This window comes from Stenella coeruleoalba, assembly GCF_951394435.1.
Source record: "Stenella coeruleoalba genome assembly, chromosome: 10".
NCBI lineage: Eukaryota > Metazoa > Chordata > Mammalia > Artiodactyla > Delphinidae > Stenella > Stenella coeruleoalba.
In genome coordinates this window covers 69,012,895-69,240,739 of record NC_137156.1, presented here as the reverse complement: position 1 = coordinate 69,240,739, position 227,845 = coordinate 69,012,895, and the positions used below count along the sequence as shown (strand labels likewise).

At 42.8% G+C, this 227,845-nt stretch overlaps 9 protein-coding genes across 27 annotated transcripts in view; 4 read left to right on the top strand and 5 right to left on the bottom strand.

Moving 5' to 3' along the window:
• Window positions 1-5,123, top strand: part of ITIH4 (inter-alpha-trypsin inhibitor heavy chain 4) — a 14,149-nt gene extending 9,026 nt beyond the window's left edge. The window contains exons 13-20 of the mRNA XM_079934342.1: window positions 6-64; window positions 592-645; window positions 841-867; window positions 954-1,070; window positions 2,180-2,354; window positions 4,150-4,304; window positions 4,428-4,524; window positions 4,955-5,123. Of these exons, the coding sequence (XP_079790468.1) occupies window positions 6-64; window positions 592-645; window positions 841-867; window positions 954-1,070; window positions 2,180-2,354; window positions 4,150-4,304; window positions 4,428-4,524; window positions 4,955-5,024 (754 nt within the window). The 3' untranslated portion in view covers window positions 5,025-5,123. The remainder of the gene's footprint in view (window positions 1-5; window positions 65-591; window positions 646-840; window positions 868-953; window positions 1,071-2,179; window positions 2,355-4,149; window positions 4,305-4,427; window positions 4,525-4,954) is intronic.
• Window positions 5,124-8,755: 3,632 nt separating this feature from the next.
• Window positions 8,756-22,258, bottom strand: ITIH3 (inter-alpha-trypsin inhibitor heavy chain 3; the record flags this gene model as incomplete). Of its 2 annotated transcripts, XM_079934392.1 has the most annotated exons (20): window positions 8,756-8,885; window positions 9,205-9,316; window positions 9,508-9,677; window positions 10,381-10,585; window positions 11,079-11,192; window positions 11,347-11,379; window positions 13,353-13,507; window positions 14,184-14,323; window positions 14,488-14,673; window positions 15,913-16,094; window positions 16,369-16,494; window positions 17,084-17,252; window positions 17,477-17,593; window positions 17,896-18,021; window positions 19,065-19,178; window positions 19,732-19,894; window positions 20,159-20,263; window positions 20,349-20,515; window positions 21,498-21,518; window positions 22,166-22,258. In XM_079934392.1, the coding sequence occupies 20 exons, from the start codon at window positions 22,256-22,258 to the stop codon at window positions 8,756-8,758; spliced, it is 2,628 nt and encodes an 875-aa protein (XP_079790518.1). The 2 variants fall into 2 exon arrangements, with proteins under 2 accessions (XP_079790518.1, XP_079790517.1); XM_079934391.1 differs by lacking the exon at window positions 11,347-11,379 and having other exon boundaries at window positions 11,079-11,282.
• A 3,196-nt stretch (window positions 22,259-25,454) lies between these two features.
• ITIH1 (inter-alpha-trypsin inhibitor heavy chain 1) lies at window positions 25,455-38,628 on the bottom strand (the record flags this gene model as incomplete). The annotated part of the gene is given in 20 exon segments (XM_079934393.1): window positions 25,455-25,584; window positions 25,740-25,851; window positions 26,443-26,615; window positions 27,535-27,736; window positions 28,772-28,885; window positions 28,996-29,115; window positions 30,093-30,246; window positions 30,837-30,974; window positions 32,013-32,198; window positions 32,457-32,638; window positions 33,557-33,682; window positions 33,771-33,939; window positions 34,645-34,761; window positions 34,846-34,971; window positions 36,170-36,283; window positions 36,845-37,007; window positions 37,316-37,420; window positions 37,846-38,012; window positions 38,257-38,277; window positions 38,515-38,628. Coding segments are annotated over 20 exon segments (2,733 nt in total).
• An 11,478-nt stretch (window positions 38,629-50,106) lies between these two features.
• NEK4 (NIMA related kinase 4) lies at window positions 50,107-96,258 on the top strand. Of its 5 annotated transcripts, none has more exons than XM_079933150.1 (15): window positions 50,107-50,366; window positions 52,030-52,296; window positions 53,226-53,423; window positions 53,607-53,714; window positions 55,306-55,460; window positions 57,181-57,322; window positions 59,568-59,975; window positions 65,728-65,877; window positions 66,431-66,580; window positions 67,045-67,111; window positions 67,864-67,973; window positions 69,100-69,188; window positions 76,830-77,035; window positions 77,736-77,869; window positions 94,793-96,258. In XM_079933150.1, exons 1-15 carry the CDS (start codon window positions 50,274-50,276, stop codon window positions 94,883-94,885), a joined length of 2,370 nt encoding a protein of 789 aa, XP_079789276.1. In that variant the 5' UTR covers window positions 50,107-50,273; the 3' UTR covers window positions 94,886-96,258. The 5 variants fall into 5 exon arrangements, with proteins under 5 accessions (XP_079789276.1, XP_079789275.1, XP_079789279.1 ...); XM_079933149.1 differs by having other exon boundaries at window positions 76,830-77,038; XM_079933153.1 differs by lacking the exon at window positions 59,568-59,975 and having other exon boundaries at window positions 76,830-77,038.
• Window positions 96,259-97,219: 961 nt separating this feature from the next.
• Window positions 97,220-98,951, bottom strand: SPCS1 (signal peptidase complex subunit 1). The gene is made up of 4 exons (XM_079932992.1): window positions 98,773-98,951; window positions 98,354-98,413; window positions 98,186-98,272; window positions 97,220-97,710 (listed from the first exon to the last, which is right to left on the bottom strand). The coding sequence occupies exons 1-4, from the start codon at window positions 98,806-98,808 to the stop codon at window positions 97,585-97,587; spliced, it is 309 nt and encodes a 102-aa protein (XP_079789118.1). The 5' UTR covers window positions 98,809-98,951; the 3' UTR covers window positions 97,220-97,584.
• A 64-nt stretch (window positions 98,952-99,015) lies between these two features.
• On the top strand, window positions 99,016-109,311 carry GLT8D1 (glycosyltransferase 8 domain containing 1). Of its 4 annotated transcripts, none has more exons than XM_079932988.1 (10): window positions 99,016-99,138; window positions 103,787-103,840; window positions 103,923-104,021; window positions 105,891-106,104; window positions 107,519-107,636; window positions 107,863-107,947; window positions 108,104-108,216; window positions 108,578-108,744; window positions 108,862-108,974; window positions 109,118-109,311. In XM_079932988.1, exons 1-10 carry the CDS (start codon window positions 99,051-99,053, stop codon window positions 109,306-109,308), a joined length of 1,242 nt encoding a protein of 413 aa, XP_079789114.1. In that variant the 5' UTR covers window positions 99,016-99,050; the 3' UTR covers window positions 109,309-109,311. The 4 variants fall into 4 exon arrangements, with proteins under 4 accessions (XP_079789114.1, XP_079789115.1, XP_079789117.1 ...); XM_079932989.1 differs by lacking the exon at window positions 99,016-99,138 and adding an exon at window positions 99,423-99,475; XM_079932991.1 differs by lacking the exon at window positions 99,016-99,138 and adding an exon at window positions 100,382-103,437 and having other exon boundaries at window positions 103,723-103,840.
• A 532-nt stretch (window positions 109,312-109,843) lies between these two features.
• GNL3 (G protein nucleolar 3) lies at window positions 109,844-117,300 on the bottom strand. Its single transcript, XM_079932987.1, has 15 exons — window positions 117,176-117,300; window positions 115,972-116,030; window positions 115,440-115,577; window positions 115,209-115,322; window positions 115,038-115,118; window positions 113,825-113,957; window positions 112,586-112,698; window positions 112,219-112,336; window positions 111,841-111,928; window positions 111,152-111,326; window positions 110,895-111,037; window positions 110,679-110,812; window positions 110,409-110,587; window positions 110,069-110,129; window positions 109,844-109,981 (listed from the first exon to the last, which is right to left on the bottom strand). The coding sequence occupies exons 1-15, from the start codon at window positions 117,186-117,188 to the stop codon at window positions 109,896-109,898; spliced, it is 1,635 nt and encodes a 544-aa protein (XP_079789113.1). The 5' UTR covers window positions 117,189-117,300; the 3' UTR covers window positions 109,844-109,895.
• Window positions 117,301-117,421: 121 nt separating this feature from the next.
• Window positions 117,422-220,199, top strand: PBRM1 (polybromo 1). Of its 11 annotated transcripts, none has more exons than XM_079935776.1 (32): window positions 117,422-117,546; window positions 122,227-122,379; window positions 123,319-123,416; window positions 127,683-127,830; window positions 132,240-132,383; window positions 134,924-135,040; window positions 138,428-138,496; window positions 139,510-139,608; window positions 143,395-143,480; window positions 146,753-146,848; window positions 147,461-147,552; window positions 154,056-154,269; window positions 156,667-156,808; window positions 157,327-157,424; window positions 159,530-159,574; window positions 163,244-163,520; window positions 166,006-166,111; window positions 169,367-170,009; window positions 173,462-173,673; window positions 181,598-181,783; window positions 182,690-182,847; window positions 183,473-183,736; window positions 189,709-189,854; window positions 192,202-192,359; window positions 202,271-202,454; window positions 203,047-203,257; window positions 203,899-204,100; window positions 207,415-207,579; window positions 210,960-211,115; window positions 214,159-214,229; window positions 214,341-214,557; window positions 216,528-220,197. In XM_079935776.1, the coding sequence occupies exons 2-32, from the start codon at window positions 122,242-122,244 to the stop codon at window positions 216,698-216,700; spliced, it is 5,115 nt and encodes a 1,704-aa protein (XP_079791902.1). In that variant the 5' UTR covers window positions 117,422-117,546; window positions 122,227-122,241; the 3' UTR covers window positions 216,701-220,197. The 11 variants fall into 11 exon arrangements, with proteins under 11 accessions (XP_079791902.1, XP_079791903.1, XP_079791898.1 ...); XM_079935777.1 differs by having other exon boundaries at window positions 117,439-117,874; XM_079935772.1 differs by having other exon boundaries at window positions 117,439-120,505.
• Window positions 220,200-220,988: 789 nt separating this feature from the next.
• Window positions 220,989-227,251, bottom strand: UQCC5 (ubiquinol-cytochrome c reductase complex assembly factor 5). The gene is made up of 3 exons (XM_079935783.1): window positions 226,826-227,251; window positions 223,946-224,033; window positions 220,989-221,072 (listed from the first exon to the last, which is right to left on the bottom strand). The coding sequence occupies exons 1-3, from the start codon at window positions 226,974-226,976 to the stop codon at window positions 221,066-221,068; spliced, it is 246 nt and encodes an 81-aa protein (XP_079791909.1). The 5' UTR covers window positions 226,977-227,251; the 3' UTR covers window positions 220,989-221,065.
• Window positions 227,252-227,845: the final 594 nt, after the last annotated feature.

Here is a 227,845-nt window from a genome sequence, read left to right as displayed (position 1 = left end):
CCTCATCTTCCTTATCCACCCCACCGTACGCCCTGGAGACCAACGCCACCAGACGTGATGCCACGTAAGCCGCTTTCTGACCCTCTGAGGGCCTAGTTTCCTCAAGATGAACCTGCCCATAGAGTTGGATAAGATAGAGCACCAAGCACAGGGCTAGGCACAGACCAGGGAGAGTTGCTGTAAGGTATGACATTACGTAACGTGTCCTTTATATTTACTTAATTGGATTCATCACACTCTGGAGGCTGGCTCAGGATGGAACGTTCTAGAAAGGGAAGATTTCCTCCATTCCCAAAGCCAGGAGTAGTCCCTTGAGCTGTTTCTGATCTCCAAATCTGGACTCAGACACAGCCGCAGGGCCCGGCTGGACCCTGTCTCCTCAGCGTTTTCCCTAATAGCATGCTCTTCCGGTTGAAAAATCTCTTTGCAAAGGCTCGTCCAGATTGGGTGTAGGTGTGGCAGGGGTTGTGGTATTGGAGCTTGGTGGGTGGCAGGTGGCAGTGATGGCTGGAGGGCTTGCCGATTGCTTTGAATCCTGACTGCCTTCTCCCTTTCTGTTCCTGGCTGTTCCTGCACTAATGCCTGCGTCAGGGCTATCAGCTACCTCATTTCTTGATGAACATGACATGGACTTAAGAATCAAAGGTACCTCCAGGCAGCAATAGATTCTGGCCCTATAGCAGGGAGAGCCTGGGAGGGGAGAGCCCGGGGAGCTCTGCCACCTGTCGCGTGGGCTTCTCGATGGAGAGGGAGCCCTGCCACACCCATCTGCTACTCCATTCCTCAGCCCACCCCTCCCCAGGAAGGGGCTGCCTAAACCCAGACTTTTTCTTCTTTCAGAAACAACCACGGCATCCCCACACCACGGTAAGTGCCAGCTCCCCTCAGCCCCCCTCACCGTCCTCACCCCCAGCCTGCTCTACCTGCCCCCAGAACCACACCTGCTGTCCCAGCTCCCATCCAGCCTCCTTCTGTCATCCTGCCGCTGCCTGGGCGGAGCGTGGACCGGCTCTGTGTGGACCTCAAGCGCTCTCAGGGACCGACAAACCTGCTCTCAGACCCTGGCCAAGGTGAGAGGTGCACACCCAGTCATACACCCAGAGAGACCCGGGCACCATGCACCCCCAACTTCCCACCCCAGAAAAAACGGTGGGAAACCTGCCCACAGAGACTCACGGGCAGTCCTCGTCCCAGGTAGTAACATGGCCAAGCCCCTGAGCACCGACACTTGTGCTCATACGTCTTCCCCACACACCTTTCACTGGTCACCACATATGCAGGCCTGAGTGGCCTGCACCCCAGGATGACCAGATGTGGGCTTACCCCCAGGCACTGCCATACTTCAGGGTTGGGGAGACAGGCCTGGGCACAGAGCAGCGCGGGGGCCTGTCGTCCGTGCCCAGAGCGCCGTGGAGACAAGCCCAGAGGAGGAGATGAGAGCTGTCCTAGGGTCAGGGGAGGCTGCACAAGGTCATATGGGGGTGACTGGGCCTTGGCAGAGAAATGGGGGGTCCACAAGGTAGAGGAAGGGGTAGGCAGAAGCACAGAACCCTGAAGGAAGCTGGTGGGGCTGTAGGGGGTGTGGAGGAAACAAATGGGGGGAGGAGGTAGGTGCGCTGGCCAGACCTGCCCCCGAGTCCCCAGAAGGGTGGAGCTGAGCTGTCAGGTCAGACGTGGGGACACACAGCGCTCGGGATGCTCAAATGCACACCTGCAGAGCCACTCACAGTCAACGAACATTTACGGCCCCCTCGTTTCCCCCAGACCTCACACACTGTCTCCCGCTTCATCACGCCAGGCCCAGAGTCTTTTTGCTCCCTGAGGCTAGGGAGCACTGATTTTCCCTCCCACTCTTGGCCACGGTGCCCAGCTCAGTGTCAGGTACTGCAGGGGCTTCACGCGCGTTTACTGACTTCACACGAGACCTCCCTCCTCAGAGGGCTCGTCTGAAGATGGCTGTCACCCAAGACTTGGGGGCCCCTCCAAAGCTATAGGGAACCAAGGGATGAGTGGAAAGACTGTGGGAAGCAGGCCCGTGGTGTGAGGGGAGGCTGGGGAAGGGGACCGGAGGTGAGTGGGTGAAGAGCGGCTCGGGGGGTTGTAGCCGGAGGGACCACCTGTTCAGGCCAGTGCCCAGCTGGGATCACAGCTTCGACCTCTCTGCTCCCGGCCCTCTCAGGGATTGAGGTGACTGGCCACTATGAGACAGAGAAGGGCCACTTCTCGTGGATTGAGGTGACCTTCGAGAAACCCCAGCTGCAGGTTCGTGCATCCCCTGAGCACGTGGTAGTGACTCGGAACCGAAGAAGCTCTGCATACAAGTGGAAGAAAACTCTGTACTCGGTGATGGCAGGGTAAGCCACAGGCTGGGGCCCGGCGGTGACCCCTCACCCCATGTTAGCTGGTGATGGGACGCCACAGGCCTGGGGAGGGAGTGGCTGGGCATGAGTCCTCTGCAGTGGGCCGCACCCACAGGAGGGGCAGAGATGCACAGAGCCCTGTACCTACCCCTCCTGCTCTGGAGGGTGCCAAGGGGTTGTCCCGGGGGCCTGGCTACCCTCACACCTAACCCAGGTCACTGTCCTGTGCAGGGGATGGTGTGGTTTGGAGCTGCTCTGCTGAGTGACCCTAGGCAGGCTGCCTAGCCCCTCTCACTTCTAACTAGGGATAATCATCCGGCCCTGAGTCGGAGGGCTGAGGGGATGGTCCAGTGAGAGAATGTGGTCGGGGAGCACTTTGCCCACAGACAGTACGGTGCCCACTGGGCATGCGGGAAGGTGCGCTCTCTATGTGGTGAGGTAACCCTGACAACGAGAGGTTGGAGAGCGCTGTCCATCAGGGGAGGTTATAATTGTCATCCTTAACTTTGAAGCTCTATTGAGGAGAGACAGGTCCCTCTGACATCAACACCGGGCAGCTGGGGGGTACTGGAGAAGGATGGCGACCTCTTCTTGTGGGGCTTCCCCTGTGTGGAGCCTTGCAGAGGTAGCTCTCCTGCTCTGGGAGTCACGAGGGGCCTGGGAGAGAGGCCAAGGACCCTGGCCCTCTTCGAGCCGTGTTCTCTGAGCCCCCAGCCTCTGCTGAGTATGTTGTCCGCTCCCTCTCACCCAGCCCCTCCGAAGAGACTGGTTCCCACTTGATACATGAGTGCACACCTGGCAAATCTGAGGGCCTCACCTGAAAAGCTCCCAGTTTCATAAAAGATCTTAGTTTCCTGCTATCTGGTAGACACACAAAGATCAATAGCATTTCTGTGCCTTGGACATACACACTAGAAGATGGAATAAAGGATTCCTATCAATCGTGGTGATTGAACGTCCACATACTTTCATGAGCTGCAGAAGATGCACATAAAGAAAAATAGACCACGGCTTGTACACTGAACTCTGTCAACAAGACGGTGTAAGTTTAGCGCGTTTCCATTGAAAATAACCTCCGAGTCACAGCAGGGTCTTACTCAACATGCTTAAAGGAATCTAACGTTCCTAAGAAAACAAAAGTGGTAATAATCTCAAAGATTATTTTACGTTAAAAAGGAAGGCATTCGAGAAGGACTTGCCCTTCTAGACCTTAAAACACATGATTAAACACTGATCATCAGAAGAAAGTGGCACTAGCCATAAAAACAAAAGGGACAGAGGAAATGTATCCTTGAACCCCTAAGTCATATTATTCATGAGAAACCAAATCTAAGAAAACCAGAGGGAGAGGAACCGTTATCTCATGTTATAAATAATCCTGGGATAGGGGACTTCCCTGGCAGTCCAGTGGTTAAGACTCCGCGCTGCCACTGCAGGGGGCATGGGTTTGATCCTTGGTCAGGGAACTAAGGTCCCGCATGCCGTGCAGCACGGCAAAAAAAAAAAAAAAAATATATATATATATATATATATATATATATATGTATATATATATATATATATATATATATATATAATGCTGGGATAACCAGGTATCAGTAAGTTAACCTTGGTCCCAGTTGACTGAGGAAACTGAAGCCCAGAAGACTGAAGGGACCTTCCACCAAAGGCCACACTAGGAGATCCTGAGGACAGGAGGGCAGCCCCTGCCCACTGCCATGCTGCTGCCCACGCCCCTGCGGGCACCTCCTTGCCTCCCTTCCTGCTCAGGACACAGGTTTCCCCACAGTCTCAAGATGACCATGGACAAGGCGGGGCTTCTGCTGCTCAGCAGCCCTGACAGAGTGACCATCGGCCTGCTGTCCTGGGACGGCCCTGGGGCGGGGCTCCGGCTCCTTCTGCGGGACACTGACCGCTTCTCCAGCCATATCAATGGGACCCTTGGTACGTGGCTCGGGACGTCATCAAAAACTGCCTCTGCCTGTGAACAGGCAATGCCATCACCTCTGCACGTCCCCCAGCCTCCCTCCGTCTTTATTCCTCGCTGACCCGCCCTTTGTGTCTCAGGCCAGTTTTACCAGGACGTGCTCTGGGAGCCCCTGGCAGCAGCAGATGACAGCAAGCGAACACTGAAGGTCCAGGGGCATGACCACTCTGCCACCAGGTGACTCAGCACAACAGGCCACTGAGCCCGGCCAGGGGTGGGGCTGGGAGCCGGGCTCTGAGACCCCCACTCCTCCTCTGTCCCTGCCTGGGAACTAGACAGTCAGGTGTCAGGTTAGACAAGTCTGACCCAGCTTTCAGTGGCCCCACAAAGGATGGTCAACTCAGACCCACAGAAAACATACCAGCCCAGAGATCACTAGAGTGAGTTGGGAGCAGTAGGAAACTCCCCCTGAATCCCTAGAGCCCTGGCCCCTGGAGACCACACACAGCTGGGTGCCCTTGGGTGGCCAGGCCTTGTCAGCCTGTGCTGGAGGGAACTCTGAGGGACCCCAAGACCCTCCACCTTCCACATTCCTATCCCTAGCTGTCTCCCTCTCTTCCCACCCAACCTGAGACATGCTGACCACCTGTCTGTCTGTCCATCCCAGAGAGCTCAAGCTGGACTACCAAGAGGGGCCCCCGGGAACAGAGATTTCCTGCTGGTCTGTGGAGCTGTAGTTCTGATGCAAGGAGTTATGCCCACCCGCCGTGCCGCCTGCTGGGTGCAGATGGCTGCCACCCTGCGACCACAGGGCCACCTGTGGGTCCTGTAACATCATGGGGAGAGGTATTTGTGCTCATTAAAATAAAGAGAGGTGGTGTGAACCCAGGGAGTGGGCATCTCTGGTCCCATCTGGCCAAATCCCAGAGCCTCAGGATCACGTCCTGCACGCGTAGAGTGTGTAACATTAGAATCATCCGCCATCAACCCTTCAAAGACCTGAGGCCAGTAAGGCCCATGGAGAGCTTTCAGTCTGGTCCCTTCATTTCTCAGGCAGGGAAACTAAGATTTAGAGAGATTTAAACCACCCAGTCAAAACGTTGCTCTTGCTGGGGGCCTAGGGCAGGAGAACACTCCTGGGAGCAGCGTTCACTCTGCTTTATGGTGACATGGTCCATGAAAACCAGTTTTGACTCAAAAGAAGAAAAGTGACCTGGGTAGAAGTTCGTCATTCTCAGCAAACTTTTGGGCCCTTTTGCAGTGGGATTTGCCAGACATAATTTGATTTTCACACCTGTGCTCAGGAACAGGCCTGTCTTCTCACCACCTTGCAGAGAAGCTGGCAGTGGAAGACAGAGGAGACAGAGATGAGGCCCCAGTCCCAGGAGGGAAGCAAGGGTCTGTTCCCAGGAACTTGGGCTGTTGAGGGTCTCCTCTCCTGTTTGTGCCCCAGGGTTAGGCACCCCAAAGATTGCATCCAATTCTTGCACAGGCAAAGCATACTTTCAAAACATTTATAATTATTTCACCTACTTCTTCAAAAATGACACAAGTCTTTGGCTTGCAAATAAAAAACATAAAGAGAATAAAACCAAAAAACAAGAGAATGAAAATAATAGAAAAGAGCCAAGCAGGAGGAGAGTTAAATCAGAGACACCAGGGTAGGGGAAGCTGTAGCAGCAAAAAAGCTTTGCTCTGAGCTTCCTGGCAGCCAGGGTAAAGCAGAAAACGAGTTCATTTGCTTGCTGAGAGGGAGCAAGGCAGAGCAGGGAGAACATTCTTTTCCCAGCTCTTGAGCTATACAGGGTGTTTGCTGAGTAAGTCTTTCTAGAAGGGTAGAAGAGAGGCCGGTGGGAGGGAGGGGTCTTCAGCAGCAAGTTTGCCCAACACTCAGGAACACTCTTTCCTGCACTACTGCCTCCCCATCAAGCCTGGGTGGCAGGCAGGGGTCTCAGGCAGAGTCACTTTGTGAAGGTCACTCAGAGGGGCTCAGACAAGAGCTCAGCGAGACAAGGGAGCAGCTTCGGGGGCTCCGCTGGACTTGCTGTGGGGCTGGCCCTGACATAGCAGAACGAGACGCCGCCACCTGGGCTGGGCTGTGGCATTTGTGCCACAACAGCGGGGTCCTGGGTGACTTTCTGGCCCAACCAGCACCTGAAGTGCGTGAGTTCTCTGTGAGCAATTGGAAGTAGGTCCATGCATGTCACTGTTTTGTTCACTGCATGCTTTCCAGCACCTGCTTGGTCCAGGCCCTGGGCCGAGTGCTGCAGGTACATTGGGCACCTGACAGACACAGCTGCCACCCAGAGGACAACCAGGTGCCACAAGGAGCCCAGAGGGAGGCATCTTGCCCAACCTGAGGAATATCAGGGGAGGCTTCCTGGTAGTGTCATGGTTGGGATTGGACTGGAGTTGAGTTTTGAAGAATAAAGAAAAGTTAGCCCAGTGGAAAAGGAGGGCAGGGACACCAGGGCCAGAGCCAGGACACTGCACTGAGTCCAGGAAGGTAAAGGGAAGCGGTGCTGTGGGGTGAGGTGGAAGGGATGCTGGCGAGGTGGGGAAGCAGCCCCAGGCCAGCACCAGTTGCGTACACCTTGCCATGGAGCTTGGCTTCTATCCTGAAAGCCCAGGGAGCCTTCACAGGCTGTAGGCAGGGACAGGCACAGCCAGGACGAGGTGGGACTGGGCAGAGGACAGACCTCCCTGACCGTGTGTTGGGGGAGGGGGCAGCATTTGGGCTGGGCACATCCTGCTGCCCCTCTCCCAGCCCGCTGGGTTTGGTTGCTAGCTGGAGTAGCAGGACCTTTACATAGGCACCTCAGGAGGACCAGAAACCACCATGCCGATGCCTTTCACACGCTCCATCTGGCAGGATCCTTCTCCCCGTTTCATAAGTGTCAAAACTGACCTCAAGATGACTGGTTTAAAGCTACATGGCTCCTCAGCCGACCTGGGACTGCCCACTTTAGGGTGTCCCATCCCAGGCCTGGGCCCTTTCTGCCCGCCCAGCCTGGACCTCTGCCGCTTTCAGTCCAGGGCCCTGTCTCATGTGGCCCTCTCTCTAGAGCGGTAACAGCGCCTCGGGGGCTCTTCTGGTGACAGATGTTCCCTCCTGGATTGCCCTTCTCCAGCCCTCTCCAGGCCCCCAAGCCAGTGTGGGCCCTGGGCAACCCTGTCCTGGCTCAGACAGAGGGGCCCCTCGAGTGGGAGGTAGCAGAACTTCCTGGTGAGCCATGGCCAGACCCCACTCCACCCCACCCCGCTGGCATTCGAGACCCTTCCCAATCTGACTGCAACCTCCTCCGGTCTTACTGTGTCCCCCGCTCTGCCATAAGCGAAGCCACCCAATACTTCCTTCAGCCGGGTACCTTCTGCCCAGCGTGCCGTCAGCCCCTGAGGCAGAGAGAACAGCAGAGGCAAAGGATCTGGGGAAGGAGGGGTTGTGTTTGCAGAACTGGAAGCAGTTTGTGTGCCTGGAACGCAGACAGTGAGAGGGAGAGACCGCAGGAAGGACTTTTGTCTTTGTCCCAAGAACCCTGGGTGGGAGATGTCATTTATAGGGTTTCAGACAGGGAATGATGACCAGGTCTGCACAGCAAAAAAGCTGTCTCTGGAAGCAGGAGGGCTGGGGAGGGGCAGTTGCTGTTGTCCGGGTGGGAGAGGGTTGTCCAGGCTGAGAGCCCTCAGAGCCCCTTCCCTAGGAACCTCTGGCTGACCCCCACCCCACCCAGGAATTACTGAGTGTGCAGCAGGTGGTCACCGTGAGGAGTGATTGGAGGATCCCAGGGGTCCCCAGCCCAGCTGAAGGGAAACTTGGGTACCCGTGCAAGCAGGACCTGGGTTATTAAACTATGTGCTCCCAGATCCTACCCCAGAATGTTGGGTTTACCTGCTGAATAGATGGGTTGTTGGGGGGAGCGGGGGATGGGCGGGCAGATGGATGGCGAGATGATTAGAGTGGAAGGGTGGGTGGCGTGCACAATTAGCTGCAGGCTGGGTCTGCCCTGGAGCACTCTTTGCTCCTGCGTCATAGAAGGAGCTTCAGGCCTAAAGGTCCTGGTAAGAGCTTGTGAGCCACGACCCTGACTTTTCCTCTGACCCTCCTGAACTCTGAAATGTAGTCAGTCCTTCCCGACTTCTCAGAGCCTCTTTGCTCTCGAGTCAATTCTTGATTTTTTCCTTCCCCAACCATCACGTGTTTAACTCCCCATAGTACCACCCCAACCAACTGTGTCTTTCAGCCGCATCGGTGGAGAGGCCCAGGAAGTTGCCTTCCTAGCAGCCAGCCCTTCCTTCGAGCTGCCTGTCCCCTGGAGCAGGGGCTCATGGAAGCATGCAGACACTGGTAGCCGTCCGGTTTCTCCTTGGCCTTTACTGTCACAGCCCTCCATCAGGCCCCACTCTGTGCCTCTGTTCCAGATGCCATGCAAGCCCTGCCAGCCGCCTCAGTAGGAGCTGGCATGTCCACTCAGAACAGGCTGGGGACAATGTAGTCGCTGTGGACGCCGTCAATCAGCCCTTGCCCATTGTTGTGGACGAACCAGCAGGCAACTTTTGTGCCAACGCTGACATCCTTCCTGTAGTCCTTCTGGGAGCCCCTGGGAGAAAGGAGAGAGATGCTGTGATACACGGGGTAGGCAAGATGGCTGCTGCGCCCAAGGACCTAAGGTTGAAAAGGGGTGTGAAGTTGCCAATTCTAGGAGTCCAGACTCTGGTCAAGAATGAGGCCTTGTGGTCACTCCTTCTAGGGGGTCAGATTTGGCCTTTTCCCAGTTAGAGGGGGCCAAGACCCCAGAGGGAAACAAGGATGCCCCACAGACGACAAGAGCCAGCTGGGCTGATGTGCGTGGGCAGAGAGAGCTCCTTCCTCCTGTCTTGTGACAGGGCAGGGTGAGGACGTCAGTAGAGTCTCCTCACCGGGTAACTGTCAGCCGATGGTTCTTCACCACCATTGTGGCATCTGGCTTCGTGGGGTCAGAGCCTGGGTGGACGTCAGACACTTTAAAGTCAAAGGGGTGGAAGAATTGTCCTGGGAATAAAAACATTCACACTGTCAGCCCTGCCACCACCATATGTGACATGGCCACTGGTCTTCCAAGGTAGATGCAAAGGCTGGATGAGGTGTTGAGCCCTGGGTCCAGGGTGGTTAGGCTGGCCCTTTGCATGGCTTTTTCCCTCCACCATGTGGCCTGAACAACCTGAGGCTTGAACATTTCGTACCCAGCAGCCCATGTGTCTGTGCTGACATCCGATGACTGTCCACCACATAGAAGCCCAGGAAGTCATGGTGGATGGGCTGTTTCTTCCACACCTGATGCAAGACAACCACAAAAGTAACCCCATCTCCAAAGGAGACCACCATGTTCTTCCTGTCGATCGTCACAGACAGTCTAGGAGAGAAGAGGAGGTCAGCAGTGAGGCCCAGTGGCCATGACACCAGGCATCTGAATCAAGGGTATCTCAGCAGGAGACATGACACCTGAGAGCACACAGACTCCAGAAACTATGTCAGGGGTGCTGGAGAGAAGACGCTTATGCATGTTGACTGTGCACTCCACTGAGTGGGTCCCTGCTCCTCTGTAAGCAGGAGAAGGGGCTGTCCTGGGCGTCTGGAGGCCCGGGATCGAACCCCAGCTCCACCACTGGCTTCCTGTGCGACATTGGGCAGGTTCTGCCCCTCTCTGAGCCTCTGTGGAACTAACACTGCTGCCCTGCCCACCCAGCTTGGGGTGATCTGAAGACACACGAGAGGCCGAGGAGTTTGAGAACAAGCGAGTTCAGCCAGACACGATGCATGTAGGGATCTTGGTCACTCTCAGCTTGCTTGCCAGGTCCACCTAAGGCTTTCGTCCACACAGCCCTTCCCTCAAGGTCAGTCCTGTGAACTGTCTAGCTACCAATACTGCCTCTGATGGGGGCCCCAGGGGTTGGTGGGGGGCCACCATGGTCACCCTCCCCTAGGCAGGGGCTGAACTCTGAGGCCACTGGTCTTTCCTGTGAGCCCTGTGGATCTTCTGTCCTGCGATTTGTTCAAATCCCTCCTTAGACCCTTGCACTATAGCGCCTCTCAGAGACCCAGTCGTGGGGCTTTACCCATCCTGTGTGACCGTGACCGTGTCCAGCCAGCTGAACGTGCTCTGTGCAGCCCCATGCCACAGGGTGATCCTCTCCGGCGTCACCTCAATCTGGAAGTCCATCTGAGCATTGGCAATGCCCAGCTTGCCAAAGTAAGTCTTTCTGGTCTGGGAGTCCAGGCTGCTTCTCTTCTCACCAATGATCTGCCCGTTAACTGTGAGGCCTGCCAGAGGGGCGGGGTAGCAAGAGACCAGCAAGACCTGAGTCCAGGCTGGTCTTTAGGGACACACCTTCCCCTTCAGCCAGACCTACTGAGGGGTAGCCCAGTGGGGGCCCCATTGAGAGACCAGGACTTCAGAGCCAACCCTGTCTGTTGTTAGACACATGGGGGTCACACTACTGGCTGAGGGCCCACACTGTGGATCTGCCCCTTGCCTGGGCCAGTGTTGTTCAGACAAAAATGATTCCCTACACACAGGCCGGGTCCTGCCTGCATGCCCAGGCTGCACTTAATTCTAACCATCTCCCCAACACCACTGGCCCCCGGGGGCACTAGGTGAGCCTGTGGCTCTGGTGGAATCTGTAATCCCTACAGGATGTAATCTGCGTATAAGATGGGTGACTTATAGGCAGAGTGAGGAGCTAGTCCATGTGCCTATCCTAGGGACTCCAGGCCCTCCCAGGAAGAGACCCTGGCCCCAGCCCGCAGTCCCCACCTGTGACAGGGTCCTGAATGAGGCGCAGCACTGTGCCTGGGTCTTCGTCGATGTTGAAGCAGATGGCATCGTCCTTCTCTGGAACTTGGATGATGAAGTGGGGGTCCCCATCCACTGAGTGCACATAGAGAAAGGGCTGGCTTCCAGGGTCTCTCACTGTTCCGGGGCCCTCCCCTTGCCTCCTAGTCCCCGTGGGATGGACTCCTAGACAGGTAGGAGGCGCTTGGCCCTGGGCCCTGGGCCACGCCCCAGGAGCTGGGGAACTCACCGTAGTAGGGTGTCTGGGGAGGCTGGTAGTTGGCTGTGGACGCAAAGGGAGAGAGGGCTGAGCTAAACAAGCAGGCGGGGAGGGTCCAGGACCCCCACCCAGAGTTCGGTTCATGCCTCTCCCCTTCCCGCTCCCTAATGCTCTTAAACCCTCGTCTCCTCAGGCCCCCCCAGCCATCTGCCTGACCCAGAGAGCTGATTCAGGAAAGACTCCGGAGGGGGATGGCACAGGGCCACGCTCTGCGGCAGCGGGCACATACTCACTCAGGTAAGCCATGGAGGGGATCACTGAAAAAAGAAGCCCAAGGGCAGGCGTGAGCAAGGTCTAGGGGTTCCCTCCACCCAACCCCATGCCTTCTACCTGTCTCGGAGCTGCTGGTCCCCAGTGGGGCCCCAACGCTGACAGATAGAGGGTGGGAATATGACCCCCTAAGTTTAGGCTTTAGAAATGGGACATGCCTAGGGAACTCCTTTCTAGGGCTGGTGGATAATATGGGTGTAGTGTTAATACCGCGGCTCAGCGCTTCCACGCAGCTAAAATGCAAGCCGTCAGTCAGTTTCTGTGTCAGGAGCAATGCCGTCCCCGACCCCTGAACTCCCACCCCCAGGGTGGGATGAGGCTCACAGGTGATTGTTGTCTTTGGTAGTAAAACACCCACCCAGACGCAGGCGGGCGCACACACACACACACACACACACACACACACACACACGCACAGTGACTACATTTCACAGGGCTGTTCAGAGGGCAAAGCCATGACCCATTCCAAATATACTGCTTGGTTAGGACAGCCTGTATGGATAGAGACAAGGCAGGCCGGTAGGGGCTGGGGAGGCCCTGACTGGTGGTGGTGGGCTTGTGGGGCGGGTGATGGTCAAATTTTACAATGAGAGAAACGCAAAGTGCTGTGAATTCCAGCGCAGGCGCTGGAACCAGGCTGCCTGGGCCAAAGTCCCGGCTTGGCCTCCTGTTGACTGAGTCATTGAGCAAATAGATTTAACCTCTCTGTGCCTCAGTTTCCTCACTGTAAAATGGAACCATGAGAGGACTCCCTTAAAGGATTGCTGTGGGATTAGTCGAGTGCTAATTGAGTTGCTAAGTTTTTGTAGGTCACAGAATACTTTCATACTGATTGTCCTTCCTTGGGCAGGGGAAGCTACCGTCAGTCAACTGACAAGAACCCTTAGGCTCAGAGTGGAACAGAGCCCAGCCCCAGGCCCCTGGTGAGTTCACAGCAGAGCTGGGAGCTGAGCCCAGGTGTCCTGAGGGCCCCTCCCCAGGCAGTACATCCCCAGCATGATTGAAAAGGCCTCCTTGGTCCTCTCTTGTCGTCCTCCTGGGACACCCACCCAGCTGTGGCTAAAGCTCACCTTCTGCATCCACAGGCCCTGGGAGGGAGGAAGAGGAGAAATGCATTAGAGGCCACAGACTCCTGGTGTCAGGGCCAATGTGACCGACTTACTGCCTGGCCAGCCAGCCCCAGGCCTCGTGTGGCCCCTGCAGGAACCAAGAGCTCCTGGAGGCAGAGGCCTGGCCCAGACCGGCTCTTTACCTCCCAGCCCCAACCCCCATGGCCTGTGCCAGTTGCAGGGACACTCAGGACCCCCTCTTGGGGTCTGGTTGAGCAGGCCTGGTCCCAGCCTCCAGCTCTCAGGGCCGCTTCCTCTCACAGTCCCCAGGCACCTGCTCCAGGCCTAACTTTTAGGTCAGAAGTGCTTCTTCTTGTCTAACTGAACCCTTCCATGCTGCAGCCTAAGTCCTTTTCCTGGAAATGACCCTGGGCACTGTGCCCTTTTAGAAACTTCGAGGCTCCTATTCACACTAATGGCTTCGCTCCCTCTACAACACCCTCCCCATCCCTTGGCCAGTTTTCCTTCGATGCCCCCAGGACCTGCGCTTCTCAGAAGGTCTGGTCTCCTCAGCCTGGCCCTCTTCTCTTCAGGGCACCTAAGGCCAGGGGCCTGGAAGAAGGCCTCTGAGTTCCGGCCCCTACCCTCCGTGCCCACCTTCCCCAGGCTTGTCGGCAATGGCTGTCTTGTTCTCGTTGTCCTCAGGCTTGGTCACCACCATGGAGGTCAGTGGAGTCACGAAGTGGTACTTGAGGGACAGGTCCAAGGCCTGGGCTGTGAGGTTCTCCTTCTCCTCACCATGGGCATTCTTGCTGTGGGGAGGGGCGGGGTGGGAGGGTCAGCCCAGGACCCTCCTCCACCCTTCCCAGTGGGGTCCCCCAGGATAGAGCCCACTAGCACTCAGAAAAAAACTGGTTCACCAGCTCCCTGGGACAGACGGACATGCCCTGATTCCTCTCTGGACCTCAGTTTCCCCACCTGAAAAATACAAGGGGCTCGAGATGGCCACTGCAACCATCAGTCATGATAGTGTTCACATGCTGAGCGCCAGCGGCTTTCCTGGCCGAGCCCACTTAACAGAAGGCTGACACGGCCCTCTCGCATGGGCCCGAGCTCTGCTCCCTGTGGCTGAGGGCTGGGGTCCCAGCCTTTGGTTGTGTTCAGCATCAACATCTCTGTGGGCCCATGCTGGGTGCTTGGAACAGGATGCTAAGGCCCACCCCTGCCCTCGAGGTGCTCCCAGCCTGCTGCTTGAGCCCCAGATGATGGACCCGGCTCTACTCCAGGGAAAACGGGCCATGGGGCCTGGCCAAGAAGAGGGCAGGGCAGCTGGAGTGGGCGTGGAGGTGCACTTCCTGGGGTGTAAGTTTCCTCCTCGTGGGCTCCCCCCGGAGCATAGCCAGCACAGGGGGCTTCACAGGTAGGTGCTGGGGCAGTGCCAGGGGCTGAGTGTGGGGCCCGGCCGTGTGAGAGGTGGGCCAGGGTCACCATTTCTCCAGCAGCTGCTCGATAGTGAGGTAGGCCCAGAGCCGCTCAATGTAGTTCCCAAAAATGTAGTCCCGCTCCTTCAGGGCCTTCTCCATCTCCTTCATGTCCAGCTCCTCAGTGAATGTCAGGTCGTTGATGGCCTGGGGCAGGGGTGGGAGAAGGTGAGAGGCTGGAGGCCTGGAGCCAGGAGCCAGGTGGGCCTTGTTCAGGAGCTGCTACTGCTGGGCCGTCAGCCAGGAGGCTGGAGCCCTATCCGTGCGGATCCCCCATCCCCAGCGCACAGCCGGGCCCCGGCCCAGCTTACCCCGTGGCCCTTCACGTCCGCCTTAAAGCTGTTCATGTCCTCATCTGCCAGGCGCCCAGCCACCACAATCTCAGAGCCGTCGTAGAAGTGCTGGTAACTGTTCTGGGTGAGGTCCAGGATGGCGTTCTCAGGGTACTCCATCTCCACATCTGTCAGCAGCGGGTTGGCCACCTCCTCATAGAAGCCCTGGAGTCCAGATAGGGGACCTGCTCATCTCAGGCCACCAGGGCGGGCAGAGAGAGGACAGGGTGGGCAGGCTCCCACTGGCGCCTCCGCGGGTTGTTGAGTCTCCCGGGCTGGGCCAGTCCTGGCTCCTGATCTCTACTTCCATGTGGCCCTGACTGTGCCCTTCAGTTTGGGGGTGCCCTTCCTCACCGTGTTCCCCGCTCCCCCCAGGTAGAGACTGGGAGGAATAGAAAAGGAAAGGACAGAGTTCTTGGCACATAGAAAGGACTCAAGAAATGTTTGTTGGAACGAAAGTAAGAAGGAAGGGTGGAAGCCGACTAAAGAAGGCGATGTGGGGTGAGAGCATGGAGACCCGGAGACTGACAGGAGGAAGGCCGGGGGTGTCCACTGCAGAGGTGGAGAAGCAGTCACCTGTGCCAGGGAGGAGGGGGAGGGTACCAGATTTAGCAAATGAAAATACAGGACATGAGTTAAACTTGAATATCAGGTAAATGACAAGTGACTTTTTAGTATAAATACAGCTGTCATGGGATGAATTGTGTACCCTCAAAATACATAGGTTAAAATCCTTACCCCCAGTACCTCAGGGCATGACCTTATTTGGGGAAAGGGCCTTTACAGAGGTAATCAAGTCAAAATGAAGTGTTCAGGATGGACTCCAATCCAATCCGACTGGTGTCCCTATGAAAGGGGGAAATTTGGACCCAGAGACAGACATGCACACGGAGAAGATGATGTGAAGATACAGGGAGAAAATGGCCATCTACAGGCCAAGGAGAGAGGCCTGGAACAGATCCTTCCCTCGCAGCTCTCAGAAGGAGCCAGCCCTGCCGACACCTTGATTTTGGAGTTCTAGCCTCCAGAACTGTGAGACGATAAATTTCTGTTGTGGAAGCCACCCAGTTTATGGTAATTTGTTAAGGCAGCACTAGTAAACTAATACAGTGTCCTATGCAATATCTGGAGCATGCTTGCTAAAAAATTATTTGCTGTTTATGAGAACTTCATATTTAACTGGATGTCTTGTATTTGATCTGGCAATCCTACAGAGGAAGCAGGTCTGTTCTGTGTAGCCCACAGACAAAATCAGAACCAGTATGGATGGGTAAGAGATAACCAGAGGTAGATTTCAACCCAAGAGGAAGTTCTTTCTAATAACCGAAATTGTCACACAGTGGAACAGTTTCCTGAGGAAGTAGTGAGCTCCTTATTCCCAGAGGTGTGCAAGACAAGACATACCTGCAACTGCACGTTGGCATCGGAATCCTCATAAATGCGGCGGGCAAGCCCGTGGTTCTCCAGGGCCATACGCTCCAGGAAGTTATAATTCAGATTGTTGCCAAAGCCCAGGTTATATAAGGGGAACTTGCCACCAATGGCATTCCGCACATTCTCTTGGATTTTTTCAGGTCTGCTTTCACCTACAGGAGAAGGAGGTGTTCACGCTCCAGCCACAGCCCCGGCGGCTGTCAGGAGAAGCTGTCTGGACAGATCTGACTCCTACACGTGCAGTTGGCGGAGTCATGGCCACCAGCCCTTGTAGAGGCAGACGTGGGAAGGCCTGGCAGGGAGGCAGGGCCCTGCCCTTGAGGGGCTCACAGACCATGGGGGACCCTGGAGAGAGCTACCCAAGGTCTTGCAGCACGCCAGCTACAGAGCCAGGAGCGGCAGCCAGAGTTACACCCGCTGCCTCACCCACATTGGCGTCCCCGTCGGTCAACATGATGACGATGGAGGTGCTCCTCTCCAGGACTCTGTACTCCTCCCGGGCCTTGTTCAGCATACTGATGCCCTTCAGCAGCGCGTCGTTGATGTTGGTCACTGGCACACAGACAGACGGCACCGTGGGAGCGTGTCCTCAGGGTGTCAGGGTGGAGGAGGTCGAGACAGCAGGCCCTGCTCACGTGCCCAGGGACCCTGCCTGCCCATATGTGGTGGTACTCAGTAAATATCGACTGAATGACTCAGTGAGTGATGAATGAATGACTTAGTCTTTCAAATGAGTAAAAAGACCAGCCTCTCAGGGCTGCCGGAAGGATAGATGCACACAGTGATTGTAAGAGCATTTGGAGAACAGTCAAATGGACTCCCAGCCCCTCTCACAGGGAGGAGTGGGGAACAGTATAGACATCACTTGTCATCTTTCATACAAAACTGCCATGGATAAGGGTATCTTGCTGGGGCTAGTGGGGCACCAGGATCACAGGTTAGAAACAGAAAGAATGGCTTTCCCTAGACCACAAAGAAGACACCCCAGTATCTAGCCTCAGGACTCCCCACCCCCACCTCTACCCCCAGCCAGGGTCTGCCGGGCCTGGACCAGCAGAGACTCTGCCCCAAGGCAGGAGGGAGATAGGCTGCTCAGGCAGACAGGAGTGGCAGGATGTGGCTCCCTCCCCTCTGTTCTTACTTCCTTGGTCACGAATATTCATCACAAATTTCCTGGCCTCCTGGATGTTCTCAGGAGTGGCTTGAACTAAAGTGTCTTTCCAAGTGGTCACACCTCCACTGAACAGGATGAAATTCAGGTAGTCATCCTCTTTCACATCCTCCAGAATTTTGAGGAGGGCATCCTTTGTCTGGGAAGGAGAAAGACAAGCAGACAAGAAGATGTCTTCCCAGCCTGGGCTGGCGGTGAGGCCCATGCCATCTGCAAAAAAAGGGGCAGATGATTTGTGCCTTTTTAGAATCCTGTCCCCCTTTCCCATCTTTCACTGGAAATATTGGCTTCGTCCACTTTTTAAAAATCTCTCTCTCCCTCCCACACGTCCCACCCCCACCCCCTTTGCCCCAAGGAGAGTACCTGCTCCATTTTCCGACCGTGCATGGAGCCACTGACGTCAATCACAAAGACCACGTTCTTGGGCACCACCGGAAGGCCTTGAGGTGCAAAGAAGTGCACGAAGTAGCCATTGACGATCTGGAAAGGGGAGAGAGAGAGAGGAGGCCAGTATCCCTTCAGCAACCTCACGTTGGCTGCCCTTGCAAATAGGACGCAGCCGTTAACCAGCCCAAAATAAAGATGTCCTTTCCACCCCTCCAGGGGTGCCACACGAAGGCTCTGGACTACCTATCGTCCCCACACCTTGCAGGAAACTCATCCTTGGGCTGAGGATCAAGGGTGTCTCACTAGATGAAGCTGCAGCCCCTCCCCGCATCAGCCCTCACTCCACCATGGTGGGGAATCTACCAGCCTGGCAGAGCCAGTCGGCGGGCACCTACCTGCACATTGGCTGGAGACTCTCTGTTCACGTCATAGGTGATGATAAAATCTCCTTTGAGGAGGGAGTCCGTGCAGGTTGGGCATGAACGTTGTTGATCCAAGCTGGGCTTGAAGGACACGTGGCCCTGAGGGAGGGTGATGGCCAGCCTTGCTCAGCTTGGCCAGGGCCTGCCCTCTGCAGACCTCAGCCCGGGGCTGCCCTGGGGAGCACGGTGCAGTCCTCATGGCGAGGAGCCTGTAGGTAGGTGCCTGGGCAGTCCTGCCACCCTCTGGCGTGCTCAGCCTTTCTGAGCACCTCTCTTCCCTTCGGAGATCTGGAGCTCCTTGCAGGCCAGGGGCCTTATCTGAGCCAGCCTTTCACTCTTCCTGCTCACTGGGCCCACAAGTCCCTCAGCTCTGCCTGCACTAAGGAGCCACTTTGGGAGGGGAATTCTGCACCATGAAAAGGAATTTCATGTTGGGTGGTATTGTGTGTGTTGTTGCCAAGAGGAGGGGGAAGGGAGCAGAGTAGGGAATGGGGAGGGGGCCCTGGGTGAGGGCACCGCCTGCAGAGGCCAGCAGCCCTCTGAGCGTATGCTCCTTGGGCCTCACCCTGGGAGTCCTGACTGAGGTTTGCTGTCCATATAAACATTTATTCATCCACTGCCCATGATCAGCAAGGCCCCTGGAATTGCTGGGGACCTTGGGGACCAGAGCCAACCACCAGTACCAAGAATAAAGTTCCCTTTTTTCTTTCACCCCTCATGTGGAATCAGATCTAAAAAACTCCCTCTGGCCTCGGTCTCCTTATCTGTAAAACAGGGACCAGTAACCTGCCCTGCCTGCTTCCCAAAGTAGAATGGGACCAGGCTATATAAATGGCTTCCCTGTCCCCCAGTGCAGTTGAGACCCCAGTTCCTCCGGCAGGTCATCATCAGCAAGCAGCCCCCTGCCTCCAGCATCCTCACTCCTGACCCAGGGGGCCTAGGAGAAAGGGGATGTTGCAGACTTAGCCCCCCGCCACACACACACACATGCACTCTCTCTCTCTCTCTCTCTCTCTCTCTCTCTCTCTCTCTCTCTGTCTCTGTCTCTCTCCCTTGCATCAGTCAATCCCCGGGTTCAGACTCGCCCTGCCAGGGTCAGTGTTCCTGCACCTGCCCCCAGGCCCGAGGGGCATCTACACCACCTTTTTCCCTGAGAAGGACTTGGTGAGAGCGCTGCTCAAGAGGTCATTGGTGATGAATGAGGCTTCAGCATCCAGCGTGCTGATGCCCTGGGGCTCGAAGATGTCTGCTGTGATCTGAAATGGCGAAAGGTAAGGAGATGTCACTCAGTGACAGTGCAGAGCCCAGCCTCCAGGACAACAAGGGCAAGGAGATGGGTCAGTGATGTACAAGGAGCAGCCTCTAGGACAACTCTGTGACAGCCAAGCCTGCTGTCTCCCACCAAGAAAATGACCACAAGCGCTTTTAAGTGGGTACTCTGACCCCAGAACTCTTCTACTACCTGCCATATGGTGCCCCAGATTCTACCACTAAAGCATTTCCTTTGACTTTCCACTCTGATGTAGGTAAAATGCCCATGTAAGCAGTTAGAAGCATTACAGAGACACTTTGTGATGTTGCCCCCAAGGGCCCAGCACCCAACCTGGATCTGCCAGGTGCCGCCCAGCCTCCTCCCCTTGGCCCAGGTGCTGTAGCCAGCGCCACTGTAATTCCCCCACGCCTCCTCAACCAAGTGGTGGGGGCTGGGTTTCTGTGTTCTTGACCCTGCTGTGAGGTCTGCCCAGGGACCCTTCCCAGCACCCTGCCCCCAGCAGTTTCAGCAGGGGCTGCAGGAGAGCAACTGATTACCTCAAAGTGCTTGACCAGTTGCTTGGGCTGGACCTTGAGGTACATCTCGTACTTGCCCTTGTGCCTCTTCAGCAGCTCCTCGTAGGTTAGCTCAAAGGTGACCTTGCTGCCTGCAGCCACATTGACTGAGACGGTGAATTTCTCCAGCTTCCTCCCAGAGGCCCTGGATGGGGGTGCAAGACAATGACTGCCCCAAAGACAGCACCAGCCCATCCTTCCTGGGCTTTGGGTTCAAGTCCCTTACCCTTGGGGGAGACCCCTACCCACTCTGAGCCTCGGTTGCCTCAAATTCAAAATGAGATAACGTTGTAAGAATAATGGCGCATTTTGCCAAATAATGATAATAATAGCTGCTGTTCTGTTGTTTGTGTCTCTGAGGGCCCTTACAGCCCTGAGTTCTCCCCAAGGCCTGGGGGCCCACACTTACTTGACCAAGCCAGCTGTCTTGCCCTGGGACACAGCCTTTTCATACTGCTTCTTGGCAACTTCCTTCTCTTTGACATTCCCAGGGTAGGTAACACCATCAATGGTCCTGCAGGGATAGAGAGCTGCTGGGGGACTCATGCTGAGCCAGACTCCGCTCCCAGCCCAGAGCCAGCAGTCGTGATGACACCCACAAGGTGAAGTTGGTGATGAAGGCTGTCTTGGGCAGCTCCACATTGAAAGAAACCTCCTTGGCAGTGTCTGCGTGGTTGACGGCCCTGGTGGTGACGACATTGTGAGCGAAGCGGGAGGTCACCTTGCAGTGGACCTTGGTGCCGTAGACTTCGATGCCATCGACCACCTGCGGGAGAGGAACAGTGTTCAGCAGATGGTGACCAGCCAGCCTGAGGCACCCGGAAACCAGGACTTCCTCCTGGCCTCTCCCCTTCAAGCTCCCCTTTGTGGGCTCCAAAGCTCCTGCCTGGTAAGTGGCCCCTCCAGTCTCCCAGTCACCCATGTCAGAAGCCTGGGCAGCATCCTTGGTTGCCACCTTTAATTGGCCACCACTGTTCTGATGGTCACTCTGCATCCTTAGCTCTATCATCTGTTTACATACAGCTGTAGCCAGTGAGATGGTATAAAAACCCAAATCTGACCCTGTCCTTCTGCCACTTGAAGCGCTCCCGTTCTCACCACTGCCCTCAGGACAGTCTTCCCCCTGGCTCTGGGGGCCTCCAGGCAGGTGCTGCCTCTGCTCATCCCGTGCTCCAGCCATGCCAGGTCCTAGCTCTTCCTGCTCATCTTCCACACCTCAGCTTGGAAAGAGCGTGTCCACACACACACCCCAGCCCGCCCCCTGTGTCCTTTGGTAATTGCCTGCTTCTGTCTCCCAAATAGGCCCTTGTTTCCTATCTGAGGGCAGTGCATGGGGATGGCCTTCGTGCCCCCCAAAACCCTCTTTCCAACGGGGTGATGGACCAAGGGACGCTCTACGGAGACGTCTGGGTTAAACATGGATATAAAGATGCTTCGTGAAGGTGTGACGGGGCCATTCACTGTGTGTCTCCTGCCCTGTGCATGGGGCCTGACAAGTGCTCGGTAAGTGTTTGTGGGAAGATGGGCTCGTGGAAGGGTGGTCCTCTGCTCTATCAGCGGGTCCGAGGGCCATGGTTCCGTGGTGCTCTTTCCCAGGGCTCTGGAGTCACGGCGGGGGTCTGCGAGGGCAGGGGGCCATAGGCTGTTTGCCAGCTGGAGGGACCTGCCATTGTGGCCCACTCCTTCTGCTGTTGGGCAACTAGCTCCGTCCTGCCCTGCCCTGCCCCATCCCTGGTGAAAGTTCTCACCCCTTCCGGGAGGCTCCGTTTCTGCAAAAACAGACAAACACAGGGGTCAGGCCAAGTCCAAGGCCACAGTGGCTTGGCAATAGGCTCTGGGCTGAGGCCAAGGTTCAGCAGTGACCCCCACACACACACCTCGAGGGGCCTCTGGACATGGACCCACCCAGAGCCACATGTCGGAGTAGGAAGGGCTCTGAACAGATGGGGAAACTGAGGTGCAGGGAGGGAAGATCTCCAGTTCACCGGGGGGATCAGGGCAAGGAGGACCAAAGCCAGAGCTCTTCCCCTGCCCCATATACCCTGACTCACTCTGCCCTTCCCTGGGCCCCAGGCCCCTGAGGCCTCATCCAGACCCCACCACCACTGTACCCCACACGGCTCAGCTCGGCCATTCCTAGAGGCCTCTACCCTTGTCTCAGACGTGGACCTTCACAGCCCCTCATTGAGGTGAGCTGATCGTGCAGCATCACCCACCTGACGGGTAGGGAAACAGAGGCCCAGGAGATTTAAGAGCCTTGCCCAGGATTAGGGAGCAGGTCTGGAGCCCAGTTCCCCGCATACCAGCTCTGTTCCCTGCAGCTCACCGCCCAGCCTCTGCCTCCTCCGCACCCTACACACAGGACTGCCGGCCTGGCCCCTCTGCCTGCCAGATGGTGAAGAGGGGGCAGATTTACCCCGAGTAGCCGGCATAATCTTCTAGGGAAGCCAGAGACCGCCACACCGGAGAGCAGAGCCAAGATGAGGCAGGGCCACCGAGCAGACGCCATCGCTGAGCACACTGGCGGCACCTGGTCTCCTTATATGAGCAAGCCTAGTGTTTCCCAAGTGGGGTCATCGACCTGCAGTGTGGGCGGGAGGAGCGGGAGGCGGGAGGATCCCCCAGGAAGCTGGACACGGGTGGAGTAATGGGCCTGGATTTGACTGTACCAAGGAGGCCCGGTGGGTATCGTCAGCAGTGTTAGGACTTCACTCCCGGGGGCTGTGGGACAAGGAGGCCCCCGGAGAAAGCAGAAGCTCTGTGTTGGCAAATGGGCCCCGAGACCCCCTGGGAGGGGGCAATGGGAGTCACAAACGGCATCTCGGCATTGTCGCCGCACCGCAGACGTGCCTCCTGGCCTCCTGGCCTCCTGGATCACAGTCACCCCCCTCTTCTTGAGGCAGCCAGGGCACCAAACCAGACCCATCCCTCTAAGGCTCAGATCTCCATGGCTGACCCCTTGCTCATTACTCTCTCTGTCTCCCGCGACCCCTTGAAAAGGACAACTCCCAAGTCCTGTGGTCCAGCTCCAACTTGCTTTCTGAACTTAACTCTCTTCTCACTGGCATACCTCCCCCTTCTCTGCACATCACATCTCTTATCTCTGCCAGCCTGTGTCCCTCCTTCAGAAGTCTTCCTCTTTTGTCCCCTAGCTGACCACAGACAGCCCTGCTGCAGGCTCCAAGCTCCCGAAGGGCCTACATTCTGTCATTACCTTTGGTTGAGGTTCTCAGGTTTGGATCTGATCACTCTCTCTAGACTCTGAGCACCTGGAGGGCCAGGCCACGTGTCACATTCATCCCTGTGTTCCCAGTCTGGCCAGGAACTCAGCTGCCCTCGGCCTCTTGGAGAGTCGTTCTCCTGAAAGTCTCCAGTGAGCCTGGAATTCTGCTATCCAGGACAATGGGAGCCTCAGAGGCAGGGTCTTATCCCCTCCTAGTGGGGGCTGGGTCCTTCTGGGCCATCCCAGGGCCCTGCCAGCCCCTAGACCTTCCAGAGTGGCTACCATGTGCCGGCCATACCCATGTTCTTCTGAGCAAAGTGACCCAGTGACCCTCCTACTCGGCCACTAGTGAACAGTGTTGATGAGGATGCCTGAGCACAGGACAGCTAATTTATGGATCGTACCATGGTCTTGACTGAAAGCCACGAGTGTACTTGACTGTGAGATGTACAGAGAGAGTTGACTGCTGAGGGCAGAGAAACAGAGTGAGAAGACAGAAAGCAGAAGCTCTGAGGCAGCAGAAGCCACAAGGAAGGAGTGGACTAGTGACTGGAAGTCGCAGGAGCCACAGAAGTAATGACAGAGAGCTGCAAAGTCAGCAAAACAATACTGAATCAACAAAGGGAGCTGCTGAGGCCCGGCTGGGGGTCCCTGCTCTCCTCAGGCCTCCTGAACCCTGACCCACACTGCTGGCGGGCACCGAGTTCAGGGCTGACACCTGGGAGCAGAGAGAAGGGCCCTGCAGTCTAGCTCCCAGGACGTCTAGTTCATGAGGTCATCTTCAGCGTCGATGGTCACTGACCACTGGGCTCTTGGGGCTGTGGCAGGGGTGGCAGAACTATTGTCCTGCCAGCATTGCCCAGTGGCTCCTGCTCACGGCCCTGCAGCCGCCTGAGGAGCTTTCCCCAGCCCCTCTCCTCCAGGCTACCGCCTCATCCCCCAATACTTGGAGTTTTGTGGGAGGGACAACTCAAAGTACGAAATTCTGAGGTTGCTCAAGAGGCCCCTGAGGGACAGCTGGGGACTTGGAGGGACCCAGAATCATCATACAGAATTTCGAATTAAAGGAATCTAGGAAATCTTCAGGTCCACCCCATTTCCACTCTAGAGGACGGGAAAAGGAGGCCCCAGTTGGGCAGACTTTGCTGAGGGTGACCAGTCAGCTGGCAGCCCGTGACTCTCCCTTGAGAAGCCCAGGATACGTCAGACGGTGGGCTGGGCTCTGAAATTCCACTGGCTGCCCCTCAGGGCTCTGTGTCCCTGGGCTTGGGGCAGCTCTGGACCTCAGCATTCGTGTTGTTGATCTGAGCCCCCATGGGCCTCATCTGGAATGGGAACTGGACAGACGCCAGAAAAAGCAGAAACCCTTTGGAAAGGAGTGGGTGGAGGCCCATCAACCTTCGCCAAAAGGGCCAGTGTCTCCCCAAAGTACAAGTTCATCTCCACACACCCTGTAACGTCACATTTTAACTGGGCCCCTAGACAAGGCCCAGGGAAGGCATTCTGAAGGGATATCAGGCATCAGTGTGAGGAGTCAGTGGACTGCTATTCCTGGCCCCTGAAATCACAGCTTCTGGGCAGTGGCCGTCTCTGCTTTGGGGCAATATGCCTGCCCTCAGAGGTTCCAAATCCCCAGCTGGGAAATCAGTGGAGGATGGAGGCCTGGGAACTGCCTCCTGAGGCCCTGACCCCAATAGGTGACCCTCAGCTCCTGGCAGGACTTCTTCAGGACCCCAAGTCCATATATATTTCATGTATTTCTTTCACATGTTCGTGTTAAGTGATACTTTGGGATATCCAGAACCAAATCCCAGCAGGCTTTGGCCATCAGCCACCCAGCCTGATGGGAATATTTACATGGGGTGGTTAAGCACATAGATGCTGACTCCAGATAGCATGGGTTCAAATCCCAGCTCCGCCACTTAAAAGATGAGTGATTTTGGACAAATTACCTAACCTCAGCTGAAAGTAGTCATGATAAAAGTATCCCCCAGGGCTGTTGAGAGTATACAGTTAATTAATTCAACAAAGGCACTTAGAACAGTTCCTGGCTACAGGAAGCACTGGGGCAGCTGCAGCTGTTACGGGTTGTTCCTATACGTGCTGCCAGAGTGTCCTTTGGTCTCTGGACCTGTAGGGGAGGCTGTGTGCATGGGACACCCAGGACACTCAGAGGGCACGGGGCCAGGCAGCTGCAGAGAACAGGGTGGGGTGGGGGCAGAGTTGGTGCCGGCTCCCGCCCAGCCTCCTGGTCTGCTGTGACTCCTGAGCCCTTCTGAGAAGCAACATCTTGGGTTGCCTCCCTGCCACACCCCGCTCCCGCAAAGCAGCCAGCCTGGGCTGGACATAGCCTCTCTTTAATGGAAGTCATGAGTGCTTCGACATAGGAGACCAGCTTGGACAGGGAGGTGTGGCCTGGGCAGCGGGTCAGGCTCCTCCTCTGCCATGGTCCCAAGGGAGGATTGGTGTGCTGGCTGGGGGCTCAGAAGATGTCGGGGACGATATAGTCAGTGTGAACACCGTCGATCAGCCCATCCCCGTTGTTGTGGATGAACCAGCAGGTCACCTCAGCCCCATGCCGGGGGTCTTTGCTGTAGTCTTTTTGCAAGCCCCTGAGGAGACACAAGCCAGCTGGGGTCACCTTTTGGAGCTGGCAGGGCTGCACCGCCCCAGGAAGCCCACCTCAACCCTGTGACACCTGGAGGAAGGCCTGGCGCAACGATGGGGAAGACCAAGGGCAGAGATGCTGGGAGAGCAGCCCACCCACCTGGTGACCGTCAGCCGGCGTTTCTTCACCACCATTGTGGCGTCTGTCTTTGTGGGGTCAGAGCCTGGGTGGAGGTCGAACACTTTATAATCAAAGGGGTGGAAGAATTGTCCTGGAAAGGCATATGGGAGACAGCAGTTACCATCGGGGGCCTTGCTGCCTTGTACTCAGTAGGTGCTCACTGGAGGCTTAGAGAGTTGCCTAAACAATTGTTTTTCAAGGGCTTGACTGTTTCTATAAATGTTGGCATCAAAAGCCACCTTTAGTTCACTTGCTATAAAGAAGCAGATATATTGCCTGGTGGTTGTACCTCCTGTCTTTTTGGACCAATTCCAAAGGAATCTGGCTGGGGAGAGAGGGTTGAGGGGTAGAAAACAGGGTCTGCAGGAAGGCCACAAGGAGAAGCAGTGTGGTCGATGACCCATCCCACTCAGGAGGTCTCTGGGTGTCCACTGGACCTTTCCATTTGCTAATCGGACCTCTCCTTACTCGCTCCCAGGCTCACTTAACCTTTAAATTCATTGCGTTTGATTGCAGCCTTTTTGTGGGACAAGCCTTCACCGGGACCCTCTTTGGAACTCTGAGCCTTGTAGGCCACGTTGGAGGTGGGCCTATCCTGGTGACCCGCTGCAAAGCTCACCCAGGGTAAGTCCTCTGGTTTCAACACCCCACCCCACAGCTCTGCCCGCCTAGCCAGCCGTACCCAGCAGCCCGTGTGTCCGTGCCGACATCCGGTGACTATCCAGCACGTAGAAGCCCAGGAAGTCCTGGCAGATGGCACTCCCCTTCCATACCCGGTGCAGGACGACCTCGAAGGTGCCCCCATCCTCCACGGACACCACTAGGTTCCTCTTCCTGTTGATGGTCACCACCACCCTGTGGGGCCAGGTGCCATGAGGGCAGGTGAGGCTGCACTGCACCCCCTCCATTCAGCTGCTCTTGTCCTTGAGACCCAGCTCTTATGAACCCCTCTCCCCGCAGGGGGTTGACGGTTACGTGCTCCATGCTCCTTCCCACTTGTTGCTATTGTGTATGGGGCCCTTACAATGTGCTAGGCTCTGTGCTAAGCCCTCCACGCAAACTGCGTCATTCAGTTCCCACTCTGATCCTGTGAGGACTGAGGCTCAGAGAGGTTAAAAAACTTGCTCAAGGTCACACAGCTGGCGAGTGGCAGAGCCAGGACTTGGACTCCAGCCTGTCTGTTATGAGTCTGTGTTCTTTGACTCCCACTTATCATCTGTGTCCTCCATACCGGACTCTGCCCACCTCTTCCTATAGCTCTGCTGCCCAGCATTGGGCTCTGGTGCTCAGCAGTTTATTGAACGAATGAATGAGTGAAGGAAGGAACAAACACTAAACAAGGCATACTAAGACAGGGGCTGAAAGAGAAACGTAGAGAACGCTGGAGTTCAGCAGAGGAAGGGACTAGGATGGCTTCAGGGAAGAGGTGGCCAATGCGCTGGGCCTGGGAGGAAGAGTTGGCTTGGTTTGGTGGAGACAGGGGTGGACTGCAGGGTGAGGGTGCCACGGGAGCACAGGCATCCAGGCAGCTGAGCCCGGAGCACGTGTCCAGCAATCCAGGGAAATTGGGAGTCAGGGGTGGGGAATGGTCCACGGGGCCTGACATGTCTGCACAGCCTACGCGGAGGCCACATGGACGTCACACACTGACACAGCTCGGGGAATGAGGGCCCAGCAGGCTCGGACAGCAGAGCTGGCTCTGGGGCTTCGTGCCTTGGTCTTCACCACACCCACCCCCGCCTCCCCTCCCAGGCCCCGGCCCCAGCCCGGTTACTCATTCTGCCGCAGTGAGGCCTGGTCCCTCCAGGAGAATATGGATCCGCCAGAGCCAGGGTTCAGCGTAATGTTCTGAGGAGTCACTTCCAGCTGGAAGCCTGTTGCGGGGTTTGCGATCCCCAGCCGCCCGAAGTACGTGCCCTCGTGCTTCCCAGGGCCACTGGCCTCGTTGCCGATGAGCTGGCCATTCACTGAGAAGCCTGCAGTGGGGTGAGGGGCCATCCGGGTCAGGGCGGCCCAGCTCTCCCTAGAACCCCACCAGCCGGTCCTTGCTCCTGCCGCCCCCAATGCCCACCCTCTTTGGGCTCTGAGGGCCTCACCACCCAAGGGGAGGGGCCTTCAGGACAGGTGCAGGCCGCTCGCAGCACCGCCTCCCTTCCCTCCCGCCACACTAACTCTCTGAGACTTAGCCCTCGGTTCTGGGCCCTGAAGGAGGTGTCACCTCCCCGAGGACAGGCCTTGGGCCTGCTCCTTCTCTGTGGACCCAGGCCCTGACACAGGGCAGGTCACAGTAGGTGCTGCAGGTGGGCCTCTCCACAGAAGCCTCCTCTGAACTGAGCAGCCAAAAGCCCCCTCCCCGTCTTCACTATCCCAACACAGCACGTCTCATGCTCGGAAATTGTCAGCTAAGAATTTGTTCACCTGTTTATCTCCCTTCCCTAAACTCCACGAGAGCAAGGACTTTGTTTCGGTTCCCACTGTGTCCCCAGACCTTAGGATGTGCTCAACAAATATTAGCAGATGGCCTGACTGGACTGGGAGGGTGGGAGAAGTGGCCGATAGATGGAGAGGGCATTGTTCCCATCACCTGAGCCCTGCTGGGGAGGTGGGCTCCAAGACCCCTGCAGCCATGCGGGGGATGGGGGAGGGGGTGTGGCAGGGCCACTGCATCATTTATAGGATTCAGTACAAAATGAAAACGAGGGGCCCCTCATTCAAAACTTGTTAAGAATTTCAAGATGCAACAGCAGAACACTCAATCAAGCATGGAGTCCTTCCAAGGGCAGGGTCCTGTGCACCTGCACAGGTCACATGCCCATGAAGCAGGCCCTGTATAGGGCCCAGGCAGGCGGATGGGGCATGAAGGAGGCCGGCTGAGCCCAGCCAGGTGGCGGGTACACAGGGTGAGGGGAGTGGAGGCCACAGCCACTGTCCTTCCTGTTCATGGCTGAACGTTGAGGACAGAGGAGCCCAGTCCCCACCCTCTCTGGCAGAGGGCGTAATGTCACCCGTACCTGTGTCAGGGTCCTGCACCAGGCTCAGGACCACACCAGGCTCCTCGTTGATATTGAAGCACAGAGTGTCCTCTTTCTGGGGCACGTGGATGAGGAAGTGGGGGTCAGTGTCCACTGGGGGCACAGCATGGAGTCTATTAGATTGAGTATTAGGCACATGGGGCCGGCTGGGGAGAAGGGTTCAGTCAGGCAGGTGTGTCCCTCAGACCCTCCCAAGGACTCACCGCCAGTCACTTGGTTTGGCAACTGCTGGACCCCGGAGCTAGGGCGCGTCGGAGAAGGCTGCGAGGCCGGCAGCACGAAGGCTGACGGGCAAAAGTAAACAGCGCTTAGAAGGGAAGCAGCTGCGCCTTCCCTGGAGCTGCTGCCTCCTTTTCTGAGGCCCCTCCCACCCAGGCGGGCTGGCCTGAGGCCACAGGGGCCGGAGTGGACACAGAGCCTTTGACCCCCCTCGGGATGTGGGAATGGAAATTTGGCCCAGCACAGTGGCGTGGCCCCCTCTCGGTCTCCTTTCCTGGGAACTGGGAGGTGCTGGTGGCATAGGGGTGGGGAGGCCAGGCCAGGTCAGGGGGAGCGTTCTGACGGTTCCCAGTGAGAGGCAGCGAGGAACGCTGGAGCAGAGGAAGAAAACCTTAGGCTATCATTTCCTCATCAGGCAGATAGGTGATGACCCAGGCTTTGCTCAGGACTGAACGCACAGCCTGAGAGGTGGCCATGTGTGGAGTAGAGGGTAGAGACCTGCGTCATCAGGATGGCTGCCACTTACTCTTTCTGGGCCCCACCATCTCTGTAGAGGACAACAGTAGAGGACAGCGTCACTCTCCCCACTCCACACGACAGGCACGCGCCTCATTCCCCAAGTGCAGCTGGGCCCGGAGGTCAATCAGGCCTGGGCCCGCCCTCCTCCCGGGGGTCCCAGCCCTCTTCCTGGGGGTCCCAGCCCTCCTGGTAGATGGATGCTCACACGTAGGGCCCCTAAGGAGTCCGGGGAGTGGAGGGGTTCAGGCTGAGCGAGAGCTCCCCGAGCACACAGGAGGCAGCAACTAGTTTGCAGCAAAGTAGGGAAGGGCATCTTGGGGAAGGAAAAGACCAAGAAAGGGTGGAGCAGAGCAGGGGGAGCGGGTGCTGTGTCCCTGGCGGCTGGAGCATGTGCCACTTGCCCAGCCACCCGGAGCCCCTTGCGGAAATCAACGTGATTTAAAAACTCACCCAAGGGCAGAGAATCTGGAAAGGAGAGAAAGGAAAGAGAATTAGCGCCCAGGAGATTTTTGGCTCTCAGAAGCCTCCCCATGCCCACAGCCTCCCCTCTGCCAGCCCATACCCTCCAGGGCCTTGTCAATGAGGGGCTCCAGGCCGTCTTGGTCCGCCATGCCCCTGACGGTCATGGAGGTCAGCGGGGTCACAAACTGATAGGCCAGCGACATCTTCAGGGCCTCGGCTGACACGTTGGCCTTCTCTGCCCCCTCCAACTTCATCCTGCCAGACAGACACCGGCTCTAAGCCCACAGCTTGGATGACAATGGACTTGCACTCCCTCGTCCTTTCCTTCCTTTGTTCACTCTTTCAGCAAATGTTTACAAGGCCCCTGCAGTGCCCCTGCCCAGGGGCTGTCTTCAAGGACCTCATGATTTAAAGGCCTCCCTCAGAGAAAACCTGGAGGTCTGGCAGGGCTGGGGGACGTGCCTCAGAAACACACGGAGAATTCAATAGCTGTGAGATCCTGGCAAGTGGTCTAACCTCTCTGAACCTCGGTTTGCTCGGCACGTTGTGAGGATTAAATGAGTGTGTCTGGACACAGCAGCCCCGCAGTAAAGGGAAGCCTCCCCCGCAGCAGCTCAGTGGGGGCAAAAGGGGCTGCCCTGTGCCCCCAGCGGGCCCTGACCACACTACTGACTGCCTGGTTGATATTAACTCAGCGAGCAAAGTCAGAGGCCAGTAAATCTGACCTGCTTGCAACCTCCAAGGCCTAGAACCGCCCCTCTGTAGTCCAAAGGCCCAGGGCGGGGGGCGTGCTCTGGGGTGGTCATGCCCCTCCACCCCCCAGGCAGCCGCAGGGCTGGTACTACTTGGCCAGCAGCTCCTGGATGGTGAGGTAGGCCCACAGGCGTTCGACGTGGTTCTCCAGCATGTGGCCCCGCTCTCGGAGCAGTTTCTTCATCTCTTCCTCGTCCACCAGGCAGGTCGTCTTGAATTCTTGGCCCTCCTGAGGGAGGCGAGGGAGAGAGAGGTTGTGCGCCATGAGGGGTTCTGGGGGAGCCTGATGTTGTCTGGTCTCTGCAGCTCCGTTCTGAGCATGCTACCCCCTGCCTTTCCTGAGCCTGCTCTCCTCGTCCTCTTCCATCCGTTCCTTCCACAAAAGTTGCTAAGCACCCTCTGTTAGCCAAGTTGGGCCAGGCCCTGGGGATCCCAGGGATGGAGGATCAGGCCCTGCCCTCATGGAGCTACTCTCTCTGGGGGATGCCAGCAGGCACCCAGCCGATCCACCATGTAGCTGTTTCCACCACGCCCCGCTCCTCCGGATGCCCACCGCGGCCCCGTGCACCATTCAGCTTGCCACAGCTCACAAATGCGCCTTCTCTCCTCAGCTACAGTAACGGGGGCACCTCTTCCCAAGGGCATCCCATGTACCAGGCACTGTATAAGCCTATCATGTGGATTATTTCGTTTACTCCACACAACTCTCTAGTACATTGTTACCCCCACGGTACAGAAAGGCCTAGAGAACTGGACCCACTTGATCAACGTCACCCAGCTGCAGCCAGGGTCTAGCTCAGCTTTCCTCACTCTAAGCCCGAGTCCTGAACCCTCAACTACACTGCACGGCTAGAGTCCAGGTCTCTGTGACCCCCCCCCCCCACACGCACCGCAGTGTGCACATACACACAGGCACTGCACCGTGGTGCAAAGCTGCATGTGCAGTCGGTGCTCAGGAAATAGTGGTCACTTGAGAAGAAGGAGGCTGGCCTCTCACACTCTCACGCTTTGGGAGGAATGATGTGAGGAATAACAGGTGGACCAGTTGGATACAAGGGACTACAGCTAATCAAGGCCATGTTGGCCCCACTCTAGCCTGCCCTCTGGATGCCTTCATTGGAAGAATGCTCAGCCCTGGGGTGTGTGTGGCCCGCTGGGGTGAGGCACCGCTCTGGGGAAAGAGAGGCTGCTGGGGGCATAGGGGTGGGGAGCAGTGTAGGCTTGGAGTCTCTGGGTGCCTCTCCACCCTCCGCAGCCCTCTGTTTACCCCATAGGCTTGCACATCCGCCTTGAAGCTGCTCCGTTTGTGGTCAGCGATGCGCCCGGCCACTATGATCTCCGAGCCTTCGTAGTACTGTTTATGGTGGTGCTGGGTCAGGGCCGAGACGGCATCCCTGGGGTACAGCAACTCCACATCCCTCAGCAGAGGGTTGGCTACCTGCTCGTAGAAGCCCTGTGGGGATGGGGGGTGCAGCCTCAGAGCTGGTGGGTCGTCCTAGGCATCCAACAGGAAACCCACTCACAAAGTGGGGTGTCGGGATCCCTACTTTATAGAAGGAATTGAAGGCTCAGGGCTTAAGTAACTGGTTTGAGGTCACACAGCTAATTCGAACCCCACACCAGAGCTTTATCTGCTCTGGGCTGATGAGTACGTGGCTGCCAAGGCCATGCTCCCCATGGCGTGACTTTGGGAGCAGGGGGAGGAGGAGACCTGCAGCTGCTGGGTGGCATCGTGGTCCTCGTAGATTCTCTGGACACGTCCGTTGTTCTCCAGGGACATGACCTCCAGGAATTTCAAGTCCACATCATGGCCGAAGCCCAAGTTGTAGAGTGGGAACTTGCCCCTGATGGCATCTCGGACGTTCTTGAGGATTTGGGTATGATCCGTCACCCCTGCAGCCACACAGCCAGGTAGGGACGGGATGCTGGCTCACAGGTGTGTGGGGCACGAGGGGACTTTGGGGCACCCTCCCTGGGGGCCAAGACTCCCATCTCAGACCATCTCCAGTCCCCACTGGCATCTTGAGGCAACGCCTCTTGCTGGCTCACCTGGGTGACTGCAACAGCTACTCACAGAGCTCCTCGAAGACGTTGCCCATCTACATGGATCCGCCATGAGCAGATCTGATTCTGCTGTAAACTCACGGCTCCTCGCGTGGCCTGTGAGGTCCTGCTGACCCTTCCACCCTGTTTCACCTACTCTGCATATGCCTACGCTTCCCAGGCAGGCCCTGCCGGTGCACAAACCTTGTTTTGCTCAAGCTGCCCCTTCTGCCAGGGATCCCTTCCTGCTTCTCCTCCCCTCCTTCCAGATTGAGCTCGGGGGTCACCTCTTCCAAGACGCCTTCTGAGACCCTGCCTGGGCCAGGTGCCCCTTGTCTGTGCTCCTTCGGCCTTCTGGCACCCTTCAGGGCCCTTGACAGAGCATCTGCTCCTGGGGCTGCCTCCCCCAGTGGACCCTGGGCCCCTTAAGGGCAAAGATGTGTCTTGTTCTCTTAGTGTCTCTCCTTGGTCCCTAGTCCTGTGCTTGGCACTCAGTGCTGAATCCATAGTTCATTAAACTCAGCCTAGGGTCCTGCCCATCCTCCTGGGCCCTGTGCAACCCCGTGTCATGCAGAAACTTCCCCAGCTTCCCAATTCAGGACAGAACACCTTGGAGCTCCTTCAGACTCTGTGATCTGAACTCTGCTTTTAAACCAGTGCTTGGCTTTGCCCTTAGCCTTTCTGCCCCCTGACAGCATCCCCATTGGTTGTATTTCCAAGTTCAGCTTGAATGCCTTTGGTAATGAAGGTAACCCTCGGGGCGTTTACCCTCTGTGGGCTCGCCATCTGTCAGCATGATGAGAATAGAGGCATGGTTGCTGAGCTCTGGGAGGCTTCCCTGAGCTTTGTTCAAAATCTCAATTCCCTGGAGCAAACCTCCGTTCAGGTTTGTAGCTGCAAAAAAGAGAAAGCAGATCAGTGTATGCTCTGAATCTGAGGGGACAGAGGTGACATCGAGGTGGCCCCAGACCCCTGCCCTTACACCCGGCCAGAGAGAAGTGCTGCACAAAGTTCCGAGCTGCGTCCAGATTGGCGGCAGATGCCTGCACCAGCGAGCCCCTCCAGGACTGCACTGCAGACCCAAAGAGGACCAGGTCGAAGTAGTCCCCTGGCCGCAAGTCCCCCAGGATTTTAAGGAGCGCCTCCTTGGTCTGTAAGGACAGGACAGTCAGTGGAGGGGCAGGGCCCCAGGATAGTGCCTTCTGTCATCTCCAGATACCCAGTTCAGAGATCCACAGGGTAGAAGTACGTGGTGGGCAAGCAGAAGGGGATGGACAGGACAGCCAGGTGGTGCCAGGAGAGGAGCATCCTACTGAGCTCTGGGATGTCTTGAGGGGGGTGGAGAAGACAAAGGGACCCAGTATGGGGAGGGGAAATGACCAGGAGTTCAAGGGGGTCAGGATTAAGACAGAGGACCCCAGGGGGCTGAGTTTCTAAAACTCTGATTGTCCAGCCATGCTTTCACTGCGCTATGGAGAGGACACCCAGAGCGCGGTGGGAGTGGGCTGTGCCCTGCTGCAAGCCATCTCCCGGGAGCACTGTAATCATCTCTGCACACCTAAGGTACAGGTCTCATCTTCCAAGCATCCCCCATTGGTAAACCCCACAACCGTATGGGCGCTGCATTTTATTCCCATTTTTGCCATTGAGGAGAAGTGAATGCACTTGCCCACGGTTGCACAGTGAGAAAGTGGCTGATTCCAGAGCCCCTGACCACTGGCATATCCTGTTAAATTACCCTGCCTCTGACCAGGAGCAGAAGTCCCAAACCCAGACTCTGGAGGCAAAACCAGGGTGGGATGGGTGATGGGGCTAAAGAAGCTCCTGCTGGCCAGCTGGTTAGAGCCACAGTTTACCTGCTTCACTTTCTGGCCTTCCATGGAGAAGCTGATGTCAATCACAAAAACCACATTCTTGTTCAGTTTTGTCAGGTTTTGGGGAGCAAAGAAGTGGGCAAAGTGGTTATCAGCGACCTGAGACACAAAGGGACAAGTGAGGCCTCTCTCTCAAGCACCCTGCCCACCCTCTGAGTCTTGGGCAAGAAGCTTCCAGCTCACCAGGAGGTCACAGGCCTTGTCCCGATTGACATCGTAGGTCACCTTGAAGTCCCCATTCAGCAAGGTCATAGAGCATGTGGGGCAGGATTGCTGCTGGCCCACCGTGGGACGGAAAAGCACATGACCCTGGAACCATTGAAGGTGTGAGGCATTACTGGTTTGCAACGACAACGTAAGGTGTGTGTGTGTGTGTGAGTGCGTGTGTGGTGCACAGGCATAGGAATGAGTCTAGTGGGCCCCTCGCCCTGCTGCTGAGAATACACACCTCTGGGTGGTAGGAGAGAAGACCTGTTTCTTTGCTCACATGCTTCTGAATCATTGGGATTTTCTACAAGTATCGTCACTTTGGATACACAATAAAAACAAAATAATAGCAGCATGAGAGGCACCGGTCAACTCACACTATCTAGTGAAAAAAGCAACACTGTGCTGGAAAATGAAACCTGCCTGGATAGACAAAGAGAAGGAAGAGCTCCCAGAGTGGGAGCTGCGGTCTGTTTGGACTTGGTGCTGGTGTTCCGGGAAATTGGTGGTGGTTTCTACTCGATACATTTCTACACTTTTGTACTTTCCACATTTTCTTTAAAGATGCCTTTCTTTTTACTTTTTGTTTGTTTGTTATAAAAGCAAAATATGCTCATTAAAATTTTTTTTGAAAATTATTAGGAAGACAAAGACCATCCCCTTGGTCCCCTGCTGAAAGCAAGCATGTTTGCTAACACTCTGGGGTATCATATTTTGTTTCAAAGGAACCCCTTCAAAACTGTAGGAAACATTACTTTTAAGTGAATTGTTATGGACTCACTACCAAAGGTGGGTGGGGAATAAACAGTTTGCTCCTGGCTCCAGTTGAGGGCAAGTTAGGAAGCAGGGCACTAGTTGGGTATCACCCACTCATATGCCACACTCCTCAGGACCTGGGGTAGGGGCAAGCAGGGGGCTTCTGGGATTCCCACAGACGGGTGGGAAGTGACAAGTGGCAAGTGGCTGGGTAGGCCAAAGGCCTTTCCAAACTTCATCCTGTTTCCAAGAACACTGGGGCTTGGAATCCTGAGGTTTGCACATGTGCCCTATATTTCCATGAATGCTTTCCTGTTGGGATGAGACAGGCAAAGAGGAAACTGAGGCTTAAGCAAGCCAGCAACTCACCCCAGACCAGGCAGCCATTGTAGGCACCCTCCCCAGCCTCAGCACACAGGCTTTTGCCAAGCGGCTCTGAGAATCAGGAGTGCAAAGTTCCTCTCTCTCTCTCCCCTAGGGTGGCCTGCAGCCCTTGTCTGCAGCCACGCTGAGAAGTCTCTGAGGGCTCAGCCATGCCACGCACCTCTTTTCCTGAGAAGGACTTCTTGATGAGTTGGGCGGCCCATTCCTTGGGGAGGAAGGAGGCCTGGGCATCCAGCTTGCTGATCCCCCGAGGCTCAAAGATGTCCACGTCGATCTGTGGCATTGAAGCAGTTCCTGTACCAAGGCTCCCACTGGGGAGCCTTCATCAAGCCCCAGCCAAGAGCCAGCGTATATCCTGACCACCTACTGTGTGCAGCACCCGCCCAGCTCTCAGCACAGGGCCTGGCATGTTGTAGGCACTCCAAAAATAGTGGCCAAATGAAAGTGTGCATGCCTGAGCCCCTCAACTCGGCCACCACTAAGGTGCCAGTGACAATTACAGCCCCTCAGGCTGCCCAGGACTAACTGGTTTACAGACTCCCTGGGCATTCAATATCTCTCATGATCCTTGCGGCAGTTCTGGGACACACAAAACCCCCATTGGACAGATGAGCAAGCCAAGGCTCAGAAGAAGGAGGAGGTTGGAGGGTTCAGGGAGCTCCCTGCCCACGAACAGCCATCAGAGCCCACCCTGAGGAGTGAGTCCCCTCCCTGTGTGCTCAGGCCCAGGGCTGCACGTGGTGGGTGCCGAACCAGCGCTCAGAGCCGCAGAGAGGGAGAGGCAGGATCCCAGCTCCTGAGACCTTGCCCCTGCACATGGTCACCAGCGATCTACCTCAAAATGCTGCACCAGCTGCTTGGGCTTGACCTTGATGACAATGTCATACTGCATAAGCTTTCGCCTCAGCACCTCCTCGTAGGTCAGCCGGAACGTGGCCTTGCTCCGGGGACCAATGGTGACCTGGATGGCAAACTGCTCCATCGTTCTCCCTGAGGCCCTGGATGTGCCACCAGTGGCAACAACAAACAGACAAATGGTAAGTGATGTGGAGGTCCTTGTCACCTAAAGCATGGCCCTCAGAGTCAGTTTCTCTTATTTTCGTGCTGCTCCCAGCTTTCCTTGACCCTCACTCTTAGCTGGCTGGCCAGGGTCAGAGCCCCACTTCTCCAGAGGCCTCGTCCAGTGCACCTGTGCCAGCAGTGGATCTGGGCAGTTTGCTCCCTTCCCATCAGCCTGGGCTGCCCTCCACCCAAGGCATGCATCCTGGCAGGGGAGGGCAGCACCAGGGCAGCACCCAGAGCTCACCTGACAAGGCCGGCGTTCTCTCCTGAGATGGCCGCTTTCCGGTACTGCTTCCATGCAGTCACTTTGTCCTTTATGTCCCCGAGGAATGCATTTTCACCTGCTGTGCTACAGGGAGGAAGATGCCCTCAGGGAGGTGCCCCTCTCCAACCACACAGGGCCTCCGTATTGGAGGTGCTCCCAGCCCAGGCACTAAGGAGGCCCTGTCCAGGTGAGCACTTGTGAGAGGGCATCTCCTGCTGGCCTCCCACTGCCCCCAGAGCTGCTCAAGGAGGTGGGCAGCCACGGCCACAGAGTCCAGCAAGAAACTGTGGGTGCCAGCCTGTGCTCCTTGGGCCCTAGGCTGAAAACACACTGTCAGAGGCTCTAGTTTGCTGTCTAAGATGGGAGCCCAGAGCAGACCTAAAGGGCTTTTCAGTCCTTCAGAGCTGGGGCTGGCCTGGGGCCCTTCGGGACGAGGGGATGGGCTGCACTGTTGGGCCACTCAGAGCCATGGTTTTGGGCTGGGCCTGGTGAACCAGGCGGGCACGCACATGGCAAAGTCGCTGATGAAGGCCCTCCTGGGGATTTCCACATCAAAGGCCACCTCCTTGGCTTCGTCGGCGTTGTTGACCACTTGGCTGGTGATGACACAGTGGGAAAAGCGAGAGGTGACTTTGCAGTTGACTTTCAAACTCTGGATGACCACGCCATCGACAGCCTAAAGTGGGACGTGCGGGAGGTGGCTGCGATGGGGGCTCAGCCACGGGAGACCTCGGCACCCAGCTCTGACACAGGTGCTGTTCTCTATGCCTGAGGCCATGCCGTGGGGCATGAGGGGGGTGGGCGAGCCCTTATTTGGAGGAGACGGGAGTCCCTCTGCCCAGGGGCACACCTCGAAGCCCAGGGGAAACAGACTGTAATAAAGGCCCACCACAGACCCCTGTGCTGAGATCCTCACTCACTGTGTGCAAAGCCAGTCGCTTCTGTAAAACAAAACCGGCACAAGTGTGAGTGCGAGCACTCAGGGGACCAGGGCCTATCTGTTAACGGACGGGAGTAGGACACAGCCTGTGTCCTCGACGCCTTGGCCTCACTTCCCCCGTGCTGCTGGGAGGTCCTCTCCATTCAGAGGAGGTCGAGGTGGGTGGGGAGAGCCCTGGTCTCTGTAGCCCCTTCCAGGTTCAGCTGCCTGTTTCTGGCCCAGGGGTTTACTCACATACCTTGCCGCCTTCGGGACTGCGTGCGGGTGAACCCTGAGCGGGCATGGCCTGCAGGGTGAGCAGGGACGCCAGGCACACACAGAGCAGCCCCCGAAGCCCCATCGTGCCGCGCATGGTCTCAAGGCTCCTGCTGCCTGTCACTTCACTCAGACCACTAATCAATAAAATGCTGGATAAACATGGATTAAACATTAGACAAGGTGAAAGCTAATATTACAATTTGAGGGATGAAAAATAAACAGTGGAAGCTTTCTCCTTAGGGGGACTCCCAGCTGTGCAAACTCCTGACCAGACTCAGACTGTGCCCCTTGGTTAGAGCTACACTCAGCTGGCGTGAATTGTGAAGACCCAGACAGCTCATTTAATCCAGGCTCCGTGGACAGGGCCAGCATCAGCGATACTGGGGCAGGTATCAAGAAGCCACAGTTAAAAATGAATTTCTCAACTTCATTAGGTGTTCCTTTCAAAATTCTTTAAGCATCAACAAACTTTTCAGACAGTCCCGCTTTGGCCAGGGAGGCAGGTACGGTGGCTTACAAAGCGTCTGCCCATGTCCTTGTTTCTGACGGCACCACCTCTAGCAGCTCTGCCAGAGGTGGTCTGGACAGTTCTGGGGATACGTAATGGGTGACACACCCTTTAGGCCAGTCAGCTTTGTAAAGAAGAGCAGAAGTAAGCCTCATCGTTCCAGGATATAGTGGAGACAAAAGATGAAAGCCATGCTTTCACGATGAAGGACAGACTACAAGCCATGCGTCGCTCTCAGCCCTTTATGATCTAATTTTATCCTCAGGGTGTCCCTGGGACGTTGGTCCCACAGCAAATGAAAGAGCATGTATTCAAACCCAAATCTTTCAGACTCCAAAGCCCAGGCCTATCATGTAATGATAGAAATGTCCTCTGCGTTATTAGGAAGAAAGAAGCAGCAGTCAAAGATCCCAGAGACCCATCTTGTAGCTGCAGTTTCTTAAGTTTTATGCACAAACCCTGTCTGTCCCCCACAAGCCACACACACTGGAGAGACATGGCCCCTGGTCAACCTACTCCATGGCCCTGGTTGGGAGGTACTGGCTGCTGTGACCCTGATATGGTGAGGGGGCCCAGAGGCTTCTTTGATCTCTGTTTGCTTGTCCTGGACTTTGTCTCACAGAGCAGCTTCTGGGAAAGGGCTTATTGTCCCCAGGCCAGAATACACTTCTTGCCTGTCTTCTGGCCTTTGCGGGAGATGAGATGGATCTACGTGAAACTGTACATTACGGGTTCTGTTGATTTTCTGCACCAGTATCAACCAAGCCCTATGTTGGGTTGGGTACAGTGCCAGGCACTAGGACACCACAGTGATGAAGCCTATGTGCCTTCCTGTGTTCAGTGAGCTGATGCCTTGGGAAAAGGAGTCAGACAAGTCAAAGGAAGCCCAGTGAATCCCAAGAGTGGCCAGAAGCTAAAGAGGAGCCTGAGGAAGCTGTAGAAATCTGGAAGGGGTGGAGCTCATCCCCTGCAGGGCCTTGGAGAAGCCTCCCAGAGGAGGTGCCTAGCAAATAGAGCGGCACTTGGGAAGGACGGGTGGGAAGGGGAGAAAGAGAAAAGCAGATGGGTAAGTGTGTAACATGATTGGGGAAGGTGCAGGTGTCTGTGATGGGAGCAGCACCTGATGAAGAGGGTGGGGAAAGAGGCTGGGAAATGGCTTGGGACAAGCTGGCACAGGGGTCCCATCTTTTGAGTAGGAAACACTAACAATATTTTGAGCAGGTGCATGGCAAGATCAAGACTGGGCTGTTGGGAGATGGCTAGTTCCAAGCCTGTGCCGTAGAGGTGATAGAAATGCACTTGTGTTGCACGGCCGGGAGAAAGGGCATGGGCGGTGCTAACAGTGACTAGCACCTGGCCCACTTCTCAGCATCTTTTGTGCCTTAGTTTGCTTACTGCTTACAGCTACCCCCAGGAAATGGATACTGTTTTTGTCCCATATGACAGATGAAGAAGATTGGTTGACTCACTCTGTGGATGTGTGTGTGTGTGGAGGGGGAGGGTGATGGTGGACAGGAAGCAGCTGAAGTTGCTAAAGATTGAGCCTGGGGTGCTTCCCTAGTGGCGCAGTGGTTGAGAGTCCGCCTGCCGATGCAGGTGACACGGGTTTGTGCCCCGATCCGGGAAGATCCCACATGCCGCGGAGCGGCTGGGCCCGTGAGCCATGGCCGCTGAGCCTGCGCATCCGGAGCCTGTGCTCTGCAACGGGAGAGGCCACAACAGTGAGAGGCTTGCGTACCGCAAAAAAAAAAAAAAAAAGATTGAGCCTGGGGGTTTGAGAGGGTGGCCATGCTGCTGGTGCCTGTGGGACAGCAGGTAGGCCCAGACCTGCTCAGACCCCTCGATCTGATATGTCCAAACTGAATTCATGACCTTTCTTGCCCCCCACCCCAAGCCTGGTCTTCTTCTTGTTGTCCATCCCAGTGAAGGCCACCACCATCCATCCATGCATCCAAGCCAGAAAGCTGGGTGGCATCCTGGGTGGCTCCCTCCCCTACACTCTCAACCTCCTCCCCACCCCATCTCCAACCCTCGAAATATCTTTTTGGTCCATTCACTTTTCTCCAAATCCCCAGTCACCACCGAGTCTACCACCCTCATCTCTCACCTAGATGGCTGCTTCCCCTACTTCTACTCCGCTCCCACAGTCTACCCTCTGGCAGCAGCCAGAGTCATTATTTTAAAAGACTGATCCGCTCTAGGCCTTTCCCTGTCTAACATACTTCCAGGTTTTGAGTGGTCTGACCCCTGCTGACCTCCATCTCACCCAGCCCATGGCCCTTTGGGTCTCACAGCTTCAACTATAGATACTGTTTCCTGATCCATGCCACAACCAATCCACTTTTTGCTAGTATAACTTCCTTGTTCCTGCTCCCTTCAGCCTATAAACATCTTTCGTTTTGTACAGCTCCTTGGAGCTCCTTTCTGTCAGCTAGATGGGATATGTTGCCCAATTCGTGAATCATTGAATGAAGCCAGTAAGATCTTTAAAATTTACTCAGTTGAAATTTGTTTTTTAACAGATTTGGTGGCAGTGGTGGGATCCAGAGGAAACTTCTGAGGGCTTTGAGGACAAGAAACACAAGCACTGGTACCCTCAAATCCTTTGAGTTCTCTTTCTCGCCACTTCCAAAGGCCATGGGTAAGTTCCTCCTGATTCTGAGCTCCATTCTCTTTGTGTCAAACTTCTGATTTAATTGGCTTTCCAGTCCGGGGCAGGTCAGCTTCAGCTAGCAGCTGGTTCCACCCTGAACCCAAGCCTCTAGCTCTTGGTTTCGTCCACTGTTGTTTATTTGATTGGAATCCCAGTCCATAGTCCCCTTTGTTGGGGGTCTTCTGGTTCAGTCCTTTCCCTAGTCCCCAGTTCCACATTGGGAATTGCTGGTGGTGCACACAAGGCCTTCTCTTGGCCAGGTTACTGTTAGTTTCTGTTAATGTGCACATGAGGTCAAGGCTGTTGCTAATAGGAATCTTGGAAGCCAAAAGCCACAAAACTGGTGGGCACAGGTGGAGCACTTAAAAGCTGTTAGAGCACTCACCACCTAACTCTAAGACCCTAGTAATTATAATAAATTGGTCTCGGAAAGGGTTAGGTTGACACTAGGTCACCTGCCAACCGCAAGAAAATTTCTGTGCAACAAGATCCACTGTAAAACACCACACGAACTCCAACCTGGCAGCACATCCCTCTCAGGTATTAATTTGGCTCCAAGAGACCCAAGACAGCTAAAGAAATGGGATTGAGTTTCAAATAATTGAGTGTGTCGCCTTCTGGCACAACTGCTTATTTTATAGCCAAGAACTGTGGTCCTGGAAGCTGTAAATATCTACAAAAATGGCAAAATCTTACAAAGACAATCTAGACTTACAATAGCTGTTATGAGAAAGGTTCCAGTTAGACAAGAGCATTTATTTAAGAAGTGCATTTGAAAGCAAGGGTTCCCAAATCAAACACACAGAATGGAACACCTATTTTTTTTTTTTTGCGGTACGCGGGCCTCTCACTGCTGTGGCCTCTCCCACTGCGGAGCACAGGCTCCGGACGCGCAGGCTCAGTGGCCATGGTTCACAGGCCCAGCCGCTCCGCGGCATGTGGGATCTTCCCGGACCGGGGCACGAACCCATGTGCCCTGCATCAGCAGGCGAACTCTCAACCACTGTGCCACCAGGGAAGCCCCTGGGACACCTATTTTAATTGGCATACAGAAACCTCCAAAAGCCTTCAGAATTCCATAATAGCTTCATTGAGCGATTCATTGCAAAAGGCTAATGAAAAATTAAAGACACACAGGCATGTAAAAGAAAAGACTATATGAGACTGATGCAACTCCTATTGCTCCCCTCTATCCTCCTTTACTTGAGTGCTCATTCTAGTAATCCTCTGTCTGAATTGTCTTTCCACTCTGAAGAGACTACAAGACCATAAACAAAAGTCCACCAAGTTAGTGGCCTTACAGATGTCCCCATATCTACCCTCAAAGGAGGGCCCTGATGTGGGCCCCTCCCAGTGTTGACGGCCTCCTGAAGGATTTTCTGGTAAACAGCTATTTTATTTCCTTAAGCAGCCTAGGGAAATTAAAATTAAAATTAATGAATAACCTTGAGCAATTCTGGTAGATATTAGAGCCTGAATATGGGATCCTCGGAAAACTGATAAAGCCAGTGAAGAGTGAGAATTCTAACCAGCTTCAGCTCTCCTGAATCTATGTCTGTAGTGCCCAGTCAAGAGGAGAATAAAACTTGTTATTGTACCTACCTTTACTGTTTGTCCTGGCTGAAAATTAACAAGATTTTTTTGAAAGGACTTTTTTTTTTTTCCCCCAAGGTAGCTCTTTGGCCAGAAATTGGCCAAATTGTAAGCTGATATTCAGAGCCTGGTAAGAATTTTTTTTTAGGCCTTCTCTAAGCTAAATGTACCCAGAGGGAAAGAAAAAAACAAACAAGCAAAAAAACCTTCTGAAGCCTTTGTGGAAGGATTTACTAAAACATTTCAAAGACATATAGCTCTAAATCTAGAACATAGGACTCCTTTAGATTTCCATCTTAGTTGAAGATCTTCTCCCTGTTACAAAGAAGCAAATTGAGAAAAATGTAGTTGGATGGGTGGATCAATCTATAATGTCATTTAAGTTGCAACCTAATCCCCTGAGGAATTAAAAGCAACTGTCCTTACCTTACAAATCTTTGCAAAGCCAGAAATGCAGCTCCAGAAACAATTCAAAGTCCACCTGTCCTTTTTACCAACCCCCAAACCTCCCCTATTTATCTTAAAAGGCTTGTGAGTATTGTAAAAATTCTGGCCTTAGAAAACAAAAGTCCTTGGAGGAATTTGCCTTTTTTCCCTGTGCCTTTGAGATGTAAATATTCTTACTTGGTCTTCTCCAGAATTCTTATCTAGGTCATCTCTTTGAAATGCAAACTTCAGAGAGACCATTCTTATCCGAAGGAAAACAAAAGGGGGAAAGGTTGTTTGGAACTTAGACAAGTAAAAGTCTTAAATGTCTTCTCCACAAATATTAGTAAAAAGTTTTAGCCATCTGAGCAGGTAACCTTAACTTATTCCATCTGCCAAAACCATTTGGATCCAGCTTATTCTACAGCTAGTTAATTTTGTACCGAATTCATGGCTAAAATTTTAGAACAAAAGCTATGAGCTCTTGGGACTTCCCTGGTGGCGCAGTGGTTAAGAATCTGCCTGCCAATGCAGGGGACACGGGTTCGAGCCCTGCTCTGGGAAGATCCCACAGGCCGCGGAGCAACTAAGCCTGTGCACCACAACTACTGAGCCTGTGCTCTAGAGCCTGCGAGCCACAACTACTGAGCTCACATGTCACAACTACTGAAGCCTGCGCGCCTAGAGCCCATGCTCCGCAACGAGAAAAGCCACCGCAGTGAGAAACCCACGCACCACAACAAAGAGTAGCCCCCGCTCACCGAGAAAGCACACACAGCAACGAAGACCCAATGCAACCAAAAACAAAAAAAAAAGCTATGAGTTCTCTGTTTGCATCAGTCTGTATGTTTATATGTGTCTACATACATATGTTGTAGATGTGTGGTATTTTTCTACCTTAAGGAGGTATTGCCAAAATTAATTTGTAAAAAAATTCTATTTAATTGGCTTAAAGAAACTTAAGCACATTGAAGAAAAATGCACAACCTGGACCTTCGTTGCAGGCTTTCTCTAGTTGCGGCGAGCAGGGCCTACTCTTTGTTGTGGAGCGAGGGCTTCTCATTGTGGTGGCTTCTCTTGTTGAGGAGCATGGGCTCTAGGCACGCAGCCTTCAGCAGTTGTGGCATGCAGGCTCAGTAGTTGTGGCTTGCGGGCTTAAGTTGTTCCATGGCATCTGGGATCTTCTCAGACTAGAGATCGAACCCGTGTCCCCTGCATTGGCAGGCGGATTCTTAACCACTGCGCCAGCAGGGAAGTGCTTTGGTTTAAGATTTATTTGAGGAATCTTATTGAGGACCATAGCCTGGGAGACAGCCTCTCAGCTCTGAGGAACTGTTCTGAAGAGGTAAGGGAGGAGCCAGGATACACTGACATATTCTGCTGGAAAAAAGACATGTAGTCGAACTGATCTCTGGTGGCCTCGGCCAGCAGCGGCTTGAAGCAGGGTCTTGGTTCCCCAGCCAGAGATTGAAGTCAGGCCACGGCAGTGAAAGAGCTGAATCCTAGCCACTAGACCATGAGGTCCAGTGGCCAGTGAAAATGCCCTGGCCCACTGGCTTTGTAGAAATGAATTTCCACAAGGAGATGGAAAGTAGTGAAACAAGTAGTGTTTATTAGGAGGAAAAAGAGCACATGTGAATAGACACACATGGGCAGGCTCAGAGAGGGAGAGTCGTGCCCCCATGGTAGTTTGGGGCATTTCTTCCAGGTTTCCTCTGGTCAATCATCTTGCTTTGCCCCGCTCTGAGTCCATATTTGGTTTATCTCAGGATCCTCCCCTGTGTGCGTTTGCATCTCTTAGCCAAGATGGAGTCTAGTGAAGAGGTAGGTTGACATCGTAACAGGGAAGAGCAAATCCTGACTCCATGTTGCATCTGTTTCTTTTACTTTAACCTTTGCTTTTTGTTACTTTACTTCCTCACCTCTTCCCCTTCTCTGTTCTATAACAGAACCTGGCATCCAGACCCAGATAAGACGGTTTTTTTGGGTACACTTGTCTGCCATCTTCTCAGTCCTCCAGCTTTCCGAATAAAGTCGCTATTCCTTGCCTCAACACCTCATCTCCCGATTTATTGGCCTGTTGTCTGGTGAGCAGAGCGAGCTTGGACTCAGTAACAACATCATCTACTATGGGGCGGTGCCCCCTCCCTTTTTTTTTTTTTTCTTTGCACTACACAGGCCTCTTACTGTTGTGGCCTCTCCCGTTGCGGAGCACAGGCTCCGGATGTGCAGGCTCAGCGGCCATGGCTCACGGGCCTAGCTGCTCTGCGGCACGTGGGATCTTCCCGGACCGGGACACGAACCCGTGTTCCCCACATCGGCAGGCGGACTCTCAACCACTGCGCCACCAGGGAAGCCCCCCCCCCCACCCCGTCCCTTTTTAATCCCTGAGGAGCCTTTCTGCGCATGTGTAGTCAGGGAGGTCTCCTTGACCTTGAGAATGAGAAATATGTGGACTTTTTTTTTTTTTATTTTGGCTGCGCTGGGTCTTAGTTGTGGTGCAGGATCTTTGTTGAGTTCTGAGGGATCTTTAGTTGTGGCACGTGGACTCTTAGTTGTGGCATGCAGGCTTCTTAGTTGCAGCATGTGGACTTCTTAGTTGCCACATGTGAACTCTCAGTAGCGGCATGTATGCGGGATCTAGTTCCCGGACCAGGGATTGAACCCAGGCCCCCGGCATTGGGAGTGCAGAGTCTTACCCACTGGACCACCAGGGAAGTCCCTCTTTATCTTTTATCTGGGCAAGACTCACTCTTCTCTGGCCCTGCCATTACTGTTTTGTTTTGTTTTTTAATTTTTGTTGGAGTATAGTTGATTTACAATGTTGTGTTAGTTTCAGGTGTACAGCAAAGAGCAAAATGAATCAGTTATACATATGCATATATGAACTCTTTTTTTTTTTTACATTCTTTTCCCGTATAGGCCATTACAGAGTATTGAGTAGAGTTCTCTGTGCTATACAGCAGGTTCTTATTAATTATCTATTTTATATATAGTAGTGTGTATATGTCAGTCCCAATCTCTAAATTTATCCCTCCCCTCCCCCCTTATCCCCTGGTAACCATAAGTTTGTTTTCTACATCCATGACTCTGCTTCTGTTTTGTAAGTAAGTTCATTTATACCCTTTTTTTTTAGATTCCACATATAAGCAATATCATATGATATTTGTCTTTCTGTGTCTGACTTACTTCACTCAGCATGACAATCTCTAGGTCACTAGAGGCAAAGTCCAGCTATTTACCCTGTTCCTGTTGTTATTTCTATCTGGAAGTGTAAACAGGAGGCTGGCTGTAAATGTCTAACCTGGAGCCCATCTATCTCCTGCCTCAGAACATCAAAAGATTATTGCTAATCACAAGGAACAGATGCCTCAGGTCAATGATTGGAGTGCTTTCCTACGTATGGGAAGGTGCAAGAATCTGGGTTCATAGAAATTATGTCTTAGAAATGCACCTTAACTATCTAATGCCAATATCCAAAGTGCAGAATGCCTCCTGTTTTTCCCCATCCTGAATTACCCTCAGGGAGCACTGTGGGCTGCTGTAGCTAACGGCTGGATCCTTGTAGAACTGGGATGGTGGGCAACATTGTTCACTGGAATGGCAGGCAAAATTCCCTGTCCACAAGCACTTATATGAATTAAGGATTCCTAAAACTCTCAGAAATATAAAAACTAAACCAAATGTTTTTCAAGTTCATGTGATCTGAGGTAATCTTTGGTAAATAAAAGCTAGTTTAAGTTTGTTGGTTTAATTAAAATAGGTATGTCTTCAGAGTTATCATTAAAAATAATGCAGACATACAACTTTTCTTTTTTTTTTTTGCGGTACGCGGGCCTCCCACCGCTGTGGCCCCTCCCGCCGTGGAGCACAGGCTCGGGACACGCAGGCTCAGCGGCCATGGCCCACGGGCCCAGCCACTCCGTGGCACGTGGGATCCTCCCGAACCGGGGCACGAACCCGCGTCCCCCCCATCGGCAGGCGGACTCCCAACCACTGCGCCACCAGGGAAGCCCAAGACATACAACTTTTATTCCACCTGAGTACACTAGCTAAATAAGTTCATGTTGTTTCTGTTACCAAATTTGTTAGCAAGAAAAACAACTTGGTATGATGACATTTTCATGTTAAGAACAAGTGAATTGGGACTTCCCTGGTGGTCCAGTGGTTAAGAATCTGTCTTGCAATGCAGGGGATGCTGGTTCGATCCCTGGTTCGATCCCTGGTTGGAGAACTAAGATCCCACATGCCGCGGGGCAACTAAGCCTGCGTGCTGCAACTACAGAGCCTGTGTGCTCTGGAGCCTGTGCGCCACAAGTAGAGAGAAGCCTGCACCCCACAATGAAAGATCCCATTTGCCGCAACTAAGATCCAACGCAGCCAAATAAATAAATAGTTTTTTTTTAAAAAAAAGAACAAGTGAATTAAATAGACGTAAATGGGATAGGAGTGTTTAGGTAGGGCTTCCCTGGTGGCGCAGTGGTTGAGAGTTCGCCTGCCGATGCAGGGGACACGGGTTCGTGCCCCGGTCTGCGAAGATCCCACATGCCGCGGAGTGGCTGGGCCTGTGCGCCATGGCCGCTGAGCCTGCGCGTACAGAGCCTGTGCTCTGCAACGGGAGAGGCCACAACAGTGAGAGGCCCGCGTATCACACACACACACAAAAGAGTCTTTAGGTAAAACACTTCAGCAATTATTTTATTTTATGGCATGTCTACTTAAATAGTTTCCATTATTTAACTTAAATAAGTTAAAGTTAATAATGGACATTTATTAAATATTTAGATCATATAAATATTTTATTTTATTTCAAATAAAATAAAATACTGAAACATTAATCACTGAACATAAGTTAATCCACTTTTGGTTTCCTTATACAAAAAAAAAAAAAGACCCTAAATATATTTAGGTCTATTAGTAAAAATCTTTTCTGCTACATTGGAAAATTTACTATGAGGAAGATGTACTCCTAGAAATTATGGAATGTATTTATCTCTGCCAATCCATAGAATGCTAGTGTAAGAGACTGTCCACGATTACTCACTTCTTAGTTTTCACTAGAAATTAAGGATTCTAAGGGTTAAGAATTCTAATTTAGATATGTAATTGAAACTACTTAGAAATAATAAGGGTGAAAGGAAACAACTGTGTATGAAAAGTAGGTAGAGAAAGTAGATGGATTTCCCTGGTGGTGCAGTGGTTAAGAATCCACCTGCCACTGCAGGGGACACAGGTTCGATCCCTGGTCTGGTAAGATCCCACATGCCGCAGAGCAACTAAGCCCATGTGCCACAGCTACTGAGCCTGCACTCTAGACCCCGTGAGCCACAGTGACTGAGCCCGTGTGCCACAAGTACTGAAGCCCACGCACCTAGAGCCCGTGCTCCGCAACAAGAGAAGCTACTACAATGAGAAGCCCCTGCTTGCCGTAACTAGAGAAAGCCCGCGTAGCAACAAAGACCCAATGCAGCCAAAAATAAATAAATAAAAATAAATTTATATTTAAAAAACCCCAATAGTATGCTCTATATTATGCATTCTCAACAGGGGCAATATCAACTCCACCCCCCCCCCCAAACTGGGCAAAAATTGGTTCTTGGATATAGGCCAAGAAACCTTACATTTCAATGGGATGGATTTCATGACCTTAAGAAAGACATTCTGGGGTTGTAGGAATACAACCCCCCCAACCCCGTCCCATTGGATTTATAATTTTAAGCTTTTTAGGTATATGTCCTAGGAAAGGGAGGTGTTGGCTGGATCAAACGATGAATCTTTTGGCAGTTTTGAGCTTTCACAGGCAGGCCATTTAAGGTGGGCAGGTTCTCCGGGGACACTGCCTTAAGCTGTTAAAAACCATGCCAAAATTTGGTCAAGTCACTTAGTGCAGGGGTTTGAATGGAGTCCTTCTGAGAGTTTTTGCAGTTCTCAATATGCAAGCTGAATTGTTTAGGGGTGAAGGGCACTGATATCTTCAGTTCGTCTTGCAATGCATGAAAAATAAGATGGATTGCTGCATGCATACATTAACCACCATATGATAAAGTAAATATAACAAATGTTACTTGTAGAATCTAGTCTGTCCCCAGTCCCCCATTAGAATGTGAGCTCCCGGAGGGCAGGGACTTTTTCGGCCAGGCACAGGGTAAGCAGTCAGTAAATATTTGGGAAGCGAATACGTGCGAAGCACTAAGAACAAGTAAGCGCTCAGTAAGTGGAAGCGTTCATTAGTCTATTGTTGCGGGAAACCCGCAAGTTCCGGCCTTGGAAGTGAGGCCGAGGGTGCGCGCGCAGGCCCGGCGTGGTCGCTCTGGCCGCCTGTCGCCTCGGCTCTGTGGTGGGTCCTCCGGACCACGGAGCATGCGCAGGGCAGCCCCTGTGGGGATCGCTATGGCAGCGGCGTCGCTCTGGGTCGGGCCTCTGCGCTGGCGCCCTGGCAGGGCCGCCTCAGCCGCCGCCGGCACCACTTCCTCTCTGGAATGAGCGGGGTCTCCCGCCGCCGCTCGCCGCGCCCCCCGCCGCTGCCGCCGCATCCCGACTGTGGGCCCGCTCCGGGATCATGCCCCTGACCGCCTACTGCTACCTGCGTGTCGTGGGCAGGGGCAGCTACGGGGAGGTGACGCTCGTGAGGCACCGACGGGACGGCAGGCAGGTCGGCGGAGCTGGGGCCCGGCAGGGGATGGGAGCAGGCAGGGGTTCGCCGAGGGCGCCGTCCAAGGGCTGGGCCCAGATATTCTGAAGGGGACGCGCCTCAGATGGCACTTCTTCTGGGAAATCGTCCCAGACCATCAAGACTAGGCCAGGCCTTCCTGTCATATGCGCCCAGAACTCCCTGGCATTCTCTTTGTAGTCGTAATCGGTGTGCTTAATCTGCACACTTTCCCCCAACTCTCGACCGTTCCATGAGAGCGTACACTCCCAGGACCTAACGGCGGCGCCTGGCAAGTATTCCTCCTTCAGTGAAGGGCCCCATACCCCGTCTGACCTGGAGACCTCTGGAGTCGCTCAAAACTCAGCTCGTCACCTTCCCTCCAAACCTCCTCTCACGGTCCCCATTTCAGGGAGTAGCACCACCAACCAGCCAGTTGCCCAAGCTGGACACCTGGGAGTCGTTCTGGGCTCCCCCCCTTACCTTCCCCCACTCCCACCCCTTTATTCGTCTGTCCACTAAGCCAACTGGCCTCTTCTTCATCTCCATGGGTACCTCCCCCATCCAGGACACCATTGTCTCTAGCTAAGCTGTGGCCATGACCTCCCGCTTGTCCTCCCTGCCACATGACTTGCCCTTCTCCAATTCATCACTTTCATTGCAGTCTCAGTGATCTTTCTAAAACGTGCCTCTAATGTTGCACTTTATCCCATTAGCCTCAGGATAATGAACCATTTCGTAAATATGGTTTATAAACCATATAATGTACAAACTGGGACAATTTGGAAACTGAAAGGAGACACTATTTATAATTATACCAGGACAATGGGACTGCCCCAGACAAACTGAGAGGAGATGGCCCCATAAGTATAAGGTCCTCTCGCCTCTTCTGCCTTGTCTCAGGTGCTGGTCACTGCCTGGAACACAAGCTCAGACATAAGAGATTTATTCAGTGGTCAATGGGGAGGGGGGATTTTTTTGAGCTGAGGATGGGGTACTCGCTGTAATAATAACCCCTCACATTTCAGCAGTAGTTTGTTTACATTTTACAAAGCACATTTATGCTTTGTTACAAAATACATTTATGATTGTGTTTGTTGAATAATGAATTGTTTGGTGTGTCAGTTGATTGAGGGCAATGTATTAGGTGTTGGAGGACGTTGTTTTCTTTTTCTTTTAAGTGAGAATAATTTTGGATGTTGAGGATAGGTGATGTTTAGCCTTATTGGGCCTTGGATCCCTTTGAGTATGTAATGGAATCCACAGACCCATTCTGTCTGCAGATGTATATTCAAGTCATATTGTATGCACCTTTGTAGGGGGAGCTTAGAGGTTAAAGAATTTCTACCACAGATTTTTTGGTTAATTCAGTGGTATGTTAACATTGACTCATTTTTAGCCATTAATGAAATTGTAAAATGCAGATGGAAAGTATAATTTTTTTGTGACCCCCTACCCTGCTATAAATCTAACTTGTAAAAAGTATCATTAGTGGTAACAAGTCTTTTTCCCAGTTTTGTGCTTTGTGAATAACAAAATGAATAGGTTATGTGGCAGTCTCCAGAAGGTTGGTTTTGAGGACACTCAGGATAATCCTTAAATACTTTTGGATCTATAATACTGTATGTTTGTTTGCATATTGTAAAAACATGTGTTTTTTTTGTAGTATGTCATCAAAAAGCTGAACCTCCGAAATGCCTCCAGCCGAGAGCGGCAAGCTGCTGAACAGGAAGCTCAGCTCTTGTCTCAGTTGAAGCATCCCAATATTGTCACCTACAAGGAGTCGTGGGAGGGAGGGGATGGTCTGCTGTACATCGTCATGGGCTTCTGCGAAGGAGGTGATCTGTACCGAAAGCTCAAAGAGCAGAAGGGGAGGCTTCTGTCTGAGAGTCAGGTGGTGGAATGGTTTGTTCAGATCGCTATGGCTCTGCAGGTACTGTCAGGACTCCTAGCATCCCACTTGCTCCAAGGTGACAGAGAGATGCTTGGTGGATTTTAGGAAAATGCTTCCCCAAATGCTTAATGAAAAGAAAAATTCTTTTAAAAATCCATTTATGAAGTGGACCTAGTTCCTCTTGCTGTAGCACTGAAGTGTTTCTGAATGAGTGATATCTGTATTGAAGCAGACATGGATTTTGTCTGATTGCTGGGAAAGACAATTCTCTATTCATTTAATATTTATAGCAAAATCCATTTTAAGGGCCCTGAATTGACAAAGAGCAAAGAATGTCCACGTTTGTTATCAGTTGGTCAGCTGCATCATACTGAAAGGTGGTTGGGCTAATTAATCTGCCTAAACTGTGGGGCTTTGGGCTTTAACCCTGCTGTGGCAGAGTGAGTAGAAATGTGAAACATGTTTGTGTTTTAATATACACATATTCAAAAGTGAGACTGTTTATGGAATATCACTCTGATATTAGAGAATGTATCTTAGGATTTAAACAATAAAAGTGATATTGTTATAGTTGAAAATATTATTAAGCTGAAGATTTCATGAGTCTGAGAGGAATGTGCATCTGACCTTGTATAAGTTGTCTTTCTACCTTCAGTGAAAGTTTGTAAGCACATTTTTTAACTGGGTCCATATAATTCTAGACGGTATGATTGTCAAGTCACCAGGGAACAATTGTGAAGGAAGCTGGGCAAATTAATGCATGGAACTTCATTTCTTACTTTGGAAAGTTGTAAATTAGACTTTTTATTTAGAGATTATAAAACAATAGTGTTTTGATGTGTAGGTAAGGCTCATCTAAGAGTATAAGGCTCTTTAACTTATACAGTTGTTGATGGTATATAAGAAGTCAGGTATAAATAAGTCAGGTATTAAATATTTATATTTAATAAAATTTTATTTCTCTTCAGTATTTACATGAAAAACACATCCTTCACCGAGATCTAAAAACTCAAAATGTCTTCCTAACAAGAAAAAACATCATCAAAGTGGGTGACCTAGGAATTGCCCGAGTCCTTGAGAACCACTGTGACATGGCTAGCACCCTCATTGGCACACCCTATTACATGAGCCCTGAATTGTTCTCAAACAAACCCTACAACTATAAGGTAGGATTCGGCTGTGTTTGCCAGCTCACCTTGTCTCTACAGCAATATAATTTTAGAACCCATTAGAATAGTAAGTTAGAAGAATTCTCTGTGAATTGGTTTAAGGAAAATGTTTTTTTTTTTTAAGAGGAAAACTAAATAAGGCATTCTGACATTTAACCATTTACTATTTTTTTTTCCTAGTCTGATGTTTGGGCTCTGGGATGCTGTGTTTATGAAATGGCCACCCTGAAGCATGCTTTCAATGCAAAAGACATGAATTCTTTAGTTTATCGGATTATTGAAGGAAAGGTAAAGAATATTCTGGAATTAATTGTTTTTAATATTTGGAGTAAGGTTACTTTAGTGCAGCTTTGAAAGTAGCTACTGAGAAAAGGGAGTAATCATATTGGGTGGATAGTTAAGAATGGTGGGTCCTGTCTGTGGGGAGGGTTGAACTGGAGGAGAAGGGATTGATCGTTTCTTAATATTAATTTATAAGGGTGGCTTAATGGCTCTGAAGAACTGGCTTCTTGAAAACCAGTACCTTATAGACACAGGATGTGCAGGTGCCCTGAGGCTACTGGTAGCTTCACCTAAGCGGTTAAATGAGCCCTGTTTAAAAGGAGTCTACTCTGTTTGGGCTTCCCTGGTGGCGCAGTGGTTAAGAATCCGCCTGTCAATGCAAGGGACACGGGTTTGAGCCCTGGTCTGGGAAGATCCCACATGCCACGGAGCAACTAAGCCCGTGCGCCACAACTACTGAGCCTGTGCTCTAGAGCCCGCGAGCCACAGCTACTGAGGCCCGCGCACCTAGAGCCCGTGCTCTGCAACAAGAGAAGCCACAACAGAGAAGCCCGCACACCACAACGAAGAGTAGCCCCCACTCACTGCAACTAGAGAAGGCCCACGTGCAGCAACGAAGACCCAACACAGCCAAAAATAAATAAATAAAATAAATTAAAGATTTATTTTAAAAAAAAGAGTCTACTCTGTTTGAACTTCTTGCTCCTTTGATAATCATCACAATCACTAGTAACCAGTTAAAAATTGCAGAAAGCATTATGTATGATAGATGCTAGAGTGACCAACTTTATGTGTCAATTTCATGAGGCTAGTTACCCCCTGCAGTGTCAGGCACCCTCACACCTTTAAGTTTTAAGGCTGTAAATCACCTACTGATTTTAACATTATACCAAGACTCATTTATTTTTTTAATTTGAAAAAAACACAGAAAAAGTAAAATTTGCTCATAATTCCACTTCTTAAAGAATCAAACAAGAAAGAGGTGAAATTCCCCTGTTTCCATACATTTCCATCCCTTGGAGATAACCATTGGTAATGATTTGGTGCATAGCCTTCCTGGCTTTTCCCTGTCTTTATAACTCTGGGTGTGTATGTTAAAAAAGTAACTGAAATGGAATCAGGCTATACACACTGGTTCACAACGTGCTTTTTTGACTTAATAAATGAGGGACATCTTTCCAGGTCAGTACCTGTAAGTCTTGTATTTTTTTAAAGGCTGCCTGGTATTTTATTAGAAGGGTATACCATACTCTATTCCACAAGTACCCTATGAATGGCCATTTACATTGTTTCCAGTTGTTCACTATTATAAGAAAAATACTGCAGTGAATATCCTGATACATAAATCTTTAGGAACTCATGCTCTTATTTATGAAGGAGAGGGTCCTCAAATGGGACTGCTGGTTTGAAGGATATATTTTATAATTTTACAACTTGCTATTATAACCAGGATGCCAGATATGCTTCCTGTAGACTAATATGCTGGTTATTTTCTGCTGTGGATAATGATTTAAAAAATATATCTTGGGAAACCTCTACCTTCCTTTACTTTTCACAAGACTGTTAGTCATACTTATGGTATAATTTCTCTTTGTAGCTGCCACCAATGCCGAAAGATTACAGCCCAGAGCTGGCAGAAATAATAAGAACCATGCTGAGCAAAAGGCCTGAAGAAAGACCTTCTGTGAGGAGCATCCTAAGGCAGCCTTACATAAAGCGCCAAATATCCTTGTTTTTGGAGGCCACGAAGGCGTAAGATATTTCCCTTGCAAATAGGTCAGCTAAATAGATGGAATAAAAGAGGGTGACTTTTATAATTTTCGTGTATGAGAGTTTATGGTGAGTTTTTTAAAAACACGAAGTAGAATTGCATGATTAGAACAAGTGTTGAGATTTGTTTAATTGCTAAAATCAAAAATCTAGAGAACCATTGGAGTAATCACTTTCACATTCCTCTGGGAGTTCCAAGACATATTGAGTACGATCCTTTTAAAAGGATGTATGCTTTATTATTTATTTATTTATTTATTTGCAGTACGCGGGCCTCTCACTGTTGTGGCCTCTCCCGTTGCGGAGCACAGGCTCTGGACGCGCAGGGTTAGCGGCCGTGGCTCACGGGCCTAGCCACTCTGCAGCATGTGGGATCTTCCCGGACCGGGGCATGAACCCCTGTCCCCTGCATCAGCAGGCGAACTCTCAACCACTGTGCCACCAGGGAAGCCCAAGGATGTAGGTTTTAGAAATCATATTAAAATGAGAGATCATCTAAGAAGCCTATTATTACATTATGTACTATGTAAGATAATAGTCACATTTAAAAAATAAAGAGGTTCCCTCTTTACTCATATAACTTCTCAAGGGGATAGAATTCCTTCTTTGACTTTCAGGTCCTACCTTCATAAATAGCTGTTCTAGGATCTGAGACTTAGAGCTGGACAAGACCTTCACAGTCCTTGTCTTTGACATGTTAAATTTGGGAGGCAATGCTAGAGAGGCCCTGGGGGATAAAGAAGGGTCGTATTTTTGTTTACATTGCTTATAATTTCCTACCTACAGACCTTTGGCTTTCTGCAGCTCTGGTCTTCATGCTCCCCTTGAATTCTCCAGAGGTTTAGCTCCTTTGGAAAATGTCACACTTAAACAGTTGGGGATATTATTCCTGTATACATTTATTCTACAAGTCAAGGCCAAGTATACCAATCATTTTTACTTTCAAATTTGGCAAAGCAGTTGTGGTATTATTACAAATGTGAAATTTGAAGATGAAAATTATCCTGGCACTTCTAATTGTGAGGCAAGTTTTCATAGCTTTTAAATTTTAGAATAATATTGTATTTACAGAAGAGTTGCAGAGATAGAACAGAGTTTCTGTATAACCCTCACCCAGTTTCTCCTATCAGCATCTTATGTTACCATGGTACATTTGTCAGAGCTAAGAAAACAACATCAGTATCTTATGTTGACTGAATCCAGACTTCACTTGGCTTACACCAGTTTTTCTACTAGTGTCCTTTTTCTGCTTCAGGATCCAGTCCAGCATACCATATTACTCCTCATTTCTCCTTAGTCAACTTGGGTCTCTGACAGTTTCTCACTTTCTTTGTTTTTCATGACCTTGATTGTTTTTGGAGATTACTGGTCAAATGTTTTGTAGAACACCCACTGGTTTTTAGAAGACTCCTATCTATAAAAGGAGCAGTTCTATGGGAATTCCCTGGCAGTCCAGTGGTTAGGACTCCACGCTTCCACTGCAGGGGACCCGGGTTCAATCCCTGGTCAGGGAACTAAGATCCCACAAGCCACATGGCACAGCCAAAAAAGAAAAAAAAAAAAGAAAAGAAAAGAAAGAAAGAAATAAAACAAGCCGTTCTAAGAGGGAGTGTAACATGTATGCACATTTCCTCATATATATAGAAACCTTTAACCTTCACTGTACTGATAATAACTTTTTCTTCTTTTCTTCCTCATAAAGAAAAAACTCCAAAAATAATATTAAAAATGACGACTCTAAATCCAAGCCTGTGGCTACAGTGGTTTCTGGAAAGGCTGAATTAAGTCATGAAGCCGTTCCCCCTCAACCACACTCTTCTGAGGGCTCCAAGACATATGTAATGGTATGTCTCATTCTAAAGGATATGTGTTCTAGAAACTGTATTAAAATGATAGGTTACCTAAGCTAGTTATTCTATGTGAAATGACTAAGCTTCATTAGATTTCTGTTGTGTAAGTAGTTTTGTATTGTAAAGAAGGAATACTGGTGAAGTATTCAAAGTGCCTATTAAAATGTTCATGAAGTCAGTGCTGTAATAACTTTAAGAAGTTTTTTTTAATTGAGGTGGAATTTATATAACATAAAGTTAACCATTTTAAAGTGAACAATTAATTGCATTTAGTATATTCACAGTATTGTGCGACTGTCACCTCTATCTCATTCCAAAACATTTTCATCACCCCAAAAGGAAACCTCATACCCATTAGGTCGTCACTCCTCCTCCATCCAGCCCCTGTAAAACACCAGTGTTCTCTGTTTGTATGGGTTTGCCTATTCTGAATATTTGATATAAATGGAATCATACAATATGTAACCTTTTGTGTCTGGCTTCTTTCACTTAGCATGTTCTTGAGGTTCATCCAGGTAGTATATATCAATACTTCATTTATTTTTATGTCTAAATAATACTCCATTGTATGTATATACCACAGTTTGTTTATCCATTCATTCATTGGTAGATATTGGGTTGTTTTCACCTTTTGGCTTTTGCTATGAACATTTATGTACAATGTTTGAGTATCTGTTTTCAGTTTTCTTGGGTATAATATCTAGGAGAGTAATTGCTGAGTCATATGGTAATTCTATGTTTAACTTTTTGAGGAATGACCACATTGTTTTTCCTTTGTGGTTGCACCATTTCATGTTTTTATCAGCAATCCCTGAGAATTCCAGTTTCTCTACAACTTCACCAACTCTTGTTATTTTCTGTTTTTCTGATTCTAGCCATCCTAGTGGATGTGCAGTGGTATGTTATTGTAGTTCTGATTTGCATTTGACTAATGACATAGAACTTGTTGGCCATTTGAATGCCTTCTTTGGAGAAATATCTATTAAGCCTGTTGCCCATTTTTTAATTGGGTTTTTTATTTTTTATTATTGAGTTCTAAGAGTTCTTTCTATATTATAGATACTAGACCCTCATCAGATATATTACTTACAAATATTTCCTCCTGTTCTTTAGGTTGTCCTTTCACTTTCTTGATAACGTCCTTTTATGCACAAATGTTTTTAATTTTGATGAAGTGTAATTTATTTGTTTTTTACTTTTGTTGCCCATGCTCATATCTAAGAATCCCTTGCCAAATCCAAGGTCATGAAGATGTATGCCTATGTTTTCTCCTAGGATTTTTATAGTTTTAGCTCTTATATTTAGGTTATTGATCATTAAAAAAATTTTGTTATGGTAAAATATAAGTAATATAAAATTTGCCATTTTGTACCATTTTTAAATTAATTAATTAATTATTTATTTTCATTTTGTACCGTTTTTAAGCATACAATTCAGTGGTCTTAATTACATTCACAATGTTGTGCAGCCATCACCATATCTTCCAAAACCTTTTCATCATTCCAAACAGAAACTCTGTACCCATTAAGGTCTAACTCCCCATTGCCTCTACTCCCAGACCCTGGTAACCTCTGATCTACTTTCTCTGAATTTTCCTGTTCTAGATACCTCATATAAATGGAATCATACATTTGTTCTTTTGTGTCTAGCTTATTTCACTTAGCAAGTTTTCAAACGTTATCCATATTGTAGCATGTATCAGAATTTCATTCCTTTCTATGGCTTTATAATATTCCGCTGTATGTATATACCACATTTTGTTTATCCATTCATCTGCTGATGGACATTTGGGTTGTTTCCATCCTCTGGCCGTTGTGAATAATGCTGCTATAAACATTAGTGTACAAATATCTGAGTCCCTACTTTTAGTTCTTGGGACAAATACCTGGGAGTGGGATTGTTGGGTCTTATGATTATTCCATGTTTAACTTTCTGAGGAAACTGCTATTCCATTTTGAGTTGGTTTTTTTTTTTTTTTTTTGCGGTATGCGGGCCTCTCACTGCTGTGGCCTCTCCCGTTGCTGAGCACAGGCTCCGGACGCACAGGCTCAGCGGCCATGGCTCATGGGCCTAGCCGCTCTGCGGCATGTGGGATCCTTCCGGACCGGGGCACGAACCCATGTCCCCTGCATCGGCAGGCGGACTCCCAACCACTGCGCCACCAGGGAAGCCCCTTGAGTTAATTTTCTAATATGGTGTGAGGAGTGCTATAATAACTTGGAAGCATGTTTTCATTCAGGGTGAAGACAAATATTTGTCCCAGGAGAAACCCATAGTCATTGGCCCCTTGAAGACACCCCCACGTCTGAAAGGCCACACCTACAAACCAGACATAAGCAATACTGCAGAATCGCTAGCCACGATCAGTAGGGTGAATATTGACATCTTACCTGCAGAAAGGAGGAACTCAGTGAACAACAGCTTAGTTCAAGAGAATCAACGAAGACACTTAGATGCCTCTAATGAGCTAGAAGGTAAATGTATTATTTCTCAAGTGAAAGAGAGGCTGCAGGATAACACTAAATCCAGTGCTCAACCTGGAAACCGAATTTCCACATGGTCCATTGACTATGTCACTGGAGAAAGGAATGACCCAGTGAAGCCTCTGCAGCCCCTAAACAAAGACCAAAATTTATCGAAGGACCAGGTGAGTGATATTGGTTTCAGAAAGAAGACTGGAAAGTGTGGTTACAAAGGTGTGGGTTGTGCTCTTTGGTTGTGCTTTTAGTTGTGGTTTTAGGAAAATCAGTTGTTCCCATATAACAGTTTAAACATGACAGAACCAAAGGATAGGACCCAAGGAATTCTTAGATCCTTTCTGTGCCCTGGTGTAGGGTACTTGCCATTTGCCATTAGTGTGTTTTTTCCTATTTCTACATCATTCTTTCGTAAGTTCTCCAAGTCAATGGACAGTTCCAACAATTAGGTAATATCACATTCCTTCTTGCTTTGAAAAGTTAGTGGATTTGTCTGATTTTTTAAGTTAAGGAATTAAAAAAACATATTTTATGTGTTGGAACCAAAGGAGAAGGAAGAAGAGAAGAAAAGGAACAGAACAAAAGGATTTTGATACTGAGAGACTATTCTGAGTAAATTTAAAGGGTATCTTCTACTTGAACATGGAAAGAAGCCTAAATTAGATGAAGCATGGTAATAGCTAAGGATTAGAAAGAAAGCCAGAACATTTGATTAACTTCACATTTTTATTTGTAAAATATTTAAAGAATATATTTAATGTATATATTGACTATATTTTTATAATCTATATATATTTAAACTTTATATATTACATACATTTTCATATTTAACACTTTTATATAAATGTATATAACTATTTTATATGTCTATAGTCAAATGTTCTTATCTATTTTATTTATGGCTGTTTGGGTCTTTGTTGCTGCGTGTGGGCTTTCTCTAGTTGCAGTGAGCAGGGGCTACTCTTCATTGTGTTGCACAGGCTTCTCATTGTGGTGGCTTCTCTTGTTGCGGAGCACGGGCTCTAGGCATGCAGGTTTCAGTAGTTGTGGTACGTGGGCTCAGTAGTTGTGGCTCGTGGGCTCTAGTGCACAGGCTCAGTAGTTGTGGCGCACGGGCTTAGTTGCTCCACGGCGTGTGGGATCTTCTCAGACCAGGGCTCGAACCTGTGTCCCCTGCATTGGCAGGCGGATTCTTAACCACTGTGCCACCAGGGAAGTCCCTCAAGTGTTTTTAATAAGGTTTTGTTTTTATAGAAAAGTACAAGTATGATGCTCTTTTCATTTAAACTCATTGAATTGAAACCAAAATTTAGTCTTAAACATTCTCTGGACACTGGAATCCTTAGTACTTTATAGATAAAATTATATATGTCCTGCTTGTTCTGCTTGACTGTCAAATTATATTCAAGTTCGCTTCTTTTATTTTTTTCCATAATTATTTAAAAAATTTTTAAAGTGCCAATTCAGTGGTTTTTAGTATATTTATAAAGTTGTACATTCACTGCTATTATCTGTTTCCAGAACATTTCCATCACCTCAAAAAGAAACCCCATACTCAATACTAGTCACTCTCCATTCCTCCTTGTCTCTAGCCCTTGGCAACCATTGTCTGTATGAATTTGCCTATTCTCAATATTTCATATAAATGGAATCATACAGATATGGCCTTTTGTATCTGGCTTCTTTTATTTAGCATAATGCTTTCAAGGTTATATCCATGTTGTAGCCTGTACCAGTATTTCATTTCTTTTTATTGCCAAATAAATTCTACCATATGTATATTTCATATTTTATTTATCTATTCATCAGTTGATGAACATTTGAGTTTTTTTCACTTTTCACTGTGGATAAAGTTGCTTTGAACATTCGTACAAGTTTTTGTGTGGACATATGTTTTCAGTTCTCTTGGGTATATACCTAGGAGTGGAATTGCTGGATCATATGGTGACTCTATGTTTAACTTTTTTTTTTTTTTTTTTTTTTGCGGTATGCAGGCCTTTCACTGTTGTGGCCTCTCCCGTTGCGGAGCACAGGCTCCGGACGCGCAGGCTCAGCAGCCATGGCTCACTGGCCCAGCCGCTCCACGGCATGTGGGATGTTCCTAGACCAGGGCACGAACCCGTGTCCCCTGCATCGGCAGGCGGACTCTCAACCACTGCGCCACCAGGGAAGCCCTATGTTTAACTTTCTGAGGAACTGCAGAACTGTTTTCCAAAGCAACTATATCATTTTACTTCCCATCAGCAATGTATGAGAGTTGTAATTTCTCCACATCCTCACCAACACTTATTTTCTGTGTTTTTTGTTTTGTTTTGTTTAGCCATCCTGGAAGTGGTATCTTATTGTGGTTTTGATTTGCACCTCCCTAATGACTAATGTTGTTGAGCATCTTTTCATGGCTTATTGGCCATTTTTATACCTACTTTGGAGAAATATCTATTCAAATCCTTTGCCCATTTTTAAATTGGTTTATTTATCTTTTTATTGTTGAGTAGTAGGAGTTCTTTATCAGTTATAAATGTCAGTCCCCTATCAGATATAAGATTCAAAAATATTGTCTCCCATTCTGTGGATTGTCTTCACTTTCTTTTTAAAGTATATTTTATTTTATTTTATTTTGACTGCGCCATGCAGCATGTGGGATCTTAGTTCCCTGACCAGGGATCAAACCTGTGCCCCCTGCAGTGGAAGTGCAGAGTCTTAACCACTGGACCACCAGGGAAGTCCCATCTTCACTTTCATTTTTTTTATTATTTATTTATTTTTTCTTTATTACTTTTTTGGCTGCGTTGGGTCTTAGTTGCAGCATGCGGGGCTTTCGTTGAGGCGTGCGGCATCTTTCGTTGTGGCGCGCAGTCTTCTCTCTAGTTGTGGCACATGGGCTTCAGGGTGTGTAGGCTCCAGAAAGCGTGGGCTCTGTAGTTTGCAGCATGTGGGCTCTCTCGTTGAGGCGTGCGAGCTCAGTAGTTGTGGCGCGCAGGCGTAGTTGCGCCACAGCATGTGGGATCTTAGTTCCCCAACCAGGGATTGAACCTGCGTCCCCTGCATTGGAAGGCGGATTCTTTACCACTGGACCCCCAGGGAAGTCCCCCATCTTCACTTTCTTGATGGTGTCCTTTGGAGCATAAAAGTTTTAAAATTTGATGAAATCTAGTTTTGTCTATTTTTTCTTTTGTTGCTTCTGCTTTTAGTGTCATGAAGATTTCTCCCATAATTTCTTTTAAGAGTTCATAATTTTAACTCTTACATTTAGGTCTGAGATCTATTTTGAATTAATTTTTGTGTGTGATGTGAAGAAAGGGTTCTACTTCATTCTTTTGTATGTAGATATCCACTTGTCCCAGTACCATTTGTTAAAAGATTATTCTTTTCCCATTGAATTTTCTTGGGACCCTCATTGAAAATCAGTAGACCCTAAATATGATCATTTAATTTTATACTCTCAATTCTGTACCACTGATTTTTCTATCTGTATGTCAGTAACACAATTACTGTAGGTTTATAGTAAGTGGTTTTTTTTTTTTTTTTTGGCCATGCTGCGCGGCTTACAGGATCTCAGTTCCCTGACTAGGGATTGCATCCGGGCCACAGCAGTGAAAATCCGAAATCCTAACCACTAGGCCACCAGGGAATTCACTGTAGTAAGTTTTGAAATTGGAAAGGTTAAGTCTTCCAACTTTATTCTTAATTTTCAATACTGTTTTGGCTATATGGGGTCCTTTGCATTTCCATATGAATTTTAAGATTAGCTTGTCAATTTCTGCAAAAAAGCCTGGGGTTTTGACATGGATTTTATTGAATCTGTAGATTATTTGCAGATTATTGCTATCTCAATATGTATCTTCCAACTCATGAACATAGGATATCTTTCTATTTTCTTTAGGTCTTCTTCAGTTTCTTACAATGATGTTTTGTTGTTTTAAGTGTATAAGTCTTGCACTTCTTTTGTTAAATTCATTTCTAAGTATTTTGTTCCATTGGCTTCCCTTGTGGCGCAGTGGTTAAGAATCCGCCTACCAGTGCAGGGGACATGGGTTTGAGCCCTGGGCAGGGAAGGTCCCACATGCCGTGGAGCAACTAAGCCCGTGCACCACAGCTACGGAAGCCTGCGTGCCTAGAACCCATGCTCCACAACAAAAGAAGCCACTGCAGTGAGAAGCCTGCACACTGCAACAAAGAGTAGCCCCTGCTCGCCACAACAAGAGAAAGTGTGCGCAGCAACGAAGACCGAACGCAGCCAAAAGTAAAGAAATAAATTTAAGTATTTTGTTCTGATACTATTGTAAATGGAATGATTTTCATAGTGTTCATTGCTTGTGTATAGAAATACAATTAATTTTTATATATTGTCTTTATATCCTACAGCCTTACTTAACTCATTTATTGGTTCTAATAACTTTTTAATAATGGACTCCTTAGAATTTTCTGAATACAGTATCACATCATCTGCAAATAGAGATTTTTCCTTTTCAATCTGGATTTCTTTTATTTATTTATTTTTTCTTGTCTGATTGCCCTGGCTAGAACCTCTAGTACAGTGTTGAATAGGAGTGATAAGAATGGACATCCCTGTCTTGTACCTGATCAAATATGTTTCTTACATCAGGCTTTTAGAGTAGATTTTTTTGTTTTTTTGATAGAATTTCATGTCCAGCATTTCTTTGTTGTTGTTGTCGTTATTTTGTTGTTGATAAAAGTGGAAGAACTTTTTTTAGGACCAATTGGATTTCATGGAGAAACTCCTTAAGTCATTTGTTCAGGTACTCTTATATGTATAAGCTTTATTTTGAATATTCTATACTTAATACCAGCAGAGAAACATTTATTTCACTCTTCAGAATTAAATCAGTTACTGTTTATTATCTGGGTATCCTTGCATAGCTAGCATATGACACTGTTCCTTTTTCTAAAATGTACCACATAGTGGGCTCTTGATAAAAATGTGTTGATTGGGCTTCCCTGGTGGCGCAGTGGTTGAGAGTCCACCTGCCGATGCAGGGGACACAGGTTCGTGCCCTGGTCTGGAAGATCCCACATGCTGCGGAGCGGCTGGGCCTGTGAGCCATGGCTGCTGAGCCTGCGCGTCCGGAGCCTGTGCTCCGCAACGGGAGAGGCTACAACAGTGAGAGGCCCGCGTACCGCAAAAAAAAAAAAAAAAAAAAAAAAAAAAATTAATGTAAGAAGCTATTTTATTTTAATGTTTGGTGTGCATTAGTTTCTAAAACCAGTTATCCAAATAAAACACTAAGTCCTTGGTGATCTTCATAATTTAAAAGTTAACTTATTTTATCTTTACTACTGCTAGTAATAGCTCCTGGTTTCTGAGCATCTAATATGTGTTAGATGTGATCTTAAGTACTATAGTGCACAATCTCCTCTAATCCTCCAGTAGTCACATGATGTGTGTGACGCATTATACCCATTTATAGATAAGGAAACAGAGGTTCAGGGAGATATGACTCCATCTGAATCCAAGCTCGTGATCTTTTCATGGTGCTTTTTAGAGGGCATCCAAATAACTAATGTTTACTTGGGAAGTATGTGTATATTAAATTGGATTTCATTTAAAACATTTGTTAGTTTTCTGAATTGCAAACCTATTAAAAGTTATAAAAAGATTTTTAAAAAACTAAATGAACATTGGTAGTTTCAGGTTAATAACAATCTGAGTAATTTAATTAAAATAATTATTTTTATTTGGGAAAAGAGAAGAAAACCCAGAATATGTAGATAACTGATGCCATCATTCTGTCTTTGCCTGTCAACACTGAAAATAAGCATTCATTTTGAAAAAGACAGCTCCTCCTTCTTTCATTTATAATTTTAGAAGTAGATATGGCAGGTTTGGGTATTTGGAAGTTCAAAAGACTGTTTCATTATTCTATTTTGTTTTTTTGTTTGTTTCATTTTATTATTTTTAAGGATCAAGTTGCTGGTGAATGTGTTATAGAAAAACAGGACAGAATCCACCCAACTTTACAGCCACACAGCTCTGGGTCTGAACCTTTCCTGTCTCAACAGCGGCGGCAGAAGAAAAGAGAACATACTGAGCATAGTGAGGAAGAGAGACAGGTCAGCAGAGATCTCTTTGGAATAAGTCATTGTGCTGCTGCTTGGGAAACAGACTTTAGGAAACTTCATTTCTATTTAGAATGATGTGCTAAAAAGGCACATACATAATGCAAGGAACATATAAAGAAGGGTAGAAGTGCTAAATATTGGTTATCAAATGTCAGTGAGTTGGAAGCAGAGTAAGGATTTTATCTTCTCCAGCAAGGATGGACAGCTTATTTTGAGAGTTAAAGGAACAGGCCAAAAAAGGTAAATCTCTGATTCCTCTTATGTCATATTAATGAACAGTTTCTCCCTCAACTTCTGCATAAGATCGTGGCAACCCCTCATTTCTGGAAGTAACTTTCACAGGCACCCTCTCTATAAGCTTCTTAAGTGGTCATTCACTTTTGGCAGAGTTTCTTCCCCTCTGCCCCCTGCCCCCCCCCAAATGCAATGTTTTAAAGTTTTTGGGAGGGAATCACTGACAAATACATAGATTTACCGATGGGGGACCTTTGGAGGTAGATGTATATGACACTGATAATCTCCCTCTCTTTGTTAATTATGGAAGTTCCAAGAGACTCCTCCTCGTCTTTTGCCTTCTCTTTCTACTGTTGGAAAAGTGGATGTCACATCAACACAAAAAGATGCTGAAAACCAAAGTAGAGTGATCACTGGGTCTGTGAGCAGGTCGAGGAACAGTGAGATATCATCATCAAAGGTTTGTAGGAGTCTATGTTGGATTTTTTTAAGCTTTATTATAAAACTTTTTGGTTGTAAATCCTGCATATATTGTGAAGTTTTATATTAAAACATCTTAGCCCTGCTTTTTGCCAAACACTGGAAAGCGCAAATTTGTGATTCTCAACAGAAGCTTTGATTGAAATGGACAGATTCTGTTGTTTCAGGGCTGGTCACTTCCAGTTAATTAAGGAGACCAAGTGGATTCTGAATGTAGGAAATGCAGAAATACCTATTTGCCCTTCCAAAGATGAGCTCTTCCTAGAAATGAGGGCTGTGATCATCCTAGCTAGGAGTTGTAAGCCTGATGTGAACTGGTTTCAAATGGACACTCCCTTAAAGACCTGTGCAGGGCCTTTCCTGTAGTGCTGGATGATATGTCATGCATTGTAGGTATTGTAAGAACAGTGAATAGGAATGGAAGTAACTGACTTTCTTTAAAAGGACCGCCCATTATCAGCAAGAGAGAGGAGGCGACTAAAGCAGTCACAGGAAGAGATCTTCCCCTCAGGTAAAGTTTTTCTCTTTCCTTCATCTATTGGAGGTTATTGGTATGGCTCATGGACATAGCATTGGTACTGATTGTGAGGTGTTAAGAATTTCCAGCATCAGTAATCCATTTGGGAAACCAATTTAGAAGAATTTTTGAAATTTCCTAGTTAAGCCTTTTAAAAAATTGGCATAGTATTGGATCTGGAACTTGTATTATTAGAGAAAGAGGACTCTAAAAAGAGAGCAAGAGAGCTTTGAGTGACAGTAACTCCTGGGAGATTTCAGACAGGAAAGCAGTCAGGCGAGTGTTTACTTTGTTTCCATGTTCAGAGTCTGTTGGTCAGAGAAGTGCTCTCTTCTCAGGAACAGAGAGAGGAAGCCAGGAGAATGGTACTGCCCTGGGCTGAGGGCTGTGATCATTCCTATTACTATTATCTAAAGACAACATATTCTAGCAGTTTCCATTTGTTGAATGCTGACAATGTCTCAAACATTATGCTAAGTATTTTAAGGGCATTATCTCATTTCATATTTTGCAGCGGAGGAGACTGAGGGTCTGAGGGGTTAAGTAACTTACCCAAGGTCACAGGGCTGGTAGACCTAGACCTGAGATTTGAACTGAGGTGTCAGACACCAGAGTGATGATGAATATGCTGTCTGAGTTCCTTCTAGGCTGGCCCTTGCTGGGGTATCTTCCATAAACAGTGCAAAGCCCTCTTCTATTGAGGCCAGCCCACCATAAACAACTGCTGGGGGTTGTCACTTTTTCAGGCCCTTCAGTGAGGAGAGTTTCTCTGAGTCCAGCGGGGTCAGAGAAACCACAAGAGGAAGGCCACCCTACCCCTGCTCAATGGTTGTCTTCTGACTACAGCGTTGCTCAGGTACATTACATAGTCCTAAGGTAAAAGGTAGACATGTCTACATCTGGCAAGCCTAATAACGGTAAACCTCATAAATGCCAGCTCTATTTATTCCTGGGACAGTGCTGACTTAAGTTACACTTTTCACACTTCTCTGATAAGAAAAAGAACTGGTCAATAATAATTAAAAGGATTTTGTTTCCTTCATTAAGGGAATGGACTTTTCAGGCGCTCTTGTAAACAACTGGCAGCCTAGTTAATAACTTTCTTAGGCAGTCTTTTAAACAAGACTTCCAAAGGGCTTCCACTAGGCAACACTTTGCTTATTCTGCTGTGTTAATAATATAACAAACGACCTGGCCAGATTTTAGTCTCACTTGCTGATCCTTCCTTTGTTTCCTGTTTGTGTCAAAGTACCTTACCTTTCCACCCAGGGATAATGTAGGGGCACCATTTGGTGGCTAAATGGATAATTGCAAGTTTTTAACCACGTTCACTTTTTTGTGTAATAATACCCTGGGAATAATTATTCAGTTTTCTGTATTCCAGTTTTTGACATCATTTCTAGGAGCACATAATTACTTTTTTTAAAAAAGAAACTTCCTGCCCTTGAAAGTAATGAAGAGTTTTTTCCTTTAACAATAGTGTGTGATTTAGTTGCTTCACTAATTAAAATGATCCTCTTTATTTTCAAAAGTTGTAACATTTGTGTGTAATTATATCAGGTAATCCTTTAAAGCATTTAACAATGAGTATCATGGGTGAGCAAACTGAGGTTACTTTTTATTTAGGTGGCATTCTGTCTAGTTTAAAATGCCAACATTCCTTATGGTACCAGCCCTCTGCTTAGAAGTTCAAACACCAGAACTGTTTGTCTGCTCTCCTCTGGAAAGGAAATTTCTTCATAGCTGAGACTTTCCAGGACCTTATAAAACTTCACCTTGGTGTTCCTCAGGCTTCACTTATGAACTTCATGGGTGAACTGGGACATTATTTGGTAAAGTAACTTCAATTTTTATATCCATAGTTCTCCTGTTAAATTGGACCTAGGTGCACATTGTGTCTAGGCATTGCATCTAAGATTGTTTCATGTATTACATTCTGGTTGTGTTGTCATGTGGAATTTTGTATTTCCAAACATTAATAGGAAAGGAAACTCACCCATTGTCTCTCTGAGGATGAGTTAAGTTCTTCTACAAGTTCAACTGATAAATCAAATGGGGATTCCAAGGAAGGGTAAGTTCTTATTTTTCTATCTCCTTTCATAAGCTATTTCTGTTTGAATTAATTTTATTCTAATTTAATTTTATTTTTTTACTTTAAAAAATTTTATTGAAGTATAGTTGATTTACAATGTTGTATTAATTTCTGCTGTACAGCAAACTGACTCAGTTATACATATATTCTTTTTCATATTCTCTTCCATTATGGTTTATCACAGGATATTGAATAGAGTTCTCTGTGCTATACAGTTAAGACCTTGCTGTTTATCTGTCATATAAATAATAGTTTGCATCTGCTGATCCCACACTCCCAGTTACTTCCCTCCCCCACCCCCAACCCCCTTGGAAACCACAAGTCTGTTCCCATGTCTTTGAGTCTCTTTCTGTTTCACAGATATGTTTGTTTGTGTCATACTTTAGATTTCACAAATAAGTGGTATCATATGGTATTTGTCTTTCTCTTTCTGACTTACTTTGCTTAGTATGATAACCTCTGGGTCCATCCATGTTGCTGCGAATGGCATGATTTCATTCTTTTTAGTGGCTGAGTAATAGTCCATTGTATGTATGTGTATATATATGTATGTGTGTGTATGTGTATCTATCTATCTGTCTATCTCACATCTTTATCCATTCATCTGTCAATGGACATTTAGGTTGTTTCCATGTCTTAGTTATTGTAGATAGTGCTGCTATGAACATAGGGGTGCATGTATCTTTTCGAATTATAGTTTTGTCTGGGTATATGCCTAGGAGTGGAATTGCTGGATCACATGGCAACTCTGTTTTTAGTTTTCTGAGGAACCTCCATACTGTTTTCCGTAATGGCTGCACCAATTTACATTCCCACCAACAGTGTAAGAGGGTTCCCTTTTCTCCACATCCTCTCCAGCATTTTTTTTTTTTTTTTGCTGTTTCTCCATTTATGTTGCTAACACAATTTTCCTTTTTTTTTTTTTAAATCTTTATTGGAGTATAATTACTTTACATTGGTGTGTTAGTTTCTGCTTTCACACACACTAACGTTGGTGTGTTAGTTCCCCCGCTCCCTGTCCCACCCCTGTAGGTGGTCACAAAGCACCAAGCTGATCTCCCTGTGCTATGCGGCTGCTTCCCACTAGCTATCTGTTTTACGTTTGGTAGTGTATATATGTCCATGCCACTCTCTTGCTTTGTCACAGCTTACCCTTCCCCCTCCCCATATCCTCAAGTCCATTCTCTAGTAGGTCTGTGTCTTTATTCCTGTCTTACCCGAAGGTTCTTCATGACATTTTTTTTCTTAAATTCCATATATATGTGTTAGCATACGGTATTTGTCTTTCTCTTTCTGACTTACTTCACTCTGTATGACAGACTCTAGGTCCATCCACCTCATTACAAATAGCTCAATTTTGTTTCTTTTTATGGCTGAGGAATATTCCATTGTATATATGTGCCACATCTTCTTTATCCATTCATCCGATGATGGATGCTTAGGTTGTTTCCATCTCCTGGCTATTGTAAATAGAGCCGCAATGAACATTTTGGTACATGACTCTTTTTGAATTATGGTTTTCTCAGGGTGTATGCCCAGTAGTGGGATTGCTGGGTCATATAGTAGTTCTATTTTTAGTTTTTTAAGGAACCTCCATACTGTTCTCCATAGTGGCTGTACCAATTCACATTCCCACCAGCAGTGCAAGAGTGTTCCCTTTTCTCCACACCCTCTCCAGCATTAATTGTTTCTAGATTGTTTGATGATGGCCATTCTGACTGGTGTGAGATGATATCTCATTGTAGTTTTGATTTGCATTTCTCTAATGATTAATGATGTTGAGCGTTCTTTCATGTGTTTGTTGGCAGTCTGTATATCTTCTTTGGAGAAATGTCTGTTTAGGTCTTCTGCCCACTTTTGGATTGGGTTGTTTGTTTTTCTGTTATTGAGCTGCATGAGCTGCTTGTAAATTTTGGAGATTAATCCTTTGTCAGTTGCTTCATTTGCAAATATTTTCTCCCATTCTGAGGGTTGTCTGTTGGTCTTGTTTATGGTTTCCTTTGCTGTGCAAAAGCTTTTGAGTTTCATTAGGTCCCATTTGTTTATTTTTGTTTTTATTTCCATTTCTCTAGGAGGTGGGTCAAAAAGGATCTTGCTGTGATTTATGTCATAGAGTGTTCTGCCTATGTTTTCCTCTAAGAGTTTGATAGTTTCTGGCCTTACATTTAGGTCTTTAATCCATTTTGAGCTTATTTTTGTGTATGGTGTTAGGGAGTGATCTAATCTCATACTTTTACATGTACCTGTCCAGTTTTCCCAGCACCACTTATTGAAGAGGCTGTCCTTTTTCCACTGTACATTCCTGCCTCCTTTATCAAAGATAAGGTGACCATATGTGTGTGGGTTTATCTCTGGGCTTTCTATCCTGTTCCATTGATCTATCTTTCTGTTTTTGTGCCAGTACCATACTGTCTTGATTACTGTAGCTTTGTGGTATAGTCTGAAGTCAGGGAGCCTGATTCCTCCAGCTCCGTTTTTCATTCTCAAGATTGCTTTGGCCAGGGCTTCCCTGGTGGCACACTGGTTGAGAGTCCGCCTGCTGATGCAGGGGACACGGGTTCGTGCCCCAGTCCAGGAAGATCCCACATGCCACGGAGTGGCTGGGCCCGTGAGCCATGACCACTGAGCCTGCGCGTCCAGAGCCTGCGCGTCTGGAGCCTGTGCTCCGCAATGGGAGAGGCCACAACAGTGAGAGGCCCGCATACCGCAAAAAAAAAAAAAAAAAAAGATTGCTTTGGCTATTCGGGGTCTTTTGTGTTTCCATACAAATTGTGAAATTTTTTGTTATAGTTCTGTGAAAAATGCCATTGGTAGTTTGATAGGGGTTGCATTGAATCTGTAGATTGCTTTGGGTAGCAGAGTCATTTTCACAATGTTGATTTTTCCAATTCAAGAACATGGTATATCTCTCCATCTATTTGTATCATCTTTAATTTCTTTCATCAGTGTCTTATAGTTTTCTGCATACAGGTCTTTTGTCTCCTTAGGTAGGTTTATTCCTAGATATTTTATTCTTTTTGTTGCAACGGTAAATGGGAGTGTTGTCTTGATTTCACTTTCAGATTTTTCATCGTTAGTGTATAGGAATGCCAGAGATCTCTGTGCATTAATTTTGTATCCTGCTACTTTACCAAATTCATTGATTGGCTCTAGTAGTTTTCTGGTGGCATCTTTAGGATTCTCTGTGTATAGTATCATGTCATCTGCAAACAGTGACAGCTTTACTTCTTTTCCGATTTGTATTCCTTTTATTTCCTTTTCTTCTCTGATTGCTGTGGCTAAAACTTCCAAAACTATGTTGAATAAGAGTGGTGAGAGTGGGCAACCTTGTCTTGTTCCTGATCTTAGTGGAAATGCTTTCAGTTTTTCACCATTGAGGACGATGTTGGCTGTGGGTTTGTCATATATGGCCTTTATTATGTTGAGGAAAGTTCCCTCTATGCCTACTTTCTTCAGGGTTTTTATCATAAATGGGTGTTGAATTTTGTCAAAAGCTTTCTCTGCATCTGTTGAGGTGATCATATGGTTTTTCTCCTTTAGTTTGTTAATATGGTGTATCACGTTGATTGATTTGCATATATTGAAGAATCCTTGCATTCCTGGAATAAACCCCACTTTATCATGGTGTATGATCCTTTTACTATGCTGTTGGATTCTGTTTGCTAGTATTTTGTTGAGGATTTTTGCATCTATGTTCATCAGTGATATTGGCCTGCAGTTTTCTTTCTTTGTGACATCCTTGTCTGGTTTTGGTATCAGGGTGATGGTGGCCTTGTAGAATGAGTTTGGGAGTGTTCCTCCCTCTGCTATATTTTGGAAGAGTTTGAGAAGGATAGGTGTTAGCTCTTCTCTAAATGTTTGATAGAATTCGCCTGTGAAGCCATCTGGTCCTGGGCTTTTGTTTGTTGGAAGATTTTTAATCACAGTTTCAATTTCAGTGCTTGTGATTGGTCTGTTCATATTTTCTATTTCTTCCTGATTCAGTCTTGGCAGGTTGTGCATTTCTAAAGATTTGTCCATTTCTTCCAGGTTGTCCATTTTATTGGCATAGAGTTGCTTGTAGTAATCTCTCATGAACTTTTGTATTTCTGCAGTGTCAGTTGTTACTTCTCCTTTTTCATTTCTAATTCTATTGATTTGAGTCTTCTCCCTTTTTTTCTTGATGGGTCTGGCTAATGGTGTATCAATTTTGTTTATCTTCTCAAAGAACCAACTTTTAGTTTTATTGATCTTTGCTATCGTTTCCTTCATTTCATTTTCATTTATTTCTGATCTGATTTTTATGATTTCTTTCCTTCTGCTAACTTTGGGGTTTTTTTGTTCTTCTTTCTCTGATTGCTTTAGGTGCAAGGTTAGGTTGTTTATTCGAGATGTTTCCTGTTTCTTAAGGTAGGATTGTATTGCTATAAACTTCCCTCTTAGAACTGCTTTTATTGCATCCCATAGGTTTTGGGTCGTCGTGTCTCCATTGTCATTTGTTTCTAGGTATTTTTTAATTTCCTCTTTGATTTCTTCAGTGATCACTTCGTTATTAAGTAGTGTATTGTTTAGCCTCCATGTGTTTGTATTTTTTACAGGTCTTTTCCTGTAATTGATATCTAGTCTCATAGCATTGTGGTCGGAAAAGATACTTGATACAATTTCAATTTTCTTAAATTTACCAAGGCTTGATCTGTGACCCAAGATATGATCTATCCTGGAGAATGTTCCATGAGCACTTGAGAAAAATGTGTATTCTGTTGTTTTTGGATGGAATGTCCTATAAATATCAATTAAGTCCATCTTGTTTAATGTATCATTTAAAGCTTGTGTTTCCTTATGTATTTTCATTTTGGATGATCTGTCCATTGGTGAAAGTGGGGTGTTAAAGTCCCCTACTATGAATGTGTTACTGTCGATTTCCCCTTTTATGGCTGTTAGTATTTGCCTTATGTATTGAGGTGCTCCTAGGTTGGGTGCATAAATATTTACAATTGTTATATCTTCTTCTTAGATGGATCCGTTGATCATTATGTGTAGTGTCCTTCTTTGTCTCTTGTAATAGTCTTTATTTTAAAGTCTATTTTGTCTGATATGAGAATTGCTACTCCAGCCTTCTTTTGATTTCCATTTGCATGGAATATGTTTTTACATCCCCTCACTTTCAGTCTGTATGTGTCCCTAGGTCTGAAGTGGGTCTCTTGTAGACAGCATATATATGGGTCTTGTTTTTGTATCCATTCAGCGAGCCTGTGTCTTTTGGTTGGAGCATTTAATCCATTTATGTTTAAGGTAATTATCGATATGTATGTTCCTATGACCATTTTCTTAATTGTTTTGGGTTTGTTATTGTCAGTCTTTTCCTTCTCTTGTGTTTCTTGCCTAGAGAAGTTCCTTTAGCATTTGTTGTAAAGCTGGTTTGGTGGTGCTGAACTCTCTCAGCTTTTGCTTGTCTGTAGAGGTTTTAATTTCTCCATCAAATCTGAATGAGATCCTTGCTGGGTAGAGTAATCTTGGTTGTAGGTTTTTCTCCTTCATCACTTTAAATATGTCCTGCCATTCCCTTCTGGCTTGCAGAGTTTCTGCTGAAAGATCAGCTGTTAACCTTATGGGGATTCCCTTGTGTGTTATTTGTTGTTTTTCCCTTGCTGCTTTTAATATGTTTTCTTTGTATTTAATTTTTGACAGTTTGATTAATATGTGTCTTGGCGTGTTTCTCTTTGGATTTCCAGCATTTATTATTTGTAGACTTTTTAATGATGGCCATTCTGACCCGTGTGAGGTGGTACCTCATTGTAGTTTTGATTTGCATTTCTCTAATAATTAGTGATGTTGAACATCTTTTCTTGTGCCTATTGGCCATCTTTATGTCTTCTTTGGAGAAATGTCTATTTAGGTCTTCTGCCCATTTTTTGATTGGGTTGTTTGTTGTTGTTGTTATTGAATTGTATGAGCTGTTTTTATACTTTGGAAATTAATCCCTTGTCAGTTGCATTGTTTGCAAATATTTTCTCCCAGTCTGTAGGTTATCTTTTCATTTTTTTTTATGGTTTCTGTTGCTGTGCAAAAGCTTATAAGCTTGATTAGGTCCTATTTGTTTATGAATTAATTTTAAATGTACATTTATCGTACCATTCAGACCTGTAGTACTGTCATTGATAACATTGTAAATGGTTTTTGGTATATGCAAGAGCTAAAATTCTCTTTTAATGGACACATCTGATTTTCATTCAGAATTCTTATAAAATGTCTTCTTAGATCTGTGGGTTTATAGTTTTCATTGGTGGAAACAGTTTCGCCATTATTTCTTCAAGTATTTTTTTGGACCCCCTCCTGCCCTCCTAAGGATTCTGATTACATGTATATTAGATTGCTTAAAGTTATCCCACAGGTCACTAATCATATTCTATTTTTTCTTTAGTCTTTTTTTCTCTGTTCCTTTTTTTTTTTTTCTGGCCACACGTTGTGGCTTGTGGGATCTTAGTTCCCTGACCAGGGATTGAACCCATGCCCTCGGCAGTGAAAGCATGGAGTCCTAACCACAAGACTGCCAGGGAATTCCCATCTGTTCCAATTTTTGTAGATTCTATTGCTGTATCTTTGAGTTCACTAATCTTTTCTCCTGCAGTATCTAATTTGTTAATCCCATCCCACATATTCAACACATTGTACTTATCATTTGTAGTTCAATTTGGGTCCTTTTTATATCTTCATTGCCTCTCCTTAACATGTTGGTGTTTCCCCTACCTTGGTCATTGGAATATATGTTTAATAACCATTTTAATGTCCTTATTTACTAATTCTGTCACTTGTATTGCTTCTGGATCTATTTCTATTAACTTATTTTTTTCTTTTCATAATTGTGTGCTATTTTCCTGCTTTGCATGTCTGGTTTTTTTTTTTTTTTTTTACGGTACGCGGGCCTCTCACTGTTATGGCCTCTCCCGTTGCGGAGTACAGGCTCCGGACGCGCAGGCCCAGCAGCCATGGCTCACGGGCCCAGCCGCTCCGTGGCATGTGGGATCTTCCCGGACCGGGTCACGAACCCGCGCCCCTGCATCAGCAGGCGGACTCTCAACCACTGCGCCACCAGGGAAGCCCTCATGTCTGGTATTTTTGACATGATGCCAGACATTGTCAATTTTATCCCATTAATTGCTGATACTTTTATATTTCTTTAAATATTCTTGAACTTTGTACTTGGATATAGTTAAGTTACTTAGAAATAGTTGGGTGGAATTTATACGCAAAATCTGGGACCTTGTCTTTCTCACTCTCTCCTTTCCAAGATTCTTCTCTCACTTTCTAGTGGCAGTGGTGGTCTCGAACTCTGTCCTTTGGTTTTGCAGGCAAGAAAGACTGGGTTTTCTGTTGTACTTTAGCTGCCTATGGCTTGCCTTTAGGCTAAAGGTGTTGACTCTCCTCCAGAATCTGCTTGCAAATTTTGTACATTCTTCATTGCCCTCACATAGTTGATTTTTGTATTTTGTCCAAAGTTTATACTTATTTGTGGAAGGGTTCTGTCCGTCGGAACTTACTTGCTTACTAGAAAGCAGAACCCTAAAGGTTGTTTTGTATCTAATTTCTAATGAAAAATTTTCATGAAGCCAATTAATAACAAGAGAATTTTTTCTTTTCCAGGAAAGGTCATACAAATGAAATGAGTGACTTGGTACAATTGATGACACAGACCCTGAATTTGGACTCTAAAGAGAGCTATGAAGATCTCCCGGTACCAGAGCCAGTGTCAGAATTTAAACTTCTTCGGAAGTATCGGGACACACTGATACTTCATGGGAAAGTTGCAGAGGAGGCGGAGGAACTCCGTTTTAAAGAGCTACCTTCAGGTGGTCAGTTTATTGTTTTACACCAAGCTGGAGAGCATATGTTTACTGGAGAAATGTATCAAACTAAGGAGCTTAATGCTTGCAAATATTTTTGGTTTTTTAAATTATTTCATTTGGATATCTTCATAAAAAAATATATCTTATTTTATGTAACAGTTGTATTCCTGAAAAGTTGAATGAAAATTGATTTTTAAAAATAAATGTAAATAAATACATGTTTGGAATTTTTCACGTGGACTTTCTTCAAATTAGACAATTTGTAGTTTTTAGATTTAGGAGATGGTGATGAGACATGAAGCGTAAGTTCATATATACATTTTAGTCATCAAAAATACATGAACTCTTGGGCTTCCCTGATGGCACAGTGGTTGAAAGTCTGCCTGCCGATGCAGGGGACACGGGTTCGTGCCCCGGTCCGGGAAGATCCCACATGCCGCGGAGTGGCTGGGCCTGTGAGCCATGGCTGCTGAGCCTGCGCGTCTGGAGCCTGTGCTCCGCAACGGGAGAGACCACAGCAGTGAGAGGCCCGCGTACCGCAAAAAAAAAAAAAAAAACATGAACTCTTAAACTAAACTCTTGTCAAAGTGAAAAGAATCTTAACATGACAAGATTACCAGGAAAAAAAAAAGAAAAAAAATTGTGTTCTTGCTGCAGTGGTGAAAGTGTTTACTTTTTCCCTGTTGTTGTTATTGCTTTTTAGCTATCGTGCCAGGTTCTGAAAAAATCAGAAGAATAGTTGAAGTCTTGAGAGCTGATGTAATTCGGGGCCTGGGGATTCAGCTTTTAGAGCAGGTGTATGATATTTTGGAAGAGGAGGATGAATTGGAAAGAGAGGTGAGTGTCCTATTAGCTGTGTCAGCTGCTTATGCTATGGAATTTTTTTAATGGCCTTTTGAAATATAATTAACATACCATACATTTTACCCATTTTAAGTATACAATTCAGTGGTTTTTAATATGTTCACAGAGTTGTACAACCATCACCACATCGATGTTAGAACATTTAATTATCCCCAAAAGAAACCCTGTACTCACTGTCACTCCCCATTGTCCTATAGGCCTTTCACCCCTAAGCAACCACTAATAGTTCTGTCTCTATATCTGCCTATTCTGAACATTTCATTTAAATAGAGTTGTACAGAACTATGTGGTCTTTTGTGACTGATATCTTTCATTTAGCGTATGTTTTCAAGATTCATCCATGTTGTAGGGCACGTCATGTACTTCATTCTTTTATTAGACTGAATAGTATTCCATTGTATGGCTATACCACATATTGTTTATCTATTCACCACCTGATAGGTTGTTTCTACTTTTTAAAAAATTTATTTATTTATTTATTTTTGGCCGCATTGGGTGTTCATTGCTGCGCGCGGGCTTTCTCTAGTTGCGGAGAGCGGGGGCTACTCTTCGTTGCAGTGCACAGGCTTCTCATTGCGGTGGCTTCTCTTATTGTGGGGCGTGGGCTCTAGGCACGCAGGCTTCAGTAGGTGTGGCGTGTGGACTCAGTAGTTGTGGCTCGCGGGCTCTAGAGCGCAGGCTCAGTAGTTGTGGTACACACGCTTAGTTGCTCTGTGGCTTGTGGGATCTTCCTGGATCAGGGCTCAAACCTGTGTCCCCTGCATTGACAGGCGGATTCTTAAGCACTGCGCCAGCAGGGAAGCCCTGCTAAGTGTTCTTATCATGAAAAGGTGTTGGGTTTGTCAAATGCTTTCTATTTAGATGATCATGTAGTTTTCGTTTTTTATTCTGTGGATATGGTGTGTTGCATTAATTGGTTTTTGGATGTTAAATCATCCTTGTATTCCTGAGATAAATCCCACTTGGTCATGGTGTTTACTGCATCTTATATGTTGCTAGAGTCATGTTTCTAGTATTTTGTTGAGCGTTTTTGTGTCTGTGTTCACATGAGATATTGGTCTTCAGTTTTCTTTTCTTGTGATATTTTTATTGGTTTTGTTATCAGGGTAATACTGGCCTCAGAATGAGTTGGGGAGTTTCCCTCATCTTTCTTGGGAAGAATTAGTGAAGAACTGGTATTAATTCTTCTTGAAATGTTTGCTAGAATTCACCAATGAAGGCATCTGGGTGGGCCTTAGCTTTTCTTTGTGGGTAGTTTTTTGATAATAAATTCCGTGTCTTTACTTACTATATTCAGATTATTTGTTCTTCTCTTTCTAAAATTTCTGTCTTTCTAGGAATTGTCCTTTTCAACTAAGTTATCTAATTGGCATATAATTTTTTTTTTAATTTTTTAATTTAATTTTATTTTTGTAATACAGCATGTTCTTATTAGTCATCAATTTTATACACATCAGAGTATACGTGTCAATCCCAATCACCCAATTCATCACACCACCACCCCCACCCCCCTGCCGCTTTCCCCCCTTGGTGTCCATACGTTTGTTCTCTACATCTATATCTCAATTTCTGCCCTGCAAACCAGTTCATCTGTACCATTTTTCTAGGTTCCACATATATGCGTTAATATACAATATTTGTTTTTCTCTTTCTGACTTACTTCACTCTGTATGACAGTCTCTAGATCCATCCATGGCTCAACAAATTACCCAGTTTTGTTCCTTTTTATGGCTGAGTAATATTCCATTGTATATATATACCACATCTTCTTTATCCATTCGTCTGTCGATGGGCATTTAGGTTGCTTCCATGACCTGGCTATTGTAAATAGTGCTGCAATGAACATTGAGGTGCATGTGTCTTTTTGAATTATGGTTTTCCCTGGGTATATGCCCAGTAGTGGGATTGCTGGATAATATGGTAATTCTATTTTTAGTTTTTTTTTTTTTTTTTTTTTTTTTGCGGTATGCGGGCCTCTCACTGTTGTGGCCTCTCCTGTTGTGGAGCACAGGCTCCAGACGCGCAGGCTTAGCGGCCATGGCTCATGGGCCTAGCCGCTTCACGGCATGTGGGATCTTCCCAGACCGGGGCACGAACCCGTGTCCCCTGCATCGGCAGGCGGACTCTCAACCATTGCACCATCAGGGAAGCCCTGTTTATATATTTTGGAGATTAATCCTTTGTCCGTTGGTTCGTTTGCAAATATTTTCTCCCATTCTGAAGGCTGTCTTTTTGTCTTGTTTACGGTTTCCTTTGCTGTGCAAAAACTTTGTAGTATCATTAGGTTCCATTTGTTTATTTTTATTTTTATATCCATTACTCTAGGAGGTGGATCAAAAAAGATCTTGCTGTGATTTATGTCAAAGAGTGTTCTTCCTGTGTTTTCCTCTAAGAGTTTTATAGTGTCCGGTCTTACATTTAGGTCTCTAATCCATTTTGAGTTTATTTTTGTGCATGGTGTTAGGGAGTGTTCTAATTTCATTCTTTTACATGTAGCTGTCCAGTTTTCCCAGCACCACTTATTGAAGAGGCTGTCTTTTCTCCATTGTATATCCTTGCCTCCTTTGTCATAGATTAGTTGACTATAGGTGTGTGGGCTTCTCTCTGGGCTTTCTATCTTGTTCCATTGATCTGTATTTCTGATTTTGTGCCAGTACCGTATTGTCTTGATTACTGTAGCTTTGTAGTGTAGTCTGAAGTCAGGGAGTCTGATTCCTCCAGCTCCGTTTTTTTCCCTCAAGACTGCTTTGGCTATTTGGAGTCTTTTGTGTCTCCATACAAATTTTAAGATATTTTTGTTCTAGTTCCATAAAAAATGCCATTGGTAATTTGATAGGGATTGCATTGAACCTGCAGATTGCTTTGGGTAATATAGCCATTTTCACAATGTTGATTCTTCCAATCCAAGAACATGGTATATCTCTCCATCTGTTGGTATCATCTTTAATTTCTTTCATCAGTGTCTAATAGTTTTCTGCATACAGGTCTTTTGTCTCCCTAGGTAGGTTTATTCCTAGGTGTTTTATGCTTTTTGTTGCAGTGGTAAATGGGAGTGTTTCCTTAATTTCTCTTTCAGATTTTTCATCATTAGTGTATAGGAATGCAAGAGATTTCTGTGCATTAATTTTGTATCCTGCAACTTTACCAAATTCATTGATTAGCTCTAGTAGTTTTCTGGTGGCATCTTTAGGATTCTCTATGTATAGTATCGTGTCATCTGCAAACAGTAACAGTTTTACTTCTTCTTTTCCAATTTGTATTCCTTTTATTTCTTTTTCTTCTCTGATTGCCGACACTAGGACTTCCAAAACTATGTTGAATAATAGCGGTGAGAGTGGACATCCTCGTCTTGTTCCTGATCTTAGAGGAAATGCTTTCAGTTTTTCACCATTGAGAATGATGTTTGCTGTGGGTTTGTCGTATATGGCCTTTATTATGTTGAAGTAGGTTCCCTCTGTGCCCATTTTCTGGAGAGTTTTTATCACAGATGAGTGTTGAATTTTGTCAAAAGCTTTTTCTACATCTATTGAGGTGATCATATGGTTTTTCTCCTTCAATTTGTTAATATGGTGTATCACATTGACTGATTTACATATATTGAAGAATCCTTGCATCCCTGGGATAAATCCCACTTGAACATGGTGTATGATCCTTTTAATGTGTTGTTGGATTCTGTTTGCTGGTATTTTGTTGAGGATTTTTGCATCTATATTCATCAGTGATATTGGTCTGTAATTTTCTTTTTTTTGTAGTATCTTTGTCTGGTTTTGGTATCAGGGTGATGGTGGCCTCATAGAATGAATTTGGGAGTGTTCCTTCCTCTGCAATTTTTTGGAAGAGTTTGAGAAGGATGGGTGTTAGCTCTTCTCTAAATGTTTGATAGAATTCACCTGTGAAGCCATCTGGTCCTGGACTTTTGCTTGTTGGGAGATTTTTAATCACAGTTTCAATTTCAGTGCCTGTGATTGGTCTGTTTATATTTTCTATTTCTTCTTGGTTCAGTCTTGGAAGGTTATACCTTTCTAAGAATTTGCCCATTTCTTCCAGGTTGTCCATGTTATTGTCATAGAGTTGCTTGTAGTAGTCTCTTAGGATGCTTTGTATATCTTTGGTGTCTGTTGTAACTTCTCCTTTTTCATTTCTAATTTTATTGATTTGAGTTCTCTCCCTCTTTTTCTTGATGAGTCTGGCTAATGGTTTATCAATTTTGTTTATCTTCACAAAGAACCAGCTTTTAGTTTTATTGATCTTTGCTATTGTTTTCTTTGTTTCTATTTCATTTATTTCTGATCTGATTTTTATGATTTCTTTCCTTCTGCTAACTTTGGGTTTTGTTTGTTCTTCTTTCTCTAGTTTCTTTAGGTGTAAGGTTAGATTGTTTATTTGAGATTTTTCTTGTTTCTTGAGGTAGGCTTTAGCTATAAACTTCCCTCTTAGAACTGCTTTTGCTGCATCCCATAGGTTTTGGATCATTGTGTTTTCATTATTATTTGTCTCTAGGTATTTTTTGATTTCCTTTTTGATTTCTTCAGTGATCTGTTGGTTATTTAGTAACGTATTGTTCAGCCTCCATGTTTGTGTTTTTTACGACTTTTTCCCTGTAATTCATTTCTAATCTCATAGCGTTGTGGTCAGAAAAGATGCTTGATATGATTTCAATTTTCTTAAATTTACTGAGGCTTTATTTGTGACCCAAGATGTGATCTATCCTGGAGAATGTTCTATGCACACTTGAGAAGAAAGTGTAATCTGCTGTTTTTGGATGGAATGTCCTATAAATAGCAATTAAATCTATCTGGTCTATTGTGTCATTCAAAGCATGTGTTTCCTTATTTATTTTCATTTTGGATGATCTGTCCATTGGTTTAAGTGAGGTGTTAAAGTCCCCCACTATTATTGTGTTACTGTCGATTTCCTCTTTTATAGTTGTTAGCAGTTGCCTTATGTATTGAGGTGCTCCTATGTTGGGTGCATGTATACTTATAATTGTTATATCTTCTTCTTGGATTGATCCCTTGGTCATTATGTAGTGTCTTTCCTTGTCTCTTGTAACATTCTTTATTTTAAAGTCTATTTTATCTGATATGAGTATTGCTACTCCAGCCTTCTTTTGATTTCCATTTGCATGGAATATGTTTTTACATCCCCTCACATTCAGTCTGTATGTGTCCCTAGGTCTGAAGTGGGTCTCTTGTAGACAGCATATATATGGGTCTTGTTTTTGTATCCATTCAGCGAGCCTGTGTCTTTTGGTTGGAGCATTTAATCCATTTATGTTTAAGGTAATTATCGATATGTATGTTCCTATGACCATTTTCTTAATTGTTTTGGGTTTGTTTTTGTAGGTCCTTTTCTTCTCTTGTGTTTCCCACTTAGAGAAGTTCCTTTAGCATTTGTTGTAGAGCTGGTTTGGTGGTGCAGAATTCTCTTAGCTTTTGCTTGTCTGTAAAACTTTTGATTTCTCCATCGAATCTGAATGAGATCCTTGCCAGGTAGAGTAATCTTGGTTGTAGATTCTTCCCTTTCATCTCTTTAAGTATATCATGCCACTCCCTTCTGGCTTGTAGAGTTTCTGCTGAGAAATCAGCTGTTAACCATATGGGAGTTCCCTTGTATGTTATTTGTCATTTTTCCCTTGTTGTTTTCAATAATTTTTCTTTGTCTTTAATTTTTGCCAATTTGATTACTATGTGTCTCAGTGTTTCTCCATGGGTTTATCCTTTATGGGACTCTCTGTGCTTCCTGGACTTGGGTGACTATTTCCTTTCCCATGTTAGGGAAGTTTCTGACTGTAATCTCTTCAAATATTTTCTCAGGTCCTTTCTCTCTCTCTTCTCCTTCTGGGACCCCTATAATTCAAATCTTGTTGCATTTAATGTTGTCCCAGAGGTCTCTTAGGCTGTCTTTATTTCTTTTCATTCTTTTCTCTTTTTTTTTTTTTTTTTGCAGTATGCGGGCCTCTCACTGTTGTGGCCTCTCCCGTTGTGGAGCACAGGCTCCAGACGCGCAGGCCCAGCAACCGTGGCTCACGGGCCCAGCCACTCCGCGGCATGTGGGATCCTCCTGGACCAGGGCACGAACCCGTGTCCCCTGCATCGGCAGGCGGACTCACAATCACTGCGCCGCCAGGGAAGCCCTCATTCTTTTTTCTTTATTCAGTTCCGCCGCAGTGAATTCCATCATTCTGTCTTCCAGGTCACTTATGTGTTCTGCCTCAGTTATTCTGCTATTGATTCCTTCTAGTGTATTTTTCATTTCAGATATTATGTTGTTAATCTCTGTTTGTTTGTTCTTTAATTCTTCTTGCTCATTGTTAAACATTTCTTGCATCTTCTTGATCTTTGCCTCCATTCTTTTTCCGAGGTCCTGGATCATCTTCACTGTCATTATTCTGAATTCTTTTTCTGGAAGGTTGCCTATCTCCACTTCATTTAGTTGTTTTTCTGGGGTTTTATCTTGTTCCTTCATGTGGTACATAGCCCTCTGCCTTTTCATCTTGTCTATCTTTCTGTGAATGTGGTTTTTGTTCCACAGGCTGCAGCATTGTAGTTCTTCTTGCTTCTGCTGTCTGCCCTCTGGTGGATGAGGCTATCTAAGAGGCTTGTGCAAGTTTCCTGATGGGAGGGACTGGTGCTGGGTAGAGCTGGCTGTTGCTTTTGTGGGAAGAGGTCAGTAAAACTTTAATCCACTTGTCTGCTCATGGGTGGGGCTGGGTTCCCTCCCTGTTCCTTGTTTGGCCTGAGGCGACCCAAGACTGGAACCTATCTGGGCTCTTTGGTGGGGCTAATGGCAGACTCTGGGAGGGCTCATGCCAAGGAGTACTTCCCAGAACTTCTGCTGCCAGTGTCCTTGTCCTCACAGTGAGACACAGCCACCCCCTGCCTCTGCAGGAGACCCTCCAACACTAGCAGGTAGGTCTGGTTCAGTCTCCTATGGGGTCACTGCTCCTTCCCCTGTGTCCCGATGCACACACTACTTTGTGTGTGCCCTCCAAGAGTGGAGTCTCTGTTTCCCCCAGTGCTGTCGAAGTCCTGCAATCAATTCCCAGTAGCCTTCAAAGTCTGATTCTCTAGGAATTCCTCCTCCCAGTGCCGGACCCCCATGTTGGGAAGCCTGACGTGGGGTTCAGAACCTTCACTCCAGTGGGTGGACTTCTGTGGTATAAGTGTTCTCCTGTTTGTGAGTCACCCACCCAGCAGTTATGGCATTTGATTTTACTGTGATTGCGCCCCTCCTACCATCTCACTGTGTCTTCTCCTTTGTCTTTGGATGTGGGGTATCTTTTTTGGTGAGTTCCAGTGTCTTCCTGTCAATGATTGTCCAGCAGCTAGTTGTGATTCTGGTGTTCTCACAAGAGGGAGTGAGAGCACGGCCTTCTACTCAGCCATCTTGGTTCAGGGCCCACACACCAGCATACAATTATTAATAAAAATTCTTTTTAATATTTTTTATTTCTGTAAGGTTGGTTGTTTAGGAGTGTATTGTTTAATTTCCACATATATTTGCACAAATATATTACATTTTTCTATTTTATAGGTTCAACAGTGTATTATATACATGCTGGATTTTTAAATTATAGTAAAATACACATAACTTCAAATTTAGCATTTTAACCATTTTTAAGTATTTGGTTCAGTGGCCTTAAGTATGTTTACATTATTGTGCAAACATCACCACCATCCATCTCCAGAACTTTTTGCATTTTGCAAAACTGAAACTCTGTACCAATTAAACAAAAACTCCCCACTTACCCCTCCTACCAGCTCCTGGCAACTACCATTCTAATTTCTGTGTCTATGAATTTAACTACACTAAGCCTTGATATAAAGCCTAAACACAGCATCTAGAAAAAGTAAAACTCGCCTGTAAAGAAAACTTCAGGCCCAGATGGCTTTGCTGTGAATTCTTCCAGTCATCTAAGGAAGAAATAACACAAATCCTACACAAATTCTTTAGAAAACAGAAAAAGAAGGGACATTTCCCATTTCTCCCCATAAGCCCAGAACAACTGTGATACCAAAACCCAACAAGGACACTACATGAAAAAAACATGAGACCAGTATCTCTCATGAACATCTTAATCATCTAGTATTTTGCTGAAGATTTTTGCATCAGTGGTCAAAAGGGATATTAGTGTATATTTTTCTTTTCCTATAGTGTCCCTGTTTGGCCCTAGCACCAGGGCAATGCTGGCCTCATAAATGAGCCAGGAAGTGCTCCTTCCTCATTAACTCTCTGAAGAGTTTGAGAAGGATTGGTATCAGTTCCTGTCCAAATGTTTGGCAGAATTCACCAGCAAAGGTCCAGGGCCTTTCCTTGTTAGGAGGTTTAGGTTACTGATTCAGTCTCCTTGCTAGTTATGGGGATATTCAGATTTTCTATTTCTTCATGATTCAGTTTTGGTAGGTTTTATGTTTCTTGGAATTTGTCCATTTATGCAACTTGTTGGTGTACAATTGTTCATAGTACTTTCTTTCTTTTTCTTTCTTTTTTTTTTTTTTTGCGTACGCGGGCCTCTCACTGCTGTGGCCTCTCCCGTTGCGGAGCACAGGCTCCAGATGCGCAGGCTCAGCGGCCATGGCTCACGGGCCCAGCCGCTCCGCGGCATGTGGGATCCTCCGAGACCGGGGCACGAACCCGCGTCCCCTGCATCGGCAGGTGGACTCTCAACCACTGCGCCACCAGGGAAGCCCCATTGTACTTTCTTAGAATCCTTTTTATTTCTTTTTATTAGAGTGGTAGTAACGTCCCAAATCCATTTCAGATTTTAGTAATTTGAGTCTTTTTTTTCTAAGTATAGCTAAAGGTTTGTCAATTTTGTTCATCTTTCTGAAGAACCAACTTTTGCTTATTTTGATTTTTTTCTATTTTTCTGTTCTCAATTATATTCATCTCAGCTCTAATCTTATTATTTCCTTCCTTCTGCTACTTTTAGGTTTAATTTGTTCTTTTTTCTATTTCTTTAGGCTGCAAAGTTAGGTTGTTGACTTGAAATCTTTTTTTTTTTTAAATATTTATTTATTTATTTGGTTGTATCAGGTCTTAGCTGCCTGCTGGTGGGATATTCACTGCCACATGTGGAATCTTTCTTGTGGCATGCGGGATATTTAGCTGCAGCATGTGAACACTTAGTTGCAACATGTGAGATCTAGTTTCCTGACCAGGGATTGAACCCAGGCCCCCTGCATTGGGAGCGCGGGGTCTTAGCCACTGGACTACCAGGGAAGTCCCCAAATCTTTTTTCTTTTTTAACATAAGCATTTACAGCTATAAATTACCCCCTTAGCACTGCTTTTGCTGCATCTCATAAGTTTTGGTTATATTGTTCTCATTTTCATTTGTCTCTCAATATCTTAAATTTCCCTTGTGATTTCTTCTTTGGTGCATTGGAGTGTGTTATTTAATTTCCGTAAATGTGTGAATATTCTAGTTTCCTTCTGTCATTGATTTCTAACTTCATCCTGTTGTGGTCAGAGAAGATACTTTATATGTTCTTTTTAATCTATTGAGACTTAGTTTGTGGCCTAACATATATATCTCTTCTGGAAAATGTTTCATGTACACTTGAGAAGGGTGTGTATCCTATTATTGTTGGGTAGAGTATTCCCTATATGTCTGTTAGATCTAGTTAGTTTTTGCATTGTTCAACTCCTCTGTTTTCGTATCTTCTGTCTGGTTGTCTTATCCATTATTGGGAGTGTGAAGTTTCCAACTATTATTTGTAGAACTATTTTTTCCTTTAATTCTGTCAAATTTGGCGTCAAATATTTTGATGGTCTGTTATTAGGTGCATAAACGTTTATAATTATTATATCTTCCTGCCGTATTGATCCTTTTGTTAATGTATGTCATTGTGTCTTGTAACCTTTTTTGTCTTCAAGTCTGTTTTGTCTGATATTAGTATAGTCACCCCTGCTCTCTTTTGGTTACTATTTGCATGGGATATCTTTTTCAGTCCTTTCATTTTCAATCTGTTTTGGATCTAAAGTCTCTTGTAGAAAGCATATAGTTCTTTAAAAAATTAATTAATTAATTAATTATATTTTTGGCTGCATTGGGTCTTCGTTGCTATGCACGAGCTTTCTCTAGTTGCGACGAGTGGGGGCTGCTCTTCGTTGCGGTGCGTGGGCTTCTCATTGTGGTGGCTTTTCTTGTTGCGGAGCACAGGCTTTAGGTGCGTGGGCTTCAGTAGTTGTGGCACACGGGCTCAGTAGTTGCAGCTCACAGGCTCTAGAGCCCCGGCTCAGTAGTTGTGGCACGCAGGCTTTGTTGCTCCGCAGCATGTGGGATCTGCCCAGACCAGGGCTCGAACCATGTCCCCTGCATTGGCAGGCGGATTCTTAACTACTGCGCCACCAGGGAAGCCCCAGAAAGCATATAGTTTTGTTAACAATTCTGCCAATTTCCGTCTTTGTGATTGGAGAGTTTAATTCATTTACACTTAAGCAATTACTGATAAGGAGGAACTTCCATTATTTTGCTGTTTGTTTTCTATATGCTTTATAGCTTTTTCTGTCCCTAATGCCCTGTATTACTGCCTTCTTTTATGTTTAGTACTTCTTTTTTTTTGTAGTGAAACATTTTAATTCCCTTTTCATTTCCTTTAGTGTATATTCTATAACTATTTTCTTTGAGGTTATCATGGAGATTACATTTAACATCCTAGTTTTAATACTCAAATCTGAATTTATACCAGCTTAACTTAAAAAATCTGCTGCTTTAAAGCTCTGTCTTCACCCCTTTTGGCTATTGATGTCACAGAATTACATCTTTATGTATTGTGTAACCAAAAACATAAACTAGTAATTGGTTTTTTTTTTAATGCATTAGTCTCTTAAATTTTGAAGAAAACAAAATGTGGAACAAACCAAAGTTATATTAGTATTAGACTAATAACTTTTTAGACTAATAATTTTTTTTAGTGTATTAGTGTCTTAAATCATGTAGAAAATAAAAAATGGAATTACAAACCATTGTTATAACACCAGCTTTGATAATTGCCCATGTATTTACCTTTACTGAGATCTTTATTTCTTCATACAGCTTTGAGTTACTGTCTAGTATGCTTTCATATCTGCCTGCATGACTTCCTTTGGTATTTCTTGCAGGGCAGGTCTAGTGGTAATAAACTTCTTCATCATTTATCTGGAAATGTCTTAAGTTCTCCCCCCCACAGTTTTATTGAGAAATAATTGATATGTAACACTGTGTTAGTTTAAGGTATACAGCATAATGATTTGGTATATGTATATACTTTGAAATGATTACCACAATAAGTTTAGTTAGCATCTATCATCTGTCATAAATTTTTTTTCTTGTGATGAGAACTTTTAAGATCTACTATTAGCAACTTCCAAATGTACAATAAAGTACAATTAACTATAGTTACCATGCTGTATATTATATCCCCAAAACTCACCAGAAGTTTCTACGTTTTCACCACCTTTACCCATTTCCTTCACCCCCACTCCCCGCCTCTGGCAACCACCAGTCTGTTGTCTCTTTCTATGAGTTTGGTTTTTTTCAGATTCTGCATGTAAATGAGCTCATACAGTATTTGGCTTTCTCTTTCTGACTTATTTCACTTAGCATAATATCTTCAAGGTCCATCCATGTTGTTGCAGATGGCAAGATTTCCTTCTTTTTTATTTCACTTTTGCAGGACATTTTTGCCAGATACAGAATTCTTGGTTGACAGTTTTTTTCACTTTGAAAATATCATCCAACTGCCTTTTGGCTTCCAAAGTTTCTCATAAGAAATCTGCTTATTATCTTACTGAGGAATCCCTTGCATGTGAAGAGTTGCTCCTTTCTTGTTGCTTTCAAGATTGTCTTTGGCATTTGACAGTTTGATTATAATGTGTCTGAATGTGAACTCTTTGTGTTCATCCTACTTGGAGTTTGTTGAGATTCTTTGATGTTTATATTCATGTCTTTCATCAAACTTGGGAAGTTTCTGGCTATTATTTCTTTAAATAATTTCAGTTCCTCTTTCTGTCTTCTTCTGGGACTCCCACAATACCTGTTAGTCCCTTTAAATCCCTTGGAAGTTGCTTCAGCTGAAGGCTGTGGTGTTTGTAACAATGTCAGTGAGCGTTGCAGCAGTGGTTGCCTGCCTCTGTGTCTGCCCCTCTGTGATGAGAAGCAGCAATCAGCTGTCAGTACAGAGATCCCTAGTATTTGGAAGACAAGATTCTTATTGCCTACCCTGGCTCCTACAAGCTATCTACAGGCTGCTCCAGGAATGTTGGACAGCTACCTGCTCTTGGTGGAGGGGGTGCTAAGAGCTGAAATTGACTGGAATTAACCAAAATTTACCATCCAAGCCTTCCCCTGAATGTTTCAAGCCTTTAATAGACTCCAGAGTTCCAAAATAGTTACATCTGGCAGATTCTGACAGTGCAATTTTTGTCCATGTGAGGAGATAGATTCCTGGTGCTTCTTCCTCCTCCAGCATCTTCTATACATATTGTATTATACAATTGCTTTTTTTTTTTTTTGCGTTACGCGGGCCTCTCACTGTTGTGGCCTCTCCCGTTGCGGAGCACAGGCTCCGGACGCGCAGGCTCAGCGGCCACGGCCCACGGGCCCAGCCATTCCGCAGCACGTGGGATCCTCCGGGACCGGGGCACGAACCCGCGTCCCCTGCATTGGCAGGCGGACTCTCAACCACTGCGCCACCAGGGAAGCCCTATACAATTGCTTTTTAAATCAGTTCAGAGAAGAAAAGGAGAAGCAATTTGTATTTATATTGTTTTTATTTACATAATTACCTTCATCAGTGCTTTTCCTGTTTTCATGTAAATTGAAATTATTGCCTGGGGTCTCTTGCTTTCAGCCTGATGAGATTCCTTTGGTAGTTCTTGCAAGGCAAGTCTGCTAGTCACAAATTCTGTTTTTGTTTATCTGGGAATATCTTTATTTTGCCTTTTTTTTTTTTTTTTTTTTTTGCGGTACGAGGGCCTCTCACTGCTGTGGCCTCTCCGGTTGCGGAGCACAGGCGTTGGACTCGCAGGCTCAGCGGCCATGGCTCACGGGCCCAGCCGCTACACAGCATGTGGGATCTTCCCGGACCAGGGCACAAACCTGTGTCCCCTGCACCGGCAGGTGGACTCTCAACCACTGCGCCACCAGGGAAGCCCCTTGCCTTCATTTTTGAAAGATAGCCTTACTGGATATGCGATTCTTAGTTGACAGTTTTTTCTTTGAGTTCTTTGAATATGTTATCCCACTGCCTTCTGGCCTTCATTGTTTATGATAAGTCAGCTGTTAATGTTATTGGGGTTCTCTTGTAAGTACTGAGTCATTTTTCTCTTGCTGCTTTCAAGATTTTCTTCTTGCCTTTGGCTTTCAGCACTTTTACTTTGTTGTAATATTGCTTTTTGTTATTTTTTTAAATTTATTTTTTCTTATTGAGATAACATTGGTTTATAACATTATATAAGTTGCATGTGTACAACCTTACATTTTGACTTCTGTATACATTACAGCATCAGGACTTTTCCTTTAATGTGTCCATGTGTGGATCTCTTTGAGATGATCCTGCTTAGAGTTCATTGAGATTCCTGGATGTGTAGATTGTTTTTTTAAAAATTTGGGAAATTTTCAGCCAATATTCTTCAAATATTTTTTCTGCTCCTTTTCTCTCTCCTCTTCTTCTGGTACTCCCATTATACATGTGCTGTTGTGCTTAATGGTGTCTTACATTTCTCTGAAACTGTTCATTTTTCTTCATTTTCTTTTCTCTCTGTTCTTTGGATTGCATAATCTCTGTTGATCTATCTCCAAGCTCATTTATTCTCTCTGCCAGTTCAAATATACTGTTTAGCCTTCCAGGTGAATTTTTTCATTTGTTATTGCACTTTTCAACTCCAGAATTTCAATTTGGTTTTTTAAATGCCTTCTTTCTCTTGTCAGTATTCTCTGTTTGATGTGTCATTGTCATCATACTTTTCTTTACTTCTGTAATCATGATTTCCTTTAGTTCTGTGAACATGCTCATAATCCCTACTTTGATGTTTTTGTATGTTAAATCCAACATCTGGTTGCTCTCACAGGCAGTTTATCTTGCCTGCTTTTATTCTAGTGTATGTGTCATACTATTCTGTTTCTTTGCATGTCTCATAACTTTTTGTTGGAAACTAGACATTTTAGATAATAAATGGTTACAAGTCTGAGTATTGGCCTCCAGTGGTGGGGGGTTGTTATTGTTATTTGCTTGTTTATTTGTTTAGTGATTGGCTGGATTATATTAGTAAAGTCTATGAACCCCTTACCCTAGTCCCCACAATGTAAAGCCTCTGATGTTGCCCCTTAGGGTACAGCCTTGGGTATGTTCACAGCTACCTTGGAATGACAGTGGGTTTGGCAGAGCGCTCTTTATTTATTTAGTTATTTATTTTGGCTGCACTGGGTCTTAGTTGCAGCATGCGGGATCTTTTAGTTGCTGCATGTGGACTTCTTAGTTGCGGCATGCGAATTCTTATTTGCGGCACGCATGCGGGATCTAGTTCCGGACCCCGGGGATCAAACCCAGACCCCCTGCCTTGGGAGCATGGAGTCTTACCCACCGGACCATCAAGGAAGTCCCTGGCAGAGCTCTCTTGATGCTCCCTTTCCCAGACTTCACCCAGATGTTTTTTGGTTGCCAGCTGATCGCTTTTATTGTTCTCAGTAATGCCCTGGGGCTACATTGCTCCAAAGGCAGATCCAATCAAAGCTGAGCTCCTTTGAAGAGGTAGTTCCCAAACTTAGTGTTTGAGATTTTTTTCTGAACCCAGGGCCCCTCCAGCTTCTTGGTTCTTTTAAAGTAGCTGGCGTACAGTTTAGCCTATATCCAATGTACCTAGTACTAATCTCCTCCCAGTTGCCTTTCACCACTACCTCCAGTTTTTGAGAGCACCCTTAGGCTTGAATTCTCCACACTCTGTTCCAAATGAAGTCAGTTCATTAAAGACTTGGTGCTTATTTTATGTCTTGCTTCTACCCCCAGGCAAAATCTGGGAGCACAGCTCCGGAGCTGAGAGTGGGAACAGTAGCTTGCTTGTCTCTCTGAGTGATACCCCCACTTTGGAAGCTCAGAGAGGGTGAGAGGCAGTAGCATCTGGTCTTCTTGGCATGCTTCACCCAGCATGGAAACTTCACTTTATGGTCTGGGGCAAAGGTGATTGGGGTCCCCGTATTTTCAGTGGCCCTGTACCCAAGACAGAGCCTCTATCCTACATGTCTGAGCTGGGCATAAAAAGGAAGCTCCCACCTCTTGGCTGCACTCTCCCAAAGCTTACTGTCACCATCAGGTATTGGGGGCAGGATGAAATATGCTGATGTCCTGCCCCTCCCAGGAAGATTGCCTTCCAACTAGGAGTTAGGGGGAAAGAAGTTTCTTGACTTCACCAGTGTAGTGAAGTTTTTGTCTCACCGAGCTGGAGTGGGGAAGGAGACATTTCATTTTAATTCAGTTCACTGACCCTCATTGTTCTTAGTAGCTTTACTGTTTTTAACTGAGTTTTAGTAGATTTTCTTGAAAAAAAAAAAGGGTCCCTATTTGCTGTATGCCCTAATGACCATTTCCAGAGACTTTAAATGGTTGGTTTTTTAAATATTTTCACCAGTTTCACTGAAGAGGGGTCTGCAGAGCTTCTCACGCTGTCATGCTGGATGTGGAACCAATTAGGATTACATTTTATTTTTATTTTATTATTATTTTAAAATTTATTTATTTTATTTATTTATTTTTGGCTGCATGGGGTCTTCATTGCTGTGTGCGGACTTTCTCTAGTTGCAGTGAGCAGGGGCTATTCTTCGTTGTGGTGCGTGGGCTTCTCATTGTGGTGGCTTCTCTTGTTGTGGAGCACGGGCTCTAGGTGCACAGTCTTCAGTAGTTGTGGCTCACAGGCTCTAGAGTGCAGGTTCAGTAGTTGTGGCACATGGGCTTAGTTGCTCCACGGCATGTGGGATCTTCCCGGACCAGGGCTCGAACCTGTGTCCCCTGTATTGGCAAGCGGATTCTTAACCACTGTGCCACCAGGGAAGCCCCAGGATTACATTTTAGGTTTAGTTGTTATGTCTCCTTTAATCTGGAACAGTTACTGAGTCTGTTTTTCATGACCTTGACGTTTTTGAAGAGTATAGGCCATGTGTTTTATAAAATGCCCCTCAGATTGGGTGTGTTTGATGTTTCCTCATGAATAGATCCAGATTATGCATTTTTGGTAGGAATACCACAAAGGTGATGTTGTGTCCTTCTCAGTTCATTGTATCAGGAAGTGCATGACATCTGTTTAACATATTATTAAATGTTATTTCAATTTCAGGCATTTCTTTCAACAGACATACTTTGAGTATCAAATAGTCCGTTTTTTTTTTATTACTAGTCAGTTTGAATTTTATGTTAATTGGTTGTATTATTTTTTAAATGCCTTTACTGAGTTATCTATGGGATTGATTTTGTTTTATCAATTCTAATATTCTGTTTTTTTCCCCTTTAATTAATTTATTTTCTCCATTTCATGTGTGTGATATGAAACGGAATGTCTAGGTTTCTAATAAGGATAACAGGTGTTTGGTGGCTTTTTTTTAATTACTTTTTATTAGAGTATAGTTACTTTACAATCTAATATTGCTGTGTTTTATTGATTTTAAGAGCTCTTTATACATTAATGGTATTAATTCTTTGGCATGTAGCAAATATTTTCCTTAGTTTATTGTTTGCTCTTTAATTTCTTATGACTATTTTTTGGTATGTTGACATTTAAAATTTTTATGTAAACAGAACTATTAGTATTGTCCCATAAGGTTTCTGCTCTTGGTATCATGCTTAGAATAACCCTTTTAAGGTTACAGAAATATTTTTTTCTACTATATACTGATTTTTTTTTTTTTATGTTTCCCAAATAGGTACGTTTGCGGGAGCACATGGGTGAAAAGTATGTGACTTACAATGTGAAAGCTCACCAGTTAAAATTTTTTGAAGATAATGTAAAATTTTGAGAATTTACCTAATCTGCTGCCAGAATGAAACTATTTTCAAACGTTTTTGGCTTAAACAAAAACAAACAAACCTATAATAATGACTGGAGTCCATTCACCATCCTTATATTTTGTTGGGCCTTTTTTTACTAGAAAAAAATTGGACAGAGTAATATGAAGCAAGCTTACTACAAAAGAAAAAAACCTTTGGCTATCTTATTCCCTTTATGAGGGAAAATCTGTTGTACGACGTTTATTTGGTTACTGTTTACTGAGCCTTAAACCAACTTGATATCTAGAACTATTTTTTTTAAGGTACTTATTAGCTTGAATACAGGGATATAACATACTGGATTGGAAGTTTTATATTATACTAGAGTGACGAAAGCAATAGGAGAAATAAATGACATATATCCAGTGACACTACTTTTTACTGTTAATAGCCTTAAGTAGAAGTTGATAAATTATTTTTTTTATTATTCTGGGAGTAGATTTAAAGATATGGCATTATATATAGTACTTGAGCATTGAATTCCTTTTTTTGCATATTGATGGATGTTTTAACATTTTATTTCCATTTAATATGGACCTCATTCAGGGTATACAAGAAATGAAACTAGGAGTTATTTTGGGCTAGTAAATCAATATGTTTTTACATACTGGATTTTTTTTTTTTCTTTTTAAGATTTATTTTTCCATCAGCGAAAACATTCCTTAAACGCTAATTCCTTTTCTAATTCAGCAGGTGTTAAGTAAAGTCCAGATCCTTTTAGTTATGTTGGACATATTTGTCTCCTGAAATTTGTCTTCTTATACATCAAGATATTGTCTTCCCATGTTTTAAATGTAGAATTGTATATCACATATTTTATTAGTTGTTTAATAAGGGGCAACACCCATCTAGCAAATAGTTTTTAAAAAATAAAAGTTTTGATTAGTAAATTTTAACTTCTGCATTTGAGGGACTCTAAACATGAATATGACTCCAGAAATATTTTCATCTTTTACAGTTAAAAATGTCTTACCTTTTATGAAAATTATACACACACATAAAATAATAAAATGTTCTCTTTCTAGTCCACATAAAAGACTTTTATTTAGTTTTTACTATGTGCCAGGTGCTAGGCCTGGGTTCATGGCCTAATTTCTGAAATTTCTTTATTTTGAAGGGTTTTTAACAACTTAACTCTAAAAACATCTAGTCCTAGTGCTCAGCTGAGGACAAATTTTTGGCAAACCATCGGTCTTCCTGAGCTATTTACCATTTCTTGCATGTTTTATAAATCCACATCTTTCCGCAAAGTCATCAGTTCTACTAAAGTTTTCTAACTTACTGGTATAAAGTTATACATATTATTTTCTTAGAATAAAAAAAAAATCTCCTCCATACCTTTTTTATTAACATTCTGTATATATATATATATATATATATATATATATATATATATATTTTTTTTTTTTTTTTGCGGTACGCGGGCTTCTCACTGTTGTGGCCTCTCCCGTTGTGGAGCACAGGCTCTGGACGTGCAGGCTCAGCAGCCGTGTCTCACGGGCCCAGCCGCTCCGCGGCATGTGGGATCTTCCCAGACCGGGGCACGAACCCGTGTCCCCTGCATCGGCAGGCGGACTCTCAACAACTGCGCCACCAGGGAAGCCCATTGGGGTGTCATTTTGAGAACATGAGATGACATGATTTTTAACCCTATTGGGAGCTCTTAACTTTATAATCACATTTATTATACTTATTGATATGCTTGTTCTTGTTTCTGCCATCTTTTATTTTTCTTCCCCTTTTTTAGAATCCTTTCCTGACTTTTGCTATATTAAGGTCTTTGCTCCCTTTTTTTTAAACTCATAGTTTGGAAGTCCTATATCCTGGTATTGAGAAACAGAATATTACCTGTAATAACCCTTCCACTCCCATCCCTCCCACAAGGCCTTTAGAACATTTTTCTCTTCGGCCCTCTGGAAAATTTTAAAGGAATTTACAGTTTTATGGTTTCCACTTTGAACCACCTTAGGTAAAGCCTGGATTAAATGTTTTCTGCTTGGCAATAGCCTTATTTTAGTGGTACCAAGATACTACTTTACCACAAATTTACATTTGTGGTAAATTTCACAGCTGTAAGATATCACATATGAATCATGCATTGAATAAGATGTTAAATGTATAAAGCAAAAGTTTTTTTATAGGTGCTTTTGCTGTTGTTAAAGAAAAAAAAAAGTATGTTAGGAACTTGTAGCTTCAGAAAAGAGAAATGGTTCTTACACTTTCAGAACCACAAACTTCTAACTTTGGCTTTTACTAGTAGTCATGCTGCAGAACAATAAACAAAAGACTCTTTAGACATTGAGTTGCACTGTGAGTTTTATTTGAAAACATTAAAACAGCCTGATGACTCATAATGAATTATAAAACTTTGATAGTTAAACTGTACTATCATTTATGAGGCTTTTATTCTTCATTATTTTGTAGACCTGAAAGAAACTTTGCATACTTGTGTTTTCTGTTCTCCATTTCAGAGGAAGATTGTGAAGAGAAGGTCTAAAATATTTATAAATCAAAACCCAACATAAAAGTGAAATATAGAGAGAACAAAATCTGTACACAGCTGAGCATAGGTGTTTTTAGCTCATGTTTTGGATATGAAAACAATTTAGCTCATGTCACATGAAACAAAAGCAGGTGCAGTAGTAAAGCTCAATCATGAAAACCCCAATCAATTATTTTTAGCATGCCTCTTAATTTTTCTTTCCCCTGGTTTCTTGTCTTCTGTGCCTGAGTCTTGAACAGGTAACCACTTGAGGGGGTGCCGGCGATAAATGGGCCACGGAGGAAGTGTCAGCTGGGTCAGAACAGAGAAAATGCATCATTTATGGCCATTAAAAGTTTAAAAGAGCATTATGGATAATGCCTGGTTCCCAAATGACTCCTATGCTAAAGGTAAAAAAAATGAAACTGACATTCCTATGAAAACTATGTGCCACCACCCAGACAAGATACTGTAAGTGAGAACAAGCCTCATTGTTTACACATGGCTTTAAGAGCTAAAAGAAAGGTGAGGAGGGAGCAGTATGAAGACCGTAAGGTCTTAAGGTCTAGTGTGACTTTAAGATTACTGCTTGGATCGCCTGCCAGAAGAAATGAGCTTTATGTAACTTAACCTTATCTGATGCTATTTGGCATTTACTTTTCCAGTGATAGCAAGGGAAGGACGAGGTAAACGATGGTGCCGGTTCTCACTACTAGGGCCAACCAAAACAACCCAATTCAGAAAACCTAAGTTGCCACCAACATCCAAGCACCCATAAATTTCTTACCAAACACGAAAAGGCAAATCCCGCCATAACTATATAGACAGTCCACCCGAACTGTTCAGCCACGTACCCGTAGATAAATCCAACTATCTAGAGACAAAGCAAGTATATTAAATACAGTCAAGCTGGGGTGGGGGTGGGGAGAGATGACTATGCAAAACCAATACTTACTGCAGAAAAAAGAATAATTCCCTGAAACATCTGTTCAGCTAGCTTCTGGCCCTTGTAATCCTAGAGGTGAAGGAGAGCAAAGCAGAAATTGGTTCCACCACTGGAGAGGTACATTCCTGCCCTGGCCTCACAGCTTTGGCACAGGGCGATCCCAATATATGGGACTTCCCCAAGAACTTAAGCAAGGAATGACATTCTGGGTTTCCCGGGGGAATTAAAGCAAACTCACGGAACCCGGGCTGGGGTATCCTCGCGGGGGAAGAGAGAAGGGGACCCAGGAGATTCATTTCGGGGAAGAAAGTAGCCATCCGGGGTAGGAACCGCGCTGCACCGGGTGGGTCTCGGACAAGGGTTGCGGAGCTGCCAGGCTCGCGAGCGGCGTGTAGGAATCTTGGGGCCGAGGCGGGCAGCGCCCTCACCATTTGCGTGGGCAGGGAACTCAGATACTCCAACATGACTGGCTCAGGAGGCGGGCGGCGGAGCGAAGGCGGCCGGGACTCAGGGACAGTAGGGGCCGGAGTCACCTCCTGCGTACAGCTCTACTGTCCTGTCGAGCCGAGGGTCGCGATGGCCGCGGCCCCGGAAGCGGATGTCTCCCACAAACCCGGTCGGCCCGAGGCCCCTCCCCGTGCCCTCGCTAGGCGACCCGCGCTTTCGGAGCTGGCTGTAGGCCGGCGCCCTCTCTGCAAGGGCCGAGATGCTGACGGTGGCGGCCGAGCCGAGGCATCACGCGCCCGTGAAGGGTTCGCCGTCAGCGCTGTTGGGTGCCGAGGGCCGCGGTCCAGGTCCGCCAAACTGTACTTGGCTGTGCCTTCGCGGCTTAACGGCGGCCTGCGCGCGCCCCGTCTCCATGGCGACGGACATTTCTCGGCGAGGACCCCAGCGGTGGGGCTGCCCGGCGGCGCCTGCTCTGCGCGACGGTCTTGCGGACAGAGCGGCTAACGGCGGGGGGCTGCGGGACTGCGCGGCGGCCGCGGAGCTAGCGGGCAGGCGGGCTCGGTCCGGAGTGCAGGGGACGCGGGCGGCCCGGCAGCGGGCTGGGCCCCGGGGCCTGCGGTGGGGACGCTGAGCTGGCGGGGCGGGCCGGGGCGTGGGCAGCGGCCCCTCCTCCTCGGGCTGCAGGTAAGGGAGGCCGTGGGGAGCGTCCGAGGGAAACGGCTGGCCTCGGGGCCGCGGGGTGGGGAGAACCCCTGGAGCGTCACCCATTGCGAAACACTCCTAAACGTTATTGACCCCCAGAATTTAGAGGGGAGTACCCCAGAACCCATCATCCAGAGAAAGGGAATGCCCTCGGAGAAGGACGGGTCCTGGCCCGTCTCTTCGCACGAGTTGGAGAGAGTTCCCACCCGGGGAGTCTCCAGTTTGTCCCTGCAGGCTGCTTGGCGGCTTCACTGGCGTCCTCACAGACTCAGGCCTCCCGAAAGAGGCCAGCAAAGGTTTCGCACTGCCTCTCAAGGCCGGCGTCTATCTCAGAAGCTTAGGCCCTGCCCCGTTACTCTGAGCAAGGTGGAAGACCCACCCACGTTCCGGAGAGAAACTTCTGGGAAACCTGGGCCTGTGGGTCCCAACTGGCTGTCTGGCCTCTGTGCTGTGTTGCGCCTCAGGGTCACAGGCGGTGGGATTCTAGGCACTCCAGGGCAGGCGGTGTGCGGCTGCCGACCTCATGCAGTCAACAAACATTCCCGGCAGCTTTTTTTGTGCCATGAATTGGGCCAAGGACATGGCCGTGACCAACACCAGGTCCTTGCCTTCCTAGAGCCCAGAGTGTGTCAAGGGAGACAGCCACGTAACCCCACAAATATAAGCCGGATTTACTCTGGGGGAGCGAAGCCTGGGAGATGTGAGAGCTCAGGGGAGATGCAGCTGAATGTGAGGTTTGGGGGAGGCTCCCCTGACTCCTGAAAGCCAAGTAGGAGCTAGGCAGAGAAGAGGTAGAGAAAGTGGATGTATATCCTTAGTGCCTTTTCCACCTTTCAGTCTGGCAGAGACTAAACGGACTTTCCCTCGTATGCAGAAATAGATGAATCCCTCTGTGTTATCCCTCTTTAAATGCATTTCACAGGGTGGCAGTTGCTGCAGAGCCTTTATGGTATTTGAGCTATAAAGATAATCATGGGAAAAGGAGATTGCGTGTCAGGTTCAATTTCAGATCTCCATTGGAATCCATGTCTTGCCTTGTGTTTGAATTTGTTTTCATGATTATTATCAAAGATCGTGTTCCCTTTCAGAGCTGAGAACCAGCCTTGCTCCTGGATTAACAAGACCATTCAACAAATATCACATACCTATTACCATTTACCAGACATGGTTTTAGATGGCAAGGATACACGAATAAACACTTTTCACTGGGATCACTGTTTTCATAGAGCAGGGAAGACACAAACAAATCAAATAAATGAGATAATTTCATAATTGAAGAGAGGGAGCGGTGAACTTTCTTGATGGCCTCTGAGGGGATGGGTAAGAGGACAGAAAGATGACCTTGGTCTTTTGTGACCTCGACAAAGCCACTTTGAATGGAGAAGTAGGGCCAGAAGTCTGGTTGAAGTAGGATAGAGGACAAGAGAGAAAGTGGAGCTGGGAACTTTAAATCCTTTCAAGCTTTTAGAGTGAGAGTGAACAGAGAAACGGGTCTGTGGGTCTGCTGGGATATGGGAAGTGGTGTCTTTTTTATTTTTTAATTAACTGGAAGATACCAGAGCATGATAATTAATGCTGCTAAGTGTGTGATCCAGCAGAGAGGGAAAGAGTTTGCTGATGCTGCGCCAAGGAAGCAATTATAGGATAGGTTGCAGAGCATGAGTGGAATGGCCTTCCTTGGGAATATAGAGCAGTAGAAAGAAAAGCAGAAAAGGCCACTGAGATGTGGGTACTATTGCAGGTAGCTAGCAAGTTAAAAACATAAAGTATTCTTGCCCCGTAAGGTTTCTTCACCCATATTTCTGGGAATGCCTGCTATGTGTGTGTATTGTGAATGATTTGGGAATGTGAAGGTCTTGTAATTTATAGACAAAATGCTACTTTTCATAGTGAACAATTGAATATTACTGATCAAATTGTACACAGTTGTGTACTCTTGCAAAAATACAGCCAATATTGCACATCCGGGATGTACATACAGTTTTGTTTTGAGAATTCTTTCTAACCAGATCAGTGAATTCCATTACCAGGAATTGCACCAGGAAAGGAAATATGGATCAGACACACTCCATAATAATCGGCATTTTGCATGTAGATAACTGTGGAAGAGTTTTAGGAGTAGGTGGTTTCTGCCATGTGAATCTACTTAAGTACATCAAATACCTGCTGGGATTGTGTTTTTCTTCTGTCTAGCTAGCTACAATAGCACAAATACTTGTGCCTCTCAATTAACATACCACCTGTAAGTAATTGTTAGTGGACATTGTTGAGCTAAACCATTGGCCCTTATACCATTAACTAAATGAGATTTATTAAAGTGAGATAGTTTTCTCCAGTCTTGGTGGAAGTTGACTCCAAGCAGGCAGATGTTAGAACTCTGTCTGAGCAGCCCCCAGTCTGCCACCTTCTATAGGTAAGGCTCAGTCCTCAAGAGGAGATAGAGACACATGGCTCAGGGTATATAACGATTTGTAGTCTTTAGAGAGTAAGCTTGTTGGTATAATATACTTTACATATACTGTTCTAGAAAGAAATGAGAGTGAGCGAGAAAGAATGTGTGTATTTTAGATTGTTCTTTGGGAGTCTGAATTATGTTCTCCCAAATTTGTAATCTGGCCTGTGATCCCAGTTTTTAAACAGCACTTCAATATATTTCTCTTCTTTTCAAAGGCCTTGAGAAATCAAGTGCCTGATAGGCACGCACTTCATTTAAGATGAAATTAATTCAAACTAACTTTGATTTTAGAAATATGCTATATTTGAAAGTGCTTTGTAAAATTAATAGCCTTTATGTAAATGTTAGGTACTCCCATGGGGGAAGATGAAGTAGAAAGGGGTAAAGTTCTCAAATGTAGGATCACAATATCCAGGTTGTAAAAAATGTTTTTAATGAAACATTACCCAGAGATTGTTGTAGAAACCTAATTGTTTAATTTAGCCCCACTTACAGTCTTGTTTCCATTGAATTGTTTTGAAAAAGTGAAGGCTTCAGATGAGCTGGGGAGCACAAACCACCGGCGGAGTGACAGTATTAGACACCACTTTCATAAGAGATGGGTAGTTAACCAACAGATAGGAAGCCCCAGAAGAAGCTAATTTTTTCTTTTAGCAGATTTTTAATTTTGAGACTAGAGCTCTAAACTTTTGATAGCAAGATTGGATTTTGTGAATTTTTGTAATTCTGTTTCCCTGCTATAGGTTTTTTTTTTTATAAGTTTATTTATTTTTGGCTGCGTTCGGTCTTTGTTGCTGCGCGCGGGCTTTCTCTAGTTGCCACGAGTGGGGGTTACTCTTTGTTGCGGTGTGCGGGCTTCTCATTGCGGTGGCTTCTCTTGTCGCGGAGCACGGGCTCTAGGTGTGCAGTCTTCAGTAGTTTTGGCTCGCGGGCTCTAGTGCGCAGGCTCAGTAGTTGCGGCGCACGGGCTTAGTTGCTCAGCGGCATGTGGGATCTTCCTGGACCAGGGCTCGAACCCGTGTCCCCTGCATTGGCAGGCAGATTCTTAACCACTGCGCCACCAGGGAAGTCCCTCTGCTATAGTTTTAAATGAATTTGGGAACTGTTCTTTTTTCTCTTTTCTTTAATTCCAGTTAAAGATGAATGGAATACATCTTGGAGCAGGGATGTTTGTACCAACGAGGCTGACCTTGGTTTACTGGATCATAGACAACTGAAGTCCATGTCTAATTAGGAATTTTAAGTAGAAATTCATTCAGAAAACATTTCCATAGTGGTTAGACTCCAAGTATTCCTCCTGGTAGAACTTCTTTTGCTTTTCATCTAGTGGCATATGGTATACAAGGCTATAAGTTACTGGAAGTATTTTATTATTATGACTACCATAAAAAATTCAGATCCCAAATTGGGTCCTTGGAAACTGTTAATTCAAAACGAGTTTCTTGCAGAAAATACCGTATGCATTTCTTGTTTCTACCTGAATAAAAGTGTGTAGGTGGGACTTCTCTGGTGGCACAGTGGTTAAGAATCCACCTGCCAATTCAGGGGACCCAGTTCGAGCCCTGGTCCAGGAAGAATCCCCATGCTGCCGAGCAACTAAGCCTGTGCACCGAAACTACCGAGCCTGCGCTCTAAGGCCCACGTGCCTAGAGCCCATGCTCTGCAACAAGACAAGCCACTGCAATGAGAAGCCTGCGCAGCGCAACGAAGAGTAGCCTGGCTCACCACAGCTAGAGAAAGCCCGCACGCAGCCAGAAAAAAAACCAAAAAGCATGTAGGCATTTTGATGGCCATTCTAATGTACCTACTGACTTTGGGGGCTTGTTTTTGTTTTGTAGGGTTAATAACTAATATTTATATAAGACAGAAGAAAAAGATGTCATTCCGTAAAGGTATGTCCTTTCTACAGTTCTGTTGTTTTATACCAGGTCAAAAGGTGAAGAGATGTAACATGGGCATTCTCCTCTGTTTCAGTAAACATTATCATCCTGGTCCTGGCTGTTGCTCTCTTCTTACTGGTTTTGCACCATAACTTCCTCGGCCTGAGCAGTTTGCTGAGGAACGAGGTTTCAGGTATGGGAACCCTGACTAATGCCTTGGCATGTGTTGAGGACCTGGAATTCCCTGTGTCCCACATTCTGAGTTACATCACTAGATTCAAAGAAAAGGCGGCTTTTTTCTTGGCCTTATAGAAGTACTAAAGACTTTCAGAAAGGCAGGTGGCACTCATTGTGCTCTTGCAGCCTGTCCCCTTCTCCTTGCCGGGCAGTTGTTTGCTGAGGGTTTGATCTCACAGAAGATTCCTTTTTACCAAATCAGAGGCCTTGGAGAAAGGAGCCACTGTGGGCTGTTATCTACAGACATTTCAGTAGGGCAGGGCTTCAGAATGTGGGGACAGGTGAGTGTTGCTGGTGTTTCATGCCTCCTCTGTTCACTGGAGTGTCAGTCTGGTTACTTTCCTTTACCTGTTACTCTGCTTTAACACATGAAACCATATCAGCAGGTCTTTAGTAGTAAAACAAAACCACAAAGCCTTGTCACCTGATTTAAAAGACCACTATTGTATAATTCCGCTGCCAGTTATTTTAGATTAGTTGTTCATACTGCTCTGCCTTGGTATTGAGGGATGTTTGAGGCTTCAGAGTGTTTGTCAAAAATCATTTTTAGATTGTCGCCCACTGTACTTGACCAGAGCAGGAAAAGACTAATAGCTTTTCCTTAACTTTCACTGAGTGCTCTGATAGCATGTTTTTATAATAGTGTATATATGTGTGTGTATTTTTATATATACATATATATTTACATAAAGTAATGCATGCTTCTGGTGGGAACATATATAAAAAAGAAAACAGCATTCAAGCTCCATGAGGACAGTTGTGTCTGGTACATAGGAGGTGCTTCTAAATATTCATTGAATAAATGATTTCACTGCCTAGAGATAATTATTAAAATTTTGTGTTAGTACCTTCCAGGTTTTTTTTCTCTGTATTTTTTTCTATACAGTTGAGATTATACTATATATAAACTACACATGACATGGTTTTTCACATAATTATATCCCAAGTACGTCACCATGACAAAACTCTTCATATGTAAATTTAATGTCACATAGTTTACTTTTTGCCATAGGAAAAAGTCTTTTGGTACAATGACTTTCAGATTTTTTTGATGGCAACCCCACAATATGAATGTGTTACATACAGCAGACACATACATGTATTTATTGTCTATCTGCCCTACACAATGGTAAAGACTTGACCATCTTATTCATGGCTGTAACCCTGGTGCCTAGATATTGCTTGGCACATAGTAGGCATTCAGTGTTCAATGCATGATGAATGAGTAAATGAACAAACATTATAAAAAGCAAGGTTTACAAAACAATACTAGCATTTGCTGTATGTGATGCATTCTGATATTTTCTAAGTCACTGTTCTATTCCAATTCAGGAACTGTTTTCCTACTCATGTTCTGATTGCGATCCACTTATACTGATTTCATGCCTACTTGTGGGATACAATTCACAGTTTGAAAAACAACTGTTTTTTAGTCTGTTTCTAGGTTTTTCACAATTGTAAATAAAATTGTGACTTTTGGTTACCTCTCAGATGTCCTTAAGAGACACAAGGGGAATTATTGGGTCAAAGGCCATGTACCTGTTTAAGGCTCTTGATACAAATTGCCCAAATAAGGTCTAAAAAGATTGTTATATTCCTACCAGTAATGTATCAGAATTGTCTGCCTGTTTTTTAAAAAATGCTTTTCCAAAGGCCTGGTTACATACAGGAAAACACAATTTCTGGGCTATATGCTTCACATTACAATGAGGCAGAATGAGGTGTATCATAATTCTCAGCTTACCTCTTTTCATGCCTTGGGCTCTGTATCAAAAGCTCTTGAGATTGTGTTTGTATCACAGTACCTTCTTTGTGTTCTTTGCAGATTCAGGAATTGTGGGGCTTCAGCCTGTAGACTTTGTCCCAAATGCTCCCCAACATGCGGTAGATGGGAGACAAGAGGAGATTCCTGTGGTCATTGCTGCATCTGAAGATAGGCTTGGGGGGGCCATTGCAGCCATAAACAGTATTCAGCACAACACTCGCTCCAATGTGATTTTCTACATTGTTACACTCAACGGTACAGGAGACCATCTCCGGTGAGCTCCGCTTCCCTGATGATTCTGCTTCTAGGGGATGCTCTAAGAGCAGGCCAGCTGCCAATCCAGTAATATGTTTTTCAATGTTTACATTTTTCCTATACAATTATACCACATGTAAACTGCACATTGTTCTTCCATGTGATTGTACCATAAACATGTCTCCATGATAGCAAAAACATGTAAGAAAACTGTGCCAAGATGTAAATCAACTGCGTTACTATGCATAGTTAAGTGGATTTTTTTTTTGGTAATAAGACTTTCTCAATGAAGGAAGTAAGGTGTTGATTTACATTCTCTTACGAGTTCCTTATTTCAAGAACATGCTCTTGAGTAGTTCTGGTCTAGAGTGGGAAGGGACATGGGAGCAATGGCAAGGTAGTATGGTGAAGTGAGCATAGACACTGATCCAAATTTTAGCCCATAGTGGGGAACATTACCTAACTCTTTGGAACCCATTTACTCATCTGTAAGTACGGGGTATAAATATCCAGATTAGAGGATTGTTGTGTCAAGTAAATGAAAAAATATATGAAAACACCTACGACATAATAATCGCTCAGCAAATGATCCTTACTATTGTAACCTGTGATTAATAGAAACTCAATCTGATGGATAGTCTTAACTGTGTTTTGAAAGATGCTTTGAATTAAGATTTACAAAGTTTATTCCAAGAAACATTTTATCTAACAGGTTAATAGTGGTCAAAGTTCTAAAACATATCTGTCCTTGTGCCTTTCTCCATGGTTGTTCATCAAAGTTGTTAAGAATTATTTTTCCGTATTTTAAAAACTCAAGAAATCATCTAAAATAATGTAGAAAGAAATATTGCATTAAAATAGACTATAGAAATAACATTATATCCACAAAACGCTGATGTGAAATGGGCCTAGGAAAAATGTGCAACACCTCTTTAGGGAATACTGACGTTTCTTACAGGCAGTACCTTAGACTCAGGTAGAAATCACTCAGCCAACACAGTGAATTAATGAGTGTAGATTAACAGACTGATTTACCAGCTTTGTTGATAACTTAGCTTTCACTACCATCATATTTTGACTCATTTTCTTCACTGATGTATTTGGAGGGACAAATGTTAAATGATCCATGTGGTGAAAGGATCTTCTCAATTCCATAATGAATTTTTTCTACAGCAGTTTTAGTGTCAGAAGAGTGATCAAAAGTATGAGCCTTTGGGTGCACTATCACCATGGAATCTTGGTTCAGGACGGGTCTTTAGTGGGTAAATTCACTGCAGATGAGGAAACCAATGCTCAGAGGTGAAGGGGCTTGAAGACACCTATTTTGTCCTCAGGATTTCTCTTGCATTATGGTCTTATTGGAAAGCAGAGATATGGCTGTGGTTTGGGACATGATTACTTAAAACTGATATTTAGTGGTTTATTTTCATCAGGTCCTGGCTCAGCAGCAGTACCCTGAAAAGCATTAGGTACAAAATTGTGAATTTTGACACTAAACTTTTGGAAGGGAAAGTAAAGGAGGATCCTGACCAGGGGGATTCCATGAAACCAGTGAGTTCCATGCATCCTTGTTTGTACTTGGTAGTATTATGAAATGATTGGAATACCTGGGTAACTGTGGGTACAGTACTAGTACTTCCCTGGGGACCAAACCTGGAAGTTCAGAGACCTTTGGCTGTCTTCTGCTGCATGGATACTGAGAGCATTCTGGGAGTTTCTAATAAACAAAAGCACAGCCACTGACAAATCTTGTGCCAATGCCTCTTTCCTTTTCCAGTTAACCTTTGCAAGGTTCTACTTGCCAATTCTGGTCCCCAGCGCAAAGAAGGCCATATATATGGACGATGATGTAATTGTGCAAGGTACTAAAGAATGTCACCATCAGTGCTGCTCTCTGTCCAGCGTGGGCGATAGTGGTTGTCTTATTTATGATATCCTATAAAAGGCCATCCTAAGTGGGAGGAATAGGGAATCTTGGGGCAACTTCCAGTGTAAATCTTAAACTTTGTCTGTTTCAGGTGATATTCTTGCCCTGTACAATACACCACTGAAGCCAGGACATGCAGCTGCATTTTCAGAAGATTGTGATTCATCCTCTACTAAAGTTGTCATCCGTGGAGCAGGGAACCAGGTAAATTACTTATTAGACCTTGTAAATAGACACTCCACTCCCTATAATTCATGTCAATGGGGAGAGGCAGCAAAATCAGGGAATTCTAAATCTTTAGCTACATTTTATTCACCAATTATTTCATCCCAAAACTCAAGGCTGCTTTCCTAGATTGGTTCACGGATTAGACACCCTAATTCTCCTTGAACATCTGGCTTAATGTTTAGGTTCCTGTTGTCTAACTTGCAATCCCAAGTGTCACTTTTATTTGCTTTATGTAGAGCCCTTTGTTAATAATCTGAGAAGTCGTAAGTAAGCAGAACAGTTATCAAATTACTGTTTGAAGCATTAAACATACTATATATCCCAATTGTGTTTTTAGTACAATTACATTGGATATCTTGACTATAAAAAGGAAAGAATTCGTAAGCTTTCCATGAAAGCCAGCACCTGCTCATTTAACCCTGGAGTTTTTGTTGCAAACTTGACAGAATGGAAAAGACAGAATATAACTAGCCAGCTGGAAAAATGGATGAAACTCAATGTAGAGTAAGTATGTAACTGGCCTAGCTGTGAAAACTCTTGTTATTTCAACCCTGGTGGTCTTCACTAACAGGAATTAGGATTCTTTACTAACAGCTTTCATTTGTTATCTGTCCCACCAAGAGAAGGGCTGTACAGTAGAACACTGGCTGGCAGCATCACAACACCACCTCTGCTGATCGTATTTTATCAACAGCACTCCACCATCGACCCTATGTGGAATGTTCGCCACCTTGGTAAGTAGATAATTCACCAAGGGCCTAAGCTAATAAAGTGTCTAAAGGACCACCCTCAGGGATGGAATATATTGTTTCCCTTAAGTTTCCTGCAGTCTTGTGTCTGATTAGTAGTCATTTGGCTCTTTTTTCCTAAATGTAAGGTTCCAGTGCTGGAAAACGATATTCACCCCAGTTTGTTAAGGCTGCCAAGCTACTCCACTGGAATGGGCACTTTAAGCCATGGGGAAGAACTGCTTCATATACTGATGTCTGGGAAAAATGGTATATTCCGGACCCAACAGGCAAATTCAGCCTAATCCGAAGACATGTGGAGATCTCAAATATAAAGTAAATAAATATGCTATAAGCATTTCTCAGGAAGTCCTGGAAGACAGTATGTGTGGGAAGTAACACTTGCTAGGCTTCAATGCCTGTTTGCAGCAACAAAGGGACAAGGGACATTTCAGCTGGGTAAAGAGGACAAACTGCCCCATCTGGCAGTCAGCTTCCCAGACAGACTATAAATATGCCTCCATCTGCCTTACCAAGAGTTTGCTTACTGACAGTGCTGAACGACCAGAGGTGAATGTACTTAGATACGGCTGGTACAGCTAGTTCAACACTGCTGCTTGGTTTTAATTTTGTGACCTGTGGCCGAATCTGTAAATAAAGTAAAAGTACATGTTTCAATAAGGTATGTTTTAACTTTACTTCTATCCACTCACTGTTTAAGAGATATCTTTTTATAGAATTTAGACACTTTCTAAAGTTGCCTGATTTTTTAAAATGAATATATCATTATATACACATTCACAAAATTTACACAGTTTATGTCATACTGTAACAAACTGGTACATCACACGCAGAGAACAGCTTAGCAGTCTGCTCACAATGTTAAAAACCAACAACAAAACACCATTATATAAGGACAAAGTTCTATTATACATAATCTGTACTGAAATCATAAGCATCATCTTCCTCTTCAGTCATTTTATCCAAGATGAAAGATGGTGCAGACTGCTTATCTATATTGGAAAGAAAAAGGAGGTGTTTAAAAACAAAAATAAAAGCTACTGTACTGCTTTGTTAGAAGATCCCTCCACCCAACTCACCTGATTGACAGTCCTCAGGCAGTGCCTCGCAGGCCTCTTCTTCAGGGGACATGTCTGAGCCCTTTTCGTGTGGGACAGAGAAACAGTGTTAGTAAGCCCTTGTGTGCTCATTAATCCAATTTAATTACATACCCAGAAAACGTCTCTGGAGTTACACATTAATGGATGCACAAAATCAAGACTAATGATTGCAAGCCTTAAACTTCTAAATTGTACGAGGCTTTTTAAAGTCATGAAATATTTAATTTCTATTTCTTCCTTCAGCCCCTTCCCCTCTGTTGTACACTGTAATGCTAGAAAACTTACTTCAGCTTAAACAACTCACGCACAACATACTTACATCACCTTCGTCAACACATTCCTGGTCAGTGTTGACATCTTCATAGTCCCCCCGCTCCTCCTGCTTCCATTCTTTCTGTTTCGGCAATTCTTCAGGTATGTCCTTTTCCTCTATCACTCCATTTGTCAGACCCGATGACTGGAAAAGGATGCTACTGGCTAAACGAGGGCCCCTGATGGCTAGAAAAGGTAAACAGCCCGTGTAAACAGATGAGACCTTTATTGGCCTGTCAGCTTATGAAGACAGTATTTAAACACAAGCCGTGCTTACCTTGTATGCTGTGTGCATTGTTCTTTTCCAGTTCTTCCAGATTAAAGCCCCATTTCATGTCTGTCACAATGCTCTCATTAAAATGTGGAGGAGTCCAGGATGTAGGGGGATGGCAAAAGTAACCTAAGGAGGCACTGGTATTAAAAATAAAGTGTGTCAAAAATCAGTTCCTTTATTCTATGTGGCCATCAAAAAGCCAACAGAAAGAAGCCTTACCCTGTCCACTCAGACCACAGCAGTTTGGCAGCACCTTCTACATTTGGGCTTCCACCTTTTTGGTGCAGTCCTCTTCTCTGAGCAAGTGAAGTAAAAAATTCCAGAGAATTCTTAAAGTCTGGGACAGTAAATTTCAGTACTACCTTATTAAAAAAAGAAAAACAAACTGTCATCTATCTGATATAGTACAGATGTTAAAAAAAAAATGCTTATAATGAAAGACAAGATGGAGCTCAAGGGAAGGGGATTCTTTTTACCTGTCGAGCATCAGCATGGGACAGAATGGCGCTAGCAGCCTCCATTGGTTTTACTACCTCAATACTTGCTGGACTTCTCAGAGCGAGTGCAATAGCAGAGTTAAGTGGAGACACGATGAAACTTGGACTATCTATGATTGTGATTTGTTTGTCCAAGGGGACAACCTGCATGTACCTGAGACAAGAAAGATGGTAACTGACAGGCACTGGTTTTCCTGAAGGTCAAGAGACACAACGAAGCTCAGGGTTGGATTGAACAAACTCAGCACAGTCTGTCAGATCCATTTTATCATCATTTGCTTCATGTTTATCTAAAACCGTAACAGCACACCCTCCTCTTCTAAAGACAAAACACTACGTGTCAATACATATTGACCTAAACACATGCTGTTTCCTCTGTAGTATCTCCCCCCTCTTCTACCTGGCAGACTTCTATTCATTTCAAGTTCAGGTTCAAACATCACTTCCTCTAAGGCAGCTTTTCCTTCTATGAATCTATTTGCTCGTCTTTCAAACTAGATTGTGGGCAGCTATTCTAATCAATTCTTCCCAAGCCTAACACTGGCTTAACCCTGTTCCTTTCACTAAATAGAAAGTTGAGTAAATAGAAATAGAAAACTGTCTCCCTTAAAATAAACAAAATCATACTTACCTATAATGAAATATTGCAATTATGGAACTCAATTTACCTTGTAAGTCCCATGGATACACCAACATTGCATATCCGTTCTTGTTTTAAGCTATTGATGATGCTGCTTTTCCCCACATTTGGGAAACCTACAAATGGGAAATCCACAGATACAAAAGGCATTATGTGCTGGTAATTATAAAATCTCCACTCTCTTATTTTATGCTTGCCTGTTTAGAGCAAGACCAGAGTTGGATCTGAGCATCTTCACTTCAACACTAAATCTACTCTTAGCATCTTCATTTCTTGCACAGGTAATGAAAGAGCAGGAAACGATTATTAATTCAAATAAACCAGAGCTCTTAGAGGCTAACATTACCTATAGTGCCGAGTTGCACTTACTGAGATAAGACATAAAATATGTTGAACTGAAACTCACCAATTACCCCAACGTGAATGGCTTTGCCATAAGTCTCCTGAAAACCTTCAAGAAGCTTCCAAAGGCCTTCTTTTCCAACACAGACTTCACTTTTGAATGGAGCAGCTTTCTTCTTTACCTTCACAAGTTAAAATTCTAAATAATTAGTTTAACTACTTCTGACAATCCACCAGACAAAACCCAAGCCATCTGGCTCCAGAGCCCATCTATTAAAATCACATTCCATTGCCTTTCAGATTGTCTCTGGATGAAATCAGAGTTGGATCTTAAAAGTTATCATTTTTTAATCAAGATTTTGTACACTCATCATATTTCACCCATCTGAAAGATGAAAGAACCACATCTCCCACCACTAAATTAAGGGTACCTTGATTCTCTTCCCTTTGTCCTTCAGATTTGTTGAGGCTTTGAACACCACTGTTGGCAATTCCTTTGTCAAATAACTTAGCCAGTTCTCCAAATTCTCCTTTGGTACCAAATCTGATAGGGATTAGGAATAAAACATTGTTCCAATTTGGTCATTTTGTTGAGATAAATTTGCAAAGTCTAGTAAACTATGGATTTCATTCAGGTTTGCCTTTTCCCAGTTTTTTCAAAAGTATCTGAACTAGAAGATGGGGAGAGGGTCAGCTGCCTACCATGCTTCTGGTTAACAGAGTTCAGTATGTACACCTCTGTGTTTCTTTAATTCCCCTCTGCATTGCTCATCCTTTCAGGATTAAGTCATCCTCTAGAATATTACCATACTAACCTTAGGGCTATGTTTCCAGAATTTACTATCAGGTAGGAGCCATGTTTACTGACCCCAACTGTAATTTTAGATCCCATCCTTACTTTCTGTTTCACAGGTTTCTGTTTCTGGGTGTTTCTGTCCCTGCTGCTCAAACCCAGATACATGATCATGTCTCATCTAAATAGTGCCACATGTCGACATTGCGCAGGTGTGAAGAATGTGGCACTCTGTCATCATTTCCTACGTGAAATATACTACACAGTAAGCTGAGCATAAAAGCTTACACTGTTAAATAAGACAAGGTGGTTAAGTACTGAATAGCGAAAGAACAGTACAAACCAGTTAATTCGCTTCTAGAAAACATCTCCAGGACCTCCCTGGTGGTGCAGTGGTTAAGAATCCGCCTGCCAATGCAGGGGACACGGGTTTGAGCCCTGGTCTGGGAAGATCCCACGTGCCACAGAGCAACTGAGCTCGTGCACCACAACTACTAAGCCCACGTGCCACAACTACTAAAGCCCACATGCCTAGAGCCCGTGCTCCACAACAAGAGAAGCCTGCACACTGCAATGAAGAGCAGCCCCTGCTCGCCGCAACTAGAGAAAGCCCACACACAGCAAAGAAGACCCAACATAACAATAAATAAATGAATAAATAAGTAAATAAAGTATAATATAGTAATTAAGGGGAAAAAAAAATTTCCACCCCACTGCCCAGCACTGTCTTTGGCAACAAGAGCTCATGCATATGCATTGGTTTTGTTGAGGTCAGAGTTGGATCTTATCAGTCTTCAGAGACAATCAAGACTGTTCAGATGTTTTCCTCATACCTCACTAGTGTATATGGAACATAAAGAGCAATGTTTTCGCCTACCTGATTTATTTAATACAAGTACCAGCTTTTTCTGTCCACCCTTGACAATGGCTTCTTCTACCTGGGGACACCGGCAACCAAGAGGATCTCTGGCATCCAACACCTCCAGCACAACATCTGAGGCTTCAATCACCTGTCAAAGCAGAAGCTATCAGAACACCATCCCTTGCTCTGGCACCACCCTCCACATAAGTACACTGGCGTTGTCTACTTTTCAACAGGGTGAGCTCAGAGTTCAATCTCTTAAAATTTTTTTTAATTTATTCTTTTTTTTGGCTGCATTGGGTCTTCGTTGCTGCACGTGGGCTTTCTCTAGTTGCAGTGAGCAGGGGCTAGTCTTCATTGCAGTGCACGGGCTTCCCACCGCGGTGGCTTCTCTAGTTGCGGAGCGTGGGCTGTAGGCGCACGGGCTTCAGTAGTTGGGGCACACAGGCTCAGTATTTGTGGCTCACGGGCTTAGATGCTCCCTGGCATGTGGGATCTTCCAGGACCAGGGCTCAAACCTGTGTCCCCTGCATTGGCAGGCGATTCCTAACCACTGTGCCACCAGGGAAGCCCCAGAGTTGAATCTCTTATCTTCACTTTGGTGTGAATGATGTTCACGTGTTTATTTCTTACATGACAGTAAGACATAAGTTTGTTCAGTGGCCTCTGATCAAAGTGGATTTCAAGAGTGGAAACATTCCCAACTATCTAAATGTATAATCTTCCCATTCTGAGTTATGTAGTTTGAAAGACCTTTGTGGCCCTACCAAGAGCTGCTGAGAAACACAGTCAGGGTCTATTCACAGGAGGGAGTGACCTTAGGAAAATAGGTGTAGGGGATGGCAGTGCTACACCAAGACATCCCCTTGACCTCCTTCACTTAGGTTTCAGCAAAGTACTTTAGAGATTCTTACTTTTGTACTGCTCCTCTAAAGTATTTCCTTCTATTTAAAAAGCCACTGTGTCATAATGTTATTTTATCACAAAATGCCACTTCTGTAAATCATGCTTATGGGGAACTGTTCCCATGCAAAAAAATTAAAACCATAACAATATTTCCTTCAGTGAAACATATCAGTAAGCCAACTTGCTGAAGAATTCTTCCTGCTCAAGAGAACTCTACTTCCACCTCTACAAGGTTGGTGTCAGGAGAGAAAGAAAGAAAAAAAAAAATTCTAGTCTTTTAAACCTCATTACCACTTTTAGACACTAACCTAGACTATGATACCTTTTTAAGTTCCTGACAATACAGCCTCTTCGGATTCTGTTTGCTTGACTTGGCTTTCTTAGCTTTGCATTGCCCAAATTCCTAGGTGATAAAGACAAGGGGAAAGGACACAAAATTAGTAGGTCAGTAGATGTAACCTATTTCTCCATTTTTCATGACTGTAATCATTACCTCTTTCACAGGTTCCATGTTACATAGCTCAACAACAGGGTCAGTTCCAAGTCTTCTTTTCTTGTCCTGTTCCTTCTGCCTGTCAAGTTTCTGCTGCTGTTTCAGTTCTTCAAGCTGTGTTCAAGCCACAAGAGAAATGGGAGAGCCAAAGTGACCTGATATTGTAACTTTACTTTGAAAAAAATACACACACCCACACATCACTTGTTGAACATTTTAGATGCATTTTACCCGCTGTTTCCTTAGCTCAGCTTCCCGAAGAAGAGCCTCCTTAAAAGGAGCACTGTTTGGAACTCCCGGGTCTTTCCTAGGCTTCTTTCGACCCCGTTTTTTAGCCTCTTTCCTCAATTTTCTATGGTGTTCTCGAACCTATCGTAATAAAATTTTATTAGTTAACAAAAATACTAAACAAAATTCATGTGACTAACCAATCTGGCTGCAGTTTACTTATATCTGTAAAATGACCTAGAAACATAGAACTTTAACTGTAACAATGCAGAGAACACATGCTTATGTATGAAACAGCAAGAAAAAGTCACCAGGAGATTCTTTTTGCAGCAATTGTTATCATATTGATCAAAATTTAGACTCTTATCACTGAATTACTTCTGATGCTTAAGAGCTTGTGTCATAGTCTATCCAACCTCCGTTTCTTGAGGTGAAATCATACTAATATTAATCCAGACCTCTTTGTGGAGAAGGGGTGGGGCAGAAATAAGTTTAGCATTATACTTGGTATAACTCTTTCAAGAACAAGACTTACCTTTTTTTGGATTTTATACCGCTTATGGCAGGTCATGCGTTTACTTGCTTTCTTTAACTCTGCAAAGCAACATATCACAAAAGGGTTAATTTATTTACTGTTTTCTTTTTAATTTATTTATTTTTGGCTGCGTTGGGTCCTCATTGCTGCGCATGGGCTTTCTCTAGTTGTGGTGACCGCGGGCTTCTCATTCTGGTGGCTGCTCTTGAGCCACCGGGGAAGCCCTATTTACAGTTTTTTAAAGTCCACTTTATCCACAAATGATCAGTTTTAGTTTTTGATGACTGCGCTCTAGGGTCACATCTATGTTTGCGTTAAGTAATTAACTGGCTCTGAAACCTAATTTAAGAATCTTGTGGGGAAGTTCCCTGATGGCACAGTGGTTAAGAATCCGCCTGCCATTGCAGGGGACACGGGTTTGAGCCCTGGTCCGGGAAGATCCCACATGCCGCTGAGCAACTAAGCCCGTGCGCCACAACTGCTGAGCACGCGCTCTAGAGCCCGCGAGCCACAACTACTGAAGCCCGCATGCCTAGAGCCCGTGCTCCGCAACAAGAGAAGCCACCGCACCGCAATGAAGAGTAGCCCCCACTCGCCACAACTAGAGAAAGCCCGCGCGCAGCAACGAAGACCCAACGCAGCCAAAAATAAAAATAAATGAATTTTAAAAAATCTTGTGGGTGTGTGGTAAAGATAAAACACGGACCGCTCAAGTCCCAAAGACGGATTCAACAGATCCGTTGTAGAGCCCAACTTCCCCGCTCCCACTCTTCCCAGATTATACTGGGATAGCACACAGAAGCGTATAAGATCCAAAAATAGAGCCACTTCTTATCAAATAGCACGAATCACAAAGGAGGAGCTAACAGTGGGGTCGAGAGGCGGCTCTCAGATCTCACCAGGGCCGGATCAAACGTGGCCGCACAAGGGAAAACGCTGCGCCTGAAACCTGGCTCAGACACTGACTGGGTCCTCACGAGACTCTGGCCCGACCTTCACCCTTGGGGCCCAGCCTTCTTTCTGCACCACAGGCCCGCGACTCACGTGGAGCCTTCCAACCCCCCAGTGCTAGGCGGGATCAGGGCTACGGCCTCCCCGCCGGCCCTCCATTCCCCAGAGACCAAGCCGCAGACGAGCGCCCTGGTGGGTCCGTCGACCATCAGACACAGAGGCCCCCCCAAGCCCGCCCCCTGACCACACTCACTCGGCCGCTTCATACTGTAAGTCGGACGGGCTGCGCCCGCTGTTGCACCAGCGCTCACAGCCACAAGCGCCTCCGCAGGCGCCACGTGCGAACAAAGACCACGGGCGAGCGTCACGCACTCACGCTGCCGCCGTAAAGCGCGCCGCGGCCTGCCCGCGTGCGCGCGCACGCAGTGTCGCGCGGAGCCAGGTTCGCTTGGCGGCCGCGGGGCTGGTTTTGCGGCGGCACCGGGAGGGGTGAGGGCGGTGAGGGCGGCGGGTGCTGGAGCGACGGCAGCGGCTGGAGGAGCAATAGCAGCAGCCGTGGCGGCCACGGGGCGGGGCGCGGCGGTCGGTGACCGCGGCCGGGGCTGCAGGCGGCGGAGCGGCTGGGTAAGGCCGGGCCCGGGGCGGGCGGGGCCGCTTCCTCTCAGCCGGCTGCCGGGCCTTTGTGTGGGCCCGGGCGGGCGGGAGCAGCGGCGGAGGCCCCGCCCCGGCCGTCGGGATGCGCCGGTCGGGCCGGGCGCGCGGGGCGGGGCATGGCGGCGGGCTTCGGGAAGCGCCTGGCAGCCTTGCCGCACCTGCCTGCCGGGACAAAGGCGCGCAGCGGCCCGGAAACTACCCGCGCCCCGCTTTCCCGCCCCCCGCGGCTGGCCGAGCTCTCGTCGCGGGCAGCTTCAAAACTGTCAACGTTTCCCTTAGTTCCCCGTACCGGTGACAGGTTGGGAAAGTCTTTCATTTTCTCCGCAGCTCAGGGCCTCCTTTTTTTGTTGTCGTTTCTTGACGGTTCAGACACAAACTCTCCTAGTAAATTTTTTTTTTTAGTACTTTCTGGATGACTCTGTTCAGACTGAGTATTTTTATCAATGGGACTTGTATTTGTCGTGGAGCCCAGGTATAGTTTCTTATATGCAACACCACAAAGAATCGAGATTTTCAAATTGTGTGTGTTTCTGGTTATTTTTTCGTCTCTTAAAATTTTTTTACTGAGAAAGAAGCATAGTTTTGTTATTGTAGGGTAGAAATTGGTGACTTAAAGAGGAAGAAAGATTGGCAAAAATGTAGAAGAGATCCTGAAAAGCAAATGACAAATACACGGTATAGTGGATATAGAAATTATTACTACAATTATAGAAACATATGTTGGAGTAAAGCATTTTTATTAACTTATTTTCCAGCAAACTAAGACTCCTCAAAAATGATTTCAAGGTATTTTTTTTCCATTTAGTAGTGAACTCTTTTCCCAAGTACAATTCAAAAGCAAATTGGACTCAATACGAAAGAGTAGTATAATTTCTGCCATATCACCTGTTAACAGATTGCCCATATTTTAGATCCAAAGGAAGATTGGAAGGTATCTTTTGAAGAAGTATGTCAAATCAGTAATAAATATGTGTGGATAAATAGAAGGGCTTTGACCACTTTCTTTGGCTTTGGGAGTGTACAGAATATCTTAAGTATTGATATTCTATGCAGATCGCCAAGATTAGTAAATTGCTATCTGTATGATAGACTACTCTCAAGGCATCCAGCATCATGTGAGAGAACACTGAATTGGGAGAATATTCCCTAAGTTAAAACACAGGCTGCAACATAATACATGTGGTTTGTTCATGCTTTTTTAAAAAAAAAAAAAAAAAAAGGCAACCAGGGCATAGAATAAATACTGAAAGCTGTGAATGCCAACGTTAAGGGTTCTTTTTCTCTGGGAAGTTGGTTTATAAGCGATTTTTTCCCATTTTTGAATCTTCTCTTTTCCAAGATTTTTGTTTTAAACCTGTATTACAGTACTAAGAAATACTAGAAATACAGGAGAGTACTAAAAGTCTATAAACTGTCAAAATATACCATTAGGCTATACTGAGTAAATATTTTCCCAGTTGCACATTGTAAAGTTATTCTTTACTGTCCACTGTAATTTATCATTGGTTGTTAGAGTTTTGGACATCTGACTGTAATCAGTGCCATTTAAAAACTTGTAACTAAGTTTCAGAATCTTTTCTCTTTATAGGAAAAGAATTACTGAATGGATGCTCACAGTCCTTTGAAACTATGCAAACTTTTTTTTTAATGTCTCACTTAAGTGCACTTTTAATATGTCTTATTAAATAGATAAGTTGATCACTGAAACTATGCTATAAGTCAGGCTACAAAAATGGATAAAGTGCTGTTCCTGTGCCCAAGACAGCGTACAATCCTAGAGTTAAAACTTAACATTTTTTTTGTGTTTTGACATTTCAAAGTGATTTCACATACATTTTTCACTGTCATAACAATCCAAGGGAGATATGTACACTGCTGTTCTCATTTTAGAAATAAAGAAACAGATCTGAAAGGTTGTGACTCAAGCAACATCAAACAGAGATGGAAGACCTGGGTCTCTTATCCTGGTCTTCTGAGCTCAGGTCCTATTGCCCCTCCCACCCACCTGGCCACATTGCCTTTGTAGCCAAACTTCCAAAATACATGTTAAAATGTGTTCCTTGGATGAGAAAATATTCGAAATTATCCTTAAGTTGAATCTTTTTTTTTCTTATCAAAGTAAATTAATGAGTCAAGGAGTTTTGAATATTGTGTGGTCTAAACACCCCCCCCCAATGATTTACATTTTTTGTCATTTGATTTTCAGCGGATTATTTATAAAAGTAATTTTGACCTCCTGCCAAATGGTCGAAGGCTTTTTTTTTTTTTAACCTTTCTAAAGTTGTATGTGATATCTTTTCAGTGCTGATAGGACTTTTGGAAAGAAATGTCTCTCTGAATTTTTTTGACGAGGAGGAGTTTTCCATACTCTGCTCACATGAGCCATTCTTGGTTTGTTCCAGCTTGCTAACACTTGGTGTCACATGTAAGCCTTCCACATGTGTTCACTCTCCATTCCAGCTCTGTGATTGAACTCTGCTCTTATTGACTAGGGTGCAGTTGGGCAGGCATGCTTCGTTCCTGGAATTGACAGTCATTCCGTGTGAGTAAAGGGGAACCTCAGTGAGGCATCTTTATGTATGTGAAAAGCATTTGGTTTTAAAATGGAAGAAATATCAGATACTGTTAGTGCCTGAGCCTTTGCATCTGTTTGATTGGTGCAAGAAAACTGATATGCCTATTTTCTCCAGATCTCGTATCTTTAGCAGTTCTGCTTGAATGTTTTCTGTCTATTCGTACTCATTTTTACTCCTTTGACCCTTCTTTTTATTTCCCCTGTCTCTGCCTTTTTCTTCTCTTTCAGTTTTGAATATATTAACACTGAATCAGCACTTCTAAAGCCCTGCCTTCTCCCACTGGCTTCACTTGGCCTTCAGACATAATGAGGAGACTGGCTTTTCGAGGAGCTGGTTGTGCTCTGGTAAAGCTGGTAAATTACTGATCATCTACACCCTTTCCCTTTTCTGTCCTTCCTTGCCTTTTCCCTTCCACCTTTCTTAAATTTTGTTATCCTTTTCATAAAGATTCTTGCCTTATGTTCATCAAATTCACTTGTGTCCTTGTCATAGATTGTTTACAAAAGCTTGGTCCTTAGTTTCTTCATTTTAATGAATTGACACCAGTTTATCAGCCTTTTATAAAACAAACAAAAATCAACAAAAGTTGGCTGGCCTTGGCCTACGCCCTTTGAAGCTTTAGCCAGTTGTGGCCGATTGCAAACTAATACACTGTATAACAAACCAAGTCCTAGAGGAAGGAACATCATCATATTAGGCTCTGTTTTTAAACACCATGTGGACTGTAATTCAGAGGAAGAGATAAGAGACTTAGTTTGTTAGTTGGTTACCAGAATTTTTTATTTATTGGTTTGTTTTGCTCCTGCTTTCTGTTCCCTGGAGATCCCCAGTTTTTCTCTCCATACTACTGGCAACCCATTCTTTCAGCTACTAGTGTCTTAGTGTCCTGAAATTGAATGTTGATGAGTGACACTGGGATCAGTTTTTTCTTTTTGCTTTAGAGAAAGGCCTGTGAAATCACAATATGCTATTTGATACTGTTTTTAAATTGTATAAGCATTGTAGGACTTTCTCAGGTATGCACCCTTACCTTCTTCTAGCTGTAGCAGGTCATTTCAGTGGCTGCATTTCTTGTGTTATAGTCAAATATATATATATATATATATATTTGTGTATATATATATTTACACATATATATATATATTTGTAAAGCTGTGTTAAGATTACTTAGCAGCCTGCCTAAAACTTAGAGCAAATATTTACATGTTTCTGGGAGCCCGAGGAGGGCCTAAAACCTCACTTCTGGGGTGCTCTTCAAGATCATCTACTGAAATGTAAAGCTGTGAATTCATGGGGATAGGGTACCTCATATAACTGAAAAGGAGGTTAGTCTGGATTGACAGAAAAGTTTCAAAATGCAATTTTGCTACTTTAGCATAGGTATGGCAAGTATGTTGAGTGTTTTCTGGGGTATGTCTTGTGGATCTTACTTTAATGAATGGAGAAAATTCATTTTCAGTGTGTTAATTTTAGGGTACATCTAAAATGCTAGAAGGTTAATCCTCTGTCCCCTTATCCTTTTGCACTAATTTGCCTCAGGGTCTGCTTCCTGTTTTTTGGTTTTTGTTTTTTTCCAACATGCTGGCCCACCTGGAAAGTGATCATAATCATAAGAAGCACTGGGGAAAACAGATGAGGCTTCTGACTCCAGAGGTGACCACCTTAGGGACTCTGTCCCTGAGGCCTGCCTGACTCCCTCAGGGGCTGAGGGATCAGTACCTCCAACACACCATTATATGTGGGTGTACCCACATATATAATTATGTGGGTTTCCAAATTCCAGTCCAGGGTAAATTTGGGGCCAGAAGTGGTTGAGTCATTCAAAATTGGTAAATACAAATGAGTATACTGTTGCTGAATTTGTCCCATCCAAGTTGAAAGTGTAGCATTCTGGTAAGTGAAGGGGCTAAAGCAAGGGCCAGGACTTGCATTGAAAAAAACATAGTTAAGCTTCTTTGCAACAGTGAAAATATTCTCCTAAGTGAACCAGAAGCTTTGTGGCAAGTGGCCAACTGAGGGCTTGGTGGCAGAGTATAAAATTCAGTGTAAGAACATGGCTAATTATTTCTTATAGAAGAAGTTGGATTCCATGGGTTCCAAGAGAAGAAGAGCTACCTCCCCTTCCAGTAGTGTCAGCGGAGACTTTGATGATGGGCACCATTCTGTGTCCACGCCAGGCCCAAGCAGGAAAAGGAGGAGACTTTCCAATCTTCCGACTGTAGACCCTGTAAGTAACTCAGATCACAGTTTCTGCCTTCTGCACAATTCCCTACCTTTCCTTTAATGATAAGCAGTTAAGATGCAAGGCCTCTCAGCTTCTTTTTCCTCTGGCTTGATATTCTTAACCTTTCTTTTATGAAAAGTATACACTTAGCCAGAAGTCTTACAGTAATAGTGTAATTTAATATTATGAAATAATAAAGAATATCATTTTTGTCACATTATATAGTCATTCAAGTGAGTGTGTGCTGTCATGTGCCAGGCACTGTTGTGATTGGGAAAGAACTATGTGTAAGACGAGCTAGTTTTTTACATGGAGCTTAGATGCTAGCGTTGGGGAAGCAGAATGTAAACAGATGAACAAATAAATAATAAAGTATCCTCAGCTAGTGATGAGTGCTAAGAAGAAAAGTTGGGATGATATGGGCTGTTTTGGCCCATACCTTCAGGAAAGATTTCTTTGTGATCAGAAGGCAGCAGCCCTGCAGAGCACTGGGGAAGGGTGTTCCAGGCAGAGGGGCTGGATCAGGAATGGATTTGATGGGTTGTGATTACAGAGAGATGGTCAAGAGGGAGAAGGAAACTGGCAAAGTCTGCCCAGCCAGAGTATACCCTACATACTCTGTGTTAGGAGTTTAGATTTTATTCTCTGATTGGTAAGAAGCCCTCTATTGGATGATTTTTAAACAAGAGTGATATGAACTAATTTTGTTTAAAGGAAAAGAAAATCACCAGTAACATATTCTGATGAAAGATTTAATCATTTAAATGATTTTAAATAAGGAGAGGTACTGTCAGCATACTTTAGACTTGGGTTCCCATGTGGGAATTTGGGGATTCATCGTTCTCTACTGGCATTTTATGTTTTGTTGTTTTTTTTTTAAGAACCCCTACACTGACTTTCTGTTCACTTTTCTGGTGATTTTTCTCCTTTTCCTATGTGTAGATTGCCGTGTGCCATGAACTCTACAACACCATCCGAGACTATAAGGATGAGCAGGGCAGGCTCCTCTGTGAGCTCTTCATTAGGGCACCAAAGCGAAGGTGAGTGGGAGGGGTTTGGTCCCGGATCCAAGTTGAAAGTGTTTAATAATTGAGTTTTCCTTTGGAAGGAATGGCTTAGATGATACAGGGGTCTAGATTTTAGTTTCAGTTGTCAAGGTGTAGCAAAGCGCATTTAAAAAAATTTTTGTCTTAATTAAAGAAAAAAATTTTAGTTGTAAAAAATATACAACATGAAATTTACAGTCTTGATTGTTTTTAAAAAACTTTTAGAAGTAATAGGTGAATTCAGCAAAGTTGCAAGATACAAAACCAACATACACAAAAATCAGTTGCATTTCTGTACCTTAACAGTGAACAATCCAAAAAGGAGATTAAAGAATAAACCTAACCAACGAGGTGACAGACTTTACACTGAAAACTACACACTTCTGTAAGAAATTAAAACACAAAAAAATAGAAAGATATCCCATGTTCTTGGATTGGAAAACTTAATATTGTTAAGATACCAATATTACCCAAAGCAGTCCACAGAGTCGATGCAAAACATAACAAAATCCCAACAGAATTTTTTTCAGAAACAAAAAAAACCATCCTGAAAAAGAAGAATGAAATTGGAAGACCATATTAGTCAGGGTTCTCCAGAGAATCAGAACCACTAGGATCTATCTATCTACCTACCTATCTAAAATAAATTTGTGTTGTTTTAAGCCATTAATTTTGTGGTAATTTGTTAGAGCAACAATTGGAAACTAATACAATGAGTTAATTAAAGATTTAGATCCATTCATGAATGTTGATGCCACAGTGGGTAGCCAACAAGCTCTAGGTTGATCTGAAGGCAAACCTCTCACTCCAAAGAGCAGAGCCACCAAGGATGCAGTATCATCATCCTGAATGAGGAGAGCTCTGTAAATTAGTCTTGCCAAAAAAGAAGAGTTTTTTTTTTTTAATGAAATCCCTCTCCAGATTTCAGTTAATCAGTAACAATCTTTTGAAAGTTGTCATTTAATTAGCATATGTTATTAAAAGCCCATATTTATTGCTTACTACATGCTAGACACAGTACTAAGTGCTTTCCAGGCCTCATCTTGTTTAAACCTGAGCAGTATTGTTATCACAGTTTATAGATGACAACTTGTACAAGTTCTCAGAACTATTGAGGATAACCAGAATTCAGACTCAGGTTTTTCTGATTCTAAAGCCTGTGGTCTTAACCAGTATGTTGTATAGGGAAGCAGCATCATATTGTAGTACACAAGCACCTCATGGAAAAGGACTGCCCCTCTGCTGCCTGCTTTCCACCAGCTGAGGGGCAGAAAATACAGGCCTTTGGTGCTAGAGCACTGTCTTCTAGCCTCCATGACGCAGTACTTTAGGAGCACTGCTGCCTTCCCCCCAGTGCTGTGCCTGCCTGCGTCTCTGCTCCTCCTCTGTGGAATGCATGTTTTCTCAAGAGCTTGTGGGAAGAAGTACTGCTCAGAGCCATGCATTTGTGAATCTCTTTTTGAGACTTTGTTTTGATTAGTATGTTAGGCTGCTTGTACTAGGACATCCAAATTAACAATGGCTGAAACAAGAACAATTGCTTTCTCTCATGTACAACTTCTATTCTGTGAGGTCTTCAGGGCCGAGATACTGTCTGTCTTTTTATTCTGCTGTGCTTGGGGTATCGCCCTTGTCTGCATGGTCTGAGACGGCTCACCACCACAACTACCTTCTGGCCCATAGGAAAAAAGAAACATGTTAGGATGTGACCTGGACGTGGTACATTTCAGCTCTTGCATTGGTCAGAACTTAGCTGCAACGTGGCTAAGAATTTGGCCTTTAGTACCCAGGCAGGAGCTTAGAATGCTGTCATCTTGGGAAGGAGGCAAAATAGGTTTAGGGGTAGCCAGCAGGCTCTGCACATCAGGCAGAGTGTTTCTCACTTTTCTGGTTAAAACTCTTAGTTGTGCTTTGACTATTCTGTGGCCGTATTATGGCAGGGTGCCCTCACCTATTGTTGAAAGAGAAAAGCTCTTAAGACATGTACTTCACAATCCTATGTGTGTGTGTATGTGTGCACAGAGTCTGGAAGAATATTAATAGTGCTTTTAACTCTGGATGAATAGGGACAGTTTTTACTTTTCTATACTTTTCCGTATGTTGATTTAAGTGGGAAAAACCAGTTAGAGCTATTTCATTTTCAAAGTGAGGGGACCTTGTTTTGATCACATTATATAGAGCGGAATGTTGGGATCCTGACCTTTTTTTCTATATGGCAATTCTGAAAATGTTTGTGAGGAACCCCCTAGCAGAGCTTCTGGGAGATAATGTCCTTTCTAGGTATGTGTCCTCATTGCATTGTCAGTTGTCTACAGATAATCCCCCAAGCCTGAGAGGCTGCCGAGGCCCAGCTTTAGCAAGGAGCAGTGGACTATGGCCCATCAGGCCCAGGCGGAGAGAGCCATCTAGGATAGCAAGTTAACAAAGCCCTAATGTTCACTCTGAGAAAGTCCCTTGGTACCACTGACAACATTGATGTTAGGCCTGGGTGGGCCTTTGTTGTTACTCACTGAGACCTTTATGTTCTTACACTTTCTTTGAATAGCAGATTGAATACTCCTTTTATCCCCTCGTACTTAATTTTGTAGTTCACTGAAATCGTAAGTAGTTGATAAGGGTTTAAAAACTTAATTTACTCTTCTTCCTTTCCCTTCCTGGAGAATTCAAAGTCATTAGGTGACGCTGAGCAAGGTAGGAATCTGCAAGGGAGACAGGCGGTGGGGGTATGGGGTAGGGGTTGTGGACAGTAGCCGTGTCACAGGCTGTTACATAGCCTGGAGTTACCTTTCCATAAAGTACAAGGGGTAAAAGAGTAACTTGGTCAGTTGAGAAGCTTGGCAGACCATAATCAAGTGACCAAAATCAACCTCATCTAAGTAGTGGCATGAGTTGAAATTAAGCGCCACGTGATAGAATACAGTGAGATGAATATAGCATCATCAGAATTTATTCCTCAGGAGAAGAGACAACCCCAGATTAAGGGACACTCTACAAAATAACTGGCCTATAATTTTCAAAAGTATTAAGATCATCAAAGTCAAGGAAAGACTAAGGAACTGTTTCAGAATGAAGGAAACTGAGGAAACATAACTGAATGCAGCATGATTCACATTGATCCTTTTTCTATAAAGGACAATTTTGCAACAGTTGGCAAAATATAAATGGGTTCTGAGGATTAGATGATGAGACTGTATCAAAGTGAATTTTCTGATTTTGATGATTGAACTGTGGTCCTTTTTTGTAGGAAAAACACACAACTCTTCAGCAGCTTACTCTCAAATGGTTCAGAAAAAACATTCTGTGTACTATTCTTGCAATTTTTATGTTAAAGCAAAAAGTTTTAAAAAATTAAATATATCATACATACATGGCTAAAACATGTCAGCCAGTGAGTGTCCCAGGAGAAATTAAAGCCTTAATGACAACATTCTTCATATGTAGTAACTTACCCTCTTACACATCTAGGATGAGTTTTATCTACCCCTGAGGGAGAATTGTGAAAAACAATTGCTTAGATAATTTTGCAGAAGGTTTACTTGTCTCATGGAACTCCATTTGAAAAAAAGCCAGAAGGAATAATAATAAACATCCATGAACCAAAACCCAACTTAAGAAATTATTGTAACTACCTTTAAAGTGTCCCCTCCTCTCCAAGAGATAACCACTATCCTTAATTTTCTGTGTATCATTCCCATGCCTTTTTTGTTTTGTCATGTTTGTTCATGTCTTATGCCCTTTTATCTTTGGTAAGCTCCTTGTGCCAAGGGCCTCATCTTTCTCTTTTGTCACTTTAGTACTTGATGTTAGAGCAGCATATATACTGGGCACTTGATAGCACTTGGTAGAGAAAGTTCTGTGGTCACTACCTGAAGAAAGATAATCCATTTCGTAAGTTTATAAAGAGCTTTGGAACATACCTGTTTTCAGCCATTATTGAACCCCATGAAAGGTAAGTCATTTTCATTTACAGGAGATACCATTGACATGGTTTTAGTGTTGGTGCCTTAAATCTTAAATATTTTGCATATAAAAGACTATCACAGATGTTAATTTAGGTTTCTATATCACCAATATGTATTTTGAAAAGGGCGTGCATATTCGTCTTGCTTTTGTTATTCCTTCTCAGTTCCAATAATGAGAGTACATCTAGTATGTTCTGTCACTTGGCGTGTTGGACATTACCACAGAGTTTTGAGACATAACTTTTTATGGGCTTTTGATTAATAAATATCTTTTTAAAAAACATTAAATTATTGACAGAAATCAACCAGACTATTATGAAGTGGTTTCTCAGCCCATTGACTTGATGAAAATCCAACAGAAACTAAAAATGGAAGAGTATGATGATGTTAATCTGCTGACTGCTGACTTCCAGTTGCTTTTTAACAATGCAAAGGCCTATTATAAGGTAAGAAAGCATCAAATTTGGAAGATATCCAATTTGGTAATTGTGTGGCTTTTTAATATTTATCAGGCTGGTAGATAAGTAGTGGTTTTTCATTTGGTAGTTTGAGTTTGCATTTCTCTTGTTAGTAAAGAAAACTGAAGATTAATATGATTATGACCCATTCTTGTTTCTTCTGTGTCTGCTCAAATCTTTTGCCCGTTTCTTGGATTGTTTGTCATTTTCATATTTACTTTCAGAAATTTTTTTGTTCTAGATACTAATCCTTTTTTTGGTTATGTGTGTTGCAAATATCTTCTCCCACTGTTTGACTATTTTTTCACTCTTTGTGGTGTCTTTTTTTTTTTAATATTTATATATTTATTTTGGCTGCACCAGGTCTTAGTTGCGGCATGTTTGGTTGCAGCATGCAGGATCTTTAGTTGTGGCATGCGGACTTCTTAGTTGCGGCATGCATGTGGGATCTAGTTCCCCGACCAAGGATCAAACCCGGGCCCCCTGCATTGGGAGCGTGGAGTCCCACCCACTGGACCACCAGGGAAGTCCCTGTGGTGTCTTTTGATGAACAGAAGGTTTTTTATTTTAATATAGTTAGATTTATTAGTCTTTAACTTTGTGGTTTATCCTTCTTTGTATCTTGTTTCAGAAAACTCTCCTGCCCAAAGATTATAAAGATATTCTCTTATTTTCTTCTGAAAGTTTAATAGTCTTGTCTTTCGTGTATAAGCCTTTAGTGCAGCTGGGATTGATTGTTGTGTCTTCTCTGAGGTAGCGATCTATTTTTTTTCCACAGGTATAAGCAGCACCTTGAAATGGCCATCCGCTTCACATTTGTCTGTGGTGGTAATGCTGGCATTGATTCCATGTGCTCATGGGTCTCTTTGTGGCCCTTTATTCTGTTCCTTTTGTTCTGGCCAGCTTATCTAAAACTGAGCTATTCTATTTCTACCTTAATTTCTGTGGCTTTATAATTCTTTATCTGGCAAAGAAACTGTTTTGATTATTTTTATACATTTTAATATTAGTGTGTTAAGTCAACAAGGACCAAAAAGATTGTTTGAATTTGTATTGGAATTGCATGGGCTGTGTAGATTGTATTTTGGAGAATTGACATAATTGTGATGTTGATTATTCCAGTCTGTGAATTTGGTACGTCTTCATTTGTCTTTTTAGCATAGCTTTAAATGTTTTTTCATCAAGATTCTGCAGAAATGTTAGATTTATTCTTAATGCTGTGTGTATATATTTTTTCTTTAATTAAGATATAATTCACACACTCTTTTAAAGTGTAGAGTTTGGGGCTTCCCTGGTGGCGCAGTGGTTAAGAATCTGCCTACCAATGCAGGGCACACGGGTTCGAGCCCTGGCCTGGGAAGATCCCACATGCCACAGAGCAACTAAGCCCATGTGCCACAACTACTGAGCCTGTGCTCTAGAGCCTGCGAGCCACACTACTGAGCCTACGTGCCACAACTACTAAAGCCCGTGCACCTAGAGCCCATGCTTCACAAGAGAAGCCACCGCAATGAGAAGCCTACACACCACAGCGAAGAGTAGCCCCTGCTCGCTGCAACTAGAGAAAGCCTGCGTGCAGCAATGAAGACCCAATGCAGCCAAATAAATAAATAAATAAATTGGTATCTTAAATGCCCTTCTAAATAATGCAAAACCTTAGAATAATGTAACTCTGATCTTTTTATTTATGCTATTGATGTTTTGTATTTTATTTCTATTGTGATAAATTTTTAATCCCATAAAATAATGTTACTGTTTTATATAGTCACTTTTTTTACTTACAAATATATTACTGTCTTTATTCTTCATTCTTATATTGCTATTGAGAAATATCTGTCAGTATAACTGTATTTCCTTTGAAGGTTACCTGTCTTTTCTTTCTAGCTATCTTTAGTATTTTCTTTATGTCTCTTATATTCTGCAGTTGCACTGTGATATGTCTAGATACGAATATCTTATTATTATAGAATTTGGGAGTTGTAGATCTTTCTAAATCTTTGGGTTGGTATTTTTCATCAGTTCTGGAAAGTTTTCAGCCATTGTGTCTTTGTATATTGCCCTTTCCCCATTCTCTCTTCTTGTAGAACTGTGACTGGCTGTTATATTAGAACTCTCTTAGGTTTCCATTTCTCTTAACTTTTTGTAGTCCCCTTTTTTGTGTTACTATTGCTTTTTAGGTCATATTTTTAGTTCTTATGTTTTTCTTTTTTTTTTAATGTATATATATTTTTAATTAATTTATTTATATTTGGCTGCATTGGATCTTCATTGCAGTACACGGGCTTCTCATTGCAGTGGCTTCTCTTGTTGCAGAGCATGGGCTGTAGGCACACGGGCTTCAGTAGTTGTGGTGCACGGGCTTCAGTAGTTGTGGCTCACGGGGTCTAGAGCACAGGCTCAGTAGTTGTGGCGCACGGGCTTAGTTGCTCAGCAGCATGTGGGATCTTCCTGGACCAGGGCTCAAACCTGTGTCCCCTCCATTGGGAGGCGGATTCTTAAACACTGTGCCACGAGGGAAGCCCCCAGTTCTTATATTTTTCTTTGAAATCTGCTCTTAAACCAATCTATTGAGTTCTTACATTTTAATGTTTATATTTTTCTTATTTTCGAAGTAGTTTCTATTTTGGGGATTGCTTATGTCTTCAGTCCTATTCTTTAAACGTTTTCAACATATTTTTTATTCTGTAGCAGATAATTCAATATCTGAATTATTTGCATGTGTTTTTGCTGTCATTTCTGCTAGCTTTCTCTTGTGACTCTTTTCTTATTTTTTCCCTTTGATATTTGGCTGCACTGGGTCTTTGTTGCTGTGCATGGGCTTTCTCTGGTTGTGGCAAGCGGGGGCTACTCTTCGTTGCGGTGCGTGGGCTTCTCATTGCGGTGGCTTCTCATTGTGGAGCATGGGCTCTAGGCGTGCAGGCTTCAGTAGCTGCAGCACGTGGGCTCTGTAGTCGTGGTGCGTAGGCTCTAGAGTGCAGGCTCAGTAGTTGTGGTGGGTGGGCTTGTTGCTCCTCGGCATGTGGGATCTTCCCAGACCAGGGATTGAACCCATGTCCCCTGCATTAGCAGACAGATTCTCTACCACTGCACCACCAGGGAAGTCCTCTTGTGATTCTTATTCTTGTGTGTTTCATGAATTTTGACTATGAACTTATATTTCTTGGAACTTTATCTATAGGGAGACTTAGGCTTAGATTGAAGTTGGGTTCATCTAGAGAAGATTTGTTGCTTATCCCAGGCACCTGGCCTCTCTTCGTTAGGGCTAGCTTATGTTGAAGAGTTCTCAGAGGAGATTCCTCTCATGCCTCTCTTCTCTCCAAAGTGCCATGGGTTTAGCTGGGTGGAGGTTGAGGTCGGTAGTCTTCCTTTTCCCTGGCAGCAGAGAAACTGAATTGTTTTGAATTCCCAGTTACACTGCATCCATGGCCTTTGGATTCCCAGCTTTGGGCAGACCCTGGCCTTTATCTCTTGTCCTTGCAGCCTCAAGGAGGCTTGAAAACTAAAGGTTAGGTTATCTTGTCTTATAGGTGCCTTCAGGTGAAGGCAGTGTTCTTGTTCATCCGGGTTCCTGCTTTTACTCTATTCTTGCTTTTATGAACATTGCTTACTCCTTATTGGCAGCACACGGATACATTTTTAAAGCTTTACTCTTAGTTTAACATTGCATCCAGCATTATTCTTTTTATTTTTTAAAAATATTTATTTATTTATTTGGCTGTACCGGGTCTTAGTTGTGGCGTGGGGGGTCTTTGTTGTAGCACAAGGGATCTTTAACTGTGGCATGTGGGATCTAGTTCTCTGACCAGGGATCAAACCCGGGCCCCCTGCATTAGGAGCACAGAGTCTTAGCCACTGGACCACCAGGGAAGTCCCCCAGCATTGTTCTTACTGGAAAGTTTCAGTTAGTTTATCCCCACCATACTTCAGGAAAAGAAAATATTCAAATAAGGTGTTAAATAGTTTAAAAATAGAAGTGGTAATCAGGACAATCATTAGCTTCTGTCCTTTAGTCTTGTATCCCTTAAGCTGGGTCTTATCCTTTAAATTGCCTTTCTTAGTGTATTAGTAATAATTAGCCTTTATTTAGCAAATCATTTATTTTTTTCTTCAAGTCTTTCTGTAATGAGATAGGGCATAAATAAATAAAATAATTTCATTCCAGAATGCCTTTAAAACATACACTTAGTTCTTCAGAAGAGGAATTGAGGCCCATGTATCTTTTTTTTTTTTTTTCCATGTATCTTTTACTCGTAAGAATTTTTAAATTTGTAATAGAGTTTTCAAAGTTATGTCTTAGAATACCAATCTGCTGGAACAGGATGCTTTAAAAGTAGTAACTGATTTACAATAAAATACTAAAGTGATATTTTTTTTCTCTTCTCCTTGCTAATGTACAGCCAGATTCTCCTGAATATAAAGCTGCTTGCAAACTCTGGGATTTGTACCTTCGAACAAGAAATGAGTTTGTTCAGAAAGGAGAAGCAGATGATGAAGATGATGATGAAGATGGGCAAGACAATCAAGGCACAGTGACTGAAGGAGTAAGTGTGCCACTGGAATAGGTGATAGATAGGCTACTGGGAGGTGGATGAGGCCCCTGCCTGTGATTTCTCTTGGCCACTGTGGGCAGGTGGGCTTTCTGTGCAGTTGTGTTGGTAAGTGGGAGGGTAAAGGAACACGCAGCCAGCGAGCCCCATTCCAGTTACAAGGGATTCTAGGACATCCTGCACTACATGTAACATGCATGGTTGCTTTCATGAATTGCTCTTACATTAATGCATATTTCCTGCTCAGTTTTAAAGAGAATCTTCATATTATCAAGGACTGGTCCAGTATTGCTATATTGAGATATTTTGTAAGGGTAGGCAGTGTTGTGATTGAAAGTTGGAAAGTTGATGAAGTCACTTTAGTTAGGAATATTTTTGTGGGTTAGGCTGGTTCCTAGAACATGCCAGGTGTGTTCCTGCCTCTGGAATTTTGCAGTTGCTCTTACTTCTGCTTCCTTTGACTCTGCCTGTGACTATGTCTTCTGCATTATTCTAACATCACTTAAAGTAATGTAAACTGGGAGAAGGGGCTTCCCTGGTGGCGCAGTGGTTGAGAGTCCACCTGCCGACGCAGGGGACGTGGGTTCGTGCCCTGGTCCGGGAGGATCCCACGTGCCGCGGAGCGGCTGGGCCCGTGAGCCATGGCCGCTGAGCCTGCGTGTCCGGAGCCTGTGCTCCGCAACGGGAGAGGCCACAACAGTGAGAGGCCCCCGTACCACAAAAAAAAAAAAAAAAAAAACTGAGAGAAGACTTTCCTAACCACTCTGTCAAATTGTTTGCTCTGTGCTCCTCCTTTCCCATCATCACATCACTCTGTTCTGTGATCTATAGTTTTTATCACTATATGTGAAGTAACGTATTTAGAATTAGTTTATGTGTTTACTTTCTGTCTTCCTCAAGTAAAATGATAGCTCCACAAAAGATATCACCTTGTTTACCTATTCTGGCATCTAGACTCTGCCCGACATGTAGGTACTGAAAAATACTTGCTGAATGAACACACATGTTTAAAAAGAGGAAAAAGAACAGTAAAAGGAATTGCATCTCTCTTCTGCAACTAAATAGTAAGACACCCAAAGAATAAGTTATGTGAATGCATTCATACTCCCTGCTCCCTTTGTCATCTGCAACATTTTTCCAAAGTAGCTGGTTGGGTTGGGAGAAGAGGAATCTTGGCTGCAGGACATAACTCACCTCTTTGAAGCTTACTCTGTAGTGTCATGTTTTAACTAGTAAGTAAATGACTTAAACACGAATATTTTCGTCTGCTTTCATCAGTGTTATCTTGGTTCTTCTCTAAGCTTAGGTGGTTGGTGAGTCTCAGCTAATCACATATCTTATATGTTAAATATTTATTGCGTGTCTGTTTGCCAGGTGTTGTGCTGGTAGGCTCAAGAGATGTCAGTACCCTGTCTCTGGGCTTAATGTTGGACTTTAAAATTGAGGCTTTACTAAATAAGACTTCTGTTGGATTAGGACAAAAATACTAGTGCTTTTATGATTTAAACCAGAATTAACCATTAATCTTTACTTTATATGCCCAAAACATGGTTTGGACTTAAAATACTATTTAATATAAACCTTGACTGAGACATCCCATTTCTGACTGTAGAACAGGGGTCCATGGCCTGTTAGGAACCAGGCTGCACAACAGGAGGTGAGCGGCAGGCGAGCGAGCGACGCTTCCATCTGCCGCTCCCCATTGCTCTCGTTACCACCTGAACCATCCTCTGCATTGCTCGCATTACCACCTGACCACCCACCCTCCCCATCCGTGGAAAAATTTTCTTCCACGAAACCAGTCCCTGGGGCCAAAAAGCTTGGGGACTGCTGCTCTAGAAACTGGCTTCAGACTTAGACCCTCCCTGTCCACCTACTCTTTGGGACATATCTTTTCCCATATTGAAACAGTGACTAAGGTAGGAGTAAGCCAGCCAGTGTGGAGAGCAGAAGTGATTGCATCAATTGGCTTAATCTCCATTCAATTTTGATATAACTTGAATTCGGTTGTTAGATCTGGCAGAGCACCCCATAGTTAAAAGTATGTAGTTCCAGAAGTATTTAGTTGTTCCACCAGAATACCAAGATTTCAGTAGACGTGAACAGCAGATACAGAAATGGGCAGGTATCATGGGGCACGTTTTCTCCATCTCAGTTACTCAGACCCTTGAAAGGTATGCATTTCCATCATTTCACACATATGGCACTTTAACTTCACTGTTGCAGTGTTTGCTGTGAATAGAGTTCAGTAAAAGGACCTGATTCAAAGGATTTAGTTACTGAAATAATATGAGTGGCCTCATTAGTTTCAAATATGCTGTCCTGGGAGTGTAACCCCTCATGACCAGCATCAGAGAATTTCTGTGGTATTCTTGAAAATTGTACTTAAAATTTTAAGTATTGTTTAGAAGTTGCTCTTTTGAATTAGCTGTAAAATTTTAGAAGCTGTTTAATATCAGCATTTATTTTTGGATTTCTCTCACCAAGGTACATATTTCTTCCCTCTCTCATTCCTTACAACCGCCTCTCCCCAGTCTTCTCCAAGTTACTTGAAGGAGATCCTGGAGCAGCTTCTTGAAGCCATAGTTGTAGCCACAAATCCATCAGGACGTCTCATTAGCGAACTTTTTCAGAAACTGCCTTCTAAAGTGGTAAGTGATGCAGTTGAAGACAGGTGGATTAAAGTGTTTTTTGTTTTTGTTTTTTAAGTACTTCAGAAATTCTGTTAGTTCTTAGTAAATAAGGTAAGGCTAATGCAAGGCATTGGAGATAGCCAACAGATCCTCCTCATGGCCTCAGCAGTAAGCACATAGGATATGTTCTGTCATTTTACTTCAGCAAAAGGTTGTGGATTTTTTTTTAAATTGTGTTTTTGTTTTTTTGATTGGTAATTCATTTTGTTTTTTGTTTCTGTGATCGTAAAATATACAATAACATAAGATTTACCTTTTAACCATTTTAAGTGTACAGTTCAGTGGCATTAAGTACATTCATATTGTTGTGCAATTATCACTACCATCCATCTCCAGAACTTTTTCATTTTCCTACCCATTAAACAATAACTCTCCACTTTTCCCTCCTGCCAGTCCCTGGAAACCACAGTTCTGCTTCTATGAATTTGACTACTCTAAGTACCTCATTTAAGAGGAATCATACAGTATTTGTTCTTTTGTGTCTGGCTTATTTCACTTAGTGTAGTTTATCCACGTTGTAGTATGTGTCAGGATTTCCTTCCTCTTTAAGACTGAATCCATTGTATGTATATACCACATATTACTACTTTTTGTTTATCCATTCATTTGTTGGTGGACATTTGGGTTGTTTCTAAGATTAGTAATTCTTAAATGATCAACTAGGGGAGGGGGGAGAAAAAGATAAAATAAGCAGCTAAACTAAACCTTTTATTTATAAAAGAGAAGCCACATTCTCTACTCAGGAGACAGAATGAGAGGAAGATAAATGAGTTCTTCCTCTCTTAGTTCTCTTTGATCGTCTGGTGATAAAGAAGAGAGAGAGACCTAATAAGTACTCTTCTACCCCAAAGAGGAAGAGGGTTTCTAGACCAATGAAACCCTTTAAAAGTGTTAGAACCCCTTGTGGCTTCACATCCAAGAAGCAATTAGCATAGCTAAAGTTCCACTTTAGCCTTTGGAACTACAAAAATTTCTGTGGCCTCTGCATTCTTATATTTCTAGATAAAGATATACTTTTAGAAGTACTCTACTGTAATGCTTAACTCCATTGTGACCATTCTCTTTTTTTTTATCTAACTCTTAAGGACAAGGACTGACATATTTTCGTTTGTGTCCCTGCCACGTAATTGGAACCCAGCATGTCAGAGGTTTGCTAGAAGTGCTTGTTGACTGCTGGGTAGCATGCAACTTTACCCATCAGTCATCAACAAGACTAGTTATTTACAATGTGACTAGTTGTAGGACAATTACAACATTAGAAATAAAGCATATCTGACCACTGCTGTCCTAAGCATGGATCTGATTAGAAAAATATAATGATTATATTGGTTATACATTTAAAATTTCAAGGAAAGAAAAAACCAGTAAGACAGTTCTTCAAAAATGAAACATAGAATTATCATATGATACAGCAATTCTACTTTGGATATATACCAAAAGAGTGTAAGCAAGGTCTCAAAGAGGTATTTGTACAACCATGTTCATAGCAGTATTAGTCACAATAGCTGAAACATGGAAGCAACCCAGGTGTTCCTCTACATGTGAATGAATAAATAAAATGTATATACAGACAATGGAGTATTATTCAGCCTTTAAGAAGAATGAAATTCTGACCCATGCTGCAGTAAGAATGAACCCTGAACACATTATGCTAAGTGAAATAAGCCTGTCACAAAAGAACAAATATTGTATGATTCCTGTTTCAAGGAGGTACTTAGAGTAGCCAAATTCATAGAGAGAAAAAGTAAAATTGTGGTTTCCAGGGGATGACAGGAGGGGAAGGTGGATAGCTGTTGTTTAATGGGTATGGAGTTTCAGTTTGGGAAGGTGAAAAGTTCTGGAGATGGATGATGGTGATGGTTGCACAATAATGTGAATGTATTTAAAGCCACTGAACTGTATACTTAAAAGGTTTAAATGGTAAATTTTATGTATTTTTTACCACAATAAAGAAATAAGAAAAGAGTACAGTCTTTACTCAGGATTTATTCTTACTCTGCATGATACAGTCAGTAGTGATCAAGCCATCAAGGGTGAGTTGGGTGACTAAAACATTACTACCCAGTTCCCCCATTCTGGGAGGGTTTTCAGGGACACCATGCAGCAGGAATTGATATGGGAAAGCAGATTCCCATTGGTCCCTTGGGGTGTGACAGTTTGAAAGACAACAAGGACTGAGACCTGGAAGGTCTTTCCTTTCCTTTCCTTTCCTTTATAAATCTTTCCTGAGTGAGACTGGCTAAGTGGGAGAGGTAGATTGGGAATACCTGGGCCAACAACTTGGTTTATGCTGTACCCTAGCCTGGGCGTCTCTGCCATAATTTGTCTTCTGAATTGTTTCTCAGAAGTAGAATTGTTGAAGAGAAGGGGCAGGCAAGGGGTTTGATCTAAGGAAGAAAAGGAGTAGGGTTAAGAAAATAGAGAGGGGTAAGCTGAGGGATCAGATGAAATGAGATCATCCCTTTAGCCCAGTAATTGAGTGAACGCTGTGGTCTCTCATTGTTGTTGTTGTTTTTGTTTTTTTGGGCTCCAAGGATTTGAACAGGTAGGAAGAGCCTGGAGAGCACAGTCTGACTTTCCTCGACACTTGTCCCCCACTGAAGAGACCAACTTTTGATTTTTGGTTGACTTCAATTATTTTCTCCAAGGAATAAAACCTGTAGGAAAGACTCAGGGCAGTGAATGAACTCCAGGCTTTGTGAAACCCTTCGAGTATATTCTTCTAACATGTTTAACTCTTTTTCTTTTGTTGAGCTAATATTTGATAAGAAATCAGAAATTGTTTATAATTTTGCTTTGATTCTTTAATGTATTTTCATTGAAAATGTGTTTTATTTTGACTGAGATAAGGAGAAGCATTAAGGTAGACCTGAAGCTAACAAATCTTGCAACCTGACTTCTTGTAGATCCTTAGTATTTTATATGAAATAGGATATAATTGTGCTATTTAGATTGCTAAATTAAAAGAGTTTATAATAAGCCCTTCAAAAACGTTCATTTGCTTCATTTCCTGGCATAGATATCTTGGGATCTTAAATTTAAAATTGTGTGATCTGTGAATTTAGAAAATTTAAAAACATTAAGTTGTGGTGTATTAGTTATATAATGATAATTACCCAATACTACCTGTAAAGTCCTACAACATGCTGTTGGGTATCTCATGAAGCTTGTAAAAATCAAATGCTTTCTGCTTCAAATATAACAAACAATATGCTGTATAACTGTGTCTTTAGCCTTAATCTCACAAAGCTGCTCAATTGATTAGCAGATAGTCAGTATACTTCCTTGTTTTCTCATTAGCTGGATACTTTTACTTATTAAGCATGCTTGGGTTTTGTCTTCCAGCAATATCCAGACTATTATGCAATAATTAAGGAGCCTATAGACCTCAAGACCATTGCCCAGAGGATACAGGTATGAAGGTGACCATATGTAAAAATAACATCATTTAGGGCAGATTGGCCTGTGGTCATTTTTTAGGGCCTTTTAGAAAAACAGAGAAGCAGGTATCTCTGTAAGGAGTTACTAGCAATATAATGTAAATAAATTAGAGATGTTACTGAGTATAGCGTTGGAGGAGTAAACACCACGTCCCTTTTGCATTTTTTTCTGTAGGAAGGAAAGGAAAATTTTCATTGGCATAGTAAATCTTGACCTTAGGACAAAAATTAAAGTGCATTGGTCATCGCCATTTCTGATTGTGAAAGGTACATTGGGAACAAAAGCTTTGTTGTTTATTTTTATTTGCTTTCAAATAGTTTTAGTATATCTCAGAGTAAAAGTTACCTACAACAGACATTAAGAGTGTAAGGTTAGTGAAAATAGAGACTTTGTTCTCTTTGAGTGCCCCCCTCCCTGTGTCTCCAGCAGTAATAGCAGCAAGTAACACTCACCTAGATAGAATTCCTATGTGTTAGCTAATTAATTCTTATAACACCTCTATGAGGTAGATACTGTTATTATTCCCATTTTAAAGATAAGAAAACTGAAGCACAGAGATGGTAAGTCACTTGCCTGAGTCATCAACTAATGAGAAAAGTTAGGATTTGAATCCAGACAGTCTGGCTCCAAAGTCTATACTCTTTAATGAATTAGTATTCATGAAGCATTTAGAACAGTGGTTGGCACAGTAAACACTATATGTTTGCTAAATAAAACAACTTTTACCTTTTTTGATTTCTTAAAAAGTATAAGTTGTTTTTATGAGAATAGTGTAGCTCTGGTTTTGTTACCTATCTCAAAAACTGTTTTGTAAGTGGACCATAGTAATAGTTTATAAAAGAGAAGATGACTTTATATATTGTTCACATGTGTACTTTCCAATGAAGTCTTAGAATATGGTGACAGTTTAAAATTACGTAGAGTTTTTTTTTTTTTAAAGTTCATGTTGCTTAAGAGGAACTGCTATATTTTGTTGTTTACTATAGAATGGAAGCTACAAGAGTGTTCATGCAATGGCCAAAGATATAGATCTCCTAGCAAAAAATGCCAAAACTTATAATGAGCCTGGTTCTCAAGTATTCAAGGTCAGTTTTGTTGTTGTTGCTTTCATTGATAAGAGTAGAGACCAATATTTTTGTTTTTGTTTTTTTTTGTGGTACGCGGGCCTCTCACTGTTGTGGCCTCTCCCGTTGCGGAGCACAGGCTCCGGACACGCAGGCTCAGTGGCCATGGCTCACGGGCCCAGCCGCTCCGCGGCATGTGGGATCTTCCCGGACTGGGGCACAAACCCATTTCCCCTGCATTGGCAGGTGGACTCTCAACCACTGTGCCACCAGGGAAGCCTGAGACCAATATTTTTATATAACAACTTTATTGAGACAAAATTCACATACTATACATTTTACCCAAGGTGTATAATTTAATGGCTTTTAGTATATTCACCAAGTTGTGTAGCCATCACTACAATGAATTAGCAGTCACTCTCCATTTCCTCCCAACCTCCCTAACCTTAGGCAACCACCAGTCTACTTTCTGTCTCTGTGAATTTGCCTATTCTCAACATTTCATATAAATGGAATTATTCAATTTGTGGTCCTTTGTGACTGGTTTCTTTCACTTAGCATCATGTTTTCAAGGTATTCATTTTGTAGCATGTATTTCTTTTTATTCCCAAATAGTATTCAATTAAATGTATATATCATGTTTCATTTACCCGTTCATCAGTTGCTAGGCATTGGGTTGCTTCCACTTTGGGGCTATTATAAATAATGCTGCTATGAGCATTCATGTATAAGTTTTTTTTTTTTTAATAAATTTATTTATTTATTTATTTTTGGCTGTGTTGGGTCTTTGTTGCTGCGCATGGGCTTTCTCTAATTGTGGTGAGCAGGGGCTACTCTTCATTGTGGTGCGCGGGCTTCTCATTGTGGTGGCTTCTCTTGTTGCAGAGCACGGGCTCTACGCACGCGGGCTTCAGTAGTTGTGACTTGCAGGCTCCAGTAGTTGTGGCTCGCGGGCTCTAGAGCACAGGCTCAGTGGTTGTGGCGCATGGGCTTAGTTGCTCCGCGGCATGTGGGATCTTCCTGGACCAGGGCTTGAACCCGTGTCCCCTGCATTAGCAGGTGGATTCTCCACCAGTGTGCCACCAGGGAAGCCCAGTGTATAAGTTTTTATGCAGACATATATTTTTATTTTTCTTGAATACATACCTAGGAATGGAATTGCTGGGCCACATGGTAACTATATTTTTAATTTTTTTGAGGAACCACCAAATTGTTGTGTTTTTGGTTTTTTTGTTTGTTTTGTTTTGTTTTGGCTGCATTGGGTCTTCGTTGCTGCACTCAGGCTTTCTCCAGTTGTGGCAAGTGGGGGCTACTCTTCATTGCAGTGTGTGGGCTTCTCTTGTTGTGGAGCATGGGCTCTAGGCACGTGGGCTTCAGTAGTTGAGGCATGCAGGCTCAGTAGTTGCGGTACGTGGGCTCTAGGGTGCGTGGGCTCAGTAGTTGTGGCTCACGGGGTCTAGAGCACAGGCTCAGTAGTTGTGGTGCATGGGCCTAGTTGCTCCGCGGCATGTGGGATCTTCCCAGACCAGGGCTCAAACCCGTGTCCCCTGCATTGGCAGGCGGATCCTTAACCACTGCACCACCAGGGAAGTCGCCACCAAATTGTTTTTCAAGCCACTGCACCAACATTCCCACTAGCAATGTGCAAGTGTAATTTCTCTACATCCTCACCAATGCTTGTTTCTATTTTTGGTTTTATTATAGCCATTCTAGTGGGTATGAAGTACTATCTCATTATGGGTTTTTTTGTCGTTGTTGTTGTTTTGTTGTATGCAGGCCTCTCACTGTTGTGGCCTCTCCCATTGCGGAGCACAGGCTCCGGATGCGCAGGCTCAGCGGCCATGGCTCACGGGCCCAGCCACTCCGCGGCATGTAGGATCCTCCCGGACCGGGGCACGATCCCGTGTCCCCTGCATCAGCAGGCGGACTCTCAACCACTGCGCCACCAGGGAAGCCCCCTCATTATGGTTTTGATTAGCATTTTTTTTTTTTTGGCTGTGCCATGCAGCTTGCATGACCTCAGTTCCCCCACCAGGGAATGAACTCAAGCCATGGCAGTAAAAGCCCGGAATCCTAACCACTAGGCCACCAGGGAACTCCCTGATTAGCATTTTCTAATGATTAGTGATGTTGAGTATCTTTTCATGTGCATATTGGCCATTCATATGTCTTCTTTAAAAAAAAAAAGTCTGTTCAGATCTTCAGCCCATTTTTTAATTGGGTTATCTGTCTTTTAATAAAAAGTTGAGTTGTTAGAGTCCTTTGCATAGTCTGGACATTAGACCAGACATGATTTACAAGTATTTTCTCCCATTCTATGGATTGTCTTTTCATTTTCGCGATAGTATCCTTTGCTGCACAAAAGTTTTTAATTTTGGGAATTCCCTGGCAGTCCAGTGGTTAGGACACTGTGCTTCCACTGCAGGGGGCACGGGTTTCATCCCTGGTCGGGAAACTTAAGATCCCTCATGCTGAGTGGTGCTGCAAAAAAAAAAAAAAAGTCTTTAATTTTAATAAAGTATTTAATTTTGGTTCAGTCCAGTTTGTCTGTTATTTTCTTAGGTTGCTTGTGCTTTTAGTGTCTTATCTAAGAAACCATTACCTAATCCAAGGCTGCAAAGATTTACACCTACGTTTTCTTCTAAGAATTTTATAGTTTAGCTCTTACATTTAGATCTTTGAGCCATTTTGAATTAATTTTTATATACATGAGGTAGGCGTGAGTTAGGAGTCCACATTCCTTTGCCATGGAGTATTCATTTGTCCCAGCGCCTTATGTTGAAAAGACTATTCTTTCCCCATTGAATTGTCTTGGCAACCCTGTTGAAAATCAGTTGACTCTAGATGTGTGGGTTTATTTCTGGATTCTTGGTTCTAATCCATTCATCTGTATGTCTTTCTCTGTGCCAGACAAGGTTTATTTTTGATCCACTTTGTAGTTAAATATTGATGTAGTCCCTGCATTTAAACCCCACTGATATAAAAATCAATCTATGTAGTATAGTACACAAAGTAAAATGACTATTTCATTGCTTTGCAGTTCTCTCCTGGAAGTTTTGTAGTCCTTCTACATAATGAACTGTAATGACAGTTGCTTGTAGAAATTTCTAGAATTAGTAATATATCATTGGGAACTTAGCAAAGGATGGTCAGAAAATCTTTTGGGAGTAAAATCATTTAGATTTACAGAATGCTGATTCAGTTTCTTTTGGTAGTTAATTTTAACTTTTATCTTGTATCTTTTTAAGAAACTTTGAGTGGAAATCAGGAATGAAATCCTCGTATTCTTAATCCTTGATAGGACATTTTAATAGTGTAGTACTAATTGTTTGTTGATGCAGTTAAGAATTTTACTTCTTGGTCTGATTAATTTTCCTAAACTAAATTTTGGAGTGAAGGGAAACTTGGATTTGATATATGCTGTTAATTTAAGCAAGTATATTCATCCTAAATTTACATGCCTAATCTTTAATCTTAGAAGTGGACCTTTGTTTCAGTTTTAAGGTTAGTGTACACAGGTAGAGTTCATTGTATTTTCACCCCTGCTTTTCCCTGTTCAGCATTAGGTCTTTGTCTCTTTCCTGAATAATTGTGAAAGAGCTAGGTGGCTTTTCAACTTGTATTTAATTATGGAGATGTTTTGGAGGCTTGTGGAAAGGTTAGAGGATGCAGCTTTCTGGATATTGAATGGAAGTCTACTCCAGATGGAAGGAGTGCCGTAGAAAGTGTCCAGTACATGATTGCGGGCATTTTAAACTGCCCGTTTTCTCTATACTTTTTCTAAGCCAAGTAATTTTATCTTAACAGGATGCAAATTCTATTAAGAAAATATTTTACATGAAAAAGGCAGAAATTGAACATCATGAAATGACTAAGTCAAGCCTTCGGATGAGGTAGGTTAAAAAAATGTCTAAAATCCTTGTACCTTTATTATTTGCCAAATTTTCTCAGTATAGTGGAAAGCAAGATGCATGTTGCATTTCAAGATTACATTTACAGTTGATAATGTGATTCTGAAGAGAGTAGTGTTAACTCTTACCCAGTCCCTTCATTGCAGCTGAAGGGCTTTATTTAAAAAGAAACAATTTTTAAGACTTAACACTGCTATATACTTCTATTGCCTTATACAAATACATATATATTATATATCACATTGTGTGTAATGTATATTAAAGATATAACGTGTACTATATAAATATATGTACAGGCATACCTTGGAGATACTGCAGGTTCATTTCCAGACTATTGCAATTAAAATGAATATCACACTAAAGTGAGTCACACAATTTTTTGGTTTCCCAGTGCATATAAAAGTTATATGCAAAAAAAAAAGTTATATGCACAGTGTACTGTAGTTAAATGTGCAGTAGCATTAGGTCTAAAAAACCAGTGTATATGCCTTAATTTAAAAACACTTTATTGCTTAAAAATGCTAACCATCGTCTGAGCCTTCAGCAAGTTGTAGTCTTTGTGCTGGTGGAGGGTGTTGCCTCTGTTAATTTTGCTGGCTGGTCAGGGTGGTGGTTGCTGAAGGCTGGGGTGGCTGTGGCGGTTTCCTAAAACAAGACAGCAGTGTCGTTTGCCCCATCAGTTCTCTCTTCTTTTCACTAATGATTTCTCTGTAGCATGCGATGCTGTTTGATGGCGTTTTACCCACAGAACTTCTTTCAAAATTGGAGTCAGTCCTCTCAAATCCTGACGCTGCTTTATCAGCTAAGTTTATGTAATATTCTAAATCCTTTGTTGTTGTTTCAACAATCTTCATAGCATCTTCACCAGGAGTAGATTCCGTCTAAAGAAACTACTTTCTCTACTCATCCATATGAAGCAATGTCCTCAACTGTTGAAGTTTTATCATGAGATTGTAGCAGTTCAGTCACATCTTCAGGCTCTATTTCTAATTCTAGTTCTCTTGCGGTTTCCACCCCATCTGTAGTTTAAAGTCTTAAACCCCTCAAAGTCACCCATGAGGGTTGGAACCCACTTTTTCTAAACTTCTGTTAATGTTCATGTTCTTTCCATGAATCACAGATGTACTTAATGGCATCTGGAATAAATGAATCCTTTCCAGAAAGTTTTCAATTGAATTTGCCCAGATCCATCAGAGGAATCACCGTCTGTGGCAGCTGTAGCCTTACGAAATGTATTTCTTAAATAATAAGACTTGAAAGTTGAAATTACTCCTTGGTCCCCGAGCTACAGAATGGATGTTGTGTCAGCAGACATGAAAACAACACAAATCTCGTGCATCTCCATTAGAGCTCTTGGGTGACCGGGTACATTTTCAGTGAGCAGTACTGTTTTCCAGATCTTTCTTTCTGAGCAGTAGGTCTCAACAGCAGGCTTAAAATATTCAGTAAACCATGTTGTAAACAGATGTGCTGTCATCCAGGCTTTGTTGCTCCATTTGTTGAGCACAGGCAGAGTAGATTTAGCATAATTCTTAAGGGCCCTAGGATTTTTCAGAATAGTAAATGAGCACTGGCTTCAGCTTAAAGTCATCAGCTACATTAGCCCTAACAAGAGAGTCAGCCTGTCCTTTGAAACTTTGAAACCAGACATTGACTTCTCCTCTCTAGGTGTGAAAGCCTTGGATGGCATCTTCCATGATAAGTATGTTTCGTCTACACTGAAAATCTGTTGTTTAGTTATAGCTACTTTTATTAATAATCTTAGCTAAATCTTCTGGATAACTTGCTGAAGCTTCTATATCAGTACTTGCTGCTTCACCTTGCACTTTTATAGAGATGACTTCTTTCCTTAAACCTCATGAACCAAACTCTGCTAGCTTCAGACTTTGATTCTGCAGCTTCCTCACCTCTCTGAAGAGAGTTAGGGCCTTGCTCTGGATTAGGCATTGGCTTAAGGGAATGTTGTAGGTGGTTTGACCTTCTATCTAACAGTTTCTTCGTATCAGCAATAAGGCTGTTTTACTGTGTTATCATTCCTGTGTTCACTGGAGTAGCACTTTTAATTTCCTTCAAGAACTTTTCCTTTGCTTTCGTAACTTGGCTAACTGGTGCAAGAGGCCTAGTTTCCAGCCTGTCTCAACTTTCAGCATGCCTTCCTCACTGAGCTTAATCATTTGTAGCTTTTGATTGAAACCGAGAAACATGCAACTCTTCCTTTCCCTTGAATGCTTAGAGGCCAGTGTAGGGTTATTAATAGGCCTAATTTCAGCATTGTTGTGTCCCAGGAAATAGGGAGGCCTGAGGAGAGGGAGAAAGACGAGGGAATAGCTGGTCGGTGGAGCAGTCAGAACACACACAACGTTTATTAAGTTTGCTGTCTCATATGGGTGTGGTTCATGGTACCCCCAAATAATTACAATAATAACAACAGAGATCACTGATCACAGATCACCACAACAAATATAATAATAATGGAAAGGTTTGAGATATTGCAAGAATTACCAAAATGTGACACAGAGATGCGAAGTGAGCAAATGCTGTTGTAAAAATGGTGCCGAAAGACTTGCTTGATTCAGAGTTGCCACAAACCTTTAATTTGTAAAAAATGCAGTATCTGCGAAGTTTAATAAAGCAAAGCGAGATAAAACAATGTATGCCTGTAATATTACATTTGTATATGATGTATAGTAGTATATATTTATATTTGCAGTAAGAATATTTAGCCAGGTATCAGGAGATCTGAAGTCTCACCCTAGCTTACCTTGTGCTAGGACTGTGACTTTGAACAAGTCTTTTACTTCTGGGATTCCATTTCCTCCTACCTGAAATGGAAAGATTGATTGGCTACTTTTGAAGCTTTCTTCTGACCCAGACATTTGCTGTGTTACTAAATCCTATGGTCACTGTGGTGACCATAAGCTGTCTGGGATCAGCCCTGGTTTATGCTTTTCCACAGAGTCCCAGATTTTGGAGCAAAGCCTCCTGCACAGTAGAGACTCAGAAATATTTGTGTTGTTTTGTTTGTTTTTTCTGCCACGCCGTGTGGCATGTGGGATCTTAGTTCCCTGACCAGGGATGGAACCCGGGGTCCCTGCAGTGGAAGCGTGAAGTATTAACCACTGGACCACCAGGGAAGTCCCTGAGTGTTTCTTTTTAAGAAAAGAAAAAGAAAATGGTTGTTTCCTTTTTGTTATTCAGCATTCTGATTTCAGCTGTCAGTTTTCTGAGTTTTTTTTAACCTTGTCTCTGGATAGGACTCCATCAAATTTGGCTGCAGCCAGGCTGACAGGTCCTTCGCACAGTAAAGGCAGCCTTGGTGAAGAGAGAAATCCCACTAACAAGTACTACCGGTGAGAGAGAGTGTGTTTAGTCTGAGAGCTGACCCATGTTTATGAGGATAAGCATGCTAGCATTTTCTTGATGACTATCTTGAAGTAATATTTTTGGGTGTAGTTGGGTTATTATGAGAATTTGTTGTCAGATATCTTACTTAAAAGGTATAGTAGGCCTGACCTCACCTCTGAGAAAACACTTAAGCAGAAGTTGTTTGTCAGGTAGAGTTTAATATTACCAGTAAATCGTGAGGTAAAATGCTGAAAGATTTTGTGTTCATAATAGAATTTGTTTTCATTGTAAAATCTGAGCATATTTAACCAGCAATTATGAATGAATCTTTATTTTTCATTAAAAAAGGAGTAGTGCTGCATTTAAGTAAAAAACAAATTGCAAGTAGCCTGCTTTAGGCTTTCTACCACCACTCCCTCTTTTCTAAGAGAAAAAAATTAGTCATCTTGGTTAAGATTGATTGTGGGGAATATAAAAAGTACAAAGTAAATTGAGGAGGCAGTTGAATAGAAACTCTTTCTTTGATGTGAATGCCTTGTTAACAGTCCCTACTTCCTATAAAGTAGCCAAATTATAACATCTTTCCCTGCCTTCTAATTGCTTGTTTTTCTTTGTAGTAATAAACGAGCAGTCCAAGGGGGTCGTTTATCAGCAATTACCATGGCACTTCAGTATGGCTCAGAAAGTGAAGAGGATGCTGCTTTAGCTGGTAGGCATTAAGTTGTGACTAGTTAAGTGGCGTCTCAGTGGATCCTTCTGGTTAAGGAAAATTATAGTTATTTTGGTCTGCCCGGGAGTTTGTCTGTTTTTGGAGTACATACCTGTTTTGTTACATTTTAATTGAACTCTTGGTTGGCAAACTTATCGAGAGCTTATTACTACTTTATTTCGTGTTAAAGCATGTATCAAAGTAAATAAATATTTGTGCAAAATCAATTAGTTTGATAGCCTTAGCAGATTCTGGTTTCAAACCTATGATGATAGTGAGTGCTAGTGACACCATCAGGAAATCCCAGGGAGACATTCACATCATCTTAGATTTCCAGGCTTATATTTTCAGTAGACTATAATTTTTTCTCACCTAGAGCTTATGATTTAAAGATAGCTGTAAATTATGATCAGAGCAGAATTCTCATTTAAACAAGTGAAACAAAGGGCATTGGGCACTAGGAATCCGTGTAGAAGTACACAGTTTGTAAAAAATAACAGCTGTAGAGGTATATTTGATTTCATTGTCTTTCTCCTAAGCGTGATATAATATTTTTTTATTTTACTGTAAATACTTTTTATATGTAGATATACAATTCATTTTATGAAATTACTCTTTTGATTTTATAATCAGGTGTGACACGAGAGATTTTTCTAGCTATGTCTTATTTTCTACTAAGTCTATGGAATTTCCTTTTTTAAAAACAATTTATTTATTTATTTATTTTTGGCTGCGTTGGGTCTTTGTTGCTGCGTGTGGGCTTTCTCTAGTTGTGGCGAGTGGGGGCTACTCTTCATTGCGGTGCTCGGACTTCTCATTGCGATGGCTTCTCTTGTGGAGCACGGGCTCTAGGCGTGTGGGGGCTCAGTAGTTGTGGCTCGTAGGCTGTAGAGTGTAGCCTCAGTAGTTGTGGCGCACAGGCTTAGTTGCTCCACGGCATGTGAGATCTTCCTGGACCAGGGCTCGAACTTGTGTCCCCTGCATTGGCAGGCGGATTCTTAACCACTGTGCCACCAGGGAAGTCCCCAGTCTATAGAATTTCATAATTACTCTAGACTGCTGGAGTACGAATTTAATTTTTTGACACTCATCTACAGAATTAAATTTTTTTTAACTTAAATTGGGCCTTATCAAAAATTGAAAGAAAATTTATCTCTTCATTATCTTTGTTTTGTGCTAACTGTAAAAGTGACACGTATGTTATGTTTAGGTTTCCTTCTAACATTTGGTTACTTCATTAACCTTATAGTAGTATAACAAATAGAAGGAAGACTATACCACTTACAAAATTCTTAAAAAGCATTTATTGTTCTTTTTTTCCTAATAAATAGTACCTTTGTCACAAGAGGATTCTTAATTTAGTAACCTCAGGTATTAAGAAAACAAAGTAGATGCCAACCAACTTTGTATGTAGTAGATTCTTCAGGCTGTTATTCAGAACCTGTTTATCCTTAATTTAGTTGAGGTTTTAATATATTTGGTTTTCTACTTCCTGCTCCTGGAAACAACTTAGGGGGAGGTACAGTGAAAATAGCAAAGAAAGGATAACTCATGATCTTGGAGCAACAAGAAAGAGCTGATGGAAAGAAGGCAAAAGAATTCAAAGTGTGGCCTGGCTTCTTGAGGTGATTTGTTTTAGAGGCAAACCACACTGCATGTCCCTAAGCGGGTGGAGAAGGAGGTGGAGAAGAGCACCCATCCACAGTCACTATAAGAAGAGGAACGAAGTGAGCAATAGAAAAAGAAAAAACAGATAAAGCTTACAGTCTTCTCCCACCAACACAAAATAAGGCAAGAAGGCAAAAGGAAACATAGAAAAAGTGGGATAAATAGAAACAACTCCAAAAATTATATCAGAAATCAGTGTTAGTGGCCTAAATTTTCCAATTAAGACAGTTCCAGATTGTATATTTAAAAAATCAGATTATATGCTAGTTACAAGAGATACATCTTCAATATAAAACTGTGTACTGGAAAGTTGAATGTCAAAGGATGGAAAAAGATATACCTGGCAAATAATAACCAAAGGGTAGTTATGTTGATTTCTCTTAAAATGGACTTTCAAACAATGCATTTCCAAAGATAAAATGGATTCACCTCATAATGATAAAAGGTTTATTGTATGAGGAAGATAAATTATAAAAGGGCTCAAAATACATGAAACAAACAGATGGAACTTCTTGGAGAAAGTGAAAACATTGCCCTTAGAGTGGGAGCCTGCTTCTCTCAATTGCTAGATAAACAGCCAAAACAGTGAAGACAGAAGACATGAATACACTTCCTCACAAGTGTATTTGTTCCCTATTGCTGCTAAAACAAAACAAATTACCACAAACTTAACTGGCTTAAGACCACACAAATTTATTCTCTTCAGTTCTGGATGTCAGAAGTCTAAAATCAGGTTGTTGGCAGGCTAGTGTTCCTTCTGGAGGCTTTAGGGGATAATACACTTCCTTGCCTTTTCCAGTTTCTAGAGCTACCTGTATTCCACGGCCCTTTCCTCTCCATTCAGGACGCAGCACTCCAGTCTGCATCTGTCACCCCGTCTCCTTCCTCCTTTGGCCTTCTTGCCTGCCTTTCGTAAAGACCCTTGTGATTATGTTTAGTGCCCAGAGATTAATCCAGGATAATCTCCCACACTCAAAATTCCTCTCAATCATATCTGCAAAGTTTCTTTTGCCATATAAGGTAATATTCACAGGTTCTGTGGATTAGGACATGGTTGTATGTGGGGACCTATCGTTCAGCCTACCACAACAAGATGGTTATAACAGACAAGTATTCTACAATTAGAGAATACATGTTCTTCCCTGGTTCACATGGAATATTACAAAAATTGACCATGTACTTAGCCATGAAACAAATTTCAACAAATTTGAAAGATCGGGTATTATAGAGACCATGTTTCTGAGCACAATGCAGCTATGATAGCAACTAATAATGAAAAGATATTAATTTTTTTTAATAGGTATTTATTTATTTTGGCTGCTCTGGGTCTTAGTTGCAGCACACAGATTTTCACTACAGCATGCAGGCTCTTAATTGTGGGATGCAGGCTCTTAGTTGTGGCCTGCATGCATGCTAGTTCCCTGACCAGGGGTCGAACCCGGGCCCCTGCATTGGAAGCACAGAGTCTTACCGACTGGACCACCAGGGAAGTCCCAAAGATACAATTTTTAAAAGGAGTAATTATAATAGAAGTTTAATTACTTGAAACTGAACAATAACAATGAAAATAATGCGTATCAAAACAGTGGAGGTGCAGTTACAGTGATACTTCAGAAGGAAATTTACAGGTCTGACTGCTTCTGTTTAGAAAGAAAAGCAGCTGAAAGTCAGTGAACTAATAAGTATCCAACATAAGTAAATAATAAGAAGAACAGAGATGTTAGAAAAAAGAAGATAAAGAGCAGAAGTTAATTCATTAGAAAGGAAATCTATAATGGAAAAGATCAATAAAGTCCAAGTTTTTCTGTTACAGCAGTTAATAAAATAGGTAAATCTGTAGTGAGATTATCAAGAAACAGAAGGCACAAACAAAAAATATTAGGGGAAAGGGGGAGCATACAGAGAATAAAAAAAGAATGTAAGAACAGCATAATGCAAACAAATTTGAAAATTTAGATGAATGGATAAATTCCTAGAAAATGATAAATGCCTAAAAACTGATTCAAGAATAAAAAGGCTGATTAGTTATGTCACCATTAAAGAAATTAAATTACTACTTACAAATATTCCTGCATAGAAAACACCAGGCCAGACATTCAAGGAACAGAATTATACATAAACCCCAGCAGTGAATAAAAAAGAGCTCCCCAATTCATTCTTTTTTTTTTTTTTTTTTTTTTTTTTTTTGCGGTACGCAGGCCTCTCACTGTTGTGGCCTCTCCCGTTGCAGAGCACAGGCTCTGGACGCGCAGGCTCAGCGGCCATGGCTCACAGGCCCAGCCACTCCACGGCATGTGGGATCTTCCCAGACCGGGGCACGAACCCGTGTCCCCTGCATCGGCAGGCGGACTCTCAACCACTGCGCCACCAGGGAAGCCCCTCCCAATTCATTCTTTGAATCTGATATAAAACCAAAACTAAACAAAATATAAACACACTGTATCTAGCAGTATATATGAAAGATAATACATGATAACACAATTGGGTTTATTCCAGGAATAAATGTAATGTAATGTAATGTAATGTGAATGTAATGTTAGTTCAACATTAGAAAAAAGTATTATTCACTACATTGGTAGATTAAAGGAGCAAAACCGTACTATTGGCTTAGCAAATGCATTTGATTAATGCTTCAGTTCCCATTCATGATAAAAGCTTAGCAAACTAAGAATAGAAGGGGATCTTTCCTAACTTGATACAGGGCACCTCCATTTTCATTGGAGAAGTATTTGTAGCATTCCCCCTACCATAAGAAACAAAGTTAAGAATGTTGTTACCTCTTGGTCAAAGTACTAGCCAGCATACACTGATAACAGTGAAGTTATAAGGATCAGAAAAGAAGGATTTATAAGGATTGCAGTTGATAGATTATTTTTTGAGTTTTCTAGTTAAAAAACTACAGACGGGGCTTCCCTGGTGGCGCAATGGTTGAGAATCTGCCTGCCAATGCAGGGGACACGGGTTCGAGCCCTGGTCTGGGAAGATCCCACATGCCACAGAGCAACTAGACCCGTGAGCCACAACTACTGAGCCTGCGCGGCTGGAGCCTATGCTCCACAACAAGAGAGGCCGCAACAGTGAGAGGCCCGCGCACCGCGATGAAGAGTGGCCCCTGCTCGCCGCAACTAGAGAAAGCCCTCGCACAGAAACGAAGACCCAACACAGCTAAAAATAATAAATAAAAATTTAAAAAAATACTACAGATAAATTATTAGAATTAATAAGAATAATAAAATGCTAATGTAAGATTATTATACAGAAATCTACTTCGGACTTCCCTGGTGGTCCAGAGGTTAAGAATCCGTCTCCCAATGTAGGAGACACAGGTTCAATCCCTGGTCCAGGAAGATCCCACATGCTGCAGGGCAACCAAGCCTGTGCGCCACAACTACTGAGCCCGTGCGCCACAACTACCTAGCCCGCGTGCTCTAGAGCCCACACGACACAACTACTAAGCCTGCACGCCACAGCTACTGAAGCCCACGTGCTCTGGGGCCCGCGTGCCGCAGCTACTGAACCCGCGTGCTGCAACTGAAGCTCGCGCGCCTAGAGCCCTGCTCCACAAGAGAAGCCACCGCAATGAGAAGCCCGCGCATCGTGATGAAGAGTAGCTCCAGCTCACCGTTACTAGAGAAAAGCCCGCGTGCAGCAACGAAGACCCAGCACAGCCACAAAAAAAAGGAGAGAAAAGAAAAAAAAAAATCTTCATTTCCGGAATCAGCCATAAAAAGAAAATGTAATTTTTTAAGAAGATACAGTTTATAGTAGCAATAAAACATATACCTAGGTTTAAATTCAATAAAAGATGTGCAAGAGCTTTATGAAAAGATTCTAGGTAATGGAGTCAGAAAAGACTACATAGTTTCAAATTCTGTCTTCTAGCTCCATGACTTAAATCCAAATCCCTTCTCAACTGCTCTACAGGCTAGCTGACTTTGGCCAGTCATCAGCTCCTCATACCCAGTTTTCTCATTTGGAAAAGAAATGACAATACCTGTTCTGTGTGGTGATGTTAGGATTTCCTGAGGGTGGTGCTTATCAAGCTCTTAATAAATAACTAAGTACTTAATAAGTGATTATCATACTTAACATGGGAACACATAGTGATTTTGGTTATCCTGATCCCTTAAGAAAACATTTTAATCAGGTCGTTATATACTGTTTAAGAGTTCAGAGAAATAAGCAATATATTTTGTATTTCTGTAGAAGTGATTACATGTTTTGTTTTGGTGTTCTTATGATTAGCTTCTACCTGAAAATTTTCTCAATAAAGGAAAACATCATTCCTAAGGGATGCTATAGATCAGTGGGGCAAAGTCAAAGAGACTTAAAGCTAAATCACATCTGTCAGTATCAGCCCCGTCTATATTTATACTATCCTAAGCTACATGCTGTCACTTTAGTTCTGAGATCTGAGAATGGCTACTTGCTCCTTTTCTTGTCCAAGCACACATAAGCAAGGAGTCTCAGAAGATGGCAGAGAAACTATTTTGTAATCTTTTAAAGATGGTATAACTTTTACCATGTAACATTCTATTCTATTTCTGTGTAACATTTCTCTGAGTAAACATAACAATTTTACTAAGCATTACTAACAGCATCTTTATGAAGCCTAGAGACTATTCTTTTAAAACAAGTATTCTCAAACATACAAAACAGTATTCTCAAACATACATATAGCATAATCTGGAAGGTTGTTAAACGAGCTTAAAAAAATGTTTGTTTCTTCCCCTTATAAATATCTTTTTTTTTAACATCTTTATTGGAGTATAATTGCTTTACAGTGTTGTGTTAGTTTCTGCTGTCCCTTATAAATATCTTTTATGTCTTTGTAGCTGCACGTTATGAAGAAGGAGAGTCGGAAGCAGAGAGCATTACTTCATTTATGGATGTTTCAAATCCTTTTTATCAGCTTTACGACACAGTTAGGAGCTGTCGGAATAACCAAGGGCAGCTAATAGCTGAACCTTTTTTCCATTTGCCTTCAAAGAAAAAATACCCTGATTATTATCAGCAAATTAAAATGCCCATATCACTACAACAGATCAGGTAAGATATCTTCTACATTACTCAGTATAAATCTATTTTCTTGTGATTGAGCCTGCACATGTATCTTCCTTTCTAAAATGGATAAAGATAATAAAGGTAAAAATGTTTTTCACATGTCAAAAGTGTGCTTAACTATCACTCTTATGTAAAAATGAGAAATAAATTTGATTAACTACAAATGATGTTCTTTGTACTGCAGTAGAGTCAAGAGGCAAATAAAAGATATCCCAGCTAGGCATTTTTGTGTCAGATTATGAATTATAAAAAGTCATGCAGGGCTTCCCTGGTGGCGCAGTGGTTGAGAGTCTGCCTGCCGATGCAGGGGACACGGGTTCGTGCCCCAGTCCAGGAAGATCCCACATGCCACGGAGCGGCTAGGCCCGCGAGCCATGGCCGCTGAGCCTGCGCGTCTGAAGCCTGTGCTCCACAACGGGAGAGGCCACAACAGTGAGAGGCCCGCGTACCACAAAAAAAAAAAAAAAAAAAGTCATGCAGCTCAGAATTTAACTGTTTGTTTTCTTATAACTGTGCAAGAATTTCTCTTCTTACACCTTTTATTAATATTTTAATTACAACAGTTTATCTGCATTTAAATTTTGTATCTGGAGTTAAATCTCCAGAATAAGCATTGTCAGCTCTTAGAGAACTCATTAGCTGAAACAATACCTGAGAGATGGTTCATCATGGTTTCCCTTTTCTGTTTAGAAAATGTTAAAATGATCATTGGGAATTCAGCCAGACAAAATACTTGAACCACCACAATATCATTAACAATAGTAGGAAATAAATTAGTGTTATAAAATATTTTGTTTTGTGACTCTTACAATGTGGGTTAGGTTTTGTAGTATACCCAGATAGAGGCAAGACGCAAGTAAAATTACCTTAGATGGGCAAGGTCAGAGTAAGCTGGTGTTTAAATAATGTTTTCATGGCAGATAACTAGCTTTCCATACAGTAGGAATTAAAATCCTTGTACTTGCTGGATTCTAGGAATAAGGTTGCCTAACGTATGTTTTGTGGTTTTGCATTTGTAACGTCTGTTTTCCTTATTTGATCAGTAAAGTTTATGGTGTTTTTAATTTAATCCAAACTTCAGAGGTTTTGGACACGAGTAGATTATAGAAAATTAGTTTATTTGGCCTTCTTAAAAATAACATGGAGGGACTTCCCTGGCGGTCCAGTGATTAAGAGTTGGCACTTCCATTGCAGGGGCATGGGTTCGAACCCTGGTTGGGGAACTAAAGATCCCACATGCCATGTGGCATGGCCAAAAAATAAAATAAAAATGAACAATAACATGGAAATTAAGGCTGCCTTTCATTAAGAAAACGGACTAGAAATTTGTTTTTTGTACTCTTTGCCTTGGAAAGGATGGTGACAGTCTTGTAGATGTTAAGAGGTTCCTTTTTAATTGATTTTTGTCCTTAGTTTCTTTTCTCCCTCAGTCTTTTAAAATTCAGTCTAATTAAGTAGATTAGTTCAAAAGAAGGCAAATCCTCAGCCAGCCCAGTCACCTGCCTGCAGCCGTCTTCCAAGTTAGACTTTTCTAACATAAGCCTTACTTTGTATAGCGACTTTATGAGAGTTGGTGTTAGTAATAGCCTTAGTGTCTGAGACAGCTATTGGAATTCTTAAGACTTAGGGTAAGTAAAAACCTCAATATTAAGCTATCGTAATTAATTACAAATGTTTGTATTGGAGGAGGAGGAGTGAAGGGACTCTGACATATCTGCCTCTCATTTATCATCTTAAGACTGCTCTTCAGGGAATTCCTCGGCGGTCCAGTGGTTAGGACTCAGCGCTTTCACTGCCGGGACCGGGTTCAATCCCTGGTTGGGGAACTAAGATCCCGCAAGCTGCACAGCGCAGCCAAAAAACAAAAAGGACCGCTCTTCATTGCCCATATGCAGCTCGCCTGGAGGTTAAATGTGTATTATTCTAAACGCTCCTTCATGGAGTTGCCAGTACTTTCTCTTTTCTTTAACCCTCATCAAGTGGAATGGCCTCTTATTTTCTAAAATGTGTAGATCACCATGATTCTTCATTAAGGTAGCTTAAAACCTCCCTGATTTTTATCTCTTCCTAGGGTTTGCATGTTAGCCACTAACAGGATTTTTGCTAATATGTTTGCTTTGTAATTGACCACCTTACTAGGTTCTCTTATTACTTCTTGTAATGTTTTATTCTTTTGGATTTTCAGTTAAATTGTCATATTGTCTAAACGGTGCTTTTGCCTCTTCACTCTGTATTTTGAAATTGTCACTTCTAGGCCTCTAATCAGTATCACTGGTAAAGATACCTTGTAGTGCTTGTCAGGATTTTTGCACTGGACTTTCAGGAAGTGTGTTTCATAATTTTCATAATGGAAGATTCTAGCCATGTGTTTGTCTTTCACAGAACAAAGCTAAAGAATCAAGAATATGAAACTTTAGATCATTTGGAGTGTGATCTGAATTTAATGTTTGAAAATGCCAAACGCTATAATGTTCCCAACTCAGCCATCTACAAGCGAGTTCTAAAACTGCAACAAGTCATGCAGGTATGATTTCTTGGTTTTGCTAAGTTGTTGTATGTATAATTGAAATAATCTTGCACATTTTGAGTGTGTTTTTTTAAGATAGGTGATTTCCCTCCAGCAATATCACATCATTCATTTCAGCCACAAGTACTGCTGAATATGTTTTTAAGAGTTTTCAGGACCATGTAGAGTAGAAATAATAGTTTAGACTGGTTTAGCTTTGTGAGTGGAAGAAGCAGGGATTTGTCCCTGGGGAGTAATTTTAGGGATGTCAGGAAGTTTCCCTCTAATCACAGATGATATTCTGTCATTTAGGTTTTATTTCTTTGGTTCTAGACTGTTTCTGTTATGGTAGGGTTGGTCCTAGGAGAAGGGACATCTTAAGGCTAATTAATCATTATACAGTGTCCATGAGTTTATTGAATCCTTTCGGAGAGCACACCTTGGAGTGCATCTGAGGCCATGGGTCTTTTAATATTTATATATTCTAGAAGTGTTCAGCAGAGTGAGCTTGACTCCCAGGGTCTGCTCTGTTTTAGGCAAAGAAGAAGGAGCTTGCCAGGAGAGATGACATTGAGGATGGAGACAGCATGATTTCTTCAGCAACCTCTGATACTGGTAGTGCCAAAAGAAAAAGGTAGATACTCTTCTTATAGCTGGAGACATCTTCTCAGTTTCTTTTTATTTTGTTTTAGATTTAAGTGCAGAAAAATGTTTCTTTAAGCTGTCAAGTATGAATTATCTTATAAGCTTTAACTATTTTATAACATTTAAAAATTCATTTGTAAATTGTATGATTAGTGCTTTTTTTTGTACTATATTGGCTTTAGATAACATAGATAAAAATAACTACTTATGTAGCTTGGCAAAACATGTTATTCTTTTTGCTGTCCAGGTTATTTTGTTTTAACGTGGCATTTAAGAATGCCCCTTAAATCTAATTTAGGTAACTTCTACATGGTGAATTACAAAAAAAAAAAAAAAAATCAGTACTACCACTGTAGTGAAGTAAGTCATTATTCTTACCCGTTTCTTTTTCCTTGTTAATCTGATCTTTATTTGCCATTTTAAGAATGTCAGATTGTAAAATACCAAGTCATAACTTCTTGTAGTTCATAAAAGGTTAAGCTAGATATTTGGTTTTCTTTTCTTTCTAACCTTTCTGTCAACTTCCCTAACCCTTTCTTTTTCTCATGGGTTTTATGGAGGGGGGCCTTACTGTGAGATTCTGAAGCTGGACTCCTGTAAAGAATCATGCAAGACCATCTCTTGTCTGTGCCTCCCACATGGAGTTTCTCTGGCCTGATCTTTGTGGAACACCATATTCTTCTTCAGCCTTAACTGTCTCACCATCTTTGTAACAGCAGGGAGGATACCTTAAACAAGGAATAAGGTCCATCACTAATAGCAGGGCTTGACAGGTTCAAAATTGAGTGAAGAAATCATTAGTAACTATTAATACAGTTCTGTTCATGTATTAGTAGATCCACGGAGACCTGAGGATTTTAAAAGGTGGTTTAGAAAAGACAAGCTGTCTTGTCTTTCCCTATAAATAGCATTTGGGAAATTTTTTCTAGCTTTGAAAATAACTTTGCTATGCTATACCAAGGTAACTAAATTGATTGGTGTGCCCTGAGATGTGAGTCTCCTCCATTACTGGCCTATGAATTTCATCCTTCCAAGTTCTTAATTCCTTGTTATACCAGGGACAACGGAGGAAAAATGTGAAACCAGATCAGAGGCATCAAATCAAGAACATCTTTGAGTGTAATTATATAACTACTACAGCATCACCTGTGTTTTCCAGATCAGTCACCAATCAAAGATAAAAACTTCTCAGGCAAAAGAAGGTAATGGAGGCAAAAGTGATGGTACAGTTAGTGCCAACACTGAATGAAGAGAGAGATCTTAAACTAGTTGAGTGTTAAGAAAACAGTTCCAAGGACGCATTAGCCCAGGTCAGAGCCTTAAAAAAATATCTGTGGCTTGTACTTTGTGGGACAGCCCAAATAGATTAAATGAAAGTTATTATTCTAAAACCTCCCATAAAAAGAAAAGCATTATGTTCTTGAAATAATAAAATCCTACTTTAGACCAAAAGTCTTTTTGTGCACAGGTTTCTTAGGAAGTGTTTTGTTTAATGAAGTGAAAAATACAAGTAAGAGAAGAACAAATATAAATCATAGCTAAAGCAATAAAATAACATATCTGGGTTTGAAATACAGGTATGAGCACACATTAAGAGGTTGACAGAAGCAAGTCCTATACTTTGGACTGTGACAAAGGAAATAACATAACCAGCCTTTTAGAAGGTAGTTATGTTAAAAGGTTTTGGTAATAAGAAACAGACTTCTCCAGAATTCAGGCAAACATGACAGCCTAGTAGGTTAAGTTAAGCTTATCCAGAGAAGTCAGGGCCAAGTTTTCAAGTACCACTTGACTTGACTCCTAAGTATTGTGTATGATTCTGTCTTTGCCTTATTTTTTTCATATCAAAGATTGTGAGAAAAATTACTGCGGGTATGTTCTCTTCATTCTGGGAATGTATTCTTCTCCCCAAACCCTCTACCCAAAAATCCACCTGCTATCTTCCATGTTGAAATGTTCCAAGTATTCTTAAAACCTTTTATCCTTTGGATTGAATAATCCTCTTTTTTCTCAACCATATTTGGTTTGTACATGACCTCCAATGTTGCTTGTTTTGTTTCTCTTCACATGTAATGTTTGTTTCTGCTTTCCCAGGAACACTCTTGACAGTGAGATGTTGGGTCTCAGGAGGCTATCCAGGTGTGCAGTCCTTTTTTATGCATAAACATATTTTTTAAAGTGTAACTTTTATGGCGTGGTCAGTACTGATTAGGTGAAAAGTGCAGCCTTAAGCATGTGAATAATGGTTTTTATTTGGATGCCAGTTTATTTTATGAGTAAAGAAAGCAGTACAGTTTAGAAGTGTAGTTAGTAAAATGAGAATTAGCCTAGGTATATTCAGGAGCTGTAACTTGTTGCCAGCTTTGCCAGGGGCAGTAAGCCCCCACAGCAGTCATTGTGGCTGTGCTTCTGCAGCAGAGGTGGAGAGGCTGAGAATATGGTAGCATTGCCAGTGTCCAGGGGCTGGCGGGTGCTGATTGTCTTTTACAGATTGGGGGATGGTGGAGGGATTATAATCAGTGTTGACAATCCAAGTGATGTCAGTCTATGTTGGCACCATTGCGTTGGGTTACTGCTTCTTGAGCATAAATACATTCTTCAGTCTCTGATCTTGTCCATGTTTTATTTCTTTAAAAGCATCCATTCTTTTGCATGTTACTTACGATTTTTAAAAACAGCCCATAAGTTGCCATGTTATGGTCCTAGTAATCATTGTGTGGTGCTTTTATTTTCACCTTTGCCATCTGGCATTCATGGAGTGTCAGTTGTTTGCAGAACACCAGACTCTGCTCACAGGTCATAAAGGAGAACGTTTAGTCATCACCTCTACCTTCCAGGAATTTATTGGCCAGGAAAAGAGGCAGGCTAAAAACAAATGAACTTATGTGTGATCTCTGTAGTAAAATAATTGTTTAAGGTACACAGTTGTATAATTGTATGGAAGTGTTGTGTGATTGCCCAAATAGCTTTAGGAAATGTGATTTCCCTATCATGCTTTTTCTTAAAAGTTAGATGTTTTAAAGTTATCTTTATGTTGCTACCATATGCAGTCCACTCTACAAAATTACTGTATTATTATCTTCTTCCTAATATTTTCCTTAAGAAAAGTTTTCTTAGATAGTAAATTTAACGAAAAGACAATGGATTGTATTTCTTTTATATCATTCATAGTATATGGCACTGGTTCTGGGTAGTAGTAGAAGAAATAGAAATGTGGGGCATGGTGGAGTAGTGTTACAACCCCGAGCACTAGAGCCTTAACTGCCCAAGTTCAAATCCCAGTTGTTCTTATCAGCTGTGTTCTGAGCCTCATCTCAATTTCCTCATCTGAAAAAGGAGTTGATGACATTACCTGCATAGGATTGCTGTGAAGACCTGATTGCTTAGTATGTTTAAAGCCCATGGAACTGGGCCTGGATGCAGTGAATACTCACTAAATGTACTCACTCTGATTATTTTCTGCCAGTATTTCCTGCTGGCATCAAGACATGGTAGATTTCATTTTGTTTTTAGTCAGATGTTACTAGTCTGGGAAACTCCTTAAAAAGGTGAGTAAAAAAGTCCTTGAAGACTTGAAGATGAAATATAGAAAGCCTTGTAAAAGAAAGAACCTTTGGGTTTACTTAGCTTCACAGCAGGCACCACTGAAGGTCTAGGGCCAGGGAGTTAAATTAAATGCTGGGAGACTTTGAAGCCTATGAGCAGGGTTGACTTTGATTAGAGAGGCCCTTGGTAAGAGCTAAGTTTTTATCATCCACTTGCATGATAAAAGCAGTCTGGTGATTATCAGCTGATTCAAGTCTCAGTTCTGATTAGTCACTTTATGGCCTTAGGTATTCACCTGAGTCTCTAAGCCTCTGTTTTTATATCTGCAAAGTTGGGATAATAATTGTACCTGGTTCTCAGAGTTTGAAGTTTAAATGATAGTGCTTAGCACAGTCCCTGGCATGTGGTAGAAGTGTTAGCTGTAACTATAAATAGGAATCTTGTGTGTATATCCAAATACAAATACATAATAAATAATAGCTTCATAGGAAGAATAATGATAAGGACATTTGAGAAAGTGGTCAGCCACAAACTATGAAGGTTAGGACTAACACCATGGCATGAAAAATTAAAAGGAAAGATTAGATCTAGAAGCGCTATGGAGGTCCTCTAGGACTTAGTGATAAACTAAGAGAAGCAAAAAGTGACATTGATTTCAGTGTTTTAGGCTGGGTTTAAGGGTCAGGTGGTGGTCCTGGAAAATCAGGGATTCAGAGCGAAGCCCCTACTAGCTCATAATCTTCATGCAAATTAGAAAAAGCACCCGTTTCTCTTGACTTTCATTTATTGGAAAATTGCTGTAATATACTGATTTTGTTAGCACAGAACCAGTTATGGCCCATCTCCTGTAAACTTCTAAAACTGTATATTTATTATGTGTCTGTGACCTGAATTGACATCCCCTTAAGTGTGGCACCCTTAAGTGCATAATGACAAACAACCTTGGTTTTGAACCCCCTTAAGATGTATTTTATCGAAGTATCTTCACAGGTGCTGATTAAAAAAGAATGAGTATGCCAGTTACAAGGTCTGGGATTTAATTTTATGCACCTTTCCCAAAATAGGGAAGAGTGAACAAACTTTATAGTTACTAGTCTGAGGGAGGAAGAGAGGATGAATAGAGGGGTTTAAAGAAGAATCTAAAAATCAAAGTGACATTGAAAACAGTAACCAGAAAGTATCACATAGGGAAATATGGTAGCTGTCTTTCAAAGTTACTTTCAAAAGTGTGGATATAATAAGGTTCAACATCATATTGGAAAAGGATAAAATAAATATACCAGCCACCCAAGCTAATACAGTTATAAAAGAATATGAAGTTTAGCTCTGAGTTTTTTCTGGCAGTCAGATTAAAAGTAATGGGCCTGTGGGTCTTGGTCTCAAAGGCAATATAAGGATCTGGAAAAATGTAAACAAAATAACAAAACTGGATTAGTTCAGAGAAGATTGTTTGACCCTAATGACAAAAGTTTTGCTTGCCTTTGAGGATGGAAACCAGTTACATATCACTCTCTTGAAGTGAATGATACAAATGGAGAAAGGATACTATAAGTGTTACAAGTCCTAAAGCAGTAAATTTCAGTTATTAGACCAGTTACCAAATTCTGTGATATCAAATTCAGGTTCTGAAATTTTTCTTAATAGGCTTCTTGAAGGCTAAAGTCATCTGTGTTCTAATCTCTGCTCAGATGTGGAGCTCTGTAATGTTGGAGCTTTGTCCTGCATTCCCCTTTTATTATTTACTTGCTAAAGTCCTGGACTGAGAGAATTCTTCCTCTCACATCATCCCCTCAGGATATGCAGGTGTTCAGGAGTGGTTGTCATAGGAGATGGGACACTTCTCTTTGTGTTTGTTTGTTTGTTTAAGGGAGAACTGTTAGTAGGGAATCAGCAGTTTTATTCCACTTCTGCTCTGTTCTTAAAAAATATATTTCAGTTGATAACAGAATTTCATTTTCTTTGACATTAGACAAGATCTTTTTTCAAGCATTGCATTTCATATATATTCGAAACACGTTTGCCTGGTGTTCTTGGGGGGGTGCTCCTGCCAGAGTCAGTATGTTTTAACTATTTTGAAAATTTTCCTAATATTTGCTTATAGCTTCCAGCATGTTTACTGTGTTTGTGCCATACATAATCAATACATTATAATCATGAAGCACCTGCCCACAAGATTAATTTGTTTTATTTCGTGTTCATCCTTGTATCAAGAAAACTGAACCTGTTCTCATTTTCCCCCTTTTCTCCCTTCCCTCTCAACAGTAAAAAGAACATTCGAAAGCAGCGAATGAAAATCTTGTTCAATGTTGTTCTTGAAGCTCGTGAGCCAGGTTCAGGCAGAAGACTTTGTGATCTATTTATGGTTAAACCATCCAAAAAGGACTATCCTGATTATTATAAAATCATCTTGGAGCCAATGGACTTGAAAATAATTGAACATAACATCCGCAATGACAAATATGCAGGGGAAGAGGGAATGATAGAAGACATGAAGCTGATGTTCCGGAATGCCAGGCACTACAACGAGGAGGGCTCCCAGGTGAGGATGTGTGGGAATCCTGGAGTAGGTACATTTTCTTTTGATCTTGAGAGACCAGGTCTAGAGGCCTAACTTAGGTTGCCCTTCTCAGTGACTAGCTTAATATTTTGTCTTTTCTTAATTATTTAAAATGGGAGGCAGGACACTGTAAAGGTTAAAAGTTTATACCCTGTACAGTTGTCCCTCAGTATCAGGGGTGGGGGGTTGGTTCCGGGACCCCTGCGGATACCAAAATCCACAGATGCTCAAGTCTCTTACATAAAATGGCATAGTACAGTCAACCCTGCGAATCCCATGGATTCCATATCCATGGATCCAGAGCGTCAAGTGTAATCTGACATTTGAATTTGAATCCTGCTCTGCCAATCCCTGTGTAAGTAACTTATCTTTTCTGAGCCTCATCTGTAAAGTGGAGATAATAGCAGTACTTGCATCAGGGTTATTATAGGATTTAAATGAGATAATATTTACAGAGCATGTAGCACAGTGCCTGGTATTCAAACACTCAAATGAAAGCCAAGGACAATAAAATCTTTCATCATAATTTTATTATTACTATCCGCAGTAGCCATACTTCTCTAAGGATAGTCTAGAAAATTGTATAATTATATAAATATCAGGGTATTCCCAGTAATGCACCTTTGAATAATTGAGTTTGTTATGAAGCATCTTGATTTTCAGTTCTTTGTCAGTAAAGCTAAGATACATTCTTCCTTTCATATTTTTTTCTATTTCATGTCCTTTACTTAATTTTTTTTTTTTTTGCGGTACGCGGGCCTCTCACTGTTGTGGCCTCTCCCGCTGCGGAGCACAGGCTCCGGACACGCAGGCTCAGCGGCCGTGACTCACGGGCCCAGCCGCTCCGCGGCATGTGGGATCTTCCCGGACCGGGGCACGAACCCGTGTCCCGTGCATTGGCAGGCGGACTCTCAACCACTGCGCCACCAGGGAAGCCCTACTTAATTTTTTAAATTGAGGTATAAGTGACATGTTTCAAGTGTACAACATAGAGATTTGATATTTATATATTGCAAAATGATCACTGCAGTAAGTCTAGTTAACATCCATCACCATATGTAGTTACAAATTTTTTTTCTTGTGATAAGAACTTTTGAGATCTATTCTCTTAGCAACTTTCAAATATGCAATACAGTATTATTAACTATAGTTACCATACATTACATCCCCATGACTTATTTATTTTATAACTGGAAGTTTGTACCTTTTATCTCCTTCATTCGTTTTGCCCGTCCCCCACCCCCACCTCAGGCAGCCGCCAATCTGTTCTCCATATCTATGAGCTTGGGGTTTTTTTTTGGAGGGGGCTGTTTTTAGATTCCATATAAGTGAGATCATACAGTATTTGTCTTTCTCCATCTTAACTTATTTCACTTAGCATAATGCCCTCAATATTCATCCACGTTGTCTCAAATGGCAAGATTTCATTTTTTTTATGGCTGAATAATACTCCTGTGTGCGTGTGACATTTTCTTTATCCATTCATCCATTGATGGATGCTTAGATTGTTTCCTTATCTTGGCTATTGTAAATAATGCTGCAGTGAACATGTATTGGGGTACATAGATCTTTTCTGAGTTTTCTTTATCTACTTTAAATCTCCCAGAAATAAAAGTACATTTTCAAATTGTTTATTTCCTTTCTTATACTATTACATTTCAATATAAAATGAAGTAGGCACTGAGGGTGCTTGTGATCAAAGAAATGGTTCTCTCTGTCATAGGAGTTTACACTGTCCTCAGTGTCATTGGCCAATGTGCCACTTGTCTGCCACTGATAAAGAAAAAAGCCACCCTTACGAGAGGTTGCCAAAGAAGAGAGGTCAGTTATTCCCTCAGCCCCTCTGCTCTGGGGCAGTCAGGGAGGAGAGCCTTTGTGGGGGGAGTGGGAGGAGGCAGCTGTGGGAGCAAAACAGTTGGGTGCGTAACCTTGTCCTTGGCTCTGTGTTACCACCTTTGGCCCAGTCTTCATAGAGAGAGAGCCTCAGCAGGGATTGTTGCTTTTCACAAATCAGATTCCAGGCTGTGAACGCACACTGGTGTTAAATCCCTTCTAATGTTTGAGATGGTTCTCTCCAACTATCAGATGTTTTTAATTTTTAATTTCCATTGAGCTAAGTCTGGCTACCTTGAGGGTCCAGTGCAAGAGAGATTTATGGAGAAACAACACACGTAAATATATTTCAGAACTTCTGCAAAAACTTGCAATGATTCTAGTACAGTAGTTCTCGAACTTTAGCCTGCATGGGTGTACATTAGAGTCACCTGGAAAACTTTAAACAACAAACCAGTTGAGGCTGAGGCTCACCCCACGGAGGTGTGATTTTGTTGCTCTGTAGTGATCTCAGGCTTTATTTCTTTAGTTCTCAACTATCCTATGTTTTTAAAACTTTTTTATGGATGTATATTATACTTCAGTGGAAAGCTTCTTAAAAAATAATTTTAATTATATTTGTAATTAAATATAGGTGTACAATGATGCGCACATCCTGGAGAAGTTACTCAAGGATAAAAGGAAAGAGCTGGGCCCACTGCCTGATGATGATGACATGGCTTCTCCCAAACTCAAACTGAGTAAGGCAGCCTCACACTTCATTGTTCAGTTCAGTCCATCAAGGATAAATTGCTGATTTACTGAAATAATATTTAATTAATTGGTGAATATAATTGAACTTGTACTACAGCATGGAGTTTCTTGCTTCCTTTTAAGCACTGTCTTCTGTATTTTAAGTAAACATAAAAGCATGTGAGGAATAGAAGAATATAATGTCAAAGGTTTTGCTTTCTTGAATGCAGTGGACATTTTGTAAATGTTAAATAGTAAGAATAGATATTTTTTCTACATGTGATGCCTGGAAGAGTATAGTGGCAGATTTTATTCTATTTTATTTTTTTTGTATGTTTGTTTGCTGATTATTAGAATTAAAGATTAGTCCCAGTAGTTCCTCCTAGACAGAATTTGAGAGGTTAGAGATGTCTAGCCACTGTACTGTAAGTTAACTTGGCTGTCTTTTTTTTTTTTTTTTTTTTTTTTGCGGTTCGTGGGCCTCTCACTGTCGTGGCCTCTCCCGTTGCGGAGCACAGGCTCCGGACACGCAGGCTCAGCGGCCATGTCTCACGGGCCCAGCCGCTCCATGGCATGTGGGATCTTCCCGGACCGGGGCACCAACCCGTGTCCCCTGCATCAGCAGGCGGACTCTCAACCACTGCGCCACCAGGGAAGCCCTTGGCTGTCTTTTGAGCGTAGTCTGTGGATGGTTGTTTGGTTGAAAACTGTGAGAGAGAAGAGAGACAGCAAAAACAATTAGTACCATTGGGCTAAAGAAGAGGTTTCTGCCTTATTTAAAATATATAAGTAAAATAAATACCAAGCAAATGACAGTGGTGGTGTCAAATATTCTTTAGAGTCGTATTTGCTGAAAAGGGAAAAAACAAACAGACCCTGATTTTTTATATGAAATGACTGTAAACTGAATTTACAATAGCTTTGGGTATGATTTATTGCTAAGTGATCATTCCTTTTTGTCATGCCATTCATTTCTCTCTTCATGGAATTGTAAAAGCAGAAGGTTTGCAGAAACGAAAACCTTCTAATTTATAGGGATATAATGCCTTTTAAAACTAGAATTCATTATACAAGTTGAGTTAGGAAACTAATGACAGATAGATACTTTAACAATAACTATCTAAATATATATAAATACATTTTTCTTTAAGTTCAGGGAAAGGAGATTTTAACATGCAATGTTAATTTTTTCATTTCTCAATTTTATGAAAAATTCAAAACATATATAAGTATAAAGAACAGTACAGTGAATCCCTGTATATACCTGTTACTCAGCATTTATCAAGATTCTGCCATACTTATTTCCTATCTTCCCTTTTTTCCTTCTTTTTTCTTTGTTCTGAATTATTTTAAGCCAAATCCAATCATGTGATTTTATTTCTACATAGTTCATTATGCATCTCTAAAATACGCAGATATTTTCTTAAATAGCCATGAAGTCATTGTCATACCTAACAAAATTAGGAGTTTCTTGGTTTCATCTAATACCTGAAAAATTTTCAGATTTTACTGATTGTCTCACAAATGTATATTTATAGTTGGTTTCTTCAAATCAGGATCTAATTAAGTTCTATATATTACATTTGATTATTTTGTCCTTAAACTCATAGTTTAGAGGAGTCCTCCTCCTTTTTTTATCCTCATGCCATTAACTCTAGAAACCTGGTCACTTTATTGTGCAGTCCAAGGTTCTGGATTAGTTAGTTCACTTCCTTGTGATGTCAGTTAACTTTTTCCTTTATTTCCCTTATTTCGCATAAATGGAAGTTAACTTTAAAGGCTTGATTAGATTCAGTTTCAACTTGGCAAATAAGGTCCACACATTGCATTTGATTGATAGTTCTTTTAATCTATAAATTCCTCTCCCTCTCTTTTTTTCCCTTGCAGTTTGTTGAAGAAATTATTTGTACTATAGTTTCCCACAGTCTAGGTTTTGCTAATTGTGTCCCTTTGCTGTAGTTTCACGTGTTCTTTTGTCCTTTTTAGTTCCTATAAATTGGTAGTCGATCAGATTTAGATTTAAATTTGATTCTCCCCTCCCTTTGACACAGAAACTGACTTCAGAGGTGATATAGTGTCTTCCATCAGGTGGCACGTAATATCTGGTTGTTTCTTTAAATTATGTTAATAGCTATTGATGCTTAATTCATTGAAGAGCTGTTAGATAGTGATAGTTTAGTTTTATCATTCCTTGCTCATTTACTAACTGGAATACTTCTATATAAATAAACTTTGCCTCATCCAGTGTTTGGTTACCCAGTGGTATGGTTTTTTTGTTTGTTTGTATATATTGTTTGGTTTTTGAAAGGATAAAAGCTAGATTTTTTTTCCCCTTTTATTTACCAGTTTTCAAAATAATGAAATACAAAGAAAATAATGCATTGGTTTACTAAAGTCCTGCAACATCTACCCTATTGTTTGTTTGTTTGTTTTTATTTATCATTAAGAACTACTAGATTTAAACATATTGCTGAGTTTTATAACCCATTGCAATTATGGTTCTTGTTGATATTTACGTTGTCCCAGACTGGCTGCTATGGTCTTTTTTTTTTTTTTTTTTTTTCCTGCTATGGTCTTTTGACCTGACCATGGTAAGAAGTCATTGGTAGATTCTTTACTGTCTAGTGTTTCAAGCTATACCAGGCTCATCTTGTATAGACTAGGAATTAGCCATTTGCCAAAGAGCTACTAACATTAGTATTTGAAATCAGTATTCCAGAGCTATAGTCTTTATAGTCAAAATTATATAGGGGTATACTGCAACTGGGTTGGTCACTGTTTCTAGAATTTTCAGTGGACAGAGCTAAGAAATTTTGTGTGTGTGTATTTTATATTTAAAGAGAAAATACATCTTAAGTTCATACTGATACTCCCAGTTGAGATTCAAGGCCACAAGGTTTTTATTCAGTGTCCTCTGTTTTAACATCTTGATCTCTTTTTCTCCCTTGATGAAAATCTCAGTTCTCAAGGATACCATAGGAGATGGAGTTAGAGTGTCACATAGCTACTCATTTCCTTTATTCTACCTTATTCACAACTATCTCAACATAATAGTACTTACTCTCCCACCAAAAATATGAGTAGTGAAAACAGTTTTTCTAGTTCTTTCTTTGTTGATAGGGTATGTTTCACTAGAGATATACTAATTACTGTGTTTTATAAATCACTTGGAATAGTCCCTTCCTTGTGGTTATGCTACCAACTTTTTACAAATTTAGGTTCATATAGTTTATTTTATCCATTTAATATAAATCTTTCTTTAGGTAGGAAGAGCGGTATTTCTCCTAAAAAATCAAAATATATGACTCCAATGCAGCAGAAACTAAATGAAGTCTATGAAGCTGTAAAGAACTATACTGATAAGAGGGGTCGCCGCCTCAGTGCCATATTTCTGAGGCTTCCCTCCAGATCTGAGCTGCCTGACTACTATTTGACCATTAAAAAACCCATGGACATGGAAAAAATTCGAAGCCACATGATGGCCAACAAATACCAAGATATAGACTCCATGGTTGAGGACTTCGTCATGATGTTTAACAATGCCTGTACATACAATGAGCCCGAGTCTTTGATCTACAAAGATGCCCTTGTCCTACACAAAGTCCTACTTGAAACTCGGAGAGACCTAGAAGGAGATGAGGACTCTCATGTCCCAAATGTAACCTTGCTGATTCAGGAGCTTATCCATAATCTTTTTGTGTCAGTCATGAGTCATCAGGATGATGAAGGAAGATGCTACAGTGATTCCCTAGCAGAAATTCCTGCTGTGGATCCCAGTTTTCCAAACAAACCTCCTCTTACTTTTGACATAATTAGGAAGAATGTTGAAAATAATCGCTACCGGCGGCTCGATTTATTTCAAGAGCATATGTTTGAAGTATTGGAGAGGGCAAGAAGGATGAATCGGTATGTTTTCAAAACCATTTCCTTTTGAGAAGGTGTGACATTTAATGTAAAACAGAAGAAAGAATTTTGCTTTGATGTGCTATTTCAGCATAGGTACATGATTACAGTTGATGGGGTGCTATTTTGAATTTTAATTAGCCAAAACTTATAGAGAGCAAGTATAAGTATAGTCTGTGAAGGAGAGAAGGCACACTACTAAATTGTCTAGAGTAGGGCCAATGAGGGGAAGGAATGAGACAAAATTGAAGATCTGTTGAAAAACATAAACTTTTAAAATATAGCCTTTTGTAGAACATGTATTTTTAATGGATAAAATGCTTTCAATTAGAAATTGTAATATGATTTCCTTTTAAAGTTTGAGTTCAATGCAAGCATGCTTTAAATAAATTAAAATAGCTCTAAGATACTGATCTGAGGTTAGACTGATTTAAATTTGATTGTCATTTCAGATATCTAAAAGGGCTTCTTTTTAATCTCAGATTCGTCACTTTTAAGTTCATTCTGTAGACATTAAATGTTCTAAAAGAAGAAGAAATCAAATTTAAATTTCCATCAAACTTAAATTCCCTTCTAATTTTGATCTGTGCTGTATATTTGCCACACAACAAAAGTATATACTCAGCTGTGAAAACAGTTTCAGTTCAGCAATTACAGTGTGTCTTCTATATGCTCTTGAGGTCACTTGGGGGGAATATAAAAAGTTAAAAATACAAACCCTACCTTCCTGGAGCTTATAGTCTATCATGCTGAGAGCTAGACCTTTAGTCACTGAGCATGGGGTGATTCCAGCTGAGGAATCTGTGAAGCCTGGGTTTGCTCTGGATCTTGAAAGAAAAATTAAAAGTAATGTAATGTTTGATGTTCCTGTTGAGCGCCTGCCCTTTGTAAAGCACCATGCTAAGTACTTCATGTACATAATCTCTAACCCTTATAATAGCCATTCTAGGTAGGTGATAATCTTCCTAATTTTTATACGAAGATGTACACGACAGAGAGAAATACATTGCCAAAGTCACACAACTAGTAAGTGGCTTGGCTCATCTTGTTCCCCACTGTAGAGAGCCACTGCTGAGCCAGTCACCAAGACGCCAGTCATCCCTTATCACAGCCAGGGATGATAAGACTTGAGCTGTGTGCTCTAAGCGCTTGAAGTCTGACAATTGGGATAGCTCCTATGCTTAGGGAAAAATAATTCCAGGCATGAGATAACGTTTAACAACTTGATATTTAGTAAAAGATGGTGGAGTAAAGGAACTGCGTTAGAGTTCTAAAAAGGCATGAGATGTCAGAGAAGAATGGGAAAATGGGTGGGATTCAGATAAGGTAAGTGGTATGAGTAAAGGTATAGGGTTAGGAAATGAATATAGTGTGTTCAAGAGACACGTGGAGTTGGGGTCAGATTGGAGAGGCCCTTGAGTGACACATTTAGTAAATGGTCCTTATTCTTCAACAGTGCAGATAGAAATAAAGAGAAATATGGAGGGACATATTGTAGTCAAAATCTGCATTCATTTATTTGTTTTCATTTATTCAACAAATGTTTATTGAGTGACTACCAGTTATGAGAATGTTCTGGATACTTGGTATATACCAGTAGACAAAACAGACGAACCCTGCTCTCATGGAGCTTAGAGTTCCACTCTTATTCACAGTTTACTTAAATAGTCCTTAAGTCTAAAGTCACTCCTGTCCTCCCTGCCCCCCTACCTTACCCCCAGTATATCTTGGGGTTAGTTCTGTGAGTCTTCCAAAATAGACTTGTCTCTTAGATTATTAGCAACTTTTGTTTCTTATATAGATGACTAGCAACTTTGTCTCTTGTATAGATGACATGATTATTTTAAGAATTAAGCAGATTTGTATCTCTAGGCAATGAGCTCTTTTGCTTCTAGCATTGTTGACATGGTTAGTTTTTGCTTTTGAGGCCTAGGAGGTAGAGTCCAAGGTGACTTTACAGTATTCCCCTTTTTACCAACGGTTTCACTTTCTGCAGTTTGTTACTCGAGGTCAACCAAGGTCTGAAAATATTAAATGGAAAAACCCAGAACTAAACAATTTGTAAGTTTTATAAATTACACACTGTTCTGAGCACATGATGGAATTATGAATCTGCCCTTTCATTGTAATGTGGATTATCAAAAGTGTTTTCAGTTTTAATTTTATACTTAAAATTGTAAGCTCTTGTAAAATTAATTTCAAGCGAACAGTCTTCAGAAGTCTCTGTTCAGAAAACAGGCATCAAAATAGTGCCCTAGGAGTTTTTTTCCCTTGGCCAGTTTTATTTTTATTGCTTTCCTACAAGTGTTAGCATTTCTATAACCTGAAAAGATTTTAGAATCTTTCTTGAAACATCCATTTAGGTTGTTATTGGCAGTGTTTTAGATTGCCAGTTCACCTTTGCTGGTGAGAAGCATTCTGGAGGCTTCATTCAAGTTTGATGCTCTGGTGATCCGTATCAGCAAACAGCTGACTGGGCTTGCTACACCATCCACACTAGCCTGACCAGAATGTCTCCATGACTGCTGCTAATAAGTCTTTGTCTCTGGTTACCTTTGTGCATAATTTTTTAGACCCTGATATTCTTAGTTAATAGAATTATCTTCCTTCCTCAGACCAACAGTGGATTAGAAATAGGAATAGTAATAGAATTTCTATTACTAGAATAGTAATATTAATAGAAATAGTAATAGAATTTCTCTGAGTCTAAATTCTGAAGTTCATTTTGCCCAATCCTCTCATTTTATAAATGGTGAAAGAATCTTTTAAAAGTTTTCAGTATGACACAGATAATTTTTTTTCTATCTTTCACTATGTTGCCTCTGGTGATTCCCCAGAATTATGTAGTTATTTCTGGGAAACTAACATGAACACTGACTCTGAGGCCTGTAACCATTTTACGATGCCCTTAGGATTTGGCAGTTTAGGTTCAAATATTCATGGAGTCCTACCAGCCTAAGCAACCATGATATAGATCCAAAAAGAAGAAAATGGGCTAAATCTTTTGTTAATACCTTATACAGTGTGTTGGTCCCTTAACTAAGAGAAAGTAAAACTTAATTCAAAGATTAGATGCAAGTAAGTGCTGCACATGGTGTGGAGCCTTAGTATAGTCCCTGACTGTGGCAACCCCCTTCTGTTGCCAAAATCAGCTAATGAACATGCTATGTTTCTCCCCAGGAAGCTGTATGAGGCCTTTCCTTTTACATGAGCTGTACAAGGAGTGAGCCTTAAGGAAAAGGAAACTGGTGAGCATGAGGCTCACCAAGGTAAAATTACACTTCAGATTCTGTTCTAACAAATTTTAAGGAGATAGCCTTATTAGAACTGCACAGAAGTTACCATTATATCAATTAATGCATTAAAGAAGCATTTCATAGAATGCGTTAACATATAAGCAGGGTGCTTAAAAGAAGCAGCTTGTGTGTCAGTGAATACTCTTAATGCTATTATAGGACAGATTCTGAAATATATGAGGATGCGGTAGAACTTCAGCAGTTTTTTATTAAAATTCGTGATGAACTCTGCAAAAATGGAGAGATCCTTCTTTCACCAGCACTCAGCTATACCACAAAACATTTACATAATGATGTGGAGAAAGAGAAAAAGGAAAAACTACCGAAAGAAATAGAGGAAGATAAACTAAAACGAGAAGAAGAAAAAAGAGGTTAGTTTCTTTCATTTTATTAAATATGAAGAAACATTATTATGATCTGTCCTAGCTGGTCTTATAATTGCCTGTGGAGCAGAGTCCTGTTTGTGTAAATGAAGACTCAGGGTGTTGGCTCTTTCAAAACAGACGTGGTAAGATGGGAAATGTTTTTGTCACTATCAATTTGTTCATCAGACTGGAAATGGTTGGAAGTTATACGTGACACAGCTGTTATTCTAGTATTTCAAGAACAGAGTTAATTAATTCACAAGTGTGGAAGCTAAATACCTCTTAATACTATTGGTAGATAAAAACCTAAGGGGCACAGCTGGGCCTAGAGAGCATTCTCAGCAGTGCATAAAGTTTCTGCCCCATTGTTCAACAGCATGGCTGTCCTCATATGGACTCAGCCAGGTAAGTAGATTATATTTTGTTTTTGTTTCAAATTATTTATTTATTTATTTATTTATGGCTGTGTTGGGTCTTAGTTGCGGCACGCAGGATCTTTCGTTGCGGTGCGTGGGCTTTTCTCTAGTTGGGGTACGCAGGCTCCAGAGCACGTGGGCTCTGTAGCTGCCGCATGCAAGCTTAGTTGCCCCACAGCATGTGCAATCTTAGTTCCCCGATGAGAGATCGAACCCGTGTTCCCTGCATTGGAAGGCGGATTCTTAACCACTGGACCACCAGGGAAGTCCCCAAGTAGATGATATTTTGGTTGAACCACATAACTAGGAGGAAATTTTTATTTTAATTGTATCAACCTAAAAATGTTACTTTGAGTCACTTGCCAGAATTTAGAAATATTTGAAAGTAGGAACTTTTATTTGAAATTTAATCGTTTCTGAAAAAGTTAGAATTCACATAAATACCTAGAATATATAACTTTCCAAACATTAGATTGAGTAAAGGAATAATAACACTATTGTTAACTTTATAACATTTATGGAAGTATATATGTGACACAACTAGCACAAAGGAATGGAGCTGTATTGGAGCAAAGTTGCAATATTGAATGAAACTAAATCACTGTTAACCTGAAATAGATGGTGACAAGTTAAAGATGCATATTGTAATACCAGTAATAACAAAGAGAAAAAGTCAATACAGGAATTAAAATGATATGCCAGAAATACTTGCTTAACACAAAAGAGGGTAGTAAAGGAGGAAAAAAGGAACAAAAAAATAAGACAAAAAAAATAGCAAAATGGCAGACTTGAATTCAATCATATCAGTAATTACATACTGTGAATAGACTAAACACTCCATTCAAAATGCATTGGTTATCAGACTGAATTTTAAAAGTAAGATCCAACTGTATACTGTCTATAAGAGATTCATTTAGATTTGGACACAAATAGGTTGAAAGGAAAATGAAGGGAAAAGATATACCATGGAAATAGTAACCATAGTGAGTTGGAGTGACTATATTAATCAGACAAATAGACTTTAAGAAATATTACTAGAGTTGAAGGGGGACATTTTATAATGTTAAAAGGGTCAAGAACGTATAATACTTATAAATGTGTATGCACCTAACAGTGGAGCCCCAAAATACATGAAGCAAAAACTGACAGAATTGAAGAGAAATAGTTAACAGTTATAGTCTCAATACACCTTTCTCAGCAAATGACAGACTAACTAGACCAAAAATTGGCAAAAGTATGACTTAAATAAGATTGCTGTAGACTGAATGTTGTGTCTTCCACCAAAATTTGTATGTTGTAGCCTCCAGTATGTTGGTATTTGGAGATGGGGCCTTTAGGATGTAATTAGGTTTGGATGCAGTCATGGGAGTGGAGCCACTACAGTGGACTTGGTGCTGTTGTAAGGGGATGAAGAGTGAGAAGACAACTGTTTATGAACCAGGAAGTGGACCCTCACCAGACACCAAATCTGCCTCCAGAACTGTGAGAAATGGATGTTTATTGTTTAAGCCACCCCATTTATGGTGGGTGTTCTTACGGCAACCTGAGCTCTAGGACAAGGACTGTCAACTAGCTTGACTTGACTGACGTGTAAAACACTATACCCAATGACTGCAGAATACACATTCTTTTAGAGTGTACATGGAACATTGTCTAGAATGGACCATGTGCTGGGTCATAAAAGTTTAAAAAATTTTAAAGGATTGAAATCATACCAAGTTCTTTTTTTTTTTTTTTTTTTTTTTTGGCTGTGTTGGGTCTTGTTGCATGCGGGCTTTCTCTAGTTGTGGCAAGCGGGGGCAACTCTTTGTTGCTGTGCATGGGCTTCTCATTGCGTTGGCTTTTCTTGTTGCAGAGCGCGGGCTCTAGGTGTGCGGCCTTCAGTAGTTGCGGCACGTGGGCTCAATAGCTGTGGCTTGCAGGCTCTAGAGTGCAGGCTCAGTAGCTGTGGCACACGGGCTTAGTTGCTCTGCGGCATGTGGGATCTTCCCAGACCAGGGCTCGAACCCGTGTCCCCTGCATTGGCAGGCGGATTCTCCACCACTGTGCCACCAGGAAAGTCCCAGGTTTTCAATTTTGAGACAGAAGATTCTTCTCTTGAGAAATGGACCAGGCAGTGGGGATCTAAAGATAACATCTGGTCCTCAGTGAAATCCATCCAGCTCTATGTATGCATGGAGAGCTTCCAGTCAGCTTTTTAAAGCGTTTTACTTTTGTTTCTTTTTTTTTTTTTTCTTGGCTGCACCACACAGCATGTGGGATCTTAGTTCCCAGACCAGGGTCAGACCCACGCCCCCTGCACTGGAAGCACAGCATCTTAATCACTGGACCACCAGGGAAGTCCCTAAAGTGTTTTACTTTTTTTTTTTTTTTGCAGTATGCGGGCCTCTCACTGTTGTGGCCTCTCCCGTTGCGGAGCACAGGCTCCGGATGCGCAGGCTCAGCGGCCATGGCTCACGGGCCCAGCCGCTCCACGGCACGTGGGATCTTCCCGGACCCGGGCACGAACCCGTGTCCCCTGCATCGGCAGGCAGACTCTTAACCACTGCGCCACCAGGGAAGCCCAAGTGTTTTACTTTTAAATAGAAGCAGATGTTTATTTAAATGGGACCAAATATTTAAGGGAAAACTCTCTAAGATGTTAAAATAGAGAGCAAAACAAAAAATGGAACTTGGAAGAAACAAAGAAATTGAAGGTAGCAGGAGAAAATTTTTTTTAAAAACCAACTAACTGGACCTTCAGAGAGATGACAAGCTACTGTATCCATAAAACAAGAACAGAAAGCCATAAAAAGTGAACATTTGCAGAACAGAAAATTTCTTGGAAATTAAAAATATGGCATACCCACAGTTAAAGAAAATATTCACAAATCATTATATCTGATAACGGTCTAGTATCCAGAATATGCAAAGGACTCCTACAGTTCAACAACAACCAAACAACACAATTCAAATGTGGGCAAAAGATTTGAATAGATATATCCTCAAAGAAATTATAGAAATGGCCATAAGCACATGAAAATTAATGTTCAACGTCATTAGGGGAATGAAAATGAAAATTACTGTGAGATACCACTTCACACCCTTTAGGATAACTGTTATGCAACAAAAAAAAAAAAGATACAAGTGTTGGTGAACATGTGGAGAAATTGGAACCCTCATAAATTGCTGGTGGAAATGTAAAGTGGTGCAGCCACTATGGAAAACAGTTTGGCAATTTGTTTAAAAGCTAAACATTTCATTACTATATGATCAATAAGTTCTGCTCCTAGGTATGTATCCAAAAGAACTGAAACCAGGGACTCAAGCAGATACTTGTATACCAATGTTCATAGCAGCATTATTCATAATAGTCAGAAGACAGAAACAACCCAAGTATCCATCACAGATGAATGGATAAACAAAATGCAGTATTTACATACAGTGGAATATTATTCAGCCATAAAAGTAAAGAAGTTCTAATACATACTACAAGGTGGATGAACCTTGAAAATATTATGCTATCTGAAATAAGCCAGGCACAAAAGGACAGATGCTGTGTGATTTCACGTATATGAGGTACCTAGAATACCAAATTCATGGAGAGACAAAGTAGATTAAAGGTTACCAGGCTGTGCGTAAGAAAGATAAGGAGTTATTATTATTTAATGGTTACAGAGTTTCTGTTTGGATTAAAGAAAAAGTTTTGGAAATAGTGGTTATGGTTACACAACATTGTGAGTATAATTAATGCCACTGAATTATACACTTAAAAATCGTCCAGAGCTTCCCTGATGGCGCAGTGGTTAAGAATCCGCCTGCCAGTGCAGGGGGCACGGGTTTGAGCCCTGGTCAGTGAAGATCCCACATGCCGCGGAGCAACTAAGCCCGTGTGCCACAACTACTGAGCCTGTGCTCTAGAGCCCGCGAGCCACAATTACTGAAGCCCAACGTGCCTAGAGCCCGTGCTCCACACAAGAGAAGCCACCACAATAAGAAGCCCACGCACCGCAACGAAGAGTAGCCCCTGCTCGCTGCAACTAGAGAAAGCCCACGTGCAGCAACAAAGACCCCACGCAGCCAAAAATAAAATAAGTAAATTTATTTTTTAAAAATCGTCGAAAAATGGTGAATTTTATGTGATATATATCTTACCACAATTTTTAAAAATTAATGTAGTATACCAAAAACCATTGAATTTTGCACTTTTAAAAAAATTAGTTAATTTTTGGCTGTGTTGGGTCTTTGCTGCTGCACACGGGCTTTCTCTGATTGCGGCGAGCGGGGACTACTCTTCGTTGTGGTGTGCGGACTTCTCATCGTGGGGGATTCTGTTTGTTGTGGAGCATGGGCTCTAGGCACACAGGCTTCAGTAGTTGTGGCACATGGGCTCAGTAGTTGCGGCACACGGGCTTAGTTGCTCCTTGGCATGTGGGATCTTCCCGGATGAGGGATTGAATCTGTGTACCCTGCATTGGCAGGTGCATTCTTAACCACTGCACCACTATGGAAGTGCCGAAGTGTGCACTTTATTTATTTATTTATTTATTTTGCTGTACGCGGGCCTCTCACTGTTGTGGCCTCTCCCGTTGCGGAGCACAGGCTCCTGACGCGCAGGCTCAGCAGCCATGGCTCACGGGCCCAGCCGCTCCGTGGCATGTGGGATCTTCCCACACCGGGGCACGAACCCGTGTCCCCTGCATCAGCAGGCAGACCCTCACCCACTGCGCCACCAGAGAAGCCCAAACTGTGCACTGTAAATAGATGAATTGTATGGTGTATTAATTATATCTCAAGCTTTTAAAAAAAAATGATAGCAGAGTGGGGTTGGGGGATGAGATGAATGTTGTTTAACAGAACAAACTTGCAAAGAGTAGTAAATAAGCTATAGAGATCTAATGCAGAGTACGTAGATATAGACAACAATATTGTCCTATGTAGTGTGGTAAACTGCTGCAGTGGCAACAGTATATAAATAGATCAAAGTAACATGTTGTACACCTTAAATTTACACAATGTGGGATTTCCCTGGTGGTCCAGTGGGTAAGACTCCGCACCGCCAGTGCAGGGGGCCCGGGTTCGATCCCTGGTCAGGGAACTAGATCCTGCATGCATGCCACAACTAAGAAGTCCACATGCCGCAATGAAGATCCATGTGCTTCAACTAAGACCCAGCATAGCCTGCCTAAATAAATAAATTAATTAATTAATTAATTAATTAATTTACACAATGTTATATATCAATTTATTCACTTAAAAATTGTTTTAAAGATAGCAGAAGGGAAACAGAGAAGGATTAGAAGATAAAGTTGAAGAAATCTCCAAGAAAATAGAACAACAAATAAACAAAGAAAAAGATATCTAAAAGATCAGCTCAGGTGGCCTAGAATCCACATAACTGCAGAACACAGTTCTGCTAGGCTTTCTTCCACTATATAACAAGGACCCCTTTCCTCCACATTTTAATAACTTTTTCTTCTGAGCCTTCAATGCCAAGTCTTTAATATCCATTTCTCTACTAACAGTGTATTCAAGGCAACCTAGGCTTTTTCTGTCATGTTCCTCAAAATTCTTCCAGTCTCTGCTTATTATTCAATTCCAGAGTCACTTTCATATTTTTTTAGGTACTTGTTACTGTAACAACCCCTCTACCGGCTACCAAAATCTAATCTAAATACCATCAACTCGAAAGTCCCAAATCTCATTATTTAAATCGTCTAAACTAGGTGTATGGGTGAGGCTCTGGGTATGGTCCATCCTGAGACACAATTTCTCTTCATCTGTGAACCTGTGAAAGTGAAAAAATAAGTTCTCTGCTCCTACAGTATAGTGATGGAACATGCATAGGATAATAGGGACGTTCCCATTCAAAAAGGGAGAAATGGAAAAAAAAAAGAGTCATCAATTCCAAGCAGTTTCAAGATCTGGGCAGGCAGACTGCATTAGGCTTCCGGGCATGGAATTAGTTCTCTGTGGCGCCACACTTTGCCCTCTGAATCATCTTTTTTCATGAAAGGTAACACATATTTGCAGCTGAGTTTTATCAGCCTGTTTCCTGTCTCTGGAATTTGGGAGGTTTAACAGCCTTCTTTTTTTTTGTACTCTTTCTCCGTTTCAGGCCTGTTGACAGTGTTCCTGCTGGTATAAAATTCTCAAGAACCTTGTGAATATGCTTCCTATGTCACAGGGATTCATTTGATTAATCAACTGCTAGATAACATTTTCCACCCAAAATGGCAAAACTTAAAAAAAAATTATAATACCAGTATTGGAGAGGGAATGGAGAAACAGACCCCCCCCCCCCACTTGTAGCCAAAGAGTGAAGGACTTAAGTTGGTATAGACTTTTGGGGGTCAGTTTGGAATATGCATTTTAAAAACGTTTAACATGCTTATTTCCAGCTCTTCCATGTATGGAAAATTATCCTAAGGAAGTAATCAAAGAAGTGGGCAAAGCTTTTTCCTGAAAAAAACCTATGCTGTTTGCAAATAATGGCTTATATGGGAGCCATTAAAAAGTTTTGGGGCTTTCCTGGTGGCGCAGTGGTTGAGAGTCCGCCTGCCGGTGCAGGGGACGTGGGTTTGTGCCCTGGTCCGGGAAGATCCCACATGCCGCAGAGCAGCTGGGCCCGTGAGCCATGGCCGCTGAGCCTGCGCGTCCGGAGCCTGTGCTCCGCAACGGGAGAGGCCACAACAGTGAGAGGCCCGCGAACCGCAGAAAAAAAAAAAAAAAAAAAAAAAAAGTTTTGTTTAGGGACTTCCCTGGTCCAGGTCCAGTGGCTAAGACTCTGCACTCCGAATGCTGGGAGCCTGGGTTCAATCCCTAGTCAGAGAACTAGATCCCACATGCCACAACTAAGAGTTCGCATGCCGCAACTAAAAGATCCCACATGCTGCAACTAAAAAGATGCCCCAACTAACGGTTCTGCGCGCTGCAACTAAAGGATCCCACGTGCTGCAACTTCTGCCGCAACTAAAGATCCCGCGTGCCGCAACTGAGACCCAACACAGCCAAATAAATAAATTTTTTTTTAAGTTTTGTTTAACAAAAATAAAAATCTTGTTGAAAAGCATTTAATCTCAAGGGAAATGTTCATGATATATTAAGTGTATGCATATATAGTTTACAGTATATTGTATGAAATACATATTCCATATCTCCTCAATTCTAAGATTCCATTATCCTAGGATTACATGATTATCTCTAGGATTACATGATTTACAAGTGACCTGTTTTCTTCTTTATATGTTTGTGTATCATCCAGAATGACTCTAGTGAGCATATATTATTAAGGTGATTATTTTTATTCTGTAGATGTTTTATTTATGTATTTATTTAAATTAATGGCAGTTGGCTGTAATTCACAACGACAGTTTTGAATAGAGGCTATTGGGAATGTGGATGTCATACTATTTGTCCTGAATCCTGCCTTTGAGTATCTAGAAAAGAAGTAAATGTATTAGTATGTGTTGTTTCAATCCTGCATCTGTTCCAACATCCCTTTCATGAGAACATTTTTCTCTTTTTTACCGAAGAAGCTGAAAAGAGTGAAGATTCCTCTGGAGCTGCAGGCCTCTCAGGCTTACATCGCACATACAGCCAGGACTGCAGCTTTAAGAACAGTATGTACCATGTTGGAGATTATGTCTATGTGGAGCCTGCAGAGGCCAATCTACAACCACATATAGTCTGTATTGAGAGACTGTGGGAAGATTCTGCTGGTAAGTTCATTTTAAATTGGAGGGCAGATTGGTGAGATGTGACTGTTGTACTCCTCCTTGGTTCCCAGGGAAGGAAATTGTAACTCCGACATTTTATGTGTTCCAACAATAGTTCTACACTGTCAGTAAATGCAGTTAAGTACCCACTATATGAGAAACATAGGATCAAGCACTGTTGGGCAGTGGCCCAGCTGAGTCGAAAGAAATACAACTTTCTGAAGTCTAGTTGAGATTCATTCATTCAACTGATATTTATTAAAAACATACCATGAGCCAAACTCTGTAGGATGGCAGAGATTCAGAAGAACAAAAGGCCTGTGTTTTGTCCCTGGCAAAACCACTCTGGTAAAAATCACAAATAAAGAAGAAATTGTTATAGACAGACATGTGCCTTAGCTTAGAATTTGATTTCAAAAAGGCTTCCTAGAACAATCGCCTTTAACTTGAGACATAGAGAATGAATAGGAGTTAATGAAACCAAAAGCAAGCGGAAGTGTGATCCAGGCAATCCAATTCTTTCAGCTGTTTATCATGTAAAATACCTTTGTATTCCTTCAGCCAAGAGCTAAATATGTCTTTTAGTATATCTTACATCCTTATAAAAGCACACAGCTTTATGTGTGTCCTGACCCAGCAGAGTAGAGTAGGTCTCATCACCTTCCTTATTCTATTTATTATACATCTTTTAATAGGAGGGGGAAAGTAGCATTTTTTAGGTCTCATTACATTTCATTATTTTAAAGTATTGTTTCTTCTAAGATAATTGTATTAAGGAACCGTGGCCTAAAAGCACCTTGCTAGGTTTAGGCCATGGCAGAATGGATGGAGTATTTGTTCATTTTACAAAGAATATGTTATTTTTGTTAATGGTAATTCTCTTTCTTTCTCTCTCTCTTTGTTTTTGAGGTGAAAAATGGTTGTATGGCTGTTGGTTTTATCGGCCAAATGAAACATTCCATTTGGCTACACGAAAATTTCTAGAAAAAGAAGTTTTTAAGAGTGACTATTACAATAAAGTTCCTGTTAGTAAAATTCTAGGAAAATGTGTGGTCATGTTTGTTAAGGTAAGAAACTCATTAGTCCCAAAACAATAAATTATTCCATGGGAATAAAATTCACAAACACAAAAAATTGATCTTTACAAAATTGATAGCTCTATTTTAAACTGTTGAATTTTTTTTAAGCTGTGTCTCTAGCTTCTGTAAAGATTTGGGGAGAAATTAACCTGAACATGATGGTGAAAGACCATTTGCTGCCTACACTATATAGCTATATGCAGTTAGCTTAAATTTTTTTATATCAGCAGACAAATTTTTAAGGGTGACATTTTCTGAAGGATGATTATAAATTGTTAGTGTGGTTTTAGGTAATAAGGTGCACTTTTTTTTTGTCTATGTAGTATAGGCACATGCCCATAGCTTTAAGGAATATAATAGCTGTATGAAATATTAGTATACTGTCAGAGGAGCAGTTGGTAAGCTAAATAAGCTAAACAGTATGTGGTGAGTAAGGCCATTGAGTATAAGGAAATACTCCTAGATCTCTAGCCATTTACCATTTGTTGTTCACTGTCAAAAAGCCTTAATACTTTAGCTTTTATTTCTTTGCTTGTTTGGTGATTTTATTTGCTTTTTAGTTGATTGGTTTTCAGAAAATTCACCTAATTGATTTTATTCTTATATCCACCAGGAATACTTTAAATTATGCCCAGAAAACTTTCGAGATGAGGATGTTTTTGTCTGTGAATCACGGTATTCTGCCAAAACCAAATCTTTTAAGAAAATTAAACTATGGACCATGCCCATCAGCTCAGTTAGATTTGTCCCTCGAGATGTGCCCTTGCCTGTGGTCCGAGTGGCCTCTGTATTTGCAAATGCGGATAAAGGGGATGATGAAAAGAACACAGACAACTCAGAGGACAGTCGAACTGAAGACAGTTTTAACTTGGAAAAGGTATGTAGATAATAGCCACGTAGAAAAGAATTTTACATTTCAGAATACCTAGTCTCAAAAATAAATGAATAAAGTACTCAAATTCAGAATTAGAAAAAGAGCAACAATATAAAACCTTAGCCTAGGGACTTCCCTGGTGGCGCGGTGGTTGAGAATCCGCCTGCCATTGCAGGGGACATGGGTTCGATCCCTGGTCCGGGAAGATCCCACATGCCACAGAGCAGCTAAGCCTGTGCGCCACAACTACTGAGCCTGTGTGCCACAGCTACTGAAGCCTGCGTGCCTAGAGCCTGTGCTCCACAACGAAGAGTAGCCCCTGCTCACTGCAACTAAAGCCCGCATGCAGCAACAAAGACCCAACACAGCCAAAAATAAATAAAAAACAAAACAAAACAAAAACAGCCTAATAGAAGGAACTCTAAAAGAAAGAAAGAAATTAATACTTAAAAAACAGAGCAGCAGGGCTTCCCTGGTGGCGCAGTGGTTAAGATTCTGCCTGCCAATGCAGGGGACATGGGTTTGAGCCCTGGTCCGGGAAGATCCCACGTGCCACAACTACTGAGGCCCACACACCTAGAACCCGTGCTCTGCAACAGGAGAAGCCACTGCAGTGAGAAGCATGCGCACTGCAACAAAGAGTAGCCCCCGCTCACTGCAACTAGAGAAAGCCCGTGTGCAGCAACGAAGACCCAACACAGCCATAAATAAATAAATAAATAAATAAATGAATAAATAGAGCAGCAGAATTAAAAAGGAGACTTCAACAAGTTCAATGAGATAAACTACCAACTATCCTAATAAAGGAAAAAGAAGGGAATTAAGCTTAATATACAAAATATAGAGGAAATTTAAAGACTTGTACATTTCTGTTAATAAGTTTGAAAACCTGAATGAGGGAATTCCCTGGCAGTCCAGTGGTTAGGACTCCATGCTTTCACTGCCAAGGGCCTGGGTTAGATCCCTGGTCAGGGGACTAAGATCCCACAAGCCGCATGGTGTGGCCAAAAAATAAATAAAACAAAACCAAAAAATAATAATAATTTTAAAAACCTGAATGAAGTGAATAATTTTCTAGGGTGATACCAGTTAGTAAAGTGGAATCAAGAAGAGATAACACATGTAAGTGGACAACAACGTGAAGAAATTTTTTTAATGTCAAAGAGCTCACTTCAAAGAGTACTCAGGCCAGATAATTCCATAGGTAAATTCTTTTAAGCCTTTAAATTATTGAAGGACTTCCCTGGCGGTCCAGTGGTTAAGACTCTGCACTTCTACTGCAGGGGGCATGGTTTGATCCCTGGTTGGGGAACTAAGATCCCACATGCCGTGTGGGTCGGCCAAAAGAAAAAAAAATTATTGCAGAGCATGGAGAGCAAAGAAAACTTCCCAGTTTGTTTTACCAAGCTGGAATAATCTTGATTCCAAAGTCTGACAAAGTAAAAACAGAAAACTGCAGTTCAGTGTCACTGTATGAATATTGATACAAAAAAATACTTGGGAAAAAAGTATTGTTACAAGTGAAATCAAGTTAGTTGTTTGAGAACAACATGACCAAGTAGGCGGGAGTTCATTCTAGGAATGCAAGGATTGTTCAAAATTAGGAAAATTCAGTAATACCTGTCATTATAATTAGTAGATAAAAGGAGAAATTATCTGATAAGGTATAGTACCAATCTTGATTGAAGTCTTCAGATGGATATTTCCTCAAAGTGATTTTTAAAAATTGTCTTCGTATCTCAAGCCTAGAGTAAAAGAAATTCCTTTTAAAGTTATACACGTGACAGAGGTGCTTTCTGTACCATTATCTGTATTTTTCTGAGAGTAGCCAATGTAGTGAGACAAACAAAACTATTGACAATAAGAGGCAAAATTATTTTTTTGCAGATAATGGAGAGAAATTAACTGAAAAGTTTTTGAAAACAATTCAACAAGTAGAAATTTCAAAATCTATATACAAGTCATTAGCTTTCTTACATAAACAGAACAATAATTCATAAGACTTTTGAAAGTAAAATGAAAATGTTGAATACACTTTAACAACTGTTAGAAAAATCATATGGAAGAAAATATCCAATTCATATGAACAAAAAACATACATTAAGAAATTATCGTAAAAGGAGTATATGGAACCTATGGGAAGAAAGATAGTCTACTGCAGGACATTAAAGACTTGAATAAGTTGTTTTGGAACTTGACAAAATTATTCTAGCATCCTTTTTTTTTTTTTTTAATTCTAGCATTCTTAGGAAAGAATAAATACATGACAGTCACCAGAAAAAGAAAAACTGAAAGAGTAGTCAAGAGTGCTTTACCCTGCCAAATAGTATTACATTTTACAAAAATACATTTAAAAAAATATTAAGATATTAGCTCAGGGTTGGTCAGTGGAGGGAATAGGCTTTTCACAATTAAATCCAGAATATAAAGATATTCATTCATTTTAGTTTATATATATATATAAAATTTTTTTTAAGTAATTTATTTTTTGGCTGTGTCGGGTCTTTATTGCTGCGCGCAGGCTTTCTCTCTAGTTGCGGCAAGCGGGGGCTACCATTCTTTGTGGTGCACAGGCTTCTCGTTGCGGTGGCTTCTCTTGTTAAAGAGCACAGGCTCTAGGCATGTGGGCTTCAGTAGTTGGCACACGGGCTCAGTAGTTGTGGCTTGTGGGCTCTAGAGCGCAGGCTCAGTAGTTGTGGTGCATGGGTTTAGTTGCTGTCCGGCATGTGGGATCTTCCCGGACCAGGGATTGAACCCGTGTCTCCTGCATTGGCAGGCAGGTTCTTAACCACTGCGCCACCAGGGAAGTCTCTAGTTTTATATATTTTAACTTTTATTTTGAAGTGATTTTAGACTTAACAAATGTGCCAGGTGCTTAACAAAGATAGTACAAAGACATTTCCTTATACTCTTCATTCAGCTTCTGCTAATGTTAACACCTTGTAAAGCATGGTACAAGGATCTAAACCAGAAAATTAACTTTAATACTATTTACTAATCTAGAGACTTGATTCATACTTTCCCTTTTGTCCCACAATCGCCTTTTTTTCCTTCTAGTTTTATTGAGATATAATTGACATATAGCACTGTATAAGTTTAAGGTGTACAGCATAATGATTTGACTTACATATATCATGAAATGATTACCACAGTAAGTTTGGTGAACATCCATCATCTCAATATAGATACAACATTAAAGAAATAGAAAAGAAAATTTTTTTTTCCTTGTGATGAGTACTGTTAGAATTTACTCTCTTAATATCTTTCATATATAACGTACAGCAGTGTTAATTATATTTATCATGTTGTACATTACATCCTTAATACTTATTTATCTTATAACTGGAAGTTTGTACTTTTTGACCACCTTCATCCAATCCCCCTCTCCCCCATCCCCTGCCTGGTGTACAACATAATGATTCAGTATTTCTGTATGTTTCAAAATGATCACCATGGTAAGTCTAGTCATCATTTGTCACCATACAAAGATGTTATGTAATTATTCCCCACACTGTACATTTCATACCTGTGATTCATTTATTTTATAACTGAAAGTTTGTATAAAGGTAGTATTTCAGATCAGCAAGAGAGGATGGAATCAAATGATACTGGAAAAACTGGTAGCCATTTGAAAAAAGAAGAAAATAAAACCCACCTGAACTCTACCTCATTTCATATTCCAAAATAAGATATAAACATTAAAAAAGAAACATAAGTTGCTGACATAAGTACATTTACTATTATTTACCTGTAATCTTTTATTCATTTATAAGCTTGGAATGGATCCTTTTATATACATGATATAAAACCCAGTAGCCATAAAAGAAAAAAAAAAGATCATTTTCTTGATACAATTGACAATATCAATTAGTTTAATGAAACAGTCTAAGGACTGCTGTTTCTAATGTACAAAGAGCTCTTTGAAGTCTAGGGAAAAAATAATACTGGAAAAATGGGCAAAGGACCAAATAGATCATTTATAGAAGGTCATTCAAAAATGTAAGAAAACGTATTAATCTAATAACTTTTAAAATGCCCAACAAATTGACAAGAGGTCTGAAGCCTGATAATACATGCAGCCTGGTGTCAGTGTGGGGTAACACACTCTCATCTCCCATCAGTGGCATTCCCTTTGGCCCTGCTGTTTGATGGCAGGGAATGTGTTCCAACATAGTACTCAACTAGGTATGCCAAAGGGTGACGTAAGTGTTGTTTGTAAAAGCAAAACCCTAGGCCAAACCCAAATGCCTGTGAATGGGAATTAAGTTGTTATACATCCATTCATATAATGCAAACTGTGCAGCCAGCAAAAGGAATTAACAGGTTGCAGAATGGGATGTGGTTCCATCATTACTCAAAAAAATCAAAATGTATGTTTACATATATGTATGTGTAAATAACATGGAAAACTATAAACTGAACTGGATGATTATCTCTAGGGTTAGATCACAGAAGACTTGTTTTTTAAATTTTACATACTCTAATGTTTGAATTATTTCCAACAAATACACTTTTTATATAAAGGAGAAAAATAAAGTTTTTAAATTGTTAATGTAAAAACTGGAAAAACTGAATTTTTAGTATCCTAGAAAAAATATCCATTTTAGTGTCCTTACAGTGTTTTTAAGAGAAAAGGAGCTTGGGAAAAAACATGTTATTTTTTACATTTTACCAATATGTCTGGGAATCATAGAGACATTAATTTTAAAAGAAGAAATGTCAGTGGAAGTCAATGTGGGAAATGAATTTGTTATTATTGTCATTAGAATTCATAAGTCCCCAGTGTCCTCTCTATGTATGAGTTACTTTTCTTAGTCTCATATATTTATTTTAATATTGCATGGCCAAAACATGTCATGCTAAGAAATTTTTAGATGAATAACTAGAACAGAACCCATTCCTGAAATAAAAATGTATTCTTAATCTCAGGGCTTTCTTTTTCATAGCTTCCATTCCTTCAGGTGCTCCTCACCCAGCATATATGTGGGACCTCTCTCATTCTTAAGGATTTTCCAGGAAGTCCATTTCAGTACCACATTTGAAATCATAAAGATCAAAAATTAAATTATTTTGGACAGTCTAAAGGAGATTTTTTTTCCCTTCAGTTTGAAGTTTCAGATATTCTCAGGGAGATATTCTCAGTAGAAAATTTGGGAGGTGTTCTGCCATTTCCTCAGCTTTTATGTGTTTTAGAGCTTTTATATTTAAAACACCTAGTGCTGTGCTCAGTATCTGCTAGGTTCTCAGTAAATTATGTTTCTTATTTTCATTAGTCAGAATTATCTTTTATTTTTCTTCTGAGTCAGGCATTATTCTGTGTACGTAACATGAATTGTGTCATTTAAGCTTCCTAACAGCCCCACCTGATGGGCACAATATCTTCATTTTACAGATGATGAACCTAAGGCATAAGAGGTCAAGTAATTTACCCATGTCACAGCAGCCAGTAGGTGACAGACCCTGTTATTTATTCAAAAACAGAGTATGTGTGTTTATGTCATAGAGGCTATGCTGTTCCTTTCCATGTTGGAATAAATCAAAATGATAAAATTTTTAAATCAGTCAGTTGTTAATGTGAAGAAATGTGGTGAAGAGGAAGCTTGTGTAGAATTTGCTCCTTATCTTTTTAACAGTTGCTTGAGGCTGTTTTCTGTATGCTGATAAGTCTTCTCCATTGCTTTTTTTTCCCTAAAGTCTGTGAGAATGGGGGAAGAAAAGAGAGGGGAATAAAACAGTCTTGGAGTAACTTTATTTTATGAAAATTAACTAGAAATTTAAAATAGATACAATATTTGATAAGACTTAGTTTGATTTCAGTAACCTATTCCTTTGGTTTCCTATCTTTATCAGAGCCTCTGTTTATGGTTATTTTTTCTTTTAAGTTAAAATGAAGGAAGTCTGCTCTCCCTTCTTACCTTCTCTGCCAACTCCTTGATTGTCAGCAGCCTGTCTTCAACCAGTTCCCTTTACCACAGGAGAAAGAAGATGTCCCTGTGGAAATGTCTAACGGTGAACCAGGTTGCCACTACTTTGAGCAGCTCCGGTATAATGACATGTGGCTGAAGGTTGGCGACTGTGTCTTCATCAAGTCCCATGGCCTGGTGCGCCCTCGTGTGGGCAGGTGAGCGTTTTTGAGGTAGAGAAGACGAGGTTTGGTTTGAGAGATTCGGAGCCAGTAGAAATTCATCACTGTTTAGAATGAAGGCTAAAGTCACTCTCTTGGCAACTTTTCCAACTTCCTCTCACACCACACTCTCCCTGCTTACGCCTCTAGCCACACTTTAAATTCTTTAAATTGCTTCCATGAATCCCTTTTTTTTTTTTTTTTTTTTTGGCTTTTTCTTCTCCTACCATTTACTGAACTCTCAACCCAGAAATCTCCCTGCCAGCTTCATATGGTGAACTCCTTTAGCTTAAATTTGAAATGGCTCTTCCTTAAGGAAGCCTTTCCTGTCTCCTCCAGACTAGGTTAGGTCTCCCTATTACACATTCTCAGAGCACCGTGTATTTCCTTCTTCTCAGAGCACATATCATTTATATTATCAGGCTTCCATACCAGACTGCAAATGCCCTGAGAGTTAGAGACCCTCTCTTTTTGAGCAAAAAAGCGATAGATATACCTTTATATCCCCTGCTCCAAGCATAGTGCGTGAGGCTCAGATATTTGATGAACAAGTAAATGGGTGGAAGTATGGTTGGATGGCATAGAATAGCATTAAAGGAGTCAGGGCGCAGGGCTGGGCAGTAGAGGATAGTAGTTAAGGAAAGTAGTTGGTTCCAAGAGATCTTGGTTTAAGTCCCAGCCCTGCTAGTTTAATGTCCATAGGCAAATGACTTAACTCTCTGAGCTTGTTTCCTCATTGTATTTGTTCATCATTCAGTAATTGTTTATTACACACCTACTATTTGCCAGGCTCTGTAGATACATTAGTGAATAAAACAAACAAGTATCCTTAGTCCCGCGGATCTTTTTTCTGGTGGGAAGACAAACTATAAGCATCATGAATAAGTAAAGTGTATAGTGCATTACATTATGATATGTGCTGTGGAAAAAAATAGAGCTGGGTATAGGGAATCAGGAGTGCCATAGTCAAAGTTAGGGTGTTCAAAACTTTGAATAGGATGGTATGTAAAGCCTCACTGAGGGCTGACAGTTGAGCCAACACTTGAAGAAACCAAGGAAGTGAGTAATGTGAATATCCAGGGAGAAAGCTTTCCAGGGACGGAGAACAGCCTGTGTAAAGACCGGAAGAGAGGCATTCCTGGCCTATTCAAATCATCAGAGTTTGTTACAGGCGGAGTGAGCTGTACATGAGTTAGATAGGAGATACGAGAGCCAAGGGATATAGTGCAAATCTTGTGGGACTCAGAAACCATTGTAGGGACTTGGGCCTTTACTGAGTTAAATGAAATATCATGGATTATTTTCAGCACAAAAGTGACCTTTTTTGGGCGACACTGCGAGGCATGTGGGATCTTAGTTCCCCGACCAGGCATCGAACCCGTGCCCCCTGCAGTGGAAGCACAGAGTCTTAACCACTGGACCACCAGGGAAGTCCCCAGAAGTGACATCTGACTTAGGTCTTAGCAGGATTGCTCTGTCTACTGATTGTTAAGAATAGACTGTAAAGAGTCAAAGGTAGAACAGCTAGATCTGCTAGGAGGCTATTGCAATAATCCAGGCAAGAATGATGGTGGTTCAGGCCAGTAGTCAGATCCAATTCTGTAAATTAGTCAGATCCTGTTTTGAAAGATTGAGTTAAAAGAATGTAGTGTCCAAGAGAGAGGAATCAAAGGTGGCCCCTGCATTTTGGCCTGAGGAACTGGAAGGGTGGAGTTACCATTAACTGCAATGAGGATGCTGCTTCATGTCTGGAACCATGAGGCTATTGGGACAATAATAATAGCAACTTTATGGTGTGGTTGTGAGGAATGGTACAGTATCTGCACTGAACAGTCAGATGTTAATTTTTCTTTTTCCTAGGGAGATGGTCTGTGACTTTCATCAGATTCTCATGGGGTAAAGGGGTATTAAATCTTGACCTTCAAAAAGGTCATGAACCATGGCCTTAAAGGAATATGTGCCACTAATGTGATCTGACCCCAAATATTGATGTGTTTATTCAGCTCACAAATCCAATGATAGATGCTTAGCATCTCAGGAAGAAAACCTGAGAGTCAGCTTAAACTATTAAGTTGTATGCCTTAGTATTATGTTAAAAAAAAATTTTCCCCTGAGATGAGTAGCCAAATGTTCACTTCTCTTTTTTCCAAGTATCTTCTCACATGCTTAAAGGGGAAAAAAACCAAGGAAATTGTCTTATTATCAAAACAGCCAATGAAACTCCTCTAAATAGTGCATATCATTAAGTTTTTGGTTAACAGAATTTTTGTTAGACTAAGCCTTTAGGAATGAAACCTGTAAGAACTCTATTTTAATGGAATTTCTCCATTTTTTTTCTCCCAAGAATTGAAAAGGTATGGGTCCGAGATGGAGCTGCATATTTTTACGGCCCCATCTTTATTCACCCAGAAGAGACGGAACACGAGCCCACAAAAATGTTCTACAAGAAAGAAGTGTTTCTGAGTAATCTGGAAGAAACCTGCCCCATGACATGTATTCTAGGTAGGTATTCATGCTTTCAATTGTAGGTATTCATGTTTTTAATTTTATCTTATTCATTCCACAGTTGGTTGAATAGTTCTTCTGTCCTGGGTACTCTTCTAGGTGCTAGGTATACAGCAATAAAAAAACCAAAATTTCAGCTGTCTCAGAGACTTACAGTGGGGCAGAGGCTGGGGAGTAAATAAATTAAAATTAAATATATAGAACATCAGGTAGTAATTAGGGCTATGAATGAGAACAAAGCAGAGGAAGAGAATAGAGAGTAACGTTAAGGGGAGGTCCTATTTCAGGTAATGTGGACAGCAAAAGCCCCTCTGATATGTGACATGAGAGTGAGGAAGAAAACCATTGAAAACTGAGATTTTACTCCTTTTAGGCACAGCAAACACCAAACACAAAGACCTTGCGGCAGAGTATCTGGGCATGTTTGAGTCACAATAAGAAAGCCGGGTGGCTGGAGCAGCCAGGGGGTGTGGTAAGGAATGAGCCCTCTAGGTGGCTGGGCACTCGGTCATGGTAGGTCTTACAGACAGTGCAGGGATTGATCTAGAACAGATGAGAGGTCCTGTGAGGAGTCTGAGCAGAGAGGCCATGTGAGCCGATGTATAAGCATTAGAGGAATCACTGTGGCTGCAGTTTGGAGGACGTGTTGTAAGAATAAGGTAGGAAGCAGGGAGAGCAATTAAAAAACTTTTACAGTCTCTGTTGGATTAACCCTAGTAGTGTTACTGTTCCCATTCCAAAAATGTGAAAGACTCTTGTTTTGGTTTCTGTTGTGTCATCCTACTGAGTGTTCACAGTGGCATTCTGCTTCTAAGATCTAGTTATATGCACCATATACTGTTATTGTTTTCAGCTGTTGTATTTATTCTGGCCCTGAATTAACTCGTTAGCTTACTTACACCAACTACTGTTTACATCTTTTGGAGTGGTTTTCCAAAAGGTTACTAGTCACAAGCTTTATGTTGATTACATATGGTTATAAAGTTAAAGGAGCCACCATGCTTACGACCAAAAGGAAATTTGCAGATTAAAAAGTACTTTACACTTAGACACTGGTCACTTTACTGTTTACCTACATTGTTTTTGGTGCTTTGAATTTTTTCAGAATTGGATATGGTAAAAATGTCTGAATGGCCAGTAATTCAGTACATTTTCCTCTTCCCCTCTGGGGAGAGGCAACAAAATCTAGTGAAGTTATTAAATCTTCTTGAGTTTCTGCAGCAGAGAAAGTCTTCCTTTTAACTTGTGCCCTAGAGCTTTACTCCCTAGTGTAAACCTAGTTGGGAGCCTCAAAGGAAACATAACATGGGCTTCCCTGGTGGCGCAGTGGGTTGAGAGTCCGCCTGACAATGCAAGGGACATGGGTTCGTGCCCCGGTCCGGGAGGATCCCACATGCCGCGGAGCGGCTGGGCCCGTGAGCCATGGCCGCTGAGCCTGCACGTCCGGAGCCTGTGCTCCACAACGGGAGAGGCCACAGCAGCTACAGGCCCGCGTACCGCAAAAAAAAAAAAAAAAAAAGGAAACATAACAAAGGTGAGACTGAAGTCTTCTTTGGTTAGGACAACTGTATCATTGATTCTTTTTTAGTTATTTTCTTTGTGGTTACCCTGGGGATTACATCTTAAATTTATGGCAATCTGGTTTCATATTCTATACAAAAAAACTCTGTTCCTCTATAGCTCCATCCCTCCCCCTTTATTTGTAAGAAATTACCTCTTTATACTTTGTGTGCCCATTATCATAGATTTATAATTATTGCTTTGTGTATTTGTCTTTAAAATCATATAGGTGAAAAAGAGGATTTACAAACCAAAAATATAATATTGTCTTTTATATTTACCTGTGTAGTTACCTTTACTAGTGGTTTTTATTTCTTTGTATGACTTCAAGTTATTGTCTAATGTCCTTTCATTTCAGCCTAAAGAACTCCCTTTAGCATTTCTTGTAGGACAGGTCTGCTAGCAACAATCTCCCTCATCTTTTGTTTATCTGGATGTCTTGATTCCTCCATTTTTTGTTTCCTTTTGTTTTTTTGTGGTACGCGGGCCTCTCACTGTTGTGGCCTCTCCCGTTGCGGAGCACAGGCTCCGGACGCGCAGGCTCAGCGGCCATGGCTCACGGGCCCAGCCGCTCCGCGGCATGTGGGATCTTCCCAGACCGGGCCACGAACCCGCGTCCCCTGCATCGGCAGGCAGACTCTCAACCACTGCGCCACCAGGGAAGCCCGATTCCTCCATTTTTGAAGGCTACTTTTGCTGGATATAGAATTCCTCCATTGGCAGTTTTTTCTTTCATGTCTTTCATCAAATTTGGGAAGTTTTTGGCCACTGTTTCTTCACATATTTTTTCTGCCCCTTTCTCTTTCTCTTCTTCTTCCAGGACTCCTATTATGCCTATGTTGGTTATGCTTAATGGTGTGCCACGGGTCTCTAAGATATTGTTCATTTTTCTGTATTCTTTTTTCTTTCTTTTCCTCAAACTTTTCATTTTAATTGACCTGTCTTCAAGTTCGTTGATTCTTCTCTGTGTTCAGATCCTCTGTTGAACCCTTCTAATGAATTTTTCTTTTTTTTCCATATTTATTTATTTGTCTGTGATGGGTCTTAGTTGCAGCATGTGGGATCTTCAGTTGAGGCCTGCAGGATCCTTAGTTGCAGCATGCAGGATCTTTAGTTGTGGCATGCAAACTCTTAGTTGTGGCATGTGAACTGCTAGTTGCGGCAGGTGGGATCCGGTTCCCTGACTAGAGATGGAGCCCGGGCCCCCTGCATTGGGAGCACAGAGTCGTAGCCACTGGACCACTGGGGAAGTTCCTCTAATGAATTTTTCAATTCAGTTATTATACTTTTCAGCTTCAGAATATCTATTTAGTGTTTACATTTTCTCTCTATTGATATTCTCTATTTAGTGAGACATCATTCTGGTTTCTTTTAGTTCTTTGTCCATGGTTTCCTTTAGCTCTTTGGGTGTATTGAAGGCAGTTGATTTAAATTCTTTGTCTAGTAAGTTCAGTATCTGAGCTTCCTCAAGGACAGTTTCTGTTCATTTCTTTCTAATCCTGTGAATAAGCCACACTTACTTGTCTCATGCATGCCTCATAATTTTTTTGTTGAAAACTGGATGTTGAAACTATATTTTGAATATTATGATGTGATAACTCTAGAAATCAGATTCTCCCCCCTCCTCAAGTTTTGTTGTTATTGCTTATTGTGGGTTGTCGTTGCTTGTTCAGTGACTTTTCTAAGCTAAAGACTGTGTTCTTTGTGCTGTCACTGAAGTCCCTGTTCTAGCTTTGTGGTCAGCTAGTGACTTAACAGGATTTTCTTAAATGCTTGGATCCAGAAAACCCCAAAAATTCCCAGTCTTTGCATTGCATACTGCATCTTTGTTGGAGCACACCTTTAACACTCAGTGCAAAAGTTTACAACTCTGCCTTTGCCTTTACTACCTGCTCATGCAGGGCTTGATAGTCAGCTAAAGGTGAGAGCTTAGGGCCTTCTCAGGTCTTTGCTGAGCATGCACCCTGCCCATGGCATGTGCATGGCTTTCTAGATTTTCAGGACTATGTGGAAGCTTTTCAAAACTCTTATTCCCCAAAGAATAAGAGTTGGGGTGGGTGGGGGGGATGGATGAGGTAGATTAAAATGCCACAATGCTCTCCTGCTAGCTTTCAGTCACTTTTTTCCTTAAGTAAGGATTCATTTGGTTGTTGTAAACTTTTAGCTGTTTTCCAGGATTCCAGTACTGTTGATTCTCACAGTTTTTGCTAGCTTTTAGTGTTTCTGTGAAGGAACACGTGGATTCCCCAGCTGCCATTTTCACTGACATCAGTTGAAGTAATTCCTTTTTACAGTTGCCTGTTAGAATGTGTTGCATTCTGTAGTTTATAAACTGTTTTTTTTTTTAATCTAGGATTTCATTTATTTCAAACCATAACCCAGTGTAAAAGATGCTGATATTCTCAGAAAGGTCATGTTACGGTCCAAGAAATGGACCAGAACTGAAACTTAGGTCTTCTCGTTTATACTCCTGTACTGATGTTTGGATTGTTGGTTGGTTTACAGCCAACTGGGACACCTTTGAGAGTGAAAGTGGGTGCCAATAATATTAGGCAGGAAAACAGGCATACAGTGAGATGTTAATCTTGAGATAAACCCCTAAAGAAAATGCATCTAGTGGTCACAAAATGGGTTTTCAGTCCAGCTTGTGGATTTCAATATCCACCCTCCCCTTGGGAGAGAAGTGTTTCTTTGTTACATTTTATATTGACTTAAGTGCAAGGAGGCAGATCTTTTTTTAAATTAATTTGTTTTTGTAGACTAATAATTTAAAGTGTTTAAACTTAAGCTTTAGAGGATTTATAATTTCATTGTGTTAAATATACACACTGTTGAATGTAAATCTCATTTTTGTCTCTCTGAAACAAAAGTTTTAAGGATAATTAGGTGTAATTTTTTCATTTTCTATGATATAGACCTAGTGGGCCTATTTCACTTAGGAAATAATACTGTTTTCCTAACTATTATGTATATGTTCTTTGTTCAGTTTCTGTTAAGAGTTGTCCTCACTAACTTGAATGGTAATCAAATGGCCACCAAGAAGTTGCTTTTGGGAATGAACATGGCCTCACCTGGCAGAGAGTACCTTTACCCTTAGGCCACTTGAGTGATAAAATTTCCAGGAACCTCAGCTCCTCAAACATGCCAGTTCCTAATTTATTGCAAGTTCTGTTTTCTTCATAGTAGATTTTTTTTTAATGATTCTTTAATTGAAAAACTATTCTTAGTAAGACAAGAAAAATAAAAAGGTTTTAAAGATTAGAAAGGAAAAATAAAATTATCAATTTTTGCAAAGGTACAAAGAAAATCCAAGAAATGTTCAGATAAATTATTAGAATTAGTGAAAATATCAACATCATCTGTATTTCTATTTACCATCACTGAGCAGTTAGAAAACCAAAATTTTTAAATATGCAATTTACATTAAATATCTAGGAATAAATCTTTTAAAAGATATATAAGACTCATACATACACATGCTAAAAAAAAAACTGTCAGGAAATTATCAAGAGAAATTAAAGAAGACCTAAATAAATGAAGTGATCTGTCATGTTTATAGCTGAAGGACTCAGTATTATAAAGATGTCAGTTCTTCCCAAATTGACATATAGATTCATTGCAGTTCCAGTTGAAATCCAGCAGGTTTTTATAAATTTTTTATCCATTAATAAATGAAGCTTCCTAAACTCTTGTCTTTTCCCTATCTTTTGAGGGCCTGGTGGAAACCCCAAGTCAGGACAGGGACAACACATCCATTCCAAGGCCACCAGTCATTTTTACTCTTTAGCTGTGAGCAGAATTTTTACCTTTTCCAAATCTCTATTTTTACTCTATGAAGTATGGAAAATACTAACTGTACCTTCTCCGAATTGAAAAGCCTTTGGATTATGTAAGTAAAGTGCTATGTAAATCCAAGGCAGTGATAATAATTATAGCTATTTTAAGCTTGTAATATGGGGACTTCCCTGGTGCTTCAGCAGTTAAGACGCCATGCTTCTACTACAGGGGCACTGGTTTGATCCCTGCTCAGGGAACTAAGACCCTGCAAGCCACACAGTGCAGCCAAAAAAAAAAAGAGTTATAAAGTGTTTCTGACCTGTTTTTACATGTTTTGCTTGTAAATGTTTAGTGAGTCGTTAGCTATGAACACTCCTGTTAAGTTCAAGAGCAAAATAGGAATGTCCTTGTCACTCATGTTTAACATTGTTCTGAAGGTATTAGCCAGTGCAGATAGAAGTAAGAAACAGACATTTCAAATAAGGAAGTTAAGGAGATGAAAATTCAAGAGAATCAACCAAGAAGTCATGGCACATAATAAGAGAAGTAAGATGGTTGAATATAAAATTAATAACAAACTAATTGCCTTGAAAGATTAAATAATAGGACTTCCCTAGTGGTGCAGTGGTTAGGAATCCACCTGCCAATGCAGGGGACACAGGTTCGAGCCCTGGTCTGGGAAAATCCCACATGCCGCAGAGCAGCTAAGCCCGTAAGACACAACTACTGAGCCTGTGCTCTGGAGCCCGTGAGCCACAGCTACTGAGCCCACGTGCCACAACTACTGAAACCCACGCGCCTAGAGCCCATGCTCTTTAACAAGAGAAGCCACTGCAATGAGAAGCCCGTGCACCACAACAAAGAGTAGCCCCTGCTTGCTGCAACTAGAGAAAGCCTGCGCGCAGCAACAAAGACCCAAGGCAGCCAAAATATTAATTAATTAATTTTTAAAAATGCACTTTAAAAAAGATTAAATAATAATAAGAATTACTTTAGGATAAATTTAACAAGGTATTGCCACAGTTGTATAAAGAAAGTTTTTTAGTGCTACTTTTAATGCATTTAAAAGGGAATGCTTGGACTTCCCTGGTGACACAGTGGTTAAGAATCCGCCTGCCAATGCAGGGGACACGGGTTCAAGCCCTGGTCCGGGGAGATCCCACATGCCGCAGAGCAACTAAACCCATCCACCACAAATACTGAGCCTGTGTTCTAGAGCCCGTGAGCCACAACTACTGAAGCCTGTGCACCTAGATCCCGTGCTCCACAATAAGAGAAGCCACCGCAATGAGAAGCCTGCGCACTGCAATGAAGAGTAGCCCCTGCTCACCGTAACTAGAGGAAGCCCGCGCGCAGCAACAAAGACCCAACACACCCAATCAATCAATCAATCAGTCAGTCAGTGGAATGCTTGAACAAATTGCAGAGCATATACCATGTGGTTGAATAAGAATTTTCAACATAGAGATGTTCATTCTCCCTAAATTAATCTTTAATGTGAGCCCAATAGACATACCAATGGGAATTTTCTGTGAGAAAGTTGGGACTAAATAAACTGATTTTTTAACATCATGTCAAAAAAGAAACAAAAATCAGGAAAATTCTGAAAAGCATGGTGAAGGGGAGAGTGTCTATCCTTATAGATACTAAAACATCGTAACACTATAATAATTTAAATTATTTATATGATATATGAATAAACATTATTTGAACAGAATAGAAACTTTAGCAGTAGACTCAAATATAATTTAATTTGTGATAAAAGTGACATCCCAGGTAAGTGGGAAAAGATGGATTATTCTCTAAGTAATATTTGGAAATTAGGTAGCCATTTGGAAAAAGTAAAATTGTATCCATCTCTCGCATCAACTTCAAAATAAATTCCCAGATAAATCACAGGCTTAAATGAACCTAAAATGAAGTAGCAAAGATACCAAAAGAAGTGATGGGAAAGAAATTCTTATAACCTTTGACATAAAACCCAGAACTCTTATAAGAAAGATGGATAAATTCAACTATATAAAAGTTTAAAATGTTTGGCAGAAGTAAAGACAGATGACAACTTCGGGAAGATATTTGCAATGTATATCATAGAAAAAGATCAAATTTCCCTCATATATGAAGAGCTCCTATAAACAATTAGAAAAAAAGATCAACATCCAATAGGAAAATGGGCAAAGATTAAGAGAGAGCAGAGAGGTTTATCAGTGGTTCTTAAAAGAAAATACGAACTTCAGCCAGTAGAGAAATGCAAATTAAAATTACCCAGATGCTGCTTTTTTTTAAATTACCTATGTTTACTAGTTGATAAGAATACAGGGAAGTGGCATTTGCCCACTTTGTGGTGGGTTTATGAATTAGCATAACCTCTATGGAAGGTAATTTGATAATACCTATAAAAATTAAAGTGTACATACCCTTTGACCCAGGTTTTATACTTCTAGAAATTTATTCCTCAAATGTATTCATCCATGTGCAAATTGATATGTGTCTTTTTTGTGGGGGGAGGCTGCGTAGGGTCTTTGTTGCTGAGTGCGGTCTTTCTCGAGTTGCATCGAGTGGGGGCTACTCTTCGTTGTGGTGCACGGGCTTCTCATTGTGGTGGCTTGTCTTGTTGCGGAGCGCAGGCTCTAGGCGTGTGGGCTTCAGTAGTTATGGCACGCAGGATCAGTAGTTGTGGCTTGTGGGCTCTAGAGCACAGGCTCAGTAGTTGTGGCACACAGGCTTAGTTGCTCTGCGGCACGTGGGATCTTCCTGGACCAGGGCTCAAACCCGTGTCCCCTGCGTTGGCAGGCGGATTCCTAACCACTGCACCACCAGGGAAGTCCGATATATGTCTTAAATTATTTATGTCGATATTGTTTTGCTTCAGTAGGAGAGCAAAAATTTGGAAACAACCTAAATATCTGTCAGTAGGGAGCTAGTTGAATAAATATATTAATACCAGCAGCGATCCTCAAGATATATTATTTTGGAGCAAAATTTAGGTGTAAAACAATATAAGTGATATGCTACCATCTGTAATTTTGTATGTGTGGTAAAATATACGTAACATAAAGTGCAACATTTTAACCATTTTTAACTGGACAATTCACTGACATTAAATCCATTGACAGTATTGTACAACCATCACTAGAACACATCTAGAACTTTTCATCACCCCAAATAGAAACTCTGTACCCATTAAGCAATAACTACCCATTTCCGCCTCTCCCAGCCCCTGGTAAGCACTGTTTTACTTTATTTCTCTATGAATTTTGCCTATTCTGGGTACCTTATGTAAGTGGAATCATGCAAAATTTGTCCTTTTGTGTCTGACTTATATTACTTAGCATAAATAAAAAATTCTCAAGCTTCATCCATAGTGTAGCATGTATCAGAATTTTATTCCTTTTTAAGGCTGAGTAGTATTTTATTGTATGTGTATATAACGTTTTGTTTATTCATTCATCTGTTGATGGACATTTGGGTGGTTTCTACCTTTTGGCCAATTGTGTATAATGCTGCTATGAACATTGGTGTATGAGTATCTGTTTGAGTCCCTGCTTTCAGTTCTTTTGGATATTTACCTAGAAGTAGAATTGCTGGATGAACTCTGTTTAACTTTTTGAGAAACTGCCAAATTGTTTTCCACAGGAGCTGTACCATTTTACATTACCACCAGTGATATACAAGGGTTCCAATTTCTCCACATCTTTACCAACACTTGTTACTTTCTGGAGGTTTTGTTTGTTTGGCTTTTTTCCCTTTATAATAGCCATCCTAATGAATGTGAAGTGGTATTTCATTTCAGTTTTGATTTGTATTTCCCTAATGAGTAATGATGTGAGCATCTTTTCATGAGCTTATTGGCTATCTGTGTATCTTCTTTGGGGAAATGTCTGTTCAGATCCTTTGCCTATTTTTTGAGTTGTTTTATTATTGCTGAGTTGTAGGAGTTCTTTATATATTCTGGATATTAGATTCTTACCAGAGATATAATTTGCAAATATATTCTGCTGTTCTATGTGTTGTCTTTCCACTTTGTGTCCTTTGAAAAACAGAAGTTTTTAATTTTGATGAAGTCCAGTTTATCTTTATTTTCTTTGGTTGTTTGTGATGTTGATGTCACATTTATGAAACCATCGCCTAATAGAGGGTCACAAAGATTTACACCTATGTTTTTCTTCTAAGAGTTTTATAGTTGTAGCTCTTACATTAAGGTCTTTGATCCATTTTGAATTATTTTGTGTATATGGTATATGGTAGGCTTCTAGCTCCATGCTTTTGTGTGTGGAAATCCAGTTGTTCCATCACTACTTGTTAAAGAGACTATTCTTTCCCCATTGAATTGTCTTGGCACCCTTGTCGAAAATCGGTTACCCGTAAAAACTCAATTGTATGGGTTTATTTTTAGACTTTTAATTCTATTCCATTGACCTACATATCTATTCTTACACCTGTGTATACCCTTTAAATCTTCTAACTTGAATCATGTGAATATATTAATTCAAAAATAATACAAATTTAAAGTAACTGTTAGCTATGACCACAGTTTACTCCTTTAATTTCTCTCCAATTTTCTCTTTCAGGAAAGTGTGCTGTATTGTCATTCAAGGACTTCCTCTCCTGCAGGCCAACTGAAATTCCAGAAAATGACATTCTGCTTTGTGAGAGCCGCTACAATGAAAGTGACAAGCAGATGAAGAAATTCAAGGGACTGAAGAGGTTTTCACTCTCTGCTAAAGTGGTAGATGATGAAATTTATTACTTCAGGTAAACTTGAAAAACTAAGGAAGAAAGAGCACTTCAGCTCCTAATAGTAAAACTGATATCAAAATAGCATAGTCCAGGGTGGGTTTTTTGGTTGTGTTTTTTATTAGGTCTTAAACCAGAGCAGTCGACATTTCAAATAGAAAATATTAATTCATTCAATTAAATATTAAAGGAAAATCCTCATAAAATGCTGAGATGTGATAACTGGTATAACAGTCCTCTTGGCGTAGACTTCAGTAATTGTAATACGGAGGCAGAAATCATTGGTTCTGGTTCATAGCCTGTCTATTAAAAGGTTGCACAGTTCTGTAGACTACGAAAATTCTTTTCACTATATATTGGCAACTAGATCTCAACTTTGCACCCAGTGCTTTTGTGGGTATTCAGCAGAATCCCTTAAAAACAAGCATCTGTAAGTAGGTGTGACTATAAATATACGTTTTAATTCTTTCCCTTGCTGACTTAGAGTAGACATTGCAGATTGCAGGACGTTGCTTCTAGATATTAAGGCAGAACATTGCTTTCTGATCAATCCTGGAGTAGTGTTAGGTGATTTCATTTTATTTCTTTGTTCTTATGTCACTTCTTTTAGAAAACCGACTGTTCCTCAGAAGGAGCCCTCACCTTTATTGGAAAAGAAGATCCAGTTGCTAGAAGCTAAATTTGCTGAGTTAGAAGGTGGAGATGATGATATTGAAGAGATGGGAGAAGAGGATAGTGAGGTCATTGAGCCTCCTTCTCTACCTCAACTTCAGACTCCCCTGGCCAGTGAGCTGGATCTCATGCCCTACACACCCCCACAGGTGAAGGTGACAAGTTCCTGTTACTTGTCTTATTTCCAGCTCTGGTTTGCAGCAAATTCAAACCCAAAAGGAAGGAGACATCCAACCCCTATATTATGGGAGCTTCAACCTAGAATGCTACAGGAAGGAACAGGTTTTTTTTTTTTTTTTTTTTTCACGATGCCACTAATAACTTAAAATTTAATACTATTTTTTTTAATTTCATAGACAGCTGGTTTTAGTGGCAGGTTTAGTTAGAAAGTTCTTCTTGCCTTGTATTGAAGGAAAGCCATGAGGAACTGCATCATTCTGTTACTCTGTCTTTTATTGCTTATATCTTTTTAGTCTCTCTTTCTTTAGGACCTCATCTTTCGGTTAAGGTGATCCCTATTGGTATATTTTTTTCATTTAGAATTTTCTGAAGACTTGATTGTGAGGTCACTATTACAGATTGCAGTCATGGAATTCAGTGAAACTTTCATTTTTCTTATATGGTAAGAGACAAGGAAGAGCTGTGTTTTGAACACGAAAATGGCCAGCTATAAACTGAACATGTCTATAAAACAGTAGCTGTTGAGTCGCATGTTCCTGGCTTCCAGAAACCTTTAACAATTGACCAGATGCAATGTTCCGATGCACTATAAGAGCTTTCTGTCTTACAGTCTACCCCAAAGTCTGCCAAAGGCAGTGCAAAGAAGGAAGGCTCCAAACGGAAAATCAACATGAGTGGCTACATCCTGTTCAGCAGTGAGATGAGAGCTGTGATTAAGGCCCAGCACCCAGACTACTCTTTTGGTGAGCTCAGCCGACTGGTGGGGACAGAATGGAGAAACCTTGAGACAGCCAAGAAAGCAGAATATGAAGGTAAATAGAGCGTAGGCACAATTGTCTGAGCTTTCTAAGCAAGGGGGTGTTTTCAGCAATGCACGTGCATAGACAGGTTGAATCTCTTGTTCTTACCACTTGCACGTGAACTTTGTGTTGGGGACTGTCTCAAATGGCTCCCATCCAGCAGTTTAAGTGTCAGCCTTGTCCTGACTGAGGAAGTGCTGTCTCTGACTTGGCCTCTGATCCTGGTGTGGTTTTTTTTCCCCCCCAGATTTCTCAAACAAATATTTAGCTATTAAAAATTGCATGATTTTTTTTCTTTCATTAAGTCCTGTAAGCACACATGTGTTGAGCTGGGGAATGAGTATACAAGGATGTTAAATATAATTTTGGTTAAAATTCATCTGAAATGGGGCTTTCAAAATCAGTGATCTTCTATTACGGCTCTCGATAAGCCATATGTATAAACTCCAGGCTGAGGCTTGGCTGAAGCGCTTGGTTTCCTAGGCCAGTCCTGGCCTGTGCTGCATTCATAGCTACTTTTAAGGTACTTGGGTTCTCTTTGATAAAGCTCAACTGCCTTCATTTTCCTTTTACTCTATAATTAAATCATTTGGGGCTATGAGCTATCATTCAAGGATTTGGTGGTTCTTAGCCGTTAAGGACAAATATTTAAGAGAGGTTTTTGGTTTTTTAATATCAGGCATGACTTTAATAAAGAAATGAGTAATAAACATTAGATTAGGCAGGACTGTTGCCGTTAGAGCTGTATTTTTTTTCCATTTGGAATTGTATATAATGCTTCATTTTGCCAGTTTAAAGCCCTCTCTTGATTGACCATAGTGATCACCATTACTCTTCTTGGCCAGGTCCAAATCCAGCAAGCGTAAACAAATTAATTATCAAGGCTGCCTCCTTTATTACAGTTTATGGAGTTTCCAAAGAAACTCCTTTTTTAAAAAAAATAGTTTACTCCTTTCATTTATTACAGTTGATTTATTATTATAAAATTATCTGACAGGCTTCCCCAAGGATCTTCTGCAGAACCCTAGTCCTACAAGATGTTCATTCAGAAAACATTTGTGGCAAAACCAGTTTGAGAAGCACTCCAAAAACTTTCTCTCTTAGAAACTTAACAGTGCATATTGCCATATGAAAGTCTTTAAACCTGTAGTAAATAACCTACTTTTTTCACCTGGCATTTTCTGAAACTTGATCAGGTATTCATGTAATATCAGCTAATATCCCGAAGAACTAATATTTGACAGAATATTCTTTGAGAAACCATAGTCAGTTCTGTAAGAACCTAGAACTTTGGAGAGCTTTGGTATTTCTAACCTTAGTGGAAGTTAAGGCCAGATATATCACTCAGTTGGAGAAGTGTTAGAAATGAAGCTCACATGGCTGTAAAGCCTGGTCCAGGACAAATGAAGCCAGTACTGCATGGCTGGTTATTCAGAGTGTGAACAAGAGCAAGAAATGTGTCTGGAGATGATGTAAAAGTAAAAATGCTGGAGCAGAACTGAAGAGAAGGAGAAATGATGGCTTCTGGGAAATTCTTCCAAATTCAAAGGGGGATCTGAAATTTCAGTGAGAACTTAGTGAGAGGAGCTATATGACTCAGCAGTGTCTGCCTGAGACACAAAATCTGAACTTTTGGTGTTCAGGCCCATTGAATTCAAAACCCAAAGTTTGGAGGTTGGCTGACTTCATTTAATAATTCTCTTTTCTAAGACAGCCCAAAAAGAACCAACAGGTAGCCAGTCCAATTCCATCCACAGCCCTGAAATTTTCTTTTTTCAACTTCATTTTTTTGCTCTCCCATTTTACTGTGTCATTTGTGTAATGAAAATATGAGAACTTAATGTGGGAGTCTAGGTCATCAGTGTTTTTTTTACTGCTAGTTCAAGGAAATAGGTTGTTAAAATGGCCTTTGTCCCTCACGCTCATTGTACAGAGGATCTGTAAACTGGGACAGTGTAGTGAGTGATGACAAGTCTCTGCAGGTAACACTGTCGCAGCCGAGGAAGCTTTGACTTGGTTGACTTTCACATTATCACACAAAGGAGGACTGGAGCCGTTGCTTCTCGAAGCTCTTTAAAGCCATGTGACCTAAGCTGTTTTCCCCTTCCTTAGATCAGCCAGCAGTAGCCTTTTGAATTCCTTGTTGGAGGGTTAATGTGTGGCAGTTGGAGTTTGATACCAGGAATCAGAGCCGCAGGTTGCTGGTTCTCTCTATATCCTTGGACAAGTCACTACCTGTCTCCAGTCTCAGTTTGCCCATGTGAAGAGTGGAGAGGAGTTCCTATTTATGAACGGTGAAGCAAAATAAACCCTGTATTGTGGGAGCTTTGGGAATGCACATTTCTAGAGTTCTCTAGTAAGGGTCCAGCCTGCTAGCTCCCAAAAAGACTGGGAATGTGATTGTTGGGGCCACTGGCTATGGAGAAGCAGAAAGAGTAGCTCAAAGGAGTGAGCGGTGTAGCAGGGATGTTCCACAGCCCAGAACTGGCACAAGCTAATGCTCCTCTTGCATTTTGCATGAAATAAGTATGAATTCTGGAACTTTTGCTGATTTAGTATGATTTATGGTCAGTATTGAACTCAGCTTCAGGAAACCTGGTTCTGTCAGTACATTGTCCATTGCTTCATATGTGTATATATATTATTCCCTGCTTCTGATGACTGTAGCCTGGAGTATCATGCATTTTTTTCCCTTGGGGTTTATTAAACATGACCTCTTTGCTTCATTAGAATGTACAAATTAGCGTTTATTTTCCCTAAAACCTTGTGGAGGAGGCAGTAAGCTACTTTTCCCTTACAGAGTTAATTTTCTTCAGCTGCTAAACCTCATGACACTAATGACAAGAGTCCTCAAATCTTAGTAAAATTGGGTGCCAGGAATCAGGAAAATATAGTAAGTAACAGTTGTGCCAAAAATTACAATGGGCCATGGAATTGCTTCATGTTGAAATTATAAATAATTTGTAATGCTATTAATACTAGAATAATGGTAGCGCTTCTCATCTTCAGGGTGCCTTGTGAGATTAACCACGTTGGTTATGCTGGTGACGTTTTTAAATAAAATCTGTGCTTTCTGAATGTGTGTTGCAGTCTTAACATTCTTGAAATCTTTGCAGACCAGTTCTCAAGATGGGATAGGAAAGCTGGACTCTAGGTTACCAAGTGAAATCGGCCTGACTCCTCCTGTGTTGAGACTAGTCATCTACTGTTCCTTCCATTGAGACAGAACTGTTGCCTGTGTTTTTACTAGTCCTGTTGAATGCAATGGATGGTATTTTGAATTCCTGGGTTAAAAACAGAATTGAAAATCTGAAATGCCTTTACAGAGCGGGCAGCTAAAGTTGCTGAGCAGCAGGAGAGAGAGCGAGCAGCACAGCAACAGCAGCCGAGTGCTTCTCCCCGAGCAGGCACCCCTGTGGGGGCTCTCATGGGGGTGGTGCCACCACCAACACCAATGGGGATGCTCAATCAGCAGTTGACACCTGTTGCAGGTAAAAACAGGAGCTAAGACCATTTTTTTCCACTTTAAGAAATTCCTTCATTTTTTTTTTTCCTCCAACAAGGAGTAAGCCACAGTCTCTAGGCTTTTCTCATGACAGATTCAAAGTTTGAAGTCATCCATGTTGTCCTTATATCGCCTTTCCCTTATGGGCAATGCCTCCCCTCTGCCCCAGAAATGGGCCCTGGGCCCAATCCTGGGAATTGGTAGGGAGCAGCTCTTCCCTGGCTGTGGGCATGGTCTGGCGATATTCTCCACCGCAGACTGCTCTTGATAGAGTTCTACAGCAGAAAATATAAACAGACCCTGAATTCTGTTCCGGAGGGACTACCAAGAGAAAACACAAAACTAGTCTTTAGGTGGTGATGATTTTCCCATCTCATTCCAGTATTCAGTTTGCCTTGTTCTGCTGCAGCCATCCTTAAAAGACTGACCATTTAAAAGGATTTTTGACAATGAATTGTAAATCCTTTCTTGGTCACCAATGTGCATGACTGCTAAGTAGAATACAAAGTCCTTAATCAATTCATTGTGCCCACTCTGTAATGCTTTTCTATTTAATTACATTAAACTGCATTTTCTGTTAGTATCCCAGTCACATATTTTTAAAAAAAGAAAAGAAAAGATGAATGTGGTTTGCTTGTGTGTGTTGTCTCTGGTTCTGGTAGCCATAGCAAATTTGGCTGTTCTTGAATATTCTTGTCTGACGTGTCTCCAATGAGAAACCTGCAGACCACTTCTCGGGTCCCTCCTTCGTGATCTTTCTAAGCCTGGTGAGGTCCATTCAAGCTGTGTTTCTTCTTAAGCAAGCAGTCTGACCTCTTTTTTCAGGGAGTCCAAGATAGTGTTGCTCAAGACAGGCTCATTGGGATGCTGTTTTTGTTTTCACTTTTTTTTTTTTTTTTTGCTTTTTAAGGCAGAGTAGCAGAAGATAACTTTTCCATTGTTGCTCCTACCTTTTGTGATGGCAAGTTCTCAAATGCACTATCGCTGAACTCAGCAGTTGCACTCGCCAAAGCACATCTGAATCATGGCTTTCAGTACTTTCAGTGTAACTGATGTTGATCTAACAAATCTCATAATCGCCTGCTCTATTCCATGGCCCATTTTGGTTAATGGGGTGCCAGAGGTTTTTAGAAATCAGACCTTGAACATGGGGACTTTGAAAGTTAGAATTCCCTCATTGACATTCTCTTTTGTTCTATTTGATGTGTGATATTATAGCACTGTGCCCTTGACTAAAAAGCCCAGGGACACATTAACAAAACCAATTCAAACAGCTAAAAACATTGAAAAACAGCAGCTGCAGCATTTTAGCTCCCTGTTGGGGAATAACATCACAGAGCTCTGATGGGTAAGGAGGGTGGCCCCCTTCCAGAAAGCCCCTGCTCCATTATTAAACCTTTTGCTGCCCAGACTTCTGGGCTGTGGGAGTGCAGGGCAAGCATTCTCTACAGTAAGCAATCTTTGGTCCACAGTGGGGACTTTGCAGCTTAAGAGAGTGATTTCTTATGGGTTTACAGGTTGCATAGGGCCTAAGTCTTAGCCTTGTTGCTGTCTGAGACCAGCTTTGCTTACAAGCATTGAAGCTCATTTGAACACATGTGACTGGGATAATAAATGCCAAAGTACAGTTTAATGAAGACAAGTGTCATGTCTTTCGATTCTTAGTAATTTCTTCAACCACAGCCCATGAAGGCTGCGTTCAGATGGGCTTTTGTAATTGAAAGCAAAGCCTCCTAACGTTCTTGAATTCCCACCTACTTATCCCTAAAAGCTCTGTCTGGTGGTATGGTTAAAAGACAGTTTGGTAGCATTGGATCTCCTCATGTTTAAGATGGTGGTGTCTGTTCAAAAGTAGTTTTTATCTCTGAACTCTCATTTTAAGAAAATGAAACTGATAATCCTATTTTATGTACAGAGGTGATTATTATTTAAAATTTGTTTTATTGGTTTGTGTAATTGTAAGTTTCTTAGTCAGCTTAGATATGATCGATGAGGCAAGCTGAATCAATCTCAGAACTTGCAGTAATTTTATAGCTTCAAAAGACTAAACTTTTATAAATAAATACCTTTCAAACAATTCTTCAGGGAAAATCAAAGAGTATAATTCTTAGAACCGGGAGTCTTGCACTGTTTCCAGAACCCCTCTACAAAGAGTATTATATAAAAATGAGGTTTTGCACCAATTCCTCAACCCCTCCCTTTGTGCAAGAAGCTGTGACCAAAGGTGATTGCATTTCGTGGGGAGCCTTGTGTTTTGTTCATTATGATCATTTCAAATCCCAGAAAAATCAAGTTGTTTTCCTTGCTTAAAAAAATGTCATATGGCTTTAAAGTTCTTTTGATAGGTGAGTCTTTGACATTCTGAAATTATCTTCTTCCTTTCACTCTTTTTGCCAAAAATACTTGTTTTTTGAAATTCTTCCCTAGCCAGCAGGAAGTGTTTTGTGTTGTGAAGATGCACTTTGAAAATAAAGGAATAAAAACCTCTGTTCACAGAAATTCTCTACCTCATTTAAAATGTTCCCTGTTAACTGAAGGTCTTTGTGAGGACATTTGTGTGCTTGGGGACAATGATGACAACTGGCCTTTTCTCATGTCAACAGAGCCTGATTCTCCAGCCATTCCTCCTAAGATCTGCGTGCAGGCTACTGAGTGACCTGGGCTTAGGTTGGCTGGTGGCCGGGGTGGGGGTGGGGAGTTAGGTTTTATCTTTATTTTATCATGTTTTGAGATCTAAAGATGAAACATCATTCATTGTGATGACTCTTAGCTGTTCCCCATCTCAAGCTCAAGCATGATCCATTCTTACCAGCAGTGGTGGGGCTAAAAGGGAGGAGGAATGGACATAGAAGTCTTGAAAAAGTCTTGCCGCCTCCGCCATGCTGGAGAACCATGCTTTGTGATCAGGGCTGTGTGCCTCATTTTCCTCCATTCCAGTTTCCCCTCATGTGTACCCGTGATAGGCATATGAGTGTGGGCATAGTGGAATGATGGGGTTTATACTCTTCAGTAGAATCGCAGTAGGCAGAACGGGTCTCTGAACACCTTGCAATAATCATGACCTTGGGAAGGCTGTTACTGGAACTCCTCTTTATTATTATTGAACTGAAAACATGCAGCGTATTTATCACAGGGAAAATAACTACAAATAATAATGTACTAAGTACTAATTCATCCAGAAATGTATTTCATATTTGTAACTTTATATTTTGTTCATTATTGCAACAAAATAATTGCACTAATTGCCGTTATATCATGCAGTACTAAGGGTGCTTTATTCATTAGTAGTGCATGGGGGGGGTTGTTATTACTTACTTCATGTTGCATGTTAATGATGCATGTCTGAAATTTGTTGTGTCCTTCAAGGCATGATGGGTGGCTATCCGCCAGGCCTTCCACCTTTGCAGGGCCCAGTTGATGGCCTTGTTAGCATGGGCAGCATGCAGCCACTTCACCCCGGGGGGCCTCCACCCCACCATCTTCCGCCAGGTGTGCCCGGCCTCCCGGGCATACCACCACCGGGTAAGAACTTCATCCTCATTCACTCATTAATCTCATCTTCATATTCTCTTTTTCCTCCTTCAGCCATTTGTTCCAGGAGGTACCTGCTGCCCATGTGGGCAGGCCTTCCCTCACTGAGAATCCCAGGGATGTCAGCAGTAGGACCTGTCCTGTGTATTGAGCAGGTGGCTCAGCACCTGTGCCCTTGAGCACCTGGCTGCCTAGCAGCAGCACAGGACACATGACAGAAACTAGACTCAGCAGATCAAGGGGCAGGAGGCATACCCTAAAATCACTCAAACAACTTGACACGTGCTCAGAAAGCCAAACACAGCCTAGGAGGTCATGCTCTGCTCTCTTTATCAGTGAATGAAGTTTCCCAAATTGCCAGTTGATATAAAAAGCACTTTTTGCTCCTGAGTACATTTCTTCTTCTGGTTCAATTCTTATCTCAAAGGGTCTTCTGTGTAGAGTCCCTGCTCCATCTTTTGCTTTTCAAGCAGCCCCTCCCCTCTAAGGGAATTACAGAGTCGCTAATGTAGAACTCTGTAGAAATCCTTCAGTCAGTCCTTCTAGCAACAGAAAGGAGGGAGAGAACGAATTTGTCCTGAACGAGTTTTCTATTTCTGAGTCCCCAAAGAAGGATGACATAACATTTAAAGAACAGCATAGCCCACCTTGCTACCTGGAGACACTGGTTTGTCTGTCAACAAGCTCAGAAGTTATGTCATATAGAAACATATAAGTGGAGCCCAGAAATAGGTACAGTTTTCCTTTACAATTAATTAGCAAATTTGAAAGATTATTATGAAAGGAAAATCACAAGTTCCCATATTAATTGCCATCATATGCAAAAAAACTGACCCTTAGGTATCTATTTGGAGGGAATGTGACCTTAAGATGACTTGGAATAGTATTTGATCCATTATCCAAAATATTAGCTAAAGGCCTGGCCCAGATGACAAAATGTAGAAACCCTTAGATTTGCTTACAACAGCATTGGATCTACCGATCCCGTGGCTATAAAGAGTTCCAAACAAAGCTTCAGAGGGTGTGCCCAGCAGTATGTAGGGTGAGCTAACCTGGTGGCTCGGCCTAGAGCCTTCAGTAACACTCTTTGTGATGTGAGTGTTGCTTAGAGAATGGCCATAACGCCACAGAAGTATTTGATCTAGACACACCCAGAGGAGGAAATGTTCGTGGGTGTGGGTGCTTCATTATGGAAGTGGTGGACTATGTGTGAGTTGCTCTTGCAGCAGGTGTCAGTCATAAAATGGGTGTGTTCCTGTGGCAGGTGGAGTTGTCCTTAATTCTGTGCCCTCTCCCCTTGGCAAGAGTATCTGACTGAGCAGTGAGACTAAGCTGGACTTAACTCCCAGGTGCGTGTGCTACTCAGCGGGAGTCACACCGAAGGCCAGTACCCTCTAGGTAGCTGGTCTTTTGGCGGGTATTGGGGGGTAGATGTCTCCCTTTGCCCCTTTTTCAGATTCTAAATGCATTTGAAGAAAGCACAACACACCTGATGATAAGGAGACAGGGAAGAACCCCTCTTAGTATCTACACACGCACGTCTGATCAGGCTTTGAGAAGAGGGAGATTCAGTGAGCTCCTCTGGTGACTCAGCCTGCATTCTCACCAGCTGCCCCCTGGCATGGCATTTGTAAACAGAGGGCACATAGGGGGTTGGTTGCTGATTTTTTTGTGCTGCCCTGCAGAGATTGATACAGGCAGCTCAGGGAGGCCCACTGTGTTGTGAAATCTAAGGTGGGTGAGTGTCCTAGGGGAACAGGGGTTAATAATATGTTGCTGGAGCAGCAACTTACCCACTGCAGCCTCTTCACTCACTCACAAATAATCACTAAGATTCTATTCTTGTGGTTCAGGTACCCTTCTGGGTTCTTGGAATATAAAAATCCCTGCTTTGTAAACAGAAAGCTTGTTTTCACTTAGTGTGTTCTCTCTTACAAACGTCTAATACTTCTTGGAAGTGGTATTTAGCAATTCTGAACCTTAGAATAGTGGGTTGGTTCTGCCTGGTTAAAATACCAACATTTTGAATCCAGAGAAACTATAGAATATGAAGTTAGCGCCTGTTGATCCTTCCGTGCAGCCAGCTGGACTTGTTTAAGGTTTAAGCAGTAGCTCACCAGGGTTTTGATTGTAGTTTGTTAGTTTTTAATGAACTGGGTCCTTTACCTATTGCTCTGTTTTATGAGACTAGGAAGTGGACGGTCCTGAGATTAAAATAGCCCCAGATGCTAAATTTAAGACATCATGTTATTATCAACTAGGACCTATGAGACAGAACTTGCTTGTGTGACAGAAATTGCTTGTGAGGAGTCACCAAGGGAAGTTTATACAAAGTCCAAATATAGTAGGACCATGGAATCTTTCTCTTTCCCTTTGTCATTTTGCATTTGAAGTGATAGCACCAAGGCTGCTCTGTTTCCGGATGATTCCTTTTCAAAGTGCTGGTCTATCAAATGGCAGTGTCCCCTCTCTGCCAACATTAGTGACTCCAGTTAGAACCAGAGGTGCTGGTGGCCTGTGAGAGGACAGCAAGAATGTGCCTCCAGCCTCCACAAAGGTCATTTAATGTGCACTTGCACAAACCTCTTCCCTTATGTCCCTGCTGTCCTAACACATTGCATACAGCTGAGCCTGGTTGCAATGCCATTACTGCTGAAATTAAACACGGGCTTCAGTTGCAGGAAACTGTGTTGTCAAAAGAAAAATACCTTGAAAATATAGTTGTATTCTGACTGTAGCTTACCTAGGGAAATACTAGAATTTTATGCAGGGTTCAAATTATTTCTAAGCCATGAATAATTAATGTACATCTGACAAGTTGTCCTAGCTTTGTATTTAAAGTACCTAGAAAACAAAAGAACATGCATTTTCTATATGAATGCTACATCCTGTTTTGGGTGCTTAGGGTTCCTATCCATAAAGACTCAGGGCAGAGATCATAGGCTTGCATTATAAATGGCCTTTCTTATCAGACAGTAGTTTTCAGTCTTCTCAACCCAGAGCCTCTAATTGTGCCTGTAATTCTGAATTATAGGTGTGATGAACCAAGGAGTGGCCCCTATGGTAGGGACTCCAGCACCAGGTGGAAGTCCATATGGACAGCAGGTGAGCCTCCAAGTTGGATCTTCTAGGACTCAACAGAATTCAAGTTACCCTCTTTCTCAGAGCATGCACTGAGTATTTTTTTTCCCTCACCATGTGTCTGTGCTCTTTCAGGTAGGTGTTTTGGGGCCTCCAGGGCAGCAGGCACCACCTCCATATCCTGGCCCACATCCACCCGGCCCCCCTGTCATACAGCAGCCAACAACACCCATGTTTGTGGCTCCCCCACCGAAGACTCAACGGCTTCTCCACTCAGAGGCCTACCTAAAATATATTGAAGGACTCAGTGCTGAGTCCAACAGCATTAGCAAGTGGGACCAGACCCTAGCAGGTAAGGAGAGTCCTCAAGAAGCCTTTGCTTTATCAAAGTCCTCTCGCTGCTATGGACCTATTATATCAGGATAAATATCCATGATTCTTATACAGGCATACCTTGTTTTGTTGCACTTTGCTTTGTTACTCTTCTCAGATACTGCATTTTTTTACAAATTGAAGGTTTGTGGCAATGTGTCAAGCAAGTCTTTTGGCACCGTTTTTACAGTAGTATGTGCTCACTTCGTTTTTCTGTGTCACATTTTGGTAATTTTCACAGTATTTCCAACTTTTTCATTATTATTATATTTGTTTTGGTGACCTGTGATCAACAGTCTTTGATATTACCATTATAAAAAGATTACGACTTGCTGAGGGTTCAGATGATGGTTAATATTTTTTTAGCAGTGTAGTCTTTTTTAATTAAGGTATGTACATAGTTGTTTTAGACATGATGCTATATTGCATACTTAATAGACTACAGTATAGTGTAAACGTAACCAAAAAATTCATGCAACTCACTTTATTGTGGTGATTTGGAACCAAACCTGAGGTATGCCTTTATAAGTAAAATAAATTGTATACTTAGTAGAAGGGTTTGGAGCTTCTTTGTATATTGACATTACATACTGAAAATGTTTTTTTGCTGAGTTTCAAAGCTTAGTTTTGTCAGAAATATCTATGCTATCTTCTTAAGTATATTCTGAATTTTTTCAATTATTTTTCAGGCATTTGGGGATAGCATAGATGGATTTGGGTAAATTAAAAATTATTTCAGGGCTTCCCTGGTGGTGCAGTGGTTGAGAGTCCACCTGCCGTTACAGGGGACACGGGTTCATGCCCCGATCCGGGAAGATCCCACATGCCGCGGAGCAGCTGGGTCCGTGAGCCATGACCGCTGGGACTGCGCGTCCAGAGCCTGTGCTCCGCAATGGGAGAGGCCACAGCAGTGAGAGGCCCGCGTACTGCAAAAAAAAAAAAAAAAAAAAATTATTTCACCTCAATTTTTAAAAAAGAAAAATAATATTGGAAGACATGTTTCTATTAACCTATGAAGTTTATTCATTTAGTTCAGCAGGCTCAGCATATTTTCAGTACTTACTAAAATAACTTGCCTAGTTTCTGGAAAGAACTTTGGAAGTTTCTGTTCATTTTTCATTTCTAAGCCAAATTTGATCATTTGATTGCTTTAAGAGTAGTAGGTGGTTTTCCCTTTCTTCACATTTACCTTTTTAGGAATTTTTGTTAATATTGGAGTAACTATTAAATATTAATGATCAGATCTTTTAGGTGTTTGTACAACTTTTATATTCCCATTCTAGTAATTATGTTATCTTGTGCAGCTGTTTTGTGAAGTAATTGTTAGAAATTAGATAATTTCTAGGACTTCACTGGTGGCACAGTGGTTAAGAATCCGCCTGCCAACGCAGGAGACACGGGTTCGAGCGCTGATCTGGGAAGATCCCACATGCTGCGGAGCAGCTAAGCCCGTGCGCCACAACTACTGAGCCTGTGCTCCAGAGCCCGTGAGCCACAACTACTGAGCCCGCGAGCCACTACTGAAGACTACTGAAGCCTGTGTGCCTAGAGCCCATGCTCCACAACAAGAGAAGCCACCACAATGAGAAGCGCGCGCACCACAACGAAGAGTAGCCCCCACTCACCGCAACTAGAGAAAGTCCGCACGCAGCAACGAAGACCCAACGCAGCCAAAAATTAATTAATTAATTAATTAAAAAAAGAAGACATTAGATAATTTATAAACTGCAAAGTGTAAAACGAGACATCCTTGGCTAGGTAGTCTCATACCTAAGTAAAATAGCTTTCTAAAAACCAAGATGCCTAATAAAACAATGTAAGAAATTTGCTTGGAAGTATTCTGCAGAGTTAAAATTCATAATATTCAATAAATAATAAATGTTTCATGTTTTAATCTGTCAGACCTTAGGACTGATATTTGTATTTCTCTGTCTGCACTTTAATTTTCAGCCCGAAGACGCGATGTCCATTTGTCAAAAGAACAGGAGAGCCGACTCCCCTCTCACTGGCTGAAAAGTAAAGGGGCCCACACCACCATGGCAGACGCCCTCTGGCGCCTTCGGGATCTGATGCTCCGAGACACCCTCAATATTCGCCAAGCATACAATCTAGAAAACCTTTAATCACATCAATTACGATTCTTTTATAGAAGCATAAAGAGTTTTGTGGAACAGTAGCCATTTTAGTTACTGGGGGTGGGGGGAGGAACAAAGGATGATCATTTTTATTGCATTTTATTGTACATCACAAGGCCATTTTTATATAAGGACACTTTTAATAAGCTATTTCAATTTGTTTTTGTTATATTAAGTTGACTTTATCAAATACACAAAGATTTTTTTTTTGCATATGTTTCCTTCGTTTAAAACCAGTTTCATAATTGGTTGTATTTAGACTTGGAGTTTTATCTTTTTACTTGTTGCCATAGAGCTGAAACCATCAAAGGTTTTTTGTCTTGGCTTGGGGTTTCTGTTTCTTGTTTTTTTTGGTTGGTTTTTTGTTTTTGTTTTTTTTAAATAACAAACAAAATGAAAAAAAACACACACAAGAGTTTACAGATTAGTTTAAGTTGTCAATGAAATGTGAAGTTGGCCCTAGTTTACATCTTAGAGAGGGGAGTGTACTTGTGTCTGTTTCACGTGCCTAAATATCTTAAGCCACTTTTGCAAGAACTGTTTCTTCCAGGTAGAGTGAAAGGTTGTTAGTTGGATTGTAGATGTTTGGCAGACATGGCACATTTGCTCTAGTAACTCAGAAATCTGAAGTCAGCACTGTGCACTCTTCTGCAGCTAATGCAGCTCCCGGACGCCTGGAGGGAGAAAGCACTTTTTCTTGTGCTGAGTTAGACATCTATGGTGTCAGTTATTTTTGCAGAACATGTGCACAACCCTGAATTATATTTAGTCTTGACAGGTAAGTTTAAGGGTACTTTTGATCTTTTTGTAATGAATTCACAATTTATGCCTATACATGTTAGGTGATTTAAAACTTTAAATCTCTACATTGCAAATTATTGAAGTTCATCTTGAAGAAAGTATTGAGGTGTGCTGGAGGTGATTTATTTTTAAACATAACACCTAACCTAACTTAGGGAAGGGAGTGCATTAACCAGATATGGGCTGTGTCAGAAGCATAATTGTAAAAGGCTGGATTGCCTGCATATGCAAGTATGTTTTAGTATTCTTTATTTCCTCATCAGATCTGGCTTTTTTTTTTTCTTTTTCTCCTAAGTTTCAGGGTTGTAATTCTCAACCAGAAATTTAAGACTTTATAAAATAATTTTAAAATTCAGCTTGTGCTTTTGAATTTCAGGAGAAGGAAATCATAATTTAAGAAAATGCTCACTAAAAAGACCATTAAAGATCCCAAACACTTAGGTTTGATGACCCTGTCTCTCTTATATGACTCTGGAAAAAAACATTTGGAGGCAGTATATAATGCTCAGACAAGTGGAAAGCATCAAACATGGTTCAGTATTTCACTCAGCGTTTTTGAAACCTGCTTTATTGTAACAAGGTGGTTGCCATTGTGGTGGAGCTTCCACTGCTGTTTGTAAATTGAGAGTGACTCTCAGAGGATACTTTTTTCTTTTAATCTGGTATGAGTCAATACCTGGATATTTAATTACCATTCTTACTAAATCATGGGGACAGAAGAAGAGTTTAGAATGGAAAAAAGTCTCTTGTATCTAGATACTTTAATTACAGGAGGTCCTTATAACTTAATTGCCTATAAGTCAACCACTGGATCTCAATTTGCATCAAGTATTTTAAACAGTTCTGAATTTTAAAAAATGTTTTGCAGTACTATGTCAGTACCTTATTGTTAAACTGAATCAGATAAAGAAATCTTCAGTTCTTGGTTATTTGGGCCATTGAATCATCATGGACTGTATAATACAATCAGATTATTTTATTTCTAGACATCCTTGAATTACACCAAAGAACCTGAAATTTAATTTTGGTTAAGTTATTTATTTATTTCATGCACCCGTCTTATTTCCCTTTTTAAGGTCTGGAAGAGACTTCTTTGGGAAGACTCTAAAAACTCTTCACTGTGGTCTATGTGGGGCATTAGAAGCCAGAGCACTCCTCCTCCAGGCTCCTTCTCAGTGTCTGGAGGTGCTGTAGGAACCATAGATCCAGCCAGGGGCTTCCCTAAGGCAGTGCAGAGCCGGGCCAGGGGGCCATTAGGCAGGCCCTAATTACCTTTAAAAAAAAAAAAAGCTCTATGTATTTATTTTAGAATCATGTCTTTCTGTATATTAACTTGGAGAATGTCAATTAATATTTTAGGATATAAGATTTGAGGTCAGCCATCTTCCAAAAAAGAAAAGAAAAAGAAAAAAAAAAAAAGCCCTGACTTTAAAAGGTACATGTGAACTATACATCTTTTTTTTCCATGAGTTTTAGGAACTGTAGTGATATGGCTTAGAAAGTATAATGGCCTAAATGTTTTCAAAATGTAAGTTCATGTGGAAAAGAATTTTGTTTATGTGCGGAAAAAGACCTATAGGTTTAAAATAGTATGTCAGCCAACTGATTTAAAAGGCCTTGAATTACTTTGTTTTTGAACCCACCCTTTTCTTCCTATGAGGAAGAATTAAGAGGGGACTCTTCTTTGTGTAAAATCTCCAAATTGGTGTTGTTGATTTTTGAACTTAAACATTTTCAGACTTGATTAAAACTTGGTTTATTCTAATTTCTGTATCAAAAGAGGTTTAAGTGATAACTAGTCTTATAATATGTATGTATCATATCTTTGTTCATCTAAAGCTTTTTAATCCAAATAAAAATGGAGTTTGCAAAGTGATTTGGATTAACCAGGTTTGGTTGTTTTGTTAAAGCTGTGTCAGATGTTAGTTTCAAGTAGATTTAATTTCTGCAAGCCTTGATTTTATGTTGACAGGGATATGGCTGCCAATTTAAAGGAAGAGAGCTCCTTGGGTAGAGGCAAAAGTCAGTGTCCAGACACTGATCCAAGGCTTAGGCTGCATTAACACAGAAGCCGAATGTAGTCACACTGCAGCCTGACATGCCCATGCCAAGCCTCTCAGACTGGCAGTCAAGGATTCCTAACATGTCTTCAGCATGGGCAGAAATGCAGGTTGAAGTTAAAATTGCAGAGGGAGTTGTTACTGATGATGGAAGGTAAGGCAAGCATGTCCTGTATCATAAATCAGTGTAATCCATTTCAAATAGCTGTGTGTGGCCAGAAGAGAGAAGTGGCCCGGGTATGTTTTTATCATGCTTATAATCTCTTAAAACATGACAACACTTTTAATAGAAGGTGTTGGTAAAATCAACCAACTGTTTTCCTCTAATATCACTTTGCAAATCCCTGTGGTTCTGTTCTCCTAAGAGTTTAGGGCTGTACTTCCATCTCTGCTCATAAACATATTTTGAATGATCGTTGATGTATAGTTAAACATTCCAGCTGAACACTCTGAGCAATAGTGCTAAGTATTACTCTGTTCCTTTTGCATTTGGAAGTGTGCGAGGTCAGCTGAATGAAAGTTCATACCTGAACAAATTAATAGACTATTTCTATCCCCCAGATAGATGTGGAATGCACGTCTTGTGGATTTTACATATAAATGTGGCAAGAAATTCCAAATTTAATACACGTGTGTGAAAACTAAGAACTGATGCTGCTTTACTAGGAGAGAAGTTGTTTTGGAAAACACCATGGTCCAAGTGTATATTTTTTTTTAAGAGAAGTAACTCAGCGTGAGAGATCCAAACTTCTAAAAGAGATTAATTTGATTGAGTTATAACTTCAGAGATGTAGGCAAGATTTCCAAAAGAGGACTACTAGATGAACAAAGATAGCCCTTCCTTATTGAGTATTTACTCTGTGCTTAGGTATTGGGTTGGCCAAAAAGTTCCTTGAGTTTTTAAGTAAAAATAAAAGACATTTTTCATTTTCACCAAGAACTTTATTGAACAACATATTCACATTCTGCCATTTTTCAGGCAACTTCATAATTCCATCTTCCCAAAACTTTTTATCTTTTTGAGCAAAGAACTGTTCCAGGTGCCTTTTACAGTCTTCCAGAGAATTGGCATTTTTTTCCATGAAGAGAATTTTGTAAAGACCGAAATAAATGGAAATACGCAGGTGCAATATCTGGTGAATACGACGGATGAATTAGAATTTCCCAGCCAAGCTGTAACAGTTTTTTGCCTGGTCATTGAAACGTGCGGTCTTGCGTCATCCTGATGGAAGATTATGCGTTTTCTGTTGACTAATTCCGGATGCTTTTCGTCGAGTGCTGCTTTCAGTTGGTCTAACTGGGAGCAGTACTTGTTGGAATTAATCGTTTTGTTTTCTGGAAGGAGCTCATAATAGAGGACTCCCTCCCAATCCCACCGTATATACAACATCACCTTCTTTGGATGAAGACCGGCCTTTGGTTGGTTGGTGGTGGTTCATTTAGCTTGCCCCACGATCTCTTCTGTTCCACATTATAGTACAGTATCCACTTTTCATCGCCTGTCACAATTTGTTTTAAAAATAGAATGTTCTCGTTACATTTAAGTAGAGAATTGCATGCGGAAATACAGTCAAGAAGGCTTTTTTCACTTAAATTATGGAACCCAAACATCAAAGCAATTAACATAACCAAGCGGTGATTTTCAATGCTTGATTTGGATATTTTTGAGTATGTCGGCTCTCTCACGCATGGTATAACGTTGATTGTTCTCAGTGTCTCGATTTGATCACTATCAACTTCAGTAGGTCTACCTGACCGTGGAGCATTGTCCAGCGGGAAATCTCCAGCACAAAACTTCACTAACCGCTTTTGACATGTTCGATCAGTCACAGCACCTTCTCCATACACTGCACAAATCTTCTTATGTGTTTCAGTTGCATTTTTACCTTTCTTGAAATAATAAAGCACAGGGACTTCCCTGGTGGCCCAGTGGTTGGGAATCCACCTGCCAATGCAGGGGACACGGGTTCTATTCCTGCTCCGGGAAGATCCCACATGCCTCGGGGCAACTAAGCCCATGCACCACAACTACTGAGCCTGCGCTCTAGAGCCCATGAGCCACAACTAACTGAAGCCCATGCGCCTAGAGCCCGTGCTCTGCAACATGAGAAGCCACTGCAAGGAGAAGCCCTCACATCGCAACGAAGAGTAGCCCCCACTGTCCACAGCTAGAGAGAGCCCATGTGCAGGAACAAAGACCCAACGCAGCCAAAAATAAAATTTATATTAAAAAAATAAAGCATAATACGCAGAAAATGTTGCTTCCATCTTCAATATTAAAATGGCTGCACAAAAATTCAATTTTGATTTTTTTTTTTTTTAATGCACGCTGATATGAGACCTGTCACAATACAGTCTAGCAAAATTGTTGCGAATGAAGTTAAAGACAGCTAAGTGCTACTAGAGCCATCTTACGGGAAAAACCGAATGAACTTTTTGGTCAACCCAATACTTTCCCTATCCATTCAGATGATAAAATGAAGCTCCAAAGCCCATGTTCTTTGTCTAACACCCCAGTGGAGGTAGACTTCTAGCAATAAATGCTAATTAGATTTTTGTCATTCTGAAGTATTGTGGTTTTTGAAATTCAAGTTATTAAATTGTTTGCCTTGTAGTTCACAGTAGGGGGCACTGCAGTTCTGTAAGCAGCTTATGAGAGCATTGCTGTTTAAATTATTTAAGTTCCCTTAAATAATCCTAGTGTCTGATAAGTGGGATAGAGTTATATTCCTTAGTAGAACTGTTAAAAAATTGAGGTAAAGTTAAAAAGCTTGCACCTTGGTTAACAAAAATTAGTTCTGCAGCATCCAAATTAATATGCTTTGAAAGTATCTTCAATTTTAATTGCTTTGCTAGTCTGCTTGCCTTGAAGTCAGACATTGTTGTGTTGTCTTCAAAGCTTCGTTGTCTTAAATAAATTGGCACTCCAATACATATATTTTAGAAAGATGAAGAAAACTCTAGGGAAGTTTAGCACAAATTTCAGACTAGAGATTCTCCCTGGGATGGAGACAGCAGGATAGGCCAGGGAAGGAAACCACAGCAGACAACAGAAGTTAGCTGATGGTTTTAGTAGCATTTACAACTATTCTTTGTAAAAGGTATGTATGTTACATATGCTCTTTACATAGGTACAAAATATTAAACTTCTAAAACAGGTTGGGGGAACAAATGGGAGTTAAGGCCACAATTTAAATTCATTATGCAGCAGTCTAGTCACTAAAAGTAACTATGAGGTTTAGGGTCACCAGGAATGCCTGAGGTAACAAAAGCGCACATGAGAACTACCTTCCTCTCCCTGGTGCTGTTGGTCATCACTGGTCTTCATACTCAAGCCACCTCTGAGCAGTGACTCATTAGTGCTTTAATGAGATCTGAGTAGTCATTGGCTCCTTAATTATACTGGATTGGTTCTAACATAAATGGACTGACTTAAATTAGAAAAAAAAAAATCCCTTAGAACAATTTGTGGCAGATATCATTAACTTGAGGATACCCTGTGGCCTTAAGCATCTGCTTCTTTATTCATGAGCAATAGTTAGAAACTATTTTGAAACTTAGTCTTATTTAATATGTATATATTTTCTTGTTTGAAAAGATGTTGGATATGGTTATCCAAACATGGAAAGATGCCTTTGCTTTTTCTACCAACTGATCCAAACTTATTCTGGGTCAGATTGGAAAATCTCTCCCTATAGACAGAGCCTCTGATTTAGCTCAAGTCTATGGTTGCTTTATGCTGTGAAGATTCACTTTCTTTGGGAAGGAGCAGTGTCTTTATCTTTAGCAGCTGGATGAAAGCAACATCTTCATCTCAGAGGGGAGTGAAACGTGTTGCTCCCCAGTCCTCATGGAGGTCCAGCCCTTGTATGTTAGTGGAGCCAAGCAAGGAAAGGGGTTGTCTGTGTTCACAAGAGCACTTAACATGAATAACATATGGTCACATTCTAACAAAATGTTTACAAATTGGTAGCTAGCAGAAATGTAGTCTGCATAATAATCCTCGTTTAAATGATCCTACAGTAGATAACTTTTATTCATAGTAAGTCTGAATTCTGCAAAAAACTAAATAAGGTTATCCCTTGTTGCCTAAAACAAAGGACTTCACAAACAATTCAGGCTACACTGAAAAGCATCCTGACTGATCCTTGAATTGTTTAGAAATATTTCATGGACTAGATTCAATGGGTAGGTGTGTTTTAGTAGGAAATAATTTTCCCACAAGTGCTGTCCATCAGTGACTTGGGAAGTATTCAAGCAGAGACAGGAAAACTATAAAAGTTCTTTGTAAAGGCAGTTCTATGTAAGAACAAGAGACCCGAAAAGTACATCTTTAAAGGAGTTGAAACCAGTAGTAAAGTTTCATATTCACTTTATTGACTGCTGAAGTTCAGTCTCTGATGCATCTTCCAGCCTTCTCTGATACTGCCTTTCTGAGGCTTTTCTACGGTAGACATCGTCTGTATCAAACAAAGATTTTATTTAGATTTTCAAGAGACTAAGGAATTAAAAATACATATCTGAGTAATTTAACCAATAGTCTAGATCTGTCACCTGAATATCAACATTAAGGCTTAACTCAATGCCAGAATAAACTTAAAAGAAGATTTGATTTAAATGAGCACTATGTTAAAGGAACTCTCAATATCAATAGCAGGGTCAGAGTCAGTGTCTTCAAAGATAGTGTCATGTCCCAGCACAGCCCTTAGCAATTTCACTTCTCTCTGAAATCATCCTTCTTAACTGGCCCTGCAGAGGCACTTCTGGCCCTATAGCTCTCTGCTGGTCCCTCTGCCACACCCAGGAACTGAGGGCTGGTAGATGAGGGCAGTCTCCTTGTTCTCAGCTGCTGCTTTTCCAGACTACTACTGATTCTCCACCTTCTTCCTCTGGGTCCTATGCCATTTGCCACCATCTTCTCTGCACTGGTACCTGCTGTCCATCACTCCCCTTCAGTCTCTGAAAATGCTGGCATCTAGTTCAGGTTCCTTGACCCTGTCCTGTGCCATCTTCCCAGGCAACACCACCCCCAACAGAGATGAAGCACCAGCCCCCTTCATCTTCCTTACTTCTCAACTTCTACCATCTGCTTGCAGTGTTCCTCTGAAGCAATAAGTTCATTCTGCTCTGACCACAACCTCTACTACCTTTCTGTCCTTGGACCTTCACCAACTTCCTCAGGCCCTTGTCCTCTCTTCCTGCCCAGATCAGCTGAAATTCCCTCTCATCAATATCAACTTCTTGATATACCTTCAAAACCCAAACTACAGATTAATCCAACTTACTTCTCCATGCCTCATTCTGCTTGCTTTGCACTGTGGGCCCAACTGTTGCATCTAACTGGGTCCACTGTGATGCCTGGCAGTCCTGTTTCTTCAGCCATGGCCCTGACCCTACTTTACCCACCCCGAAATGGCCATGAACTCTTTCTTCGCAGAGAAAAGTCATCAGTAAAGAACTCTTCCAGCTGACTTCCAAGGGCTACTCCTTGCCCTGCTCTGGTCCCATCCTCTCCCACCTTCTCAAGGGCCAAGGTATCTCCAGCCTCTCTCCACCCTCTCTTTTCTGATCAGTACTTGCATATTTCAAGTCTCTCCTGGTAGGGGAGAGGGGGCTTACCTCCCATTCACTTAGTTGAACTTCCTGAACCTCCTGTCTTCTGTGATAACAAGCCCTTCATGTTTCCCTTCTTGCCTCTCTGGTCACTCTCAGTCACCCTTAAAATGTTGGGGTTTAAACTCTTTCATCACAATCAGCTTGTGAATGACCCACAAACCTAGATCTGAGGCCCAGATCTGCCTTCTGAGCTTCAGTTCTGTATAACCATCTCCCCCCTCAGCACGTCCAAAATGGAGCCCAGGACTGTCCTGCCTGTGTTCCCCCTGCCCCAGCTGCCCTACCAAAAGCCGCCACTCCTCATTTCCTGAGTCCAGTCAATCACCAAGCCCTTGTCAGTACTACCTCTGGGGTGTCTCTCAACTCCGCCCACTTCTTGGCATCTCACCCTAGTCCAGGCCACCATCTCAAATCTGGACAACCACACAGCCTAAGTGTTCCTGTCAATCCGCCCTCCACAAGAAAGCATTCTCCACATATGTTCACCAGCTGCGGCTTAAAACTCTTCAGCCCTTTGGGATACACTGTTGGTTCTCCAGTCCCTTTGTGGCCCTGCCCAGGCACCTTTCTAACCACGTCATCCCTCACTCTGCTCACCTGCTTCAGTCCCTGAAACACAGCAGCATACTTTCACACCAAGGCCCCAAGGTTTGCTCTTACCACTGGCAGAAGACACTTTCAAGTCCATAAACGTTTCCCTCATCTGGCTGACACCTACTCAATCTTCGGACCCTACCTGACATGGTAACTCCTCCAGGAAGCCTTCCCTGCACCACCTAGTCCAATTCAGGTGCCCCACCCAGGACTCCCATGCTCCCCCAACTTTCCCCCCACAGCAGTGATCACACTTAATAGTAACTGTATGATCTGTCTCTCCCATTAGTGCTCTTCTGGTGTGGGGGCCCTCTGCCTTATATCCTCTCATCAGTGCTCATTAAATATGAAGGAATGGGTGAACACAGGAGGATTAAATATCTTTAGAAAGCACTTTTTTTAAAAAAATGAGGGTTGGTGATTCACAAGTGATTGTGTTTCTGGAGAGGGAGAAAGCAGAAAGGGCCTAGGGGTTAGGGAAGTCTTCCTGGAAGAGGAACTAGCCTGTCCAGGCTAGTGCTCAGCAAAGCAATGCCAGACGCACTTTTTGTAGTGCTGGGCATTGGTACCAATGACTCTGGCCAGTAAAGACAGTAGTATTTAGCTAAGCCGGGCCAACCAAGTTCTCTCTAGGGTTTGGACTGGCCAGTTAGGAACTTCCATGAATCCTCAAGATCCCACCCGCCTCTAGGTGCTGTGAGAAGTCTATTCCTTAGGCCCGAAAAGTGTCACCGGCATGGCCGAAGGGCAGGCTTGAAAGGAGGGCGTCCTGAGTGGAGTCACGTGCCCTCCTCTCAAAGTGCAGGGACGGTCTCAAGATCGGATACCAATGTGCCTTTGTCGCCCCGCTTACAGGAGAGCCCAGGCGGATCTCCACCGCCCAACGAAGGGAACCGCACTCGCCCTTCTGACCAGGGTAAAAGCAGCTCAGCGCTGAGCGGAATGAGAGGTCTACAAGCTGAGAACAGCCCCCAGGAAAACGGCTCCCTCGCCGCCTCCCGCCTGCCTGAAATGAAACAGAGGCTGCTGCACCCCCACTTACAGAAGGTCTCCTGGCCCACGCGCACTTTAATCATGATCCACTCCATCGTTCCTCCCAGGACAAAAAAGAAAGGCAGGAACCTGTAGACGCCGAGTCGCTGCTTCCCGGGCACCCGCTGCAGAACCCGCCTCACCTGGGCCCTGGAAAACATGCCGGACCGCTGTCGTGGAGAAGGGTACGGCGGAACGAAGAGCGACGGGAGCTGTCCCAGCCCCTGGACTGGAGCTCCCGGATGAAGCCGAAGCCGTCCTGCCCGTCCTTGCTGAGTCCGGCGGCCAGGTGGCGGTGCGATCCCGGCCCTGGGCCACCTCCAAGGAGGTGAGGAGCGGAACGGGTAAGGAGCAGCGCTGAGCTCGGGACCCAGAATGTGGAGCGGCTCCACCAATCTGAGTGCGGTGGGCTGCGTGGGTCCGCCAATCAGAATGCGGCGGAGTGCGCGTGCTCAGTGAGGCCTAAACCAGCTGGCGCAGACTCCTCTGCTCCAGAGGCAGGGCGGTGCAAGGGGCGGGGCCTCCCACGTGGCGTCGGTCCGGCCCCGCCTCCCGGCCTCCCCTTTTCAAGCTGGTATTCGGAGTTGGCGGCCGCGCCCCCTACTCTGCCACCGCCATCTTTTTTCTTAAAGTCCTAGTAGAAGTGATGACCCTCTATGATGGACTACTAAACGGGTAGTGCACCATGCTCTAAAATGCAATTACGCAACGCCTTTCATTTATTTCGAGATCGAGACTGATGCCTAGGCTTCTAAAAATAAGGTGCATTGTTGAAAGCTAACTATCATTATCACAAGAAAAGTCTAAGTAAGCATCTGAGACAAACAACCATAAAATTAAGAAAAGCTATCCTGTATGGGGCACTTTCCGTTATTCCCGGACTATTAGACAATCTAAGAAAGTCAAATGAAAACTTAGAACCAATAAGAGAGTTTGGTAATGTGGACACAAAATGTACAAAAAGAAAGAAGAGAGATCAAGCAGCGCCTCTGAAAAGGGTAGGAGGGTCCGCCGCTGAGCTGCCAGGCCC

What these genes read in the sequence shown, in the direction of transcription:
- NEK4 (XM_079933149.1), top strand. Translation starts at nt 50,274, where the DNA reads ATGCCCCTGACCGCCTACTGCTACCTGCGTGTCGTGGGCAGGGGCAGC. An exon ending in ACCGACGGGACGGCAGGCAG is followed by an intron (nt 50,367 to 52,029) that starts GTCGGCGGAGCT and finishes TTTTTTTTGTAG; the next exon opens with TATGTCATCAAAAAGCTGAA. An exon ending in AGATCGCTATGGCTCTGCAG is followed by an intron (nt 52,297 to 53,225) that starts GTACTGTCAGGA and finishes ATTTCTCTTCAG; the next exon opens with TATTTACATGAAAAACACAT.
- SPCS1 (XM_079932992.1), bottom strand. Translation starts at nt 98,808, where the DNA reads ATGTTGGAGTATCTGAGTTCCCTGCCCACGCAAATG. An exon ending in GTTCCCTGCCCACGCAAATG is followed by an intron (nt 98,414 to 98,772) that starts GTGAGGGCGCTG and finishes CTTCACCTCTAG; the next exon opens with GATTACAAGGGCCAGAAGCT. An exon ending in GAATTATTCTTTTTTCTGCA is followed by an intron (nt 98,273 to 98,353) that starts GTAAGTATTGGT and finishes CTTTGTCTCTAG; the next exon opens with ATAGTTGGATTTATCTACGG.
- GLT8D1 (XM_079932991.1), top strand. Translation starts at nt 103,282, where the DNA reads ATGGTATACAAGGCTATAAGTTACTGGAAGTATTTTATTATTATGACT. An exon ending in TCCGTGGAGCAGGGAACCAG is followed by an intron (nt 108,217 to 108,577) that starts GTAAATTACTTA and finishes TTGTGTTTTTAG; the next exon opens with TACAATTACATTGGATATCT. An exon ending in TGGATGAAACTCAATGTAGA is followed by an intron (nt 108,745 to 108,861) that starts GTAAGTATGTAA and finishes TGTCCCACCAAG; the next exon opens with AGAAGGGCTGTACAGTAGAA.
- GNL3 (XM_079932987.1), bottom strand. An exon ending in ACTTGTATTAAATAAATCAG is followed by an intron (nt 112,699 to 113,824) that starts GTAGGCGAAAAC and finishes AATCCCTATCAG; the next exon opens with ATTTGGTACCAAAGGAGAAT. An exon ending in GCCTGAGGACTGTCAATCAG is followed by an intron (nt 109,982 to 110,068) that starts GTGAGTTGGGTG and finishes TTTCCAATATAG; the next exon opens with ATAAGCAGTCTGCACCATCT.
- PBRM1 (XM_079935772.1), top strand. Translation starts at nt 120,458, where the DNA reads ATGAGGAGACTGGCTTTTCGAGGAGCTGGTTGTGCTCTGGTAAAGCTG. An exon ending in CCCCATGACATGTATTCTAG is followed by an intron (nt 192,360 to 202,270) that starts GTAGGTATTCAT and finishes TTTCTCTTTCAG; the next exon opens with GAAAGTGTGCTGTATTGTCA. An exon ending in GTGGGACCAGACCCTAGCAG is followed by an intron (nt 214,558 to 216,527) that starts GTAAGGAGAGTC and finishes TTTAATTTTCAG; the next exon opens with CCCGAAGACGCGATGTCCAT.
- UQCC5 (XM_079935783.1), bottom strand. Translation starts at nt 226,976, where the DNA reads ATGTTTTCCAGGGCCCAGGTGAGGCGGGTTCTGCAGCGGGTGCCCGGG. An exon ending in CGTGGGCCAGGAGACCTTCT is followed by an intron (nt 224,034 to 226,825) that starts GTAAGTGGGGGT and finishes TGTTTGATACAG; the next exon opens with ACGATGTCTACCGTAGAAAA.